This window comes from Rattus rattus, chromosome 10, assembly GCF_011064425.1.
Source record: "Rattus rattus isolate New Zealand chromosome 10, Rrattus_CSIRO_v1, whole genome shotgun sequence".
Classification (NCBI taxonomy): Eukaryota; Metazoa; Chordata; class Mammalia; order Rodentia; family Muridae; genus Rattus; species Rattus rattus.
The window spans coordinates 73,065,748-73,354,105 of NC_046163.1; the positions used below are offsets into that span (position 1 = coordinate 73,065,748).

The following is a 288,358-nucleotide window of genomic DNA, read 5'->3' on the forward strand; positions in this document are numbered from 1 at the left end:
TAGTGAATGTGATTGTTGGGGGGAGGGTGGTAATGGGGGGAATGGGGAGGGTAAGCCCATATAGAAGGGGAGGGGGAGGAGTTAGGGTGATGTTGGCCTGGAAACTGGGAAGGGGAATAAAAATAGAAATTTAAATAAGAAATAGTCCAGTTAATAAAGAATAAATAAAACATTGTAATTTCTCACAGAAATTAAATCAAAAGAATGAAGCAAGCATAAGTCTTACTACTGGATATTAATCAGGATATTAAAGACTCCTAAGTCAACATTAAGATGTTAAAAATAATCACAGAGACCTCATAAACTTGCAAGACTTCTGGAAGGCAAAGGGTACTCTCAGTAGAATAAAACAGTACCAACATATTGGGAAAAGATCTTTATCTGACCTATATCCAACACAGAGCTAATATCTAATATACACAAAGAACTCAAGTAGTTACTTTCCAGAGAAACAAATAATCCTGTTAAAATGGGGTACAGAGCTAAACAAAGCATTCTCAATTGAGGAATACCAAATGTCTGAGAAAAACATAAAGAAAATTTCAACGTCCCTAATCATCAAGGAAATGCACATCAAAACAACCCAGATATCCAACTTCACCCCAGGAAGAATGGCTAAGGTAAAAACCTCAGGGGACAGCAGACAGCAAATGCTAATGCTGATATGGAGAAAGAGTAACTCTCCTCCATTGTTGATATGATTGCAAGTTGGTATAACCACTCTGGAAATCAGTTTGGCAGTACCTTAGAAAATTGCATTTAGTACTATCTGAGGACCCAGCTGTACAACTCCTGGGCATATACCCAAAAGATGTTCCAACATAAAACAAGGACACATACTCCATTATGTTCATATCAGCCTTATTTATAACAGCCAGAAGCTGGAAACATGTTTTTCAACAGAGGAATGGATGCAGAAAATTTGGTACATTTACACAATGGAGTACTACTCAGCTATTAAAAACCATGACTACATGACATTTTTAGGCAAATGGATGGAACTAGAAAATACCATCCTGAGAGAGGTAACCCACATGACATGTACTCATTGATAAGTGGATATTAGGCCCAATGCTCAGAATACCCAAGAAACAATTTACAGACCATACAAAGCTAAAGAAGAAGGAAGAGGAAAATGTGTATGCTTCAGTCTTTCTTAGAAGGGAGAACAAAATACTCACAGGAGGAAGTACAGGGACATAGAGTGGAGCAGAGAACGATGAACAGGTCATCCAGAGATTGCCCCATCTGCGGATCTAGCCCATATTCAGCCACCAAACCCAGTCATTATTGTTGATGCCAAGAAGTGCCTGTTGACAGGAGCTTGATATTGATATCTCCTGAGAAGCTCTGACAGACAGGGACCCCAATGTTGAAGTTACAGAAAGGACTGAAAGAGCTGAAGGGTTTTGCAACCCCATAGGAAAAAGAACAATATCAACCAACCAGACATCCCAAGAGTTCCCAGGGCTAAACCACCAACAAATGAGTACACATGGAGGGATCTGTGGCTCCAGCCACATATATATCAGAGGATGGCATTGTCTGGCATCAATAAGGGGAGAAGCCCTTGGTCCTGTGAAGGCTTCTTCCCCAATGTAGGGGAATGATATAGTATGGAAGTGGGAGTGAGTGGGTGGGAGAAGGAGCATCCTCATAGAGGGGGGTGAACAAGTATGGGAGATCGGGGAAAGGGGATAACATTTGAAATGTAAATACATAAAATGACCAATAAAAATTAACCACAGACCTAAACAAAAAATAATAAGTCAAGAAATTCCTGATTACAGTCTTTTGTCTGACTGACTGTGAACTCTTGGCAGATTTTAATCTAAGGATTAAAGCTAAATGATGCTGAAGTAGTCTTAAACTCTGTCATTTGCTCTAAGGCTATAGTTGTGACTCTGAGCCCGATTGATGTATGTTGCATGATGGAGTAAATGATTAAGTATATTGATGTCATGGGGCAAGTCTCATACAAGAGATACATAAAGGGTAGAAACAATAATAAGGGGAATTTTGTTGGCATGGGCTTTACACAGAATGTTCAGTGAACCATGCACATGAACTACTTCACTGTGCTAATTGAAAAGAGATCAAAATGATGATCAAACCTTACACCTGATTTCCAAGTTTTTTTAATACGAAATATACATTGCCAGGAAAAGAGCTGGATCTGATCTAGAATAGGAAAAGTTCGATGTTACACTTTGGATCCTTTATTGTTTGTAATGACTAATATTTTCAGTACCTAGTACTCAAGGCCCTGAGAATGTCAGGAAGGAAGTTTCTGGACTGTGTTAACTGAGATGGAAAACCTCTATGTGGCTGGCCTATGTTATAAGCTGTTACTTCACACATCATAAAAAGGCAAAGTGTCAACTGCAAACTGGCATTAATCTGTGACTGTTTCTTGTCTACAAAGGCAATGTGTATGATGACTATCTTATACCCCTACCAATCTGGGATCCCAGATTGAGGCATTTGTCAAATATTTTTGAGAGAACAACATATACTGAATGCATTGCTGTAGAAAGCAGCAGGATGCTCCAAGAAGCATGCACAATTAACACAAAACTGAATGAAAGGACATTACTAACTCTGTGTAAATCATTGAAACTAGTACTTGGGTTTGTAAGATGGGTTATCAGCTAAAAGTGCTTGTCATGATTTTGTTTCTTTTTCATAGACCATGAAAAGGAATGGTAGAAATACAAAGGAAGACATGCAGATGTTTGCATGAAACACCTGAGGTATTTGTCTCAGGAGAAATCATTCTCAGAATGCAGAGACCTGGTACACTGATTCAGCCAGTTGATGTACCCAATCCTGTTCAAGCAGAAACAGCCTGACACCAGGTATCTGCTGAGAAGAGGCTTCAAGGTTAGACATGGTCCAAGAAATTTACTTGTCAATGTTCTAACAGTGAATAAGGAGTGAAAATTACTGCATGGTAAAACTACTGCAAAGGAAATTTTATAATTATTGGATACTTTACACAAATGTCTATGTCATAGATGTCGACTGTGAAGGTTAATTTTTATTTTAATCTTAATGGTCTGAAAAGCCTTGATCATTAAGAAACAAATACTGGCCCAGAATGAAGGGATACATTATCCCTGACTAAGGGCATGAATGGGATATAAGTGAAGAAGGAGAAAATTAAATAGCTGTACTTTCTTCGGTGCTACTACCAGGCTGCATTGCTACACCATGATTCACCAGCATTAGTGATTGACAGCTCCGGACCTGAGAAACAAAATTCATATTTCCTCTCTTTCATTTACTCCCAATATGGTGTTACAACAATGAAAGAATTAAAGATAATTCAGGCTGATAAAAATAAACAGGTCTAGAGAGACCCTATTTGATGGCTCACTTAGTAAAGTACTTGCTTCATAAGCTGAAGGACCTGGGTATTAGAGGGCAGAATCAGTGAGTACAGGCAGAGACAGACGAACCTGGAGCTCAGTAGGCAACTATCCAAAGGGACGTGATCATCTTTGGATTCAGTTAGGCACCTGTCTCAAGGTAGGATGATCCAGAAGTGCTCTTAATATTGACATTTGGCTTATGTGTGTTTATGCGTACATATATGGCTACCCATATATACATACATATATGGCTACCCATATATGCATGCACAGCCACGTGAAAAAGTACTTATTTATAAAACAGAGGGAGAGGGAGAAAGAGAGAGAAAGGTAAAGAGAGAAAGTAGAGAGGCTAGGTAAAAAATTCTTTGTTAAAAATAAACAATAAAAAATAAGATGAAAACTTCAATATTGCTTAAATACTGAACAAGAATAAAAAAAAAGTTACTACATACTTGTAGTATAATGGCAGTCATTTTTCTTGTGGTTTCCTGTGTTATGCCATATCATCTTCACAAGAAAATTACAGTTTTTTATTACTAATTAACAGAGGAAGACACTGAAAAGGAGGAAAATGAAATCACCTAATTGAAGAATCATGACAAAGCTAGAAAATCTCAGTTTAGATTCAAACAGACCCAGAGCATTAAAAATTGATTTGGGTTTAGTAGAAGTCTTTTAGCTACATGATGTGATCAACAGGTCATAAATATATTCCTGGACAAAGCACTTCATAAGAGCTTGGGATAAAAATGAAAATGGAAATTCATGAAAGTAAAGGGAGATAAAATACAAGAGACAAAAGGGACAATGTTCTCACAGCTTGGAAATGCCTGCATTGACTGTGTATTAATTTATATTTTCTTGTCTCTGTGATAAAATACCTGCATGAAGCAGCATAAGGGAGGAGGAGCTTATTTAGCTCATGGATTTCATCCACAATGATAGGGAAGAGGTGGCACTGGGTGCATGAGACTATATAATCACAGTAATCAAAAAGCAGAAAGAGTTAGCTTGCGCCTGAATCTCTCTGATCCTGGCCCACATCTCCCTGCTCCTAAATCTCATGAGAGAGAGAGCTGAACACCCAGAAGTGTGAGCAATTCTGAGTCTGTGGGACAAGAGAGACTGACACTTGCCCACATATGCCCAAATCCCTGGCTCAAGAGGAAACTGCATAGTGCCACTGGACAAAGGAGTATAGGAGCAGTCAAGCTGCTGGAGCCCCATGGTCCAGACTGCAACCGGATCTGAACTGAACTGGTCAAAGAGTTCCCTGCACACAAATCCCATGGGGTGGGGGAAGCTAGATATTCATAGGGGTAAACACTCTTGTGAAACCAGAGGAGACTCCTCTCTGCCCACATTTCCAACTCAAAGGAAAATGCCCTGTGCCATATGTGACTTCTGCAGACAGGGACCTAGGAGAAGTAGGAGCAGGCCCCTTCTGGTGGCTGCCCTCATGGGGAGCTGAAAGCCAGCCCCAAGGAGTGACTACACACCTGATACCAGAGGTAAGACCAACTTTTCTGCTCCAAGTGACCTGCCTGGTGGACGCAGGAAACACAAAGACAGAATTTTTCTGGGACCGGGCACTTCTGGTTTCTAGCTGGCACCTGAACTCTCTGATACTGGCCCACAACTTCTTGTTTCCAAACACCATGGGAGAGAGAGCTGAACACTCAGAAGTGCAGGCAACCTTGAGACTGTAGGGCAGGAGAGACTGCCATTTCTGCCCACCTTTGCCCAAATCCCTGGCCCAAGAGGAAACTGCATAGTGCCTCTGGACACAAGAGAAAGGAGACTTCTCCTTACGAAAATTGACGCAAAAATACTCAATAAAATTTTTTTCAAACCGAATCCCAGAACATATCAAAACGATCTTCCATCGTGATCAAGTAGGCTTTATCCCAGCAATGCAGGGATAGTTTAATATATGGAAAATCATAGATGTAATCAACTATATAAACAAACTCAAAGATAAAAATCCCATGAACATTTCATTAGATGCTGAGAAAGCATTTGACAAAATTCAACACCTCTTCATGATAAAAGTCCTGGAAAGAACAAGGATTTAAGACCTATACCTAAACATAGTAAAAGCTACATACAGCAATCCAATAGCTAACATTAAACTAAACGGAGAGAAACTTGAAGCAATTCCACTAAAATCAGGCCATAAACAAGGCTGCCCACTCTCTTCCTACTTATGCAATATAGTTCTTGAAGTCCTAGCTAGAGAAACCAGACAACAAAAGGAGGTCAATGACATACAAATTGGAAAGGAAGAAATCACAATATCACTACTTGCAGATGATTATAATAGTATCCTTAAGTGACCCAAAATGTTCCACCATAGAACTACTAAGCCTGATAAACACCTTCCATAAAGTAGCTGGGTATAAAATTACCTCAAACAAACCAGTAGCCTTCATCTACACAAAAGAAAAAGAGGCCGAGAAAGAAATTAGGTAAACAAAACCCTTCATAAGAGTCCCAAATATTACAAAATACCTCGGTGTGACTTTAAACAAGCAAGTGAAAAATCTGTATTATAAGTGCTTAAAGTTTCTGAAGAAATAAATTGAAGAAGATCTCAGAAGATGGCAAGATCTCCTATTATCATGGATTGGCTGGATTAATACAGTAAAAATGGCCATTTTACCAAAAGCAATCTACAGATTCAATGCAATACTCATCAAAATTCCAATCCAATTCTTCATAGAGTTAGACAGAACAATTTGCAAATTCATCTGGAATAACAAAAACCCAGGATAGCTAAAACTATCCTAAACAATAAAAGAACTTCTGGTGGATTTACTGTGCTTGACCTCAAGAAGTATTACACAGCCATGGTGATAAAAACTGTATGGTATTGGTACAGAGACAGGCAGATAGACAAGTGGAATAGAATTGAAGACCCAGAAATGAACCCACACACCTATGGTCACTTGTTTTTTGACAAAGGAGCCAAAACCATCCAATGGAAAAAAGATAACATTTTCAGCAAATGATGCTGGTTCAACTGGAAGTCAGCATGTAGAAGAATGCAAATCGATCCATTTTTATAGCCCTGTACACAGCTTAAATTAAAGTGGATCAAAGACATCCACATCAAATGAGATACACTCAAACTAATAGAAGAAAAAATAGGGAAGAGTCTCGAACACCAATGGCTCATGCTCTAAGATCAAGAATCGACAAATAGGATCTCATAAAACTACAAGGCTTTTGTATGGCAAAGGACACTGTCATTAGGACAAAATGACAATCAACAGATTGAGAAAAGATCTTTAGGAATCCTACAACTGATAGGCGGTTAATATCCAAAATATACAAAGAACTCATGAAGTTAGACTGCCGAGGGACAAAGTACCCTATTAAAAATGGGGTACAGAGCTAAACAAAGAATTCACAAGTGAGGAATATCAATTGCTGAGAAGCACCTAAAGAAATGTTCAACATCTTTAGTCATTGGGGAAATGCAAATCAATAAAACCCCTGAGATTCTACCTCACAACAGTCAGAATGGCTAAGGTCAAAAACTCAGGTGACACCAGATGCTGGCGAGGATGTGGAGAATGAGGAACACTCCTCCGTTGTTGGTGGGATTGCAGACTGGTACAACCATTCTGGAAATCAGTCTTGAGCTTCCGCAGAAAAATGGATATCCCAATACCTGAAGACTCAGCAATACCTCTCTTGGGCATATACCCAAAATATTCTCCAACATACAACAAGGACACATGCTCCACTATGTTCATAGCAGCCTTATTTATAATAGCCAGAAGCTGGCAAGAACCCAGATGTCCTTCAACACATTAATGAATACAGAAAATGTAGTACATCTACACAATGGAGTACAACTCAGCTATCTAAAACAATGACTTCATGAAATTCTTAGGCAAATGGATGTAACCAGAAAATATCATCCTGAGTGAGGTAACAGAATCACAGAAAAACACACGTGATATTCACTTATTGGTAAGTGGATATTAGCCCAAATGCTCGATTTACCCAAGATGCTTAGACCACATGAAACTCAAGAATGATGATCAAAATGTGGATGCTTCACTCTTTCTTTAAAAGGGGAACAAAAATACCCATAGGAGGGAATAGGGAGGGAAAGTTTAGAACAGGAACTGAAGAAACAGCCTTTCAGAGCCTGCCCCACATGTGGCCCTTACCTATATAACCATCAAAACTAGATAAGATGGATGAAGCTAATAAGTGCAGGCTGACAGGAACCAGATGTAGATATCTCCTGAGACAAACAGCCAGAAAATATCAAATACAGAGTAGAATGCCAGCAGCAAAGCACTGAACCAAGAACCAGAGCCCTGTTGGAGGAATCATAGAAACTACTGAAAGAGTTGAAAGTGCTTGTGACACCATAAGAACAACAGTTCCAAGCAACCAGAGCTTCCAGGGACTAAGCCACTACCCAAAGACTATACATGGACTTACCCTGGCCTCCAAATTCCTAAGTAGAAATGAATAGCCTTGAAGGGCACCAGTGGAAGGGACAGCCCATGGTCCTGCCAAGGCTGGGCCCCCAGTGTATGGCATTGTTGTGGGGGGAGCGATAGTGTGGGGTGAATGGGGAGGGGAATACCCATATAGAAGGGGAGGGAGAGAGGTTTGGGGGCTGAAGCCTTATAACTGGGAAAGGGAATATCATTTGAAATGTAAAAAAAAAAACCCAATTTAGTAAAAAAAAAAAAAAAAGAAGAAAAAGCAAAACAAAACAAACAAACGAAAAAGCATAAAGAAATGACAACAGGGAGGCTGAAATACAAACTTTAAGACCTTTTCCCAAGTAGCCACAAGAAACCTTTTACTTTTTGATTTCCAGAGCCTCCCCAAACAGCACGAAGTATTCAAATATATGAACATATGCAAAATGTATATAACTCTAATTCTAGAAGTAGTCAACATATTTAGCCAGATAGACAGACAGATGGAAATTACTTGCAAACACTTTCATGCTAAGAGTGCAAGGTAGGCTGGAGATTCTTTGTCAAGAGGTCATACTTGGCATTAGAAATGATTTGTCCCCAAAAGGATCGTGTGCGATATATTCGTTTTCCTAGTGTGATATACCGCAAGTAGGATGATATTTTAGATGATTTTGAACTTAAAAGATGTGATTAGGTTTGAGGTAGACTAATTGTAATTTCCCATAAGAGAAATATTTCCCTCTCACATGAGTGAAATGACCAGAGAAAGGTACAAAGAAAATTTTACTACATGGACACACCTTTTTGCTTCTCTCTTGCATGCTGTGTCCTATCTTCCACACATATCATGTCACTGACATTTGTCAAACTTAGGATAAAGAAGCAAACCATTTTTAGGCAACACAATCAATGGCCTAAAAAAAAAACTTATTTGCTTTAGAAATATTTGACCTTAGGTATTTTGTAGTAGTAACACAAAAACAATCTGCAGAAGATAAAAACAATGGAAATAAGTATTCCCAGGTGAAGTGTTTATCTGCTTCCCCTTTCACAAAAGTCATAAGCTGCCAATAAAACTCATTCTTTGAGATGGGTGAGCTGACATTGATTGCAGTCTAGAAAACTTCACACAGATATGTACATTTTTCCCTAAGTGATAGTAGACTAACACTTTGACAATCAACATTAAGCATTAAAGCACAATGAACATAGTGTTTCTGACACACATTCCCACTTAATGAATAAACAGTGCCAGGAACAGAGCTAGATAATGATATTTTAAACTCCCCGCTCAGTTCTTCCATTATAGATAATTGTCTATTAAGTACCTCAGCTTTATATTCTTTTTATTTGCTCCTCAAAAACTGATCACATCCATCTTACAAAAGGAGAAAGTGGTAGAGAGGAATGTACAGTGGGCACTGTAGATCTCTCTTCCTTGCTGTCCTTTCTGAGGGATTGGTGACACATGGAAGGAAAAGTGTAAGTTGAATGTTACATGTTAGAGCACAGTACCACTGTGTATGTCAGACTCACTGTGAAACAGCCTTTAGGCCTTAGGCATCCCAGTTACACCCTCACAATTTCAGGGGTAGATTCAACTAGAGGCGAGGTGTCTAACACATGAGATTACTATACTTTTCTCATTAAAACAGAGAGAATGCAACTTCTTCACACAGGGGATGTGAAACAGTGTCACTTCCACTGTGAAATGCATAACATGGCACTTCAGGATATTTACTGCTCTGTAACAAACAGCTATTTCTACTACATGGTCAGCTCAGGGGCTGAGGACTTGACTAAGTGGGCAAATGGTACCTGTTGGTCAAGCTGAGGACCTAACTTTAAATCTGCATTATCCACATTAAAAGCCATATATTGCCAACTGTGCTTATTTGTGGTCAGGGCCATTTGGGCACTTTATAATCACTCTTTTTCTTACATTTGGGCATACTTCTGCTCACACATGCTTGTATACTTGTGTATGTATAATCATACAAAAATATACCACATACACATAAAACCCCAGACAAAAGATAGCTCAAAAGCAGGTAGTCAAAAATACCTTGAATGATCATGGTTCTTGTTTCCTTTGTATATCTCTCCACATTCCCTTCCTCCTGAGTTCTATTTCTGTTCCATCAATTGCTTTTAAATTTTTCACAATGAATCTAAAACATCTGTGAACTGCACTTCTCTTCTCTCAAAAAATTATTTTGTGGGCAAGAATAGATGTATTCACTTTGTGATTTTGGTGCTCAACTCAGTCAATATTAGAATATAATTTGTGTGAATTAACATTTGCATAATTGACCAAAGGAATAATGAATAAAATCCTCAACTCATAAAAGTGAATGGGAAATCAAGTAAATAAAAATTAATAAATACATAATTTATTGAGAGATTCACAAAATAATCTGAGGTTTGAGGTCATAACTTTCTTGGTAAAGTGTTTTCCTACTGAGTGCAAAGACCAGAGTTCCATCAGTAGAAACATTTAAGAAAAGTCAAATATGCTATTGCTAGGTTGAAACAAACAAAACAACTCCAAGAGGTAATGGCCAGTGAGTCCAGGTGAATTATTAATCAGTAGGACAATGAGAAATGAAGTTTATTTGTTTAAATCAGTGGTGGGTGGCAACAAAGGAACAATCTTCTAGCCTCCACATGAAGAAAAACACACGCAGACACACACAAACACGCAAAGAAATATAGATGGACAAACACAATTATTATATTTTTTAAAATGTTCATTTATTTTAATATCTAATGTATTTACAATAATGATTTCTTAATGATAAAAATAGATTAATTCACTGTTTGAACTTTGGTTCCAAGTCCAAACAACATTAGAATGTAATTTGCATAAATTAACTTCTACATTAATGAATAATGCATAAACAAGTATATTTGAAATATGCAAGAACATAAATAAGAGTTGACAAATAGGTAAATAAATTAGAGATTAATAAAGAATTTGGGAAATTTGTGGGTAAATATAGAGGAGAAGCATAACAGTCCAATGCTTAAAAATCTGAGGAGGTCAGGGTTCTTCACCTCATTCTTCCGCTCCAGTGTGGTTGAACTTAACAGACCATGTTAAATTGAGGTGTGAAAGGAATTTCTCAAAGCGGTTGTTAAAATTCTTGGGCATTTGGAGGTAACAGTGTTTCAATTTCAGGGTAATGCCACAGTTTTATGACTTAGAAGTTTTGTTTAATGGATCAATTTAGCAGGAAATTATGTCTTCTGCTATCCCTGAGAGACCACTTCAAACCAGAGAGACTTCTGGTATATAGAGATAAGATCCACTGCATGACTTAGCTTGACAGACAAGCCTTCTGGAAGCACTATGTGGTCCACTGTTTCAGTAACAATGTGATGAATAGAGAGTTAACTGAAGGATGGACATCTTAGAGCTCTTTGGAAAACCCTTAATTACAGAAATCAAATTGTTCCTCTGAAATGTAAGCCACAATTGAAGCTGCAATATATAAAGAAGTAACCCCACTATTATTATTCCAAGCAATTAAACTGCAAGTGAGCCGCAGCACATTACCACCCATGAGTGAATCTCTACCAGGAAATCAGGTTTGAAAATTTTCTGAGGATGAGCTAAGTCAAGTACCAATGAAGACACTGGTCCTGACTTCAGGGAAGGTAGATACAGTGAGGAAAGTGAGGCAGGATAGAAAGTCAAGAAAATATATAAAAAAAAACATGAGATGTGATAAGTGCTCCTCACCTCGGAGTCTGGATAAGGCTTGGAGAAGCCAGAACTTCAGTACAATGGATAGCTGTTGAAGACTTTCCTTCTTCCTGTTGAAAAGCTGCAATTTTCCAAGTTTCTCACCAAAAAAAAATTTATGTAACTTGAAAAACTCCTGATATTAGGTTTTCCAATTATAATATACCCGCAAAATATCTATAGCCCCTCTACAATTTGACTTCTCAGAAGAGAGAACTGTGGATAGGGTCTTTTAAGTCTTTTCAGATGTATCCTGAGAGCTACAAAAATAATCTATTAGGCCAATGGTAACGTACTCAATAGTTACTGTTCATGAGTAGTCCACAGTCATATCTGGATATACCCTGTTCTTTCTCAGTACCTCAGTACCTCCAAATAACCCTGTTTACAATTTTTGTTAAGTATCATTGTAAGGAATCACTGAGGTAGCATAAAGTGAAAAGCCCTTGTTTTCAAGCTAAATTACTGGGTTGCACATGGTAAAAGGGAAAATTTGACTGCTGAAAGTTGTTCTCTGATTCTATTCCTTCAAAAGCACTCATATACACACAAGTAAAATAGATCTGGTGAAAAAGTGTCTGCCCTGCCTCAAACACAGACCAAAAGAGAGACAGAGTAAGAACTATGGTACAGTTTCCAATCTTCCCAGAATTAATTTGTCATCTTTTTGTGTTTGTAGTAATAATGTCCAAATAGTCAGTACTCTTCACCTTGACTCCAACTTTACCCAAAGAAGAAATTATTCTTCAAAAACATGAACTTGGCTAATACAACTCATCCTTTTCCAGCTTTGTCTTTGTAAATTCCAAGCTTCTAGCCATCCTTAAATATGTCTGAAAGGCATCAATGTGAAGATGTAAAAATTGTCCTCCTCAGCTAAGATTTTCAAAATACTGTCTATATATAATGCATCCTTTGAAGTTTTATATTTTTCCAACTATAATTGTTTTCTGTAACTAATAGGTAAGGCTCTTCTTCAATATACCTTGGTTCACTTTCTTGTGAATGGCTGGCTTGTTTTCCTGCCTATTGTCCACTAAACAGATCAAATATAAGAAACAATAGAGAGTGTCTGTCAGAACAGATGTGAAGGGAGATATAGTACTTCTATCAGTGATGAAGGAAGAGAGGCAGAGTACTATCCTTTTACCACTAGCAGCCTGAAGCACTGCTCTACTCTCTTAGGGCATTCAACTTGGGCAAAACTGGGATTTGTAGGTTTGTCATAGAAAAGACTTCAGTACTAGTTGATAAAAAAAATTTGGAGCTTTATTAATACTCTCCCTCTTTTTCTCTCTATCTGCCTCTCTGTGTGTCCTTTTCTTTCTTTCTCTCTGTCTCTTTGTCTCTTTTAAACACACACACACACACACACACAAACTGCAGCATGGGCACATGTGTGTGTGCATGTGGGGTGGCAACTGGTAGATTCTTGATTCATGAAACATAGTCTCACTGAATCTATATTCGTTGATCAGTGATTTTGGTGAGGCAATGAGCTTCAGAGATCTGCTTTTATATATCCTCTAGAACTGAAATTACAAATCTGGACATTTACACTGGTTTCTATGGAAACAATGGGGATCCCCACTCAGCTTCTATGCTTGTATAGCATGGAATATTGAAGACTGAGACATCTCCAGACTCCAATATCAAAATTGTTTCTCTATTCCCATTGCCTCATCATCACTAGTCTAGAGCAATAGCCCAACCCATATGAGTGCAGACAATAAAAGACTACTTATTCTAGGTCTTCTGTAATATAAAACACTTCTCAACAGATGAGTGCTTTCATTCTACATAGCTATAATGGCTATCCTGTTTCAACTACTCAGTATCTTTGTTAAAGACATTATTCTCACTCCTTCAATGATACGTCCTTCCCAGTAAAATATTTTATAGATATTCAGTGTATAGTCTCAGTTCAAGTGGCAACTTTCGGCAACAGTATTTTGGTGCTGGATAAGAGTATAAGGACACAAGTGCACACGCTATTGATATGTGGATGCCAGAGTTTGTTAGTGAGCTCTGGGAATCCACCCAACTCGCCAGTTACCTCCTCAGTGTTGTGTGCCAGAAGAGTTGGAATTTTACAAGTGTGTGAGAAATCAAAACTAGACCCTCATGCTCCCAAAGCAAGGACCTTACTGATCATACTGTCTCATCTTTACCTGAAAAAGAGTAATTTTGCAATCGTGACTAAGAACTGATGATTTAAGAAAAAGAAATCTGAGACCTTGGCATATCTTATTCTTGTGCAAGTCTTTGGTAGAACAATGGAAATAGCACATTTTTCTCCTGTGTATATTTCTGTGTGCCTTCACATATGTGTATATATGTATGTGTCTACATTTGTATGTTTGTGTGTTTGCTGTGTCTTCACAGGAATGTGTATTCTTTCTTGACAGCACAAATACATAAGTGTTTGCCTGTTGTGTATGTTAGAAGTAGATTGCTGGGTTAGGAATCAGTAGGAATATGCTAGCATAAAAATGCATTACAAACAAATAAGTTCTATTTATTTGGTCTATAATACATTTCTCCATCACTGTACATATATTCAAAGTATAAAGAAAAAGAGATGCCTGTGAGTGTATACTCATGATTTCAATGATTCTCCTTATACTGACAGAAAGTGTACAAACAATGAGTAAACTTCAGGTACAAGAATAACAATGAAAGCCAAACTGTGTGAACACAGTTCTTCCTTGTTGTCAGTAGCTGAAATTATAATCTATTATCTCAATCACATTGTAAAATTATGGGTAGAAATATTGGAGAGAATTCAGCTATATATGTATTACATTTTGTATGCTTTGATGAGTTTTTAATGTATAAGAGAAAAATGAAGAAAATATCTAAACATGTCTGAGTGTAGCACTGGTTGTCATGTTATATTTGTAAAATAATTGTTAGTAAATATTAGTTTATTAACTATATGTACTAAAATCTTGATACATATATTGTGTTTAGACTGATATAGAATGAACATGCAAATAAAATCATAAGATTGGAAAAAAAATAGAGGCTTCTACCAAGCAGAGAGAATTGGAGCATCATAATTGCTGGGGGGTAAGATTGGAAGAATATAAAGGGAGCTTGGAAATTGCTTAGGAACTATTTGAGAATGGAGAACAAGTTTTGACTTAGTAATTAACCTAAGCATTTTCTGCAAGTTTCCTATAACACTTTTCTATTGCCTTCCACATGTGAAACTCGCTTTGGCTCTACAAAAATGGGAAGGGAATGTGTGATTTGAATGCCTCTCCATAAACAACTTTGTACATAAGTATGCAATTTACTGAGCAACAGAAAAAAATGTGCAGTTGGGAAATAAATGTATTTTAATAAGTATTCAAGTATCTGTTAACAAATATTCACAATCTAACTACAATCTTCTTTCTAAGAAAAAATATTTCAAAAGTACTTGAACTAACTACGATCTAAGGAAAATGGTGTCAGAGATTCTCAAACTAATTGTGTTTCATCCTGATAAGTTTTTTTTTTTCAAGAAAGCTTTTCTCCAGATTCCTAGAGTCTTGAAATAGCATGGCCATTTAATACAGGTGAAGACTTTATTGTTTTATCTCTTTGTTGACATTAGATATGTAGCTTTTAATACTATGGACAACTGAGAGTAATGAGGATTCAATCTATAATCACTAACTTAGGTCAGATCACTGTTACAAGACTACTAGTTTAGAAAAACTTGTATTTCATGTGGGTTAGGGTTAATATTAACAGCAACACTGACAGGTTTTTAGAATTGCCTAAGATGTCTAGGCATACCGTGATGGATGACTTCAGAACGTAAAATCTCTACCATCAGAATACGTGTTTTAGGTGTATGTCCATTATAACATTTCAGCCTAGTAGTTCCCCGGGTATATATTTATATTGTGAAGCATCTCTGCTCTCTCCCTCTCTACCTCTGTCTCCCCTTCTCTCTCTCTCTCCCCATATATATATATATATATATATATATATATATATATATATATATATATATATATGCGTGTGTATATATATATGTGTGTGTATATATATAGGTATATATATATATATATATGTTCCACTTATAGATCTAAAATAAACTTCTCTTTAAAGCCATCTTTGGTTTCTGAACATTTTTATTTGAACTCTCAAGACAAGCCCCTGGAATCTACTAACTCTGGGTACATTTGGAGGTTGCTGTATTCTGGGACACTAGTCGCCTCAAACTAAGTTCAGCAGAAACCCAGAGATGCTGTAAAAATTAAAGACACATGAAATATCTGCCATTTTATAAGAGAACAGTTGTATTTAATTATTTAGAAAAGAATCCCAAGCCATGACTTACTCATATATGCTTTCTTCCATATAAGATGGAGAATTTTATAAAGCTATTTGCTTAGGGTTTTTCTTATAGAATTAACAGAGATAATATTTGTAAGATACAATTGAGTTTCCTGAAATGTCTATATTAACTAGCAGTTACCAACTCTCCCAGAACTCCAGGAAACAAGTCAGAGCGTTAAGTATTTTTCCCTTTTGCCTTCTATTATAGCCAAAGAACATAATTTTTGTAAATCATGGACCAGAGACAATTTTTATCTAAATACTTTAGAAAGCTTAGGACAAATGAATTTTGTGTATCAGAAGTCCTTAAGTTAGCCTGGAATAATGTATTTTTTATCTAAGAACTCAAGTGTGAGTAATGTTTTGAAAAGTATCAAGACATTGATACTTTTGAGAAGTCCAGTCCTAGAGTAGATTGTTCTGCAGAAATAGGTAACAACAACCATATTAAGGAACACAGTTTCTGCTCTAAGGCAACTACAAAGTAAATAACATGTAACCATTCTTCACTGTATGAAGTGCTACAGAAACTAAGATAACAAGCACTTTTCGCAGCCAGAGTCTGGGTTTTGCATTCAGAAATGAGGGACATACATTGTCATAACTTCTTGCACAATTCCATTGTGTTGGGTCTTCAACATCTTGTGGTCCTGTTCCTGAGTTTACTGTCATATATGTTTGCATATTGAACAGTATTAAACAGCAGTTTATTGACAATTTCTGTGCATAACCTAACATTCTTATGATTATCTGACAATTTCTCTTGAAATGTATAAAGATACCACTATATTTATGAGACCAAAGGCTAAGGAAGTCATCAGACCACATATGAGGGTCAGAGCAAGTAGGTCCTGCTTACTTAAATTCCCCCACCTGGTGTCTGATTAGTATCTTGACTTCTAATTGCCACAAAAAAATCTTTAAACATTAGCAAAATGAAACAAGGAATTTGTGGTAACTTAAATCTATATTTCTAGGCCACTCTCCTCTAGAAACAACTATATCTTATGATTTTGAGGTAAATGATGCTTTTATGTCCTCACTAGCTGGTTCAAAATACCTGATTATCTGTGATCCTCAGAGTTTCTTGGTGTGTAATCTCCTTCTCATTTCGCTGAAGAACTTCTAAATCACAAGATGGTGGGATTTGGCCAGATACAAATTCCATATGAATGGAGTTCTACTTTGTCAATCAGGACTTTCCACTGATGTTCATGACTTTGTGTGTGTGTGTGTGCTTATATTTTTCTATCTCCATTTCCTTCTGTTGTTCGGCTTTACTAGAAAAGCTTTTCTAAGCCTTATAAAGAACATTTGGTAATTCCTTACTCTCTCAGGGAATACTGTCATGTGACCAAGATCCCTCTACATTTTGTATTGAATTAATATAATTTCTATTATTTTTGAAGATAGCATTTCCCCCATGAAGCTAGTCCTGTTGGTTTTTTTCTGCTCAGAATACCTTTCCAAAAACTCCCTTTTATCTCATACCAGCAGTTATTCAGTTAAGAAGACTTAGTGGATATTAGCCCAAAAGTTCAAATTACCCAAGATACAATCCACAGACCAGAGGAAGCTCAAGAAGAAGGATGACCAAAGTGCAGACACTTCACTTTTTCTTAAAAGAGGGAACAAAAATATTTGTAAGAGGGAATATTGAGGCAAATTTTGGATTAGGGGCTGAAGGAACAACCAGTCAGAGCCTGTCCCACGTGTGGTATATATATCTTCACCAAAACTAGATAAGATTGATGAAGCTAAGAAGTGCATGCTGACAGGAGCTGGATACAGATGTCTCCTGAGAGACAAATCCAGAGCATGTCTAATACAGAGGCAGATGCTAGCAGCAAACCATTGAACGGAGAATGGGACCCATGTTGGAGAAAATAGAAAAAGAATCGAAAGACTTGAAGGGGCTTGCAACTCCATAAGAAAAAGAATGCCAACCAACCAGAGGTCCCAGGGCCTAAACCACTACCCAAAGATTACCCGTGGACTGACCCACGACTCCAGCTGTATAAGTAGCAGAGGACGACCTTGTTGAGCACCAATGAAAATAGAAGCCCTTGATCCTGCGAAAGTTGGACCCCCCAGTGTAGGTGAATGTTGGGAGGCAGAATAGATCGGGAGGAGAACAACCTTGTAGGAGAAGGGGTAGGGGGATGGGATGGGGGGCTTATGTCCAGGAAAAGGAATAACATTCGAAATTTAAATAAAATTATCTAATAAAAGAAAAAAAGTATAGAAAAAAGTAAAGTTTAACTTAACTCAAAAGAAGAAGAGGAGGAGGAAGAGGAGGAGGAGGAGGAGGAGGAGGAGGAGGAGGAGGAGGAGGAAGAGGAGAAGGCTTAGAAAACATGGCTCTTACCAGTAACATTGCAGTACACCTGTAGTGGTCCTAGTGGGCCGCTGCCATCAGAGTCAACATAGAAGAACCCAGCTTTGTTCCCTCTGTGTCTATATACCTCACAGGATTGCTCATAGATGGCTGGAAAGACATAAAGGGAAACTCTACTTGATTCTGAATATCACGCTGAAGGAGTCAGTAGCTCATAGGTAACCCCACTTCTCCTATTTCTTCCTTTCCTTCCTATATAGACCCAAAAGGTTTTACAGCTTAGTATTCTGGTACTTTAAGGACTTGTACCATATTTCAGTTTCATTTCTGTTGCTGCAAAAATACCCTGGCAAGAAAGTAACATAAGTAATAAAGGACTTATTTTAGCTCACAATTCTAGGTCACAGTCCATCACTAAAAAGAAATCATAGTTGTTGGAACTTGAAGAAGCTAGTAACCTCATATCCATAACCAACAATGCAAAAAAATATACATTTTCACCTCAATGTGTTGCTTATATTCTGCTTGATTTTTCCACTCAAATAGTTCATAAACTATTCTGGTTGTATTTTATGTCAATGGTCACAAAATATTGTCATTTTTAAAGCAGGAACCTCAATGGAGAAAATGCCACCCCAGACTGGAATGTAAAGAGTCCTATAGGGCATTTGCTGTATTAATGGTTGATATGGAAAAGTCCAGTTCACTGTCAGAATATTTGTCCCATGTGGCATTAAAAAGGCTCATCAAGCCATGAGAACATGCCTATAATCAGTACTCCTCCATTGCCTCTCTTCAATTCCTACTTCTAGCTTTATAACTTGAGTTCCTGCTCTCACTTTTCTTCATGAAGAACTATAACTTTAAGCTGAACAAAACCCTTTTCTTATGGTGTTTATCACAGAAATGGCAGCCTAAGTAAGGTAAGGAAACCCTGTTTAGACAATGATTGTACCACAGTGGGATGGGTATTTCCATTACAGTTAACTTAAGATGATCTCTACAAACAAGTCTTCTGGCCAACCCAATATTGACAATCCCTCAGTGAGACTCTCTTCTTAGGTTATTGTACATTGTTTGAAGTTGATTGTTAAAGCTAACCATCATATGCCCATACTTTATTATAGTTCATCCATTCATTTACTCATTCTTAGCCCATATCAGGATTACATCTATCCAAAACTCTGTCTGTGGTCTTTTTTGATTTGAATTCTGCCTGTATGTGACCACAGTAAACTAAAAATAATCAAAACATTGTTCTATCTTCACTATGCAAAAGAACCTCTAAGATCCACAGATGTGTGTCATATGACACTATATCGTTGCAACTGTCCAATGACATCAGGGTTCAACACATATTTGGCTAGTGAATTTAAAATATACACATGCTTTTATACATTTTAACAATAAATATGATGACACTAATTTGGGGAGATATTGTTTGTGTGTGTGTGTGTGCGTGCATGCGTGCAAAGCACACATATATGCATATATTTGTGTACTTATATTCAAGAAGGGTAATAATTCAAAGACTGTTTCTTAGGTTTTTTTTCTTTTTTTCTCTTTTTCGGAGCTGAGGACCGAACCCAGGGCTTTTCGCTAGCTAGGCAAGCGCTCTACCACTGAGCTAAATCCCCAACCCCTTTTTCTTAGTATTTTTAATTTTGTTCTCTCCTCGCTATTTGACTAAGCTGGCTGGCCAAAGAGCTTCAAGGCTCTACCTATCAATACCTGCTCACCCTGAGGATTAAAAGAGGCCATAAGCCAACTAGCCTTCATACATTCTGGGGATCATACTCTGTCCCTCATGTTTACAAAGCAAACAGTTTATCAACTGAGATATCCTTCAGCACAAAGAGACACTCTATTACATTATACATCCCACGCTTTGGAAAGTGATATAATATGAAATCCAGGTTCAATTGATCTTCACCTAACAACTGTTCACTAATTCATAGATGTATGTCAAAAAGCACACTTTTCACCAAAGGTCAAAGAAATTGACAAGACTATCAGCCTCTGTTCCCATGCTGAAAGCCCATAGCAAGCACAGAGGTCTTGGAATGGTCACACATAAGCCAAGTCAGGAGATAGGTGTCACATAATTAGAAGTTTTAACAGAGCTGTATACTTGATAAATATTACTCTCTCATTATAAGAAACAGAGATTTGTAAGAATACAAAAAAGATTTATTAATTAACATATAAATCATACCCCTAGAGGTATTGGGACTACTGTATCAAAAAGTACATCAATAGGCGGCAGTGAGGAAAGAGATTAGGTCTATGCTTAGTGTTCTGACTGGTGGAAATCTAATTGATAGTTAGCCAAACACTCCCTGAAAAAAGAAAAACAAAAGAACAAACCTGAGATAACCACCAGTACAGTGTCAGGGGGCCTAGACAGGCAGCTAGACTGAGAGGACCACTAGATCATCTCTGTGTAAACCTGGACTAATTCCCATAGCAGGGAGTGAGTCAGAGACAGGAATAACCCACTGAGAACCATGCAACCCCGTGAAAGTGAGCCCGAGACTATATCACCTGGGGCCATGGGTGAGTGAGCCCAAGAGGGTTACCTGTTCCACACTGTTGTTCATAGCTAGAGAGCTAGTCTGAGATAACCACCAGTTTGGAACCTCACGGGACTGGGTGAACAGACTATGCTAGATATGAGCCCTTCCTTGTGACATAATGCACAATCAGGGCATAGTACTCTAGAGACCACTCCTGAGATGATCCCAGACATGCAAAGACTCTCAAGTGGCACTAAGAGGAGCAAGTAAGTGGTAGACAAATAGAAGAGAAAGAACGGCAGAAGGATGAGTACACATGAAGAAAGGCAGAAGTGTTGACTTAAGGGTAGTGAGGAACAGCCTGATGTGAGTAGCTGTGGAATGCCACGTTGGAACATGGTAGGGTTCTGACCTCCATCAGAGGCCATTTCTCGGTCAGTGGCCTAGCACCAAGAAGGGTGTGTTAAGAAAAAGTAACAGGCAGACATCCCTTGTGTCTGTTGCTTGCCAATAGACATGGAGATTCCTGAGGGCTGTGTAGAATTGGCCTCATCCTCTTGCCTGGGCATTGTGGGAAAACTGATCTTGGGGACATGAGGGCAGAGATGACACAGCCCCTAGCAAGTTTCAGTGCTTAGGAGAGTGGTCCCTGTGCTTCACTTAGGCAGTAGAAATGTTTCTTATGGCCTAGTCACAGATGAGCTAGCCTGAAGGGCATTGGAGTGAGAGAGCTGGTTCTGTCCCCTGGTGGTTGTGGCATTGGATAAGCCAGCTCAGGGAGTGCAGAACATCCTGCCCCATGGATGTGGATGGTAAAGAGCTGGTGGGCTGACCAGCTCAGATACCTTTCAGGCCCAGATTCAAGGCTTTGAGTATGCCCATTCCAACATCTATCCCATGATTAACTGCTGGAGTACATTAATAGGGCTTTCCCTATTGATCTAAAACTATAGGATCTCCATGACACAGGACAACAACATGATACCTGAGAGAAATCCCAGTGAGTACCCAGGATAGATGGTGTAGCAGAAACCAGAGACATTGTACCAGACCAAAACTCATTTCAATAAAAATTTCCAAATCAAAAATTATGGACAAAAGTGGGACATACTGTGACATACTACAGCTTCCACAATAAGATATATTTCTCCCTGTTGGAGGAGTGGTTGTATGGGCAGAAGATTGGTAGGTGGAGAGGGGGAAATGAGTGGGACTGAGGTACATAGTGTGAAATTCACAAGGAACAGGTAGAATTTAAAAAAAAATCATATTAAACATCTTAGACATAAAACTTTATATTGACACACGCACGCACACACACATATGTGTGTGTGTGATATATATATATATATATATATATATATATATATATATATATATAAAAAACAAAAAAAAAAAAAAAAAAAACCTTTGGAAGGAAAAAGTCCGCAATCCAAGGAAGTATCTCAAGGCAGGAATATGGAGGGAAGCACTGATGCAGAGGCCCTGAAGATGTATTGCAGGTTCCCTCCTCAATATAGGGTCCTATATTATGCCATTGAGAAGAACCTGACATTATATGTTACCACCCACAATTGGTCCCCACTTCAATAACTGTTCAAGAAATTCCCCTAAAAGATTGTTTACATCCCAATATCACATAGACATTGTATCAACTGAGGTTTTTCTTCTGAAATGATTCTAGATTGTGACAAGATGACAAAATCTGGTCAGCACAATGTGCCCATGTGTGCATATGGAGGTCAGAGGACAACCTGAGATGTCTGTTATCATATAACCCCCTTGTTTTATTCAGAACTTGCTATTTTTCTACTGAATATGCCTTTGGCTAGCTGTCCTGTGAAAGTACAGAGTAGTCATGCTTTCATGTGGGCCCGGGAATTGTACTTCTAGGGTTTCAGAGCAAAAGTACTTTTATCCATTGAAATATCTCTAGCCCCAGTTAGTGCTGTTTCACATAAGAATTCAGCTCTGCAGGTCTGCTACTTTGTCCCTCTCTCTTTTATCTATGCACTCTAAACCCTTCAAAATTATGTTACTCTTATTCCCTGTGCTTGTACTTCTTTTTTTCTTTCTTTCTCTCTTTCTTTCTTTCTTTCTTTCTTTCTTTCTTTCTTTCTTTCTTTCTTTCTTTCTTTCTTTCTTTCTTTTCTATCTTATTAATTTTGCTACTTTTACATCTTTTTCCTTTAAAAAATGTTTTTGCCTTTGTTTTGGTGTCTGTTTATTAGCGTATTTACCTCTTCTTTTTTTTGTTATTATGAGTTTAAATTATCTTTGGATATTTAGTTGAGTTTTGTCAAATGAAGCTAAGCATGCCTAATATTTTCAGCATTCCTTTGTCTGCATGAATTTGATTTAGCATGCCCCAAAGGAGATATGCCATTAGACATGGAACGTTCAACAGTGCACTTATAGTATCTTGTGAGAACAGGACAGAGCACAGGGTATAGTCTCCAAGATATCAGATTTTGTTGGATTTTCTAACAATGGTGACAAATAACATGAAGTAAAATTAGCCAAGAAGTTTTGGTAAAAAGACATCAAGGGGTTGGGGATTTAGCTCAGTGGCAGACCGCTTGCCTAGCAAGCACAAAGCCCTGGGTTCGGTCCCCAGATCCTAAAAAAAAGAAAAAAAGAAAAGAAAAAAAAAGACATCAGAAAAAGAGGATATAATTTCCCCATTGGCTAAAAGCCAGAGGTATCTTTGTGCCTGTGGGTAGCCTCATTTATGTATGTATGTGTGTGTGTGTATGTATGTATGTATTCATTATTTCATTTATTTAGTTTTGCAGGGGCCAGAGACACCAACTCTTCTTCAGAGGGAGTATTAGTATAGTAATGGAGGGCCATTAAGGAAAAATAAGCAGAATTCTATAAGTTTGAGGCCAGCCTGTTCTTCATAGAGAACTGCAGGCCAGCCAATGATACATAGTATAATTTTATTTTTAAAAGAAAAGAAAGGGTAAAGGACCATTTAGTTAAGATGTAACTTAAGGTTTTACACTCTACTAGTGTTCAGCAAGGTTAGTCACTGGGCCTTGATACTGAGTTCATCTTTAGACATATTAAAAAGATAGAAGGGGTGAGTGTACCTTTTATTGGGATACTTTACAGAATTTTTCCAGTACAGTTGCTATCAGATGAGTCACCATGAGGTACAGCTGGATTTGGGTTCCTTTCTGAATCTTTATCTAGTGTTGCTTAGATAATTGGAAACAATGAGGATGAAGGTAACACTGGACCCAGTAATTCAGTGAGTACCAAAATCAAATTACAAGTGCATTACAGACTTTGATATTAAGAAGTGGATTGTATTAATGTCTGGAAGAATATGACACTCAGTTTCTTCATGAAGTAAATGTAGCAAAAATATTAGAAATGATTCAAGTTCTAAATAGTAAAATAAAATGGTCAAAATGCTCATAATAAAATTAATGAAGAAGCAAATAGATAGAAGTTAAATATGACAAGATATCATATGGGAAACGCAAATTATCACAAAATATTAATATTAAGTTTTAAATTGAACATAGAATATACAGGCAAGAAGTGAACTATAGGACAATCAGCATATTTGTCTGTAGAGAAACGAGTGCCTAAAAGAAAAACAAAAGGAAGTTGGTATGGCTGGGTCAATTTCTATAATTAGAGTGCTTGTCAAACAGGCCAAGGACCTGTATTTCTAGAATTTGTATATGACAGTGTGTGCCTATAATCTAAGCTGAATGGAGAGCTCCAGGTTCAGTGAAAAACTCTACCTCAAAATAAACTGAAGAGTGACTGTAAATTATGTCCAACACTGGTCTCCACATGCATATGTGATTACATATATATGCATATCCATGAACAGGCACACATTTATATTACTGGAAGTTTGGGAGGAATGTCTTTGTGGTCAACAGATGATGCCAGGGAAGCCAAGGTACCTTCTTGGAATTCTTAGAATTTTTTTTAGAATAATATAAGAACAGACATAATTGATCATTTGAGAATGTTATTAGAGTTTAAAAGGAAATCCCCAAGGCAAGTAAAGTTGAAAATATCAGTATCTGCCCAGAAGGGACGAATGCAGAAGATAAGTGGGAAAAAAGTCATTCTGTTTCATGTAAGCAGACATGAAAGTAGCTACACTGTGAAAGGTGCCCACATGGTCAGAAAGGTAGCTTCAGAGAAAGAATAACAAAGTAGGTCTACCAGGGGGAGCATTCTTATGCTCATGCCAAAACCCAATAGAGAATGGCAGAAAAGAAGAAAGAGGAAGAGTTTCTTAATTCAGAACACTAAAATTCTCACAGACCCCCAAAAAAAAAAATTCTCAGGTACCTCACGGGAATTGCACAAGGAGGTAGGCATTCTAGAAAGGAGAATTACCTAAATAAAGAAAGAATTACTCCTTTTATATCTTTAGCATAGTTTGAGAACATGCCTTACTGAAGCTTAGTCCTTTTGCCAGATAATTGGCCAGCCCAACTATATTAACTCTTGAGAAAGAAGAGAAAGGTATGTCTTCAGAAAGAAAGATATTCCAATTTGATGCACAAGATGCTGTGGCGGAAGCAAAGTTGGTCACTAATGAAAACACCAATCAGTAAACTCTACATTGATGTTGAATGCTTACTATCAAGAATTCATGAAAAGAGCTGCACTCCTTAGAGAAAAGAACAGTGGTAGACACATCAAGGCTCTTCAGGATAAATTTTTACACAGAGCATTTGTTTAGTATGACCAGGCAAAGAAAACAATCCATGTTTTCATAACTGAGGCAAATTCTGAGGACAGTTATGGCAGATAGTTATTTCCTAAGGTACAATCTGAAATGTCCTAGTTTATTTCTTATGGTACAATTAGAAACATCCTTGTAATATTCTCTCTTAGTATTGCCATCTCTGATAGTATTGAGATGGCAAAATGCTTGTATTTAGAATTCATCTTTTCAATTACCATGGTCAAAGCGATAGTTTTTGCAGTTTCACCATTTATATTTCTACAGTAAAGTATGAATCTCAATCTATGTGTGCATGTGAGTGTGTGTTAGTATGTTTGCATGCTCTTGTGTCTGAGTACGTACATATGTGTTAATGTAGCAACCAGAGATTGACATCAGGTGTCTTTCTCCATCATTCTACTTAGTGCTGCTCACTCCCACTTTTAATTTTGATGTGTACTTGTGCAATGCACATGAAGTCAGAGAAAATTGAAGGGGTTGGTTTTCTTCGATCTGGTGAGTAATGGAGATTGAATTTAGGTTGGTAGACTTGTTAGCATATATTGTAACTGTCTGACAATCCTGTCTGCTGTGTACCTTGGTTTTTGAGACTGAACCTGAATCTCACCAATTTGGCTAGACTGGATAGTGACAAGTGCAGGCCACTATGCCTGACTCTTGGATGTAGGTGCTGGAAATTATAACTTAATTGCTCATATTAACATGGCAAGTTTTTCTTTTTTAACCCTGTAAGCCATCTCCTTTACTTCTCGGTACATATCTTTAAGGTATTAAAATATTTCAGGTCTTCTTAGGTTGTCTGCTATTATCCTTACATTGTTCTATATACATAAACAAGTATTGTGTAACAATAATTAATTTCAAAAGAGGCCATGAATTTGAAAGATGGCAAAGAAGATATATGGGAAAGTTTGGAGGGAAGAAAGGAAAAAGATAAATGATATAACTATAATCTCAAAAAAATTAAAAGAAATATTTTTTGAAAAATGTTTTAATGGTATGTCTCTTCTTCCTGTGGTGTCATGCATAATAGAGTATTTACCATGTTATTGCAATCCATTGTAGATTGACACACAGTTCCTGTAGATAAAAATAAAATCATATTAATTCTGAGAACTAGGTAAATGCTTGTGAAACATTTTCTTTAGCAGCCATTTATTTAATTAAGCTTGTCAAATTAGTTATTTGACAACAAGATTCTAGAGAATTTGACTTGCCCTTCTGTCAGCAAAGAAAAGAAAAATAATACTAAAACTATTGAGTATTCCGAGCTTTTGTTGTCAGAGGGCACAGAGCTCAAAAGACATGGCATAATGTCCAGTTGTAATATTAGAGCTAAGAAAAGGTGTCAGAAGGTGCTTTGGGCTCTAGAGCTACAGTATATCAGAGCCCTGGTGCTGCTCATAAGTTCTTCACAGTGAATGATTAAGGCATTGTTCCAGTCAGGCGACTCCAGGTGAATTGCAAATTACCAATTTGGTACCTATTTTCAACTCTACCTAACCCTTACCTATACTTCAGTTTCTTTTTTGAAATCAGTTATTAAAGGCAGTCGGTAGCAGGAGTTGGGGGAGTGTCTTATAAGTGAAAGACCTGATAAACAGCAGAGCATTCTGGCATTCTACTATGCAGTGAGTCAGTACATGAAACACAGAGTAGGCAATTTTAGTTAAGTGCTATGATTAAAACAAGAAATATGAATATGAAAATATAAGGAATAAGAATCCATTTTAGACTTCCATATATAAATAAAGTCCACCCTATTGGGAGCCTGAAATTAAATGATCTTTCTGTTGATGATAAGCTAAAATGAATGTCAACGGCATGGCTTGGGCAACAGTTTTCCTTGAAGTACATTAAGTGGCAGCCACCAAGCTTGATACCATCCTGGAAAATCATGTTTCCCAAGTTGATATATGATATCTGACTAAAAATACTTCTATGAAAAATGCTTCATAAAAGATTCAATTTGGAATTAGAGGGAAGGCTCAGTCACTGAGGAGCATGTACTGCTCTTCAGGAGCCATGGGCTTGGTTCCCAACACCCGTAATGCACAACTTGTAATGACCCTTAAATCCAATGCCAGAGTATCTGACACTCGTCAGGCCTCCTTGAGTTCTCATATATACTGGTACCTTCGTTAGAGTCATTCTAGGCAACGAGACATATCGAAACAGGTCTCTATAGATACCCCAAAACTGTGATAATATTTTGTGCAAGTCTTGTCCGAGAAATCAGATTTATAAAACATAGGATTTAAAATTATGAGATATTAAAAGCTGCAAAACCATGCATTCATATATAAGAACTGGTAGTCAAACTTTGTAACATGAAAGTGATGCACTTGGTATTGATTTTAGAGAGAATGGATTGCTTACACTGAAAAAAAAAATGGTTTTGCTTTCCAAAATTACGGCTATGCTCTAATTTTGCAAAAGAAACTTAAAAATTCAGTTGCCAATGTGTCATTCGTCACAGCTTACAATTCAATCACAAGCTCAAGATTTTAACTCACACAGTCTTGTAATTAAGAAAAATCTGGCAAGTGTAGATTATGGCAAGATTTCTAAAAGGTTATTGAAGCTAGTAACTTAAGGGAGCATTGCAACCTGGCTTACCTACTCCAGCTGCCATTCCAAAAATACCTATAAAATTATTATAGATTTAAAAGATTGTTTTCACAAAGTTCCTTGCATCTTCATGATTGTAAAGTTTACATTTAGCATGTATGTTTTTAATTTTAAAGATACATAAAGCAATATTATTGGAAAGTTTTGCGTCAAGGAATGGCTAATAGTTCTACAGTATGTCAAAAATTTGTTGCTGCTTTAATAGAGAAGTGAGGACTTCAAATGCTTCAGTGTATATTATTCATTATATGGATGATATTTTATTATCTGATCTCTCTGAAAGAGTATTCCTACAAGTCTGTTATTATTCACTGAGATTTAAAATTTTGGAATAGTTGTTACTCCAAAAGTAAGGTTCAAAGACAATATCCTTTTCAATATTTGGGCCATGATTTATATCCTAAACAAATTGTGAAAAATAGTTTACCTACTTTAAATTATTTTCAAAAACTTCTGGAAGATGTTTATGGGCTAAGACCTCAACTTAAGCTCACCAAAGGAGATTTAAGTTGCTGTTGGATATTCTCAAGGGGGACACAAATCCTAATTTTCCTCGAAAATTAACTGGGGAGGGAGAATAGCTTAGCCAAAAGTAGAGGAAGCTATTAGCTGACAACAGATATATTATGTAGATTAAGATCAATTATTGGCTCTTTGCGGTCAAAGTAGTCCTTTGGAAAAAGGGACCATTAGTGCAGATTCTTCTTTCTTCAACTCCAAAACCATTTGTAACACTCTGCTCTGAAGCTATTGCTGTGTTAATGCAGAATTGTAGGTTAGAATCACAGCAGTATTTTGGGAAATAACTTGATGAAATAATCCTTACTCCAAATAGCAATTAAATTGTTTATTGTAGAATACTGATATTTGGTTTATTGCATGTGAAAACTTTTCAAGCAAAAATTAATAAACATTATCCAAATGATAAGTTGTTACAATTTGCCTCTATGCCTGCTTTTGTATTTACTGTAAATTTGTGCATACAGTCATCAAAGGGTGCTCTTACTGTATTTACAGGTGACTAATCTAATGGGAAGCTTCCTATGCAATTGGATCACATGTTTGTTCTCTTGAATTTCCTCCTGCTTCAACACACATAATTGAATTGCATGCTGTAACTGCTGCTTTTGAAATGTTGAAAGATCAAGCTTTTAATTTGTATTCTAATTTCCAATATATAGCTCTTGTCTTGCAAGTGCTTAAAATTGTTCCTTTTTTAAGATATTGCTAATTCTCAAAATTTGCAATTATTTATGCAAATACAATGTAATTTAAGAGAATGTGCTGTTTCTTAGTTACAGGACAGTTAAGAGCTCATACTGGACTACTCAGACCCCTTTGTTAGAGCAATGCTACAGAAGATTTGCATACCAGGCAGATTATAGGCCTTACACATGAAAAATTAGCCAAATAATCTCATTCTTTACATAATCAAAATAGTAATTTTTTGAGACAACAATTTAATATTTCTTGAGAATATGCACTCTAAATTTTAAAGACTTGTCCTGAATGCCCTCAATTTCTTCCTGTATAATATAATGGTGTTAATCTTAGAAGATTCATGCCTATTTAATTATGGGAAGTGGATGTTAATCATATCTCTAATTTTGAAAATTAAAATATGTATATGTGACTATTGATACCTTCTCAGGCTTTCTTGTTGAAACTGCTTTAACAAGAGAAGCAACTAAAAATATAATTAGTCATTGCCTATGGTTCTCTATGCTGCATGTTCCAAATCAGATTAAGCCAGACAATGGAACTGGCTATTGTAGTCAAGCATTTGAGATGTTTTGTAATGGTAATTTAATATTACCCATGTTACAGAGATTCCTTATAATCCTCAAGGACAAGGTATTGTGGAACAGGCCCATGGAACTTTAAAACCTATCTTCATAAAATACAAAAAAGGGGGAGAATTATATCCCCGTATACCATAACTGTATTTAAACCATATAATTTTTATTTACTTTTTAAAATTTGGATACTAAGGAACTCTCTGCTGAGTGTCTATGGCACCCTACAAGAAGGCGTACTTATGCCTAGGTGAAATGGAAGGATCCACTTACTGGAATGTTCCTGATCAGGTATTGATGTGGGGAAGAGGCCATATTTGTGTTTTTCTGCAAGATTTTGAATGAACATGGTAGCTGCCAGAGTGACTGGTGAGACATACTGATGGTGAGACAAAAATGGTAGTGACTGTGAACTTTCAAGTGCCCTGAAAAGGGTGACAGGGAAGCTGTATTGTACATATGGTCCTCAACCACCTTTATTTGTCTAGCTTCAAGCTTTTAGACCTTGTGGGACAGAGAAAATGGAGACTGTGGAAATTGCCTTCAAAAAATTAATTAAGTAGAGAAGTTATAATGACTCTTCTTCCCTTAATGTGAAAAGTACATCTGACTTAATCATGAATTGGTCGGGAAATCAACCCAATGTTGGGAAAAAATGACAATCTTCATTTGGAAGGCTTGTTCTGGACATTTTCAGAGACATATTTGAAAATTGATAACTGTCTTGTATGATGTTATGTTTTCCCTAGATAAACCTGGAACAGGATCAGAACTTTGAACAAATGTTAATGCACGTGTTAAGGCTATTAATCTTTTATTAATTGATCATGTTAACATTAGTTTTGTTTCTTCTACAGTATTTAATAAAGTTGTATTAATTTCACACTTTCTAATTGTGTTACTGTATAGAAATGGGGAATATCTGCTATGGAAGTCTATCAATCAGTTTTTGTTTAATTGCCTGTGAGTATTACAGAATCTTGGTATTCTATAAAAAGATTGTAGATACTGGAAGAAGTAAGTCAAGCTTTACACAAAAATATGAGGGTAGTGGGATTGATTATTGTTGGTATAACAGCTTTGGTTTCATTAATAGCTAGAACCATAGCTAGCACCACTATTCAGCAATTGCTTTGACACAAGAAGTTAAGACAGCTACTATTCTTAGTCATTTAGCAAAAAAAGTTACTTATGTTCTCTGTATTCAAGAAGATCAGACCTTCGAAGAAGGATTAATACCAATATTCTTCAAGGTATTCCACAAAATAGAAACAGAAGAAACACTATGCAATTCATTCTTTGAAGCCACAATTATGCTTAAACAGAAACCACACAAAGATCTACAAAGAAAGAGAACTTCAGACCAATTTCCCTTATGAATACAGATAGCAAATTACCAAAATTCTTGCAAACCAAGTCCAAGAAGATATCAAATGGTCCTTCCCCATGATCAAGTACGCTCCATTCCAGGGCTGTGGGGATGTTTCAATATACTGAAATACATCAACTTAATTTGCTATATAAACAAACTCAAAGGAAAATAAAACCACATAATTATCTCATTAGATAGCTGGATATAAAATTGACTCAAAAAAAGAAAAAGATCAGTAGCCTTCCTCTAATCAAAGGAAAAGAAAGCTGAGAAAGAAATTAGGGAAACAACACCTTTCATAAGAGTCACAAATAATGTAAAATAACTTTCTGTGACTCTATGCAAGCAAGAGAAAAAGTTTTATGACAAGAACTTCAATTCCATGGAGAAAGAAATTAAACAAGATCTCAGAAGATGGAAAGCTTGCCCATGTTTATAGATCGGCAGGATTAATATAGTAAAAATGACCATCATGCCAAAGCATTCCACAGATTCAATGTAATTGTCATCAAAATTCCAACTCAATTATTCATAGAGTTAGAAAGAGCAATTCCAAGATTTATTTGGAATGACAAAAATCCCAGAATAGCAAAAATTATTCTCAACAATAAAAGAAATTCTGGGAGAATCACCATCCCTGAGCTCAAGCTATATTATAAAGCAATGATGATAAAAACTGCATGGTATTGGTATAGAGACAGGAAGGTAGATCAATGGAATAGAATTGAAGACCCAGAAATAAATCCAAACACCTATAGTCACTCGATCCTTGACAAAGTTGCTAAAAGTATCTAATGGAAAAAAGACAGCATTTTTCAGCAAATGCTGTGTTCTAAATGGAGGTCAGCATTTAGAAGAATGCAAATTGACTCATCTTATCTCCTTGTACAAAGCTCAAGTCTCTGTGAGTCAAATATATCCACATGAAACCAGAAATACTGACACTAATAGAAGAGAAATTAAGGAAAAGCCTCAAACATAGACGCACAGGGGAAAATTTCCTGAAATGAACACCAATGACCTATGCTCTAAGATCCAAAATCGACAAATTGGATCTCATAAATTGCATAGCTTCTGTGAGGCAAAGTGACAAAACAGCAACCAACAGTTTGGGAAACAACACACACACACACACACACACACACACACACACACACACACACACATATATATATGTGTGTATATATATATATATATATATATATATATATATATATAATTCAAGATGTTAGACTCCCGAGAATCTAATAACCCTATTAAAAATGGGATACAGAAGTAAACAATAAATTCTCACCTGAGAAACACCTAATGGCTGAGAAGTACCTAAAGAAATGTTCAACATCCTTAGTCATCAGGGAAATGCAAATCATAACCATCCTGAGATTTTACCTCACACCTCTCAGAATGGCTAAAATCAAAAACCTCATGTAACAGCAGATGCTGCTGAGGATATGGAGAAAGAGGAACAATCAGTCTGGAGATTCCTCAGAAAATTGGACTTAGTACTAACTGAGGACCCAGCTCCTGGGCATAAACCCAAAAGATGCCTCAACATATAACAAGAACAGATGTTCCACTGTGTTCATAGAAGCCTTATTTATAATAGCCAGAAGCTGCAAAGAATCTGGATGTCCTTCAACAGTGGAATGGATACAGAAAATGTGCTACATTTACACAACGGAGTACTACTCAGCTATCTAAAACAATGACTTCATGAAATTCATAGGCAAATGGATCAAACTAGAAAATATCATCGTCAGTGAAGTAACTCAATCACAAAAAAAAAACCAAAAAAAAACCACACATGGTATTCACTCAGTGATAAGTAAATATTAACCCAAAAACTTGGATTACCCAAGATACAATATACAGATGACATGAAGCTCAAGAAGAAGGATGAGCAAAATACATATGCTTCAGTCCTTCTTAAAACGTGGAACAAAACTATTCATATTAGGAGATCTGAAGACAAAGTTTAGAGCAGAGACTGAAGGAATGACCATTCCAAGACAGCCCCATCTGGTGATCCAATCCATATACATATAGCCACCAAATGCAGACAATATTGCTTATGATAAGTAGTGCATGCTGACAGGAGATTGATATAGCTGTCTTCTCAGAGGCTTTGCTAGAGCATGACAAATACAGAGGAGAATACTCCCAGCCATCTACTGAACTGTTTATGGGGTCCCCATTGGAGGAGTTAGAGAAAGGATAGAAGGGGCTGAAGGGGATTGCAAACCCATAAGAAAAGCAAACCAACCAACCAGAGCTTCCAGGGCCTAAACGACTAGTCAAAGAGTATACGTGGAGAAACCCATGGCTCCAGCTGCATATGGATCGGCCCATGGCCTTTTTGGGCACCAATGGGAGGAGAAGCCCTTGGTCCTGCCAAGGCTGGATCCCAGGATAGTGGAATTTCAGTCAGTGTGGGGAGTCAGGAAGGGTTGGATGGTTGACTTGGGGAACATCCTCAAACAAGAAGGAGGAGGAGAATGGATGGAATAGGGGGCTTATGGACAGCAAACTGGTAAAGAGGATAACATTTGAAATGTAAATGAAAATATCCAAAAACAAATAAGTAAAAATGGGTTTCAGAGCTAAACAAATAATTTTGAACTGAGGTGTACTGAATACCTGAGAAGCAGCTTAAGAAATGTTCAGCATTCTTAGTCATCAGGGAAATGCAAAGCAAAATAACACAGAAAGTCCATCTCATACCAGTGAAAATGGCTAAGGTAAAAAACTCATGTGACAGTACATGTTGGCGAGCATGGAGAGAAATAGGGAAACTCTTCCATTGTTGGTGGGATTGAAAGCTGTTACAACTACTCTTGAAATCACTCTGGGGTTCACAGAAAATTTGGCATAGTCCTACTTGAAGACCCAGCTATAATAATCCTGGGTGTATACCCAAAAGATGCTCCAATATATAACAAAGACACATTGTCCACTCTGTTCATAGCAGCCTTGTTTATAATACCCAGAAGCTGGAAAGAACCCAGATGTCCTTCAACAGTGGAATAGATACAGAAAATGTGGCACATTTACACATTGTAGTACTACTCATCTATTAAAAACAATGACTACATGAAATACTTAGGAAAACAGATGGAACTAGAAATACCATTCTGAAAGAGTTAACCTAGTCACAAAAGAATACACATGGCATGCACTTGCTGATAATTGGATATTAGCCCAAAAGTTTGGAATACCTTAGAAAAAAATCCACAGATCATTGAGGGGATTCCGGCTGAGCCCTCTCCACAGCGATCACTGCCCTACCTCGGTTCGGGTGTGGGCGAGAAAACTCTGACATGGAGGGGAATGGCTCTTTGCTGCCTCCCCTGGTGTTGTTCCACCTCCCTTGCAGGCTGAGATTAGTCAGCAGGGGACTGATTTGCTGGTGAGGTATGCAGGAGGGCTTCTAGTGGTGATCTCAGGAGAGCAGATTTCTTCCCCAAGTGGTGGTGTTACAGCTCTAATGAGAGAAGCTCATAGAGGATGTAGTGATTCTTGCACACCTTTAATCCTGAATAAGACTCTTAAATACAGTTTTTGGATGGGTCAGCTCCTCACAACAGGTACTTCCTGTTGGTTTGACTGAGAGCTTGAGAAGACCTCATCTACACATTTGGAGGCATGGTTCTGCTTCTATGATTGATTTGTCTTGAGCCTATGTGACCTGTGGTCATATCCTCACCTGGGAAGGAGGGACTTGGGGCATTGCTCTAAGTGACTGGTCTGTCTCAGTCTCTCTACAGGGGTCTGTGAGCAGCTGCAGCTAGTGAGGCTTTGATCTTCTGGGAGACTGGGAATGCTCCTACTGTCCCCTTTAGGGTCTCTGGGAATTCGACCTATCTCAGCCAGAAATCATGGTACCTTTCACAGTCCACTGCCCCACAGATCATATTAAGTTCAAGAAGAATGAAGAACAAAATGTTTGTGCTTTGGTCCATCTAAGAAAGGAGAACAAAATACTCACAGGAGGATATACAGGGACAAAGTGTGGAACAGGGACTGAATAAAAGGTCATCAAGAGGCTGCCCCATCTGGCGATCCACCCATATGCCACCAACAAACCCAGTCACTATTGCTGATGCCAAGAAGTGCTTGTTGACAGGAGTTTGGATGTCTCCTGAGAACCTCTGCCAGAGCTTTACTGATACAGATGTGGATGCTTGCAGGTAACCATTGAACTGAGCACAGGGACTCCAATGGAGGAGCTATAGAAAGATCTTAAGGAACTGAAGGGGTTTGCAATTTCATAGGAAGAACAACAATATCAACTAACCAGACACCACCTGAGATCCCAGGGACTAAACCACCAACCAAAGAGTACACACGGAGAGACCCTTGGCTCCATCTGCATATACTGCAGAGGATGGCCTTGCCCAGCATCAATAGGAGGAAAATCCCTTGGTCCTGTGAAGGTTCATTTCAACAGTGTAGGAGAATGCCACAGCATTGAGGTAGGAACGGATGGGTGGTAATGGGAGCATCCTCATAGAATCAGAGGCCAGGGTGAATGGGAAGGGGTGGGAAGGAGATAACTTTTGAAATGTAAATACATAAAGTATTGAAGCAAAACTAAATTCAAAATAAAGATTGATAGCCAGGACATCATCCTTTGGCCACTGAATCTGAACATGTGTATGCATACCTAAACACACACACACACACACACACACACACACACACCACACACACACACACAGACACACACAAACCCCAAAATAAAACAAACATTTTAAAAATCTAAAATTAAAAGTAAACAAACATTAAAGTCAGAAAGAGTTGTGTTGTCTTCAGTCAGGATAGTAGCTGCTCCTAGCTTAGCCTGATTTTGCCTGTGCTGCCCCCCTTGTCAGTTCTCTGTCACTCAACAATGAGAATCATGTAATTTCTACCATCTTAGAGGGAATGGCATCTTATGAATAGATAATACTTGGGTGCCAAGGACAGCTTCATCATTACTTAATGAGTCATTCAACTTGCAGACCATTTCTAGAGATAAAATGGCAGAACTGACTCTATGACCTCACAACACTGCTTGAAATTCAGGAAGCTGACAATGAGGAAGCTGAGCAAAGACCATGACACTTCCATTAGATATGACAGACAAAGAGAAACCTGCCATCCCAAGCCATAAGGAATCACTCCAGATAAAAGACTCTACTTTTGCTCTGTTTGTTCATAGCTTCTACACGTGCTATTTAGTCAGAAGCAAACAAACATCATTTGGCTTGGTTCATTCTCTGTTTCATAGGTAAAGTCTTGAGATACAGCCTAATGGTAATGACTTTAAAAGCAGATGTCTTGGAATATAGTATAAAATAGAAAATTAATTACATTTTTATAGATCTTATTTTTACTTGTTGGTTTGAGTCAAGATCACACTAGGTAGCTAAAGTTATAATCAAAATCTGCCTATCAAGCCTCTTCAGACCTGAAATTGAAGGCCTATAATACCACACCTGACTTAACTAGAAAGTTTTTGTATAAAAACCTAGGAATTCCTGGCTATGAGCTCATGTATGTATGTGTATGTTTGTACAGGTGTCTGTGTAAAACTCTTCATGAATATGTGTATAGATTTGTGTGAATGCACACGCACATGTGTGCGCTCAGAAGTGTGCATGAATACATGGAGGCCAGAGGTCAATCCCAGGTGTCATTGCTCAGATATCAGGTAGGATCCTTTTTTTTTTTTTCTTCGTGAGATGAAAGTCTCTCATTGTCCTAGGTTCAGTAATCAAGCCTAAACTATCTGGCTGGTGATACTAAGGGACTCTCCTGTCTGTTTCCAAGCACTGAGATCCCTAGGGAAAATCAACACTCCTGTTTTAATGCAGGTCTGGGGTACCAAACATAGGACAAAGCACTATACTCAGTGCCTCACTAGTCCAGTTATGAGTTCTATAAACCTGTTTTTTTATTTTGTTTCAGTTGTTTTACAAAGGGATACTAAGGAATAATTACAATATTTTATACTCGCAACAAGTTCAGCAAACAATCTTAGATCACAGAAAGTTCCTCCTCCTTTTTTAATCCTTGGTCATATTTAAGTTTACCTAGATTGCACTGCATAACTACTACATGAAAATTTTCCAACCAGAATGTAGGTGGTGAGAATTTACCCACTTGAATATGAAGCTAATGTATAACAAGGTTCTGAGTAGTCGTCACCTACAAAATTTAAAGTGTCCTTCCTATACCAAATGCATGAACCCAGTATGTTCCTATCAGTAACAACTTTATCCTTTTTAGTGAAGATAAAATATGGAATCAGGCTTTCTATTCTCAAACAAATAGTCATATAATACTATGTAATATATTATGCTGTGTGGTTAGGAAATGTAGAAATCTTAGTTAACAAATGGCAAAAAAAGAACTGGATCTATGGAAAATACTCATTGGAGCTGAGATAGAAGAGAATTTAGTAGGGTAAAACGGCAATCAAAAACTACACAGGGTTCTCTACAGTCTTATCTTTAATTCTGATAAATATACTAATAAAAAGCAACTTGGAGGACCCAGCAGTTAATTCCAAGTTATAGTCTATCACATCAGAATTCCTTGGAGAGAGAGTTTGAAGCAGTTGGCCACAAAAAATAAACTCAGAAAAGAATGGATGGAAAGATGCAGCTTGATTGCTCATCTTTACTTGCTCTATTTCTCTACTTTTAAATAGTTCAGGACTCCTTGCCTACAAAATGTGCTAACCAGATTAGGCTGTGTTTTAACACTTTAATTAATTTAGACCTTTCCAAAGGATATTGGGTAACTCGTCCTTGATACTCTTATCACTATGAGCTGAAGGTTGTGTCAAATTGAAAACTAAGTAAAACTACAACACAGCAGAATGCCTCAAGGAAAGCATAGACTGTGTGGGTTACTAATAAAAATTCAATATTCTAAGCAGAAATAGACTCGGACCCGTGTTCCACTATATGCATGAACTTTGAAATTTTTAACCTGAGCTTCCCAATATATCCCCCTTTGCTAACTAACCAGAGTTTCTTTATTACGCAGAGGGAAGATGGGATGACATAATAAGATAAAGGATGACAGAGTCTCTACAGACTTTTCTGGACTAGTTTAATTCCTGTGAGCTGTGAGCATAATGTGTAAGCTTTGTAAGCTTGAATCATTCTAAGACTAAAAAATTGTTTTCCCTACTCACTTATCTTATAATGTAGTCTATTTAGGAAAGGGTGGCATGGGTTTTTACTTGCCATTCTTTTTTTAAAAATGAAAGAAGAGTGAAACAAGACAAAGATTTCCATGTAATAAACTACTGCTTAGCTACTCAGCTTACTTCTCCCAAAATTCTTGTCCTTAAACTATAGCTCGATTGCTCAGAGACAAAAGAGAGAACAGATAGGTACAAAGCCTATATTTATGGATATTTAAAATAAGTTAATGTAATGCAAAAATTTTGCTCTAAGCTTCAAACACCACTTTCTGTCCTCTAAATTCTGGAAACACACACACACACACATACAAACACAAACACACACACACACACACACACACACACACACACACAATGAGATGCTCATAATTTTCAAAATGAACCTGAACAGGAGAGTAAACCTTTTCAAATTCTGAGAAGTTTTCAGAGAGCATTTTATTTACACAAGATTAGTCTTGTATCATCATTTTTTACTTACTCTCAAGTCTTCTACACAGAGGCTACAGATATAGCACAAATGAACATATTTTGCATTTATATACCATAAAAAATTTGTCTTCCAGTATGAATTAACAAATTCTTAGTGCTAAATCTGCAAAGGAGATACTTTGCAAAAAAAAATGTGTGCCTTTTGCCTCTGTAATTCCTGTAATATTTGACATAAGTATTTAACAAATGTGCCCTGACAATATTTTTAGAAAAGATAAAAATTTCTATTACAAGCATTTATCAATGGGTATTCCTCAAGGTATTTATGCTGTTATGAAATTCTAAATAAAAGACAGTATAGTTTTTCCTACGAAATCATGCTTGGAAAAATTCTGCTTGCTCTCTCTCTCTCTCTCTCTCTCTCTCTCTCTCTCTCATTGTATGTGTGTGTGTGTCTATGCATGTAAGGCATATAAACATACATACATACATACATACATACATACATACATACATACATACACACACACACACACGCACACAAACACATCCTAATTCATTGAACTGAAGCAAAATTTGTTAAAACCATGGCTCTCATTGGGGCAGCTTTGTAGAAGACATGTAAGCTTTTATATTGAGCAAAAAACTGTGATCCTACCATTCCATACTAACAACTTTTTGCAAGAATGGGTCTACGATTTTTATTGAAATTAGCAGATGGCCTTACCTCATGATATAGGGTTTCCTTGGTGCCTAAGGATCTTCAACTTCTTTTTAGATTCCAAACTCTACATTATTTTCTTTTGTGTCATAAATCAAACACATTCTGTTAAGATGTGGCTTCAAAGATCTGAGCACTGCCTCAAATCTGCACGAACTTCCATTTTCTGACTTTCACAAACACCTGCAGCCCAATCATCCACAATGTAGACAGGGATGATTTTGAAACTCCTGCCTCTACCCTGAGCACTGGATTTAGTACTGTATTCTCCATGTAGTGAGATATATTCTCACTTCATGGTTTAATTTTAAGTGAGATTTAAAGCACAAGAAATTTAACTGCCTGTTTTACGGAGTTCTTTTCTCCCTTATCCCTTTGCCTCTAAAAATGTCCCAACTTTGAAGAATTCTTCTTTCTCTAACTGGAGAAAGAATCTTCCTTGGTATTCTGTGACTCCTGTGAAATGACTATCATCTGTGGTTAAGACATCCATGGTGGTATTGCAGTTACCATGAGCACGAGTAATCAAATCTTCTTTATCAATATCTGGTATGTAATCCCACACCCATCCCTTATCTTCTTATTATACTACATTGTGGGACGTTGCTCAGCTCTGCACTTGATATATTCTGGGCTTGAGAGCATTGCTCTGCCTACCACTTCCTGTGACTGATATCTTGGGTATCCTTGCCTCCCCAGGCATATAATTCACCACAGGCCATCCAGTATGTGTGTGTGTGTGTGTGTGTGTGTGTGTGTGTGTGTGTGTGTGTGTGTGTGTGTGTATGTGTGTTCATAACCCAGGAAGGGGTCATCTGAGGGAGAACAGATAAAAAGGAAGTGGAATGGAGGAGGATAAAGGAGCACATGTGACATGAAAATTGGATAGTGGTTGTGGGCAAAGCATGGAAGGGTATAAGAGGAGTCAGGGGAACGAGAAAGTAGAGAAAAAAGAAGAATCTCCCAAAACAAATCTAAAATGGCACAATAATCCAAATTAGGTACTGGTTATGTTTATGCAGGACATAAGCAATTTCAAATATAAAAAGGGGAGTTGACTCAGTGGAATGGTAAGGAAATCATGGAAGCTGGAACATGAGGCACCCGGATACTTTTTGCCTATAGTCAGGAAGTAGAAAGATATGAGTGCTGAGGCTCAACTTGCTTTCTACTTTGCTATTCCATCCTGAACTACAGTCTTGGGACCCATGTGGATGGTTCTTACTGGGTCTTTCCCCATTATCCCAGTCTAAACATTCTGTTAGAGCCAGAAGGTTGATTAGATTCTATTTAGTTGATACTAAATGTTAACCATCAGTGTATATGCACATAAAAATAAATAAATCTCTAAAGATCCAGGTGTGTCCTCAGGATACAGAAACTTCTCTCTTGTGTTCCCCCTAGCTTAGCAAACACTCACATCCTATGTGGACTTTAATTTCCTCATTTGTTATACCTTATACCTATGCTGTTCTAGAATATTCAGTGTTATCTATAAGACTACAATTATAAACACACAGACACAAAGATTGTATACTGTATAATGTGTTAGACAACAATGTATTATATATATGATAATAGGTAAATAAAAGCATAACACAGCTTAAAAAATTCAACCACTCTCCTAAATTAGTTTTTTAGGAAGAAACTCAATTAAACCCAGAGTATACAGATACAGTGAGTTAGTCTTCTGCTAGCTTGGTCCTGCAATCCTCAAACTCTACCTACAAAGACCAAAATCACAGGCTTTCTACCATGGTCTTCTTGCTTGTATTACAGTCACCTTTATTTCAAGAGCCCCAGAAGAGTCAAGTCTTGTTTAATTTTAAAGTTATTCAATATTTTGATATAGGAACACCTACCATTCTGTTAGTTTTCTAGAGTTTTAGGTATAGTAAATGCTGCTGAGTTTTATACTCTAGACACAACCAAGCCTATTGGTAGCATGGATCCTGGTTAAATTATGAACTGCTCCAATATGTTTGTAAGTGAAAATATCATATTGTGAAGATAAAAGTATACACATATATAGTCTATATCATTTAGATATGCAATGTAACAAGGTATGTAGGTTCTTATAATTATGGAATCCCTACTAAAATCAAATAGGATGAGAAGACATTTTTTCAGATGCCATAATCTTAATTAAGTAGCCATGGGTCTGCAACATAAATCTAATCATAACTGTATTCACATATAAACAAAGGTACACATCTATATGTTCAGATCTTACACATGAAGAGATGTGAAAAAGAGACACACTGAAATATACACACACATGGACACAGAAAACAAAAGAGAGGTAAGAGAAAGAGAGATATGTGGGGAGACACCACACACACCACACACACACACACACACACACACACAGAGAGAGAGAGAGAGAGAGAGAGAGAGAGAGAGAGAGAGAGAGAGAGAGGCAGAGACAGACACAGACAAAGACACAGACAAAGACACAGACACAGACACAGACACAGACACAGACACAGACACAGACACAGACACAGACACGGACACGGACACAGACACAGAGAGACAGAAACTGTACTCATCTTAGCACCATGAACAAATGCTAACTTAAAGCATAGAAGAAACTTGGACAAGAAGGTGTGATCCTCCACAGAGTTCTAAAATCACACATTTAAGTGATTTCAGTTTTCTCAAGAAATAGTTCAATTTGGCTAAAATGCCAACTATGACAAGTCACTTTGTAAGTCTGTGAGCAAGGCATTATTAGTAGAAGTAAAACTGGCTTCAGATCTGTGAATGATACTTTTTCAATATGTCCCAAAGTCATATGAAACCTTTTGTCTACCAAGCACTTCTTTGGAAATTGTTAATCCACAGAAATAATTTGAAGTCTCTGAAGTAACATGTGTTGTGGTTTGACTATGTTTGGCCCATGGAGTGCACTATTTGGAGGGCTTGCCTTGTTGGAGTAGGTGTGGCCTTATTGGAGGAAGTCTGTCATGATGGGTATGGGCTTTGAGCCCTCCATCCTAGCTGTGTGGAAGCTATTCTATTTTTGTCTGACTTTGGATGAAGATGAAGTGTTCTTAGCTCCTTCAGACCCACATCTGTCTGGACATTGCCATGTTTCTACCTTGAAGATAAGGTACTGAAACTCTGAACCTGTAAGCCAGACCCAATTAAATGTTATCTTTCATAAGAGTTTCCTTGGTCATAGTATCTCTTCACAGCAGTAAAACCCTAACTAAGACAATATATCCTAATGTTCAAGCTTAATCATTGTGACTCCAAAATAATATGTTTCTGAAAAGGCCACCAATTATGATTTCTTAAAGTGAATTATGATACAGACTTTACAATGAAATTTTAGCAATTAATAAGTGAATAATGTATGTGATGACCTAGTAAGAGAAGCTCTAATTTAGATAAGACAGATTACTGAATGGTAAAATCCAAAATCCAAAATATATGTGAGATGCATCCTGTGCATCTCTGTGAGGATAAGAGCTACCTGATAGTAACTGAATGTAAATATAGTCAGAAGTCAGGACTGGAAGGGAGCTGGGGTCTTCTCATGACTTATAACATGTTTTTATTTGTGAAACCTCCAAATTGTAATATTTACATTGAAAAACCTAAAGAGTCTTGGAAAGTGTATTGTCCCTGCTAGCTACTTGGGTGGGGTGATCACAGGCTTGAAAAGACAACAAGATGTTGTTCAAAATAAGTTAGTGAATTCCAAGCATTCTTTTGAACAACTATTTAGGAAAACAAACACAAGCACTACCAAGCTGAGGGCTAGGTTAAATGGCAGAATATCTTTCTAGTGTATATAAAACTTTAAAATTATAATCAAATGTTGTTTGCAATATGTGTAGGAATTAATTATTCTGTAGAATTCATATATAGTGAAGTTTTATAGGAGACTTATACCCCAGAAAGCCTAGCTTGGCTACTTCTTCCCTAATAGCCCTACTCTCTGAGTTACTGTGTGTTTGCAGTAGGGACTACATGGCCATTATTTGGAAAAGCCATGGGTAGAGTATCCCAAGACCAAGTTGTTCTTATTTTCATCACAAAGGAGATTTACATGCTTCCGAGGGAAAGAGGGCATAGAATAAGAGACAAGGACAGGAGATAGGGGATAGAGAAGGGAAAGATAACAAAGGAGACAGAAGAAAGAGGGAAAGGAAAAGGGCATTTATCCATGAAGGTCCAGGGAGGGGTCAGACAAAAATTTACTCTAAATAGAGAGAAGATAAATGTAGCACAAAGTAAATTGTCAGTTTGTAAAGGTACAGGGGAATGACATGTTTAATTTTAACTGGGCATGTTAACTATGTGAAGCAAAGGGGGCTTTTAATTTGTGATTTTAAATACAGTAGTAGCTGGATTTTAATAATCACCCTCAGAAGGAGGGGATAGCCAAGTGATAGAAGAGATCTTAGGGGCTAGCTTCAAGATTGTAATCCAACTGTTTTTTGTCTTTTTTTTTTAATCATGGTTCAGGAAAAAGGTAAGGCTTGCCAGAGCCATGTACATTACCATTAAGCTGGACAGAGTCCCTTCAGCCATCAGGAGAACTCTGGGGTGGTTTAGGAACTGTGTTTTAAGACTAGAGCCTGAAAGGAAAACTGAGATCTGGGGCACTGGGGCATATAATCCACATCAAATCTATGAAAAAGACAAGACATCAGATTTTTCTGACCATAATCTAGAAACTCAGCCATCCTTTCATCTGTAGCCTGAGATGGGTGGCGGTTCTAAAAACCTAGTCATCAGCATAGTGCCAAGGGACTGAACAAGAAGTGGGAAGCATTTTTGAATCTTTCTTGTGTGTCCAGCAATTCTCTCTCTCTAGGCAACACTGAGATCCAAGGAGGATTTCCAGAATGAATTCTGTGATAGAGGAATACAGGCACATACAAGAGGCCTGGAGTGCTCTGTTATATCTACAAGTAAAAGCAGTAGAATATGTCACATGACCCAGAAAAGAAGAAGTTGCCCTTTCATGAAGAATCAGTAAATTATGATTAATAAAAAAGCTAACCCACAGTAAATATGCCCACTACCCACAGCCTTTAGCATAGTACTAACATTATTTAAAGGGTATCCTGGGAGAAGCATCAGGGTTTAATGAGGGTTGAATGAAGTTCTCATTTTGTGCCAGTGTTTGGTCACTATAATAAAAACACTTGAAATAATTAATTTGCAAAGACTAAAGGTGTATTTAGGCTAATAACTTTGGCCCATGAGACTGAAGACCCATTCCTTTTAGTCCTATGTCAGGACAGTTCATCTTGGAGGAGCTACTGGTGGGCTAAAGCATTTACATGAATACACCAGCAGACAAGAAGACTTTGAAAATCCCCCTCATCCCCTGGTCTCTAAAGAGACCCAAATTCTCAGTTTCTACTTCATAATAGTGCTACCTACTGCAAACTTTCAAGACATGGGCCTCGGAAGGACAGTAAAGATACAAACTAGATCTGGTACCATTAAATTTACATGTTGAACACATGTCATAAATGAATCATAGGATTGTGTATTCCTTAAAAGACCAGAACTTTTGATCATGTTAATATCCAAACTCAGGAACCAAATTTCCTCAATGATAAAGTGTGTGTGTGTGCATGGGTGTGTGTGTGTGTGTGTGTGTGTGTGTGTGTGTGTGTGTGTGCGCATGGGTGTGTGTGTGTGTGTGTGTGTGTGTGTGTGTGTGTGTGTGTGTGTGGTGTGTAAACCAGAAGTCCATATAAGACATTGTTGGACACAGGCTAACTTGTTACTTGAGGCAAGGTATCTTAACTTACCAGTGTCACTGATTGAGTTGGGGTGTCTGGTAAGTGAGCGCCAGAAATCTGCTATGATTTTAAGCATTTGTAATCATTTATGCCTTTGTATAGGAGTTTGGAAGATCAAACTCAGTCTCCTCCTTGTGCAGCAATCACTTTACTAACTCTGCCATCTCCCCTGACCCCACTATATAAATTTTAAATCAAAGATAAGGAAGCGTGTGCCAAAATTTGTTTGCACATGAAGTTGTTTACTGCATTTTAATCATATGCAACATGACACTATGACCACTGTCACTAACACAGGGCTGGACAAGCCTAAGTGACATGTTTGTATAAAACAAAGTCAAGACTTTTAAGCTGCAGTATGAATTGGTAGAAGTATAGCTGATATAGTTGAAGTGGAGAATGATGGGGCCAAGGTGATATATGATGGTGAGTCTCATGTATTATCTTGGCAAGAATATTGTATCCAGTAACCTACTAAATCAGTGATCTCAGTGCTGCTGTAAAGTGGTTTTGTAGATGAGATTAAAATCTATGAACAGATGACAGTATTTAAGTGTGGCTCTGTGGAAAATATGGGTGGGCTGTCTACAATCATCAGAAAAGCCTAAAGTGGACCTAAGTCTTCCTTGAAAGAAATATTGCCTAGGAAATCAGAGATGGCTCAGTGTGTAAACTGTCTAACTAGAAGCTTGAAGCTCTGTTTCCAGAACACACCCCAAAATATGGATGTGGTGGCAGTAGTTTGAAATTCTAGTCCTGGAGAGGCAGAGATAGTGAGGGGCTCACTGGAGAGTCAGCCTAGGCTGATTAGGAATTTCTGCCCATGGAGGCCCCCTTTCTTAAAACAAACAAAAAACAAACAAACAAACAAAAATCCAAACAAACAAATAAACAAAAAACAACTGCCTGGACAGTTCTGAGAAACAACACACAACGTTTCATTCCGCCTCCCCCAGATGCAAACATTCATACATATTCACATGAACATATATGCATAGGCACATGCATACAGACACAAACACAGACACACACACATATACACATAAACACACACACACATGAATCCACACACATTTACACAGATGTACACATGTGCATACAGGTACACATATAGGAAAACATACATGCACATAGATTAACATACTTGCACACATGCATGCACACATCTAATTCACTCTTGCATGCATGCTATCACACACATGCACTCAAATATACATATAGGCACACACACATGAGCACACACTCTGGTTGAAAATAGCATAAGCTCCTGTCCTGGACATTCAGCCTTTTTTCCCGACTACATGTCCTTTGGATTTTGGATTTGTCACTTAAGTTCCTACAACTACTTAAATCAATTTATCATGCTAAATTTTCTTTCTGTTAGCTGTTTCACTTCCTGCAATCTGACTAGTATCAGTGATGTCTATCAAATTTCATCCTCTTCAGTAACAATTCTAGATGATTCAAGCCTGCCCTCTTCTTACCTTCCCACTCTATCCAGGTTCATGGCCTCTGAATTCTTGATCCTTCTTTACCTTCCCTGACTATAAATATCACAGCTGTACTATAGAATGTATTCAACTTCAAACCTCATATGCACTGTCTCCCTATCACGATATTGCTCTTTGCTGAATGTGCTACACTTTTCTTCAGCTTGATTTATCCATACCTAGTCTTAACATTCCTTTCAGTGTGTATTAAAATACTGTCCTCCACAATCTTTCTTCTTTGAAGCTATGTGCATTAGTAATCAAGTCTTGAATTGTTTGGGTGCTCTAGACAATATTTAGTCTATGATTTGATACAATGTAGACACTTATTTGTACCTAACTGATATAAATGTGTTTTGCACAGATGAGTAAGTTTAAAATAGAAAGATTTATAGGAATATGAGTTGAATGAAAATAGATGGCATAGGAGTCCTATTGTAATCCCAGACAAGACAAAGTGTAGGATGAGTGATTTGGAAGCCTGCTATAGTGATTATCATATTATCATAAAAAGCAGACTCTATACTAATTAGCAATCAGCAAAATTTCCTCCTTCTGATGAATATTTCTTAAGCACTTTCTATGTCTACCAAGCTCAAGAGCTATTCATTCTATCCACATACACCTCCTGCCAGAGACAGACATGTGTGGGTTGTGGGGAACAGTGAAACCTGAATCGACAGCACAAAAATTCAGATAGTGTGCTTTTTTTGCACAGGACCAGAGTTCAGTTCCGACCACCCATGATGGTTTTCTCAAAAATGTCTGTAACTTGAGATACCAGAATTATAATATATCCCTCTGACCTTTTCAGGTACCTTCCTTTACATGTATGTACATATACACTGACAGATAATTTGAAAATAAATCTCCAAGTTTAAAAAAAATTAGTTTTCTCCTTTTGATGACTTTTGGGGTTTAAATCTCAGCTCTCATGCAGACAGAACACACCAAACCAACATGGTTCCATGTGGAGAGGTTTAATGAGAGAAGAATAGAAGAGGGAGAAGTAAAGGCTAGCCATGAGCACGTGGAGGGAAGGAAGGATGGGGAAAGTAGGGACAAATAGAAGAGGGCAAGAGCCCCACAACCGCGGATCCCGGCCCGCAGCAGCTCTCTGCTCCCAGAACCCGTGGGAGAGATACCTTACCGCCTGGTCAGGTGGGCACTCCTGAGGCTGCAGAGCAGAAGAGACCACCAACACTGCCCACCCCTGCCCACATCCCTGGCCCAAGAGGAAACTGTATAAGGCCTCTGGGCTCCCGTGGGAGAGGGCCCAGGTGAGGCAGGAGCCCTGCCTGAGACACCGCCGGAACCTGAAGGAAACAGACCGGATAAACAGTTCTCTGCACCCAAATCCCGTGGGAGGGAGAGCTAAACCTTCAGAGAGGCAGACACGCCTGCGAAACCAGAAGAGACTGCTCTCTACACACATTGCTGATTCCAGAGGAAAACAACGGAGGCCATCTAGAACCCTGTTGCACGGAGGCTCCCGGAAGGGGCGGCGCAGATCTTCCTGGGTGCTGCCACCTCGAGAGCCGTGGGCAGCACCTCATGAAAACCTTGAGCCTCGGGACTGCAGGTAAGACAAACCTTCATGCTCCAAGCGACCTGCCTAATGAACTCAAGACACAGGCCCACAGGAACAGCTGAAGACCTGTAGAGGGGAAAAACTACACGCACGAAAGCAGAACACTCTGTCCCCAATACTGGCAGAAAGAAAACAGTAAAACAGGTCTACAGCACTCCTGACATACAGGCTTATAGGACAGTCTAGCCACTGTCAGAAATAGCAGAACAAAGTAACACTAGAGATAATCTGATGGCGAGAGGCAAGCGCAGGAACCCAAGCAACAGAAACCAAGACTACATGACATCATCGGAACCCAATTCTCCCACCAAAACAAACATGGAATATCCAAACACACCAGAAAAGCAAGATCTAGTTTCAAAATCATATTTGATCATGATGCTGGAGGACTTCAAGAAAGACGTGAAGAACTCCCTTAGAGAAACACAGGAAAACATTAATAAACAAGTAGAAGCCTACAGAGAGGAATCACAAAAATCCCTGAAAGAATTCCAGGAAAAACAATCAAACAGTTGAAGGAATTAAAAATGGAAATAGAAGCAATCAAGAAAGAACACATGGAAATAACCCTGGATATAGAAAACCAAAAGAAGAGACAAGGAGCTGTAGATTCAAGCTTCACCAACAGAATACAAGAGATGGAAGAGAGAATCTCAGGAGCAGAAGATTCCATAGAAATCATTGACTCAACTGTCAAAGATAATGTAAAGCGGAAAAAGGTACTGGTCCAAAACATACAGGAAATCCAGGACTCAATGAGAAGATCAAACCTAAGGATAATAGGGTATAGAAGAGAGTGAAGACTCCCAGCTCAAAGGACCAGTAAATATCTTCAACAAAATCATAGAAGAAAACTTCCCTAACCTAAAAAAGAGATACCCATAGGCATACAAGAAGCCTACAGAACTCCAAACAGATTGGACCAGAAAAGAAACACCTCCGTCACATAATAGTCAAAACACCAAACGCTCAAAATAAAGAAAGAATATTAAAAGCAGTAAGGGAAAAAGGTCAAGTAACATATAAAGGCAGACCTATCAGAATCACACCAGACTTCTCGCCAGAAACTATGAAGGCCAGAAGATCCTGGACTGATGTCATACAGACCCTAAGAGAACACAAATGCCAGCCCAGGCTACTGTATCCTGCAAAACTCTCAATTAACATAGATGGAGAAACCAAGATATTCCATGACAAAACCAAATTTACACAATATCTTTCTACAAATCCAGCACTACAAAGGATAATAAATGGTAAAGCCCAATATAAGGAGGCAAGCTATACCCTAGAAGAGGCAAGAAACTAATCGTCTTGGCAACAAAACAAAGAGAAGAAAAGCACACAAACACAACCTCACATCCAAATATGAATATAACAGGAAGCAATAATCACTATTCCTTAATATCTCTCAACATCAATGGCCTCAACTCCCAATAAAAAGACATAGATTAACAAACTGGATACAACGAGGACCCTGCATTCTGCTGCCTACAGGAAACACACCTCAGAGACAAAGACAGACACTACCTCAGAGGAAAGGCTGGGAAACAACTTTCCAAGCAAATGGTCAGAAGAAGCAAGCTGGAGTAGCCATTCTAATATCAAATAAAATCAATTTCCAACTAAAAGTCATCAAAAAAGATAAGGAAGGACACTTTATATTCATCAAAGGAAAAATCCACCAAGATGAACTCTCAATCCTAAATATCTATGCCCCAAATACAAGGGCACCTACATACGTAAAAGAAACCTTACTAAAGCTCAAAACACACATTGCACCTCACACAATAATAATGGAGATTTCAACACCCTCTCATCAATGGACAGATCATGGAAACAGAAATTAAACAGAGGCACAGACTAAGAGAAGTCATGAGCCAAATGGACTTAACGGATATTTATAGAACGTTCTACCCTAAAGCAAAAGGATATACCTTCTTCTCAGCTCCTCATGGTACTTTCTCCAAAATTGACCATATAATTGGTCAAAAAACGGGCCTCAACAGGTACAGAAAGATAGAAATAATCCCATGCGTGCTATTGGACCACCACGGCCTAAAGCTGGTCTTCAATAACAATAAGGGAAGAATGCCCACATATACGTGGAATTGAACAATGCTCAACTCAATGAAAACCTGGTCAAGGAAGAAATAAAGAAAGAAATTAAAAACTTTTTAGAATTTAATGAAAATGAAGGTACAACATACCCAAACTTATGGGACACAATGAAAGCTGTGGTAAGAGGAAAACTCATAGCGCTGAGTGCCTGCAGAAAGAAACAGGAAAGAGCATATGTCAGCAGCTTGACAGCACACCTAAAAGCTCTAGAACAAAAAGAAGCAAATACACCCAGGAGGAGTAGAAGGCAGGAAATAATCAAACTCAGAGCTGAAATCAACCAAGTAGAAACAAAAAGGACCATAGAAAAAATCAACAGAACCAAAAGTTGGTTCTTTGAGAAAATCAACAAGATAGATAAACCCCTAGCCAGACAAACGAGAGGACACAGAGAGTGTGTCCAAATTAACAAAATCAAAAATGAAAAGGGAGACATAACTACAGATTCAGAGGAAATTCAAAAAATCATCAGATCTTACTATAAAAAGCCTATATTCAACAAAACTTGAAAATCTGCAGGAAATGGATAATTTCCTAGACAGATACCAGGTACCGAAGTTAAATCAGGATCAGATAAACCAGTTAAACAACCCCATAACTCCTAAGGAAATAGAAGCAGTCATTAAAGGTCTCCCAACCAAAAAGAGCCCAGGTCCAGACGGGTTTAGTGCAGAATTCTATCAGACCTTCATAGGAGACCTCATACCAATATTATCCAAACTATTCCACAAAATTGAAACAGATGGAGCACTACCGAATTCCTTCTATGAAGCCACAATTACTCTTATACCTAAACCACACAAAGACCCAACAAAGAAAGAGAACTTCAGACCAATTTCCCTTATGAACATTGACGCAAAAATACCCAACAAAATTCTGGCAAACCGAATCCAAGAGCACATCAAAACAATCATCCACCATGATCAAGTAGGCTTCATCCCAGGCATGCAGGGATGGTTTAATATACGGAAAACCATCAACTTGATCCATTATATAAACAAACTGAAAGAACAAAACCACATGATCATTTCATTAGATGCTGAGAAAGCATTTGACAAAATTCAACACCCCTTCATGATAAAAGTCCTGGAAAGAATAGGAATACAAGGCCCATACCTAAACATAGTAAAAAAGCCATATACAGCAAACCAGTTGCTAACATTAAACTAAATGGAGAGAAACTTGAAGCAATCCCACTAAAATCAGGGACTAGACAAGGCTGCCCTCTCTCCCTACTTATTCAATATAGTTCTTGAAGTTCTAGCCAGAGCAATCAGACAACAAAAGGAGGTCAAGGGATACAGATCGGAAAAGAAGAAGTCAAAATATCACTATTTGCAGATGATATGATAGTATATTTAAGTGATGCCAAAAGTTCCACCAGAGAACTACTAAAGCTGATAAACAACTTCAGCAAAGTGGCTGGGTATAAAATTAACTCAAATAAATCAGTAGCCTTCCTCTACACAAAAGAGAAACAAGCCGAGAAAGAAATTAGGGAAACGACACCCTTCATAATAGACCCAAATAATATAAAATACCTCGTGTGACTTTAACCAAGCAAGTAAAAAGATCTGTACAATAAGAACTTCAAGACACTGAAGAAAGAAATTGAAGAAGACCTCAGAAGGTGGAAAGATCTCCCATGCTCATGGATTGGCAGGATTAATATAGTAAAAATGGCCATTTTACCAAAAGCGATCTACAGATTCAATGCAATCCCCATCAAAATACCAATCCAATTCTTCAAAGAGTTAGACAGAACAATTTGCAAATTCATCTGGAATAACAAAAAACCCAGGATAGCTAAAACTATCCTCAACAATAAAAGGACTTCAGGGGAATCACTATCCCTGAACTCAAAGCAGTATTACAGAGCAATAGTGATAAAAACTGCATGGTATTGGTACAGAGACAGACAGATAGACCAATGGAACAGAATTGAAGACCCAGAAATGAATCCACACACCTATGGTCACTTGATTTTTTGACAAAGGAGCCAAATCCATCCAATGGAAAAAAAAAGATAGCATTTTCAGCAAATGGTGCTGGTTCAACTGGAGGTCAACATGTAGAAGAATGCAGATCGATCCATGCTTATCACCCTGTACAAAGCTTAAGTCCAAGTGGATCAAGGACACTCCACATCAAACCAGACACCTCAAACTAATAGAAGAAAAACTAGGGAAGCATCTGGAACACATGGGCACTGGAAAAAATTTCCTGAACAAAACACCAACAATGGCTTATGCTCTAAGATCAAGAATCGACAAATGGGATCTCATAAAACTGCAAAAGCTTCTGTAAGGCAAAAGGACACTGTGGTTAGGACAAACGGCAACCAACAGATTGGGAAAAGATCTTTACCAATCCTACAACAGATAGAGGCCTTATATCCAAAATATACAAAGAACTCAAAAAGTTAGACCAAGCAGGGAGACAAATAACCCTATTAAAAAAATGGGGTTCAGAGCTAAACAAAGAATTCACAGCTGAGGAATGCCGAATGGCTGAGAAACACCTAAAGAAATGTTCAACATCTTTAGTCATCAGGGAAATGCAAATCAAAACAACCCTGAGATTTCACCTCACACCAGTGAGAATGGCTAAGATAAAAAACTCAGGTGACAGCAAATGCTGGCGAGGATGTGGAGAAAGAGGAACACTCCTCCATTGTTGGTGGGGTTGCAGACTGGTACAACCATTCTGGAAATCAGTCTGGAGGTTCCTCAGAAAATTGGACATTAAACTGCCTGAGGATCCAGCTATCCCTCTCTTGGGCATATACCCAAAAGATGCCCCAACATATAAAAAAGACACGTGCTCCACTATGTTCATCGCAGCCTTATTTATAATAGCCAGAAGCTGGAAAGAACCCAGATGCCCTTCAACAGAGGAATGGATACAGAAAATGTGGTATATCTACACAATGGAATATTACTCAGCTATCAAAAACAACGAGTTTATGAAATTTGTAGGCAAATGGTTGGAACTGGAAAATATCATCCTGAGTGAGCTAACCCAATCACAGAAAGACATACATGGTATGCACTCATTGATAAGTGGCTATTAGCCCAAATGCCTGAATTACCCTAGATGCCTAGAACAAATGAAAACTCAAGACGGATGATCAAAATGTGAATGCTTCACTCCTTCTTTAAAAGGGGAACAAGAATACCCTTGGCAGGGAAGAGAGAGGCAAAGATTAAAACAGAGACTGAAGGAACATCCATTCAGAGCCTGCCCCACATGTGGCCCATATATATACAGCCACCCAATTAGACAAGATGGATGAAGCAAAGAAGTGCAGAAGTGTAGATCGCTCCTGAGAGACACAGCCAGAATACAGCAAATACAGAGGCGAATGTCAGCAGCAAACCTCTGAACTGAGAATAGGACCCCCGTTGAAGGAATCAGAGAAAGAACTGGAAGAGCTTGAAGGGGCTCGAGACCCTATATGTACAACAATGCCAAGCCACCAGAGCTTCCAGGGACTAAGCCACTACCTAAAGACTATACATGGACTGACCTGGACTCTGACCTCATAGGTAGCAATGAATATCCTAGTAAGAGCACCAGTGGAAGGGGAAGCCCTGGGTCCTGCTAAGACTGAACCCCCAGTGAACTAGACTGTCGGGGGGAGGGCGGCAATGGGGGGAGGGTGGGGAGGGGAACACCCATAAGGAAGGGGGGGAGGGAAGGGGATGTTTGCCCGGAAACCGGGAAAGGGAATAACACTCGAAATGTATATAAGAAATATTCAAGTTAATAAAAAAATAAATAAATAAATAAATAAAAAAAAAAAAAAAAAAAAAAGAAGAGGGCAAGAGAAGAGCAAAGAACAAGAGCAAGAGAGAGAGTGAGGAGGGGCAAAGCAGCCCCTTATATAGTCAGGCACGCCTGGCTATTGCCAGGCAACTGTGGAGTGGAGCATAACTGGTTGTTGCCAGGTAAATGTTGGGGAGGAGCTTAGACAGAATACCAACATTCCCCTTTTTTATTTAGTTTAAAAAAAATTAGAAAAGCGATGTTGGAGCAGGAATAGGGTTGTTGTGATCTCTGAATACTTCCTGCTTGCTGGTAATGACAGTAGTCAGTTCCAATGAACTCAGGCCACTTCAGTCATCCATAGACAAGCCTAGGAGATCCACTGGAGGATTACCTTAATGTTATATTCCCCTGTCCTGTGCAACATGAGGGCAATTGACAGCACAATGTCCCTCTTAATGGCACCTAGAACATAGCCCCTTGGCTTGTGGAAGTTAGGCAAGCCCTCACCCATTGACCTTGTTGACCAAATTTGTAGCAGGAGCCTGGTGGTCCCTTAGCCATAGAAGGTCAAGAGTCGGGGCAATAGCTGTTGCTGGTCAGATAGCCTTTGCCAGTGTATAATACTTTTGCCTGTGGGCCTCATCTCTTCTGTGGTACACTTTAAAGGCCAGCGCCAAAACTTGTACCTATGGAATTAGGACCCCCCCCCCAGCTTTTTAAGTTTGTCTTTTATGTCAGGGTATCTCTGGTAAAAGAAATAGGTCATCAGAAGTTGCTTATCTTCTGGATTTTCAGGGTCCAGATTAGTATATTGTAATAAAGCTTTTGTATGGTGTTTTAAAAATAGAAGTGGGCTTTCCTGTTTTTCCTAGATGACCTCTTGTAGTTCCACCATCCCCACTGGTTTTAAGACTGCCATGCAAAGATGGGCCAGGATACAGGTCATGAATCTATGTCTGGCTAAAATACCACCTGTGGAATTATAATTCCATCAGGGATCTTGGTCAGGTATCTGCCTCAGATCCAGTAGGGTATGTTCCTTCTGTTTGATGGATCTTGTCTGCATTTATTTTCGCCTTCTCCCAAACTCACCAGCATCCCTCAGGAAGTAAGTTATTAGTAAGGATCATATGTCAACACAGGGTAGGAATGAAAAAAATCAACAAAGCAAGGGAGAGGCATGAGCGTGTGTGTGTGGGCATGTGCAGCTGAGGCACTGGCAAGTAAGGGGGCAGTGTGAGCACTCTGGAAAAGAGAGCGTAAAAACTCTTCTTCTCAAAGCTGTGGCGGGCCAAACACAGGAGCAAAATCCCAGATGGAAAGAGAGAGAGAGAGAGAGAGAGAGAGAGAGAGAGAGAGAGAGAGAGAGAGAGAGAGAGAGAGAGAGCGCGTGAATGCTGCTCTTAGCAAGCAGAATCCCTGGCAGGATGCAAGGGGTAGGGCCAGACTTGCTTTTCTTGCTGCTGCAATACAGGGGCTGCAGCTGCAGGCACAGCACAGAAGTCTCACATGAGTGCAGGGGTCACATGTGCATGAAAAAACAGGTCTCAGAGACAGAGTTCCTGGCAAACTCAAGGGATGGGGCCAGTCCTGCTTTTCATGGGATACTGAACAAGGAACTGCAGCAGTGCAACAGCAATGAGGAAGAGAGGAGGGGGAGGCCTTTACTATGGATCACTTGCAAGAGAGTGCTAGTTTTTTGGCCACATAGAGATATTGTTTTCTGCTTAGTGCAAATTAGACCAAAACATCTCAGGAAATAGGGACAAGCAGCAAAGACCAATAGACCTGTGGATGAGACTAGGGATTATTAATTGCCCCTACCAGTTCTGGGACTACATTCAGAGCCAGTGCTCCTGAGCCAGAGAGCAGTATATCCAGGTCAGTCCTGACATTTTCATCAGAGAGAAACTGTCTCAAAAAAAGGAAGGAAAGGTATCCCCAAGGGAAGGGCCCTAGAATGAGGGTTGGTGAAAGCATACATTCCCAGCGGCAGCACAGCAGTATCTCCAAGCTCAAGAATGTTCTCCTGATAACATATGTACATCATGGATAGTCAAGCTCTGAGGTAAGTAAAGTGCACAGGAATCAAGTATGTCATTGTTCACTAGCACATGCTTGAAGAGGGTGCTCTCCTTGGTGGGCAGCTCCATGTAGGTTATCATGGTGATGGGGAGCCCTGATGGACTGACCATCAAGTACCCAGAACAGAGGTTATCTAAGCAGGATTCCATGGGAAGCAAAACAGAGGGGTTATACCAAAGGTATATGGATGTTTGGGCATAAAGAACCTCCTTCCATTTACTAGACTGCTGGCAGTAATTTTGAAGATCCTGTAAAATTGAGGAATTTAATGTGCCATTATATGGCCATTTTGAACCATTGTACTGAGTCCAGATATTATTGCAAGGGTGTATCAATTTGATATCCTCAGGTGAGGCATTAGTTTTAGAGATTTGAAATTCTCCAGAAAACATAATCTGGAGATATGTACAAAGACATCAAATTTGCTCATTAGGGGAAGTTATGGAGTAATTTGTACTGGTGACCCAGAGGGAATAACTCCATAACAGCAACACTTTCACTTTGCCAGTCCAGGTGTCCGAGTTGTCACTAGACTCCTGGAGGCCATACATGATGGGTCCTGGACCCACCAGAATGTGTTCCTACCTATGCCTTGGATTCTGTGATAGGCTGCAAGAGCTCAGAGAGGGAGGGGAATGAGGAACTGCTTTCGAGGGAATCTCCACCCAATGATCGATGTCCTATCTCATATGTTAGTTAGTGGGTCCCTATGTCCCATAAAGAGTGACCAGGCCCTATCTGGGAGTTCTGAATTCTCCTTGCCAACTAGAATAGGCCTACCAATCTGCTGGCATTTGTGCAGAAATTGTATTTGCAGTTTGGCAGCAGAAGAGGGACGGTGTGGTTGATGAGGTCCTGTCTAAATGATCCATGTGAAAAGAACTGGCACCACGTGGTGAACCGTAGAGGGCAGCAGCTCAAGCAGCAGTCTGCATGTGCAGCAGCTGCAACAGCAGCTCACATGGTGGAGGTCTTAAATCACACAGCAGCCGGTAGGTGGTGGTTGTGGTGATCAGACAGCGCAGTGGAGACCTAGAAGATGTGGTGATACAATTCTGGTGTTGTGCACCAAGGAAGTGGAAGCATGTGCCTCTGTCCCTTCCCACCATTGGGAACATGCAGCTCCATCCCTCCCCACCACAGCACCAAGGCTCTGCTCAAGCGCTCCCCAAGATCCCAGAGCAGGCTGTAGGCCATTACAGTGGTGGTGGGTGACACATTGTGAGAAGGGCCTATTCTCTGCCCTGTGGTTGGCCACCACTGCAGTCGGCATAAAGTGGCCGGTATGCGGGTTGCCAGGCCATGTAGTCACGGGGACATCAATACGTTGTAGTATGTAGTACCAGTCACCAATATTGGGGTTTAAATGTCGGCTCGACAGAAATCACCAAACCAACATTGTTCCACATGGAGAGGTTTAATGAGAAAAGAAGTGTAGAAGAGAGGAGAAGTAAAGGCCAGTCATGAGCACGTGGAGGGAAGGGGACAGATAGGGGAGACGGGGCCAAAGGACCAGGACAAGAGAAGAGCAAGGAGTAAGAGCAAGAGAGAGAGCAAAGAAGGGCCGAGCAGGCCCATATATAGTCAGGCATGCCTGGCTGTTGCCACTTAGCTGGGGGTGGAGATTAGGCAGAATAACAAGGATTCCTGGCAATTGTGTGAGGGGAGCTTCTTGGGAAGGTTCTCTATAAAAAAGAATTGGTAATGACCCAAGTATAACTAAAGATTCCAGGGGAGAAATTGCACCTCCCAACAGCAACAACTCTTCCAGGTATCAGTTTGTAGCTGGTATAACGAAGACTGTTTTGAGACCACTAGCATAAGGAGACACAAGGAATTAAAAGCTCAGTTTCCTCAGACCCAGATGTCAGCATTTCATACTACTCCATAGAAGAGCAGAAATGTAGGAAAGCAGAGGTAAATGAGAGATATTATCTAAACCCAACATTGAGCCCTTGCTTAGTGTGATGCAAGCCCAGCCTCCAATCTCAGTGCCTCATACAAGATATCTAAACTAGCAGTGCTCAGCATTTAAGAGCACTGTTTCTCTTCCAGAAGACCCAAATTTAGTTTTCCACCATGCACTCTAGACTATTCACAACCTCCTCTAGGGTCAGCTACTTGGATCCTGATTCTCTCTCTTCGTTTCTAATGGCACCTGCACTCATATTCACATATCCACATAGACACATACAAATACACATAAATATACCTAAAACAAACTAAAAATAAATAAAAAACCTTTCAAACATAAAAATAAAAACTGTGTATTTATCTGCTTCATAGATATTATGTCCACTATCCTAAGTACGATCTACCACCTCATTACAAAATAATCATGGTTGTTGTTGCTGTCACATATAGAGGAAAGAGGAAACCCCTTGCTCAATGTTAAATAGTATTATACAATTCACTTATGTTATTACTAGAGTTTTGAACAGAAACAAAACACCTTAGTTTTCAAATACACTTGAATTTTGTATTTAAATACAAATCAAAAGGAAACAGATATGTTCCTGTGTCTTTGTGTGTATCTCTCTGTGTGTATCTGCATGTGGGGGAGAGTTCATATGTATGTGTATGTACATATGTGTGTGCAGTGGCCAGAAGAGGATGTACAGTGTCTTCCTGTCACTGTACATCTTTGCCTCATTTCCTTCAATGTCTTTCATAAACTAGGAGCTCGCCATTTTATAACTGGGCTAGCTGGTGAATAAGACCCAGGAATAATTGTCTGTCTCTGAAACCCTTTTCTCCTTCCCCCCTTCCCACCACTGGGGTTACAGGTGCCTATGGCAGTATCTGGCTTTCTACTTAAGATCTGCAGATATGAATTCAGAACCTCATAGTTCTGTGGCAAACACTCTTCCATATACAGTTATTGCCCATGCCATCATGTTCTACATCATTTGAATATCCACTAATGATGTCATTGAGAAGAAATCACGTATGAAGTGAACACCAAGAAGCATGGGCCCTGTGTCGAATCAAACATGAGCTCAAGCATTCCTTGCCTGCATATCTCACATTCATAGATATTTCTCCTTTTATGTCTTATTAAAGCAACAGTTAGAAATGAATTCAATTGTTGGCAGAAAGAAAATACTCATTTCCTCTTCCAGACATAGTGACAGACGCATCAGTAAGACAAGACTAAGAGGATGATTGCCAGGGTCTCAATCATTGCATTCAATGCCAGCAGGAAACCTTTGGTGCTACAAACTGACTTTGACAACCACTCAACTAACAGACTAATAAACTCAGCTTCATGTCCTGCTACAGCAGTGGATGATGTTCTTTCTCTTTCTCATTTTTAAAAGATCTATTTATTTACTATATATAAGGACACTGCTTCTGTCTTCAGACACACCAGAAGAGGGCACCAGATCTCATTACAGATGGTTGTGAGTCACAGTGGTGACTGTAATTTGAACTCAGAACCTCTGGAGGAGCAGTCAGTGCTCTATTGTTTCTCTTTTAAGTTTTCTACCTATATTTACTTATTCAAATGTATTATTTATACTAGCCTCTTAAAATTGGGTACACCTACAGCAATATCACTTGAAGGATGATTTAAAAGACACTTTCAGAATTCATAGGATTTAATGTGGAGAGATTTAAGAAATATTCTTTAAATGAAAAGCTAAAGCCTCAATGTGTCCAACCACTTAAAAGTGAGAAATTTCTCTATATAGTGATCATAGAAAGCAAAACATGGGGCATGTGATATTGTCTGTACTTCCATCAGGGTAAAGCATGTACAAAGAAATGCCAACAAGAGGATTTGCAAGGCTATTTTATCAGAGTTGGGTTTTTTGTTTGTTTGTTTTTGTTTTTGTTTTTGTTTGCTCAGCAAACAAGTTTCTACACATAGTGCTGCTTATAGGAAACATACTTAATTAAAGACAATGCATGTAGGCTACTGGGGAGAATGTTGAATTAAATGAAGAATTACCTGAAAAAAAAAGTGAGACCTAGCAGAAAATGACCAAGTTGAGAAAACGCCATTAGAGCAGAAGTCCTCCTCATTATGATCAAACGAAGACAAGTGGCTCATATCTACTCTAAAGAAGACTCACAGAGGACACAACCTGAATGTCTCTACTCCAAGAGGCTGACAGCAGAGCTAATATGCACTAAGGTAATGAAGAAGGAGGAGGGAGCTGGCTCACTTGGTGATGCATGATGGCCTGAATTCAATGCCCGGAGCCCACATGCAAAAAGGTGCACCTGGCTATTGCCTTTATAATCCTAGCACCTGGAATGTATATGTTGAAACCTTATAGTTCCTGCCCAGCCAAACCAATGTTTTAGACATTTTCTGTCACAAAGAATGTAAATGGATCCTAAGTAATGGGGCCTGAGGTCTCCAACCTCCAAATAGATGTTCTTACCTACATACATATGTACATATACAAACATACATAAAAATCTCAGTTAGTGAAGACTCATTAAACAATTTGAAAAAACACAGGGATACAATCATGATGGCTTTAAATGAACAACAGGAAATTAATTTAAAAACTAATACTGGGCCTAGAATACAGCAATGTAAGCAAAACGTTTTCTCTGTAAGCACAAAGATCTTGATTTCAGATCTCTAGAACAACCAAAAGTTGAACATACCCATTCTCAGTTATGTGTGACAATAATCCAAGTGATGGGAGTATGGAAACAGTTAGATCCTAGGGACTTGCTGGCCATAGATTCTACATGAAAAAGTGAACACTTAGTTCAGTGACAGACACTGAACCCCAAAAAACAAAGGTAGAGGGGGCTGAGAATGTCACCCAAACTCAATCTCTTGCTGCTTCAGTACAGACACACACAGACATGACAAACACAACACACACACACACACACACACACACACACACACACACACACACACACGAGAGAGAGAGAGAGAGAGAGAGAGAGAGAGAGCACAGATGGGTAATTTACTAAAAAAATCTCATCTAGGATGTGATCGACAGAACCACTCTTCTGGAAAGAGCCATAGTAGTCAGCATGTTGCCTTACTTGGTTTTTTAGTTGAATGTCCTCGACTTTTCATCCTAAACTGTTCTTCATCCTATTATTCATCCTATTCTTTACCTTTATATCACAAAGAACAGTTGCCCTGCCTCTCCTGCAAGTTGCAGTGTAGACAAGATTATGCAAATCCAGCAGAAATCACAAGAAAGGGCTATGATCAGACTTGTCAGTAAGATTTTACTCCCACTGACTCAGGAATTTCTCTCAATAGCAGTAGGGAGGATTCTATTATTTTCCCTTGATGTGTCATCACCAAGGCTACAGTAAGTAGAGTAACTTGGTATAGGTCACAGAGATGCTGTACTAGAGAATGTCAAGCATGGAGAAACATATTCTGAACATTTTCTCTGAACTGCAATGTCAAAAACTTTATATCATTCAAATTGAACAGACTCAAAATTATTTACTTGACAATTTAATCAATGACATCAGTAATAGTTTAAAATAAAATTGATAAAATATTCATTATGATTAATCCATCTTTTTACTCCTTTGAACTCTGATTTTCCATTCTCTGGTTGAAAACCCTTATGGTTCACATATGTAAACTGCTTAAAGTGGAATAGAAAGGATTGAGTTTCAGATACCCATGGCTCATAGAAAAACAATCTTTTGTTTAGACCTATTTTGCTTTTAAGAGCAAACAGGAAAGATGTGATGGAATCTTTAGTGTTTTTCTGAACTACATATAAGGAATCTCCTATGCAAGTAAGGTAGATATTGTTCTGGGCAATGACACCAGAAAATAGTTTAAAAACTGTGCGGTAGAGACAGGGATGATAGCTCACTGAGTAGCAGTGCTTCCTCTGCAAACATATGAGCTTGTATTTAGGTACCCAGTACCCAAATAAAAAGGCAGTCATAGTACCAATGCACCAATGCACTTATTACATCAACCTTGGGGCAGCGAGATACTGGATATCAGCCTAGATTCAGGTTCAGCAAGAGACCCTGTCTTAAGGAAATAGGTAGAAAGTAACAGAGCAGAACATCAGACATCCTCCTCCGGCATGTGTACCTGACATATATATATATATATATATATATATATATATATATATATATATATATATATATATATATATATATATGGCATCATGTGGATCCAGAGAGAGAGAGAGAGAGAATACAATTGAAAAAGAGAAGTGCACAATCGTGACATAGAACACTGAATCATAATATTCATTCTGAGCCATGTTTCTAGAGAGCTTTAACACAATCTTTCTTAGTAAAAACAGCTCAGAGTCTGAAGTATATTAATGAGAAATGATAGAACTTAAAATTTCAGCAACTTATCATGGATGCCACCGATGGTTTCAGCTGCGTCTGAGGTTCTCCCACTGATGACCAAACTTTGCAAACCTTCATCTACATTGGGAAATTTATGCAGCAATGCTGTTCTAATAGCAATAGAATATAGGTATATGGGAGTGTCAATTATTAGCTGTCTATCTCATGAAAAATATTTATGATGTTTGATGAATGTGATTCTTCATATGTAATCAATGGAATTTAACATGGAAATATCAGATCATACATGTTGTGTTAGTTTTTTTTTTTTCTGGATGAAATTCTGTTGCAAAATCTGTGTAAATGATTGTGCTGCAGCAAAAGAATATAAGCTGACAGAAATGAAGGCTTTGTTTTTTAAAACCTATCTGATTTTATAGCTAATGTGTTTAATTCCTGCTGTTGGCTTGCTAAGTATAGAACAGTTGTAGTCCAGCTTCTGCCTGCCTCCTATAAAGTAGGCATCATTGATCTTCATATCATCTCTCTAGTGACACTTGCTAGTGTATGTTCAGGATCTCTCCCCCATCTCCGATGTCTCAAATTCCTTTAATCTCTTCACAGTATAGATTGCTGATATCCTAACAGAGCCTTTTAGGTCTACTTTCAGCTTTACAAAGGGGTATCAGCTTTCTTCTCACAAGTCTGATTGAGTGTTACTTGCTTTCAGAAGTCGAAAAGCATGTATTGACTGGGAACATATCAAGCTGTCTGGCTTTCACAGTGAACTCATCACATGGTTGAGAGGCTTTGTTAGTTACTCTTTAGGTCTCTGTCACATTTAGATGATTGCACATAGTGAGAAATTGTGACAAAATGATCTATTACAAACCATCTTTCATATATTTATCTTAGGCTTAATTCATATATTGATATTATTAGATAAGTTTCTTATTGAGATTAGCATTCTTTACTTTCCATGCAAGTAGCAGATCAAGTAGACAAGAAGAAGGAAGAGAAGAGGAGAAAGGAAGAACAAAATGAAATGAAGAAGGGGAACAGAGGAAGGGTGAGGGAGAAGGAGAGAAGAAGAGAAAGAGGAAAGTGGAGAAAGAGAAAGGAAGGCAAGGGACAAGGAGAACAACAAAGAAAGGGAAAGATGAAGGGACAAAAAGAAAAAGGAGAACAAGAAAGCAGCAGAAGAGAAGTAAATGTTCATGTGTGTATATCTGTATCAGTGTGTGAGCATGTGTGTGTTGAGTGTGTATATGTTTGTATATTTATGTGTGTATGCCTATGCCATTGTTGATTGTTATGTGTATTGGCTGGTTTTGTGTGTCAATTTGACACAAACTGGAATTATCACAGAGAATAGAGCCTCCCTTGAGAAAATGCCTTCATGAGATTCATCTGTAAGGCATTTTCTCTATTAGTGATCAAGATGGGGAGGGCCCCTCATGGGTGGTACCATCCCTGGTCTAGTAGTCTTGGGTTCTATAAGAAAGCAAGCCAGTAAATAACATCCCTCCATGATCTTTGCATCAGCTCCTGATTTCTAACCTGCTTGCATTCGTGTCCTGACTTCCTTTTTGATGTATAGCAATGTGGAGGTATAAGATGAACAAACCCTTTTTTCCTCCACTTATTTCTTGCTCATGATGTTTGTGCAGGAATAAAACCCTAAGATAGTGTACATGTATAGATACTCAATATTGTTGTCTTTTACAATTGTTTTCAATCATATTTTGAGACAGATCTCTCACTGACCCTTAGGCTTACTGATTTGCCTAGATTAACAAGCCTGTAAGTTCCAGGGATGCTGTCATAGGATCACATCTCACCTTTATTTTTTACACAGTACTAAATATTGAATTCAGGTCTTCATGCCTGTACATCAAGCTGTTTTGTAACTAACTATATAATCTATCTCTCTTTCCCTTCCACCCCCCGGCACTGATCTAATCCACAATATGTAGAAGATTGGTGCTGGAAAACAAAAATGCATTTGTAATACTGCACACAGCATGATGTTCAGTTGCTAGTCTCAAGCTCGGTCCCTGGGGAAAAAAAAAAACAATGGAGGCTTAAGAAGAGACTTGATAGATGAAAAGTTAAAGAGAAAAAAGAGAAACAGCAGGATATAATTACTGACTAATAAAGACTCTTGCTTGGTTAAGCATGATGACTTGAATTTGTCCCCCAGGACCCACATCTGGAAAGGATTAGGAAAGTGATTCCTTTAAGTTCTTCTCTGGCCTGTAATCACACACACACACACACACACACACACACACACACCAGGTAAATAAACAGATTAATAAATGTAACACATTAATTAATTAATTAATTAATAGATTTTAAAGGCATGGCTTATCTGTGTAGCCATGACTATCCTGGAAGCTGCTCTGTAGACCAGGTTAGCCTGAAACTGACAAAAATTTTCTTGTTTCTGACTTTGACAGAAGAAAAACCATGCAAACGGTAAAACAGCTTGAAGCTTGGCCTTCTCACAATACTGAGAAGCTCCAAACACTTTAGTCTAAGCACCAAAGGTAAAGTACTCAATTTGGAAATGTTGGAACTGTGAGAGCCAGCAACAGCTCAACTGACTGAGAGCACCCTGCTATGCATAACAAATAGAGTGGCAACATAGGATGGTTTAACTTTAATACTGAGAAAAAACTTGCTAGCTTTCATTTTGTTGTTGTGTGCCTATTATCAATGTCTTTTGGAAAGTACATTTTTGATGGTATAGATATTGCGTTTATCTTAAAGTTAGAGAATGTATGAGCCAGAGATACTGAGATGCTGAGATGCTGAGATGCATGATGGTACTTACTGCACAAGCAGCAAGTGGTAGGAGTTAGAACAAGCTAGGAACAAAAGATCCCATGGTAAAGATGCCTTTAAAATTAGATCTCTCCCAGCTGGAGACAAATTGCAGAAAACACAAGGGAGAATGGTATTCTGATTCTTCAACTTGGAAGGATTCTCAGATGAAGAAGGTGGTAAGTGAACCTTCAAGTTGTCTTGTTGTGAGAACCGTATATCAAATTTGAGTCACCCAACTCACAAGGCATGTGACATAGCTGTGTGAACTTTACATGCTTTATCTTCTTTATCTGTGAAATGTGACTAAAAATAGGAGTTACTTGTGGTATGAATAGAAGGCCTAAGGAACTTGAAGCCACTTTAACTGTTTGGACACATGTTGATAGGGCATATGTAGAAAAGGGATGCTGTTTATAAGATGCTACCAAGGGTTCAGCCTGGCACAATCTTTGTCCACAGACCTAATTGCTGTTCTCAAATAGCTGTCAGACTGGCAGGACATCCAGTGCAAGTTTTGAATTGCTGAAATCCCTTGAATAAGTTAAATCACTAGAGTGTTCGGGGTCAAAGGACAGATTCTGAAAATTAAACATTTTTATATATGTTCCTGTGAGAGGTACATGTATGTTTATGCATATAGAGACCAGAAAATTTCTTCCAGTTTCATCCTTAGATCCAGTCTAACAGGTTTTGTGAGGCATGTCACTTAATGGTCTAAAAGTAATCTAAGCTTCCTGGTGCATTACTTAAGGGATCTATTTGTGTCTGTCGCCCCCAAGTTGTAATTTTGAATATGCATTATTACATCCAGCTTTTTATAATTAGATTATGGGCCAGGTAAGTACATCATCAACTGAGCAATTGCTTCAGCTCTGGGAGGTGAAACATTCTCAAAAATAGAAGAAATGCATATGGACCATGGATATAACTTTACAGGTAAAACACTTTCCACACAAGCCTAATAATTCAAATTCAAATCCCTACAACCCACATTAAAATCTGAATATGGAGGCAGACATCTAACATCTTAGCAATTTTGCAGTAAAATCAGAAGCAGAGATAGAAGAATTTCCAGAAGTTTCTGAGCCAGGAATGTATAAACTAGTCTAGGCAGGATTAAAGCAGAAACATTTTGCCTCAGTAAAGTCAAAGGCAAAAATTGACTTCCCAAAGGTTACTCTAGCCTCCCATGTGACCAGTGACATGTGTGCATCTGAGCATTTGCAGTAACCCCCTGCCCACTCATCTCTAACTATCTTTCATGTCTCAGATAAATAAGTTCTAAAAGAACACATAGGTATGACACATACCAAAGCAGTGGTGATAAAATGCTATAAAGTAATTAAAAAAGGGGTATAAGATACTGTCCCCAGAAGAAAGCATTTTGATGATCAGTTTACAGAGGTTTTAAGTCATACCCTGATGATCACCTCTTACCATTAGAGATGTCAATTGGTTTATGAATAAATGCATTTCAGAGTGTGGAGAAAAACATGATGACACAAAGAAAAATAAAATAAAAAATAAAATAAAAAAATGTCAAATAAAAGAAAAAATGTTGTCCCCAGCTCCGAAAAAAAAAAGAAAAAATGTCAGTTCATCCCTGTAGCTAGTGGTGACGGAGGCATGTATTGACTTCAGCTGGTCTAAGAAAATAGGCACACTGGAGCCATTCCTTAGTTTAGTCAGAATATAAAGCATTGAGAATCCTTCTCTGATTCCAGGAAGTGATGCAAAAATTAATTTTAGTCTGTGTTCAAAGGAACAACAAGAAATACTTCCTTTCATTCTCATTCCTGGGAATTCTGGAGTCTAACCAAATAAAAATATTAATGATCAGGTATGCAAGGCAGTTGGTCAGTAAATGAAGAACAATCATTCTACTGCCATACCAGTCATCTTAAAAGCAAAACTAAACAAAAAGTATTATTTACTGATGCTCCCCTAGAATGGCAGTAATAACTTCCAGTTTGATATTTAATTGTTTAGCAGAAAGGCATGGTAGGTAGTTTTATCCATAAAGTGATTCCAACAGGAAAGTGAAAATAAAGTCATAGAAAAGAACTGTCAAGTATACACTGTCTTAAGACTTTGAGAGACTTAGAAGTTTGAAGTAAGACCTTTTAAATGAGCATGTCCTTTGATTCTGTGCCATTTTTTGAAAAGAAATCATGTGAATAATGCATCTCATGGTTGTGAGAAGATGGCTCAATTGTACGTGATTGAAGTGAACAAGCATGAGATTCTAAATCTGGTCCTAAGTACTCATGAAAACACTAAAAAATAGTGCTGTGTGCCTGCAGTCCCATAGCTAGCTGGTAGAGAGTACTGATGCTGTAGCCTTGCTCGTCAGTCAATGCATCAAAAACAGTGAGTTTCAGGTTAGAGGAGAGGTTGCATCTCAGAAAAAAGACTAAGCAAAGATGATACTGACAATTTAATTCAACATTCTGGCCTCTACTCACACAAGTACAAATGAGCATGTATGCATACATATGCACAAATATACATGTACAGCTACCCATGTACCACAAAAATAATCCACATCTATGGACTATGAAATGTATCTTTGATCATTCTGCTCCAAACCTCTTCATGCCCCCACCATTTCGATGACTCCCTGCCCAGACAGATTCACTTCTAATTTCTTGTCTCCTATATGAATGACTTAATGCATCTAATACAATCTAGGACTCATGAATGAGGGAAAATACCTGGAAAATTAAATACTAGACCAACCAGAAACTTAAACCACATGACTCCTTGGTGGGGACGTTATCAAAGGAACTTCAAGTCAGTATCTCATATACACTTGCACATCAGTGCTGTTTTCAGCAACTTTCACAGTAGCTAAATCATGGAACCTTCCTAGGGCTCTGCCAGCAGAGGAATGTATAAAGAAAATGGAGTTCATATATATGAAAAATTATTTTCAACTCTGAGCAATATTAAAATTATTCTAAACACAGAAAAATGGATATATCTCCTTTCCACATGTCCCGGTCCAGTCCTGTTTTCCTGTCTTCTTACATTTTCTATCATCACTGTTCTACTCTAGCTCATGAGTTCTTCAAAGTCTCTCCACAGGACACCATTACACTCATGGATCCACTTTCTCCCTTACTCTAAGAATCTACCTTCTGTTTTCTTTCTGTAATGTGGACAAAATCAGCCCAGGCCTTCAATCTGATGTTTGCCAAATGCCCAGCATTCACAGGTGGTCATCAATACTTAGTGACAGTATTCTGTCTCTGTAGTCTCACTTCTCATGGTTTTAGCATATTTTGCCTCCATTGGAGGTGACAATAGGGAAGTATCTGGCCATGAAAAAGTAAGTATAAGTCATACTGATCCATATTTTCAGTAGAAGCCTTTGAATAAAACACAAGCTTGTATCAATATCATGTAGTTTCTTCATTTATTTCCTTCCATTGTCTATAATAATATTCAGATGAAGAAACCTCTGCCATAATGAAGACAATGAGGAAGAAGGCCTGCCAATATGTGAGGGACTTTGTGGTATAACCATGTTGTAGTTTGAATGTGAAGAGTTTCCCATAAGTTTATGTTTGAACACTTGGTCTCTGCTTTGTGCTGCTGTTTGGAAAAGTTTCAGAACTTTTAGATGGTGTAACCTCACTGAAAGAAATGGGTAACTGGAACCAGGATTTGAAGCTGTAGAGCTTTATTCCATTTCCTATATAATCTCTGTTTCCCAAGTATGGACATAAACTTATGTCAGGATTTCTGTTCTTTCTACCATGCCTTCATTACCTATTGCCATGTCTTTCTCCTTTATGATGGATCTTATCCTTCTGGAACTGTAAACACAAATAAAACTTCTTTCTTAAGCTGCTTTGTTCAGAGTGCTTTTATCATTGCAGCAGGAAAATAACTAAGAGACACATCAAGCCACTTGTCACTTGGACTGTGATACATATGATTCACTTGTTGAACTAGTATAACTCAACATCAAGAAAACTCAGGCCATTAAGACAATGCCCATTTCTTGCACAGGTCCCATGTGTATGTACAGTAACATTTTTATCTTTCACTTTAGCACATATCTGACCTCATTTTTTTGCCCTGTTCTCATAAATTCCATGTCTTTTCTCCATGTTTTCCCTTGCCTACTTCAGTATTTGAGATATTGTATCCTATTTAGTAATTTATGCTAAAGGAATAAACAATGTCCATGACATGGTGAATAGCCAGCATACCAAAACTGCCTTCCTGGATTGTGCCCATATGCTGTGTTTACTCACAGTTATGACAGGTGGCTCCTGTGTAACCAGTGTCACTGCAGTTGCAGTAGAAGCTAGTCCAGGTTTGGGTACAATGTCCTCCATGTTCACAGTAGTTTGGTAAACACCTAATGGGAGGTAATGAAAAACAAATAAGCCAATTTATTTGAAACAGAGAGGCAAGCAAAACTTTGTGAGAAGCAATGTGAAATGGATCTGCTAGAGTCCTATAACTGTCAGAGTTAAATGATATGAAAACAATACAGGTGTGGTTGCATTGGTGAGTAGCAGAGATCACAGAATTGAATTCTACCATTCAGCAAAAGCTTAAATAATATTGCACAGAGATCAGAATGGATAAGGGGATATTATAGAGAAAAGTATATTTACTGTGGCAAAAAAAATGCAGAACGGTTATAACTTTACATTGGAGTCTACCATGGCTTTTAAAAGAAAGTGAAAAAAGTAAGCACTCCTGGATATTGCTGTCTATGCTTCTTTATGGAGAAACAGAACATGGTTTAAAGATTAATGCCTCCTCAACTAACATGCCAGGAAATTCTACCTGTTCAGAAAATGTCAAAGATATCCCAATGACCTTCACTAGTTATGTCAAACCAGTATAGTGCTCTTTCACCAAAGTCCAAGTAGGGAATTTCACATCCCCACCTCCTATCCACCTCCACCCATCCTTCACTCACCCCAATGATTAACAGTCCTCTGGCCATCTTCACCCAGAACCCCTCTCTTCTTTGGTATTCTGTCATTGCCTTGCTTCTGAACATCTCCTTTTATTGATTTTTTTTATCCTATTGTGGGTATGAATGCTTGCCTACATGATGGTAGATATACCATATCCATGTGAACCTTATGCTGGAAGAGGCCTAGAAAAAGGTGTTAGATTCCCGGGATCTGAAATTACAGCCTAATTTTGGTGGCTTATTCAATGAAATAGTATATTTATATACAACAGACATAACATCTGTTATGGTCATGACTACAAGAATATGAAGAATGTAAAACACAAAAAGAAACCTGACATTCTGCAACATGTAAAATGAAAAAGGGGGAGTCCTGATTCATTTGTACATTTAGATTATGTTCTTCGCCAAGACCTGTTTTCTCTCCCAGACCTGCTGTGTACCCTCTTCAATGTGTGTTGAAGTCTCTGAGATGAATCAATATTTTTCCAGGAGAATATATCTCACTTGTATTGGCAGGATTTAAGACTCTGTTACTTTGCATTATCAAGAGCTAAATATTCTCTAGAAAAAGCCTGATAATTCCTGGAAGTAGTAGCTTAACCAGAAAAGTATTTGTCTTACAAATATGAGAGTCTTAGCTCAATCACCATGAATCCATATATGTGATTTTGCATGCTTGTAATGCCAGAGTGAAGGAGGCAGAGAAAGTCAAATCCCTTATACTCATTGACTATCTAGTCTAGCCTATTTGTGGAGTTACAGACCTTTCAGAGAAACTGTTTCAAAAATATAATGGATGGTGCCTGAGAATAACACCTAAGGGTTTCTCCAGGCCTCTATATGCATAGGTACATACAAGTTCATTTGTACATACATCAACATGAAAACATACATGTAGGAATACACACTCATATACACACATATATGTATATATACATACATATATACATAATTATAAAATTCTATCATTATAAAAACACACCAAAACATACTTTTCTTACAGTATTCACACTATAATGTTTTTTATGCAGTATTTTAAAGTCCAGTTAGATAAGGAATGAAAGGCTTTCAGCAAGCTACAGGTCCTTTAAACACATTCTTAGTAAGTTTCCCACAGATCTTGCACTAGGATTAAACCCAATTTAAAACTGAAAATGTAATGAAAAGTCATTTGTCTATGGTCAAATAATGTAATTCTCAGAATGAGCAGCATATTTGGGAATTTGAAAAGTCTAATATTTCTAGAACAAGGAGAAAAATAAGTGAGAACATGCAGGGCTTCTTAAAATACTATGTATTCGGAACCAGTGCACAGAGACTAGAAAGGGTCATTTCAACACACATACTTCAAATCAGATTTATAAGTCTAATTTGATTATTTGAAAGGGCTATTTCATGAGCATAATTTCCAGATTAGTTATTCAGTTCATGTTAACTGCTGTTTCTTTTCTTTGCTCTGTCAAGTGGCACAAACCAATTATTTTATAATCAAATACAGAAAGGCAATATCATATAGTTATAAAAAGGAACAAACGTTGTGTAGTCACAACCATAAGGCTATCAATAAAATTGTCATGATAGGATTACAGAGATGATGGTTCAGTAGGTAAAGCACTGGCTACATAGGTATGAGGAATAGTTTGTGTATCTCAGGCATCCATACAATATTCCAGGAAAACAGGACAACGCGCTTGTGAATTTGGTACTCAGCAGGCAGAAAGAGGAAGACTCTAGGATAAGCTTACTAGCTAGAAAACAAAATGCACTCATTTTGTTGTCAAATGAGAAACCCCAACTCTTGATTTAAGGTGAGAACAATGAAGGAAGATATGCCGTATCAACCTGTGACCATCACATGTACACATGATGAAAGGAGAATACACAGACATTGACATTGTGTGCAGTAGCCCCTCTACAAAATGTTGTAAATGTTCTAGACAGATGTGGCTACTCAATGCAGAGTTTTTCAATTTAAATATTTCAAATTTCTTAACTATCCAAAAGCCCAGCTAAGCTAACACAATTAGTTTCTCACTTGATGAACATGCCAGACACGCTGCCAGATAACTTCTTTCCTCTGTGTAAACTCAAGAGTGCACAAGAGCTTAAGTAGATGACCATTATTTCAAAGAAGACATTGGATATGGAAGGAAAATATCAATAAGCATCAAAAAGAAAAATGTGATAACTCAAAAGGTATTCTCCCAATTAAAACTGGGGCCAAAGAGATGGTTCTGTCAGTGACTGTGCAAGTATAAGAAACTGAAGTTGACTTCCAGAACCTATATAAAAAGGCAAGACATGGACACATATGTCTGTAATCTTACCTTTCCTTTGTAGGGATAAGCAGCCGCCTGACACTTAATATAGTACAAGCAGCAATAGGTCCGTATTGTTTCCAATGTTGAGATGTTATAGAAATTTTTTAATTATTTATTTATTACATCCCAAACGTTGTCCCCCTCCTAGTTCCCTTTCCCAGAATTCTTAATACCCTATCCCCTCCCCTTCACCTCTGTGAGGGCCCTCCATCCCCCTTCCCGGGGGCATTAGGTCTCTACAGGATTAGGTGAATTTTCTCTTACCAATGCCAGACAGGCAGTTCTCTGCTACATATGTGCTGAGGCCCTTGGACCTGCCTGTGTATGCTCTTTTTTCATGGCTTAGTAACTCCCAGGGGGTCTAGGTTAGTTGATATTGTTGGTCTTCCTATGGGGTTGCCATCCCCTTCAGTTCCTTTAATCCTTCCCCTCACTCTTCCATAGGGGTTTCCAACCTCAGTCCAATGGTTGACTGTGAGTATCTGTATTTGTTTCAGTCAGCTGCTGGATCCCCTCAGAGAACAGCCATGCTAGGCTCCTGTCTGCAAGCAAGACATAGCATCAATAATAGTGTCAGGGTTTGGTGCCTGCACATTGGATGGATCCCAAGTTGTACCAATTACTGGTTGGCCATTCCTTCAGTCTCTGCTCCATTTTTGTTCCTGCATTTCTTTCTGACAGGAACAATTCTGGGTCAAATTTTTGTAGGTAGATTGGTGTCCCCATCACTCCACTGGGAGCCCTGCCTAACTACTAGAGGTAGTCTCTTAAGGTTCCATCTCCCCACTGCACAGCATTTCAGCAAGGATCACCACAATGAGTCCTGAGACACATTCCAGGTCCCTAGGACATTCTAGAGTTTCTCCCCCCAACTCCCACCCTCACCTCTGTAAGCTGCATATTTTCATTCATTCTCCTGGCCCTCTTGTCCACGAAATTTCTTCTTCTTTTTATTTTTATCTTTATAAACTTGAGTATTTCTTATTTACATTTCAATTCCTTCAACAGGGGTCCCATTCTCAGTTCAGTGGTTTAATGACAGCAAACGCCTATGTATTTGCTGTATTCTGGCTGTGTCTCTCAGGAGAGATCTACATCCGTTTCCTGTCAGCCTGCACTTCTTTGCTTCATCAATCTTATCTAGTTTGGTGGCTGTATATGTATAGGGGACATATGGGGCGGGCTCTGAATGGCTATTTCTTCTGCTTCTGTTCTAAACTTTTCCTCCGTATTCCCTCCCAAGGGTATTCTTGTTCCCCTTGTAAAGAAGGAGTGAAACATTCACATTTTGGTCATCCATCTTGAGTTTCATGTGTTCTGTACATGTAGGGTAATTGAAGCATTTGGGCTAATATCCACATATCAATAAGTGCATACCATGTGTGTTTTTCTGTGATTGGGTTACCTCACTCAGGATGATATTTTCCAGTTCCATGCATTTGCCTATGAATTTCATAATGTCATTGTCTTTGGTAGCTGAGTAATATTCCTTTGTGTAGATGTACGAAATTTTCTTTATCCATTCCTATGTTGAAGGGTATCTGGGTACTTTCCAGCTTCTGGCTATTATAAATAAGGCTGCAGTGAACATAGTGGAGCATGTGTCTTTGTTATATATTTGGGTATCTTTTGGGTATATGCCCAAGAAAGGTATAGCTGGGTCCTCAGGTAGTTCAATGTCCAACTTTCAGAGGAACCTCCAGACTGATTTCTAGAATGGTTGTACCAGTCTGCAATCCCACCAACAATGGAGGAGTGCTCCTCTTTCTCAACATCCTCACCAGCATTTGCTGTCACCTGAGTTTTGATCTTAGCCATTCTCACTGGTGTGAAGTGAACTCTCAGGATTGTTTTGATTTGCATTTCCCTTATGACTAAAGATGTTGAGGTTTCCTTAGGTGTTTCTCGGTCATTCGGCATTCCTCAGCTGTAAATTCTTTGTTTAGCTCTGAACCCCATTTTTAATAGGGTTATTTGCCTCGCTGTAGTCTAACTTCTTGAGTTCTTTGTATGTTTTGTTTATAAGCCCTCTATTAGTTATAGGATTGGTAAAGATCTTTTCCCAATCTGTTGGTTGCCGTTTTGTCCTAACAACAGTGTCCTTTGCCTTACAGAAGCTTTGCTGTTTTATGAGATCCCATATGGCGATTCTTGATCTTAGTGAATAAGCCATTGGTGTTTTGTTCAGGATGCTTCCCCACTTTTTTTTCAATTAGTTTGAGTGTATCTGGTTTGATCCACTTCAACTTAAGCTTTATACAGGGTGATAAGCATGGTTCAACCTGCATTCTTCTACATGCTTACCTCCAGTTGAACCAGCACCATTTGCTGAAAATGTTATCTTTTTTTCCATTGGATGGTTTTGGCCCCTTTGTCAAAAGTCAAGTGACCATAGGTGTGTGGGTTCACTTCTGGGTCTTCAATTCTATTCCATTGGTCTATCTGTCTGTCTCTGTACCAATACCATGCAGTTTTTATCACTATTGCTCTGTAATACTGCTTGAGTTCAGGGATAGTGATTCCCCCTGAAGTCCTTTTATTGTTGAGGATAGTTTTAACTATTCTGGGTTTTTTGTTGTTCCAGATGAATTTGCACATTGTTCAGTCTAACTCTCTGAAGAATTGGATTGGTATTTTAATGGGGATTGCATTGAGTCTGTAGATCAATTTTGGTAAAATGGCCATTTTTATTATATTAATCCTGCAAATCCATGAGAATGGGAGATCTTTCCATCTTCTGAGGTCTTCTTCAATTTCTTTCTTCAGAGTCTTGAAGTTCTTGTTGTACAAATCTTTTACTTGCTTGATTAAACTCACACCGAAGTATTTTATATTATTTGGGACTATTATGATGGGTGTCATTTCCCTATTTTTCTTTTTTGGCTTGTTTCTCTTTTGTGTTGAGGAAGGATACTGATTTATTTGAGTTAATTTTATACCCAGCCTCTTTGCTGAAGATGTTTATCAGGTTTAGTAGTTCTCTGGTAGAACTACTAAATTACTATCATATCATCTGCAAATAGTGATATTTTGACTTCTTCTTTTCCAATTTGTATCCCCATGCTCCCCTCTTGTTCTCTGATTGATCTGGCTAGAACTTAAAGAACTATATTGAATAAGTAGGGAGAGAGTGGGCGGCCTTGCCTTGTCCTTGATTTTAGTGGGATTGCTTCAAGTTTCTCTCCATTTAGTTTAATGTTAGCGACTGGTTTGCTGTATATGGCTTTGACTATGTTTAGGTATGGGCCATGAATTCCTATTCTTTCCAGGACTTTTATCATGAAGGGGTGTTGAATTTTGTCAAATGCTTTCTCAGCATCTAATGAAATGATCATGTGGTTTTATTCTTTCACTTTATTTATATAATGGATCATGTTGTTCGTTTTCTGTATACTAAACCATCCTTGCATGCCTGGGATGAAGCCTACTTGATCATGGTGGATGCTTGTTTTGATATGCTCTTGGATTCGGTTTGCCAGAATTTTATTGAGTATTTTTGTGTTGATATTCATAAGGGAAATTGGTCTGAAGTTCTCTTTTATTGTTGGATCTTTATGTGGTTTATGTATAAGAGTAATTGTGGATCCATAGAAGGAATTCATTAGTGCTCTATCTGTTTCAATATTGTGGAATAGTTTGGATAGTATTGGTATGAGGTCTTCTATGAAGGTCTGATAGAATTCTGCACTGAACCCATCTGGACCTGGGCTCTTTTTGGTTGGGAGACCTTTAATGACTGCTTCTATTTCTTGAGGAGTTATGGGGTTGTTTAAATGGTTTATCTGTTCTGATTTAACTTCGGCACCTGGTATCTCTCTAGGTAATTGTCCATTTTCTGCAGATTTTCAAGTTTAATTGAGTATAGGGTTTTGTAGTAGGATCTGATGATTTTTTAAATTTCCTCTGATTCTGTAGTTATGTCTCCCTTTTCACTTCTGATTTTATTAATTTTTACACCCTCTCTGTGTCCTCTTGTTAGTCTGGCTAAGGGTTTATCTATCTTTTTGATTTTCTCAAAGAACCAACTTTTGGTTCTGTTGATTCTTTGTATGGTCTTTCTTGTTTCTATTGGTTGATTTCAGCTCTGAGTTTGATTATTTCCTGCCTTCTACTCCTCCTGGGTGTATTTGCTTCTTTTTTGTTCTAGAGCTTTTAGGTGTGCTATCAAGCTGCTGATATATGTTCTCTCCTGTTTCTTTCTGTAGGCACTCAGACCTATGAGGTTTCTTCTTAGTGTAGCTTTAATTGTGCCCATAAGTTTGGGTATGTTGTACTTTCATTTTCACTAAATTTTAAGACATCTTTAATTTCTTTCTTTATGTCTTCCTTGACCACGTTATCATTGAGTAGAGCATTGTTCACCTTGAATGTATATGCGGGCGTTCTTCCCTTATTGTTGTTGACGGCCAGCTTTAGCCCTTAGTGGTCTGATAGGACTCATGGGATTATTTCTATCTTTCTATATCTATTGAAGCCTGTATTATGACCAATTATATAGTCAATTTTGGAGAAAGCACCATGAGGTGGTGAGAAGAAGGTATATCCTTTTGTTTTAGGATAGAACGTTCTATAAATATCTGTTAAGTCCATTTGCTTCATGACTTCTCTTAGTCTTTCTATGTCTCTGATTAATTTCTGTTTCCATGATCTGTCCATTGATGAGAGTATGGTGTTGAAATCTCCTACTATTATTGTGTGAGGTGCAATATGTTCTCTGAGCTTTAGTAAGGTTTCTTATATATATGTAGGTGCCTTTGTGTTTGGTGCATAGATATTTAGGATTTAGAGTTCATCTTGGACGATTTTTCCTTTGATGGATATAAAGTGTCCTTCCTTATCTTTTTTGATGACATTTATTTGAAAATCGATTTCGTTCGATATTAGAATGGCTACTCCAGCTTGCTTCTTCAGACCACATGCTTGGAAAGTTGTTTTCCAGCCTTTCACTCTGAGGTAGTGTCTGCCTTTGTCTCTGAAGTGTGTTTCCTGTAGGCAGCAGAATGCAGGGTCCTCATTGTGTGTCCAGTTTGTTAATCTATATCTTTTTATTGGGGAGTTGAGTCCGCTGATGTTGAGAGATATTAAGGAATAGTGATTGTTGCTTGCTGTTATATTCGTATTTGGATGTGAGATTATATTTTTGTGCTTTTCTTCTGTTTGTTTTGTTGCGAAGACAATTAGTTTCTTGCGTTTTCTAAGCTGTAGCTTGCTTCCTTATGTTGGGCTTTGCCATTGATTATCCTTTGTAGGGCTGGATTTGTAGAAAGATATTGTGTAAATTTGGTTTTGTCATGGAATATCTTGGTTTCTCTATCTATGTTAATTGAGAGTTTTGCAGGATATAGTAACCTGGGCTGGCAGTTGTGTTCTCTTAGGGTCTGTATGACATCTGTCCAGGATCTTCTGGCTTTCATAGTCTCTGGTGAGAAGTCTGGTGTGATTCTGATAGATCTGCCTTTATATGTTACTTGACCTTTTTCCCTTACTGCTTTTAATATTCTTTCTTTATTTTGTGCGTTTGGTGTTTTGACTATTATGTGATGGGAGGAGTTTCTTTTCAGGTCCAATTTATTTGGAGTTCTGTAGGCTTCTTGTATGTTTATGGGCATCTCTTTCTTTAGGTTAGGGAAGTTTTCTTCTATGATTTTGTTGAAGATATTTACTGGTCCTTTGAGCAGGGAATCTTCACTCTCTTCTGTACTTATTATCCTTAGGTTTGATCTTCTCATTGAGTATTCGATTTCCTGTATGTTTTGGACCAGTAGATTTTTCTGTTTTACATTATCTTTTACTGTTGTGTCAATGATTTCTATGGAATCTTCTGCTCCTGAGATTCTCTCTTCTATCTCTTGTATTCTGTTGGTGATGCTTGTGTCTGCAGGTCCTTGTCTCTTCCTTTGGTTTTCTATATCCAGGGTTGTCTCCCTTTGTGCTTTCTTTATTGCTTCTATTTCCATTTTTAATTCCTTCAACTGTTTGATTGTGTTTTCCTGGAATTCTTTCAGAGATTTTTGTGATTCTTCTCTGTAGGCTTCTACTTGTTTATTTATGTTTTCCTCCATTTCTTTATGGGAGTTCTTTATGTCTTTCGTGAAGTCCTCCATCATCATGATTCAATGTGAATTTAAATCTACATCTTGCTTTTCTGGTGTGTTTGGATATTCAGTGTTTGCTTTGGTGGGAGAATTGAGCTCCAATGATGCCATGTAGTCTTGGTTCTGTTGCTTGGGTTCCTGTGCTTGCCTCTTGCCATCAGGTTGTCTCTGGTGGTACCTTGTTCTGCTATTTCTGACAGTGGCTAGACTGTCCTATAGGCCTATGTTTCATGTGTGCTGTAGACCTATTTTCCTGTTTTCTTTCAGCCAGTTCTGGGAACAGAGTGTTCTACTTTTGCTCGTATAGTCTTTCCTGTCTACTAGTCTTCAACTTTTCCTGTGGGACTGTGTCCTGAGTTTACCAGGCAGGTCGCTTGGAGCAGAAAAGTTGGTCTTACCTGTGGTCCCGTGACTGAAGTTGTTCATGGGGGGCTGCTTTTGAGCTCTTCGTGAGGGCGGCAACCAGGAGGGCCTGTGCTACCTTTTCCTGGGGCCCCTCTACATCTCCCAGATGATGTTAGGTGTTTTCCTCTGGAGTCAGAAATGTGGGCAGAGTGTAGTCTCTTCTGGCTTCCTAGGCGTGACTTCCCCTCTGAAGGTTTAGTTCTCCCTCCCACAGGATTTGTGTGCAGGGAGCTTTTGATCGGGTCCCTTCAGATCCAGGCGGTGTCTGGATCGCAGTGGACCTGCCGCTTGAGTGCCCGATCTTCAGGTTTCCAGAGGCCCTATACAGTTTCCTCTTGGGCAAGGGATATTGGGAGGGTGGGCAGTATTGGTGGTTTCTCCCGCTCTGCAGTCTCAGGATTGCCCACCTGTCCGGGCGGTGAGCTCTCTCTCCCAAGGGGTTTGGGAGCAGTGAGCCGCAGGCCTGGATCAGAGAGGTTGGGGCTCCAGCTAAAAACCAGTAGTGTCCAGTCCCAAAGGAATTTTGCCTCTGTGTGTCCTGAGTTCACCAGGCAGGTCGCTTGGAGCAGAATAGTTGGTCTTACCTGTGGTCCCACGGCTGAAGTGGCTCCTGGGTGGCTGCTTTTGAGCTCTCCGTGAGGGCAGTAATGAGGAGGGCCTGCACAGCCTTTTCCCGTGGGCCCGGTTCATGGGGTCCCAAATGGAGTTAGGTGCTTCCCTCTGGAGTCAGAAATGTGGGCAGAGTGTAGTCTCTTTTGGCTTCCCTGGTGTGTCTGCACCTCTGAAGGTTTAGCTCTCCCTGCCATGGGATTTGGGTGCAGGGAGCTTTTGATCGGGTCACTTCAGATCCGGGCAGTGTCCGAGATTTTATAGAATTTAACAAAGAAGCCATTGTATTGTAATGGGTTAATCAAGTCCTTCACCAACAAGAAATGTCATTAATGCCAACAAAACCTGAGCTCAAATAAAAACAACAAACCTTTTTTTCATATATACAGCCTCACATACCCCAAACTTTTAGCTCTCTCCTTACCCTCTTTTCCCTCAAGATTTTAGTTATGGGATCTGGGAGTTGTTTCAGTCTGTAAGTGTTTGCCACACAAATATGAAGTTATGAAATTAAATCCCCAAGACTTAATAAAATAACTGCATATAACCTTGCATCCCTGTATCCTGGTGCTAGGGATACGTAAACAAAAAGATTTCTAGTATTTGCTGGCCAACTAGTCTAGCCAAATGAGTTAGCTCCTGATTCAGTAAGGCCTCATCCTCAAAAAATAAGGCATATCTGAGAGTACTGGCATGTCTTTAACCCCTGTGTTTGGGAGTCAGACACAGGTGATTTTTGTGAGTCTCAACTAGTCTATGTTGTACAGTACACTCACACACACACACACACACACACACACACACACACACACATGCGTGCACATTCTTCAACAGAACAAGGAAAACAAGTTATAATACTTGTTAAGATCTGCAGCATCCAAAGCTATATTTGGTGATATGAAAAAATCCTGCAGTCCACCCTTTTGGATTCTGCATGGATCTGAACACTTTCTCCTGCTCTGCTGATGCCATGTTGATACACAAATCAAGGACCTCTAACATTAACAGGTGTGGTTAGCAGAGGGCTTACACCCTTAAATTTTTCGTTCATGTACAACTCAGAAGCAGAAAACATGCTCTAGTAACTTAAAGAACCATAGAGCCTAACCATCTTCAGTGGATATTTTCTTCCAACAAAAGAAGCAAAAAGTAGCCAACCAATTCTTATTGACCTGTACTTCACTCATTTAATACTTCAGACTCACGTTTATTCTTTTTTCTATATTTAACCAGCATTGTTGACACTCTGGTTGTCTCTCAAGCATGATAGGGATGCTCCCTTTCAGATGTCGCACTATTGCTTCTGCACAGGAAATACTTCTAACGACATAGAACCATTCCTGATCTTCTTGTGCCTCCCAAAATAAAAGTTTCTCAATAACGACTGTACTATAGTGTTATTTAAAATTATAACTTGTTTTCATTTGAGTGCTGCCAGTGTTCTTTCACTGTGTCATTTTGTCTCCTAAAAGCATTTCTGTCTTAGCATTTGCTATTTACTTACTGATGTTCTTTTATCTTTAATTATGTGCATGTGTTTGTATATGGGTATACATAAATAAGTGTAGTTGCCTGTGGAGGAAGCCAGAAGAGGGTGGTGGATCTCTTGATGCCATAGTTACAGAGAGACCCAATTCAAAGGAAAAAAAAAATAAAACATGGATACTGAGAGATGAGAGAATATGCAACATCATTCCCTGACTTATACATGTATTTGAACGGTACTACAGATTCTTACATACATGAGTCCCTACACTATACACAAATACATGCAGAAAAACAAAGGAAGGTAACAAGGAATTACTTGGAGTAGAGAAAGTTAAGATGGGCCCACAAATCCTCCCTCCATGCTGAGGCTTAGGGATGCATATAGAGAATACATGGTTTGACTGCTCTGGCAATTGAATTGGAATGAGGGACTCCAACAACCTCATCACCCAAGTACTTAAAAATAATTGCCAAAAAAGTAGATCATAAGCAGTATATTTGTATTAGAGGAACATTAAAACATCTTTAGGGGGAATATCTACCAATACTGATGTAATAATTGTTTGGCACTAAAAATTTATATTTTTCCATGACTCTCCCATGAGTGTCTAACTACACTTGTCTGTGTTCCTCTTTCTACCATTGATCTGTGATAAGATGACACCCATGTTCTACGGTGTGTCTCAATTTCTACTAGTGCCTCTTTTTTTTAATCTATTAAAAAAAAGCCTGCATTCAAATATTGATTTAGCTCCACTTCTACTTTATAAACATATATTAATATTTTAAAACATAAAGTGTGTTATGTAATTCAACTTCCTACCTACTTATCTTACTTTAAATCTCATCATTTTAAACCAAACACCCAATAAATTGATTTTAACCAAACATTATTTTTTGTCTGACGTTCTCCAAATACTTCCACAGAGACCACAGACTGGATATTAGCTTCCTAAGAGGTTTGTTTTGCCAACAAACTCTAAAAAAATCTGTTCACATGTGTTAACAATCACAAATAAGATGTGACTTTAATATACTGTTTTTCATTCTATAGATGAAAAGTATTAACACTCAGTGAGGAGAAATCAATAGCCCAGTAGTCAGGCCTGTAAGCCATCATACTTGAGACTGGCATTCGTGTGACTGGCACGCATACTAGTTTTCTTCCTTTACTTGTGCCAGAGCTTTATCTTCAAACTGTTCTCCATGTTTACATACTAAGTCAAAACTGCCAAGGAGAAAGGAGAGAAACTTCATGGAGACTGAAAAGATCATACTGATTGTAAATGAAGCTTGCAGATTTGATTCTTTAAAGATATTTTGTATATCTGTGCAATAGTTCAGTTGATAAACTGTCATGCAAACTGAGGATGTGTGTTCAAAACCTCAAAACCACCAAAACCGCAAAACCTTGGAGGCCTGTTGGAAAATACTTGTACTCACAGTACTGGGGAGGTAGAGACATATATGTATCTTTAGCTGTCTTAGTCAGGGTTTCTATTACTGCACAAAACATAGTGGCCAAGGAGAAAATAAAGAAGGAAAGGGTTTATTCAGCTTACACTTTCATGTTGCTGTTCATCACCAAAGGAAATAAGGACTGGAACTGACACAGGGTTGGAACCTGAAGCAGGAGCTGATGCAGAGGACATGTACGAATGCTGTTTTCTGGATTGTTTACTGTGGCTTGCTCAGGTTGCTTTCTTATAGAACCCAGGAATACCAGCCCAGGGATGGCACCACCCACAATGAGTCCATCCCCCATAGTCACAAATTGAAAGAAACAAACAAGTACACTTGTACAGCTGGGTCTTATGGAGGCATTTTCTAACTGGTGGCTTCTTTTTCTGTGATAATTTTAGATTATATCAAATACAGCCAGTACACTAGCCTAATTTCCAGCTCCAGGTCTCAATTACAGGGACAGTCTCAAAATGGAAAAATAGTCAACATTTTCCTGTGAGCTACATACAGAGAATCATACACTCACCCCCTACACATATAATTCTACATATTTGTATACACAGTCATCCACGTACACACATTAAAAAAGGTATCTTGGTAAAAAGAGGTGATTAACAATATAAAATGGTTTAAATAGGAACAAATTAAATTCTCTATATAATAAAATAAACTTATTTATGTATTATATAAAAATAATAAGTCACAATTATTATTTAATAATAATAATAATAAGTCACAATTAGAAGTCCATAAAGTTTCTAAAACTAGAAAGGCAGATTTCAATTTTATTTTCACACATGCTTCATTAATAATATGCTTAAAATGCAATGACCAAAACCCAGCTACTGTCATATTTGTAAATGTTCCTCTTTCGGGTGACAGAGCTTTGCTATGTGTTTTATCTGAGATGATGAAGTTTCTTCTTTACCATTAATACTAATATTAAAAACAAATCCACTAGGGTATCTACTAATTCTGACTAATTGTACAAGTGATTGCCTATTATGTAAAGAAGCTGTTAAAGATGAAGAATATTAAAACTATATACAGTATTACTATCATTTAAGAAGCACATAAGATTTTGTATATTCAACAATAAAGAAACTTCTAGAGTTCTACTAAATGATGTAGCACTAGCAATTAGTATTTATTAAGTAGAACAGGAGTCATCCAACATGCCTCTCTGGCATAACTTTTCTGGAAGTCTTCCGTGAACAGTGTGAGGCAGTGCTTCCCTAGGGCCCTGATGGCATCATTTCCAAGCTTTCATTGCTCAACAGGTTAAAGATGTTTCTTATGCATAAAACTATTTTATTCCAAAAAATTTCTGAATTTAGCATCAAAAATCTGAATAACCAGAATACAATATTAATATTTTGGGTGAAGAAAAGTACAGTACTAAAAGACATTATGTACATGTGAAGTTTTCTGGGCCAGAAGCTTCTTGTAGTACATTCTGTATCACTCTAGAAATGCGTTAGAATTATTGAATTTTAAAAACAAATATATATTTTAATTTAATGTATTTGCAATGGTTTATAGTAGTATTAAATTTTAATATCAGCTGTTAATGTCAGGAGGAATATTACCTTAATTTGCCACCAAATTAATCAGCTTAATAATTGTTAAAAGTATTACTTCTAAGAAATTCAACTTCATTTTATGCATTGGTAGGTGTTTGTGCAAGTATGTGAGTATGGGAAAAATGTATGTGCACATATTTGTGGATTATTATATATCCATGAATGTAATTATGAGAGCTATATGCATGTATGATGTGAGTGCATGTATGTGAGTATGGTTGAGGTACATATGTATAAGTGTGCTTGTTTGTATTTGCTGTACATGAGTGTCATTGCAGTGTACATGCACAAATGTGTGCATTATTGTATGTGCATAAGTGTGAATATGAAAGAGAAAAGGTACACATTTGATATGTATACATATATATGTGTGTGTATGAATGTATTTATGTAGTTTGATGGTGTATGTGCACATATATGTACATGTGTGTATGTGTATGTGTATGTGCATGTATGTTAATTGGAAAGGTTTGTGTGCACATGTGTGTTCTTAGGACAGCTTTCATCATGTTTTTTTTTCTTTTTACTTTATTATTATTTACTTTTATTTATTTGATGGCTACATAGCTTGGAATTTGCTGAAGATAGGCCGGCCAACTTTTTTTTTTTTTAATTTATTTATTTATTTACAAAGCAGCAAGCCTGGCATCTTTGCATGTGGATTCTGTATATTACATTTAGGACTCAGTATTTTCAAGGCAAGCACATGCTCAAATTTGCCAACCCTCAACATTTTCAATTTTTTCAGAAAGAATCCGCATTCTCTATTTATTTTCAGATAATAAGAAAGATCTTAAACACGTCTGCTAAATTTGGGCTACTAGGGATATAGACTAAGCCTTCAGTCAATTGTGGCTAAAGGAAATTGTTGTTTTTCTCGAGACTGAGATCCTCCTTCCTTTCTCTCCCTCCCCTCTCCCTCCCCTCCCTCTTCCTCTTCCTCTCCCTCTCCCTCTCCCTTCCCTTCTCCCTCTCCCTCTCTCTCTCTCACCTACCTCCTTTCCCCTTCATTTTCTTCTTCCTCCCTTCCTGTCCTTTTCCACTTCCTTTCCTCTTATACATTAGCTGGCCTTTTATGACCCTTGGTATATCTATTCTATTGAACTATAATTTAAAATGACTACTTTCTTATTATTGGATTTACTTGTTAACCACCAAGATTTATTTATTTACATGCCGTTGGATATCTGCTAAAGAATTTCCTTTTGCATTTCATATGAATCCACCATTTTCTTTTCTCTATATATCTGCTATTACTATCTACTTCCAAGCATCATATAATTCTGGGACAAAGAAAAGTACATGTTACATCAAATTACACAGGATATCACTATGATTATCTGTCTCACCTGGAACTTGCTATATAGACAGGTTGGCTTGAACTCACAAATTCTGTCTGTTTCTCTATGCATGTGCATGTGCATGTTCATCTGCCACAGCAATAGACTCAATATTACTTAAAATAAAAGAGAAACCTAATTAATCACATGTTCTATATATGAAAGTCACCCCCATTGACTCCAGATCTTCTACAGCAGCACCTACCCTGACTCCTATTTCTGGTCATGGATTCTTTCGAGGACTGAGACAGGCTGACTCCATGACAGACTTTGAACTGTCACTTCAAGAGACTAGGCCTAACTTACTGTTTTCCAGAACTAGGAAATTCCAGCCAAATGAGCTACTAGCAATGCCAAAGGCATTGGGAAACCAGTCAGAAGCTGCTCTGCTGCCTGGGCTGAGGCAAGAGCAGTGAATTGGCAAGCTTCCAGGCTTCCATAGCAATTGTCTCCACCATGTAACTACTTCCAGCAACCATTCTGGAATATCCCCAAGAGCCCTAGCCAATTTCAAAAAGCCCACTAGATATCAAGCTACTCAATCATGATATAGGGTACCTACACTTTTCAGAATTTTGCCCTAATCTGCTTTAAATCTCAAATTCAAGCTCACACTGGTGTTTGTCTTCAGGTTAGTAAATGGTATACCCCATGCACAATGTGCTCCTGCAGAATAAAATCTTCTTTTCTTCTGCATAATATTTCAGTCTAGGGAATCATTCATTAGCTAATCATAGAGCTTTACATTTGAGGCCTCATGTGAGATTCACTGGAGACCCCTTGGCACAAATACTCAAGCATTTTTCTGGTTAGTAAGTCTGGGCTCCTGGTTGTCTCTCATCTTGTCTGTCTCTGTGTTTCTTTTTCAAGTTTATTCTAAATCAGACTTGTATTTTGTTATCCAGCCAGGAGCAACAGTGGATTTTTCCCCCTCCCAAAAGAAGAAGATGCTAGTTCTCATCTGATTTTGCTTGAGGCTATGAGTCTTTAGGTTTCCTGTGGGCAGGGAGGGAAACTGTGTTTTTTTTTTTTTTTTGTTTTTGTTTTTTTTTTTTTTGCTTTCATTTTCCCAGAAATGTCCTTCTGAGTATATGTTGTGTATTCGGTTTGTGCTTTTTGTCCTCTCTTACAAATGTTCCTTTGACTTCTAGGGAGGAACAGGAGCAGAACAAGAACACCCCACTGTGTTTGGTTCTGAACCACTTTAATCATTTTTGCCAAGTAGCAGACGACTCTGGTCTGGTTGCTAAGTCCTGAAAAACTAATCATCTTTTACAGGAATAAATGGCCTACCTATATAATAGGATGGCCTGAGGAGAGAACTTCTCATTTCTTTACTATTTACAGGGTGAAGACTGTAGTGTAAGAGGCTGGGGGCCACCTGGAACAAGTGCCATGTATTAACAAGAGGTAATAACTGGTCAATAAGTCCTCTCCTCCTGTTTGGGTGAGACCATTTTTGTCACCAGCCGTGCCATTCCCCACCCTTCTTTCTCTGAAATAGGATTGGCCTCAGCCCCCTGCTTTGCTCTCCCTTGTGCTACCAAGGAGGATCTGTGTTCTCTTATATTCCTGCTTCTCCCACCACTGATCCTGAGCAGCTAGTACAGGCAAAGGGAGGAGAAATCCCTGATTCCTTCTACTCTCCTTATTCCATTTGCATTCTACCTTAAATTTGGACTCATACTGCCCAGAGAGCCAACTCTACTTCTGTAGTAGCTCAACTGGCTATGGGCCCTCCAGATGTTCAAGGGAGACAGTTGCTGAGTTATGTGCCATTTGCCAGTATGATCTTTACAGTTGGAAGTTGCAGAATCCCTAATTTTCAGAAAGACCAACAGCTCTCACAGGACTTCTAGAGTCAATCATGCTGACACAGCAGCCCACCTGGAATGACTATCAGAAACTACTCCAGGTCCTCTTCAAGACAGAAGAGAAGGAAAGCAAAGGTTCATGGGAATTGCCAAGAAAATAGGCTGGTGAGGCAAATCCAGGGTGATATTGGTGCAATCTTTCCTTTGAATGAAGTGGGACTTTAACATATCTGAAGATAAGGAAAAGCTCTAATTCTACTGCCAGATTCTGATGGGGGGCCCTCCAAGAGGCTGTCAAACAACCCACAAATTTATCTATAGTAAGCCAGGTGACACTGGGAAAAATGAGAGCTCTAGAGATATCTAAAAATGACTTTTTGAATCCCAAATCCCCACAATCCTTTGACCCAGAAGTAAGAAAAAAACAGTTAGCTATAAACATGACTTTTGTTCACCAAGCTGCCCCTGACATTTGTTGGCATCTTCAGTGCCAGGAAAGATTTGTGGGTAAGCAACTGGTTTAATTAATAACCATAGCTAAAATTCTCAACAACCAGGAAACTCCTGAAAATAGAAAACCAGAGGACTATCAAAAGTGCTACTTGGTGCCATGAGCCACAACCTAACAAACCAGAAAGAGCTGAAAAACATAGCTCATGGAAGGAGAAGTCAGGCCCACTTGATGGAATAACCTCTCTTCCACTGGAGAGGGACCAATGTGCCTATAGCAAGCACAAGGCCAGTGGACACATGAATGCCTTAAGAAAAATAAAAAGAGAGGGCCAAAACGTTCTCGAATTAGAAGAACTAGATGAATACAAGTATTGGGGCTCTCTTACCACCATGAGCCCTGGGTAACGCTTAAAGTGAAGGGAAAGCCTGTAGCCTCTCTGGTGGACACTAGACAACAACATTCTCTTTTGAAACAACCACTGGGGCCATTTTCAAATTAAAAAAACATGGGTACAAGGGGCAGTGGGCACTAAGCCCTATGCATTGACTACCTGAAGAAAGATAGGCTTGGGAGTGGGACAGATAACTCACTTATTTATTGTCATCCCTTGATGCCCACACCCCCTGATGAGATGAGACCCCCCCCTCACCAAATTCAAATCCTGAATCTATTTGGCCCAGAGTGAACGAAAGTATTAGATCAGAATAGTTCCATCTTTGTTCTGTTCTTGGCACTAGAAAAAATAAAAATAAAAACTGTTCCCTAAACTACTCAATCTCCAAACCTATTACTCCAGAGGTTTCTAGCAGAAGTTCCAGAGTTTTTAGGCACAAAAGAATCCAATCAGACTCACCAATCATAGGGCTCTGCTTCAAGTCCGATTAAATGCTGGGGCTTCCCCAGCCTAAATCAGGCAATATCTAATGCTAAGAGAAGCCAGAACAGGGATTACACTGCAAATTAATTGTCTCTGGGAAGAATGGATTTTATTCTTTCCAAATCAGCAAAAAAATCCCACTTATTTTTGTCAAAAAGCCCCATTCCAATGACTATTAAGCTCTGGAGGCCTTCAACAGACAACCAACTTGGACACTCCTGACTCTAGGATTCAAGAACTTACTCATTATCTTTGAGGAGGCACTGCATGAGGACTTGGGTGAGTACCAGGGGACCTACCCACAAATAACATGCTCCAATATGTAGATGACATGATGTAACCCTTGAAACTGGTGGTGACAGTGTGTCCCTACTACATTATGCCTTATATAGGGCTAGACATAACCCTTATACTTTGGATTTTACCCACTTTGAGATCCTATATGGGAAGGCCCTTTCATACTAGCTATCCTCCAGTCTGATATCTTAGATGAATATGACCAATATAAGTTTTGAAAATACATAGAGACTGTGATGGTTCGTACATGCTTGGCCCAAGGAGTGGCAATATTCAGAGGTGTGGCCTTGTTAGAGTGGGTGTGTCTTCCACTAGCAGCCTTCAGATAAAGAGGTAGAGCTGCCTTGATAATTATGGAGTGAACTTATGAACCTATAAGTCAGTCACAATTGAATGTTGTCCTTTGTAAGAGTTGCCTTGGTCATGGTGAGTGTTCACTAGCAACCTTCAGATGAAGAGATTGATATCTCAGCTCCTAGATGCTTTTCTAGATGCTGACATGCCCTTGCCTTGATGATTATGGACTGAACCTCTGAACTTGTAATCCAGGCCCAGTTAAATGTTGTTCTGTATAAGAGTTGCCTTGGTCATGGTGTCTGTTCACAGCAGTAAAATCCTAACTAGGATGGAAGCTCTTGGAGGAGATTTCCAGAAAAATTATGACAAGAATATTGGAAGGTCAACCACTCAGTCAATTCTTTAAAACTTCAACTCCAAAACTCCTAATTCTGCTTGCTTGCTGCTTATGCTTTGCTGCACCAGCCTCTAGACCCTACTATACCCTGAATATAACATAGCAGAGAGCTAATGATGCAAAAAGTAAGATTGACAACTCTATCTCCTACATTTTCCCTAGGGACCTTGTTCCCTGGCTTTCAAATAGATCTTGGTGACCTAGTTGATGAGGGATGTGACCCCTCAAATCAACATCTCTCTCTTTGTTATGATTGCAACTTGCCTGGGTCCCAAAAGGAAAACATGGTCTCAGGCCTTTTATGCCAGCCAGGGGTATTCTTCCAATTAAAGGCAGACAATCAAATGTGGAAGTACACAGCCTTTTGCTGTATGGAACTGAGAGGCAAATCTATTAGGTAGATAAACTGAAAGCCCCCCAACAAAAATGATCCAATCACTCTGACCCAGTTTGGGCACATACAGTCTTATGGAAAGACACCCAGCATCCTCGGAGAGAGATTTGTGGACCTTGGTATAATCACCCCTACTATCTGAATACCCCCAGGAGACAATACAACAACTTTGTCATCAAGTTCACAGCAGCTGACAAGAAGGCAAATTAAAAGGCTGGAAAGACATGGGTACTAAGACTTTACATCTCTGGCTATGACCTTGGAATCCTATTTAATGTATAACTGCTCTAACATAGCCTTGTGAGACCTATGATCCCCTTAGGCCCCAACAAAGAATTGGTTACATTCCATGTTTTTAATCTCTTCCTGCCTAGATTAACACAGGACTGTTAGTTTGACATAAAGGCTGAGCCTCCCCACTATGAAGGAATAGATATACCTGGAGAGTATTTATAGACTACAGATGATACTCAATGTAGTTGACAGCAACCAAAAGGAGGTAAGCCGACCCTACCATCAATAACAAGACAAAGACTCTGAATTAGAAATAAGGTACCCTCAGCCTATTCCCACATTTGAAATCACACTGTAATCTTTACCATTGCAAGAGAGATGCTGCCCCTAGAAAATGCTTGTACCTCAGGGCTTACCCCATACATTTATGGCCTGGTTGTATCTAGAGTGAATTGTTACTCTGGAGAGAATATCTTCAACCAGCTAGCACTCCCAAACAATTGGATAAGAAGACTGGCCAGTTCCTCTGTGTACTTGGCTCTCTTCTTGACATAGGACTGGCCAAAGCTGTTAGTGTAGGAGCCTCAGTCCTAATACTGCAGATAAAAATTACAATAGTCTACACATGGCTATAGGTGCAGATATACAGGTGATTGAAAAGTCTAAAATGGCCCCATAGGATTTTCTATCCTCCTTGGCAGAAGTAGTCTTACAGAACAGATGAGACCTAGACTTGCTATTCCTCCAGTAAGGATGATTCTGTTCAGTCTTACCTGAGGAATGTTGTTTCTATTCTGATCACTCAGGGGTTATCAAAAAATAGATGCCTTTAGTCAGAAAGATATAATAAGACAGAAGAGTAGAAAAAAAAAAACCAGTCTCCTAATTATTCTGAGTCCCTCTTCAAATGGCTTCGTTTGGCTACCCTTGACTATGCTCTGACATGTACTCTTCTCTTATTGATGTTGTCTTGACTTATAGTACCTGCATAATCAATGGCTTAGTTTAGTTTGTTAAGGAATAGATTTCCATCACTCAATTGATGTTTCACAAACAATAATATCAGCCCATAGAAACATCTCAAGGATTCATGATGGACCATTACTCAAGAGGGGAAAGAGAGGAATTAGACATGCTGATTCCAAAACAGGCTTCAAACTGGCAGTTTAGGAACCAATGCCTAGATTTTGTTTTCCCAGAACTGCACAAGCCTTTGGCAGCCAATCAAAAGCTGCCTGGCCACCTGGCCTGAGGCAAGAGTGCTGAGTCAGCAACAGTTTCTAGGCTTCCCCAATAATAATTTCCACTCCCACCCCCACCCCCCATCCCTAGTAATCTTCTGGAATGTCTCTAAGAGCCCCAGCCAATATCAAGGACACCCAAAACCCTAGAGATCTAGCCAACCAATAAAGATAAAGGGCACCTATCTCTTCTTGAAATTCCCCTAATCTGTTTTAAGTTGGGCCTAGGAGCTCATCTGGTTGTCTCCATCTTGGTAAATGGTAAACTACCTGCATGCTGGACTTCTGCAGAATAAAACACTCTTTAATTTTGCATACTATTTGAGTCTTGGATATCATTCTTCAGTGAACCATAGATTCTTATATCCTAATCTCACCCTAATCATAAGTAGTACCCCTGCTTTTCAAGGTGATTCTACACAGACGTAAACCAGATCCCAAATGTTCCTTTGTTGTCATTGTGACAAAATACTGTAGATAAACACTTAAAGGACAGAAATGTATTTAAATTTCTGTTGAACTTGGTCATTTATTTTATCTATTGCAATGTTAAGTATGGGACCCCAAGACCTTGTTCTCCCATAGAAGAAAGCCCTTATATACAGTTTGGCCCTAACTAATTTCTGAGTGGTAAATAAAGATGCTGATAACCTGCAGTTAGGAAGAAGTTTAGGTTTCCTGGGATTGGGAGTCAGAGAGGAACCATGAGGGAGAAGGGGCAACAGGAGGATGGAGAAGCCGCTATAGGTTAGGAGTCAAGAGAATATGTCCCTGAGGGCTGGTCAATTGGAGTTAAGAGCAGCTCAGATGAAACATAGTAAGTAAGACCTTTGGTTTATTGACAGAAAAGTAGATCCTAAGATCTTACATCACAGGCAAATGACCAGTTTTGGTACTGTTTAAGGCTTATTGCAAGTAAATAGGTCTTGTGTGTGTGTGTGTGTGTGTGTGTGTGTGTGTGTGTGTGTGTGTGTGTGTGTGTGTGTGTGTGTGTATCTGACAAGAAAATGGTGTAAGGTGGGGATAGAAACCCTGGTTCAAGATTAAGTACTTCTACAAGTTTCAGTTTCTGTTCCTCAAGGTTTCTTTACATCATGGTGAATATGGCAGAGAAGCTCCTAACAGAACATCCAGGAAGTAAAGGGTGGGACAAGAAACAATTCCATGCTTCACTCCTTTAAAAGGGGAACAAGAAAGAGCACCAGTGGAAGGGGAAGCCCTGGGTCCTGCTAAGACTGAACCCCCAGTGAACTAGATTGTTGGGAGGAGGGCGGCAAGGGGGGGAGAATGGGGAGGGGAACACCCATACAGAAGGGGAGGGGGGAGGGGGATGTTTGCCCGGAAACCGGGAAAGGGAATAACACTCGAAATGTATATAAGAAATACTCAAGTTAAAAAAAAAAAAAACCTAAAAAAAAAAAAGGGGGGGACAAGAAAACCCTTGGCAGGGAATAGGGAGGCAAAGTTTAGAACAGAGGCAGAAGGAACAGCCATTCAGAGCCTGCCCCACATGTGGCCCATACTTATACAGCCACCCAATTAGATAAGATGGATGAAGCAAAGAAGTGCAGGCTGACAGGAACGGGGTGTTTATCTCTCCTGAGAGACAAACCCAGAATACAGCAAATACATAGGCAAATGCCAGCAGCAATCCACTAAACTGAGAACAGGACCCCCGCTGAAGGAATCAGAGAAAGGTCTGGAAGAGCTTGAAGGGGCTCAAGACCTCATATGAACAACAATGCCATCCAACCAGACCTTCCAGGGAGTAAGCCACTACCCAAAGACTCTACATGGACTGACCCTGGGCTCCAACCTCATAGGTAGCAATAAATAGCCTAGTAAGGGCACCAGTGGAAGTGAAAGCCCTTGGTCCTGCCAAGACTGAACCCCCAGTGAATGCGATTGTTGGGGGGAGGGTTGTAAGGGGGGGAGGAGGGGGAGGGGAAGCCCATATAGAAGGGGAGGGGGATGTTTTAGGGGGATGTTAGCCTGGAAACTGGGAAGGGGGAATAATAATTGAAATGTAAATAAGAAATACTCAAGTTAATAAAGATTTAAAAAAAAGATACAATTCCAAAGGCTCTACCTCCAGTGATCTATTATCTTAAGTCAGTAGCAGATGATCCCTTCAATACAAAGTCCATTTGGGACATAATCTCTCATCTAAATTGTGAAATCTCAATTCTGTGGAATTGACTGAAGGTCTGAAGTATTTTTCTACTTCTACTCCTGCTCCTTTAATACCTTAATGAGGTGCTATCAGCATGGCTGTAATTTCAACACCTCTGTGCCTGTCTTGACCTGCAAATTTTCTTCATGAAAAAAAAAATGGTCCAGACATACTCATGTACGTGTACAAAAGATTCTATAAAATTATTAGCAAGGATAACAATTTTTTTAAATAACTAGAAGCTAACATGGAAATAGAGTCTATCATGGGGGTGTAGAAATGGTCACACACCCATACTGTGGAGTGCAGAGACAACTAAAATGAAGTGAAGCATTTGAATGTAAGGGAAAGAGAAAGTTTCCAAATGTACAACATGCTCAGTAGGCAAGATCATTTGAAAATAACAGAGTTCAATTTACTAGCACCAGTTCAAAAGTCAAGCAGCCTGAGCTTGCCTGTAGTCCCATCACCTTTGATGGCCAGCTTATCCTAACAATGAACTTCTTGCTCAGTGACAGACCCTGTTTCAAAACAAGGCAGAGATTGACAGAGAACAAACTCATATCCTGCTCTGGCCTCCATATGCAATCACATAGGCACAGGTACTCATACACTCATATGCATGTGTCACATACACAGTATGCAAAGTAGATGTGTAGTTTTGTTGTTTTATTCCCTGTTGTTACTTAGAGGAAATAAGACCCGGACAAAACAGAATTCTTACATATTATTGGTGCTCAAATATGAGAGTAGAAACAGTTTTTTGTTGTTTGTTTCTTTTTATTTCCTTTGTTTTATGTTCTAATGTGCTACTCCACATTAAATCTGGGACCTCATTCAGGCTAGGAATGCACTATGTTTTTTTTTAAGCTATAAAAATACTAGGTTAACCTTTGTAAATGCCTACCCTACTTAGTGTATTTTACAGTTGGTTTGGAAGTCCTGTGTGTCTCATCATAGAAATGCTGACAGGAATATATTCATGAAGCATAGAATAAGTACTATAGAATCTACATACCAAATAGAGACAAGTAGACAGTCAACAAGGACAGAATGATGAGAGGCTAACCTTTTATATGTAGAAATTTATTGGGCAAAGCATCTTCACACATCTGCATCTTATTCATGTGTGTGTGTGTGTGTGTGTGTGTGTGTGTGTATCCATATGCTGTATAAATTTGCATTGTAGGTTGCCTATATTTGGGTATATATGTTGTGTGTGCTTGAGGATAAGAGTATGTATATGTATATGCATGTGAAAGCCAGACATTGACTTCTGGTGTTTTTCTATCACTGTTTACAAATTTACTGAGTCAGGGTCTCTGAATTGAAAGGACCACTGTTAATAAGTCTTTTAATTTCCAAAAGTTTAGATGATTGATGCTATACAAGACTTATTTGATTTTTTAAATCATATACTTTCATACGTGTTTGTGAGCATATACAGTTAAGAATGGATGAACGTGATGTCTAGAAATGGGAGATGGATCCCCATTGCAGCAGTTGGTTATGAACTGTGCAACATGGATGCTAGGAGCAAAATTCTGGTACGCTACATGTTTATCAAGTACTCATAACTAGTTAGCATCTCTCAACCACAGAGCAATGTTCTACTTTACCATCTGCTTGTATTCTTTATATTCCCACTTTTAAGAATTCATATTTCTTCTCTGTGCAATTAAACATAAATTTTAATTTCTACATGCTTTCCTTCGAGACTGTGGAATACAACATTTCAACAGATATCAAAAGGAAAGCTGCTTAATGTAAGCTGTTTAATGATGCTCATACATTAAAAATTAGCTAAGTTGCTTTCATTTACCTGTTGCTTTACTGAGCAGCCAACTGTGTTGATCTTCTTTGGGTTAGATAGCTTTTCACACAAGCTTTTGAAATCCATTTCAAAAGTCTACCAATTATCATAATCCCATTGAACTCCCACAGTTGGGTCATCATGATAATTGAAATGTGTTATGATTAGAGCAGATGCAGACATTAAGGAATTAAGTGAAAAAAAGAGACCATGTCACAAGTCAGTCTCATACATTTTCCAGGCTCTGTTTCACAGCAAAGAGCCAGGTCCTTGGTGGATTTTTATCTGGAGAAATCCTCAGATAATTGTCATGTGGAGCTGATTAGTGATGTTAAAACAGGACTGAGGATGACAGTTCTGGTCTCAAGGAGAAGCCTTTGACAGGACTCATTCCCTTTATTGGAAGCTGATAACCACTGAGCAACACTCCCCTCCAATGAATACTAAATGTTGATAATCTCTGTACTAACTAGAATTTTTCAAAGCTGCTTTTTCAAAGCCGAAAGCATTCAGGATCAGAGCTTTTCAATACGATTCATTCTATTATTTCAAAACTGTTAACAGGAGAGAAAGAAGTAGTAGCAAATAAATATCCATTGTAGGTATGATATAAAAGCAACCTAGTCACAAAAGAATACATTTGGAATATGATCACTAATATGAAGATATTAGCCCAAAAGCTTGGATAACACATGATATAACTCACAGACCATATGAAGCTCAGTAAGAAGGAAGACCAAAGTGTGAATGCTTCATTTGTAATTAGAAGGGGGAACTGTCAGACCTTTCTGGGTCCCCTACAGTGTATGACCCCTGCTGAGCCCTGCTGATGCATGTAGAAGACTTTTGTTCCTAACAAAGGAATGCCCTGTCCCAGTAGCAACACACCCAGGCATATACCTGAGCAACAGTCCATTCCTTCCTGTCTTTTCTTCTCAGTCTTTGTTCCTGGGGTTTAGGCTGGTCTTCCTGGATTTCTCCCCAGTAAATATGGAGCATATAATATTTGGTCTTTGGTTCCTGAGGCCTTAAGCTCATTTTTCCCATTCTGCTTCCTGGAATTTTCCACCCGGTTATCTTGAGGTATATATACAGTGAATAAAGCTACAGATTTTGTATTCTCTTAACAGGAATGACCAGAGTATGTATATTTTCTTAAACCCCACAGGCTTACACTGGGCACTCGGTACCACGTTAGTGTGGGCACTTACAAATGAAAAGTTACATTGAGATATGGAAGGAGAAGATTTCTGGTGGGGTCATCCCGGGAAGCCTGCCAGCTAAGAAGGAGGGACTCATCGGGGTAAGATGAGTCAGAAAGGCCTCAGTGATTTGGGCTAGCATGAGTAAAACTTGTAAAAAAAAAAGGGGGGGGCAAGGTAATGGTATAGAGTTTTTGTGTATATGTTCTTTGATAGTTATGTTTTAGTCTTTGGACCCTAACTAGAGATAGTTTACACCCTAGACATGAGAGAGAGTGGGTTTGAGAAAAACATTCCTCCTTGACTCTCTGTGGATGCTTTGGAGAAAAAGAAGGAAAATGAGCTTAAGCTATTGCAGTGCTCTCCTAGGGACAGAAGGAAGGCAGGAGACATCCTACCTCCTTGCTGGCTCCTATAATGTTTATTTCTGTGTCTGGGTTTCATAGGTAGGATATCTGGGTCCCTGTAGTGGAACACCACCTAGTTCTTTCCCTCTATGTCTATTGTCTGTCCTTGGTTCACCAAGCTGTCTGTGTCTGTCAGTTTATATCTGTGGTTTTTGTTTCTCGTTGCTTAAACCTTTTATGTTTCAAGTTCAAAAGAAAAAAATACTAAAAACTTTATCTGCCAGTTGTTCACACCTTGATTCTGTTTTAACTCATTACAAAAAAGGAACAAATAAATAAAAATCAGTTTCACTCAGCCTTTGGAGCCCTCCCCCTGTAGCTAGAAGTCTAGGTCAGCTGGAGAAACTCACCAGGGGCAGACGGTCTATACCAGCTGATCTTAAATGTGACAACAGCTTTTCAGCTTCTTTGGTAGGGAGCTGGTGGCTGTTCCCCTTAGAAAAATCCCTGACTATGATTATTGGACTTACCAGGTGACAAGCTGCTTCTCTTAAAATTACAGCTAGGAAAAGTAAAAATGCTGTTTGGTCTAAATATTAAAGATATATGTAGCCACTTCATTTTTGTTTCTGATTGGTTTTAAATGTATAAATATGCTCTACATGTAATAGTTATAGACTATTTGCTTTTAAGTTATTGGATATGGTTAAAAAAAGTGTAACATTGGTACATTTAAGTTGGTTTATAACTGGTAATTTGGATGGAGTCATTCTAGACAACATGTGACATGAGACAACCCAAAGAAACAGGTCTGAATTGAGATACTATTTTTATGCCATTCTTATCCTAGAAACCAGACTTATAAAAGAATTTAGGGCAAAATCTCTTTGTTGAGGTATTGGAGGCCGTACCATTGTGCATTCATATGCAGAAATTGGCAGACAATCTTTATAGCATGAGAGATAGACTCAGTGTTTTGGAGATTAGATTGTTGGAGATTGAGTTTTGCTTTCCAAAGTTGTGATTGTGCTCTAGTGTTACAAGGAGAACTAATAGATTGTAGTTAAAGATTGCCAGTGTTACATTGGCTAACTCATACATATTTGTAATTAAGAAAAAATAAAACAGGTAGAGATTGTTGCAGGATTTATGAAGGGTTGATGAGGCTATGGAACTTGTGACAGCATTACAGCCTGTTTGCTTACTCTAACTGCCATTACAAGATAGATTTAGAGGATTGGTTTTATGCCATTTCATTACATCCTGGTGATTGTGAAAGGTTTTCATCTAGTGAGCTTACTTATAATTTTAGAGATCCCATGAAATGATATCATTGAAAAGTTTTACAAGTAAATGGCTAATAGCCCTATATTATGTAAGTTTGTTGCTGCTGCAACACAAGAAGTTAGGACTTTGAATACTTCAATATATATTACTCATATATAGGCATTTTATTAGCTGGTCCTTCTGAAGGAATTTTACTACAAGCTTTTGCTCTTACCACATGCTTTATATTTTTGGAGTAGTTACTCCAGAAAAGATTAAAAAACAATATCTTTTTCAATAGTTGAAACATCGGTTGTATCCTAACAAATTGTGGCACAGAAAATTCAAGATAGTCTAATTTAAATTATTTTAAAAAGCTTCTAAAGATATGTTAATTGGCTAAGACCTCATACAAAGCTTTCCAATTAACAAACATGTACATGCACCTACACACATGTGCATATATGTGCACATACACCATCATCGTACACAAATACATTCATACACACACATTCTATGTATATGTACATATTATGCATATATATCAAATGTGTACCTTTTCTCTCTCATATTCACACTTATGCATATAGAATAATGCACACATTTATGCACGTACACTGCAATGACACTCATATGCATGCAAATACAAACAAGTACACATGTGCATATGTACCTCAACCATACTCATATACATGCATACACACATCATACATGCATATAGCTCTCATAATTACATTCATGTATATATAATAATCCACAAATATGTGCACATACACTTTTTCCCATACTCAGATACTTGCAAAAACACTTACCAATGCACAAAATGAAGTTTAATTTCTTAGAAGTAATACTTTTAAAAATTATTAAGCTGATTAATTTGGTGGCAAATTAAGGAAATATTCCTCCTGACAGTAACAGCTGATATTGAGATTTAATAGTACTATAAACCATTGCAAAAACATTAAATTAAAATATTTACTTGTTTTTAAAATTTAATAATTCTAACTCATTTCTAGAGTGATACAGAATATACTACAAGAAGCTTCTGTCCCAGAAAAACTCAAGTGTACATAATGTCTTTTAGTACTGTACTTTTCTTCACCCCAAATATTAATATTGTAATCTGGTTATTCATATTTTGATACAATATACAGAAAATTTTTGAATAAAATAATTTTATGCATAAGAAACATGTTTAACATGTTGAGTAACGAAAGCTTAGAAGATCTTATAGTTTTGCCTAATTGTCTTTTTTCTTTTCAATCCTTACGCCCTTCCTGGAGACCTATTGACTGACTGAACTGGCTTGGTCATGTGACTAACCACTGGAAAGTCCCAGATACAAGGGAAGCAGTAGCTTCCCAGGGCCCAACAGGTATGGCAATAGGTGAAATATCCAGAGACCATATCTTAGAGAAGTTAGGCACAGCCCCCTGTTGAGGGATGGGACCACCCACCCATCTCAAAAATATTAACCCAGAATTGCTCCTGTATAAAGGAAATGCTGAGACAAAGAGTAGAGCAGACACAGAGCGAAAGGCCATACAGCGACTGCCCCAGTTGGAGATCCATCCAATCTGCAAACCTATACACTATTACTGATGCCAAAAATCACTTGCTGACAAGAGCCTGGTATAGCTGTCCCCTGATATTCTCTGCCACAGCCTCAACAATTCAGATGTGGATGCTCACAGCCAACCATAGGAATGAGGATGGAGATAACCCAATGGAAGAATGAGGGGAAGAACTGAAGGAACTGAAGGGGATTGCAACCCCACTAGAATAATAAGTGTCAACTAGCTGGAACTCCCAGAGCTCCCAGGGACTGAACCACTAACCAAAGAGTATACATGGAGGGACCTATGGATCTAGCTGCATATGTAAGAGAGGATTGCATTATAGAAAACCAATGAGAGAGGATGCCCTTGATCCTGTGCAGGCTTGATGCTCCAGTGTAGGGAAATGCTGGTTCAGTGAGGTGGGAGTGGGAAGGTGTGTGGGAGAGCATTCTCATAATGGCAGGAGAAGGGGCTTGGGATATGGGGTTTGCAGTGGGGAAACCAGGAAGTTGGACAACATTTGAAATGCAAATAAATAAAATAACCAATAAAAATACTAAGAAAGAAAAAGAAAGAAATGCAAGTACATACATGTGGACGTGGCAGGGAAAGAGGCCCCAGACTTCAGGGTCTGAATGAAGTCTCTCTCAGCTGAAGATCAAAAATTCATCATAATGAGTAACATTTTTCCTTCCCCAGCTACAACCTGCAATTTTCTAGGAAATTCTGCATAAGCTAAGCTCTATTTACAGTAAAAGTCAGGTCATAATTCACTTTTGCTAGTGGCTCATGAACAGCAAAATTATAAAAGCTTCATGAATATGTGTGTAGGTCTGAGGATAAAAGGAATGTGCTTTGGATCCATTGAAGCTGAAGTTACAAAGAGTTCAAGTCCCCTTTAGTGGATGCTGGTAATGGAACTCAGGCTTTCTGAAAATATCAGCATGTGGTGATGGCTGCAATTTCAGGAAAAAGCTTCTGAAATCCTACACACAACCACTCAGTGTGGGTGGTGCTCTCTATGGACTTGGATCCTGAACTAAATAAAAGGAGAAAGTGAGCTGAGTATTATCATTGATCTCTCTGTGATTCCTGTCTAGAAATCTTGCTATCAGCGGCTTCACTATTTTATCATGCCTTCCTAGTCAGCACATTATAATCAAGTCATGAGTCTGTACACAACCTTTCTATCTTACATTGCTTCCTCAGGTATTTGGCATAGCAATGAGGCAACTAACTCAAATAAGTTTCACTGGAAATAAATGGACAACATAGGTCTTCAATTTGACAGAATGGATTCCTTTATAAACTTCAGAGCATCAGTAAAGATAAAAGACAAAAGACAAAACCTTAAAGTTTATGTCATTTTTAAAATTACGAACTCTGTTTACAATGAAGAGCCTATTCATGAATGTTTAGTTTTAGTTGTCAATACAACCTAAAACAACCAGAGAAGAGTTTCAATTATTCCTTTCAGGTTGGCCTGTTAGCATGTGTGTGCAGAATTGCCTTGAATATGTTAGTTTAATCAGGAAAGCATTGCCTAAAACCAACTAACACCATTCCTTGGGATTGGTCCCTAAATCACCTAAGAGTTGAAAAAGGTAACTGCAGTATGTGTGAATGTGTTTGTATCTCTCTGTTCTTGACTATTGTTGTGATGTGTCAAGCTGTCTCTTAATCTCCTGCTACATAGACTACCCTTCTATGATGGACAGTAGAGTAGTTATGTGAGCTAAAATAAATCCCTTCTCCTTGATTGCTTTTATCAGGTTATCTTATCACAGTAATAAGGAAACAAATCTAAGGCCCTAAAACATTGGATCCTGAATGGATTCCTAGTTGAGGTGGTTCGTCCAATTACATTTCCGTCGGACATCAAAGCTCTTAGATCCCAAATTAGGAGAAAATGCAAGTTTTCTTTACTTCCTTTTATTCTTCTATCTTGTTTGTGTCCTTGTGTAAAGAATTCCAATTATTTTATAAGACTTAAACTAAACTACTATATTTACAGACGTGTGATATATCAATTTATATAATATGGCCATTTAAAGTTTAGGGGAAACTATGAAGGCCTTGAAAACAAACTTCTCTTACATTTACTGTTAATTACTGGAATATTCTATCATATATGTTTTGGACATGAAATGATGTCACATTCATAAATCATGAGTCGCACATGCTTGAACTTTCACCGGTCAATTTGAGAAAGAAAAGTTACAAATATTCTCCAGTATTTTCTCTCTAAACCTAAACATGTAGCATTCTCCTGTTACATGATCTTTGCAAGGCATAAGAATAATGCAAGAAAAAAGGAAAGGGATCATGAAATCAGAGAAATATCATGTTCCTGAGAATGGAAACTTTGACAATACTCTAATCTATTCTGTACATATAGGGAAAACACTCCATTCTTAGCTTATATTAATGAAAAATCAGATCCATTCCAAAAGTTTCCAACTCAGTCTTACAGAAATATATCTGCTAAAAAGTAAAGTAGATATAACTTTAGCAGGAGAAAGCTCCTTAACTGTAAAAATCACAGTGTTCTTCGTATTGAGCAATAGAAATAAAAGGCAAAATCAAACCAAGAAGACAATGTAAGAGACTTTATAAACTGTATTTAGAAATGATTAATTTAATCTTCAAGTATGGTTCTTATCAGTTATAGATAGGCCTAGAATATCATTTTGACAGAATAAAATTGCTTTAGTGAATAAAAGACAAATTAAAGCAGAATGTCCCATTGATATAGGTCTGCATTTCATCTACTTGAGAGTGAGACTGAGGTAAGAAGAAATGTAGAAAAATATGATTTCAAAATAAAAATGGATAAAAATGTTAGTTTAATATTATCATTCTAATGATTTATATTTTTTAATAGTATCTATTACTATCCTTGGTTGCTGGTTATGTAAAAGTAGATGAGAAGGAAGAAAAAGGCATCAGCATCAGCATCAGCATTAGCATAGTAGTATGCTATTGGTAGCTCAGTAGTTAAGAGCATGTTCTAGTCTTTCAGAGAACTTAGTTCAGGTTCCAGCACCCCCACTAGACTACTCATAACCTATAATTCTTGGCAAATGGATATACATGCCTATAAATAGACACACATGCAATACACCAAAATAAAACAAAATATTTTTAAAATATTGGCATATTTTAAAACAGAGAGAGGTTGGAAACCTGCTATCATCAGGTATAATTGTAAAGGAAGGATTATGAATATGAAAATCCCCACAGCATATGAACAGAAAAAAGGGTAGGAGAAGCTACAGAATAAGCCAGAAACTGCTTCATACTCCTAGCCCATGCTATTGGGCTTTCAACACCCTTTCCCCCCAGTACTTTAACCCAATTGCACATTCGGAAGAGCATGCTTTCTTAAGAAATTGTCTATTTCTGCAACTATCATGAGTATCCTGCTCCAATTCATTTTTTCTAGGACTTAAAGTCTCTCTGTACCCTTTTCGGTGGCTAAAAAGATGTGGTCAACATCACAGCCTCTAAAACGTTGAAAGATTGAACACCAGAGGCTAATTCATTGTCCTTTGAAAAATTAGAAAATAGTACACTCTCACTCTTCAAATGTCATGTAATATGATAAAAATTGATCTGGTGCTTAAAAGTCTGAGAATAAAGGACTATGCAACAGTATGCAGTGTCGATGCAATGGTACCATGTGACATTTAATAAAAATGTTCTCTATGGGTTAATGTATTTGGAAATTTGGTCTCTAGCTGATGGTCATGCTGAGAAAGGTTTTAGAATCCATAATAGCTAAAGTATCATTGGAGACAGTAGGTCCCTGGGATAAGCCTTGAAGCTTTCTAGTAAAGCTCCTCTGCCTCTTCACTTGCTGATTCCTGGCTGTGGACAGAATGTGGGAAGTTACCACGTGATTTTGCTTTTGTTCCCGCTTGAACCAGGATGAACTGTATGCCTTCAAACCATGAGCCAAATCATAACATTCTTAAGCTGGTTTTATTATGTGTTTTTGTCACAGCAATGAAAAGAGCACCTGTTCAGTAGTGATGGGGCTGATGCTGACCAGGGACTTTCATGGAGGGACATCTACAAATATTCACACAAGTGATATACTGCATTCCTGGTATCTGGTTCTCAGAGAAGCAAGCCAGCTTAAATCCCAATGCAATGAATATTTGAAATAGTTTATATTTTTCTGAATATCAGTTTCATCATTTGTAAAATTCAGAGAAAATGAAGAAAATCCAGATCATTTTATAAAGTCCTGTAAAATTTAAAGATGTATGAGTTTGTAATTACTTCTTCCAAAAGTGCAGGTATCTCCTGACACAGGTATGAGTTATGGTTATTTTCATTCTGCCAAGTCCTGTATGGTCATGAAAAGAATGGTATGTCATGGATCTTGCCCCTAGAACTGGATCAGAAGGATGTGAGGCTCCACACATGTGGATAGTTGCTCAGTGTTTTTGTCTAAAAATATGTTTTTTACTTCATTCTTCTTATTCAGGAAATATTTCTCCTGCTGCTGTGATTAGGGAATGTTCTCCCTGCTAAGGCAAATGAGTCTATGATAAATAGAGGAAGCATGAGTCTGGGAGGTAAAGGTGTGTTCTAAGGTCTCATCAAAGTGGTAGAACACTGTGATCTTCAGGACAGCCATTAAGGCTCTGGGAATGAACTCTAAAAATATAAATTCAAAAGTATATAATTTCTCAAATTGCAAAACTATAAAGATGCATTCTCAAATATAAGAGGGTCTTCATGGACCAAAAAGAGCAGAGGAAGCTGCACTATAACCCAGCTTGTCAGAAAAATATAAAGGCAGGCAGAAACAAAGGCAGGCACATTCCTGAGTTCAAGGCCAATAATATCCTGGGACAGAGCATATTTAGGTTCAGGAGTGGTATATATGGTTATCTCAGTGCCAGATATCAACCAGATAGCTAATTGTTTGTGCTCATGAAGGCAGGCCGATCTCTGAATTCAATTGCAATATTAAGAAAAATGTCCTTGCTGTTTTTTCCTAGGATTCAGAAGTCTACGTTAAAACAAAAACAAAAACAAAAACAAAACAAACAAATAAAAACCCAAAACAACAACAAAAATAAAACATAACAAAAGAACATATTAGACCATGTATCCTTGATATATGTTGGAGAATCATTTACATAATTGACCAGGAGAGGTATAGCTGGGTCCTCAAGTAGGACTATGTCCTATTTTCTGAAGAACCACCAAACTGATTTCCAAAGTTGTAGTACCAGCTTGCAATCCCATGGACAATGAAGGAATGTCCCTCTTTCTCCACATCCTGACCAGCATCAGCTGTCACCTTAGTTTTTGATCTTAGACATTCTGTCTGATTTGAGGTGGAATCTCAGGATTGGTTGGATTTGCATTTCTCTCATGACTATGGATGCTGAACATTTCTTTAGGTGCTTCTCAGACATTCAATATTCCTCAGTTAAGAATTCTTTGTTTGGCTGTAATCACCAATTTTTAATAGGATTATTTGGTTCTCTGGAGTCTAACCTCCTCAGTTCACATATGGTAAGAACCCTCTATCAGATGTACAATTGGTAAAAATCTTTTCCCAATCTGTTGGTTGCCCTGTTCTCTAATTGACATTGTCCTTTGTCTTACAGAAGATTTGCAATTTTATGAGGTCCCACTTGTCAATTGTTGAACTTAGAGCATAAGCTGTTGGTATTCTGTTCAGGCATTTTTTTTCCCTGTGCCTATAGTTTTGAGGCTCTCCCCTACTATCTCTTCTCTTAGTTTCAGTATAACTAGTTTTATGTGGAAGTCCTTGTTCCACTTGGACATGAGCTTTGTATAATGAGATAAGAATGGGTAACTTTTCATTCTTCTACATACTGACTGTTAGTTGGACTGGCACCATTTGTTGAAATGTTGACTTTTTCCACTAGATGGTTTTGACTCCTTTGTCAAAGATTAAGTGGCCATAGGTGTGCGGGTTCACTTCTGGGTCTTCAATTTTATTCCATTGGTCTACCTGTCTGTCTTTGTACCCACGTGGCTTTTATCACTATTGCTTTGTATTGTAGCATGAAGACAGGGATGTTGATTTCCCCAGAAGTTCATAGCAGGCTTATTTATAATAGCCAGAATCTGGAAAGGACACAGATGTCCTTCAACAGAGGAATGGATACAGAAAATGTTGTGCATTTACACAATGGAGTACTACTCAGCTGTTAAAAACAATGATTTCATGAAATTCTTAGGCAAACCCATGGAATTATAAAATATCTTGAGTGTGGTAACCCAGTTCCAAAAGAATACACACGGTATGCACTCACTGCTAAGTATATATTAGCTCTAAAGTTCGGAATACCCAAGATCCAATTCATAGACCACATGAAGCTCAAGAAGAAGGAGGACCAAAATGTGGATGTTTCAGTCCTTTTTGGAAGGAGGAACAAAATACTTACAGGAAGAAATATAAGGACAAAGTATGGAGCAGAGACTGAAGTAAAGGCCATCCAGAGACTACACCACCCGGGGATCTATCCTATATGCAACCACCAAACCCATTAGCTATTGCTGAGACCAAGAAGGGCTTACTGACAAGAGCTTGATATGGATGTCTCCTGAGAGGCTCTGCCAGACCCTTACTAATACAGATTAAGGTGCTTGCAGCTAATCATCAGACTAAGCACAGGGACCCCACTGGAGGAGTTAGAGAAAGGACTGAAAGGGCTGAAGAGTTTTGCAACCCCATAGAAGGAACAACAGTATTAACCAACCAGGCCTCCCATAGCTCCCAAGGACTAAAGAGCCACCAATCAAAGAGTATACAAGGGGGAACTTATAGCTCCAGCTGCATACATAACAGACAGTGGCATTATCTGCTATCTATAGCCGGAGCAGCCCTTGGTCCTGTGAAGGCTCATTTTCCCAGGCTAGGAATGCCAGGGTGTGGCGGTGGAAGTAGGAGGGTGGAAGATGAAGCATCCTCATAAGAGTGGGGTGAAGGGGCTGGGAGAGGTCAGAACAGGGAAAGGGGATAACATTTGAAATATAAATACATAAACTATCCAATAAAAATAAGCTGATTGGCTAAGTAGTGGGGTAATCAAAAGAAACTTGGGGATGGATGATTGAAATGATATGTAAATAAAAGACAGGGCTTCGGTCTTCAAGAAGTGAGCTGCCCAGTAATCTTCCAAAAGGTATGGCAAGAACACAAATGATCAGCTTCCAACAATGATTTGACTTTGACACATTTCTTTCCATTCTCCAAAATACTCCTTCCTCAGAACCACTCTCTAAGAGAAGGCTGGTCCTTAGTACATTTCATTAAAAAAACTTTTCTTCCTGTAACTTATGGAGATAGAGAGAGGTCTGTTTCATATGTGGCTAACCTAGTTAAGCTCTTTAGCATTTTTGTACTCTGTGTTGCTAGTCACATGAGTTGCTAAGAGAGGCCCCACTTTCAGGCTCACTCATTTACATTTTTTTCCACATTGTGTGTACATGAGCAGAGAATCCTGATTTGTGGCCTAAGCAGTCACTCTCTTTTGCTTTAGTGCAGATTTTCTATTGAGAATTTAGAAAGAAAGGCAGAGAAATGGACCATACGGGCAGCACACACGATGTTGACTATATAAGGATATTAGGATATTGCGACTCTCTGTTTGGCTACCATGAACAATGGAACCAAAGAAATTGGAATTTCCCTGGATATTCCCCTCTGGGTCAGAGAATGGCTAACATTGCAGGTATGACCAGAAGAGAGACTTACCTACTCTAGAAATATGTTTAACTTAGTGGACCACCTTACTGACAAACTGCAGCAGAGCTAAGATGTGCCAGAATGAAACCTTGACTGGATCTACAGAGCTTCTATTTAAATCTGAACCTCATGTTAGGAATGTGAAGAGAATCTTGGGTAATGGAGGATCACTGGACCTCCCCTTTCCCTCCAAATGGGGACAAATTGAGTAATTTTCTTTTTCTGTTGTCATTACATGTTGGTCTAATTGGCAAATTGAGGGCAATAGTTAAAACTGGTTTGGTAGTTGATCATTAGGATTTAAGTTCTCATTCTAACAACTCCTGTAATAGTGGCAGACAGCTAATAGCCCTTTGGGCTCCTGATTTTGAATCTGTTCTCAGAAAAGACTCTGATATTGATTGAACTAAAATCAGCTTTTGTTATCCGTGGAGGTTATAGAAAAATAAAGGTGGATGCTTTAAGTTTTAACATAATACAGATTCTGTTGATAGCCTTGAACATGGTAAGCATCCGTTGTACAAATTTCACTCACACACACACACACACAGAGAGAGAGAGAGAGAGAGAGAGAGAGAGATCAATACCAAATCTTTTTTCACATCATTCTAACTTTTTCAAATTGCTTTAGACTTCCTTAGACATTTCTGTGAATAAGAGTATGAGCATTTTGGCCTAATGTGTCTTATATTAATAAATGTTGCTGAAAAAATTTCAAACCTCTAATTTAAGCCATTTTCGGAAAATGTTACTCAAATATGGAGTAAACAACTCTGTACACAAAAACAGAATACACACACACACACACACACACACACACACACACACACACACACATACACACACACACACAGTCTGCTGTGCCCAGCCTTGCTTCCCAAGAGGGTCACAGATTTCAGGACTTTTTAGTTTTTCTGTTTACCTCTCTGCTCTTCAGGGACTTGTGAGTGTATCTTATTCACTTTTGTACGCTGTAATGATATACCATGAATAAGGCAATTTACAGGAGAAAGAGATTATTTGGAAATTATACGTTCAGAGAATGAGTCCATGGATATCAGGTTGGAGAGCAAGGCAATGGTCAGGCAGGCATTGCACCAGTAACTGAAAATTTACGTGTTAAGACAACTAAAAGGCAAAGAAAGAGAGGCAGAGAGAACTAACTGGGGATGACTTGAAGTTTTGAAATCTCAAAACTCACACCTAGTGATATACCTTCTCCAATAAGATCATATCTCTATAATATTTTCCAAAATGTTCCACCCCCCTGGTGACTCAGCATTCACACACATGAACCACAGCGGTCATTCTCATTCAAGCCACCACAGTGGTGAATATGCTACTTGAGAACTCTGCAGCCAGAGACATCCACTATAAAAAGACTTTCTCATTCATCAAAAGTTGGATAACATTAAAGATGTTACATTTGTTAATAGATACATACATGAGTTAGTCCATCCTGGCAAAAGCAAGGCCATATATTCTTTATAAAGAATATAAAATTCCCCGAACTCATGGTAATGTGGAGCAGGAGTTATCTCTATAAAGGACTGAGTAATTAGAGCTGTATGCACCCAAACAGGATGTAAAGATCAACTATTTGTCATAGTAACTGCAGCTGGGTCAGTTCAGATCCCCCAAACAGGACACAGTAATGGAGGTCACTACAACAGTATATAAAGAAAAAAGTTGGTGATAGACTCTAAACCCTTTAAACCTGGCTTCCTCTGCAGGTTAACATGTGCAGCATGCTGTTCCCATTTTTTTCTAGTGAGATTTTCAACTTCAATGGATCTTAAACCTCTAAAACAATATAGATCTACTACTAAGTATATAAACTACTAAGACTTTTAGCTCTGATGGGCTTCCACAAAACTGCATCCCTTTACTGGCAGCACCTAGATTGGAGGAGACATCAGGAGAGGACAACAAAAAGAGGATAAATGCAAGTCCTATGCTTGCCAGAATCAGAATTTTTGTTACATTATCTGTTCCCTCTTATAAAGAAGTTTTGCTTTTCCCAAACTTTCACCTGTTTACTTTATTACTTTGTAATATTTGAATTATTTTCTTTTTGAAACATAGGAACCAGATCTCTATCTGTGTCTATACTAGAGGAAACTCAAGATCTCTCTGCAATAGTGTCTTTATTAGAGTGACTATTACTTTGGAAGAAAAAGAAAAAAAAAACCTAGGGAAGGAAGGAGAGTTTATTTCTGCTTACAACTCTCACTCCATCAAAGTAAGGGAAGAACACTCACATGGGAGGGAGGCTTTGAGTCAGGAGCTGGTACAGAGACCAGGGAGGAATTTTACATATAGGTTTACTGTTCATGGCTTGTCAGTCTGGTTTCTTATAGCACCCAGGAAGGACCACAAAGTCAGGGGTGGCACTGTCCACAGTGACTTACAGCTACAACACATCAATCATCAATCAAGACAATGTCCTATGGTGCAGTCTGGCAGGAGCATTTCCTTAATTCTAGTTTTCTCTTCCCAAATGACTCCATCCTATGACAAGTTGACATAAAAATAAAGCAGTATAACTAAAAATTGAGAAGCATGCCCCAATCTAAAACAGAATTTAAAGATGCTTGGTCTGGGAAGGTGGCTTCTCAAGCAAAAGCACTTGCTGATCAACCACAAAAAAGTTCCTAAATTTTAATTTCCAGTACACAATTAAAAATAAAGATGAACATGTCCACAAACACCTGTAACTCTGGTACTTGTGGGGACAAAGAAAGTAGGATTACTGGGGCTTGCTGTCTGCCAGCTTAATTCTACAATCAATAAAATCCCTTGTATCAGATAATTGATGGAAATTGATGAAAGATGGTGATTAATGGAAAAGGACGTATGATATCCTCCTCTAATATATAATCATATGTTCAGGGCTGTATTCACCTACACAAATAAAGGCATAACACACACACACACACACACACACAACAAATTATAGAAGTTTATAAAAGACTTCCCACTATCACCTATTTTAACACAAGAAGACACATTTTTTCCAACAATCACTGTCACTCATATAAAAGTCTCTAGCCATTTTAACAGCCACATTCATAACCTGCAAGAGAATCCAGGTCCTTAACTGATTATTAATTACATTTTCTCTCATTTATAATGGAAAGTCAATCAAGAAATAAATAATTGATTATTTCAATCATTGCCAGTTACTTTTGATAAAGATGAAGGGAAAATGTATGTGCGATTCTACCTTTGGTTTCTTGGCTAAAGAGAAATTTGTATTTTTCAATAATTTCACTTTAACACAAGTGCTGACATGGGCACACACCTTTTAGCACCCTCAGGGCCACTGCTTATATCATTCCTTCAGGCATACAGAGCCAACATGACAGCTGCCAACCTGAATTGAGGAGCAGCTCAGATTTGTACAGTACTCCCCACTTCTGATTATGGGGAGAGATGCACAAACTTCCCTATAGACACCTTTTCTATGTCTTCTTTTTCATGAGCTGCCTTTGCTCCATACATATCTTGCATGGCAGACACACCCCATTTTTTATTTCTTAAGGCACAAAACAATAAGGATATTGTGCTTCTGTGCTTCCTTCCACTGTATTATTTACAGATTAGATACATTTCTGTGGCTTTCTGGTCTAATTTTACGATTGTCTTGCTCAACAAAATTATGCTCACTAGCTAGTGGTTACAGAAGGAACACTGAACATTACTTGTGCCAAACCTGGCTTGTTTTTTAAGAAATAATATGACATGGTTTCTTGCCTCTGGAAAAGATCCAGCAGGGTATGGGCCTCCATGAGTGTTGATGGCTGCTATGGGCATAAGATTTGTTCTTATTATAGTGTATATATTTTCATGTTCCTCCTTGTAAGAATATCCACTTCTCAAAGGTTAATAAATCCATGATAATCAGAAAGGTCAAGAGTCAGGGATGTGAGAGTATAAATATATCTCAGTAAAATGGTAGAATACTGTGACCTTAAGTACAGCCCTTAAGATTGTGGGAAAGATGCTGAAGATATGAGTTTGAAAATATATAATTTCTCAACTTTGTAACATAAGGATGCAATATGAATCATATAAGGAGCTTCACAGATCTAAAGGAAAAGAACCACCCTCATTATAAGCCAATATGTCAGAAAGACACTAAGGAAGAAGATTAAAAAGATTTAAGGAGTGGTGATCACAAGGTAAGATCCCACCAAGATAAGGTTTTGCTGTTTGTTCGTTTATTTACTTTTGCTTGTTTGTTTATGCTTACAATCACAAGTAGATTTCTGAGTTCAAGGTCAGCCTGGGCAGAACGAGTTTAGATGCAGACATTGTCAGAATGGCAATTTTAGGGTGGATTTCTAGACTGGAGTCATAGGATATTGATTCATGGGACAATCAAAAGGGAAACTGGGGTAAACACGGAATTGATATGTGAAATGGAAGAATTTTCTTTGTCTGCAGAAAATGAGATATCCGATTTTTAGAATAGCAAGAGAAAGTTGTCTCAAGCAGAGAGTTTTTTCGACATCTCCAGAGAGAGCCAAAATAGAGAGCAATCTGAAAGCTGTCTCAAGCAAAACATAGATGGTCAGCTTGGTACCATGATTTTACTTCAAGTCATTTGTTTCCTCACTCTCAAACACCCATTCTGTCACAACTCTGGTATGAAGGGTTTTGGGTGGATACCAAATTTATTTTTCATCTTGAGTAAATTCTTTTTTCCAAGACCAACGAATAATATTTACTTGTGTAAGCTGCATGTGTGGTTCATCGGCAAGCACTGTGAGCAAAAGATGTTAATGTCAGAAGTGTTCAAATTATGACTATGCAAAGAGCCTGCTCCCAGAAAAATGCAATATTTGATACCAAGAACTTTTTCCAAGAATGCAGAGTACAAGTATTGGTTACAGCTGGGCACTAAAGGCTAACTAGTCAAACAAGAGAAGCACTATTTGAATTATAATATGGGGATTAGGGATAGGTGGGGATTTGGTACTTTTAGATCTTTCAGAGAGAACCATGGTGGGGGGTAATTCTGTAATCCTCCTCTGTGCTAGGAAAACATTCTACAGCAGTCAAAAACGGTAAGCTCACGTTCAATGAGAAAATCAGCTCTTAAAACCGAAGAGAAAATGACTGAGAAAGACAAAAGTCGTGAGCCAGAACACACACATACCTATACACCCACTCACATATTGGCACATACACAGATAGACACCAACACAATTAAAATCAGCCAGCTTTGTTTGGATTACAGAAACAAATGCACATTTAAGAAAATGGGGACATGGTTTGGGAATGAATGGTGTCTAAGAGAATCATTCCATCCTTTGTTACACCATTTTCTAAAGCATGCATCCTTAATTTAACACCATATCATTTAGAAATTTTGTATTGTAAATTCACTATGCTTAGAGAAATAAGTAGATTGTGTGTGTGTGTGTGTTTGTGTGTATCTGTATTTCTGTATATGTCTGTATTTCTTTGTGTGTCTTTGCATGACTGTACACACATATGTTAAAGGCTGGAGAACAAGCTTAGTTGTCATTCCTCAGGTTGTCATACTACCTTACTTTTTGACATAGCGTCTTTCAGTTTTATTCCTAACTCAGCAAATCAGCTAGACTGCTTGTTGAATTAATTGGAATGAACCACCAGGCTCCACCTACACTGACCTGGAATTTTAAGTGTAAGATCAGCTTGGCTCTAAGCAGATTCTGGGATTCAAGCTCATGTCTCATGCTTGTACTGTCAAACATCTTTCTGACTGAGCTCTTCCCTATCTCCATTCTTTCAAATGTTAATGCTTGCAACATCTTATACTTAGAAGCTCTTTTTATGTGTCAGTTAATTGTGTTGAGTTTGGGTTAGAAGAAAATACACCCTGGACTATGGATCAAGCTCTAAGAATGTGCTGCACTTTCCTAACATTTACTTCTTTTGGTTCTGAAATGCTAGAGATGTTGGGGACTAGTTTAACATCACTTAAAACAACAGTAGTATGTGTTACTCATCTTATTTCTTGTTCAAAGAACTGCAAACTGGTTCTCATTTATCCTCTGCCAATATGTAAGTCTTCATAGACACACCAAAGTTTAAGCTAGCATGAGCAAGCCTGGTATGTAGGATAACCTTCATAATGTGTGTTTATTCTGTTATTTTCAGACACTTGGGAACTTACCAAATTGCCATCTGAAATATCTAATGTTCACTCTGATGTTTACTTTGAACACACAGGTATGTTTATTTCTAGTATTTGGTAAATGTAAATATGGATGTAAATTATGTAAGAAGAGGAACAAATTGCTAGATTTTACCAGAGGAACCAGTGAAGGGTTTGAAGTAGAAGCAGAAAAAGAAGCAAAAATCACTAAAGCTTTTGGGTATATTCATATTTTTAAACAACATAGTGTACTAATTGTCTCCTAATGCCTAACTCCTGCCAAAACCAACTTAACTTTATTTTGGCTCACTGACTAAAGGTAGAGTTTATCATAATAAGGAAGGCATGGCAGAAGGTACATGAGATAGATCAGCACATTTAATGCAACCTCAGATGACCAAAATGGATGAAGGCTCATGCTCTGATCTTTGTGTTCTTTTCGTTCAGTTCATGACGCCAGCCCATGAGATGAAGCTACTTATATTCAGAACAGCTCTTCCCACCACAATTAGCTAAATTTAGAAATTTACTTGAAGACATTCTAAAGGCTTGTTTTTTTGTGTATTTTAGATTTGTTTACTTTATCAATTATTAAGATACTTAGGAAATTTACTGTTAGCTAAAATGTTCATTAGAAAGTCACCAAGAAAGAACAGAACTCTGCATTCAGAATACTCAGGATCAAAAAACATACATAAACAAAGAAACAAACAAACTAATAAAACAAACAAGAAATCAAGTAAACAAACAGAAGGTGGTCTTTGTGTTATCACACATAGCATGTTGTTTGCATCTTTCAATCTAAACTAAGATCCTCTTGTTTGTGCAAAAGGAACCCTTAGCCAATGAGACATTTCTACAGCTATAAATAATGTTTCAAGAGCAGACATCTAACAACTCAAAAGAAGCAGAGCCTACCAATTTGTAAACATCATTTCAAAGGACTTGTAATAGGGTTCTGAGAAACCAGGAAAAGATCTTTACCAATCCTACATCCAATAGATGGTTAATATCCAATATACACTAAGAACTCAAGAAGTTAGCTCTAAAGAGCCAAATAACCCTATTAAAAATGAAGTTTAGAGCTAAATAAAGAATTCTCAGGTGAGGAAAATTGAATGGCTTAGAGGTACCTAAAGAAATGTTCAACATCCTTAGTCATCAGGGAAATACACATTAAAACAACTCTGAGATTCCACCTCACACCAGTCAGAATGGCTAAGATCAAAAACTCAGGTGACAACAGATGCTGGCGAGGATGTGGAAAAAGAGGAATATTCCTCCTTTGTTGTTGGGATTGCAATCTGGTACAACTACTCTGGAAATCATTCTGGCATTCCATCAGAAAATTGCACATAGGATCAAGCTATACCATGCCTGAGAATACACACAAATGATAGTCCAACATATTACAAAGACACATGCTCCACTATGTACATACCAGCCTTACTTATAATAGTCAGAAGTTGGAAAGAAAACCGATGCCCTTCTACAGAAGAATGAATAGAGCAAATGTGGTACATTTACTCAATGGAGTACTACTCCGCTATCAAAAACAATGACTTCATGAAATTCATAGGTAAATGGATGGAATTGGAAAATATCATGCTGAGTGAGGTAAGCCAATCACAAAATACCCAAATGGTGTGCAATCACTGATAAGAGAATATTAACCCAAAAGTTCAAATTACCCAAGGTATTATCCACAGACCACATGAAGCTCAAGAAGAAATATGACCAAAGTGCAGATACTTCAGTCCTTCTTAAAAGGAGGAACAAAATATTCATAGGAGAAAATATGGAGACAAAGTTTGGAGCAGAGACTGAAGGAATGGCCATTTAGAACCTGCCCTACCTTGGGATCCGGCCACCAAAACTAGACAGTATTAATGAAGCCAAGAAGTACACTCTGACAGAAGCTTGATATAGCTATCTCTTGAGATGCTCAGGCAGAGTGTGAAAAATACAGAGGTGAGTGCTTGCTACAAACCATTGAACTGAGAACAGGATTCCAGTTGGAGGAGTTAGGGAAAGGATTAAAGGAGCTGAAGGAGCTTGCAACTCCATAAGAACAACAACACCAATAATCCAGTGCTTCCAGGGACTAAACCACTACCCAAAGAGTACACATGGACAGACCCATATCTCCAGCTGCATATGTAGCAGAGGATGAGTTTTTGGGCACCAATGAAAGGAGAAGACTTTGGTCCTGAGAAGGCAGGACCCCCAAGGTAAGGGAATGTCAGGGCAGGGAGGCTTGAAGGAGGGGCTGTTGGGAGGGGCATCACCCTTATAGAAGAAGAGGGAGGCAAGGGGATAGGTGGCTTATGTCAGGGAAATCGTGAAAGGGAATAACGTTTAAAATGTAAATAAAAAATATCCATAAAAAATTTTAAAAATTTTTAGAAAGTTTGTACCTTTTTTTTTAAAAACTGCCATGTTTTTAGAAATTTAAGTTCCCTCCCATGCATTGTTGGATACAAACAAAGAAGAAATAGAAAGAAAGAAAGAAAGAGAGAGAGAGAGAAAGAGAGAGAGGGAGAAAGAAAGAAAGAAAGAAAGAAAGAAAGAAAGAAAGAAAGAAAGAAAAAAAGAAAGAGAAAGAAAGGGAGGGATGGAGGGAGGGATAGAGAAAATGAAAGATTGAATGAACAAAAGAAAGGAAGGAGGAAGGAAGGAAGGAAGGAAGAAAGAAAGGAAGGAAGGAAGAAAAACAGAAAGCCAGGATGTGTAGGTGGGCCCCATGTCCCTGTGAAAGATAAAAAGCACATAGAAGGCAAGGATAAAGGTCTTAGTATCTGCTGTCCAAGCGGAGACACAGGTCTCCAAGGTCTGGCCTTGTTTTTCAGGAGCACAGTTAGAGAAACCATAGCCTGAGCTTTCAGCTCTGTCCTCTCAGGCGAGTTCTCACTAGTAGGCTAACACATTCACATTGATTAGCACTTGAAAAATGGAAGAATGCAGGAGTCTTTCCTGAACTAGAGCTCCCTGTCTGAGATGGGTAGGGAGCCCCAAAGAACCCCTGTATCTGCTTCCCATAGCACTGTGGCTTGTTCTCCCTCACCTCTGATAAATTGCTTCTATATTTTATCCATCTATGCCACATATTTCCCCTTCCATGTTTCTATTGCTGCTACCAGTTTACTTGCATATGCACTTTCACCACGATATTTATCTTTACTGCAAAAAGTGAAAGAAACTAAAAACTCAGCAAGACCTGCCTCTGTTAACTTTTACCATGCTTCCCAGATTTCAAACAAATGTAAATTATATCAGGAGGATACCAATCAAAGCTTTGGACACAGGTTTCTTTTTTGTTAAGTAAGTAACTCTTTCAAGAGAAGCATACCAATTACCTATTAAAGAAGTTACATTTCTCATTATACAATTAAAAAAATTGACTGTAATATATTTTCTCAAGATTACAATTACACAAAAGTAATAGTGCAGGGCAGATGACAATGTTTTTCATGTAATCCAAAATAATGACAGCTTCCTTGATTGTATGTTAAGATATCATAGATATTCCAATTGACAAATGTACCCTGTATTGATCTGTAATACATATAATGCCACACCAGATGATGATTTGGAATTTTCTCCATTGTCAAGAATATAGCATACTATTTGTGGTACTATCAATTTCCTGTAATAGCTTTGATTTGGAGTCCTCTAAATAAGCACATTTTAATGAATCACACATTTTATTACCCACTTTCGCAGGTGGCCAAATGGGAAAAAAGGGAGGGGGAGGGATGAAGAATACAGAGTGATGTGGTAATAATGGCATGTGTAATGGTATCAGAAATGTGTGTTAATGTTCCATCTAATTATAGTTATCATTCCCAACATTAGCAGAGATCATGTTCTGTATGGCTGATTTCTCATGTTCCCCAATAAAGTTACTTAATGCTTTTCTTCCTAGACTGGGACACTTATCTCTTGATCTCCCCTAGTTGTGCTGATACTTTTTCTTAATTCATGTTTCTAGTTAAATCTCATGGTGTTCCTCATTTCTCACATAAAACATGAAACCAAAATCTGCTAGTACAAAGACCTTCTTTGTAATGATTCTAAGTCCACATTCCCAGCTATGGGGAAGCCATGTAACTTTCCAGAAAGACCCATGTTGTAGAAAAACTACAGCAAATCAGCTGAACTGTAGCATGTCCTCTGAACCCAAGATGTGGTAGATTACAAGAGAAGTCATCTTGCTTCTTTGGAAGTATATATTGCTAAGAAAACCATTGTATGCATGCTGCTAGTTATAAAAGGCTTCCTATGCTAGGGATTTCAAATGCAACACTTACAATACATGTTCTGTTTCATGGCCATTCCGTGGCACCAACAATTTCTGTCTACTCTTACCTTAGCCAACCATGATTTTAGCTCATACTTCAAGATGTAACTCAATCACCTACCTAAATTTCTTCCATCTCATTCCACATTCTCACAGTGGTATAACTATTGGTATAACTAGTAGCACATGTTTCACAAATCAGGGAATATTTCTCTTTATAGCAATGGCTAATTAATGTACCCAAGGACCTCTAACACCTACACCAAATTATGCACTTAACTCATTCTATTATTGCTGAAATTCAGTATCCATTCTTTTGGTTTTCTGACTTTAAATCTAGAAACTCCTACCATATCAGGAACCAAATCCCAAGAGTGATGCAGCTAGAAACTGAGTGTCATGCCGAATCTCTGGATGTAGACTAAAAGTACTGATTCTCACTAGCATATTGTCTGCTTTCTTTGGAACTAAACAAATGGTAGGTAGGGTTGTTGTCAGGTAGGGTCAGCCATTCCCAGTTTAGGACATCCAGGTTGAGCACAGCCAAACCCTTAACCATAGATTTCTTGAAACTTATAATATTAGAGAAAAAAATCCACTTCAGACAAAGGAAATGGTGTAGGGAGAGTAAGTCCTCTCTCCACTCTTCTTTACATTTGACTTCAATGTATTTATGCACAAAATTGCAGCCCTTTCACAAATTTGTATTTTGAATTGATTTGCATATCCCATTTACTGCAAGTCATCATGGAGAGAAACTCACCTAATTTAACCTGTTTTTCTCTGGACCTGAAATCCTTTCAGAAATATTTTCCATTAGGCAACTCAATTATGTCTAATGTAGCTAATGTCTCAAAATTAGAATTTTGCTTAAATAAATTCATTTTCAGAACAGTTAGGATGGAAAGGGGTGGGGAAACAGAGGAGACAAGACAATAATTACCTGTCTTTGATGCTACACAGATCAATGTGTAAATCACTAAAATTCCCCAGGGAACCTTGCTGAACTGAAATGAGGTCCTTGGGCTGGTTATCAATAAAGATGAGCCTCATGCAGCCTTGGAAAGCCTTAATAGGGTTTAAGCATTGTGAAACGGTGAGATTGTCAGGGCACCCTGTGGGACAGAGAAAAACATGAAGAGCACTGAAATGATCTGTTATTGCTGTGGCAACTTTTTGATGGAAGACCTTGAGGTCTAGTTATTTGGGCACTTTTTTGTTCATAGCCAGGAACACTTTTGTTGTAAATCCTAGCTCAGGAAGAGGTTCAGAGGTTCAGAAATGATGTAAAATGGGGATGCTCAGTCTCTATAAATGAAAAAACTACCAAACGGAATATTGTTGGTAAGATATTTACCTTAATCTTCTCTCTCTCTCTCTCTCTCTCTCTCTCTCTCTCTCTCTCTCTCTCTCAGTGTGTGTGTGTGTGTGTGTGTGTGTGTGTGTGTGTGTGTGTGTGTGTCTGTGTCCACGTCTTTTGCTACCATTTCCCATTTTATTCTTTGAGATAAGGTCTGTTTGTGAACTGGAGGTTCAACAATTTATCTAGATTAGTTATTTTAGATTTGTTATTTCTGAGCTCTGGGCGTCTGCCTTCATTTTACTTTGTTTGTCACTGCCTCTTTACACACCTGGGAGTTTTTTACTAGTATAGACTGGGTTGACAATGAGCCTCAGAGGCTTGCTTATCTCAGCATTGCCAGCAGTGAAACTCAAGGGTTTCTACACACATTCAGTATTTTATTTGGGTACTGGGAAGCCAATCTTATTTTCTCATGCTTCCATTGTAAGAATTTTATCAACTAAGTCACACACACACACACACACACACACACACACACACACCTTCTGATGGCAACCTATCTGCTTTTCCTTTGAACAACATCCTTAACATACTATATATGCTGTAGGTGCTTGGGAATGTTGCCTATGTCTGAAATCACATCTAAATTCACAATATAATTCTCAACTATATTTTCTAAGGAAATTATACTTTGTAAGGAAATTACTCAGGATGACAGCTGAATAATTGTATGGTTAATTGTGGGGTATTAACACATCTAGCTTCTAAGAAAATTATACTCAGAAACTAAGCAGGATTTTTTTACGTGGTATGCAATTCAAATCTAGACATTAAGAGTGTTATGGACTTAAGTGAACATAGTTATAGGTTGTAATAGCACATGGGAAAGGTTAACACCACACCTCCTAGAAATCTCTAAAAAGTTTAAATGTATTATCACAGGTTAGCATCACCTGTGACCAGGCAAACCTACCCTCCTTAAGACAGGTGAAGACCAAGCAGGTAGATGAGTATGTATGTTTTTGCAAACTCCATCTCAGTGGTTTTATTAGGTTCAGAGCATATATGAATGTGATAATGAAAACACGGCAATATGCCATAAATAAAGTGGAATTTCCTCAGACATCTCTAATAGACAGAAGACTGGAACCCTGCGTCTGGTTAATAGCTTATAAATAAACTACAAAATAAAGAGCTGGTGCAAATTCTTATGGATCCTGTAAATAGTATTTATGGAAGTTGACTATTTTTGCTGGAGCTAATTTATAACTTCCTTAAGTTTACAATGTATGTAGAGTTGTACAAACACTGTTCATATTGCAAATAAATGTTTTTATTCTAAGTCTAGAACCCTGGAAACTCATTAAGAAGTTGAGAATATTTGAGCTAGGAGGAGGACTATTATGCCTCTGTGATGTTTCAGAAGATTACTGTAAGATGATTACTCATTTTGTAAGATAATGATTCCATTTTGCCTGGAAATAAATTCCTGACCACCATTCTTTCTCTGCTGATGACAAACCATATGTAAAGAAGAATGCACAGCTTGGAGTTGAGACCATTTTTCAGCACCTGTTCCCATTCATTTTCTTTCACTATCGGACTTTAGTAAGCATAGATGGAATCTGCTCCATATACTCTGTGTCTACAGCTACTCACAGATTATTATGATTTTACATGAGTGATGATATATGTAACTATGGATGATCAAGTGTCACAGCCAATGCATGGAGATTAGAAGACAACTACAGCAGTTGCTGTTTTCTGCCTTGTCTGATGATGAATATTCTCTTTTCCACAGAATATTTATGGTTTATTGGCATGAGTGGCAGGAAGATTACAGTCATGTTCTACAGAGTCCGGCTTTCCAAGGGCTCTAGGTGTCCAAATCTAGGTCTGTATGCTTACACAACATGAGCTTTATGACCGAGCCACATCTCCAACCTACATATAATTATATTTCAACAAATAGAAGCCATATTATGTATTATTAGACATAATATTACCTATATGCTATGCCTGGGTCTGTAATGGTGATTATTGGTGAAAGACTATGTTCCTTCCTCATGCTAAAATCTAACCTCATTGATCTTGTTTCACACAGTTCCTTTGCAAAAAGACAATAAATATTCTGGACATGTGCAAATATGTGTGTGTGTGTGTGTGTGTGTGTGTGTGTGTGTGTGCATGTCTTTCAAACCTGTCAAGCATTTCCTTAGGAAGTAGAAGCAATTCAAAGATTTGGAGCTAAAAGACTACAAGGTTTTGAGTAGAGCTCAATGTAGAGTTCATGATTACTCTGCGGCGGGCCTTATGTAACTACAGTGTGTGTTACTATTATCTTTATTATTATGTATGACCAAGACAAAGTGCAGGCATGCATGTGCCATTATGCATGTATGGAAGTCAGAATTGTGGAGCACATGCTTTTCTTCACTACAGGCACCAAGGATAGAATTCTTGTCCACAGATTGAGAGAAAAGTGCTTTTGTTATCTCTTCAGTGAATGTTATTGTGCAATGCTTATCTTCAATTACCTCATGGGAAGGAACTGTTACCCTGGGGAAAGGTTAGGTCATGCTCACATTTATAAGATCTGAACCAGGTTGTATCACTCTTTATATTGATAGTAGAAACATGACCAGACAATCCAGTGTGCTTGATGTTGTTTGTACATGTGGTGCTGTGCACAAAGACTAGTGCCTTCTACATGCTGAATAAGACTTTCATCACTAAACTTCCACAATCATGCATTCTGCTCTTGTCTATATCACCTAGCAATTTTAATGTGAGCTTGTTCTAGAAAAGGAATCCAGGAACTGTGTCATAGGAACTCTAGTTTAGAGAGCCACATGGACTAAGTCACAGTTAGATGTGGCTTCTATAAGAAGGATCACTGGCTTCAGAAATAGACACCTTCTCTTTTAATAAAAGATACTTTTAAAATACTCAACATGAGTGTCTTTATAAAATTGGTAAAATACCACATACATCTTTTCCACCCAAGTTTGATTTTGTTTGTGTTATTTGAAGTGTTGCAAGGGTTCAGCAAACCTTATAAAGAACTATGACTCAGACATGTCAAGGGCTTCTCCCCTCGTACCTCAGAGCCTCTAGCTCCTCCCCACTTTGCTCTACACTCCATGAGTGTTGATGACCTAAATAGTCAAACTGTGTGTTGGTGCCTCCCACTTGAGTTTTACTTCTTGTGGGTATTTGCAGACTTTCAGCTCCTTTGCTTTAAGTTTTTTGCTGAATGTCCTCTTTCCAACGTGACACCAAGGAGCTTGGAATAGCTACATAAATCACTTTTGCTAAGTTATGTAACCTAACGGTAGTAGCCTTAGTTCTTTCTGCCATAGAAAATTTATATTTACAAGGTTGTTTGAGGTTTTGCTTTCCCATAGTTTGGTGCTTGAATTCTTCTGCAGGTGTGCATGCACAGCTATGGGGAGGGTGTTCTAGTTTACAAAGCATGGGTGGACTAGGTTCCTTGTCCATTATTTGAAATCTCAAAGGCAGGGAGCTTACCTCCAAAGTAGTAACTATTTCCAGAATAAATCTGTAGCCCAGAGGTTTCTGGAGCTGGGGAAGCAACATCATTATCCACAGTGAGAGTAACACGATTTCTCCTGACATTGATGCTGACAGAATGCCATCGGCCATCATTTAAGCTTCTGCCTGAAACAAACAGGAAGGGCTGGTTCATGAGGGTCATCTCTCTCCTCTGCCTTACATCTTATTTTCTTTCCTTAAACCATTTCTGATAGTTTTTTGTCTTAGTAAGAAAGGGGGCAAAACAAATATATGGAGTATCTGTGTCAAATAAAGGAATGCTATATATTAATTAATCTAGTCATGGGTGACTGCAGAGGAAAAAGCTGAAAAAGAAACCTGTTAAAATACCTCAAAATTATACCACCAATTGTTTCTTCATACAGAAGCAACATAGGTCATTTTAGTCCTCTGACTGTATGCTGCTGTTAGGGAAACTTTTACAAGCTAGGATTTGGTTCTTGGCCATGGGGACTGTGCTAATGAGGTAAATATTCAGTCAGGTGATTCGACGTAATGAACATTTGTTATTTTTCAGGGACATTTAAGGTAAAAGCAACTGTAGGTATGTTTTGCTTTCATTTGTATACTAATTTAAATATATCTCCATAATGTATGAAGTTATATTTGAAGGTAAGCTATGGACAATCCTAGAAGGAAAATGTAATTCACCATCCAGAGTCTGGTTAGTATCCAGGAACAAAAGATTAGGCTAGGCATAGGTCAAAGTAGGATGGGAGTATACAACAGCCATAGAATTTTACTCTAGTCATAGACTACCATCTAATGTTATTGATGATACACAACATCACAGGAGATTGTTCAGGTATACCTGTAGAAGCCATAGCCTTCCTTTATCTTTTCATATAAAAATCCTATGATCTGATACTTTCCAATATCATTATCTAGGTTTTTCTGTGTTTGACTGTTATATGCATTTGTACAATAGACAACTTTTTGAACAGAATACCAGTAAATTAGAAACTAAGATCAAGGAACCTTACGAAGTCGAAAAGCTTTTGTAAGGCAAAGGACATTGTCAACAGAGATATAGCAGTTGTTCTTAACTTACAGGATGCTGCAACTATGTGGTTGAATGAGTCTTTCAGAGAGGTGGAATAACAATACATCCTGAGATAGGATCAGCTCCTTCAATTCCTTTTTGTAAAATCACAGTTCAAATACTCTCCTTGTTTTAGAAGTCAGCTGCAAATATAGGCATGCTCATACCTTCAAGCACACACAATATTCTAGTGTGATTTAATGTACACACAGAAATTTGTATTTTTGACTATACTTTAAAGTGCTGTGTATTGGCCTGTTTCACACTGAGAGTGGAATCCTGAAGTGTTAGAACTTGGAAGAACTAAGATTCCATGTTTCTGAAACCCAACATTTTACTGTAATGAGTAGAATGAGAAAATAGAATCTTGTGTATTTGATAATATTATTTTGTAACAAAGTTGCTTGTATGTATCAAAGGTAGCATATAGTTTACTTTTGGTCATCCACATAGTATTAGGAAACATGTATTTAAATATGAATATTTTTCTGAAAATCTTCTGGTAGTTAGCTTTATGCATGTAAGAACAGGATGAATAATTAGTGCACAGAACTTGTTCATGATGAAGTGCACCTTAGGGGATAGAAATGGTTTCAGGCTTGAAAATAATTTTAGTATGTGGAAATTAAAATTGGATGTTTCAGTCTACAGTAGAAAATCAGCACTCTCACATTCAAGCTCAGTTATTCGGTCAGACACTAATGATGACAACACCAGATGGCCACTGTCCCATATGCTGACCAAAGACTTCCAGATCCATGGTGCCTTGAATCATGAGCCAGGTTTACACAACTAGGAAAGCATGAACCTGTAACGTGTATACAGTGCAGGGATAGGGTTTGCTGGTGACATTTGACAGTGGAATTTCAGCTGCTTGAATGCTCCATCAATACATCTGATACATACAAGCACCTCTGTTACAAAGGCAGGATATGGCTCTATGGATTCCAGGGAAACACAAAAACATGACTCATTCTGTAGTGCACAGTCACTTTTCATTCCAGTGGGTTCAGGAGGCTTGCACAGACAAATTGTTAATTAAGACCAGAGGCTGTAAATTATATGACCCCATTGCATGGATCAGACCATAGATATTATAGACATTTATATAAAATTGCTGAGGAGTGCTGGGAACTGAACTCAAATGCTCTAGAAGGGTAGCAAGTGCTCATGGATGCTGAGACAACTCTCCAGCCTACATTTTAGTAAGTATCTTGGGAAACTTGGGCATTTCACTCTCTGAGATACTAGTAGCATTTTTATTTTCTTTCAAAAAATATATTTTAACTTCTAAGAGTACCATATTTAATCTAACTAATTCAGTGCTATTAGAAATACTAATCATTTTGAAACTTCACTATTATAAATAATGGCAGCATGAAGTATTGGCATGTCACATGTTGGCTGCATGCCTAATTACTTTAGAATTAGGTTCTTCAGACACTATCTATGGAAAATGAAATATTATATTTATAATATATTTAATATTTTGGATATAAAATCTTTGAAAAATAATGCACACATTTCTTTTTAAAATCAAGATATACTGTCTGTTCCCTCTAGATCAGTGGTTCTCTTTGCTGTAGCCATTTAATAAAGTTTCTCATTTTTGGTGAACCCCAATCATAAAATTATTTCATCAATACTTCATAACACTATTTTTTTACTGGTTCAATTTGTAATGAAAAGATGTCTCCTGAGAGACACAGCCAGAATACGACAAATACATAGGCGAATGCCAGCAGCAAACCATTGAACTGAGAACGGGACCCCCGTTGAAGGAATCAGAAAAAGAACTTAAAGAGCTGAAGGGGCTTGAGACCCCATATGAACAACAGTGCCAACCAACCAGAGCTTCCAGGGACAAAGCCACTACCCAAAGACTACACATGGACTGACCCTGGGCTCCAAATGCATAGGTAGTAATAAATAGCCTAGAAAGGGCACCAGTGGAAGGGGAAGCCCTTGGTCCTGCCAAGACTGAACCTCCAGTGAACGGGATTCTTGTGGGGAGGGCGGTAATAGGGGGAGGATGGGGAGGAGATCATCCATATAGAATGGGAGGGGAAGGGGGTAGGGGGATGTTAACATGGAAACCGGGAAAGGAAATAACTTTTGAAATGTAAATAAGAAATACCCAATTTAATAAAGATGGAAATATATATATATATATATATATGTATATTTTCCATATGACTCAAAAATTATGTTCAAAGGTAATTATATAATAGAAAGAAAGTATGTTTTTACAAAGAAAGAAGTCTTTCAAATTGAATGCTGTATTCATTGAGTACTCATAGTGACAAAACAGTGGAAACAGCTAGAGTTCCTCAAAAGATAACAGATAAACAAGTTCTCCCGTCCTACCCAGCGCCACCTCAGCAATGCAACCTACTATGGGTTATTTCTGTAAAGTGCAAATGATTCTCAAAATATAGAGTATGACTCCTGCGTACATGAAATTGTAAAAACCACAAAAATAATCTGTAGTTGCAGAAAGCAAACAGTGATGATCCTGGGTCTTGGGTTAGAAACTGATTTGGAAAGAGCCTCTAAGGATCCCTGAGATAAGAATGTCAAATGTGAATATGGGCTGAACAAATTTGACGCAATCATGTTCATCTTAAAAATGTGTATGACGTATTGTATACAAATTATATAAAATAAGAAATTGAGGGAAAAAAGAAAATATCTGATATGCAATATAGTTAAATATATATATATATATATATATATATATAATTTTGACACAGCTATAATCGGTCTTTGAAGTTGATACAACTTTGTTTAGATGAGGGGTTTTGTATTTAAGAGATTTGGCTCCAGATACTTTTTATCAAATCAAATTGGCCCATCTTCAAGAGAAAATGTTTGATTTGCTGACCTTAAAAATACCAAAGTACAAGGCTGACCTACTTTTCTCTTTGAGTTCTTGTAGGTAAGATTATCTAAAGTATCTGTAAATCCAGGACATACTTTCCTTTTTGTTATAGAGGACAGAGGGGCCTCCAGAATGAAATTCCCTGGCTTTGCAGCCAAGAAGAGCTCTGTTCAATAATCCCCTGGACAAAAAGCTTGCTCTCTAGCTCTTAAATCTGTCTTCAGTGGAGAGGGAAAAGCACTCAATTAAAGTGATTTTAAAAACTGGAGCTTCATGCTTTCCTTTTTGAACTTCATTTTCATACCTTTTTTTTTTTTTCATTATAGGCTTGAGTTTTGCCCTAAGAAAAGTAAAACAGTAACATCAACCAACCTGAATCCCCAGAGCACCCAGGGACTAAACCACCAACCAAAGAGTACACATGGAGAGATTCATGGCTCCAGCCACATATGTAGTAGAGGATGGTCTTCTAGGACATCAGTGGGAAGCCCTTGGTTCTGGGAAGGATGAATACCCCAGTGTAGGGGAAAGCCAGGGTCAGGAGCTGGGAGTGGATGAGTGGATGGGGCAGCACCCTCATAGAGGCAGAGGGAGGGATGATGGGATAGGTGGATTCTGGAAGGGAAACCAAGAAAGGGGATAACATTTGAAATGTAAATAAATAAAATATTCAATTAAAAACAAAATAAAAAATTACATGAGGATAAAAAGTAAAAGTCACAAGAATTACCCATAACTTTGAAGGGGAGAGAAGAGCTATTTTTCTTCTCATATTGCTTAATAGTTTATATGTCATTCAAAATTTTGTTTATGAAATGAAGCAAGAACCTTCTTTACTTTCATTAAATATTCTGTTTTCCTTTTATTCTTAAAGACTTTTACAATATCAGACTTCATCCTAAGCATCTCTTTGAGACTTTTAAAAGTATCCTTAAAAATAGAATATGGGCCTAATGCATAAAATCCCAACTATGTATGAGTTTCTAATTTCAGATCCCCAGAGGCCTCATAAATCAGATATGGTGGTGCTGTCAGTAACCCTAACACTCTAGAAACAAAATTGGTGGAGGGAATAAGAAAATTCCTTGAAGCTCGTGGGCTAGCTAGACTTGCATGCTGTATCAAAAACGGCAGCTGGGGACTAAAACCTGATAGTTAACTGACTGCTACCATGCACCAGAGTACACATATACTTGGCAGCCTCACACATGATCACACAAAGACCATAATCACAGAATCACACACATAAGAATAAAAATGATAGAATGTTAGATTAGCATGGCCAATTATCTCTATAACTCCAGCACTCAGAGAAATGAGGCCAAAAAAAAAAAAAAAAAAAAAAAAAAGTATAAGTCAAGTATAGCTGGGCTATATAGCAAGGTCTTGAAAGAAATCTCAAAAAACAAAATGAAAGAAACAAAAGAAAGAAAGGAGAGATGGAGGGCGGGATGAAGAATGGAGAGGGAAGTGGAAGGTAGAGAGGAAGAGAGACAGAAAGAAAGAGGAAGTATGAAGGAATGGATAAGAGGAGGGAGGAAAAGGGAAGAATGGAAGATAAGGAAGAAAGAAAGAGAAGAGGAAAGAGTAGAGGAGATAAGGAGAGCATGGATGACAAGAAAAGAAGAAAAAGAAATAAAAGAATAAGTTTTGATGTATCAGTGGGCAAAGTGCCTGCTGTGGACATATAGACTTGAGTATAGAATCTGAAAAGACAAAATATGAGCTTGGCAGCCTAAGCCTATAATACCATTACTGAGGGATAGATAGAAGTGGGTCCTGGAGTTCACTGGATAGTGTAGCTAACCCTGGGAACCTCACATTAAATTAGAACTCCTCAAAAACAAAATGAAACAAAACCAAACTCCCAAAAAAACAAACAAAAAGTAAAAATATAAACAGAACTAAGGTAAATGACAGTAGAAGGCATTTAATGTCTACCTATGAAGTCCACATGTGTTCATCACATGCATGATGCATAACATTGGTTATATACAAAATTCTCACAAATGTATAATGATATATCAACTCATATACATTATGATGCTTAAGCAAACTCAGTTAAAATAGACCAGATGTCCATAAAATAACAAACCAAAACAAAATCAACAAACAAAAAATTAGACTCTCCTGCCATCTTGTGTGAAGTCCACTGCTCCAGAATGAGCCCACTGAGAAAAATATTTGGGAATGAAAGACACAACGTTAGAACTTAAGCAGCAAGTTTCTTGTTATTCCCTAAAGAGTTGGACAACAGAGCATTCACATCCATTAGGAACTTCTTTATAGATGTTATTTAAGGAACTGACAGTAAAACCAAATTCAAGTCTAAATGTCTCTGTGTCCTTATTTGCGTTGATTTCACTGTCCTCTTTCACAAAGAACAATTCCATGGTAATAATTGTTATCTTGATGGGATATGAAATCACCTAAGAGGTAAATTTTCAGGCCAATCTGTGAGGGATTTTTTTTGGTAAAGTAAGGCTCTGTGTATGCCTATGAGGGGTTAAGTTACCTTGATTAGATAGGAAGATCCTCACACTGTGGATGATATCATTCCTTAGCTTAGGCTTTAAACTGTATAAAAGAAAAAGTGAACTAACCTCAAACAGTACCCATTACTCTGTACTCTAACAGGGGATGCCATGGGACTATCTCTGTCAAGCCTCTGACAGAGATATTTCCATCCCATTTCCACCATGAGAGACTTGTACTCAGAACTTATGAGGTAATGTAAGCATTCCTCTCCTCATTGCTTTTATCGTGTATTTTATCACACTAACAGGCAGGAATTGTGAATCAGAGAGAATATAGTCTGGAATCACTAATCCTCTTTAAAGCACTTTGTACAAAGAGTTCTAGAAAATTAGGCCAAAACTCTATCATACTTTGCTAGAAATCACCCCAAAATTTCATATCATCATCTCTATGAAAGGCTTTAGGGGCAAGGGCATCTTGGTTTCTTTAGCTCACCATCTTAATCATTTTTACTTTTCTTCTGGGTGTGCAATTCTTAACATGATCCTATCATGAAATTTGATGGGATTTGTTTAGTATTAACTATTGTGATAAGTCCACCTAAAATCAGGGCCTGTACAATAATTAATGAATCTAGAATAACACTTTGATAGAGAGATGTGAATCTTTTTTTATTTCTTTTTAATCACATCTATGAGAACTTCAATAAAAGAGTCAAAGAAAAAAATACAAACCACTCATATTATTGCACTATTGATCTTTATCAAATGCCATCATTCAGAGCAATGGAATTCAGATTCTTTCTAAGTGAGAAGTGTATTTTCTTTGCAAACACTTCTGTCACTTTCACTGTATAAGGTCCCAAACACCTTGGATCTGCAGGGTCCTTATATGAAAATTTGAAAAGAACAAATATGTTATCCTTTCCCCAAGAATCAATTTCCCTCTCAGACAGAGATATGAGAAACACTGAACTGTTCACAGGTAGTGCTCTGAAATCTGAGCAATCAATAAAGAGGGTCACACTCAGCTTTTTAAGAAACATCACATATGAATGGGAGGCCTGTTAGCCTTTAAAATGTTTTGAAGAGATGGCTCATTAGATACGAAGTCTGCAAGCATAAGGACCTGATAAAGAATGTGGAGTACATCAAAAGCCTTATGTGGCTTATGGGGGTCTGTAACCTTGACTACCTGAAAGGTAGAGACAGGAGATTCCTGGACCTTGGTGGCTGCCTCCTTAGTTCTAGGTAGAGTGAGAGATGATATCTTAGAAGAATAAAGCAGAGTGATAAAGCACTACATCCCTACATCCCACTTTGATTCCCATGCCTATGTAAAGGCACATGTGACCTGGGAATATATAGATATGTACATGCACAACACACACACACACACACACACACACACACACACACAACACACACACACACACACATACACTCACACACACAAAGCACAGTGGAATTTGAATTTGCTTGGGCCATGGGAAGTGGCACTATTAGAGGAGTAGCCTAGTTGTAAGAAGCACGTCACTGTGGAGGTGAACCTCAAAGTTCCAACTAGTGTAGATGAGACTCTCCTGGTTTTCTGAAAGACAGTCTTCTAGTGACTGCCTTAAAATCAAGATATAGGACTCTTGGCTCCTTCTCTAGTACCATGCCTGCCTGGATGCTTCCATGCTTCCTGCCCTACCCCTGAATCTTCAAGCCAGACACAATTAAATTCTATCCCTTAGAAGAATTGACTTGGTCATGGTGTCTCTTCTCTCAGCAATGGGCACCCAAACCAACACACACACACACACACACACACACACACACACACACACACACACACACACACAGGATTCTAAGACAATTCCCAATTGTTTATGTATTACTTTTCCCCTCATAAATTCAATAAGATCTCAATTATTTTCAAAATAAGTTTGTTCATACATTAAAGCCACAACATTCTATAGTGCTCATTTCGGCTTTTTTAGAAGTTTGGTTTCTTTGTAGAATATTTCAAAGAAAAAGATTTTAGTTTATTTGAAAGACAAATTAACAGATTCAAATTTCCTGAAGTATAAAAAAATCCTCTTGGGGAAACGTATTATAGGCTAAACTTCTTTTTTTAAAAAAAAAAAAAAGATTTATTTATTTATTATAAGTACATTGTAGCTGTCTTCAGACACACCAGAAGAGGGCATCGGATCTCATTACAGATGGTTGTGAGCCACAATGTGGTTGCTAGGATTTAAACTCAAGACCTCTGGAAGAACAGCCTGTACTCTTAACCTCTGAGCCATCTCTCTTACCATTTTAGCTGCTCATTTAATGTCTCTCCACTTGATCCAGAACTTGAGAGACATAACTGAAATGATATAATTATTTTTCTCCCTTATAACTGGGTCACCTGGCAGCTCTTACCAGCCTCTCTATCAATAAATAATGTGGGTTAATGGACTGGCATTTTCTTAATAATAGAAGCAGCTCCTGGGTTCTTTCAGAGCAAAGGACCAATAGGGTCTGCAGCATAGTAAAACTGTATTTGTGATTCAAGGCCTACAAATCTTTGGGCTCAAACATTTACTAATTAGTAAGAAATAGCACAGGGACAAGTCATATTTATGTTCTCCAAATAACAAGCATCATAGATAAAGTTTTATAACTATGGACATGAAAATATTATCACTCAAAGTGATTAATTCAACTCTGTTTGCAGGAATCTATACAATTTAGAAACCTCTTCTGTCTGCGCATATCTGCTCAAAGCTTTTACAACCCCGTGGAATGTGACTCTTCAATCGAGAGGTCCTGACACAGTATGGAGGAAGCAGGCATTTATAAGTCAACCTCTCAACACTATGCTAGATGTTTCAGGCATTTTTTCTCTCTCATTGATGATTGTCATAGATTTATATAGAAATTTTATGGTTGTTTATGTGTGTATTCGTGTGCAGTAGAGAAGCACACTCACATAAGAGCAAACACATGGAAACCAGAAGACAGCATTAGGTTTTACCCTAAAGAACATAATCTGCCTCCTCTGAGACAAGATCTCTTACTTGCCTGGAGCTTACTGATTACATTAGCTAGCTGACCAGCAAGACCCAAGGATTCTTCTTTCCCCACCCACCCTAGGTCAGATGTGTATGCCATCACGGCCATTTTTTCTAATCATGTGTTGGGTTTAAATTAACATCCTTGTGCTGTTGATACAAACACATTCGTGATTAACTTGTCTCTAAAGCTTGGAAAATATTTTCTTTGTTTTTCCTATGGTAAACTCTTAGTTGATTTCCAGTGACTTATCCCTCTTTATTGAGACATACTTGTCTCAATATAATAACCATGAATTGGTGCAGTGGCATGAGTATGCTTCTCCTAGGAAGTGACACTACTTGGAGATGTATCCTTGTTGGAGTAGGTGTAGCCTTTTTGGAGTAAGTATGTTTCTATGGCTTTAAGACTTTCTTCCTAGCTCCCAGGAAGTCAGTCTTCTCCTGTCTGCCTTTGAATGAAGATGTAGAACTCTCAGATCCTCCTTCCCCAATCTGCCTGGATGCTGCCATGCTCTCACCTTGTTGATAATAGACTGAAATTCTGAAACTGTAAGCCAGTCCCAGTTAAATGTTGTCTTTAAAAGATCTAGCTTGGCCATGGTGTCTGTTCATAGCAGTAAAACCCTAATTAAGACAGGTGGTCTTATTTCTTGACATCCAATGAAGAGAATGTGGTAGAAGTGGTAGGATGCCATAACCAAGATTAGGTCACAAAAAGCCTACAGCTTCTATTTTGGATATTGTCACAATTATTATGGACTGAAAATATTAGAGGATTTAGAATCAACTCAGAGCATGACTTTGAGAGTTTCAGCACTAAGTTAATTGTGGTGGGAAGACCCATTTTCAGTGTGGGTAGCAGTATTCCACTGCCTGAAGCCCTGCACTCAATAAAAAGGAGAAAATGAGCTAAGTATTCATTTCTCTCTTTTTCTGGACTGCAGATGCCACATTCCCAACCATCTACCTCAAGCTCCTGCCACCTGACAATGTACCTCAAGCTGTGAGCTGAAATAAATTCTTCACTGAAGTGGCAGTGAGAAACACTTTGTCAAGACAGTATCTTGAAGAGTGTTACTGTAAGGCATAAAATAACCTCCAGGTACCCTGTCTCACCATATACATGCACTTGAGCATTTCTCTATGCCTAAACAGACTGTGACTATTACATCATATTCTTTAATATTTAACTTAATTTACCTAGTTCATTTGAGTAATAAAATTAATGTAACAATAGGAGAAGAATGGCTTCTAACAGAAACCAATGCACTGTATAAATGCAATGCTGGATGACAGTCCACAGCACTGCAATAGAAGATTGAATTGAATTATTTCATCTTTGGGTTTCTCACAGGGTTTGTTGGCAGATTCACATGCCTCAGTCCAAGCTTAGAAAAATGACCCAACCACATTCAGTACGTGCTATTTAAGAAAATATTGCCTCTTGATGGCCTAGAAATATCCTTAAGATAGATAATGGAGCCAATGGAGAGAGATGGAAAATGTTCTACCCTTCCATGTTTAAGAAATTCAGTTTGGAAGCTCCTGAGAGAACAGCAATAGCTTGGGCATGGTGTCTGTTCATAGCAGTAACTTAAAGCAATTGCTCTCTTTTCAGATGAAGCCAATTTGGTTCCTACCATGAATGTTGTGTAGCTTACAACTACCTGTAACTCATCTTCTCGATTCAGTGTGCACATTTTCACACAGATGAAGTATAGAAAATATGTACCACATATGGACACAAACACACACACACACACACACACACACACACACACAGACACACACACACACAAGAGATGTTTTCTCATACTTCATCCAACTTAGGGCTATTTTGAAAGGCTTCATCTTATCTATAAGCATCATATATCAGTTTTTACCTAGTATCTTTAAAATGTGCTTAAGAAATATAATTGTTTTTTTTTTATCTTTATTAACTTGAGTATTTCTTATTTACATTTCGATTGTTATTCCCTTTCCCGGTTTCTGGGCTAACATTCCCCTAACCCCTCCCCCCTTTCTATATGGGTGTTCCCCACCCCATCCTCCCCTCATTAACGCCCTCCCCCCAACAATCACGTTCACTGGGGGTTCAGTCTTGGCAATACCAAGGGTTTCCCCTTCCGCCGGTGCTATTACTAGGCTATTCATTGCTACCTATGAGGTTGGAGCCCAGGGTCAGTCCATGTAGATGGAAGCTCTGGTTGCTTGGCATTGTTGTTCATATGGGATCTCCAGCCCCTTCAATCTCTTCCAGTCCTTTCTCTGATTCCTTCAACAGGGGTCCCGTTCTCAGTACAGTGGTTTGCTGCATTCGCCTATGTATTTGCTGTATTCTGGCTGTGTCTCTCAGGAGAGATCTACATCCGGTTCCTGTCAGCCTACACTTCTTTGCTTCATCCATCTTATCTAATTGGGTGACTGTATATGTACGGACCACATGTGGGGCAGGCTCTGAATGGGTGTTCCTTCTGCCTCTGTTTTAAACTTTGCCTCCCTATTCCCTGCCAAGGGTATTCTTGTTCCCCTTTTAAAGAATGAGTGAAGCATTCGCATTTTGGTAATCCCTCTTGAGTTTCATGTGTTCTGTGTATCTAGGCTATTTCAAGCATTTGAGCTAACAGCCACTTATCAATGAGTGCATACCATGTGTGTTTTTCTGTGATTGGGTTACCTCATTCAGCATGATATTTTCCAGTTCCATTCATTGCCTATGAATTTCATAAAGTCATTGTTTTTGATAGCTGAGTAATATTCTATTGTGTAGATGTACCACATTTTCTGTATCCATTCCTCTGTTTAAGGGCATCTGGGATCTTTCCAGTTTCTGGATATTATAAGTAAGGCTGTTATGAACATAGTGGAGCATGTGTCTTTGTTATATGTTGGGGCATCTTTTGTGTATATGCTCAAGAGAGGTATTTCTGGGTCCTCAGGTAGTTCAATGTCCAATTAAGAAGTAAAATTGTTAAAGTTCACCAATTAATATGATATAGAACATGGAGACTGTAAAGTATAATCCCATGATATTATAGAAATATGTCAGGAAATCCAGACAAATTGTAAATGAAATCGCAGTTCTGTCATTATGGAACTTGTGGTTCTGGAGACATTTCTGTAATATATAAAATTTGAAAACAATAGACTTTCCCTGGAGTGACCATAGTAACGATTACATAGTATAATTGATCCCTATGCAGGAACAAGCAGGCTACTCTACAGATATCACAGAGTGTATGGAATATTTCTGTATGTGAAAGCTAACTCCCATTTTTCAGTTATACTACAGTGAAGCAGTTGAGTGACATGTTGAAAGATTCATGTTAATTCAAACTTAGGACCTTCTGTTTGTTAATTAATGCATATGAAGGAAGGCAATCTTCTTGACATTTACAGTATGTTTTCCAACACTGTATCATCCTTTATCCCTGTGTATGGTTCAATATATTTTAGGCAGAAACTTGACCTTGGTTGGTCAAGTAACCTTTATATACAAAGGAAAGGAGAAAAGAATAGGGGAGTGAAGCAAGAAGAAAAGGGGAGAAGAGGATGGTGAGAAGATTGGGAATATGAAGAAGAGAGGAGAGGAGAGGAAAAGGACGCTTATAGAAGAAAACAACAAATACTGTACCTGTGAGACTTTCAGTTCCATGTCCTGTCACTTTCTTAATCAAGAGTCTCAGAGTCCCACTCTCCAGGATGAGCAGCAAGGTCCCTGAGCCTTCAGAAAGCTCTGTGGACAGAAGCAAACCATCCTCATTCCATGTTCGAAACTGAAAGCTCACTGACAGACCATCAATTTGGGGTGTTCCAGGCAGGAACAAATAACTGCTCCTGGAGTTGACAAATGTGATGGGCACAATTTGTGGTTCTGAGCAGGAAAAAGTGACATTGCCCTGAAAAACAATAAAAAACAAACAAATAAGAGCCATTTTTTTCATATGGAAATATGAAAAACAGTCAGTATAAACAACCACACACCACTGAATTTATTTTCAGTATCATTCCACATTTAGCTTCACAATCTTAAAGGGAAAAGTATGTCAGCATTGTTCAGACCAACTCATCTCTTCATGTTTTAAGGTCACAATGTTCCCTGTAAAAGGCTGTCTGAGATTCTAGGTAGAGGGGCAAGGAAAAGTCAACAGCTTCTAGGAAACTAAAGATATAAAAATAATTGCATTAATGCCCTGAGAAAAGCTGTATGTTGAGTCAACTCTATTCCAAACTCTGGAATAGTATTGAAAACAAAATAAATAGGAAAATACTATTACAGGAAGCCCTATGCTAAAGAAAGAGTGATCATGCTTTTCCAAGAAAAATGGAGAGAGAGAGAGAGAGAGAGAGAGAGAGAGAGAGAGAGAGAGAGAGAGAGAGAGAGAATGAAAGAAATGGAAAGAAGAATAGGCTTTCTAAGGAAAATATACCTTCATGGAACAGGGGTATGCAAGGAGAAGAAGGAATGTACTTTCTTTATAACTGTCTGCAAACTTCATTGTAAAGCCTTGGAGAAATGAGCAGAGTTGAACTACTGGGGAACAACAGAGAAATGGAAAGAGCTATAAAGTTTGGTAAATACCAAGGAGAGAAGAAATGAAGAGAGAACAGCACTAAAGAGATGTGGGTAGATTTTAAATTCAGTAGGGAAATTTCAAGTAGTAGTGTAGGAAAAAGCCAAACATGAAGGAATATTAAAAGTGTCGTATATTAGTTGGTGGATGTAGCTCAGGTAGTTGATGGTTTTCTTCCCATATACACGGCCACTAATAAATACTTGGGAAAATATAAACTAGGCAAGGTGTTGCATAGCTATGGTGTAGATCTCAACATGTAGATGCTGTGGGATCAGAAGTTTAGGGTCACCCTTGACTACTGAATGACTTGAAACCAGCTTGGGCTGTAAGAAACAAGAAAAAGAGCCAGTTTGACTAAAGTAGAGACAGGGTAGATTAAATTACTATTTGCGTAAGTTGGCAACAAAATGGAAATAGAAACAATAAAAGAAATCAAAACTGGTGACAAACTTGGAGATGGAAAACCCAGGAATGAGAAGAGAGAATCTCTGGCATAGAAGCTCACAGAAGATACCTCTTTTACTTAGGGTTTTGATTCCTGAACAAAACATCATGAGCAAGAAGCAAGTTGGGGAGGAGAAGTTTTATTTGCCTTGCACTTCTATATTGCTGTACATCACCAAAGGAAATCAGGATTGGAACCCATCTCATGTAGAGGCCATGGAGGAATGTTACTTACTGGCTTGCTTTCCTTGTCTTGCTTGGCTTGTTAAGACTACCAGCCAGGGGATGGCACCACCTCCAATGGGCTAGGCCCTCCCCCACTCGATCACTGTGGTGATTTCTGTATGCTTGGCCCAGAGAATGGCAATAATTGAAGATATTGCCCTATTGGAATAGGTGTGTCACTGTGGCCATGGGCTTTAACACATTCCTCTAGCCTGGAGCCCAGTATTCTGCTAGTATTCAGCCTTCAGATGAAGATATAGAGCTCTCAGCTTCTCCTGTACCATGCCTGCCTGGATGCTGCCTTGTTCCTGCCTTAATGATAATGGACTGAATCTCTGAACCTGTATGCCAACCACAATTAAATGTTGCTCTTATAAGAATTGCCTTGGTCATGGTATCTGTTCACAACAAGAAAACTCAAACTAAGACAGAAATTAGTACCAGGAGTGAGGTATTGCTGTGCTAGGCCTGACCATGGTTATGATTGGAAGAATGTATATTTTGGGATGATGTATTTGGAAAGCAGTGGGATGCTTTAAATGGAATTAATGGCCCATTCTAATAAGAATATGGAAGACTTTGTTGCTGAGAACTATTTCAACTGTTCAGACCTGACCCAAGAGCTTTCAGAAGAGAAGAATTTCAATATGTGGCCTAGAAACTGTCGTGATATTTTGGTGAATGGTGTAGCTGTTTTTTTTTCCATTATATGAGAGTCTAGCTGATTTATATTAATTACATTGACAAAAAGAAAGCTCAAAAAAATCCCAGCAGAGACTTTGTTCTCTGGATAAGTTTTATGAAGAGAATTTTGAACAAACATAGTAAGCTTAGAAAAAAAAACTATAAAACTTGTGGTATTAAAGAGGCATGAGGAAGTGAAATGGAACTGAACCCTGTGTCCAAGGATATTAAACTGAATTAAGGGAGTAGTGACCTTGGGGAAAGATTGCAACCCAGCTAAGTTTAGGACCAAGCATGGTAAAACAAGTCATTAATCCCAGGAGATAAAGCCAAACAGTTCTCTAAATTCAAGGCCATCCTGAGATAGAGCAAGTTCTCAGTGAAGAAAAACTTAAATCCATGCTTGGTAGATGACACCTTCAATTCCAGTGCTTAGGAGACAGTCATGCAGATCTCTGAGGTCAAAGTCAGTCTACTGAGCAAGTTCCAGGATAGCCAAGCATAGTCAGTAAAGGAACTGGAAAAACAGAAAGCTGGCAATGATGTAATAGAACAAGGATTGGGGGAGGCATGTTCTAATCCCAGCAAACAGTAGAACTCAGCAGCTTTGGCCATGTGGCTCTGGCTTTAGAGCCCAGCATAGAAGGGTCTACTGGGACAATCGATACTGGTTATCTAAAGAAATTAGTGATGATTAAAAAGAAACCAGCATCACTGAAGAACTGCTTTCTGAGAGCAAAAAGAAGTTGTGTTCCAGAGATAATCAAGGTTGTACCTCCTGCAGTAGCTATATTTGGTAATATGTCAGAGTCACCCAGGTGGTACTAGTTTCGAAGGGATGAAGGGGTCATGAAAATTAGCTAAGACTTGGCACTGTGAGAGGCCACGGGAGGAAACTGGTGGATGGGCAGCTGCAGTTGCAGTTGATAGCCCAGGATTGAAGGAGTCAAGTAAAAGATATGAGACTAGGCACCATGAAGAGAGATCATGAGAGGCTGTTGGTGAAGCCTAGTTGCAGTAGAAGACCCCAGTGTATTGGAGATGAAAACACCATGTGATGATCACCAAGGACAGCATCTGCAATGGAGAGAATCAACTTGAGCTTAGAGTGCTACAAAGGACAGAACTAGAGAAGTGATGCTAGCCCTTTGAAGGAGCCCAAAAGATCATGTGTGGATGCCCAACACTTGAACAAGAAACTGTAACTTGAAGTTGCCTTGGAGGCTCCAAAACATTTGAGATGCTAAAGCCGTGGGCTGTCTACTGAGAAAGCTACACAGAGGGAGTAAAAACATCCCAGGAGAAAGAAGTTTGTTGCTGTTAACAAGATGAAAAAGGAGTTGGTTACCTGAAGACTGCTTTGACATCAGCCTTAGAATAAAGAGTTTGAAGTTTGTCCAGCTGGTTGTCTGTCTTTCCTTGGGGATTACAGTTACATTTTTGGATGAATTTTAGAGGAAACTTTGAACTTTGAACTTTTAACATTGATAAGAATGCTATAGACTATGGGGACTTCAGAAGTTGTAATAAATGTATTTTGCATTATACTAGGTTTAGGTATGGTCCCCATAGACTCATGTTTGAACAAGCCTACAGGGGACAGGAAATAGAATATGAACATTTGCATATGCTTAGCCCAGCAGATGCTACTATTAGAAGTTATGGCCCTGTTGGAGTATGAGTGTCAGTGTGGGCATGGGCTTTACCAACATCCTCTAGCCTGGAAGCCAATATTCTGCTAGCACCCTTCAGAAGAAGATATTGAACTCTCAGCTTCTTGTGCACCATGTCTGCCTGGATGCTGCCTTATTCTTGCCTTGATGATAATGGACGGAATCTCTGAACCTATAAGGCACCCCCAATTTTTATAAGAGTTGCATTGGTGATGTTGTCTGTTCATAGCAATAAACCCAAGCTAAGATACTCACTAATTGAGAAAATGCCTTAGAGTGTATTTCATGAAGGTATTTCTTCAAGGGAGGCTGTTTTCCCTATGATAACTCCAGCATGTGTCAAGTTGACACACAATATGAGCCAGTACAACTTGACACACAAACACATCACTATCAAGCCTCAATCCTTACTTTCTTATTCATCCCCAATAACTAAATAACTTTAAGTGTCTTACATTCTTTAAAAGTCTTACATATTTAAATTTATTTCCCTTTAAATATCTATTCTCTTAAAATTCAAAGTCTTTTTTACAATTGAAAATATCTTAAGTCTGGACTCCACGTTAAAATAAGTTTTTCTTTCAAAAGAAGGAAACTATTAGGGCATTGTCACAATCAAAAGCAAAACCAAATTAACTGCCCTGTATCTGAGATTCACCATGATCTTCTGGGCTCCTCCAAGGGCTTGGGTAACTTCTCCATTCTCTCCTTTGTAGCACACACCTGTACTCCACTGCTGTTGTTCTTCTTAGTGGTAATCTCATGGTTTTGGCATCTCCAAAACACTGCTGTCTTCCAATGCAACTAGGCTTCACCCGTAGACTCTCATAGGCTCTCTTCAAGGTGCAAAGCCTCCACTCCTTTGCATGACCCCTTCAGTCTGAGCCATTAATTGTAACTGAGACTGCACCTTCACTAATGGCTGTCCACCTTCACCAATGGCTGTCCATGGCCTCCCACAATGCAGAGCCTCAGCTGCTCTTCTTGTCCCCATCATGCCTTCAAAACATGAATATCCTGGCCCTAATATATTATCAAGTCCAGTTCTAGAAAAAGTACAACAATAGCTATCTCTGCAACACAATCTCTTTGGGTTCTTAGAAAACACTTCCCAGAAGACTTCACTTTAGTGATGCTGGTCTTTTTTTTTAATCATCACTAATATCTTAGTTCCAGCTAACCAACATCAATTTTTCCAGTAGTGCAAAGGTTTCACTTTAGTAGTGGTTCTGGTAACTTGCTAGCCACAGCTGATTGCTCATTTCCAACTAACTAAAACAACAGAATCCTCACAATCAAAACATCAATGGCTTTGATAGTCTTTAATAGTCCCTCTGAAATTTATAAGCCAGTCCACCAATGTTCTCAAAATTATCTTCTAACATCCCACAAAGCTCTTAACACCTAATGGCTCTTCTAACCCAAAGTATTAAAATCCATCCATGCTCTTCCCCAAAACATGGTCAGGTTGTCACAGGAATACCCCACTATGCAGATACCAATTTGACTTAATCAGGAATTCTATTTCTGCACAAGACATTATGACCAAGAAGCAAGTTGGGGAAGAAAGACTTTACTCAGACTAGATCATCCCCTTTCATCACTAATTAAAAAAAATCCCTTCAAAGCTGGAACTCATGGAGGCATTTTCTCAAGGGCAACTCCTTACTCTGTGATAACTCCAACTTCTGTCAAGTTGACACACAAATCCAGTCTGTACAATACCATAGAAGGTACTGATACATTGGTTAAGAAAATGCAAAGTGTTAAAAATTATTAGCTCAAAATATCCAGTTAAATTGGGACACAATGAAATACCCAACCTAAGAATAAGAAAGATAAAGGAAGATGAAGTTTCCCACTTCAAATGGCCAGAAAATATCTTCAAGAAAGTCATAGAAGAAAACTTCCATAATATAATAAAAAAGATGACCAGAAGCATAGAGGAAGCCTACATAAAACCAAATAAATTGAACCAAAACCAAATCCTCCCAATTATAGTCAAAACATTAAATGTACAGAGCAAAAAAAGAGTATTCAGTTTTAAGGGGAAACATCCAAGTAACATATAAACGCATAACTATCAGAGTTACACTGGACTTCTCATCAGAGACTCTAAAATCTAAAAGATCATGGATAGATATCATACAGTCATTAAGAATTCATAGACAATGGCCCAGACTACTATACCTAAAAAACTCAATTACCATAGATAGAGAAACCAAGACATTCCATGAAAAAAAAAAAAAAAACACTAATTTACACAACATTTTTCTACTAATCCAACCCTACAAAGGATAATAGAAGAAAAAACTCTAATGTAAAATGGGTAACTTCACCCAAGAAAACACAAGAAATTAATCATCTCACAACAAACCCAAAAGGAGAAAATCCTACACATAATCCCACCCAAATAACAAAAATAACATAAAGTAAGAATCGTTGGTCTTTAATATCTCTCAACCTCAATGAAATCAATCCCCACCCCACACCAAAAGAAAAAAAAAAAGACACAGACTGGATATGTAAAATGATATATCATTCTGCTGCATATAAGAAACAGACCTCAGAAACAAAGACAGCCACTACCTTGGAGTAAAGGGCTGGAAAAAGTTTCCTAAGCAAATGGTCCTAAGAAAAAAAGATTGAGTAGCCATTCTAAAATCCAATGAAATAGACCTTCAACCAAAAATAATCAAATCGGTTGGTGAAGGACTTATCAAACTCTAATGAAAACAGACCATGATGAAGTCTCAGTTTCGAACATCTATACCACAAGTGCAAGGGCATTCACATTCATAAGAGAAGTATCTTTAAAATTCAAAACACACATTGAACCTTACACAGTAATAGTGGGATACTTCAACACTCTTCTCTCTCTCTCTCTCTCTCTCTCTCTCTCTCTCTCTCTCTCTCTCTCTCTCTCTCCATATATATATATATATATATATATATATATATATATGTGTGTGTGTGTGTGTGTGTGTGTGTGTGTGTGTGTGTGTGTCCCAAACAAAAGAAGATGCCTTCCTCTCTGTACCTCATGGAAGTGGCTGCAAAGTGACCACAAAATGAAACACAAAACAACCACTAACATTGAAATAATCTAATGCATTCTATCAGATCTCACATTGCATGGTCTAAGGCATGGAGACTGAACCAATTTCTACTCAATGATAACTTTGTCAGAGTAGTAAAATAAATTTTCTGAAATTAATGAAAATGTAGGCCCAGCATACCCAAACTTATGGGGAAAATAAAAGCAGTGTTAAGGAGAAAATTCATTGCACTAAATGACTTTATAAAGAAAAGAAAGAGAGAACATATACTTTCAACTTAACAGAACTACTGAGAGCTGTAGAACAGCCTTTGATAAAATATAACACTCTTTGATGTCAAAAGTCTTGGAGAGATTAAAAATTCATGAAAAATACCTAAACATAAAAGCAATATAAAGCAAAACAACAGCGAAAATCAAATTAAATGTACAGGAACTTGCAGCAATCTCATCAAAATCAGAGTCAAGATAAGGCTGCTTATGCTTTCCCTATCTGTTCAATGTAGTACTTGAAGTTCTGTCTAGAGCAATAGGACCAGAAAAGAAGATAAGGATACAAATTGAATGGTATCACTATTTGTGGATGATATGATAGCAAACATAAGTGACTACAAAAATTCTAACAGAAAATGCTATATGTTAAGGAAAACTTCTGAAAAGTTGCTGGATATAAAATAGCAATGACAACAACAACAGCAGCAGCAGCAGCAGCAGCAGCAGCAGCAGCAGTGGCAGCAAAATATGTAGCCTTCCTTTATACAAATGATAAACAGGTTGAGAAAGAAATTAGGGAAATGATACTGTTCGCAATAGTCAAAACAAATATAGGATATTTTGATGTAACACTAATCAAGCCAGTAAACAATCTGTATGACAAGAATTTCAAGTCCTTGAAGAGAAGAAACAAAGAAGGCCTCAGAAGATGTAAAGATCCCATGTACATGGATGGGTAGGATTTTTTTTTGGTTTATACATTTGCAATTTAAATCTTTTATTATTATTATTATTATTATTATTATTATTATTATTATTATTATTATTATTATTATTATTAACTTGAGTATTTCTTATATACATTTCGAGTGTTATTCCCTTTCCCGGTTTCCCGGCAAACATCTCCCTCCCCCCTCCCCTTCTTTATGGGTGTTCCCCTCCCCATCCTCCCCCCCTTGCCGCCCTCCCCCCAACAATCTAGTTCACTGGGGGTTCAGTCTTAGCAGGACCCAGGGCTTCCCCTTCCACTGGTGCTCTTACTAGGGTATTCATTGCTACCTACGAGGTCAGAGTCCAGGGTCAGTCCATGTATCGTCTTTAGGTAGTGGCTTAGTCCCTGGAAGCTCTGGTTGCTTGGCATTGTTGTACATATGGGGTCTCGAGCCCCTTCAAGCTCTTCCAGTTCTTTCTCTGATTCCTTCAACGGGGGTCCTATTCTCAATTCAGTGGTTTGCTACTGGCATACGCCTCTGTGTTTGCTGTATTCTGACTGTGTCTCTCGGGAGAGATCTACATCCGGCTCCTGTCGGCCTGCACTTCTTTGCTTCATCCATCTTGTCTAATTGGATGGCTGTATATGCATGGGCCACATGTGGGGCAGGCTCTGAATGGGTGTTCCTTCTGTGTCTGTTTTAATCTTTGCGGATGGGTAGGATTAATATGATAAAAATGAACATTTTACCAAAAGCAATCTACAGATTCAATTCAATCCCCATCACAATTCCAACAAAATTCTTCACATACATGGAAAAAGCAATTCTCAACTTCATATGGAAAAACAAACAAACAAACAAACAAACAAACAAACAAAAACCAGGTTAGTGTAAGTAATTTTCAAACCTAAAAGAACTTCTACCAGAAGCTCTCTGTCATTATCTCTGACCTCAAGCTGCACTAAAGAGCAATAGTGATAAAAACTGCTTGATATTTGTACAGAGACTGAAGATTGATCAATGGATTAAAATGGAAGATCCAGAAATAAACCCACATACCTATGAATACTTGATCTTTTACAAAAAAAGTCAAAACCGTACGCTGGGAAAAAAGAAATCATCTTCAATAAGTCATACTGTGAAACTGACAGTCAGCCATGTTGAAGAATGAAAACTAATCCATATTTATCACATTGTAGAAATCTCCACATGGGTCAAAGACCTCAAAATAAACCCAGATACATTGAAACTAATAGAAGATAAAGTGGGAAATAGCCTAGAACATACAGGCAAAGGGGAAATTTTCCTAAAAAGAATACCAAGAGCTCAGGCTCCAAGAACAAGAATTGATAAATTGGACCTCATGAACCTGAAAAGGTTCTGTAAGGCAAAGAAAACTGTCAATCAGACAAAATGGCAAACTATAGACTGGGGAAAGATCTTCAGTAACTCTATATCTTTTAGAGGGCTAATATACCAAATATATAAAGAACTCAAAATGTTAGACTTCAAAAACACAAATAAATGGAGTACACAGCTAAACAGTGATTTCTAAACAGAGGAATCGTGAATGGCCAACAAGTTTGTAAAAAGTATTCAACATCCTTAATCATTACGGAATTGCAAATCTCAAGAACACTGAGATTCCACCTTAAACCAATCAGAATGACTAAAATCATGACCACAAGTGACCGCATACTCTGGCAAGGACAGGGAGAAAGAAGAGCACTTCTCCATTGCTGTTGGGAATGCAAACTGATACAATCAGTCTGGAAAGCAATCTGGCAGTTTCTCTGTAAATCAGAAATCATTCTTCTGGGAGACCCATGTATACAACCCATCTTTTGGGTATATATCCAAAAGATGCTCCATTTTACCACAAGGACAAGTGTTCCATTGTGTTCACAGCATTCTGACTTGCAATAGCCAGATACTGGAACCAGCCCAGATGTTCTGAAACCAAAGAATGGATACATAAAATGTTCATGGACAAGTAGAATACTAATAAGTTGTTAAAAATGAGAATGTCATGAATTTTATAGGGTAAGGTTTAGAACTATAAAATTTCATCCTAAATAAGGTAATCCAGATCCAAAAGACATGCATGTTATGCCCTCACTGATATGTGACTATAAGCCAAAAATATAGAATACCCATAGTGCAACCCACTGATTGTAAGATGTTTAACATGAAGGAAGGCCCAAGTGAGCATGATTCAATCTCACTTAGAAGCATGAATAAAATGATCAAGGGAGGCAGATAGAGGAAGGAATATGTGTGGGAGAGGGGAGTTGGAGGGGAAAAGGTGGGGAGAATCACGTATGTGGGAGACAGAAGAGAAGCCCAGTGGGCCAGGAGAATTAACGGGGGAAGGACAATAGAGAACCTCTAGAAAGTACCAGAAAGCTGGGATCTCAAAGGGTCCTATGACTCAATGGGCATAATCTTAGTAAAAATGCCCAACAGTGTCAAGAAAGAACTTGAAGAGACAACCTTTAGATAGGACCCACAAAGGAGGAATGGGGTCACCAAACCATCTTTAGTTTTTCGACCCAGAATTGTTCCTGTCTAAAAGAAATGCAGGGCAAAAATATAGCAGATACTGAAGGAAAGAATAGAATCTATCCCCTTGCCCGCACCACATCCTGACACTGCTCCTGATACTATGTTGTGCTTGCAGACAGATGCCTAGAACACTAAGAAATTGCAGATACTTACGATCAACCACTGGACTGAGGTTGTTGACCAATATGCAAGAATTAGGGGAAGGATTGAAGGAGCTGAAGATGTCAATCCTATAGGAACAATAACATTGTCAACTACCTGGACCTCCTAGGAACTACCAAAATTAAGTCACTAACCAAGATCATATATGGGCTGATCCAAGGACCCTGAGAGATATGCAGCACAGGACTGCCTTGTCTGGTCTCAGTAGGAAAGGTTACATCTAATCCTTTAGATACTTGATACTCTAGGAATTGGAGATGCCAGGTGGTTTGGGAGGGGTAGTAGCTGCTTTTATTTTAATGCTAATTATGTTCTCCAGAGAATGACTTGCTTTTAAGTGTGTCTATACCTAGTTTCTCTGAAGCCCCTACTCCTTCTAACCCCCCAGTTGGTTGTGATTGGTAAATAAAGATGCCCATATCCAATAGCTGAGAAGGACAAACAGAGACAGGGTTTTAGAATTTTTAGGGCTTGGGAAGGGGAGAATAGAGAGGAAGAATAGATCTGCCATTCAGGGAGAGCATGTGAGAGAGGAGAGCTGCCATGCCTGAGAATAGTACAGGACAGAAAAGTATGGCTGCTCTATGAAGGAGCCAGGAGAGCATGGCCCAAAATGTGGCCCAGTTGTGTAGCTCTATGGGTAAAATGTAGCTAATATAGAATATAAATTTTAGTAAGTAATAACTCAGGATTATTTGTGGGAGGTGGATTAAACATGTGGAGGTTAGGCAGTGTCCCAGCTATTGAGCTGATTAAAGCATATTAAAATATAAAAGATGTGTGTGTGTGTGTGTGTGTGTGTGTGTGTGTGTGTGTGTGTGTGTTTCATTCAGTAACATAAACCATTAGGGTGGAGAGTGTGTGTTGTGACAGAAGTAAATATTTAATTTAGTAGGTATCACCTCTCAGAAGCGAAGAGGAGGGGGAATGGTGTAAATAACTCTGAGAGGGATCACCAAGAGTGGGCACAACATTTAGGATGTAAACAAAATAATTAATTTTTAAAACGTAAGTCAGGATCACATCTTTATGTTATTTTGGTGTTTACTGTGGGGGAGAATCCCACATATTGCCTATATTTAATCACTGACAGCTGTGTTTCTGTGCTTTGAATTCCTCTATTTTTTATATACAAACATCTTTATATTATGTTATGTATCAATTGTACCTTTGGATTTCTGGAATATTCAAGAAAAAAAAAAACACATCCCAATGTAAGAATGACTATGCCAACTATTCAGGCATTTACTGTTGAAATGAAAAAAGTCACAAATGTTCCATGAAGAGAGTAAGAACTGGTAGTAATTTTCTTTTTCTCCATATCCTGAAGTTTTTACCATTGCTTGTATTTGCAAATTTTCTCCAGCATTGCAGTGAAACCAAAATTTGTGCATTGTAGAAGGAGTAGTGCTTGGGAGATCACAGGGAGACAGATGCAAAAATAATTGAGATCTAAAATGGTACAATCACTTAGAGATTTCAAACCTGAAGTTCAGTTCAATTTTGATATTGTGATCTCAGGATGGCAACCAAAGCAGCTTCCAAAATAGGAATTGATAGTTGTAGCAGGACATTCCTTTGCTTTTCAGAATGATAGTTCCTACACATTCATTGCTACGGAAGCTCATTTGTACTACTTACTTTACTTTTTGCTGTGATCAAACATCTGACAACAAACAACTTAAAGGATAGAGTTCATTCCCTCCAACATATCATGGGGATATCGTACATCATGACAAAAACAAAGTTTTATCAGGTATGATAGGAATGATGGCAGGAACTTGAGGGAGAAGGTCACTTGAAGATCACAATCATGAAGTAGACACATGGATGGTTCAGTTCAGCTTACTTTCTCCTTCTTATTCAGTCCAAGACCCAGCTCAGAACATTATCCATATCCATGGTGGATCTTCTCACATTAGGAATCCTATCTAAAATTATATTGTGCAAACATGCCTTGAAGCTCATCTCCAAGGTGGATCAAGATCATCGCAAATCACCAATGTTAACAACTGAGTTGTCTTACTCTGCTCTATTCTGCTAAAACAAGGGCTCTGAAATAGAAGCTAAGCCCTTATTGCTGAAGATACCAAGCACTTCTGAAAAATGGGTTCAGAGGCTTCTAAGCTGAAACTAAGCCAAAGCCCCTTGCTGGCAAATACTTTTGTTGGTACAAGAAGGTGCCATGTAATATTCCAAAGAAAGGAAGCACTCAGCAGTCCTATTTAACTATGTTGCCTCTGACCCACATTTATAACCATCTTGGAATAATAACCCTAAAGGTACAATAGTGACAGCCATAATTTGGTGGTAGTCAACATATGTATAATTAGATTTAAGACCAGTTAAACAAGATGGGAATCATGCCTGACACTAGAAACCTAGCCAACTCTTTAGGACTAAGGAAGTCATGGATCGTGGAGAAGATCCTAAAACTAGCACTTTAATAAGAGAGCCGTTCCTACCTATATCCTAAATATGTGTTGTCATATCCACATGTAAATGTAGTTCACAAGGTACACCAATGAAACTTCTTTTAAGAGACAGATACGGTTACAGAAAAAAATTGCAACTAATCAAAATGCAGAGTTATGGAGCCAAGCGCTAACAGATAACATTTTCAGTACACTTCCCACACCTAATGCTCATGAAACATTGTAGAAGGGGCAGAAAAATTATAATAGCCAGGGTGCTATGAGTTTGCTATAAGATTATGTCTCATAGAAATGTCAAAAAGCTGACACCCATGGATCCGGCCGCAGCAGCTCTCTGCTCCCAGAACCCTTGGGAGAGATACCTTACCACCTGGTCAGGTAGGCACTCCTGAGGCTGCAGAGCGGAAGAGACCACCAACACTGCCCGCCCCTGCCCACATCCCTGACCCAAGAGGAAACTGTACAAGGCCTCTGGGTTCCTGTGGGGGAGGGCCCAGGAGCAGCAGGAGCCCTGCCTGAGACACCGCCGGAACCTGAAGGAAACAGACCGGGTAAACAGTTCTCTGCACCCAAATCCCGTGGGAGGGAGAGCTAAACCTTCAGAGAGGCAGACACGCCTGCGAAACCAGAAGAGACTGCTCTCTGCACACATTACTGATTCCAGAGGAAAACACGGAGGCCATCTGGAACCCTGGTGCCTGGAGGCTCCCGGAAGAGGCTCGCAGATCTTCCTGGTCGCTGCCACCGCAGGAGAGCCCGTGGGCAGAACCCGCTGAGCCCGAACTTGAGCCTCGGGGCCACAGGTAAGACCAACATTTCTGCTGCAAGTGACCTGCCTGGTGAACTCAAGGCACAGGTCCACAGGAACAGCTGAAGACCTGTAGAAAAGGAAAAACTTCACGCCCAAAGCAGAACACTCTGTCCCCATAACTGACTGAAAGAGAGAGGAAAACAGGTCTACAGCACTCCTGACACACAGGCCTATAGGACAGTTTAGCCACTGTCAGAAATAGCAGAACAAAGTAACACTAGAGATAATTTGATGTCGAGAGGCAAGCGCAGGAACCCAAGCAACAGAAACCAAGACTACATGGCACCATCGGAGCCCAATTCTCCCATCAAAACAAACATGGAATATCCAAACACACCAGAAAAGCAAGATCTAGATTCAAAATCATATTTGATCATGATGCTGGAGAACTTCAAGAAAGACATGATGAACTCCTTAGAGAACAAGTAGAAGCCTACAGAGAGGAATGTAAAATGCATGAAAGAATTCCAGGAAAACATAAATAAACAAGTAGAAGCCCATAGAGAGGAGACACAAAAATCCCTGAAAGAATTCCAGGAAAACACAAACAAACAGTGGAAGGAATTAAAAATGGAAATAGAAGCAATCAAGAAAGAACACATGGAAACAACCCTGGATATAGAAAACCAAAAGAAGAGACAAGGAGCTGTAGATACAAGCTTTACCAACAGAATACAAAGAGATGGAAGAGAGAATCTCAGGAGCAGAAGATTCCATAGAAATCATTGACTCAACTGTCAAAGATAATGTAAAGCGGAAAAAGCTACTGGTCCAAAACATACAGGAAATCCAGGACTCAATGAGAAGATCAAACCTAAGGATAATAGGTATAGAAGAGAGTGAAGACTCCCAGCTCAAAAGGACCAGTACATATCTTCAACAAAATCATAGAAGAAAACTTCCTAACCTAAAAAAGAGATACCCATAGGCATACAAGAAGCCTACAGAACTCCAAATAGATTGGACCAGAAAAAGAAACACCTCCGTCACATAATAGTCAAAACACCAAACGCTACAAAATAAGGAAAGAATATTAAAAGCAGTAAGGGAAAAAGGTCAAAATAACATATAAAGGCAGACCTATCAGAATCACACCAGACTTTTAAGCCAGAAACTATGAAGGCCAGAAGATCCTGGACTGATGTCATACAGACCCTAAGAGAACACAAATGCCAGCCCAGGCTACTGTATCCTGCAAAACTCTCAATTAACATAGATGGAGAAACCAAGATATTCCATGACAAAACCAAATTTACACAATATCTTTCTACAAATCCAGCACTACAAAGGATAATAAATGGTAAAGCCCAACATAAGGAGGCAAGCTATACCCAAGAAGAGGCAAGAAACTAATCGTTTTGGCAACAAAACAAAGAGAAGAAAAGCACACAAACATAACACATCCACGTATGAATATAACAGGAAGCAATAATCACTATTCCTTAATATCTCTCAACATCAATGGCCTCAACTCCCCAATAAAAAGACATAGATTAACAAACTGGATACGCAACGAGGACCCTGCATTCTGCTGCCTACAGGAAACACACCTCAGAGACAAAGACAGACACTACCTCAGAGTGAAAGGCTGGAAAACAACTTTCCAGGCAAATGGTCGGAAGAAGCAAGCTGGAGTAGCCATTCTAATATCAAATAAAGTCAATTTTCAACTAAAAGTCATCAAAAAAGATAAGGAAGGACACTTTATATTTATCAAAGGAAAAATCCACCAAGATGAACTCTCAATCCTAAATATCTATGCCCCAAATACAAGGGCACCTACATACGTAAAAGAAACCTTACTAAAGCTCAAAACACACATTGCACCTCACACAATAATAGTAGGAGACTTCAACACCCCACTCTCATCAATGGACAGATCATGGAAACAGAAATTAAACAGAGACGTAGACAGACTAAGAGAAGTCATGAGCCAAATGGACTTAACGGATATTTATAGAACGTTCTACCCTAATGCAAAAGGATATACCTTCTTCTCAGCTCCTCATGGTACTTTCTCCAAAATTGACCATATAATTGGTCAAAAAACGGGCCTCAACAGGTACAGAAAGATAGAAATAATCCCATGCGTGCTATCGGACCACCACGGCCTAAAGCTGGTCTTCAATAACAATAAGGGAAGAATGCCCACATATACGTGGAAATTGAACAATGCTCTACTCAATGATAACCTGGTCAAGGAAGAAATAAAGAAAGAAATTAAAAACTTTTTAGAATTTAATGAAAATGAAGGTACAACATACCCAAACTTATGGGACACGATGAAAGCTGTGCTAAGAGGAAAACCCATAGCGCTGAGTGCCTGCAGAAAGAAACAGGAAAGAGCATATGTCAGCAGCTTGACAGCACACCTAAAAGCTCTAGAACAAAAAGAAGCAAATACACCCAGGAGGAGTAGAAGGCAGGAAATAATCAAACTCAGAGCCGAAATCAACCAAGTAGAAACAAAAAGAACCATAGAAAGAATCAACAGAACCAAAAGTTGGTTCTTTGAGAAAATCAACAAGATAGATAAACCCTTAGCCAGACTAACGAGAGGACACAGAGAGTGTGTCCAAATTAACAAAATCAGAAATGAAAAGGGAGACATAACTACAGATTCAGAGGAAATTCAAAATATCATCAGATCTTACTATAAAAGCCTATACTCAACAAAACTTGAAAATCTGCAGGAAATGGACAATTTCCTAGACAGATACCACGTACCGAAGTTAAATCAGGAACAGATAAACCAGTTAAACAACCCCATAACTCCTAAGGAAATAGAAGCAGTCATTAAAGGTCTCCCAACCAAAAAGAGCCCAGGTCCAGACCGGTTTAGTGCAGAATTCTATCAGACCTTCATAGAAGACCTCATACCAATATTATCCAAACTATTCCACAAAATTGAAACAGATGGAGCACTACCCAACTCCTTCTATGAAACCACAATTACTCTTATACCTAAACCACACAAAGACCCAACAAAGAAAGAGAACTTCAGACCAATTTCCCTTATGAACATCGGCCATAAAATACTCAACAAAATTCTGGCAAACCCGAATCCAAGAGCACATCAAAACAATCATCCACCATGATCAAGTAGGCTTCATCCCAGGCATGCAGGGATGGTTTAATATCGGAAAAACCATCAACGTGATCCATTATATAAACAAACTGAAAGAACAAAACCACATGATCATTTCATTAGATGCTGAAAAGCATTTGACAAAATTCAACACCCTTCATGATAAAAAAGTCCTGGAAAGAATAGGGAATCCAAGGCCCATACCTAAACATAGTAAAAGCCATATACAGCAAACCAGTGGCTAACATTAAACTAAATGGAAGAAACTTGAAGCAATCCCACTAAAATCAGGGACTAGACAAGGCTGCCCACTCTCTCCCTACTTATTCAATATAGTTCTTGAAGTTCTAGCCAGAGCAATCAGACAACAAAAAGGAGGTCAAGGGATACAGATCGGAAAAGAAGAAGTCAAAAAATATCACTATTTGCAGATGATATGATAGTATATTTAAAAGTGATCCCAAAAGTTCCACTGAGAACTACTAAAGCTGATAAACAACTTCAGCAAAGTGGCTGGGTATAAAATTAACTCAAATAAATCAGTAGCCTTCCTCTACACAAAAGAGAAACAAGCCGAAAAAGAAATTAGGGAAACGACACCATTCATAATAGACCCAAATAATATAAAGTACCTCGGTGTGACTTTAACCAAGCAAGTAAAAGATTTGTACAACAAGAACTTCAAGACTCTGAAGAAAGAAATTGAAGAAGACCTCAGAAGATGGAAAGATCTCCCATGCTCATGGATTGGCAGGATTAATATAGTAAAAATGGCCATTCTGCCAAAAGCGATCTACAGATTCAATGCAATCCCCATCAAAATACCAATCCAATTCTTCAAAGAGTTAGACAGAACAATTTGCAAATTCATCTGGAATAACAAAAAACCCAGGATAGCTAAAACTATGCTCAACAATAAAAGGACTTCAGGGGGAATCACTATCCCTGAACTCAAGCAGTATTACAGAGCAATAATGATAAAAACTGCATGGTATTGGTACAGAGACAGACAGATAGACCAATGGAATAGAATTGAAGACCCAGAAATGAACCCACACACCTATGGGCACTTGATTTTTGACAAAGGAGCCAAATCCATCAATGGAAAAAAAAAAGATAGCATTTTCAGCAAATGGTGCTGGTTCAACTGGAGGTCAACATGTAGAAGAATGCAGATCGATCCATGCTTATCACCTGTACAAAGCTTAAGTCCAAGTGGATCAAGGACCTCCACATCAAACCAGACACACTCAAACTAATAGAAGAAAAACTAGGGAAGCATCTGGAACACATGGGCACTGGAAAAATTTCCTGAACAAAACACCAATGGCTTATGCTCTAAGATCAAGAATCGACAAATGGGATCTCATAAAACTACAAAGCTTCTGTAAGGCAAAGGACACTGTGGTCAGGACAAAAGGGCAACCAACAGATTGGGAAAAGATCTTTTTAATCCTACAACAGATAGAGGACTTATATCCAAAATATACAAAGAACTCAAAAGTTAGACACTTGGGGAGACAAATAACCCTATTAAAAAATGGGGTTCAGAGCTAAACAAAGAATTCACAGCTGAGGAATGCCGAATGGCTGAGAAACACCTAAAGAAAATGTTGAACATCTTTAGTCATCAGGAAATGCAAATCAAAACAACCCTGAGATTTCACCTCACACCAGTGAGAATGGCTAAGATCAAAAACTCAGGTGACAGCAAATGCTGGCGAGGATCACGGAGAAAGAGGAACACTCCTCCATTGTTGGTGGGGTTGCAGACTGGTACAACCATTCTGGAAATCAGTCTGGAGGTTTCTCAGAAAATTGGACATTGAACTGCCTGAGGATCCAGCTATACCTCTCTTGGGCATATACCCAAAAGATGCCCCAACATATAAAAAAGACACGTGCTCCACTATGTTCATCGCAGCCTTATTTATAATAGCCAGAAGCTGGAAAGAACCCAGATGCCCTTCAACAGAGGAATGGATACAGAAAATGTGGTACATCTACACAATGGAATATTACTCAGCTATCAAAAACAACGACTTTATGAAATTCGTAGGCAAATGGTTGGACCTGGAAAATATCATCCTGAGTGAGCTAACCCAATCACAGAAAGACATACATGGTATGCACTCACTGATAAGTGGCTATTAGCCCAAATGCTTGAATTACCATAGTTGCCTAGAACAAATGAAACTCAAGACGGATGATCAAAATGTGAATGCTTCACTCCTTCTTTAAAAGGGGAACAAGAATACCCTTGGCAGGGAAGAGAGGGCAAAGATTAAAACAGAGACTGAAGGAACACCCATTCAGAGCCTGCCCCACATGTGGCCCATACATATAGAAACCACCCAATTAGACAAGATGGATGAAGCAAAGAAGTGCAGACCGACAGGAGCAGGATGTAGATCGATCCTGAGAGACACAGCCAGAATACAGCAAATACAGGCGAATGCCAGCAGCAAACCACTGAACTGAGAGCAGGGACCCCGTTGAAGGAATCAGAGAATGAACTGGAAGAGCTTGAAGGGCTTGAGACCCCATATGTAGAACAATGCCAAGCAACCAGAGCTTCCAGGGACTAAGCCACTACCTTAAAACTATACATGGACTGACCCTGGACTCTGACCTCGTAGGTAGCAATGAATATCCTAGTAAGAGCACCAGTGGAAGGGGGAAGCCCTGGTCCTGCTAAGACTGAACCCCCAGTGAACTAGACTGTCGGGGGAGGGCGGCAATGGGGGAGGGTGGGGAGGGAACACCCATAAGGAAGGGGGGAGGGAAGGGGATGTTTGCCCGGAAACCGGGAAAGGGAATAACACTCGAAATGTATATAAGAAATATTCAAGTTAATAAAAAAAAAAAAATAAAAAATAAAAGGGAACAAGAATACCCTTGGCAGGGAAGAGAGAGGCAAAAGATTAAAACAGAGACTGAAGGAACACCCATTCAGAGCCTGCCCCACATGTGGCCCCATACATATAGAGCCACCCAATTGACAAGATGGATGAAGCAAAAGAAGTGCAGACCGACAGGAGCCGGATGTAGATCGATCCTGAGAGACACAGCCAGAATACAGCAAATACAGAGGCGAATGCCAGCAGCAAACCACTGAACTGAGAAGGGACCCCGTTGAAGGAATCAGAGAATGAACTGGAAAGAGCTCGAAGGGGCTTGAGACTCCATATGTACAACAATGCCAAGCAACCAGAGCTTCCAGGGACTAAGCCACTACCTAAAGACTATACATGGACTGACCCTGGACTCTGACCTCATAGGTAGCAATGAATATCCTAGTAAGAGCACCAGTGGAAGGAGAAGCCCTGGGTCCTGCTAAGACTGAACCCCCCCAGTGAACTAGACTGTCGGGGGAGGGCGGCAATGGGGGAGGGGGGGAGGGGAACACCCATAAGGAAGGGGGGGGGGGGAAGGGGATGTTTGCCAAATGTACATAAGAAATACTCAAATTAATAAAAAAAAAAAAAAAAATTAAAAAAAAATGTCAAAAGCTATAGCTATAATGTGTGACCAACATTACTGTACAAACAGGAGCTGAGCAAGACAATAACAATAGTCACAGTAATGTGAACAGGTGAAAGCCCAGGAGGTATAAACACTGCACAAAGACATTTAGACAAAGGAGTGATGCTGAAACTTGGAGAAAACAGTTTTCCCCAAGGTGGAGCTTATTAATTAACTGGTTGTCCAATAACAAATGGCCTGTCTTGAAAGCATATATATATATATATATATAAATATAGAGACTGAACAAGTTGTACTTATGTACTTGTGTGTGTGTGTGTGTGTGTGTGTGTGTTTTAAAACAATTAATGATAAAAAGAAAGAACATGAATTTGAAAAAAAGATCAAGGATAAGGCAGGGTTTGGATTTAGGAAAAGGAAGAGGAAAATAATAAATAATAAATATATTAAAATCTCAACACACACACACCTCCTACATGATTTTAAAAGGATAAAAACAAGCTCCCTGAGGTTGACGATTTTACAACAAAGAGTTTTGTGTAGCTTGCAAGTTTGAAGGTTGAAATATCTACAATCCACTTCATTGAAATGATTGACATCTGTTCACAGTCTATTGATTGGGTTCCAACACAGTAAATGTTGAGTGCAATTTTGCTTACTCCTTGCCCATTGCTAGCAATGACCATATTACCCAGACCCCACAGCTAGCATTGCCAAGATGCTATCTAGTCTCTGCTTCTTCCTTGATTGGTGCCAGCAATGGCTATCTCAGATAGCTCTGCCAAACCTCCAGCTCAAACTTTCCCCATGAATGCAGGAAGCTGCCGTCAATCTACATTGAACAACTACCTGGCCTGGCAGCTAGCTCCTCCAATCCTCTAACGACTTCCCAGGGTAGGCCCTTTATCTTGCCAGCTTGAGTCTCTGCAGATGGAAAACATCAGACAGCCTTAATACTTTAAAACCAGTCAGATAATATAACCGATGGGCAAAGAATCTATTGTTCTAAACTCAACCGCTATCCTATCTGCCAGAGGAGAATGCCACTACCAGTTCTAGTAGCCCCCAGACCTTACATGGTTTATGTTCCTCTCTCCAAAGCCTATCCTAATAGCCCATTCTCTGTCTCTATCCCTCTTCTTCCTCCTGGGATCTTGAAATCCCACCTCTTTACCATTGCCCAACAATTAGCTTCTGCCATATTTATTGACATAATCAAGAAACAATTTGGGAACCAGACTTAGCATCAACTCCTCCCCCTACAATTAAAGGAAGAGAAATGATTGCATGGAGGAGGAGCTAAATACATGAGACCATCTGTTTTGTAAAGTTTCTGTTTATTTTTCATTATGTGGGCATGTGCATGCATGTGTGTTTGTGCACTTACGAATGAGAATAGTACTCACAGTCAAAAGTGCTCTACTTACAGGTGATTTTGACCTGCCTGATATAGCTGCAGGGAAATAAACTGGCACCTACATTTTGAGAAGCATATGTTTCAGTCTCAGTCTCAGTCACCTGCCTTTCCTTGCTGACAGGAATACCTACTGTGATCCTATGATGTGACACATAGTTGCAAAAGATAGAACCTTCCTTGAATTCAGAAGCAACCTTACTATAGTCACATACAGTACTATGGGCTACTCTTTACATATAGGATGGGGCCTCTACCCTAGGACACCTATAAGAAGTCTGATTTGTCTGGTAAGAATCCACCAGTGTACTTATTTCTAGGGCTAATAATTCTAATGCCCTGAAAGGGAACCAATCTCAGAACAATTCTCTCAAACCTATTCTTTCCCAAGCCCTAACTAACACCAACTAACACCAACCATATTAGCTTTCCAGATTAGAACATACATGCAGTCCAAGCTATCTATGTCTGAGGCAAAATGTAAAATTTACACTTAATTAAACTGTGGAAATTTTATTTTGTAGTCTAATAGAGCAGGATCTTTGTAAATTGAAGTGTGACATTAAAGTGTCAAAAAATCAACAAAGATATATGGATCAAAGATGTGTACATTAAATACCATTTCTGATTTCACAGGTAATGGTCAGATAAGAGCAAGACAGCAGAGTCAAGAAGGTGCCTCTCAACAGGGTGGTTGAGAACCATCTAATCCATTTAATCTCTCTTTTAGAAAGAGATACTCCCACTCTGGCTTCAATCAGGCTTCATACTTTTCCTTCTTCCAGCTTGAGATTCCTGGAAAAAATTCAGTATCTTGGAATCCATTGTTTAATTCAGGCAGAAGTCAAAGAGCCAAAGAGAGGAGTCTCTTCAACCTCACCTTTCTGAAATGACAGCCACATCTACACAACAGACGGAGGCAGGGGATTCTTATAATGAGTTGGGTTATGGACACAAAATATAGCAAAGACACACTTACAATTCCCTTTTACCTATTTTTCTACTTGATCTGCAGTCTCTGCTTATCGTTTTTTGTCATCTGCTGCTGCATACCCTATGGATACAGGTTGCCAAGTTCTCCAAACATTCAAACTTCAAATTTAGTTGCATCAGTGATTTTCTTTATTTGCTTATAAGCCCTTGTGCTTGGAGTGTGTCTGGTTAGTAAGTGAAAGACAATGATTCTTCTCAGACTCTATAACCCAACTAACGAACTCATTATAAGAAACCCCCAGCCTCAGTATATTGTGTATATGTGACTGTCCTTTTAGAAAGGTGAAAATGAAGAGACTCCTCTCTTTGAAACTTTGCCTACTGCCTACATTAAACAATGGATTCAGGAAACTGAAATTTCTCCAGGAATCTCAGAATGGTAGAAAAAAAAGGATGAAGCCTGATTGAAACCAGAGTGTGAGCTTTTATTGAAAGAGAGACATGATTATGATTATGATTATCATCATTATAATACCTTTTCTGGCCATGTTGCAAGAGAGATGATCTCAGACAATGATAATGGATAGAAGTGCTTAGCTATGAATAATTATTTTACTAGTTTTAAATCTAAACCTCTTATTAAGATCTCATAGATGGTATGGCTGCACATAACTTATACCAGCACTCAAGAGATAATGCTACACATTTATCTATGAACTTGAGGCCAGCCTTGTTTATAGAGTGTTACCAGGTCAACCAGGGTTATATAAAGTTAATTTACTTCAAAACACTCTGTCTAAATAAAAATCCCACAGAAAAATATAAGATACATACTGAACTTCTTTTCTAATCATGCCCACATAGGGACATTGAATATGTTCCTTTTTTTGCTTTAAAATACTATGTTATGATTAGTTGGGCTCTTAAGGAAAAGTAGCTAAGCCAGCCTTGTCATACTTGTTATAGCCTAGGTTCTAGGTTTTGACATTATCAAGTATATACGTGTGTGTGTGTGTGTGTGTGTGTGTGTGTGTGTGTTTGTGTGTGTTTGTGTGTGTGTGTGTACGTGTGTGTGTATGTTTGTACATGTGTGCATAAATGCATGTATGTGTGTGTCTTAGTTATTTCTATGGAGAAAGCTGACTCGTATAAGTAGCAATGGTATAAAATAAATAATAAACTAACTTTCAGGGCATTTGTAGGCAAACTTAGATGAAGAGGACCCTGGCTCCCATAATCCTTTACTTACAGAATAAACTTCAAGCAGAAAAGAACACAAGGTTCTGAACAGCTAAAGGACTATCATCTACCTGGTGTATTACACATCCCTATTAAAGGGTAAAGACACCTTGCTATACAAATGAAGTTTTAAATCAGTCATTTTTTATTTGGAATTATTTCTATGCCAACCGGACTCATAAGAAGATTTGCAGCCTGATTTCTCTATCATAAGTGACCTCTCCAGATTCCACAGCCAGCATATATAATCTCTTCTACTTACAAAGTGAGCTTTCTTCTTCAACCACACCTGAAGCGTTTATAATCCCCAACATGCTCTCTTCCAATGTGGCTTTTAAATAGTATATTTTACCTATACATATTTGCATTGATAATACCTTATAAAAATAATCAGATACTGTATGGCAAGTAATTAAGCATATAAGTGAGTGACAGAGGAGTAAGTGTGTGGATGGGAGGAGAGAGATGATGGTGATGATGATTATAAGGATGATGATGATGAGGAGGATGGTGTTAATACTGGTTAACATATAAGGAAGCTAGTAGATGACAAAAGACTAAAAACCTTTCCCTACATGGCCTGCATATAAAATAATTGCACTACAAATGCCAGAAAATGAGATGTAGCATTAATAACAGATAAAGGATTATCAACCTCCTGGTCAAGGTGTATTTGGAACATATAGTTTCTTTCCCCACAGAAACTTGACTTATAAATCTGGATCACTGTCCATCACAACTCAGGGCAGTAACTCAAAGCAGGAGCCAGGAGCCATGAATAAGGCAGAAACGCTTGAGGAAAGCTGCTTACAGTCAATCCACATGGCTTGTTCAGCCTGCTTCTTTTTTTTTAAATTTATGTTTCTTGGATATTTTATGCCTTTACATTTGAAATGTTATTCCCTCTGCCCCATCTCCTATACTCTGCCCCCATTCCCCTGCTTCTATGAGGATGTTCCCACTTGTACCCACATATACCAACCTCAATGCTCTGGCATTACCCTACATTGGGGAAACAAGCCTTCACAGCACCAAGGACCTGTTCTCCTATTGATGCTGGACATATAGGACTAGAGTCATAGGTCCCTCCATGTGTACTCATTGGTTGATGGTTTAGTCCCTGAGAGCTCTGGTGTCTTCTAGATGGCTGATATTGTTGTTCTTCCTATGGGACTGCAAATCCTCAGCTTCTGCAGTCTTTTCCTCAGACTACTTCATTGAGGTCCTCTTTCAGTTCAATGGTTAGCTGCAACCATCCTCATCTGTATCAGTAGGGCTCTAGCAGAGCCTCTCAGGATACACCGATATATGTTTCCTATCAGCAAGCACTTGACATTAGCAATAGGGACCAGGCTTGGTGGCTACATATAGGATGGATTACCCAGGTGGGACAGTCTCTGGATCAACTTTTCTTCAGTTGCTACTTTATTCTTTGTCCCTCTATTTACTCCTGTGAACATTTTGTTCTCCCTTCTAAGAAGGAATAAAGCATCTACATTTTGGCCTTCCTTCTTTTGGGGCTTCATTTGATCTGTGAATTTTTTATTAGGTATTCCAAGTGTTTGGGTTAATATCCACTTATCAGTGAGTGCATACTGTGTGTGTTGTTTTGTCATTCAGGACGATATTTTCTAGTTTCATCAATTTTCTAAGAATTTCATATACAACTTTTCCCAATCTGACAATTGTTGTTTTATCTTATTGACAGTGTCTTTTACCTTGTAGAAGCTTTGGGATTTGAAGAGTTCCCATTTGTCAATTCTTGATCTTAGAGTATAAGCCATTGGTGTCAGCATGCTTTCTTTCTTTCTTTCTTTCTTTTTTTATTGTTTATTCTTTTTATTTTCATCTTTATTAACTTGGGCATTTCTTATTTACATTTTAATTGTTATTCCCTTTCCCGGTTTCAGGGCCAACATCCCCCTAACCCCTCCCTCTCCCCTTCTCTATGGGTGCTTCCCTCCCCATCCTCCCCCCATTACCACTCTCCCACCAAGAATCACGTTCACTGGGGATTCAGTCTTGGCAGGAACAAGGACTTCCCCTTCCACCGGTGCTCTTACTAGGCTATTCATTGCTACCTATGAGGTTGGAGCCCAGGGTCAGTCCATGTACAGTCTTTGGGTAGTCAGCCTGTTTTCTTAAACAACCAAAGACCACCTTCCCATGTGTGGTACCATTTACAGGGGACTGAGTTCTTCCATATAAGTCATGAGTCAATAAAATGCTCCCCAGACTTATCTACTGGTCAATCTAGTAGTGGTAGTTCTTCAGATAAGGATCCCTTTTTCCATGTAATATTGATTTTTGTCAAATTGACAAACTATAACCAGCAGACTAGCCCTCACTCTCATTATCAGCATGGCCTCTTCATTTCTTATAAACTATCTATCTTTATTTTTACCATTTCCCTTGTTGAATGCTTTATGCTGGGAGATGAAGGCAAGGAAAACTTGGCAGGCACTCTCCATATGACCATTAGAAAATGAATACAGAGCAATCTTGATTTAAAATTTAAGAAGAAATTGAGAGCATTTCATTTTGGTATAACTGCATTCTGATAATGAATATTTACTATTGATTGACATTTAAATGTGGGAATCCCTGCTTTTTGGTATTTTCATTGTTTCATACCTTGTTTGGCAAATGGTTTCACAGGATTTAATTTCAATCTAAGAAGAGTACATATAATATTGGTCCTTTCTGACGCTTGTGTTTATCCCAGGTCTTACATGAGTTGTCTTTTTTTGTAATGTATGCTGTTGCAGCAGATGGTTCTATGGTCCTCACAAGTTCCCACATTCTTGCAGACTGAACACACATATCTTTGTCATATCTTTTTTGAAGGGGGAGTGACATCTGAATCTTTCTATTGCTACCATGAGAAATATAAGTACTTACATATTAAAGGACATTTTTCTTGGCTTATACTCCACAAAAAGAAGGAACACTAGGCTTCTATTACTATTTCCTGCTGCACTGCAGAAAATAATCCAATAATCATTCAATATTATTTATAATAATATGAGTGTTCATGCCTGCATTAATGTGTGTACAAGTGTGTTCCTCGACCCGTCTCTGTGTGTATTTGTGTGTGTGTGTATTTGTGTGTGTGTGTGTGTGTATGTGTGTGTGTGTCTGTATGTGTCTGTGTGTGCATGTATCTATGTGAACATTCCTTCCAAGTATAGTCTTGGGAGTGATATCGCCCCCCCTTTTTGTGACAGAGTTCTTTAGTGAGATTTGAGACTTACAAATTTAGCTACACTTGCTAGCCAACTACCCTCAAATATCCTCCTCTTGTCATCTCTCAGCACTGACAATACACGTGACATCAAACCCAGCTTTTATGCAAGTGCTCAGTGCAGAAGGCAGATCCCCATGCTTGCATAGGAGATACTCTCTCACAGTCCCATGTTACATGAAGATTAGATGACTACAGCATGTCAAATTATATAATATTATTTTAAATGCCCTAAGCATGGAGTGACAACCAACTGCCTAACTATTTCTTCTCTCTTCAGTCTCCACACTAAAATGTTTTCTCAAGAGAATGCTTGGTTAATACTGAACTCTATGGAGAATTAGAGTGACTGCAATAACAGGAGATGATAGAGTGAGTGAACTATATGCAGCAGCTTAGCAGGATGCTGCTCAAGATGCTGAGCAATGAAAATAAAAGGAAAGTAATGAGTATGTGTGTATTAGGATTTCATGGCTGTAAAGAGACATCACGTTCAAGGCAACTCTTAAAAAGGAAAATATCTAATTGGTGCTGGCTTACAGTTTTAACGGTACAATCCAGTATCATTATGGCAGGAAGCATGACATTGTCTATGAAGGCATACCATGGAAGAGGTGAGAGTTCTACATCTTGTTCTGAAGGCAAACAAGAGAAGATTGATACCAAGTGGCTAGGAAGAAGATCTCCTAAAGCCTACACCCATAGTGAAACCCTTCCACTTAACAAGGCCACCCTCCTAATATTCCTACTCCCTTGGCAAAACATATTCAGTGGGTATGGGTTCTGGGTAGCCTTCTCTTTCTACATATATTCAGGACATTCTGCCATCACATCTGAAATATATAAAATTCTGACTGAAATCCTATAAAACCCATTCAACTAAAAGGTTTCAACTTTGGCAGAGGGACTTATCCATACAGATATCTTGTAGTAATAATATAATAATAGTGATTTACTCATGATTGATAAGTGGAAAATCATGACAACAGCTTTTGCTCAAGGACTTCTGACAAGGATTACTGGGTACAATTTTAAGTCTCTGTGACAGACACTTCAGCAGAAACAAATGCATGGGCCCTGGTCATCTACATATAAGCATCAGTCAGAAAATGTTGCTATTCTGAGACCCTGTATCCCTGACATATTCTTATATGTTAACAACTCAGGCTATGAAAATAAGCCTGGTTTATCTTTCCTGAAGTCAGAGTCAAGAAACTTCTGATACTATTAATAAAGCTAAAATTGCCTACTGAGGCAAGCATAGGATCCTGAGTGATCCCAGAGATCTCTCAATCAGAGATGTCAAAGGCAATAAACAAACTACTTACTAATAATTGAACTAAAGTTACTTTGAATGCATGTTTTTAGTTCCATCTCATTCTTAAATCTAGACAAACCCTTCATAAATCTATCTTGCAAATTTGTTTTAAAAAGCATATTTTTCTTTAAAATTACTTGCAAATAATACCATCTGACAAATGTAACTTGAAAGCTACCAATGTCCTCTCTGTTGACATATAAAGATACCTGTTCACGACTTGCCTTTGAGAATTCAATGCTTATGCCATTAATGTGTTTTGCAGAGTACTGTTCTTTCTATCTTTAATTAGTCACTAACTGTGCCTCATGATAGCTTATTGGAATTTATTTTCTCAATAAAAGTATAAATCTTGAGAATGGTATGAACAGATATTTCTGAAAAGAATTTTTGCTTTGCTAGTGGTTCTATAGAGATATGGTCCTCCCCCCCACTCCTAAAATTTTCAGAATATTCTGCACCAGCATGTAGCATAGGTTCATTGGTTAACAGGCACTTTGACCTGATTGTGGCATATATCAGAAATATCACAACTTATTAAGTTCAAAAAAAAAAAAAAGCTGGTAGAACTGTGAATTCTGAACGTCATTTGTAAAGAATAGAATACTGTGGACCCTTATGCCTATAACACCCAAAGGAAGCCCAACTCTGAGGTGCTCTGAAATGCCCAGGATCACAGAAGAGGCTACAACATCTACCCCAAAACCTGGAGTAACTGAATCCCTCAGGATGCAGGAATACATCAGCCCCTGCATATCCAATAGAACAAGTTGTTCTGGTCTCAGACCTGGGGCAGACCTGAGGTGCTGTCTCTGTATCTACTTTTATAACACCTAGGGATCCTGAGTCCCAGGAGTTCTGAAACATCTGGGATCACAGGATCACAGAGAAAGCTCGACACACTGGAGATCAGACACTACCAGGAGCACTGGAGTTCTCACACACTTAACACTACAGTTGAGGACGCATTTTTCCAAACACCCAGCATAATTCAGACCCTGACAGGAGAAAGGGAAACACAAACCACTGCCCAGTTAGAGACCTGGGTTGCTCACAGATTGCACCTGCACCGAGAACAATCCCAGGACTCTAGATCTCCAAATACTCCTGCAAAACCCTGAGAAAGCTTGGCTCCCAGAGTCTCTGACACAAGAGCATATCAGGAGCTTAGATACACCAGGATTTCAGGATTCCAGAGGCAACTTGACTCCCACAAACTCTGTCACACCAAGGATCTCAGGATTACAAATCCCAGAATCACAGGATCAGACAGATATCTGAGGAGATTCTGAGGAGCTATGACACAAACAGGATCACAGGAAGGAGAGACTCCAGTCAGATACAGCAAGGACAGGTAGCACTATAGACGGTGACAGGCAAGCACAAGAACATAAGCAACAGAAACCAAGGCTACTTGGGGTCGTCAGAACCTAGTTCTTCCACTATAGCAAGTCCTGGACAACCCATCGCCCCAGAAAAGCAAGATGTGCATTTATAATCATATCACATGATGATGACAGGGGACTTTAGGATGAATATAAATAACTCCCTGAAAGAAATGCAGAACACAGGTAAACAAGCAGTAGCCCTTAAAAAAGAAACACAAAAAAACCCTTAAAGAATTACAAGAAAACACAACAAAACAGATGAAGGAAATGAATAAAAGCATCCAGGATTTAAAATATGGAAATAAAACAATAAAGAAATCAGAAAGGGAGAGAACTCTGGAGATAAAATCCCAGGAAAGAGGTCAGGAGTCATAGATGCAAGCATCAGTAACAGAATATGAATGATAGAAGAGAACGATCTTACGTGCAGCAGATACCATAGAAAACATTGACACAACAGAAAAAGAAATGCAAAATTCAAAAAGCTCCTAACCCAAAACATCTGGGAATTCTAGAATACAATGAGAAGACCAAACCTAAGGATAATAGATATAGTAGCGATCAAAGATTCCCAACTTAAAGGTCCACTAAATATCTTCAATAAAATCATAGAAGAAAACTTCTCTAACCTAAAGAAAGAGATCCCAATGTACATACAAGAAACCTAGAGAACTCCAATATATTGAACCAGAAAAGGAACTCCTTCCATCACATAATAAATCAAAACACCAAATGCACGAAACAAAGAAAGAATATTAAAAGCAGTAAGGGAAAAATTCAAGTAACATATAAAGACAAAACAATCAGAATTACACTAGACTTCTCACCAGATTCTAAAAGCCAGATGATTCTGGGCAGATCCAAAACATACCCTAAGAGAACCAAAATGACATTGCAGGCTACTATACCATGCAAACTATCAATAATATAGATGGGAAAACCAAGATAATCCATGAAAAAACTAAATTTAAAAAATATCTTCCCACAAATCCAGACCTAAAAAGGATAATAGATGGAAACATCTAACACTAGGAGGGAAATTATGTCCTAGAATAAGCAAGAAATTCATCTTCTTCTTTCAACAAACCACAAAGAAGATAACCAAACAAACATTATTTAACCTTTCACAACAAAATTAACAGAAAGCCACAGACATTTTTCTTAATATCTCTTAACATCACTGGACTCAATTCCTGAATTAAAAGACATAGAATAACTGACTGGGCAGGTGAATCAGTATCCTGGAAACACACCTCAGTGACAAAGTCAGCCACTATGTCAGAGTTAAAGGCTGGAAAAAATTTTTACAAGCAAATGGTCTCAAGAAACAAGCTGGAGTAGCCATTCTAATATTGTATTAACTTGACTTTCAACCACAAGTTATCAAAGATAAGGAAAACAAAAAGATAAAGGAAGGACACTTCATACTCGTCAAAGGAAAATGTACCAAGATGAAGTGTCAATTCTGAATATATATATGATCCAAAGGCAAGGGCATTAACATTCACTAAAAATAAATAATAATAACTTTAATAAAGCTCAAAGCACACATTGCATACCACATAATAATAGTGGGAGACTTCAATACCCCACTCTCAGCAATGGAAATATCATGGAAACAAAAACTAAACAGAGATACAGTGAAATGAACAGAAGTTATGAACCAAATATATTTAGAAGATATCTATAGACCATTTCATCTTAAAACAAAATAATACACCTAATTCTCAGCACTGAATGGAATCTTCATCAAAAATTGACCACATAATTGGTCACATAACAGACTTCAAAAATATAAGAAGATTGAAATGATTCCAAGCATTCTATAAGATCACCATGGACTAAGGACATTCTTCAATAATGACAGAAACAACAGAAAGTCCATTTACACATGTCGCTGAGCAATACTTTAGTAAATGATAACTTGGTCAAGGAAGAAATAAATAAAGAAATTGAACACTTTTTAAAATTTAATGAAAATGAAGGCACAACATATCAAAATGTATTGAACACAAGGAAAGCAGTTCTAAGAGGATAACTCATAGCCCTGAGGGCTTCCAAAAGGTAAATTAAGAGTGTATGCACTAGCAGCTAGAAAGCACACAAGAAAGCTCTGGAACAAATATAAGCAAATACACCCATGAGGAATAGACAGCAAGAAAAAATCAAATTCAAGGCTGAAATAAACCAAGTATAAACAAAAGGAACTATACAAAATATCAACAAAACCTGGAGTGGGTTTTGAGAAAATTACCTTGATAAATAAACAGTTATCCAGAGTAACCAACTACACAGATAGAATATCCAAATTAACAAAATCAGAAATGAAAAAGAAGACAACAACAGAATCTGAGGAAATTAAAAAAATTAACAGATCCCACTTCAAAAGTCTATACTCAACATAGCTGGAAAACCTGGGTGAATGGACAAATGTTTGTACCCATACCAGGTACCAAAGTTAAATTAGAATCAGATAAACCATCTAAACAGCCCTATAACCCCTAAAGAAATAGAAGCAGTCATTAACAGTCTCCCAACCCAAAAAAACACAGAACCAGATGGGTTTAGTATAGAATTCTATCAGACCTTCAAAGAAGATAAATTATTTTACTAGATAGAAACAGAAGAAACACTACCTAATTCATTTTATGAAGCCACAGTTATGTTTACACCAAATCCATACAGGGATCCAACAAAAAATGTTCAGACCAATTTCCCTGATGAATATGTATAAAAAATAACCAATAAAATCTTGCAGACCAAATCCAAGGCCATAGCAAAATGATCGTTCATCAAGATCAATTAGGTTTCATCCCAGAGATGTAGGGTTGATTCAACATACAGAAATCCATCAATGTTATCCACTATATAAACAAATTTAAAAGAAATAACCATTTCATTAGATGCATTTTACAAATTTCAACATCCCTTCATGGTAAAAATCTTGAAAAGATTGGAATTAAAGGCTCATACCTAAATATAGCAAAATCAATATATAGCAACCAAGTTGCCAACGTCAAAGTAAATGGAGAGAAGCTTAAAGCAATCCTACTTAAATCAGGGAGTAAACAAGGTTGTCCAGTGTCTCCCTACCCGTTCAGTATAGTATATGAATACCTAGCCACAGCAAGTAGATAATAAATTAAGGTCAAAGGTATACAAACTGGAAAGGAAGAAGTCATAATATCCCTATTGACAGATGATACAATAGTGTACTTGAGTGAACCCAAAAATTAAAATTAAAACTCCTACAGCTTATAAACACCTTCGACAAAGTGGCTGGGTATAAAATTAACTCAAACAAGTCAGTATCCTTCCTGTACTCAGATGATAAATGAGCTGAGATGGAGATATAAAAAATGGCACCCTTCACAATAGTTCCAAATAATATAAAATACCTTGGTGTAAGCGAAGCAAGTAAATGATCTATATGAAAAGAACTTCCAGTCTCTGCAAAAAGAAATAGAAGATCTCAGAACATGGAAAAATCTCCCATGCTCATGAATTGGCAGGATTAATATAGTAAAACTGGCCATCTTGCTGAAAGTAATCTACAGATTCAACACTATTCCAGTCAAAATTCCAACTCAATTCTTCATAGAGTTAAAAAGCAATTTGAAAATTCATTTGTAATAACAAAAATCCCTGGATAGTGAAAACTATTCTCAGCAATACAAGAACTTCAGGAGGAGTTACCACCCCTAACCTAAGCTATAGTACAAAGCAATATTGATAAAAACTGTTTGGTATTGGTGCAGAAACAAACAGGTAGATTAATGAAATAGAATTGAAGACCCACAAATGAACCTACACACCTATGGTCAGTTGGTCTTTGACAAAGGAGCTAAAACTATCTAGTGGGGAAAAAGATAGCCTTTTCAACAATTAGTGCTGTTTCAACTGGCAGTCAGTATGTAGAAGAAGGTAAATTGATCAATTTTTATCTCCTTTTACCAAGCTCAAGTCCATGTCGATCAAGGACATCCACATAAAACCAGATACATTCAAACCAATAGAAGAGAGAGTGGTGAGTAGTGGTACACATTGGCACAGGGGAAATTTTTCTGAAGAGAACAATAATGGCTTATGCTCTAAGATCAAGAATCAAGAAATGGGACCTCATAAAATTGCAAATATTCTGTAAAGCAAAAACCACTGTCAATTGGACAAAATGGTAAACAACAGATTGGCAAAAGTTCTTCACCAATCCTATACCAGATAGAGGGCTAATATACAATATATACAAAGAACTCAAGAAGTTAGACTCCAGAGAAACAAATATTCCTATTAAAAAATGGGGTAAAGAGCAAGAATTCTCAGCTGAGGGATATTGAATGGCTGCAAAGCACCTCAGGAAATGTTCAACATCCTTATTCATCGGGGAAATGCAAATCACAATGACCGTGACTTTTCACCTCACACCAGTCAGAATGATTAAGACCAAAAACTCAGGTGATAGCAGATGCTATCGAGGATGTGGAGAAAAAGGAACACTCCTCTATTGTTGGTGGGATTGCAACCTGTTGCAACTCCTCTGGAAATCAGTCTGGCAGTTCCTCAGAAAATTGGAAATAGTACTACCTGAGGACCCAGCTATACCAATCCTACAAATATACCCAGAAAATACGCTATCATATAACAAGGACACCTATTCCACTTTGTTCACAGCAGAAGCTGTAAGCAAGCCAGATGTCCTTCAGTAGAGGAATGGATGCAGAAAATATGGTACCTTTGCACAATGTAATACTACTCAGCTATTAAAAACAATTATTTCATGAAATTCTAATTCAGCAAATGGCTGCAAATAGAAAATATCATCCTGAATGAAGTAACCCAGTCACAAGAGAACATATTATATGCACTTAGTGATAAGTGTATATTACCCCCAAAAGCTTGAAATACCCAAGATACGATCTACAGACCACATGAAGGTAGAGATGAAGGAAGGCCAAAGTCAGATGCTTCAGTCCTTCTTAGAAGGGGCAACAAAATACTCGTAGGAGGAAATATAGAGACAAAGCGGGGATCATATACTGAAGGAAAGAAAAGGAAAAAAAATACTGTAGGCCAACTTTATATTTTCACAATTAAACAATACCTATTTGAAACAGAATATATTGAAAAGTACATATAGAAAATAAAAATAAATCTATAATATATTAGCTCATGTTTTTGTGTTACAGAATGCAAGGCAACTGAAGTTCTGCCAACACTACTGTCCTCCCTTTGCTCAGTACTCTATAACAGCTTATGATAAAGGATAGAGAGAAGCATCCAGAGACACTTCCTCATCCTTTTGTCTATCATATTTTTCCACATGAAATGTTAATATATTAACAACTTGTTTGCATGATATAGAGAAATTAAGCTAGAAGTGAGCTGGAAGCTTTATCCCTGCAGTTTAACTTTAAGAGTCTCATAAGAAGCTATGCAAGCTCTTGGGGGAGAAAAGCTATCAGCAGAATTGCACAGCTATGAAGCCTATGAAATATAATACCAATCAACCAGGTAATATCTGCCCACCTCTTCACCAATGTCATTATGGCCACAGTGGTAATACTCTTCTGAATACATTTGAGAACATAATCATTCCTGGACCTGTAAACCTGGTCCGACAACCACGGCCAGTGATGTCACAGGACATAGGGGAAAACTGAATGATGAGCTAAGTTGACATAGCATCAAATTGACTTCTAATTTATGTGCATTTATATCTACAAATAAATGATACTTTTGAGTTTAATTGGAGAAACCTCTCTGTACATTGAATAAGGGTGAAGAGACTTATGAGTGTACTAGATCCTGAGAATAGAGGTAATTGCTCATCCATAAACAAGACATTTATATGTAACTTTAATTTTTCAAAACCTATTTTAACGATTGTTCGTAAATGCTTTAACCTCCCTTTTAGCCCAACACCCACCAGAGTTAGTGGAAAAGAAAGGGTATGGGGAAAGTGAACCTGTTTATATATGGTTCTTTGGAGCAACACCTATCTGTTTTGTCTGGAATTTGGCAGTTCAGTTCACAGGCTAACAGCTACAGCTCAGTCCACTCAAAACCACTTCATGGATACACCAGCAATAAGTTCTATAGAGTTGAAATAGCAAACATGAATCAGCAGTGGTGGCACTACCTACTAGGCCTACCTACTTGGCAGGACAGACCGTAAGGAAAGCCAGGAAAAATTCTCAGCTGTGACTCACTCAGTGAAGTGAAGATCAGTGAAGTCTTGAGACCAATGAACATTTAGCTATTCAAGCAAGACATTCTCAGTCTCCCTCACTGTTGAGTTCTATGTATGAACCCTCCAAACATCACATGTTCCACAGGGCCTGCCTCAGTATGTATCTTGCCTGGGTACATGCCTCTGTCTCAGCTCTCTGTCAAGCAGCCTGAGTCTGGGGAAGCAGCAAGAAACTTTTGTACACCATCAAAAGATTTTTGGTGTGTTTATTTTCTATGGAATCCCCTGAATTCTGTGCAACTATGCCCTGTGAGTCAGACAAATACATGAATGTGCTTAGGAAAAAATCCTTCATCACCTGTCCTTTCATGTGCTTGCTTTCGCAGAACATGCTTTCTTCTGTGTCTGTCTGCTTCACTGGAGGTTCCTTCCTGAGTCTATCTTAGCCTTTTCCACTGTGTTCACATCAGGAACACACTGCTTCATATGACTGCTCCAGAAAAACACCATCCAATGCAAGTTACACTCCAAAGAACCTTTATATTTCCACTTCACTTGTACTGTCTTTTCTGCAGCTCAATATATAGGGCAGAAAAAAATAGCAAGAAAATAGGTAAGTGCCAGAAAATAAACAGAAAGGTTTGAATATCTCTCTCTCTCTCTCTCTCTCTCTCTCTCTCTCTCTCTCTCTCTGTCTCTCTCTCTCTCTCTCTGTCTCTCTCTCTCTCTCTCTGTGTGTGTGTGTGTGTGAAACAGACAATGTAATTCTTAACTCACCACAGATGCACATGATTGCACAGAGTTTGCACAAGATTAGACCTCTCAGCAGTCAATCATGGCCCGATGGTGTGCTCTAGAGCCTACTTCTTTCTTTGGAAGAATATGGTACCAGTAGACTCAGGGAGGGAAGGGGCACTGCCTCAAATTTTGTACCCACTGATGCTGCTCCCTTGCTATAAAGGATATTTCCAAAGCAATGATTATGCAGATACCCTTGACTAAATTATTTGGTATCAAAAAAATTCACAAAAAAAAATCATGATTCTTGACAAGAGGAAGTTAAGGAAGAGACGAGGCTTGACAGGAAAGGAAGGAAGATAAAAGAGTGTGGGGAAGAGTATAACCACAGAGCACTGTCTAAGTATTTAAAATCAAGAAAGGAAAATTTAATTTTATAACATAGACTATGGTTGTCTTAGGGACAAAAATATTTTAAACATTAAAAATTTACAATATTTTATCTAATTAAAAAATGTATTAGAGGGATTGGGGATTTAGCTCAGTGGTAGAGCGCTTTCCTAGCAAGCACAAGGCCCTGGGTTCGTTCCCCAGCTCCGAAAAAAAGAAAAAAGAAAAAAAAAGTGTATTAGCATGGATAAAGGAGGTCAGAAATGATGAAAATTCCAAAGAAATGTACAAAGCAAGTCTCTGTGACTCTTTCAAAGAATCTGTGCTACAAGAAGAAACATTTTAGACCAAGACTTTCCACTAATCTATTCCAAAACCCTGAGATAATTGTCCTTTCAAGAGTTGGGACTACTCTTCTGTAAGTTCGATAAAGATAGAGTCTGATCATGAGTTAAAATAGTTTATCAATCTCTGTTCTGAATTGCCCACTCCCACCCCTCAGATGCTGCACAGAATAGACCATAATAGCCCTGTTAGCACTTTGAGTTTACATTTGATTTTTGACTTTTGGTATTACTTTAACCCTACCAATTAAAGATAGCTGACTGAACTTCCCACAAGTGTAGCTCTTTGGTCCATCTTTATAGTGAAATTCAACCTACTTTTAAGGTCTTACTTGATTGTCAATCTTATGTTGGTTCTATTAACCATGAGTCATGGCTGAAATGAACCATTTCTATTAGAACTCATCTATAATTGCAAAGGATGGGCAGTTGTTTTTGTCTAGCCAAATTTCAGCCCATTGGTGTGAATTTGTAAGTGTATTTTCTCTTGAATATATCACTATGTAAAAATGAACTTACTACCTACTCAAATCATTTAAGCATCCTATGGAAGCCTCTGGAAAGCTATGATTCCAGAGTTTAAAAGAACTTACTGAGTAATTGTGAGGAATGCTGTTTGTGTCTAAAAATCGTTGAAACAAGCTAGACGTCAGACACAAGTTTGTATCTTAGAAGCAGGATTTGGGTTTTCTCACCAAGCTGAGCTGAAAAAGGACAAGCTCTGGTCTCTAACAGAAACTTAATTAAAGGAACAGAAGGAGGTGGAAAGAGGAAGATACCAGATGAGCTACTCTCATCTTTGTATGTCTGTAAAACTTCATATATACATGAGCGTATATTCACTCACATATATAATTATGCAACACATAATAATGATTTATGTATCTATCACATAATTAAATATTTTAAATTAAATAAAATAAGTATATCCCTTGCTTTCTATGATGTGCTGAACGTACACTATAAATACAAGCTAAAGAAAGTCAAATCAATCATCTTTAGTCATTCTCAACATGGCTGCTCATAACCTTCTTCTACTAGCTTTTGTCTTAGGAGCTGCACTTTATGAAAAGAGTGTATAAGACTAGAGAGGGAAACATTAAAAATGGGATGTAGCATAAGCCATTTGGCTGAGAGAGAATAGAAACCATTAACAACAGTAAACAATTATGCACAAGTCAAACATAAACAGGGAAATGTGAAATTATATGAACATTCAATAATGTGTTATGAATCTTGTGAACATGTGGCCCCGTATGTCAGCGTTTTACTTTTAGATCACCAGTGCATTTCTCTTTCTTAATAAACAATTTTCAATTGATTTCCAATCAGTTTTCATTGGTCTGATACTCTGGCATAGGTCATAAGAGCTGGCAAACTTTCTCAGGTGCAGTTTCACCACTCAAACACTGATCATTTCATTAGCAATAAACTTCCAGGTTGGACTTGAGTCAGATAGCAATGCATAAAAGGGACAATGAATCTGACTACTATTTTCAAAAGCCAGGGTCAAAATCATAATGAGCCATGGTCAAGTTTAAGCAGACTAGCTACTAAATTTTAAGGAATGTGCAGACACATGGATGGTAGATTTCTAGCTCTCTGTCCTTGGAACTCCTCAAATCTAGTCACAATGAAATGTAGTGACATCCCCTACCCTCATTTTTGGTTCTGACTGGAGGTGATAAGTCATATGTGGCTGACACACTTTTATTGAGATTTTTTTTAATTGTATGGATGTATGCCTGCACATGAATGCAAGTATTCATTGAGACTTATTACTTGATCACGGGAATAAGAGTTACATTCTGTTGTGAATCACCTGATGTTGATTCTAGGACCTAAACCCATGTCCTCTGCAAGAATAGTAGAAACTCTTACCTGCTGAACCACATCTCAGCCCTTGGTGCTAATTTTTAAGACACCCCCACAAGAAAATACAGTAGATCCAATTTGAAGTTTCTCTTACTTTGACTGAATTACATTTTGTAAGAAGGGTTATTTGCAGAATTCTATCACTGTTCTGAACTCTTATTTACAAAGAATATTCAGTGTAGGTGTTTGTTGTCTTCCTAACCATCACTCAAACATTACAACATGCTGCTGTGTTAAAAATAAACCTAGCAGTGCAAAGCTAAGCTTCGATCATGATTCATCAAGCAAAGCCAATCACACATTTAGAAGCTGAGCAAAAAAAAAAAAAATTATTGTGATACAATTTAATGCATGGCAAAAGATTTCAAAACCATTTCTTGTTTTTATTTTCCCCCAAAAGTGTAACAATTTCTAATTTGATTTATCTGAAAAGTAGCAATGCTGACTAGCATACCACCAACAAACGTAAAAAATAACTGCCCATATGCTTCTTGAGTGACAAATTCAAGGAAGGTACCAATTCAAATTAAGGCTCCATTTTATGTATGGGAGAAGGTAGGCTCCTTCACAAATTTCTTTATTTATTCAACAGATAGACTATCTGCAGCTGATGCCAGGTCAGGCTTGGTGCTTTTGTGAGACAAAGAACAACAGTCTGGATGAAGACATGGTTAGACATTTCCCACTTGAATTCTTCATGGCAACAGAGTGAGACTCAAAGTTTATGCCATCACTACTATGACCAAGAACAGTGAGGGTGACATGTATCTCCAGTGATACCTCAAAATAGGACTTCAGGAAGATTCTTTTTATGTAAGCTTTGTAGAAAACATGGATGGAGTTGAGCTGGGAGTATGATTTGTATGAAGAAACAAAATGAAATACAAACTAGAAAGGTGCCCATTCTAATTTGACAGAAACAGAATAAAACAGAGTAACAACAAAGAACTTGGATATTTCTCATCGACATAAAATGGCTGACAATGCTTTGTTTCTTTCAAAGCAGGCATTTGAGAATGTAGGTCAGAGATTCAGTTAAGGGACATGAAGGCTAAAATAATCTGTGATATTTTAGGAAGAGTTCTACCAATGGGCAAAGGATATAAGAGAACAGAGAATTTATCCTTGTAGGCTGTTCCTCTATACTGTTAGTCCTGTTACCTACAGACACAGCAAATGGGGTTCACAGAAAGTACATGCTGCCTTTGGTCTTATAGTCATATGTGTGTGTGTGTTTGTGTGTTTGTGTGTGTGTGTGTGTGTGTGTGTGTGTGTGTGTGTGTGTGCGCGCGCGCGCCTTAGCAAACTCCATAGTTGGCAGGTTCCCTTTTGCTTTTGATATTTGTTTGCAGTTTCAAAATTTCTATCAAAGCTGTGACTTTGGAGTCTGAATTCTTAACTCTTGACAACTCTCTTTGGAGCCTAAACTTTATGGTTTTCTCTGGGGCATGATAAACAAAATTCCAACAAAAACAATTAATGTTTTCAAATAATGTTGACCCTCAATGTAGAACAAAACCCAGAGCAAGATTTCAAAATTTGCAATAAATGTTTTCAAATAATTTTGACGCTCAGTGTAAAACAAAACACCAAGCAAGATTTCAAGATTTGCCTGTGGAGAGAGAGTTTGAAAAAAAATTTACGGCTAAGCTTAAATAATTTCACCCCACTTCAATAATGATATGCCCCACAGACTCTCATAAATTAACATGAAGAAAAGCCCAAGAGATGATGCTTGAATCTCACTTAGATGGGGAAAATGGGAATAGAAGGGCAGAATCAGGTATGGGGAGAGACAGGAGAAATCACTGATGGCCCTGAGAATGAATGGAAATATGCAAATGCTGGGGGTTGAGGTTGTGAGGTATTTCTACAAAGTCTCAGAGAACTGAGATGGGGGAGGTTCACAGGATTCATTGTGTGTGACCTTAGCCAAAATGCCCAACAGTGGACATATGGAACCTGAAGCGGACACTTTCAGTAGTCAGATAGGATTCCATTGGAGGAATGGGCTCTCCAACCCACCTACGAAACTTTCAATCTAAAATTGCACCTCTCTAAAGGAAATGCAGGGACAAAATTGGGTCAGAGACTGAAGGAATGGCTGAGCAGTGATGTGCCCAATCTAAGTCAATATTACTGATGTTCCATTGTGCTTCTAAGTAAGAGTCTAGCATGTCTGTGTTCTGAGAGGCTCTACCCAGTAGCTGACTGGGTCAAATGCAGATACAGCCAATCATAAGGTGGAGGTCTAGTACCCCTGTGGAAAAGTTAGGGGAAGGACTGAAGGAATGGAAGGAGATGATAACCACATAGGAAAACCAAGAGTGTCAACTAATCTGGGCTCCATGGAGCTTCAAGAGACGGAGCCACTCACCAAAGATAATACACAGGGTGGTCTGAGATCTCTCTGGTAAGGGGATGGGTTTAATCATGTAGAGACCTGATATCCCATGGAAGATTGGGAAATATGCAGGGAGCGGGAGCAATCTCTCAGAGGTAAAGGGGTAAAGTGGTAAAGGGGAAGAACACTGTGAGGGTGAACCAGGAGGAGCAACATTTGAGATGTAAATAAATCAAGAAATTAATAAAAATAAAAAATATACCTATGGTTATGCTTAATTTCACTTTATATTAGAAGATTAACTATATTCTGAGTACTTCCTTTTGAATTTACGTTAAATGTATTTACCTGATGATATAAAACCTATACAGTAACAGAATAACTACCTTAAGATGCTGCCATGCATCAACATATCAAAAAAGATCTAAATCAGGTTAACCCTGTCTGTCTTCTCAATTCTGATTCCTCTTTAATTTCTGTTTTCAAACAGAATTTGAGAATATAACTTAATGAATTTCACATTATTCATGCTCTATTTTGATATAATCCTCCAAGGTCTAGAAGTTTATTCCAAAGGAACTAGATAGCATTACTACTTATAGAAAAAAAAATTGTAACCAAAATCACAAGAAAAGTTAAGTAAATGTTTGTATATGATAGACTATATTACTACATAAAATAGTGATATTTGAAGAATGCATAAAATATAATATCAAATTCATTGTGCTGAATACAGATCATAAATATGAGCCTGTCATTATACATTCCTATCAGTAAATAGGCATAAAAACTAGATAAGTTTTCCAGTGGTAACTTTCCCTGTGTGACAAAACCATGGCAATTTTCTTTTCTTAATTAACATTCTCTTTGTTTTCAGCAAAATTGAAAGGAAAAAGCAGAGGTTAGAGATAAGACTCAGTGGTTATAAACACTGTTTGCTCTTTCAGAGAACTGGTATGAGTTTCAGTACCTGTATGGCAGCTCACAACTCTCTGTAATTTCAGATCCAAGGGATATTCTGTCCCTTTGATCCTCCAGAGGCATGGATGCATGTGGTGCATGCACTATATCCTTTAGTCAATATATATATAACAAAATTGAGAAAATTGACATGAAGAATGCCGAAATGGTAAAAGGTTGGTGGTAGTGGAAGGGTAAATTCTGGCTTTTGGGGGGTATTATTTTATTTTTCTACTTTATTTTTGAGATGGGGTTTCAAACTGTAGCCTAAAATGAACATATATTTGTGAGAATCCTCCTGCTTCAGTCTCCTGAATGCATAAACCACTGTACTTTACTTGCAGTTTCCTTTATAAAATGCATGACTTGGTTAAATACAGTTTGTCATTAAACCATATCAGCACTCATTAATTAGCTGAACAAGATAGCCTCAAGGCCCATGATCCTCAGATCTTAAGTCTGCCTCCATAGTGCTGAGATTTAAAGTATACATCACCACATCCAGCTTGCTTTACATGAGATCATACTCAGATGCTCAACATTATTTTAGTGAATGAGTTAGTTTCCCAGGCCTTATCATATACAACTTCATCATAGATAGTATTAGAATAAAATAAGTCAATTGTGAAAGTGACAGAGTTGAAATTACTTGCTATCTAGTACGAAAAGGAAAGAGGAGCCCACATTTGCTGATGCTCATAGTGCTGTCTAAAGAGGATACATTTCTCTGATAAATGAAGAGAGTAGATAGTGCCAGCAGAAGAAAGAACCAATCAGCATCTGTCTTCTTACAGTGAAGACCACAATTGTGCTGTGAATTTCTGTTCCTGTATGTCTTCATATATATGTACGCATAAGTATGTTCAGGTATGTGTAGCTGCTTGTGTGTGACCATGTATTTTGTGTTGTAGGATAAGCTAGCACTGTTTATAGGTTAGTGCGGTCTCAGGTCAGCTCACCACAGGGCGTGGGTCACTTGGGGAGCGGGGTTGAGGGCGACAGGATGTGGGAAGTTTGACCATGCTTACCCCATACCACCACTGAAATTCGACTGAGTGCGGGACACAGCCATATCTGTCTCAGTGGTCTCGGGGCCTGTAAGGAGTCTGTGTCTGTCTGGTTCTCAGGATCTTGGGCATCCAGATGCAGCTGGAATGACTCAGGAGAGTTAAGAATGGCGTGTGAGCACACAGGGCTGGATCTAGTCTGGGGCCAAGGGGGTAAAGAAAGGGGATGCTCCAGCTGGTCCCTCTGGGGAAGAGTCTTTGGGTAGATAGCAGTGAGCTTGAGCTTGGTGCTTGCTGCTGGGTGCACAGGGAGGCCTTCTTTAGGATATTAGATGGTGACTCTCTAGGGGAAGGCTTTCTCTGTGGCTCCCCAAAGGGGATCCCGATGAAAAGAGGCAGTCTGTGCTTTCAAGGCATTTATTGTCATGGCAGGAGGTGGATGAATAAAACCGTACCCCACTTCTCAGAGTGGGCCTGAGATGAAATGCCTTCTGTAGGAAGGAGTGTCTGGGAAGGGGAATTCATTGGCTGTGCCTCCAGGTCATTAGGACCTCTTTGTAATGGAGATCTGTCTTGAGCCTACGTGACCTATGGTCATATCCTCTACCTATGAAAGGGCTTGGTGCATTGCCCTTACGTGATTGATGGTCACAAGCTGTGGGCTAGTGACCCGCCTGGTTTCATGGGAGTCAGGCAAAATGCCTAATGTTCCTTCAGGGTCACCAGAGTTTCGAACCTCTTCACCTGGGAACCTGGGTCCCTTTCACTGTCCCAAAATGTGTGATCATGTATATGCATGTTTGTATGTGTATTTATGTAAGTCTGTGATTTCTGTATCTCTCTTTATGTATGTGTGCATACGTGTTTATGTATGTGGTTGTGCTTCTGTGTGTTCATTCATGTGTGTGCATATGTTCGTGTAAGTTTGTGTTCCTGTATCTGTGTGTTCATATATGATCGTGCATGTGTTTACAAGCATCCACAAGAGAATGGTAGTAGAAAACCTTTGGTGTCATTCTTTAGAACCCACCTACCTTGACTACCTTGACTGTGAAAGAGTTTTTTTTTTTTTTTTTTTTTTTTTGATGTTGTTTTTCTGGCCAGGACTTATCACAGTGATTCTTTGGTCTCAAGCCCCATTCCCAGCACTAGAATTACAAGTGGGCACTGCCACAGTCATCCTTTGATGTACATGTTGGGTATCTAACTCAGTTCCTCATGCTTTCAAGGAAACTACTCTATTGAAACAATTAATCATCTCTCCAGTCCCAAGGATATTAAGAGATCTTTGGGACTGGATATCCTCTTCATCTGATGTTCTAGTGTTAGACAGGAAGCTATTTGTTCATGTAGTGAGTCAGAATCTGCATTCATATCTTTCTGTAATCATAGCAATGTAAGTATATCAAAGTATTGACTGGGAACACCTACTTAAAGTGAATTTATTTCTGGCATGGGAACTTAGATTATTCTTCTCTCCTCCTATAAAAGAATGTTGCTTAAGCACATATCAATTTTCATCATATGATGTGGTTTTATTTAATTAAGCTATGTGAATACTCATTAGATCAGAATATAGAATATGAATAAATAATATCATAAAATTAATATCAGTCCTAGACCAGGAATAGAACTGGGGCTGTAGTTCAGTGATAGAGCATACATGGGTAAAACCCTGATTCAACTCCCAACATCAGTCAAATTGAACTAAATTTGAACTCAAATTGAATGGAAGTAAGAGACTAGTGATAAAACCTTGGTTCTGTTGTATATTCTTTTTTTTTTTTTTTTTTTTTTTTTGGTTCTTTTTTCTCGGAGCTGGGGACCGAACCCAGGGCCTTGTGCTTCCTAGGCAAGCGCTCTACCACTGAACTAAATCCCCAACCCCCTGTTGTATATTCTTAAACTTATATTTTAGTATACATTTAGTGTATTTAGTATAAATGTATGTATGTATGTATGTATGTATGTATGTATATTTGGTAGAAATTTAGTTGGGACATACTAAATCACCTTTACATACGTAAATTTCAAATTGTCAGTTTAACTGAGATTATAATATTTAAATTTCTTAACAATATACACTTATTGGTAAAAAGAGAAGGTACTACAAACAGTCATCTATAAATAAAATGATAGACCTAAGGAGATGGTTTAATGAGTAAGTAAATTATAGACAAGAATCAGGGATCTGATTTCAGCACCCAGCACCCACATTAAAGATGAATGTGTATATGTATTCACAACACTGGGACAGCAGAATCAAGAGGATCCTAGGATCTTGGTAGCCATCCAGTCTAGCTGAAATGATAAATTAAAATCACAATGAGAGACTTTGTCTCAAAAATGTGTGGAGTGGTAGAGAAAGACACTGAGTTTTGACCTCTGTTCTTCATATATACATGGACACTCATGCATATGAACCAAGACATACATAAACACCTCATACACATACACACATTGGAGAAAGATTTTGGAAAATTGATATCTGCAAAATGCAGCTGTTTTCTATTTGATAAAATTGCAAGAAATCATTTTTTTTGCTTTTGTATATGATCATTAAGCAATAATATTTTGTGGAAGTTAAATATTAGTATTTTCAAAGCTAACTAAATTGCTTAATCACATATTTGTAATGAAAAACTTAGATAAGTTTTCCTAATCATATTACTTTAGACCTGTATTTGAGAGCTGTTTTTTACACATTAATGAAGCACATTATGTTTTCTAAGACTGTGCTTAGGCAACATGTGAACTCGTGAATACATACATGCCTCCTGCTGTCTTCATACTTCTGTCTGTTAGAAATCCAGGCCTCTATTTTTTAGTCCAATTTTTATTAATTATTTGTGATTTTATACCCATATAAAATAAATTATTATGACTCCCTTCCTCTTATTTGCTTCATAATCATGCCAACCTTCATGTTTTCCTACAAATGTATTTCCTACATTCAGGACTTTTTGGTCTTGGTGTTTGGATCACAGAGCTTAATTGAGACCAAGCATGTGACCATGTATATGGAGTCTACTCACTACTCTACTGGGCTTACCAGTAGGTAAACACCTGGATAGGAATATACCTTCTCATCACCCAGAATTTGTGAATTGTCAGTAATGAATCAGTATGTTACCAGATCCCATGATTTTAATTAAACATTGTCAAAAGTAAAAGAGTGATTAGGAGATATGGTATTTATTTATTTATTTATTTATTTATTTATTTATTTCTGAGTTTCAGAGCCAAAGTTGGCCTTCTTTGCAGAACTTTTTATAATGTAGTTCAACATCTTAAATTTTCTTCTTATTCAGTTCTATGAAAATTAGCCTTTGATACTTTGAATTCCAGGGGCCATTGTGGGGAATGAGAGAAGTTCCTTCCCCTTATCATTTTTAGTTAGTGGGAATCTCAGTAGCTCTGTACATGCAGTTGAGAACTTCACTCTCTTTTTGTGCTTTATGCATTTATATGCTTTTGTGTGTGAACATGAGCTAAAGTGAGTGGACATGAATAGACATGAATACACATGATGATGTCAGAGGTCAACTTATGATAACATTCCTCAGTGCTGTCTACCTGGTTTTGTGAAACAGGTTCTTTCACCAGTTAGGCTAGATTGCTGACCAGCAAGCTGCAGATATCAGATTGCCTTTTCCCCCTCAATTCTGGGGTTTCAAAGCATGCCTCTATGCCTCACTTTCCATATTACTATAACTATGAATATATAGTGAATTTGTATATGTCTGATATGCATATGTATAGGTGAGTATGCTGGTATACAAATGATACAGAATGTATATGGAGGTCAAAGGACAAATTTTGAGATTATTTCTTTTTGTGATAAAGTCTTCCTTATTATTTCTGTTGTGCTATATACTCTATGTTAGCTGTCCCACGCGTTTCTAGATGATTCTCTTCTCATAGCTTACCATGCCATTGTAGCTGTACTGAGGTTACAGATGCATACCTCAGTCAAGCTATTATATCTTTGGCAATCACACTCAGGTCCTCAGGCTTGCAAGTTACTTCATAAATTGAACTATCTTCTTGTTCCAACTCTTTCTGTATAGAAGAGTCAGATTCCTCAGAAAGCTAGGAACTATGTTCTATATCAAAGCATTTTGTCACTTATGTACTGCCTGTTGGCCTGCTCTAGGGGAAGTCTAAATATGAGTCTGGAGATCAGGAATCAAGGGCTACCCTAGTCTTGATGCTTCAAACTCTTTATATTATACTTTGTCCTAGAAGTCAAATTTAGCTTTTTTTCCAATGACTTTCTAGGCTATTACCAACATCAAACATCTCTTTGTCATGGAGAACACATATGTAGAGGTCATAGTAAACACAAAGGTTTCAGTTCTCTCATTACACTGTGTGGATCTGAGAGATCCAAGTCAAGATATCAGAGTTTTGAGCAAGTCCCTGTAGTCACCGAGCATCTCATCAGTCTTAAACTTCTTGCTTCTGTTCTAGTGTTGCAATGTTATACATGCTAAATCCCTGCTTAAAAGATTTTTTTTTTTGCCTGAAATTATCTGAGAGACAATTGTCCTTCAAAGGTTAGGCCAGGAACTTCAATTCACATTAGAAGAGTAACAGACCTATGGGAAAGAATGTGATATGTTTCTTGGGAAGTACCCAGGAGAGATTTCTCCAGTAATTAGCTAACAATAGAGACCATTTCTAAAATGCTTCATTGATCTTTAATACCCAGTTGACCTCCTTTATGTGTTGATCTGCTCAGCCCTCTGTGCATGTATTGGTGAGCGTTTCTCTATCACTGCACTTAGATATAAAAGTCCTTCAGGATCACAGGAAAAAAATGATGTATACTAAAAATGAACTGTCTCTTACTGCACACCATTGTCATTCCCTAGCCCTGATTATAAACTATACTTTCCTACAAAGCATGGATGGTAATGACTATTCTCAGCCTGCCTCACAGAGATCTCTGAGGATCATAGGCACCAATGTGTTCCCATGTCCATCTGTCTCCCCTCTCTCTTTTTGTGGTAGTGGCATTTCAACCTACCGCTCCTTCTCTATAAGCTAGATCTCTAAAGCACATGTTTCCAGAGGGAAATACAATGTCTAATATTCCTGCAGGAGGAGGAATGAAGGAGTAATGTGCTCAGCTATCTAGGAGAAAACGTATCAAAAATGAGCTGATTCCAATCTCCATTTGCCAATTCTCCTAAATTCCTTTCCTTTCCACTCTATCCCTTTTTCTATCTCTTCCCTCTTCCTCTCTTCTTTGTTTCTTTCTTTTCAACAGGCAACCTATGAAGCCCAGGTTGGTCTCTTATTCACTCTAGCCTAGTTTCTTTGAACATGCGATGCCTTTGCTTCTACTTCTCAAGTAAATACACTATAATCCCTATTGTATAGCTATTACCTTTAAATATTCTAAATCCTCGAGTGATCAGAAAATGTTATGTACATGTGGCAAGTTGTGTAGGCTTATTTATACTCTGTGGAGTATAATGCAGACGTTCAGCTAAACAGACTTAATGCAGACTTTAAACCATACAGGTTTAGTAAAATCTTTAAGCCATACTTGTCTGATGGCAGCCTCAGGAAGCAAAAGCAGGAAAATATAGGCCAATTTGGATTATATAGCAAGATTTTGTTTCACAACATCAAAATAAAGGAATAACAAAAATATGTGACAAAATAATTTTCATTTTCATACAGCTGTTTAGATTTCAGAAAATTGTTTTAAATCATGGTTCTTGTATATTTTCTTTTGGCAGTAGAAACCTAAACAACTCAAACTTCAGGTCGCTGAATGTTAATAAAATGAAGATGAACTAATGTAATGTTTAAACGATATTTAAATATATTTTGAACTTGTAATGAAAATGTTAAAGTTATTGAAAATATTTTAAGTGAAAAAAATTGCCTTAAAAATAAAACTTTAGACTCTGTGTTCCTGCCTTTGTACATCAGACTATTTAAAATGATTCCTAAGAAATTAGAATTTCCTAGGTCTCGCATGCTGGAATAAGGAAAAGAGTGGTATATGGCTACAATCAGAGGAGGAACCTGTCTACTAGGAAGGGATCTCATAGAATATTGGCATATTACCAGACCCTTGTGTTAGAGAGTCTGAAACTCTGATGCTGATGGGTCAGTGATGTGCAGGATCAAATCTTGATCAGGACCACTTAGCTGTACACACCTTTTGCCCTGTATTTACATCAAAATCCCATCTCAGTATCATAAAAAATGAACTTATGGCGCACTAGTTGTCTTTGTTACCCTTTCTAATGTGGTCACATTGAATAAATCTCCTTCAGGTTTTTTATTTTACTTATTTTTATTTGTGAATTAAATTTAATTGGCTTATTGATAATAGATGTCTTAACATGGCTTATTAGGACTACCAGAGTTTAGACTCTGACCCTGAGTACTCTTGAAATTCTAAAGTAATGGTTGTAAGAAGTAGATCTTCTAGGAGGTTCATAGATCCTGATTAGAACTTTTGTCCTGTGAAGACCTAGTGAAGAGAAGGATAACCTTTGCCCAGAAACTAAGGACCATCTCAGTTCTCAACATATTGCACTCTGTCATCCTAGTTTCCGCCCTGCAAAACTGTAGCAGTTGTTTATAGTCCACCTGCTTTATAGAATTGCATTCCAGCTGCCCAAAGGAATTAAAATAATGACCATCCAACTGTTCACTTATTTTATTTTTATTTAACTTTCAGCCACATTATTCTTCGTCTAACCTTGAACTATTCCATCTTAATTTTCCAAAGGAAGGAAAAAAGGAAGTGAGGCTCAGGAAGCAAATAATTTTGAAATTATTTTTCCCAGCATCTGAAAAGCATACAGCTGAGAGGCAGTGAATATAAATGTCAGACTGGTTAAATGGCAATCATCAAGATAAAGTTCAGCTATCACAGAGATGAAACATGATCCCAGGGACAAGCAAAGAGATTATAGGTAGATAGAAGAGTGTTGTCTCTGTGTAACATTGATGAGTGTCTGTTGTGTGTGCACGTGCATGTGCATGTGTATGTGTGTGCCTGTGTGTATGTGTGTTTGTGTCTCTGTTTGTCTCTGTGTGTGTCTCTTTGGCTCTGTGTGTCTATCTGTGTGTGTCTGTGTTCCTCTGTTTATCTGTCTGCTTGTGTGTATATACACATGCACAAATTCCTGTGGCATACACACTAACCTATAAGTGACAGTTTCTCTTGGTGGGAGAGATACCAGAAACAAATAAATATGCATCATTAAGCTTCATGTCAGCACAAATGTAGTCAAGTAGTGAAAAAAGTCACAATTTCCCACTGTCTTCTCACTGTAGATACAATTTACTCAAGTTCACTAGAAAACATTTTCTATGATTATCTTCCAAAAAGGCTTGGTTTAAAGGAGTCAATCAGTCAATCAAGATTGGAGTGATCATTAAATTTCTCCAAGTGAAAGAGATATAAAATTGTAGTAATATGTGTATTCAATTCACTTTGTAATTTATACAGTTCAGTGGCAAACTACTTTTAGATGCAGTCAATAACTTTGAAACAATATAGCCTATTCCTGTGAAGGATATGTGAGGCCTTTTTACCAGACAGCCAAAAGAATAGTAAGCTTTAAGGAACTTAAACACAGGAATCTCAGAATTGAGGATGTCATGAGTGGAGCCATTCTGTACTTTCTTCTATCTTGAACAATTAACCCAGACATCCCATTGAGGAACTTGGGCACTGCATCACAATAGCATAAACACCTGGATTTCTAGATGTTAATGAGGTATCTAGGTAGATACTGAGCATCAGCCAATGAGTTTTCTTCTCTGGATATTTCTTTCCACAAAAGTGATTTAGTCCTAGTTAACCTTGAACAAAATGCATGCATTTATATCCAGTATAAAACCACTCAAGACCCCATATGTACAGCAATGCCAACCAACCAGAGCTTCCAGGGACTAAGCCACTACCCAAAGACTATACATGGACTGACCCTGGACTCTGACCTCGTAGGTTGCAATGAATATCCTAGTAAGAGCACCAGTGGAAGGGGAAGCCCTGGGTCCTGCTAAGACTGAACCCCTAGTGAACTAGACTGTTGGGGAGAGGGCAGCAATGGGGGGAGGGTTGGGAGGGGAACACCCATAATGAAGGGGAGGGGGGAGGGGGATGTTTGCCCGGAAACCGGGAAAGGGAATAACACTCGAAATGTATATAAGAAATACTCAAGTTAATAATAATAAAAAATAAAAAAAAAAAACCACTATGAACAAGCAAGGGACTTCTCTTCAATAAGGATTGCTACGGGAAAGCCTTCTTCTTAAAGAGCCATGCTTAATTTTCCCAGGGAAGGTCTACTCCTCCAGCCCCTCTGAACTTTTGGCCCTCAGTCAGAATCAGACTCCTTCCACCCATCCTGTGCTCTACCTTACTATTCATGTCTAGCACAAAGTATGGACTGGGACAATGTTCCTAACTCCCAGAAGTATGCAGGCAGCATCCAGATGGGAGTTACAACATTCATCCCAGATACTGCTGTTTCTCATTCCAGTGCAATGAAGAAAAAACAGACAGTTGATCAACATTACTGACTTTATTCTGCTTCCCTGCTCAGCATGCTGGCAGAACTCCAGGCAAGCCAGCAGCGAGGCAGGAATCTGTATGACATTCCAGCACTGTGTAATAGAGCAGTTCAAACTTCAAATGAACAGATTCCTAGATGTTTTATTCAGCATCCTTGCATGCCAGGTACTCAAGGTAATCACTATCAAATATAAATTGTTCTACCCTGGAAGAGCTTGAAGGGGCTCGAGACCCCATATGTACAACAATGCCAAGCAACCAGAGCTTCCAGGGACTGAGCCACTACCTAAAGACTATACATGGACTGACCCTGGACTCTGACCTCATAGGTAGCAATGAATATCCTAGTAAGAGCACCAGTGGAAGGGGAAGCCCTGGGTCCTGCTAAGACTGAACCCCCAGTGAACTAGATTGGTGGGGGAGGGCGGCAATGGGGGAGGATGGGGAGGGGAACACCCATAAAGAAGGGAAGGGGGAGGGATTAGGGGGATGTTTGCCCGGAAACCGGGAAAGGGAATAACACTCGAAATGTAAATAAGAAATACTCAAGTTAATAAAAAAGAAAAAAATTGTTCTACCCATGCTTAAAGGAATTAACCTGAGCATCAACACTTAAAAGGAGATACTCTAATTTTCTCACATTCCACTACAGGGCACTAGTGTGTGGCCCTTGCCAAAGGAAGGCTTCACAAGTGAACCATTCATGAAACTTGTACAATTCTCAACAGAGTGTCAGAAGAGTTATTTATGGGCACTCTGGTTGAGTGGATCAACAAATTCATCTAAAATGAATGGAAAGATACATTTTGTTGTGATTCTTCTGCAATATTAGCCACATACACAAGATGACCAGGGTACAGGTTTGGTGTTGGCCTCTGTTCAACCAGTACCTTGACTTCAGCTATCTGGAGAGAGTCACACACAAACAATTTGACTTAATTAATAGGCTCCACATCTAATTCCATAATGTATAGTGTTGTTTTTAGCTATTTGTTTTGTATTGAGAGTTAAGGAACATGAGGTCTTCATGTTGTACATGCAAATGAATGATAATATCTGACATGAGTAGGTCATAAATTAAACTTCACTGTTACCACTCAGGTATTGCCTGTTTGGTTTCAGACCCCAGGTCAAGGGACTGAGGTGCATACTCTACATACCAAAAGCAGTCTCTATGTTCTCCCAGCATTCCTCATTCCCTATCAGTCATACCCTGACCCCAAGACTTAGCCCAGAAGACAGACATTTTGCATTTTCTCTCTCCCTTTCCCTCTCCCCCTGCCTCTCTTCCTCTCTTCTTCTCCTCCTCTCTCCCTCCTTCGCCCTCTCTTTTCTTCTTTTCTTCTCTTTGCACATATGCTTTTTCTCTTTTTGTCCCCCAACTCCCTGTTGAATCTTCCCTTGCCTGCTTCCTTGGAGCCAGTGTACTCACCTGCTCAAGAGCAGCTTCCCAACAAACATGGCTTTAATATATTCTAATCTGGCTTGAATTGGCTCTTTTCACCAGCTGAAAAATAACCTATAATTGCTAAACTTTTTTATGAGAGAGAGAGAGAGAGAGAGAGAGAGAGAGAGAGAGAGAGATATTTTTTGTATCTATCTCCTGAAATTCACCAATACGCCAACCAGAATGGTTGATCAGTGATCCCTAGGGAGTGATCCTTAGAGAGTAGCCTGTTAACATGTCCCCAGCACTGGTATTATAGGCTCATGCCACCATTAATAACTGTTTGTTTTGTTTCATTTTTTCTTATGTCATTTCTAGAGAAGAGTCTTAGGTCCCTGCTTCTTCAAATCAAACATTTTTTTTTTTTGTTTTTTTACTTAACTTCGTGTTTAGAACTGAGGTCCAATATTCACTTGAAAAAACAAAACAAAACGAACAACAAAAAACACCCCAGAAAATCATTTGAAACCCTTCATGAAAACAGTGGGTATTTAATCAATATCCAAGTAATCATTTTACTGTCCTTGTGTCAAAAAAAAAAAAAAAAAAAAGGAATCTGACACTCACAAAAGAAAGGAAACAAGAAAACATCATTTCTTGTAGACCCTAAGGCTTTAAATTAATTATTCTCAGAAAGTCATCAAGGCAGTATACTTCCTCTATTACCTGTATAATAATCCACATTATATCTACTACACACACGCATGCTTCATTGGGCCATTTAGTTTTTGTTTATTTATTATTTGGAGCTATATTAGCATAGGATAGTGAACCTGGGGAAGAATAGCTAGGCATTTTTTAATGTCTACTTTAACATATTAATTTCAGTGCCTTCTAAAATGTGGACAATCATTCTGTAGTCAAATCGAGCTATAAAGAATAAATTGAATTATCCCCCATGTAACTACTGGTAAATCTCCAGTGAGGAGGCAGGTCCCATGAAAAATGGATGGTGAATTACAAGAGGGGTGCTGTCTTACAAAGCCTATACAAAAGGTTTGTGCTGTGTAAGGCAGAGAGTTGCCTGTATTTCCTTCAGCATTGAGTTAAAACTTGTCTCTGACTTTTCATTTAATTTTATAAATCTTGCGATAAATTCTGAACTTCTGAAGGCTCAATAACTGGAGGAGAACTGGAAAATAAACAATACACAAAAAGGAAAATTACCCATTTTTTAGAATTCTCAACAGGACTGTAGTGAATGTGTTACTTGGAAAAAAAACTTGACTTTGAGGCAGATGTGGTATCTGGTAGAAATGTTAAGCTTCATTACCGGAAGGAAAGTATTTGTATTTAATAGTATCAACCATTACATCTTAGAAGAAATGACAAAGTAATATACCAGGTAAATACGTGTGTGTGTGTGTGTGTGTGTGTGTGTGTGTGTGTGTGTGTGCTGGTAGAGTCTCATTTAATAAAAGAGAATGAAAGCAATATAGAAGAAAAATAATGTATGTTCCTTTGTTTATATTTTAAAGCTGAAAGCTAATATTCTTGTACTTGAAGAGTCAAATTGTACTCTTAGATTAAATTTTTCTTCCCAAGTGCATTAGTCCCAAATGTTTCTTGGTACCTCATAATAAATACACTGCCAATTATGCCCTAAGGACTGAAATGGACTAGAAAGGTTTGTGGCATTCTGGACAGCAATGTAGCTAATATAAAGATTGCAAAACATTTGTTACCATTTTGATTCAGTTTTCAGTAATTAAGGGAATAATACAGAGGTTTCAGATACCCAAGGAACCCATATTATATTCTTTCACTCTATCACATTACATTTTCAATTATTCTGATTATTTAGTGATTGAATTTTCCATATCTGATTATTAAAGGTGAAATGCCACAACCCTCTAGCTGTTGCTTTGTCTCTTCCAGAAATCGTGCCACACCACTACCCCTGCACTCTGTCCATTAGAACTAACTGGAGCTTCCTATGACAATTGCCACGTCTGGATGGAAAAGGTAAATCTAGTTTTCTTCTTCACCTAGTTGTCCAGTACCAAAGTGACATTGAATTATGACCTCAGTGTCTTCCTGCATTAACTTTAAGCATGCAGACTGGGCCACTAGACTGGACTAGATTACTTAAGAAGCACACAAGAACACCACAAAGGATAAACACACTACACACAATAAATACACACACACACACACACACACACACACACACACACACACACACACACACACACACTGCTGTATAAAAGCCAATAAGCTTTTGACCTCCTTTTTAGTTGACTGAAAAGATCTTTTCTTGATACCCTCATCTATACAGTGTGACAGTCTGACTCAGGATTGAGAGAGCAGAAGGTTCTTCTTTCAAAGTACCCAACGCCCCAGTCTCCCATCCACGCTGTATGTGCTATGAGGCTTTATATCTCATGGTCTTCCTCCTCAGGCCTCATCATTACTATTCACTGAGTAAGACTTGTTTGTCTAATGATACTTATTTTGAACAGATAATTTTTGTACTAGCTTTTAGCATGGTATTTATAGAACTTCACTTTTTGAATACAGCTTAAGAGAACACAGAAATTTCTACATAAGGCATAGTTAGCCTCTCCTTGTCTCAAATCCAGTAGGAGCAGATAGTAGAGTGAAAGAACTGTTAAAAATTCATCTTGATCCACAGCCCTGAGACAAAAAAACTCCAGAGGAATGGCATGGATCTTTTGAAACATTAAAGTCTATTTCCAGTGATACACCTCCTCTAACAAAGTCATACATCTTAATCCTTCCCCAAAAGTTCCCACCAACAGGAGATTAAGAATTCAAACACAGTCGCCAATGGGGACTGAGGGAAATAGACCATTCTTATTCAAATCACCAGAGTCACCTGTGTGGTAGCAATTAAAAATATAATTAGAAAGTCAATGATTTCTTAAGTAAGGTGGATAATCTATGTTCTCATGAAAAAGTGTGAAAAATTTCCAGAATCTTAAGTGTGATCTACTGATGACCAAGTGTTATTATGCAGCATTCAATAACCAGTCAAGGAATACTATCTTCTAAAAAATCATAAAACTTTCAAATTAAAGATGCCAGGAACATGATAAATATCTTTTTAAAAGCCGACATTCTTTGCCCAAATATGAGTTTCCTCAAATATGCCCACTCCACTATATATCCTAGAATCCAATGGTAATTTTTAAGGAATGCTATAACGTGGAACCCCTAAACGCAAATATCTACTATAGGTTATATTTATCCAACAAAAGAACCCATTGGGTACTTTAAATACTGTAGTTTATCCAGACTGGTGAATAATTAGGTTGCAAAGAGAATTAAGTATTGTATAACTTTTGCAAGATCATCCACTAATCTATTGGCTGTCAAAGGGAACATTATATCACACAAAATATTTTAAGACAAGGCCTTAAATGAAAACTTGCCATGGACCAGCCTAAATTTGAAGACAGGTTCCAGAAGAAAAAAACGGGGTGTCTGGAAGCAGTTACAAAATTTTACTTGAAGTTAAATTGTTGATCCAAGAAGGCAGTCTATGTTCTCCTCTTGACAACTTAGCAGACTCTTCTCTCTGTGTGTTCTACTCAAGACAGCTTTTTGCCTTGCTCTCTGTGTTCTGCTCTCTTGAGAAAACTTTCTCTTACTATTCCAAAAGTTCTCTGGATAAGTCATCACTTGTAGATCAAAAGTCCATATTTTAATTTTACATATCAGTTAAGTCATTACACTAGTTTTCTTTAGAATATCCTGTGAATAAGCCCCTTGATTCTTAGAAAGAAACAGCAAGCACAAGCACAGACAATAAGATAGCTGTGCGTGACCACATCCTGAAATTACCATTCCAAACATGCCAGGAACTAAATTAGCTCTATTTTAGAGTGATGTTGAATTTATGAATCCACCTGACATTGTAAGCTTAAACAAAACATCTTAGATGGGCAGGACCTTGTCTTGTGATCACCACTTTCTTTACATTCCTCCTTAGTATCTTTGTGAAAACCTGGTTCATAGTGCAGCTGCTTTTGTTGCTTTAAATTTGTGAAACTCCTAATGCCATTTATATTTCAGGCTTATATTTTGAATAGTTGACAAATTATATATGTTCAAACTCAATTTTTCAGCATTCTTTCCCATAGTCATAAGAACTGTTATGGAGGTCATAGCATTCCACAATTTGGCTAAGACATAGACAAGTACTCAACTTCCAAACTCAAGCTGTCTGATTATCATGGATTCATTAATGTTGGCAGAGAAGGCATTCCTCAAAGGAGGGACAATAAAATATGTACACTGGTATAAATTTGGCTTATGCCCAGAGCAGCCATCAACACTCATGGAGGCCCACAATCTAGTGGCTCTCTTACAGGAGCAGGAACACATGTCATATTGTTCCTGGTATAACCAATTCAGATTCAGCAAAACCTAAATAGTACAGAGTAAATATGGAGCCCTTTCCACTTAGCCTGCTTGCACAAAAATGATCCCAAGTCTTGTTCTCATACTTTCAGGGAAAAACAATCAGAGAAAGTAGCTCTGAAATCAGGAAAACATAATCCCAAGAATTAAAGAATGTCATCCTTTATGGCCACTACAAAGTTTCCCTTGTTTTATCAATAAATCTTTGGCTTGTAGTACACTCAGGGGAATTGAAAGACCTGTAGTCTAACTGATAAGTGGTGTCAGTATGGCATTGTGGGAAGTGAAGAATCACTTTATAAGTGTTTGGTAACAGAAGGTTGCTGGGGATCACACAGGGGCAGTAATCAGTTTTTACATTTACCTTAGCCAGATAGCCATTAGAAAAACTTAAAAGGGGTGTTGGGAATTTGGCTCAGTGGTAGAGCGGTTGCCTAGCAAGCTCAAGGCCCTGAGTTCGGTCCCCAGCTCCGGGAAAAATAAAAAAGAAAAACTAAAAAGGATAGTGGGCTCCCTCATGTCTGACACTAACAAGTAGACTTTTGCATCCAAGTTTTAATGAAGACTGGGAAAAACTAGATTTCTATCCCTCTATAGGGTTATTAAGACCAAACCTCCCTATACCCCATTTAGACCAAGTCATTGAAATACATTTTAAATGGAAGGAATAAATATGATTTCTATAATATAATAAAACAGATTTCCCTTGCTGAATTTTAGTTGGCAAGTATGTGTATGTATAGGGGTGTGTGTGTGTGTGTGTGTGTGTGTGTGTGTGTGTGTGTGTATCAGCACAAATCATGGATGCGAAGGTGTCTTTATATCTCTATATCCTTAGCAAAGAAGGGCAAATGCTGTGATCTTCAGGACAGCCCATAAGGCTGTTGGAACGAACTCTGAAAACCTGAGTTTGAGAGTCACAAGTTCTTTCTGGTTTATACAGTTTGTATGGGTTCCTGGAGTGGACCAAGGGCACTGGCTCTACACACACTCCTTTCAACACCCAGAGAATGCTCAGCTCCTAGATGCTCTGACAAACTCAGCATAACAGTATAAAAGAATGACAAAAGAAGCTTGACTCCCAGGAGATCTGATATACCCAGGATCACTGGAGCTCTGATATACACAAAACCATAGTTGAGGACACAACATCTGCCACAGCACCTGGGGTAACTGGGACCACCATAGGAACAAGGATCTCGGAAGCTGGTACACACCAGGATTTCTGGATCCCACAGACACTTCTAGGACTTCTAGGAGATCTGACACACCCAGTATCTCAACATCAAAGTGTCCTAGAATCACAAGATCACAGAGAAAGCTGCACTTAGAGAAGTTCTGACCCATCGAGGATCACAGTAGGAACAGGCTCCAGTCAGAGAAAGGGCATTTAGCAATAGAGATACCCAGATGGTTAGAGGCAAGCAAAGAATATAAGCAATAGAAATCAAAGCTAATTGACAACATCAGAATCCAGTTCTCCCAACACACCAAGCTCTGGATACCCTAATATACCTGAAAAGAAAGATTCACATCTAAAAATCCTATCACATGAATATGATAGAAGAATTTAAGAATATATATATATATATATATATATATATATATATATAATACTTAAAGGAATACAGGGGAACAAAGGCAAATTAGTAGAAGCTTGTAAAGAGGAAACATTTAAAATCTCTTAAAGAAAATCAGGAAAACACAATGAAATAATTAAAGGAATGGAATAAAACCACCTAGGATCTAAAAATGGAAATAGAAACGTTAAAGAAAACACCAAGGGAGACAACCCAAGGGATGGAAAAACCAAGGAAGGAGACCAGGAATCACAAATGCAAAAATCACCAACAGAATACGAGAGATAGAAAAGAGAATCTCAGGCATAGAAGATACCCTAGAAGACATTGAGTCAACAGTCAAAGAAAATACAAAAAGCAAAAAGACCCTAACTCATAACATTGAAGAATCAAAGCACAGTGAAAAGACCAAATCTAAGAATAATAGGTATAGAAGAGATTGAAGATTCCCAAATCAAAAGGCCAGCAAACATCTTCAACAAAATTACAGAAGAAACATTTCTTAACTTAAAGAAAGAGATGCTCATATACATACAAGAAACCTACAGAACAACAAAAAGATGGGATCAAAAAAGAAATTACTCTTGCCACATAATAATTGAAACAACAAATACACAGAACAAAGAAAGAGTAGTGAAAGCATTAAGGGAAAATGGTCAAGTAACATACGAAGGGAGACCCATCAGAATTACACCAGACTTCTCAACAGAGATGCTAAAATCCAGAAGATAGTGGATGGATGTCATACAGACCCTAAGAGAACAAAAATGCTAGCCCAACATAAAAATATCCTTCAAAACTCTCAATTACTATACAAGGAGATAACAAGATATTCCATAACAAAACCAAACTTAAACAGTATTTTTTCACCAATCCAGCTCAACAGATAGTAGAAGGAAAACTCCAACATAAGGAAGGAAACTATGCCTAAATAAAGCAGGAAACTAATCTTTTCACAACAAACCCAGAAGAAAAGAACCACTGAAGCATAATTCAACATCTAACACCAAAAAATCAGGTAGCAACAATCATAAATCATTATCTCTAAATGTCAATGGACTCAATTCCCCAATAAAACGACATAGACTAAGAGACTGGATATGTAAACAAGACTCAGCATTTTGCTGCATATACAAAACAGTTGTCAGAGACAAAAACAGACACTGCCTCAAAGTAAAAGACCTGAAATTTTTTTCAAGGCCAATGGACCCAAGAAATAATCTGGTGTAGCCGTTCTAGTAATTAATAAAATAGACTTTCATCCAAAATTATAAAAAATGATAGGATAGGACACTACATACTAATCAAAGTAAAAATCCACCAAGAAGAGCTCTCAATTATGAACATCTATGCCACACATGCAAGGGCACCAACATTTGTAAAAGAAACATTATGGAAGTTCAAAGCCACACTGAACCTCACACAATAATAGTAGGAGATTTTAACACCACACTCTCACTAATGGACAGATTGTGGAAAAAAACTAAACAAAGACACAGTGAAACTAAAAGATGTTATGGACCAAATGGACTTAACAGATATCTATAGAACCTTTCATCCTAAAACACAAGAATATAACTTCTGAGCACCTCACAGTATCTTCTTCAAAATTGACCATAACACAGGACACAAAACAAGCTTAAACCAACACAAGAATTTAGACATAGTCCAATGCATTCTATCAGACAACCACGGACTAAGGCTGGTCTTTAACAACAACAAAAACAACAGTAAGTACACATACATATAAAAGCTGAACAACTATCTACTCAATGATAATTTGGTCAGGGAAGAAATACAGAAAGAAATTAAAGACTTTTTAGAATTTAATGAAAATGAAGGCACAGCATATCTAACTTATGGGACACAATGAAAGAAGTGTTAAGAGGAAAACTTATAGCTCAGAGTGCTTCCATAAAGCAATTGGACAGAGCATACACTAGCAGTTTAACAGCACATCTGAAATCTATAGAATGAAATCAAGCAAATACACTAAAGAGGAGTAGTGTGCAGGAACTAATGAAAATCAGGTCTGAATTCAACCAAATAGAAACAAATAGAATTCTACAAAAATCAACAAAGCCAGGAGCTAGTTCATTGAGAAAATCAACAAGATAGATAAGCCCTTATCCAGACTAATCAGAGAGCACAGAGACACTATCCACACTAACAAAGTCAGAAATGAAAAGGAAGACATAACAACAGAATCTAAAGAAACTCAAAAAATTATTTGATCCTACGACAAAAGCCTATACTCAAAAAAAGAAAACCAAAAAAAAAAAAATTGGAAAATTTAGATGAAGTAGATGATTTTCTAGACAGATTCCAGGAACTAAAATTAAATCAGAATCTGATAAACCATCTAAACAGTCCCATAACCCCTAAAGAAATAGAAGCAGTCATTAAAAGCCTTCCAAGCAAAAAATCCTCAGGACCAAATGGTTTTAGTAAAGAATTCTATCAGATCTTCACAGAAGACCCAGTACCAATACTTGTCAAACTATTTCATAAAATAGAAACAGAAGGAATACTAAAAAATTCATTATTGAAGCCACAGTTACATTAATACCTAAACTACACAAAGACCCAACAAAGAAAGTACTTCAAACCAATTTCCTTCATGAATATTGATGCAAATATAGTCAATAAAATTCTTGCAAACTGAATACAAGAATACATCAAAATGATCATTCATTATAATCAAGTAGGCTTCATCCCAGAGATGCAGGGATGGTTCAATATACAGTAATCCATCAGTATCATCCACAGTATAAACAAACTAAAAATAAATCACTTGATCATCTCATTAAATGCTGAAAAAGCCTTTGACAAAAATACCCCTTCTTGCTAAAAGTATTGGAGAGAATAGTTATTTAAGGTCCATACTTAAATATAATAAAAGCAATATACAGGAAGCCAATAGCTAACATCAAACTAAATGGAGAGAAACTAGAAGCAATCTTACTAAAATCAGAGACAAGACAAGGCTCCCCACTTGCTCTATGTAATGTAATACTTTAAGTTCTAGACAGAGCAATTAGGCATCAAATGGAGAAGAAAGGGATACAAATTGGAAAGGAGGAAGTTGATGTATCACTATTTGAAGATTATACAATTGCACATCAGTGATTCAAAAACATCCACCAGAGAACTCTTACAGCTGATAAACAACTTCAGCAAAGTGGCTGGATACAATATTAAGGCAAACTCATCAGTAGCTTTCCTCTACTCAAAGGATAAATGGACAGAGAATAAAATTAGGGAAACAACATCCTTCACAGTAGTTACAAATAATATAAAATACCTCTGTGTGACTCTAACCAAGCAATTGAACGATCTGTATGACAAGAACGTCAAGTCTCTGAAGAAAGAAATCGAAAAAGTCCTGAAAAGATGGCAAGAGCTCCCATGCTCACAGATCAGCAGATTTAACATAGTCAAAATGGCCATCTTACTTAAAGCAGTCTGCAGATTCAATGCAATTCCCATCAAAATTTCAACTCAATTCTTCACACAGATAGAAAGAACAATTCTCAAATTTATCTGGAATAAAATGAAAACCCAAGGATATCAAAAACATTCTCAATAATAAAAGAATTTTTGCAGGATTCAACATCACTGACCTCAAGCTGTACTATAGAGAAATAGTGATAAAAACTGCATTGGTGTAGAAACAGACAGATAGATCAATGGAATAAAATTTAAGATACAGAAGTGAACCCACACACCTTTGGCCATTTCATCTTTGACAAATGAGCCAAAACTATTCAGTGGATAAAAGAAAGGAGTTTCAACAAAGAGTGCTGGTTTAATTAGTGGTCAGCATGTAGAGGAATGCAAATTGACCCATTCTTACCTCCTTTTACAAAGATCAAGTTCAAGTGGATCAAGCATCTCCACATAAAAACAGATATGATATATGAAATAGAAGGGAAAGTGGGAAAGAACCTCGAACATGTTGGCACATGGGAAATTTTTCTGAACAGAACACCAATGGCTTATGCTAGAAGATCAAGAATTGACAAATGGGACCTCATAAAATTACAAAGCTTCTGTAAGGCAAAGGACATTATCAATAGAAAAAAACGTCAACACACAGATACAGAAAAAAATCTTTTCCAATGCTACATCCACTAGAGAACTACTTCCAAAATATACTAAAAACTCTAGAAGTTAGATTGCAGACAACCAAATAACCCTATTAAAAATGGGTGGTAGGACACCCTCATATGCGGAGAGGATATGATAGGGGGTTTATGGAAGGAAAACCAGGAAATGATGTAACATTTGAAGTGTAAATATAAAAATATACAATTTAAAAACAAAAAACTTTAAATGGAGTACAGGGGTACATGTTCTTAGCTGCCTTAATTATGATAGCCAGAAGCTGGAAACAAACCAGATGTACCTCAACAGAGGAATGGATAAAAAAAATATGGTACATTTACAAAATAGAGTACTACTCAGCTATTAAAAAAATGACTTCATGAAATTCTTAGACAAATGAATGGAACTTGCAAATATCCTGAGTCAGGTAAACCAGTCACAAAAGAACACGCATGGTATGTATTCACGGATAAGTAGATATTAGCCCAAAGGAAGCTATGAATGCCCACTATACAATTCACAGAAATATAAAACTCCAGAAGAAAGTTCTCCCAATGTTTTGATGATTTTGCAGTCCTACTTAGAATTGGGAAGAAAATCATCTCTGGGAAGTAGAGGGAGAGAGGGATCTGGGAGAGAGAGAGGTATGGGGTATAAAAGGAGGGGCAGTTCAGATATGGCAGGAATGGAGGACAATTACAGAGGGTCAGGAAATTCAAAGAAGAAGAAGAAGAAGGTATGTAATCGTGGGGAAGTGGGAACTGGGGGTAGCCACCAGGACATTCCCAGGACCCAACAGGAAGGACATAAGCTAAAATACCCATCAAAGGGAAGAGAGAACCAGTAGAGGCCCCATCCAGTGGAAAGTCCAGGCCCCAGTTGAGGGATGGGGCCCCAACGACCTCAAAAATAATAACCCAGAATTTTTTTTTAAATGCAACAAAACATCATATAGTAAGATAAAACAAAACAAAACAAAACAAAAAAAAGCTCATCCTATCGAAGTTGAACAAGCCAAACCAGCAGAAAAATAAAAGAAGGCACAAAAATCATAGACCCGCTTGTTCATACATTCAGGAAGCCCGTGAGAGTACTAAACTGAAAGCTATAGTATGTTTGCAGAAGACCTCGTGGAGACTGCTTCAGCCTCTGCAGGTTGATATGAGCTTTGCTCAGTTTTAGAGGACCTTCTTCTTCTGGTGTCCTCTATCCTCTCTGTTTCTTACACATCTTCTGCCTCCTCTTCCATGGGGCTGTCGAGCTCTGAAGGGAAGTATTTGATGGCCAATGACTCAATTGGATGAAACGCAGTCCTGGTACTGGAAGCTTCCTTTGGTGACCAGAGATGGTCAGTTGGGGTTTCTCTTCCTCATTATTTAGAGACTTTATTAGGATAAAAATCATATAGGAAGTTTCCACACCACAAGGTTTCTACACTGCCTCTCAAATGTCCTTCAGTTCTCTCTCTCTCTCTCTCTCTCTCTCTCTCTCTCTCTCTCTCTCTCTCTCTCTCCTCAACTTCTTCTTTTGATCCCATTCCTCCTCTCTTCACAATGGATCCTCCCATTCTCATGCCCCCTATACTTTACCCACAAAATCTAATCTATTCCCTTCCCAGGGAGATCCATGTGTCTCCATAGTCCCATCCTCTATGCTTAACTTTGCTGGATCTATGGATTGCAGCTTGGTTATTTATTTAATAGCTAATATCCAGATACAAGCAACACCAGAATTCTTTTTTTTAAAAAGGAAATGAAAGGACAAAGAGTAGAACAGAGACTGAAGGAAAGGCCATCTAGAGACTACCTAGGGATTCATCCCATCTGCAGAAACCAAACCCAGACAGTATTGCTGATTGAATATAGGGACCCAAATGGAGAAATTAGGGCAATGACTGTAGGAGCAGAAGGAGTTTGCAAACCCATAGGAAGAACAACATTATCAACCAAGCAGATCCCCTAAGCTCCCTGGAACTAAACCATAGAGATCAAAGAACGGCATAGGTTCTCCAGGAGCCTGAGTTATAGGCAGTTGTAAATCTGTCATAACTAATATGGGTGGTGAGAATTCAAAGTGGGTTCACTACAGAATCCATACACACTCAAACACTGAGCCATCTCTAAAGCATTATCTGCGTAATTTATAGCAAGTCCCTTTCATATCTTCTTTCTGAATTACACCAGAAACTATAATGAAAAGTAGTTGGTGTGTGTGTTTGTGTGTGTGTGTGTGTGTGTGTGTGTGTGTGAGAGTGTGTGTGCATGTACATGCACATGTGCATGCAAGCATGTGTGTTTAATAATATCTAAAGTAAAAAGCATATAAATGCAAAAGGGCGTACAGGGAGATGTAGGAGAAATTGGAGAATGGAGGGGAAATTCAAGAATAATTTATTTAAAGTCTCCTTATAAAATTTTTGATGTGTTACAAAAAATAGATGTTAGTGAATTAGAGAATGCATTATTAATCCACTGGGATTATAAGTGATATACAAGGAGTTCCTGAGATACTAACAATACCACAGCATTTAAAATATCCTACTTAATTTAACCAATTGGAAGAAAAACAATGTCCAAGCTATGGAATTCAACAGGTCCTGTGCTTTCATTTTACTTCTTAGAAATTGTAAAGAAACTCCCTTAGTCTGCATAGATCTCAAATCTTCCCCACAGACAATAATGCAACATTCTCTGAACTTCTGTACTTCACTTTACCAATGAAATGATTCACAGTTCTTGCATGGCCCTTTTGCACTCTAAAGTTAGCTAGTAGGAAAATCAGAATTGTTTTATTTCATTTTTAGTTTTTGAGGCAAGGCCTACTATAGCAAAAGCTTGTCTTGGAGTTGATATGTAATGGAGGATGACTTAAAATTCTGCAATGCTGATTTACTCCTCCCACATGCTGTAATTATAGGTGTGCAATACTGGCCACAAGTTCTGTTCACTCTGCCTCTTAAGTGCTGATGGGATGCCACCAGCCAGCCCCTTACTTTTCGGCAGTAACTTTTCTTCCATGATGAAATGTATTCTCTCACACTATCAGCTAGAATAAAGCCTTCCTACCTTAAATTTCTACTATCAAGCAAGTTAAAAATTAACTAAAACATCTGCTTTTATGATGTGTCAGGGATGGAACCCAGGATTTCATGCATGCTTGGTAGGCACTCTCCCAACTGAATACATACACAGCTTTGGTTGATGAAAACTCTAAATGCATAATATAAACCCAGTGTGAAGAGATATAGAGGTAGAGTAACGGAACCAAGACTTACCCAAAGTCTACAAACCACCAGTTATCAGAGACAATGACTTACCACTGAGTAGATCTGATGCTTTCGTCTTTTAGCCAAGTCAATTATGTTCACTCCATTGTAGTAAAGGTTTTCAATACAGCCATGGAAGTTTTTCTTTACAAAGGTCCCAGGTTTGCTTGGTACTGGGATTCCTCCAAAACTGAGCTTTATGGTAGAAGAAATAAAAGTCAACTGTTAGTTACAAGCTCTGAAGAAGGAGAAATGTAAAAGAAGTAGGTACATTTCTCTAGATGTAGTTGTATGAATGAGCCGTAGCTTAATAATTAAAGATGCCACTTGATTACTCATTAAAGGATACTGATTGACCCATGTAAAATATCTGTAATTGTTGGGCTCTTATGGATTCACTTAACCAAAACAATTTGGTTTCTTTCTTAACACTTTTAAATACTAAATAAAACACTGAATGACAGAGAAAAATGAGAAAAAAAATTAACATCTTTATGTTTTTCTGTAGCACAGCATCAGAAAGGATAAGGCAATAAAAAGGCCAAGGAACAAAGCAGATCCTTGATTATTCACAGTGAAACCCAATTCTAAAACCCACATTACCAAAGAATATATATGCACAGAGTTGTTCACCAACTGCTATCTATAAAGATAAAAGAGTGAAATAATACAAACTGACCTGTGGATTTGAGAACCAATTAAACATCAGTATAATGAAACTGTCAGCATGACAATTATTAACAATGCAATTTTGATTGTAATGTATAAGAGTTATAACTTGTTGTGAAGTACAAATTAAGTGATGAGAATATTGTACACGTAAGGGCTAGAGGATGTTCAGTGTGTAAAAGGCCCCACAATGAAAGTCTGATTCCTTGTTGAAACAAAATAAAACAAAACAAAACAAAAGGAAACAAAACAAGCAAAAACCTTACAGCAAGAAAAAAACAATGACTAATGAAGTAGCCTACACCTATGGTCCCTACTACCAAGAATGGATGGTAGGCCAGGCCAGGCTAGGAGAAACATCCAGAAACTCAGCCACAAACTAATCTGGAGTTACAATTAGCAGTAGCTAAGTCAGAACAGACCCTGTCTCAAGGTAAAAATAAGCACAGGCATGCCTTGGCATGTCCACGATTGTGAATGTGTGTGCACGTGAGCATGGAAGGGGAACCATCTGTAATGTCCTGTGGAAGATTTGGTGGGGATGGGATTAAGGCAGGGAGTCATATGGAGGCTTCCTTCTGCTGCTTTCTGGGGACCCAAAGGAACAAGAAAACACTTGTGACCATTAATTTTGATGGTCTACTGAATGAGGAGTCATTAAAGAGCAAATATCTGAGCATTTCTGTGAGATTATTTCTAGACTGGTTTAATTAAGGTAGTATTATTCAATGGGCAAGGTTATTAACTGAATAAAATCAATGAAAACAAATTGTACATAGCATGTGACTCTCTTTGCTTCTTTATTGTGTACACAGTAAGGGTAGTTGCCACAGTTTCTGCTGCCTTGTGTTCCTGAACATTATGAACTGTCTCCTCCACTGGAAGTCAAAATAAAACTTTCTTCCTTAAGTTACTCTGTCTTAGTTTTTTAAACCCACCAATGAATAAAATAGATAAGAAAGCATTTATGCTGTGGTTCTTGTATCCATTATGCTTCAAGGCTGTTACGGTTGCCTGGGATGCAGAATGGCCCCAGAGTAAAATGTTTGTGCTGTATAAGATAGCTAGTTAAATGTAGGATAGAGAAAGCAGGGTTTATGCTCAATTTCCAAATTTAGGTTTTGCTCTGATTCTCCTCAATGATAGATTATGACCTAAAAATGTAAGCCAAATAAACACTTCCTGACACAAGTTGCTTTATCAGAGTATTTTAATTACAGCAAGAGAATGGATATAGTACACTCATCACAGTTACATTTATGCCTCAACAACACTGACTTATCATTGCACTTCCTAGCCTACTTCTAGGTTCAATGGGGAACAGAATGAATCTAGCAAGCAAAGAAATAAAATTGTACTAAGGTATATTTGACCATGATTATCCATTTCACATTCAATTAATACTTTTAGACTTTTTATTAACAGAGAATATTAGTTTATTTAGAATAAAAAGCAAAACAGAAAAAAAATTTCCTGAGAGTGGAAAGGTGTTCTAGCTGAGAAATACCTCCTCCACTTTAGAGTTTACAGTAGAGAATTTGATAATATTATTGTACTATGAATTGGAGACTTAATTCATTATCATATAGTCAGATTGGAAGACTCTGCTTTATGTACTGATAACTTTACTTAATATATGATATTTATCCAAATCATATATGCCACCTTATAGAAAACAATGAATTTTCTACTCATTATCTCAGGTTACTTATATTTGATTTGTATGTAATTTTTAAAATATCTGCAGTAAAATTAAAATTTTCCATGGAATTATCTCTCTGTCCAAGTCATTTTTTGGATGATCTATAATGGAAAAATTATGGCTGTTATTATTTGTAAAGATTGATACTGATTGCTTGCAAACTGTTCTTCTGTCTTGTTAAGGGAAAAGTGACACATGCTCAAGTTCCCAGTTTGGAATTTATTGCAGTAAAAATAAAATAGGCATGCATCTCAAGTGGTTCTCGTGCTCACTATATTTTTGCTCCCAGTTTCTCTCTGACTCAGGTGGTCTATGAGCCACTCAGTTTCCTCAGCACCACTCAGGGCATACACATCCCAATTCTGTGGCAGGCCCCATGTGTCCACCACAATATACTTTCTTGAACTCAGTTAAGTCAGCACATGAAAGAACACATCACCCAATATCCTCTGATCCAACTGATAAGACATAATTTGCCCATCTAGATAGTACAAAATCCTGTATATACCCATCCATTAAAAATAGTCATAACAATTTGTATCTATACACAGAGAGGAATTTTAACATCTGTTGCCATGTTTCCCCAGCTCTTTCTCCTTGCTCTTGTCCCCCTCTCATCTTCTTTCTCCCTTCTAAAACCTCTGTTCTCACCTCCCTTCATTCTCATCCAGTGACAGACCTAGTTTTATCTTGTCGGCCTTCACCTGCATAATGACATCAAACCACACTTCACCATTTCTGCCTAATTAAAAAAAATAAAAATTTTCTAGCAAATGTAGGCTGAGAACAACTATTATCATTTTGTAATTTAAATGTATTAAATATACTTAACACCAAGTCCAACATTTTATTAGTTAAACAGAACATTTAGTTATCTGTTCTAGTTAACTTGAAGAAAGGCTTCATGTCTGGGTTTTATCCAGGCTAGCTTGCATACTATATGAACACTAATTAAATATGAATACTCAAAGTTAAACAGCCTCTGCAGGCTAAGAGACTATAACTAGTTTCAACACTGTCAGAAATCTGAGAACAATCAATGTTGTTTGAAAATATAGGAAGCCTAACATGGCTTTCCAAACTGAGACCAGTTAAAGAGACAACTGTCAACATGTACATTCCCCTGAAGTAACATGTGAGAGCAAGTCTTCAGCCTTCTTACCAATGATCAGCTGACATACTTTTGAAACATAGAATTTCAAAAGGCTGATCATTCTGCCTCTGCAGAAATTATCAGTCAAGTATTCTGTAATGTGTCCTTTTCTGCACAGTATTTTGTCTGTAGAAGAAATAGGCAATTTCTGCCCTAGTGGCTGTCTCACCATAATACATCACCTCACTTGGAAACAGAGATGTTCAATTTCTTATTTGAATCCACCAAAGGGGAACGCTTAGGAGTTCACACGGCTCAACAAAATATAAACAACATTAAATGTCATATTTTGTGGATTTCTGATGTTTTTGAAAATCATCTAACTAAGTAATCTGGACTGTTGTCCATTAACGATCTTAATAAACTATCTTGTAAGCATTATAACAATAAACTTAGAGCCATTAATTTGCTATCTTGCCCTTAACTCACATGTTCTAGCAACTCATATTCATTTTTTAATAGCAGTAAGGAAGTCAGTATCAGCCTTGTTTATTTAAGTGTTTTATATACACACAATGCCCATATATGAGAGTAACAATATTAATTTTAATACTCTAATTTAATAATTCAAAAGTAACTTGAATTAATTAATTTAGTTAATCATAAGAAAATCATATCAAAGAAAATCTAAACTTCTATCAAATAGATTCTGTACCAATGTAAAAGATTGTAACTTTAGCTTAGTAACAAATATAAGGGTTTCTTCTAAATGAGATTATAACTGTACAATCAATTCTAGCTAATTGTTAAATTATGACTATTTATTAATAAATTACGACCTATTTAAAATATGATCATTTCTAAATTCTCTAGAAGGATATCCTTAGATTAACCTATGGTGCCATCACTAGCGTGGGATAAAAGAAAACATGTTTTTTAGTTTTACTGCAATAGGGATGATTCTGTAAAGTTCTCAGGAAAATGTCATAGTGGTCACAACCATTCTACAAGGTTGACTTTTAACATCTCCCATACTGAAAGAGAATCTTACAGATCTGGGCTCTATTTAGTTCCCCTTCATAGCTATCCATTCTTTATTCTGTGTCTGACCTAATATTGCGATGATGTAAAAATCCCTATTTGGATATTCAAATAGATTGCTAGCTCCCACAAACCAAAACTTTTAAGAATGTTATCCAATAATATTGAAGACCTATAGCAGGGATGTCTTAATTTCCTGTACCTGACTGTGTTTTAAAATTTTTTGATGTATGGATTTCTCTGTTCTGTATTAACATGGTGGAACATACAATTAGAGGCAGTTTGAATCTGTGTAACTTGGTCAGGGTCACTCATATTTGGAACTACAATAAATTACCTCTTATTCTTTTAAAGTGACTCTCTCCCTTTGCTTCTTCACATAGCTGCACAATTGTATTGCTTAGAAAAATTCCCATAACTTTTCTCAAATGACTTTCACTTGAAATCTGCTGTGTGTCAACTTACAGCAAGGCAGAGTGAGCCAATGGTATTTATTGTCAGTGGATAGCTTATTTGCTAAGTGTTGGATGTGTTTACATTTCATGTGATACCCTCATATAGTAAATAAAGAGTAAAGTAGGAAGCATAGTGACTTACTTATCATCACCTTTATATTTTTTACCTTAATTTTTGCTTTCAAACATACTAATTGTCTTATACTATTTTCTCTACACTCAAATAAATTTATCATTAGAATATTTCAAAGTAAATTTTCTGTAAAGACTTGCTGTCATTCATTTCTCCATGTGTACGTGTTCATGTCTATATATATATATATATATATATATATATATATATATATATGCAGATGAGCACTGTGGGATGATGTCACAGGTGAGGCAGGTACAAGGTAGAAGGAGGCCTGTCATTGGACAAGAAGGAAGGATGGGTGGGAGAAAAGTTTGAAGGAAGAGGAGGAGACTGGAAAAGAAAGGAGAAGAGACAGTAGGGAAAGGGAGAGAGGATGTGACAGGAAAATATGGCAGGTGACATTAAGATTCTATGCTGTACCTTTACAAGTTGTTACGAATGTTTTTAAGGGATGGATGTGTATTGGGCTTTGTATGTTTAAGTGGGCAATTATATCTTATCAATTGGGCCAAAGGTTATTGTGTTGTGTTTTCTTTTATGTGTAGATTTAAGGGTAAAGGAATATGAGGCAGCTGGTCTGGCCCACCACGGAGTTGGGATGTGTGTTTCTGGCATAGAAACCTGCCTTGGGAACTAGATAGGTAGAGAGATTGCTGCCGGGCTCAGAAAGAGGCTTTTGGCAGTGTGATATGGGATAAAGCAAAGCAGGTGAGAGGCTTTGCTGACTGAGAATTAAGCAATCCAGCAGATATGTTGGGTTACCGTGGTGCAGGACCTAATGGGAATAAAAGTCAACCTTACTTTTTTTATCTTTTATATTTTACAACAACAGATGGCAAACCAACATGATGGGCAAGAATCCGCTAGTAATCCTAAGAGTTGGGAGAAAGTTTTAATTTCCAAGTAAGAGGAGGCCAGCACCATGTTAAGTCATGTGATATCTCAAGTGCCGGAAATTAAACAAAGAAATAGGAAAGTACCCTGGGTTGGTAGGCTGTAGATCCCCTACTGTATGATAAGTAATGGCAGATCAGAGAGTTAGAAATTAAAAGCTGCTTTTAAAATAAAGTTGTTTAGAAAGTCTTTTAGTATTCTCATATTCCTTTTAACATGGGCTCCACGGGAATTTCAGGTTGAAATCCTAGTTAGAAAAACTACTTCTTAATGACAGGTTTATTAAGAGGTGATTAAGTTTATTTTTAGAAAGAAGAGAGTAAAGAGATTATCCGAATCACGTGGGGATTTTACGGAAAATTAGTCACTAATTCCAAGTAGAGAGTTGTAATAAATGTCTGTAACACAAGGCAGAGTGAATACAGACATATATTATAGAAGTTATTAAGGTTAAATAAAAATCTGTAACTCAGGGTAGAGAGCTTAACACATGGACATATTTTGGGCTAAAGTCCTGATTTTTAAGTTGTTTATTGGTATTAGAATTGATAGAAAGAGTTTAAGTTTATTTTAAGGAGAGTACAGAAATTACCTGAATCATGTAGGGATTCTCATCCATGGTTTGGAACTTAGATTGGGAAAAATTAGTCACTGACTTCAAGTAGAGTATTATGATATTTACAAGTTATTAAGGTTAAGTAAAACTCTGTGGCTCCAGGTAGAGAGCTTAACAGATGAATATATTTTGGACTAAAGTCCTGGTTTGATACATTGCCTATTGGTATTAGAATAGATAGAAGACATTTAGTTTGTTCTATGAATTACCGCGCTAAAGGCCATATGGCTCATTGATGCTGTCTAGTGAGGGTTTGTGGTTACTTATGATATTTACCAAAACAGGTAGCTAAGATTCTGTTAACATGGTTTCCACAGGAATTTTGGGTTCATTTCCTGACATCATAGAGTACAAAAGTCAATCCGGCTCATTGTTTGGTTTACTTCCTTTTTAAAAATTGTTTAATCTTCATAATGAGTGTGACTTTGAGCTTTATGGTTATATTATTACTCTGGGAGAGAGTGCAAGATACAAGCTTTCGGGTTACAGACTAAGGAACACAGTATTTTGGGAGAAAGATTTTGTCTTTGTATTTTTAAAAAAGTGTGATTAGGTTCTGGAAACTTCACAGAACCATACTCATCAGATTTGATAGAGGTAGACTGCCTCTATGAATTGATTCAGGAGAATCAAACAAAAAGATATGTGGATTCTAAACTTCTTTCTTGAGAGTTGTACTTTTCAGAGTTGCCTACTTGGATTCCTGGTCTCAAGGCCTTGCAGCTGGGTCCAGTCAGGACACATCAGCTACAGCATTTGCTTCATTCTTCCTACCCCCCTACCCAGAAGGATATCTCAATGCTCATGTACAACTTGAAGAAGTTATGGAGGAGTCATCACCTAAATTCCCTGGACTTCTGGAGGGCTGAAAGTGGTTATTCTAAAGTTGTTCTTATGAGGAATTTAGAAATGGTTGTAATTTAACAGTGAGGAATTAGCTAGATTGAGTTATACAGTCATAATCTCACTTGGTAACTAAGCTAAAATCAAATCTTTGCTTTGGTATAGAATTTATTTGTCAAAAAAGATTAAAAGTACAAGGTTTAGAGCCAGTCCTTCTATTGATGTCATTACAAACTTCTGAGTGATTACACATTGTGAGTAATGGGCCAAATAGCAAATTCATGGCTCTGATTTTGCGAGAGTACTTTCAAGATAATATTAATATATAAAGACAACAGTCCAGATGGTCTTATATAAATATATGGTTTTCAAAAACATCAGAAATCCACAAAATTTGACATTTAAAGTTATTTATCTTTGTTGAGACATATCTGCTCCTAATAGATCTCCTATGGTGGATTTAATGAAGAACTTGAACATCTCTATCTCCACGTGAGGCAATACTTTGTGGCTAGGCAACCACTGGACAAAACTGCCTATTTCATCTGCAGACTAATACTGTCCAGAAAAGGACAAATTATGCAGAATAGTTGACTGATAAGCCCTGCCAAGACATAGTGATCAGCCCTTCAAAATCTTCAAGAGTTTGTCAGTTAATTTTGGGCCAGAAGGCTGAAGACTTGCGCTCACATGTTGCTAACAGGGGACTGTGCTAGTGGAGATTTGTCTCTTCAACCTCTCAGTTCTAAAAGCCATGTTAGACTTCCTATGTGTATAGATATTTGGTCATTCTCAGATATCTGATGGGGTTAAAGACTGATTATAGTCTCATAGCCTACCTGGCTGTTTAACTCTGAAAATACATATTTTATTGAATAGTTCTCAGATAGTAAACAAGCTAGCCAAGATGTAATATAGATTTTAAGCGTTTCTTAAGCTGGAATGGATAAATAAATGGTCTGTGTAACTGATAGAGTATTGCACTGGGTGTTAGATATATTTTATGCTTTTAATTATAAATTGATAATAATTGTGCTCAGCTTATATCTGAGAGAAAAGTTTTTTTTTTTTTAATTAGACAAAAAGGGTGAAATGTGGGATGTTGTCACAGGTGAAGCAGGTACAAGATAGAAGGAGGCCTGTCATTGGAGGAAAAGGAAGGATGGGAGGAAGAAAAGTGTGAAGGAAGAGGAGGAGACTGGAACAGAAAGGAGCAAGAGACAGGAGAGACAGGGAGAGAAGCCTTAGTTGGACAATATGACAGGTGATGTTAAGATTCCACTCTGTGTATTTACAAGTTGTTATTAATGTTCTTATGGGATGGATGGTACTGGGCTTTGTATGTTTAAGTGGGCAATTATATCTTATCAATTGAGTCAAAGGCTATTGTGTTGTGTGTTCTTCATGTAGCAATATAAGTGTAAGAATGTGTGTGGTGCCACAGAGTTGGGATGTGTGTTTCTTCATGGAAACCTGCCTTGGGAACTAGATAGGTAAAGAGATTGCTGCCAGTCTCAGAGAGAGGCCTTTGGCATTATGATATGGGATGGAGCAGAGCAGGTGAGATGCTTTACTGACTGAGAATTAAGATATGCAGCAGATATCTTGGGGCACTGAGGAGCTGGACCCAGTGGGGATAAAAGACAGACATACTTTTTTATATTTTTTATATTTTTACAACAACAGGGAATGTGCATATTTGGACATGCATGTAGAAGCCAAGGTTCAATATGTGGTGTCTTCCTCAATCCACTTCCACCTTACTTTTTGATGCAGGGTCTCTCACTGAACCTAATGTTTACTAATTTCGAAAGACTATGTAGCCAAAAAGATCCCAGGGTCTTTTCAGTTCCATCTCCCCAATGTTGGAACACAAGCCACTGTGCCCATCTGACTTTTTCCACGGGATTGGGTAATGAAATTCAAGTCTTTATGTTTATGTAGCATACAGTATATTAAGTGAGTTGTCTCTCCAGCCCCCTCATTTCTGAATATGTGGTTCAATCCTAGAGCAAACCAATATTTGCTGACTTTGATCAAACAACATGATAAGCCATTCCTTTTCACTCTATTTGGCCTTGTGTTTTTTGAAAATTTTGTTGCCTTGTAATTTGCTTGTCCTGATGAATTATACGGTTTGTCTTTCTTTGATCTTAGGCTCAAATAAAACCAGAGAGATTGCTTTTCCACTCACAGCTTGCTTTGTCCAATATCCTCTCTCTAGGGATATGATGAGATTTCTGGTGTCATGGACACCCGAAGCTAAAAGAATTATAAAAAAAGCCTTCTTTGATGTTAAATGCTTGAAGTTCCACAATGTGCTTCTCTTTTAATATTACTTTATTACCCCTCTTTTAACTCCTACCTGACCTCTTTATTTTTTTTTATCTTTGATGCTACTTCCATGACAAGGAGTTCCTCTTTTATATATTTTTTTTCTCCAGATCAGTTTGAATGCAGATCCTGCTGTTTGCACTTTTATAGTTTCTCAAAATATATGATTATTTTATTTGCCTTTTGCTCTTGTAGTCAATTTCATGATGGAAAGTTCCAAGGATGGGCATGAAGTCTTTTTTTTTTCTAGTATCCTCTGAAATGTAAATGTCAGGTGTCATTGAGCTACCTGAAATGCCAAGTATTAGAAATAGCAGGCAAAGTTCCACGTGGTACTATAGAACAAGACAAGAATTCCCAATTATCTGGTAAAATTTTTAAATATTAATTTGAAGGCTTGTAAGATATGATAAGTATGTAAAAAACACTTGGCCAAGAAGCCTGCTGCCAGTCTAAGCGGATCGTTTATAAAAGTGGAAGAAAAACATGGATTCTTCAAACTGACTCTGACCTTCATGGGTGAGTGAATAAGTGCACATCCACAGACATTCATATATTATAAAATAAAGCATTGTTTTGAATATAAATGTGTATATGTATGTTCATTCATACATGTGAGTCAGAGATAAATATGGAGTATTGTTCTTAAGGGACTGCCTGTTGCTTTTTTGAGACAATGTCTCCTCATTGGTTTTGAGGGCTGGCTGGGTATGTTAGCACCAGAAATCAAATTTTTTGCCTCCCAGCACCAAGGTTTAAATGTTGCCTGTTACATATGGCTTTCTTTGAACATCAATAATATTAAAATTGGTTTATTTACTTGTTTGGTTGATTGGTTATTTTGTCAACTTGATACAAAAACTAGAGTCTTCTAGGAAAGGAACACTTCCTTGGTGAAATACCTCCATCAGACTGACCTATATGAAGGCCTGGGGGCATTTTCTTTGAGTAATGACTGTTTTGGTAGGTTCCAGCCCACTATAAAGCTTCACTACCTGTAGTAACTGGTCCTGTTCTAATGAAGAAGGCAGGCTAATCAATTCATGGGAAACTAGTCAGTAAGCAGTAATCTTCAGTAGGCTCTGCTTGGGATTGCTTACATTTATTCTCCAGAGATTGTCCAATACTTGGTAAGAATGAGAGAAGTAAACGCTCCTCCTCAATCAGTTTTTGTCATGAATGTATGACAGCAGAAGAATACAAAGTACAGCAGTGTTCTGGATGATTCAGATCCTCATTTTTTCAACTGGAAATGCTTTTCTAACAAACATCTTCCTCTGTGTAACTTGAAACTTCAATAATGACAATCCAACCGTGATGGCTAGAATTCAGTCATAGTTGATAAGCATTCATCATTAGAAGATAAAGCCTGTAATCTCAGTTTTTTGATGAGTTCTGTATTTTCAAGAATTGATTGATTTGAAATACCTGCAACCTACACTCTGTAATCATGGAATTTAACCTCTAAACTCTGAGTCCCAAATAAACTCTTTCTTCTGTAATTTACTCTGGGAATGTTATAGCAATAGAAAGCATGTAATATAGACATGGTGTCTCATTTATCCTAGAGCTTCCAATACAGCAAGACTGAAGAGTAGCTCCAATGTTCCATGTATCACTGGAGATTTTAAATATGTATAACAATATCTAACACTTTTGAAGTCAAATTGTCATGCTTGAAAGACAATATCTTACTAGTCATTTCAACTCAATCTTATTTTAAGAAAGCCAAAATTTCATAGCCCAGCATGCTATCAATCCCAGCAGCCTGACCTGGCAGTTGGCTATATTATGATAGACACAGACAATGATCTGATCCATGCTATAGCTCTGCAGAGAAAACAGAAGGCAAAGCAGAGAGGAAAGATGTTGCCCTGAATATTTGAAGTACAACTGACCACTCCAGCTTTCCCTGAGGACCCTACCTTGTTTTCTAAAAAGTGATCAGGTCTTGTGCCCGATGATAATCGGACCAAATTTCAGTAATGTCCGGTGGTTCTTCCTGCTAAAGGACATGGTGGTATCTTTCATAAACCAGACCACAGAGAAAAGTCACATAAGTCTGACATAAATGTTATAGGTGTTGTTGCACATATCAAACCTTTAGATTCTTCTTTGGCCAATTGGTCAAATTATACATTTTATTTCTGTAGAAAATTTTAGGAAAAGTCTTTATTACAGTGTTCTCTATGCTGATAAAACAGGGACTCCTGCTGTAGACATGGCATTATCTGTACATGTCAGAGATCTTCTGCCTAACAGGAACAGTGGCCTTGCCGTGTGAAATACAGAAGAAAGTCACTAATGTTTTGCACCCTGACCTTCTCAATAAATGTGAGTTCTCTTCACTAAAAGTGTGATATCACCAATCCAAATTAACAATTGTTCTCTATTCCTCTGTTTTCTGAGCAGGAGAGATTGCTGTTAACAGTATGAAATAAAATTACATGATACACTGTGACTTTGGAAGGAATTCTTGATGAAATACTTAAAGTTGAATACATTTTGTTGAGTAAATCCATAAGCAATTTGAAACTCTTTTAAATATTTTAGATTAGACATAGGTTTCATTTATATTCTTATTTAGGCCTGGTATTGTCTGAGGAATCTGGCTAATTTTCTATTGTTTTTTACTGATAACTAAAATAACTCACCTGTCTCAAATGTCTGACTAGCTATCCTACAAAAAATGAAAGACTACTCAAAGAAATGCTTCATCAACATTCTAGCAGAAACTTGATAAAGCAAGAAAATATGCTATCAATCACTTCAAGGAATGCCATGATACAATCCAAAGAATGCAGGATTGGTTGCTTTGCACACTGGTGTAAAACACCAGGAACCACACCACAAAGCGCTTCCAAGACAGCCTTATTCCAGGAAGATGCTGAGGGTTTGGGCAATCACCTAACATGATAAACTCACCCATCCACAGCACTAAAAAAAAAAAAAAATAAATAAAATAAAAAAATAAAGGGAGGAAATGATGGGCTTCTTGGCTAGGACCCAGCATTTAAAGATGTAGTGTCAAGTTAAAGTAATCTCACTTTACTTTAATAAATATTAAGATGCATCTTTTGCAATACCAAATCATGTGTGCATGTAAGTCCTCATACGTATGTGCAAAGTCGCCATGGCAAGCCAGAGCTCTACACTGGGTGGGTTTGTTTTTTCTTATTCTCATCCCTAGACTATTTATCTGTTCTTAAAAACATTTATTTAATATTTTGAGTGTTAGTTATTACTTGGAAAAAATATTCCTGCAAAGACAAACATGTAGGGAATCAGAAAACAACTGGAGAGAGCGGTTCCTCATATACAATATAATACCATGTAGGATTCAACCTCCCAGTATGATTAGTGGTATATACTTAGGGATATATATCATAATGATCTATATAAACAATAAATAAATGCATTAAAATAAATTCATAAATTTGGAAAAAGAAAGAAAAACCATCTTGTGTTGAGTTTTTGGCTGTCATACAAATGTGCCCTCACATGTACTTACACATCTATATGTACATACAACAGACATCATAATAAGTATCAAAACTACAGTATTAAATATGACAGAAAATATATGTGTATATGTATATATTAATATTTTTATATTGAGATAGGTCTCTCTATATACCTGTGGCTGTTTGAACCACTATATAAAACCAGGATGATGTCATGCTCCTAGAAACCTGTCTTATCTTTACTGTCAGTGCCAGTATTAATGGTATAATTTAATGCACAGCAAAAATGGAATTTTAAAAGAAAATTGGTGAATAAAAAATTATGAAAAAAAATAATTTTAAAAGCACTTGTAAGATCTATGTCATGAAGCATTTCATCCTTTTCTGTGGCCTGCTTTTTTTAAAATATAGCACAAAATTGTGAATGTTACTTAAAAGATTGATATTTTTTAACATGATATTGTTCCTTTTCTTTTTCATTCCACTTTCAAGCTTCTGAAAACAAACTTCACTGTCCTTCCAACATGGTTTTTGATTTGCCTCTTAGTTTCTTTTAAGTTGTTTTTAGAGTAGAATATCGTTTTATATCTCAGATGATCCAAGAACATCCTGTTCTAGTATGGACTTTTGTCTGTGTGGACACCTTTGAATGTCATTGTGACACTCTGGCAAGCTGTTCTTAATGTGGGGCTAATCATATTTTTACAGTACCTTTAGGGCCATGAAAAAAATTTCACCCATAATTCCCTAAAAGGAATTACTATTGTTCTGGGTTGTCAACTGAACTTGATAAGTAGATTTATTTGCTGATAGCATATACACTTTGTTATGGAATTATAAAAATTAGGCTGGGTTTAAAGAACAAGCTTGTTGTCATCCACTATCATTCATCATAGCAGATGTATCAGTGGGGTACTCAGCCATCAGGCCTGTGAACTACCGTGACTTACCAGGAAGAGGTTTAAAGTGGAAGTAGTTGCAATTACTATGAGAGTATCCAACTACTTCCCTCTTGCTTTTTTTCAAATTTCGATATAACTATGAACAAAGTTTAAGGGCTCAGTTTCGGATGGAAAATATGTCTAATATAGATTTATTTTTGTCCTTTTATAAATATTTTTATTAAAATGCCAACAATGAAGTATAATCGTACATGCAAACAGGACAGTATAGGATGGTAGTCTTGAAAGTCTGAGTTATCCTCACTGGAGCATGGTTAGAATTTCCTGTTCTGGAAATCCCTTAAGGATAATAATTTTTGCATAGGGTAAACTAATCTATACTTGTATTATGTGTGTGTATTTCTTTTACGTTTCCTATACCAATTTGTTGACTTGTAAAAGACTATATTACATTAGTTTTATATTTGAAACATTGTTTTTTAGTTATTTGGTAGATTATTATACAAAACATTCACTTTTTTAATAGAAGGACTTTTGATTTGGTTTTATAGAAATGAAATTACCCTAAGTTTTGTTATTGATTCTCTGAAATCTATGCCATTTTTAGAAGGACCGCCATGCTTTTATTGAATGTTAAAACTGTCCATTTCATTTTCTCAAAATGTCTGTAAAGTTAGTTTTGGAATTGTATGAATATAGTAGAATATTTCTTATTAATACATTATTTATAATTTATTACGCATGTGCACTATTATGGTATGTCTCAATCCTTCAATATTTGCCAATATTGTCTTATTGTCCTCTTCCATCTGGAAATATCTTTTTCTAAAAATCTCATCCGCATTTGATTTTTTTTCCTTGGCTGGTGTTTGCGACATCATTCTCGATACACCTTCTTTTTGTAATACGTTGAGAATAACCTGTCCACAATTCTGTAGTTTGAGTCTCTAAAACAGCAATCCAGCAGAAGAGATATTTCAAGGTGTTCTATCATATGGAGTATATTTTACAAGACAAGGCATTACCTGAAGGAAGCAGAATGCAACTGCATAAACTACTCACCACTTTCGAGGTTTCACTTCCCTAAAAGCTTACATTCATTTTGTCTGTCACACAGCTGTGACTCATGAATACCTATGCTAATGAGTCATATAAAGGGCAAAAGGCTTGCAAATCAATGCAAATTAGGTAGTAGAATAGATTTTAGAACCAGTACCTTGGACGTAAAGTATTTCACAAAATAGTGACAATGAGTAGTAGCACTTGACATTTCTGTAGATGCATCTATGTGTGCATTCAGGAAAGGCAGTATCTCCACCCGTAGCTTTGAGGGTAAATCTAATTTCCTGTGATCTCTTTGGTTTCTTCAATCAAGGTAAACATGTTGAAGAAAAGAAAAGTAGTGGGTACTCAAAGATCTTCCATTGTCAGCAATTCAAATTACCTACCTGGTATCTGGAACATTGTGTCAAAGGATGTCAATGTACATTTTTGAAATTACAGAATGACATATATTATCTACAGTACACTGAACAGAAGTTGGCATCAGAGGACTTTCTTAGAGTTCATGATAATGACTTTCAGAAAGAAGAAAAGTTTTGTCAAATTTTGCATTATTTCTTTCTGCACTTTTATCTTCTATCTTACTAGAGTAAATAAAGTTTTGTCTAAATGTCTCCCTATATGCTATCTGTGCAGTTTCTTTTAGTTAAGTTTCTTTTCCTGATAAAATACACTGAAAAGGCATCTTAAGGAAAGGGAGTGTTTATTTCTGCTCACCATTCAAGATTACGAACTGAGTCTTGGCAGAAATTCCAAGTAATGAGAACTGCGGAACTCGATAGTGACATGGTACCCAGAGCCAAGGCACAGAGTGATGGTACTTTTTACAACTCACTTTCTTCTTTTAATAAGTCAGGATCTCATCCCGGGGAATATGTCTGTCATTTCAGCTAGAATGGGTTTCTAGCTCCATTAACACTAAAATCACTCCTATTCTGGCTGGTTTATGTCAACTGACATAGCTACTGTCATTGAGCAGAGGACTGTCATTTCAAAAATGTCACTGCAAGGTTGGCTTGTGAAATGTATATGGTGCATTTATCTCCTTGATTGATAATCGATATGGGAAATCACTTCACAGTGGGTGGTGTCCAGTCTTGGTTTTGGAGGAAAAGGAAGGATGGGAGGAAGAAAGTGAAGGAAGAGGAGGAGACTGGAACAGAAAGGAGCAAAGAGAGACAGGAGGAGACAGGGAGAGAAGTTTTGTTGGACAATATGACAGGTGATGTTAAGATTCCACTCTGTGTATTTACAAGTTGTTATTAATGTTCTTATGGGATGGATGGTACTGGAGCTTTGTATGTTTAAGTAGGCAATTATATCTTATCAATTGAGTCAAACATGTGTGTTGTGTGTTCTTCATGTAGTAAATATAAGTGTAAGAATATGTGGTGCCACAGAGTTGGGATGTGTGTTTCTTCATGAAACTCTGCCTTGGGAACTAGATAGGTAAAAGAGATTGCTGCCAGTCTCAGAGAGAGGCCTTTGGCATTAAGTGATATGGGATGGAGCAGAGCAGGGGAGATGCTTTACTGACTGAGAATTAAGATATGCAGCAGATATCTTGGGGGCACTGAGGATTGGATTGAGGGGGATAAAAGACAGACATACTTTTTTTATATTTTTTATATTTTTTACAACAACAGGAATGTGCATATTTGGACATGCATGTAGAAGCCAAGGTTCAATATGTGGTGTCTTCCTCAATCCACTTCCAATCTTACTTTTGATGGTGGGTCTCTCACTGAACCTAATGTTTACTAATTTGAAAGACTATATGCCAAAAAGATCCCAGGGTCTTTTCTAGTTCCATCTCCCAATGTTGGAACACAAGCCACTGTGCCCATCTGACTTTTTCCACGGGATTGGGTAATGAAATTCAAGTCTTTATGTTTATGTAGCATACAGTATATTAAGTGAGTTGTCTCTCCAGCCCCCTCATTTCTGAATATGTGGTTCAATCCTAGAGCAAACCAATATTTGCTGACTTTGATCAAACAACATGATAAGCCATTCCTTTTCACTCTATTTGGCCTTGTGTTTTTTGAAAATTTTGTTGCCTTGTAATTTGCTTGTCCTGATGAATTATACGGTTTGTCTTTCTTTGATCTTAGGCTCAAATAAAACCAGAGAGATTGCTTTTCCACTCACAGCTTGCTTTGTCCAATATCCTCTCTCTAGGGATATGATGAGATTTCTGGTGTCATGGACAATCAAGCTAAAAAGAATTATAAAAAAGCCTTCTTTGATGTTAAATGCTTTGAGTTCCACAATGTGCTTCTCTTTTTTAATATTACTTTATTACCCCTCTTTAACTCCTACCTGACCTCTTTATTTTTTTTTATCTTTGATGCTACTTCCATGACAAGGAGTTCCTCTTTTATATATTTTTTTTCTCCAGATCAGTTTGAATGCAGATCCTGCTGTTTGCACTTTTATAGTTTCTCAAAATATATGACTATTTTATTTGCCTTTGCTCTTGTAGTCAATTTCATGATGGAAAGTCTCCAAGGATGGGCATGAAGTCTTTTCTTCTTTTCTAGTATCCTCTGAAATGTAACCAAGTCAGGTGTCACTGAGCCACCTGGAAATGCCATGGCTATTAGAAATAGCAGGCAAAGTTCCACGTGGTACTATAGAACAAGACAAGAATTCTTAATTATCTGGTAAAATTTTTAAATATTAATTTGAAGGCTTGTAAGATAGATAAGTATGTAAAAACACTTGGCCAAGAAGCCTGCCAGTCTAAGCGGATCGGTACCATAAAAGAGTGGAAGAAAAACATGGATTCTTTCAAACTGACCTCTGACCTTCATGGGTGAGCAATAACAAGTGCACATCCACAGACATTCATATATTATAAAAAATAAAGCATTGTTTTGAATATAAATGTGTATATGTATGTTCATTCATACATGTGAGTCAGAGATAAATATGGAGTATTGTTCTTAAGGGACTGCCTGTTGCTTTTTTGAGACAATGTCTCTCATTGGGTTTTGAGGCTGGCTGGCAAGTTAGCACCAGAAATCCAAATTTTTTTGCCTCCCCAGCACCAAGGTTTAAATGCTTGCCTGCTACATATGGCTTTCTTTGAACATCAATATTAAAAGTTAGTTTATTTACTTGTTTGGTTGATTGGTTATTTTGTCAACTTGATACAAACCGAGTCTTCTAGGAAAAGGAACACTTCCTTGGTGAAATACCTCCATCAGACTGACCTATATGAAGGCCTTGGGGGCATTTTCTTGAGTAATGACTGGTTTGGTAGGTGCCAGCCCACTATAAACTTTACCACCTGTAGTAACTGGTCCTGTTCTAATGAAGAAGGCAGGCTAATCAATTCATGGGAAACTAGTCAGTAAGCAGTAATCTTCAGTAGGCTCTGCTTGGATTGCTTACATTTATTCCTCCAGAGATTGTCCAATACTTGGTAAGAATGAGAGGAAGTAAAGCCTTTCCTCCTCAATCGGTTTTGGTCATGGAATGTATGACAGCAGAAGAATGCAAAGTACAGCAGTGTTCTAAGGATGGGATTCAGATCCTCATTTTTCAACTGAAATGCTTTTCTAACTGAAACATCTTTCCTCTGTGTAACTTGAAACTTCAATAATGACAATCCAACCGTGATGGCTAGAATTCAGTCATAGTTGATAAGCATTCATCATTAGAAGATAAAGCCTGTAATCTCAGTTTTTTGATGAGTTCTGTATTTTCAAGAATTGATTGATTTGAAATACCTGCAACCTACACTCTGTAATCATGGAATTTAACCTCTAAACTCTGAGTCCCAAATAAACTCTTTCTTCTGTAATTTACTCTGGGAATGTTATAGCAATAGAAAGCATGTAATATAGACATGGTGTCTCATTTATCCTAGAGCTTTCCAATACAGCAAGACTGAAGAGTAAGCTCCAATGTTCCATGTATCACTGAGATTTTAAATATGTATAACAATATCTAACACTTTTGAAGTCAAATTGTCATGCTTGAAAGACAATATCTTACTAAGTCATTTCAACTCAATCTTATTTTTAAGAAAGCTCAAAATTTCATAGCCCCAGCATGCTATCAATCCCAGCAGCCTGACCTGGCAGTTGGCTATATTATGATAGACACAGACAATGATCTGATCCATGCTATAGCTCTGGCAGAGACAAAACAGAAGGCAAAGCAGAGAGTGAAAGATGTTGCCCCTGGAATATTTGAAGTACAAACTGACCACTCCAGCTTTCCCCGAGGACCCTACCCTGTTTTTCTATGTGTGATCAGGTCTTGTACTTGATGATAGATACGGACCAAATCGTGAGTAATGTCTGTGGTTCTTCCTGCTAAAGGACATAATTGGTATCTTTCATAAACTCAGACCACAGAGAGAAAGTCACATAAGTCTGACATAAATGTTATAGGTGTTGGTTGCACATATCAAACATTAGATTCTTTGGCCAATTGGTCAAATTGTATACATTTTATTTCTGTAGAGAAAATTTGTAGGAAAGTCTTTATTACAGTGTTCTCCTATGCTGATAAAACAGGGACTCCTGCTGTGGATATGGCATTATCTGTGCATCCAGAGATCACCTTCTGCTTCTTGGGAACAGTGGTCATAGCCAGGTGTGAAATACAGAAGAGTGTCACTAATGTTTTGCACCCTGACCTTCTCAATAAATGTGAGTCTCTTCACTAAAAAGTGTGATATCACCATCCAAATTAACACTGTTCTCTATTCCTCTGTTTTCTGAGGCTAGGAGAGGGCTGTTAACAGTATGGACAAAGCTGACATGATACACTGTGACTTTGAAGGAATTCTGATGATACTGAGAAAGTTGAATACATTTTGTTGAGTAAATCCATAGCTTAATTTGTAACTCTTTAAATATTTAGATTAGGACATATGGCTCTCCATTTATATTCTTGACCCAGGCCTGGTATATGTCTGAGGGAATCTGGCTAATTTTCTATTATTTTACTGATAACTAAAATAACTCCACCTGTCTCCAAATGTCTGACTAGCTATCTCCACAAAAAATGGAAGACTAATTAAGAAATGTTATCAACATTCTAGCAGAAACTTGGATAAAGCAAGAAAATATGTTATCAATCACTTCTAGGAATGCTGATACAATCAAAGAATGCAGGATTGGTTGCTTTGCACACTGGTGTAAACACAGCAGGAACCACACCACAGAAAGCCTTCCAAGACAGCCTTATTCAGGGAAGATGCTGAGTGGTTGGGCAATCACCTAACATGAATGTGGCTCTCAACTCATCCGTCAGCACTAAAAAAAAAAAAATAAATAAAATAAAAAAAATAAAGGGAGGAATGATGGGCTTTCTTGGTATAGGACAGCATTAAAAGATGTAGTGTCAAGTTAAAGTCATCTGTTTACTTTTAATAAATATTAAGATGTATCTTTTGCAATGTCACAATCATGTGTGCATGTAAGTCCTCATACATGTGTGTGCACATTCATATGGCAGCCAGAGCTCTACACTGGGTGGGTTTTGTTTTTCTTATTCTCATCCTAGACTATTTATCTGTTCTTAAAAACATTTATTTAATATTTTGAGTGTTAGTTATTACTGGGAAAAAATATTCCTGCCAAAGACAACATGTAGGAATCAGAAAACAACTGAGAGAGTTGGTTCTTGACATACACAATATACACCATGTAGGATTCAACTCTCTCAGTATGATTAAAGTGGTATATACTTAGGGATATATATCATAATGACTATATAAACAATAAATAAATGCATTAAAATAAATTCATAAATTTGGAAAAGAGAAAGAAAAACCATCTTGTGTTGAGTTTTAGCTGTCATACAAATGTGCCCTCACATGTACACATGCATATGTACATACAACAGACACATCATAATAAGTATCAAAACTATACAGTATTAAATATGACAGAAAATATATGTGTATATGTATATATTAATATTTTATATTGAGATAGGGTCTCTCTATATACCTGTGGCTGTTCTGGAACTCACTATGTAAACCAGGATGATGTCATGCTCCTAGAAACCTGTCTGTCTTTACTGCTCAGTGCCAGTATTAATGGTATGTACCAATATGCACAGCAAAAATGGAATTTTAAAAGAAAATTGGTGAATAAAAAGGTATGAAAAAAATAATTTTAAAAGCACTTGTAAGATCTATGTCATGAAGTATTCATCCTTTCTGTGGCCTGCTTCTTTTTAAAATATGGCACAAAATTGTGAATGTTACTTAAAGATTGATATTTTAACATGATATTGTTCCTTCTCTTTCATTCCACTCTCAAAAGCTACTGAAACAAGCACTTCACTGTCCTTCCAACATGGTTTGATTTGCCTCTTAGTTTCTTTGCTTGTTTTTAAGTAGAATATCATTTATATCTCAGATGATCCAAGAACATCCTGTTCTAGTATGGACTTTTGTCTGTGTGGACACATGCAATGTCATTGTGACACTCTGGCAAGCTGTTCTAATGTGGGGCTAATCATAATTTTTACAGTACCTTTGGGGCCATGAAAAAAATTTCCACCATAATTCCCTAAAAGGAATTACTATTGTTCTGGGTTGTCAACTGGAACTTGATAGTAAGATTTATTGCTGATAGCATATACACTTTTGTTATGGAATTATAAAAATTAGGCTGGGTTTAAAGAACAAGCTTATTCCCATCCAGCTATCATTCACAGTAGCAGATGTATCAGTGGGTACTCAGCCATCAGGCCTGTGAACTACCATAATGACTTACCAGGAAAGAGGTACCCAAAGTGAAGTAGTTGCATAACTACTATGAGAGTATCCAACTATTTCCCTTCTTGCTTTTTTCAAATTCTTAGCATATAACTATGAACAAAGTTTAAGGAGCTCAGTTTCGGATGGGAAAATATGTCTAATATAGATTTATTTTGTCCTTTTATAAATATTTTATTAAAATGCCAACAATGAAGTATAATGTACATGCAAACAGGACATGCTGTAGGATGGTAGTCTTGAAAGTCTGAGTTATCCTCACTGGAGCATGGTTAGAATTTCCTGTTCTGGAAATCATAAGGATAATAATTTTGCATAGGGTAAACTAATCTATACTTGTATTATGTGTGTGTATTCTTTTATTGTCTTCCTATACTTAATTTGTTGACTTGTAAAAAGACTATATTGTTAGTTTTATATTTTGAAACATTGTTTTTAGTTATTTGGTAGATTATTATGCCATAAACATTCACTTTTTAATAGAAGGACTTTGATTTGCTTTATAGAAATGAAAATTACCCTAAGTTTTATTACTGATTCTCTGAAATCTATGCCATTTTTAGAAGGACCGCCATGCTGTTGAATGTTAAAACTGTCATTTCATTTTCTCAGAAATGTCTGTAAAGTTAGTTTTGGAATTGTATGAATATAATGAATATTTCTTATTAATACATTATTTATAGTTTATTACATATGTGCACTATGTATAGTATGTCTCAATCATATTATTTGCCAATATTGTCTTATTGTCCTCTTCCCATTGAAGCCATCTTTTTCTAAAAGTCTCCTTCGCATTTTGATTTTTTTTTCCTTGGCTGGTGTTTGACATCATTCTCAATCTGCCTTCTTTTTATGACGTTGAGAATAACCTGTCCACAAATTCTGGCAAAAGTTTGAGTCTCCTAAAACAACAATCACTTGAAAGAGATATTTCAAGGTGTTCCACTCATATGGAGTATATTTTACAAGACAAGACGTACCTGAAGGAAGCAGATACAACTGCATAAACTATCACCACTGAGTTTCACTTCCCTAAAAGCTTACATTCATTTTTGTGTCACACAGCTGTGACTCATAGAATACCTATGCTAATGAGATCATATAAGGGCAAAAAGGCTTGCAAATCAATGGCAAATTAGGTAGTAGAATAGATTTTAGAACAATTACCTTGGACATTAAAGTATTTCACAAAAATGATGACAATGAGTAAGCACTTGACTTTCTTTTTGTCGATGTTGTCTTTGTGTTCATTAAAGGTATCTCTGTGCTTTGAGGTAAATCTAATTTCCTGTGATCTCTTTGGTTCTTCAATCAATTAAACATGTTGAAAAAGAAAAGTGATGGGTACTCAAAGATCTTCCATTGTCAACAATTCAAATTTACCTACCTGGTATCTGGAACATTGTGTCAAAGGATGTCAATGTGCATTTTGAAATTACAGAATGACATATATTATCTACAGTACACTGAACAGAAGTTGGCATCAAAGGGAAAAAACTTTCTTAAAGTTCATGATAATGACTGAAAGAAGAAAAGTTTTGTCCAAATTTTTTCATTATTTCTTTCTACACTTTTATCTTCTATCTTACTAGAGTAATAAATTTTGTCTAAATGTTTCCTATGTACTATCTAGCAGTTTCTTTTAGTTAAGTTTCTTTTCCTGATAAAATACACTGAAAAGGCATCTTAAGGAAAGAAGTGTTTATTTCTGCTCACCATTCAAGATTACAATTGATCATGGCAGAAATTCCAAGTAGCAGGAACTGACGGAACTCGATAGTGACATGGTACCCAGAGCCAAGGCACAGAGTGATGAGTGCTTTTACCCAACTCACTTTCTTCTTTTAATAAAGTCCAGGATCTCATCCCAGGGAATAGTGTCTGTCATTCATGGGAATGGGTTTCTAGCTCCATTAACACTAAAATCACTCTATTCTGGCTGGTTTATGTCAACTTGACATAAGCTACTGTCATTTGAGCAGAGGGACTGTCATTTCAAAAATGTTCACTGCAAGGTTGGCTTGTGAAGTAGCCTGTGGTGCATTTATCTCCTTGATTGATAATCGATATGGGAAATCCCACTTCACAGTGGGTGGTGTCAGTCATGGTTGGCAACTCTGGACCTGACATATATAACAAAGATATTTGAGTAAAACTTGAGGAGCAAACTAGAAAACAGCACTCCTCCATGGTGGTCTCTACATGTTCTCTGCCACCTGGCTCCTACCTTGAGTTCCCATTCTCACTTTCCTTGATGATGGACAGATAATTGGAAATATAAGCTAAAATATACATTTTTTCTTTTACAAGCTGCTGGTGGTGATGGTGTTTTACCATATCAATAGACACATAGACTTAAAAACCACCTGTAAAAACATGCTAACTAATTTAGATAATTCCTTAAAAGTGTGCCTAGAAGCTTGCTCCAGGTAATTATAAGCCTTGTCTACTTCACATGTAACAAAATTTGACAATTACCCATAGATTTGTTTCACCCAAGGACAAGCCCATGCTGCATGTAATGTTCAAAGAGAGAAAGAGAGAGATTCAAGATTGTGGCTTTCAGGGGTTGGAGGTGGGGTATCAGAAATTACCTGAAGGTTTTCTAAGCATGAACAACTTTCCCAGAATTTCTGATTTAGTAGTTACAGATGAAGCCTAAGTGGGTTCTATTTAATATATTTTTAGTACTTGTAGTTTGACTGACACTTGAAACAAATATCCAGCTGCCCTTCAAATAGTAATTAAATGTATTTTATTCACCATAATTTAAGTTCCTTATAAACGTTTATATATCCTTCATCAGCTAGTTTCGACTTATCCTTTTTATTAAAAAAATGTTCTGTGTTTTTATGAAGTTGTTATATGTACATGTGTGTGCAAGTATCCCAAGAGGCAAGAGGAAGGTGTCAGGTCTTCCAGAGATGGAGACAATGGCAGTTGTGAGTCATCCCATATGTATGTTTGGAATTAACCCTAAATCCTCTACATTAGCAATATGTGCTCTTAATCATACAGTTTCTCCTTCATCCTCTAGCTTATTCTTATATCTTGCCTCTCACTGTCCTGAACTTTGATTTCCTGTGTCACACACACACATACACACCAAGTATTTACAAGTAAAACTTTGTGTCTTAGTGTCAAAGTCATAGGCCTAATTTGACTAAATAATCCATTGCATACAATTCAATAATGATAAACAATGCATTCATCTTTATTATAGTCTAATATAGTGAGCTGAATCATAAAGAATACTACTAATCTTTCAAGATATAGTTTTTTGAACTTTTATCTGTATTCAAAATCTCTCATATTTTCTTTCTATTTCTTTAATGAGCCTTTAAAATTGCAAAAGAGCAGTCTTGTATGATGGGGCAGTCCTAAAATCTCACATACTCAGTAGGTTAAGGCTTCTACTGAATAAAATATTACTTGAATGTTAAAAATACAGAGGTTCCTGATGCTACTTGGTTGATAGAATTCTGTAGGTTGATGTCATTATGCAGGTGAAGGCAGGTACAGGATAAAAATGAGGCCTGTGATTGGATGAGAAGGAAGGATGGGTGGGAGAAAAAGTTTTAGAGAGGCAGAGGAGGCCAGTGTGAGGAGAGGGAGCTGAGAGAACATGGAAACGGATGTTAAAATTCCTGTCTGCACATAAGCTATAAGTGCTTATCCTAAGGTTGTTTTGATGAGGAATTTAGAAATGGTCATAATTTAAAAGGGCGGAATTAGCTAGAATTGATTTGTACAGCCATAATCTCATTTGGTAACCAAGCTAAAGTCATATCTTCACATTGGTATAGAATTTATTCGTTACAAAATTTTAATATTACAAAGTTTGGACTCAGTTCTTTGACTTATGTCATTACAATCTTCTCAGTTGATTAAACATAGGAATTAGGAGCCAAATAACAAATTTGTGGCTCCTAGTTTACCATTAGAGTGGTTTTTAAATATTCTTGTCAGAAATAGTTGAGAATAGTTAGTGAACAATAGTCCACATTACCTTATATAGATAGATGGTTTTCAAAAAAAATCCGAAATCCACAAAATAAGACATTTAAAGGTATGTATCTTTTAGTGAGACATATCTGCTCCAAACACTTCCCCTGTGGTGGAGTTAAAGAAGAAATTGAACATCTCTATCTCCAGGTGAGGTTATACTTTGTGGCTAGGCAGCCACTGGCCAGAAACTGCCTATTTCATCTACAGACCAATACTGATCAAAAAGGGACACATTATGCAAAATACTCAACTGATAATCTTTGCTCAGCCAGAATTATCAGCCCTTCTAGATTTGTGCATTTCAAAGCTCTGTCAATTGATCCTGGGCCAGAAGACTAAATACTAGCTCTCATATGTTGCTAACAGAGGACTGAGCTAGTAGAAATTTGTCTCTACAACCTGACTCAGCTCTGGAAGCAGTGTTAGGCTTCCTGTTTGTAGATAATTGGCCATTCTCAGATTTCTGATGGAGTTGAAGACTAGTTAGTTTCAAAGCTCACCCAAACTAACTTTGAGAAAACCTAGTTATCTACATGATTTTTAATGTTAATAGTTGTGCACAGTTTATAGTGAACAAAATAATAATTAAACAGAAAGGGTGGTATGTACCATGATGTCATTATGTAGCAGGACAGGTCCAGGATATGCAAAGCCTATCATTGGATGAGAAGGAAAGGTATGTGGGAAAAAGTCTGGGAAGGGGAGAGACGGAGGAGGAGAAGTGGGAGAAATAAAAATGGATATGATGGAGCAGGATGATTCAGATTCAGGTGGACTAGGTCAATTTTATCTTGTCTAAGTGGGTGGTTTATATCTTTATTAATTGGTGGTGAGCTTATTGTATGGATATTCTGTAGATTGAGATCTTAACATATAAATCTGATTGATAAATTTCAAGTTTCTAGAACTCTGATTTTACAGGGCTACAGAAGATGTAAGAAAAGTTCTTGGTGGGTAGAGAGGCAGCCTGGAGAGGGCAGCTATAGAATGCCTGGGCCTAAAGTGACACCAGGCCAAGCTAGAATGGGATGTGTGTGTCAGGTGTGGTAACGACCTTCTAAGGGGACAGTGTGAGAAAGCAGCTGGAAGAGAAACAGTGGGATCACAAGTGGCACCAGGCCAAACTAGAATGGGATGTGTGTGTCAGGTGTGGTAACGACCTTCTAAGGGGACTGTGTGAGAAATCAGCTGGAAGATAAACAGCTGGACTATGTAACTCCTGCGGATTTGCATGGAGTGGGAATTCATGGGTACCAGTAGCCACTGACCCATTTTTATTTTTTCTGAAGCAGAGTTCCATTTTTAGTACCACATGAAGGGGATTGTGGGCATGCACAACTGTAAACCCAGTATCCAGGAATTAAATGCAGAGGTGTTAGCAGTTTAAGAGAGTTCAATACTACCTTAAATTACATGAGATCCAGTATTAAGATAATAAATTACTTGAAATTAATTAAACAAAAAAGACTATAGATATAACTTACAGATAGTTTTTTCCTAACACGAGAATGTCTTTAATTTCCATCGCAAGAAATATGCACACACACACACACACACACAGACACACACACACACATGAACTCATTTTATACACATACACAGAGATACACACATATAAATACACATATATATATACAAATACTCACACACATTCACACACATACATATACACAGTCACATACACATATATACACATACACACACTCACATACATACACATATATACATATATACATGTATACACATAGTCACAAACACATGTGTATACATATTTATATACACACATACACATATACATACACATACACATATATACACACATACATACACACACACACACATACAGAAACATACATATAGACATATATACACTCCTAAGGAGACATATACATTTTGAAGATTAGGTATAAAGGTCCACTTGCTACAACTGCAAATAACCTGGGAATAGACTCAGTTCATCCTTTATTTGGCTGTCATGTAACATGTCTATAGGAGATTGTTTTGATTCTTGATTGAAGGAGGAAGACTACTCTGAGTGTAGTCTACACCATGGGTTGGGGACTAGACTGCATAAATGTGAAGAAATTTACTTGAGAATAAATAAGGACAAAAATGCATTTTTCTCCTTTCTCTTGACTGTGGATACAATGTGACTGGCTAAGGAATTGAGTTCTTGCCTTATCTTTTCTGAAATGATTAATTTTAATTAGGAATAATAAGTCAAATAAACCTCTTGTTCCCCGATGCTTTTTAACACAGCAACAGAAATTATATTAAGATACACACACACACACACACACACACACACACACACACACACACACACACACACACTGCATGCATGCATAGGTACACAAAGAAAAAGTAAATAGAATTATTGATTTTTATCTTGTACAATTGTTACCTCACTAGAGAAGCAGAGTTTGGCCCAGTCATTTTCAGATGTTGGTGGAGATCTACCCTGGAGACTCCTCCTTTGTAGCCTAGCCAAGTTTTAGGGGATTAACATTTCTATTTACAGACCTCCCTCCCACTCCTGGGAACCTGCAGGGAGGACTGACTCACCTCATAGTCGATATCCAGGACCTCTGTCTCACCCTTGGTCCAGAAGTGCTGTGTGTTCCTGTCCACAGTGAAATTTACCTGCTTACCCACACGCTCCAGGAACACTGAATGCCAGTGCTGGTCATCCAGAAGGCTACCCAGAATGGCCGAAGGTGTGATGCTGCTGAGCCAGGCTTTTTTGTCATCTGCAGGAGGAGAAAGTTAGCGAGGAGTCTTAGCCTGGGCAGCTATGAATCCTACTTATCAATAGCATTGAGTACCAGGTACCTGATGTTTCCTCAAACAAACCCAGCTCAATCTGTCTCTGTACAGTGGATACCACTGTGCATGTGGAAGGAGACATATAACAGGCTTTCCTCTCAGGTTTCAGAACCAGGATCTAAAACTAATGGCATACACCTCTATTTCATGACAGGAAATGTAATGTTTTCAGGAAACCATCAGTCACATTGTGAAAGAAATGTTTACAATTTTGACCAAAGCAATAAGATTTGAAACAGAAATATTTAAAAGAAAACATAATTAAATACACACACACACACACACACACAATTTGGAAGGATTATGAATGAAGAACACAGAACTTGAACCCTCACAGTGTATCTATGCACACACAAATACAAGAAAATATAACTACTCCAGATGCAAATGTTGAGGGCTTATTATATGGACTGAGTCCCTCCACTAATGGCTGCCACCATCACACAGAATTTGCCTCAACAATAAAGAAAATCTGTCATTAGTTATACATAATTTTTTTTAAATCTTTATAAATTATAAAGATGTGTATGTGTATGTGTGCATGCACTTACATATATGCATGTATGGATTTGTGTTTCTCCTTTCACCATATATGTGCTAATATCCAACTCTAGCCATCATGGTTTTAGCGAACACCTTTACCCACTCAATCATTATTTGGGCCTCTAATACATTAATTTTAGTTTGAGAGAAGAACATTAATCACAATCCCACAAAGAATATGATAACAAAGTGTACCTCTTTCTTGTATTGTATCATCTTTAATGCAACCCGTATTTACCTGTGCACAGGTGACACTGTGTTACTTCAAGGGGTCAGGAGCAGCTAATCTCCCTGTGAGCTGCTCATTTTGCTCACTCCTACCTTCTCTATGGCCTGTTTATGTTATTTGTCACACTGAGTAAGGGTATCTGGCTTCTTCCAGGAGTTATCAAGGGGACACCACACTTAGCATACTTGGAAAGTAGGAATGGTGAATTAATATCTACTTCTGTTTTATTGATTTATTATTTATTCCAAAGTCATGAATTCTTATCATTGTCATATTATGCTAATGCAATAGTAAATATCCCTGGCTCTTCTTCCTCCCCATTCTCTGAAGAACACTGCAGTCTAGTAGTACAGGCCATGGTCATATAAGGAAGGTATGGAGCAGGAGTGGGAGGTCTCTCTTTTGAGAATACCTGTATTGGTATCTTTAAGTAAATAATAGTTAGGACACAGGACCGCATAAACACAGGCAACAGGCTAAATGCAAAAGAAGAGATAGTATTCACTCAGCTTGGAGGAACTGGTAGCCAGGCTGAGGGTTATGCAGGAACATTGTCCTTGGGAAGGAAGAAGAAACAGGGATATTTATTAATACACTAGCATAATCTAACAATGGTAAGAATCAAAGCCTTATAGAATAAATAATAAACAACAAAGCAGAAGCAGACATTAATTCACCAGTCCTACTTTCCAAGGGTCCTCAGAAGAGAAGAAATGGCTGACATGGTTAGTAAAACCCTTCAGAACTCTCTGTATGAGACTTCAACATTTGATTAACACCAAAGTAACAGGTTAGCAGCAATGTAAAATTTGACATTTGCAGCCAATTCAGCTTACTTAAGTTATACCAACAAAATCTTGATGTAATTTATGCATATCTAAGAGTCAAATAATATATTTATGAGTAATTTTACCACATATTTAAGAGAGAGAGAAAGAGAGAGAGAGAGAGAGAGAGAGAGAGAGAGAGAATACATGACACAAGAGCCCTAATGCACCTTTGCAAGTCAGAGACAGCCTTAAATATCAATCTACACCTTCAATCTTATTGGAAATAGGGTCTCTTGTTTGTCTCTGAATATATGAGTCTATGACCCTCTAGAGATTCTCTTATCTCAGTCTTTCAAGCTACTGTTAAGCTGAAGCATAAAGAGTCTGACATTATGGAGATACTGGAGATTAAAATTCAGATTCTCACACTATGTGGCAAGTAGCTAACCCATTGAGCCACATCCTTAAGCACTTTACTGTGTTTTTCTCTTAAATTAGGAGAATTTAAAAATCTTGTTACTTTTATATCACTTTTATGAGCAATATTCTCTTACTTTTACTAGTTTGTTTTTCCAACAATTTGGATATAGTCCAGTTTCCACAATACAGAGTTTGAGGGGAATCTTTCTCTTCTTTGAATTTTTGTACATTAACACTGATGCTATTTTTCTATTGAAAATTCATTATGTGATGGCTAGGGAGATGGCTCTGCAGTCAAAGTGCTTGCTGTGCAAGTTCAAGGACCAGAATTCAGATATCTAGAAACCTTAGTAAATGCCTGGTGGATATGGTAGCACACTGTAATTCCGGCCCTGGACAGTGGAGATTGAGGATTTTAGTACAAACTGCCTCACAAGACTCTCTATCTCACTAAATTCTGGGTTTTCCTGAGAGACCCTTCCTTGATCTTTGCCCACATATGTGAAAAGGAAAAACCTGTACTCACATATGACTACCATTCCTGCATATGAAAAACAGAAAAAGAAAAAAAAGAATTGCCATAATTTCTCTTCTCTATAACAAACCATTCCTTCTTTGAAGTGAGAGGAAATATCACAACATGTTTCGCTACTATTTCATTTGGCAATTATTTCCCAGGTCTTGCATTATGTTAGAAGATAGGCAGTTTGTACTGGCTGATCCCCATTTGTGCAATATCTTAGATGAGCATCTTAAGATAACACAGTCACTGAATTGCAGACAGAGTAACCATGTTGGTTAAGTCAAAGTCAGAACATTACATAGGTCACCTGCTCTCTGGAAATGTATTCTAAGGCAATAAATTAATGTGGATTAAAAAAAAGAAATGATTTTAAAATTGGAGACCACATTCAGTAGTTTGGAGAGAGATTAACCATACACGTAAATTCAACAATAGAATATAAGATAGTTGGTAAAGTCACATTTATGAAGTTCTCATAATATTTTTAAATATTTATGAGTTAAACTATATTTTTAGATGAAATTAAAAGTAATAACTAATCAATAAAATACCTAACAGCTGAACATTATCAATTTAGGATGTATACAAGTAGAATACAAATGTGCAAATGCACACTAAACATAACTGTGCAAAGAAACCAATAAACACTATGACTTTATAAAGCAGAAAATTCTGCCACAATATAAAAAGGATGTTTCTTCGCCTCTATATTTTAGAGTTAGAATAACTATTTTAATAACCAAAAGGGCATTCTGAAACTATGTTTATCCTATTTGAGTTCCTGAATGCCACCTGAATTACAAGGAAATACACGTGTTTCTCTGGTAGCTTCAAGGATGAATTCAATGTCATGAACATGATGGTAGGGATCTCAATATAATATACCACTAAGTTATGTTCATATTAACAGGTTCAATTTGCATTAAATGTATTTATTTACTTATATGGGACAAAGTAAGTGCAATTGTATACATTAGTAAGTCAGAGAAAAAAATGTGGGAATTGGTTCTCTTCTTCCACCTTACAGGTTCTAGGATTTGAATTCAGGTGGTAAACTTTGGCAGTAGGCACCCTTTCCCACTAAGTCATCTCAGAAGCCCACAGGTTTAATGCCAAAGTCACTCCAAAGAGTAAGATATAAGTAAGTTCTATCCACTCCTTTTTTTTTTTTGGATTTTTTTTTTTTTTACTAAAACTTGTGTATCTTACATTACATCTGATTAAATGTGGTTTGGCTAAATAAATGTAGGGAACAAAGGTTCATAGCTTTATGTGGCATACATGAAACATACATATGCATTTATATTTAAGTGACTGAATATTGACTCTCAAAAAGTAGAAAATTGAAAATCAATGCCTTTCAGAAGAATTTATAATTATTCTATAAATACATGTTAGTGATAAGAAGTTTCTGGATGTTATGTGATGTAGATTCCTAAGGTGTTTTGCTGAGGCAAGACCCAAGGGAGAACATATGATGTTTGGAGAAAGCATAAATAGAGCTCCAAGGATGTGAGGAAAGAGATAAAGAACAGTGATCAAGGAAGATACCTGAGATTCACCTTTGGCTTCAACGGTCATCTAAACACATATGCATAGGTCTTTCCTTACCCAAGTTCAAGTATAGGACTAGTCTGCCATTCTGGAGCTCTAGGGTGATGTGGTCACCACGTTGTCCCTCACCATGGAACAGAACACCATCTCCTTGCATGCTTTTGAACTTCAGGGAGATCACATCTTTGAGGGTGCTCATTGTCTTCTGACTGAACCGGTACAGAAGTGAGCTCCGGCCATCAAAGTCAGCAATGTCTGATTCTGAGAGCAGAGAGAAGAGGGAAAGAAACATCAGTGTATTTCCTTCTGGCAGCTATTCTTACTTCTCACCTTTGATACTGCTCAGTTCACAGAAATGTTCCTTAAATCTGGAAGATCTCTTTTATAAGGAGGTACATGGAATAAAACCAACAGAAACAGAATCTAAGCAGTCAATCATTTGTAAACATCACAGACATACCAGGCTAGAGTAGAAACTACTATTAGTGACTACTGGCCAAAAAAGAGAAGAACAATAATAGATCCTAGAAGGGAGCTGTCACATAACTTCCTCCACTGTAGTGTTTTTAAGGGAGCCTCAAGACCAGGATTGGGCTTTCAGGTGAAAGGGATAGAATGAGACAAATACAATGGAATACACTGGTATCTTTATATGATGGGGTCTCAGAGATAGAGAGAAACTTGCTTTAAAGCCTGGAGAGGAAGTTTCAGTAAGAGGGACATAGGGTGAGTAAAAGAAGTATCCTTTCTATTTAAAGGGTATTTAGAAAGACCAAGAGTCTCCTTAAAGAGCAGCACTTAGAGTTCCTTTGAAGAAAGCCCTCTGAGGATCCTTGGACTGATCCTTGAGCAAGTGAAATATATGATACTATATAATTTTTCAGGGTTGAAACACAGACTGCTTCTTAATCTCTCTGCCCTAGCAATAGATGCAGGAAGCTGTGACCTGTTTCAGGCTATGTGATCTGGCATAAAGTTTCAGGCCCATGTTCTAACAGTGCTTAATAAAACAGGATGGCAGTGCCATAGGCACCTGCATCAGGCTTCTCTGGGGCCAGTGCCTGATTTGTAATAACCTCTTATAATTTACATTTCTTGCTAATTTGATTCTGACATTTAGAACTGTTTGATCTTTTCACCCTAACTTCCAGGCTAGAGCTGTAAAAGAGATATATTTTATTATGACAATTCTGAATTATTAATTCAGTCTTTACTAGAACTCTGTGCTGAGAATTCTGAAGATTCTTTGGGGTTTAGTGGGAAAGAATAGTGAACAGAAACATAATTTTAAGAGTTGTAATGTGCTATGTATACCTTGTTCTGAGCTGGTATTGTATTGTTTTAAGGGTTTATGTAAAATGTTCAGTCACTATTATTATATTTTGTCATTTACTCATATCTGAGATAGTCCTTTATTTGAGACATAAAACTTAGCAAATGTGTGTGATAATATATCTCTCAATATATATATATATATATATATTGTCTAATGTCAACTCAGAATAAGTATATCTAGTAAATGAAACATGCTACTTTGCTGATCAGTATGATCTATTTTCTGTGCACATAACATACTCACTCACTATGATGTTAGAGTAGAGATTGGATCAGCCACAAATCTTAGCACAGAACTGACCAATGCCATGTTGGTGTAACAAGATTTATGATAATATTAATGAAGCATTAGCTTCCTGCCTAGTAATAGGAGATAGGGTGATGGTCACAGGACCCTCATATGGAAGTCAAGTCATTCCCTCTGCCACCCTCATCTGGAAGTGACCTTGTGAGTGTGTAGGTAGTGGAGGTTATGCAAGGAGGATTCTACAAAGCTTCCACAAGGTCGTCATCCACAATAGGTGAGACTGTGCAGTGGAGCAGCTGTTGTACTAAAACTGATGCTTCTTTAGTTAAGTCCTACCCATGCTCTGCTAATAAGTGTAATAAGCTAAAATGTGCTTTTTGATCTGTCATCTATACACTATCTGGAGTGAAAAGCCAATTGTTCACATATTCCCAGGAAAAGTTAACATGAGAATTGCAAAATGTAATTATAATTATTTTATTTCACAGTATCATCCTATATAGAAGAGCAGCAATTTATTTAATCCAGCTTTGAGTTAGTTGTATGCTCTAAACAAAGTTATGAAGTATATGTGTGTACACAAACTGACTAGTTTCTCTGCAAATATCCAGTGGAGAAATTATTTTAAAATGTATGTGTGAGAGAGAGAACATATTCATGGATGTGTGCAGGTATGCCCTTGTACTTACAAATACCTGTGGAGATTATAGGTTGACACTGAGTATCTTCCTCACTCTTATTCTAGGCTCATATAACCCACATTTTTCTTGCATTCACAACATTACCATGATGATTTTGAACTTCTCATGTGACTGTTTCTATTTCCTCATGGCTATTATTATAAGAGTATACCATGTACCAGGTTTTGTGCAGTAGTAGAAACAATTCGAGGCCTTGAATAAGGTGCACACACTCTTTCTACCCAGCTGAACTGCCTCCCCCAACTCTCATTTTTCACTGAACTTGGTTCTCAGCATCTAGGCTTAGTGGATGGCAGATGAGTTCCAGGAACCTCATGTGTCTACTGCAAGACTGACAGTACAGAAATGTGCCACTGAACCAAGCTTTTTACATGTTTCCTTAATTTACATGTTGCCATGCTTGTATGACAACCACTTCACCACTAAGCATTATCTATAGTCCCTTCAAAGAATTATTTTAAGTTATGTGCAAATTCTTTTACTATTTTATAATAAAAACTTGTGCCTTAAAAATGGTATTACTTCTATAATAAAAAATATAAGAATACTTAATTATAACTTGGAAGAGATTTATCATATAGCATCTTAACAGGGTGAAACAGAGGTGAAGGGCTGTGAGTACAGGATAGAACTATTCGTGTTTGAGATTCAGGAACCATAAAAATTCATTTTTTTCAGGATTTACTAAGCAATTAAAATACTTAGATTGACTATTCATAATGACAACTTGATTATTTTTCCTTTTCAGAGATATAGAATTGTCTTTAATGAAATGAGATTTTAAAACAAAAAATCATGATTTTTCTATAATTACCTTGAAAGTAAAATTCTATAATTTATTCCTTAATATGAGAAATAACAAAAAGGTCCTGAGGACTCCATATTATAAAAAGCAACTCGTGTGATGTAGGGAGGTTTTCAGAATTTCCTGTATTTTTCCAAAACTTCCCACTTGATGTTAGCATTACATCTATGCATACAGAGCCCACTGGACTTGAAGCTGAATCCATGGAGTTCTTAGCACTGTTGTCCTTTTTTGGGTAATGAGCTTCATGGCTAGAAAGAACTTGAAGATATAGCTTGTCAGCTGGATAACCTTTGCAACATTATCTCCTTAAATTTTAATTTCAATATAAGAAATATACATTAGAGACATATTTTTTAGAGAAAAAAAAACACTTTTCAGGGCTAAGAATATCATGTAGCAAGTAAAATGTTTGCTGTACATCAATGAGTACCAGCTGCACTCAGACTCTAGCCTTCCATTAAAATAACAGTAAGTATCTATTATTCCAGAACTGGAGATAGAGACAGGAAGATCCTAGAGACTTGCTCTTCACCAACTCTAACTAAAAGGCAGCACCAAGTTGAAAAACAGGTTATTCATGGGGCTGGAGAGAAGGTCCATTCACATAGGTGGTTCACGACAAGTATGACTCCCAATTCAGAACATCCCAATGCCTTCTGGACCCTGAAAGTTTCTGCACTCTCATTGGTACATACTTCCAAACTGAAAATATATACTCATGCTTAAAAGTAAAATAAAGTAAATATTAAACAAAGTGATCATAAACTGATTAAGATACCTGATATTCATCTTGATACTTATGCAGACTCATATGTGTGCACATGCAAACACACACACACACACACACACACACACACACACACACACACACGCATGAATAAATGTTGAAAGATTCCAGAAATGTTGGAAAAGAAGAAATAGTGTGAGGCAGTTGTGATCGTATTGTTTTATGTATACAAATATGTGTATATATACATATATATACAAATATGTGTATATATACATATATATATATATATATATACAATCATCAGACAATGAATAAGCAAGGAAACAAATGAATGTATAATCTAATAATTAATTGTGCTAATCCAACTCACTTCATAAAACAGTAAAATATATACCACCTTATCGGACACACTATTTGTTAAATCAGTATGAAATAGATTACCAATTGTAGCTGGATTGATTAGAAGGGCCTTGAGGCTATTAACTGATGCTCTATTAGATGGCCTTATGCTTTCACTCAAATGGTGCTATTTTACTCTGGTGTCAGGCTTCCCTGCCCAGTGTGTGCCAGGCTAACTCCAAACTTTCTACTGAGTCATTTGAAAATATTTCACCCATGCTGCTATGCATTCTGTGGATTCCTACTCTCTTTGATTAGGGTCACTCTGCCAATGTAGCAGCCATCGAGGCTTTGCTGCCCAGAAATGCATAAAACAACCATATAGCACCCATCAGTGCTTAGTAAGTCGAATATATACATAGAGAGAGTGAGCCATTTCAGAAAGGAAAGGAAGGGCCAAGTGCACAAAGGAAGAATCAGTATGTTGATCCTGGTTGAAATAGTTGAGAAGATATACATCTTTGTCACATGGTGGAGGATGGGCATAAATGGAAACAAACCCTTTACCCCACTGATCAATCTCCCAAGTAAGATGATTACTACTTGCTAGGGAAAACAAAGTAACCAACAGAACAAAATATACCCTCCAAATTAGCTCCAAATTTTGCAATGGCTTATGGAAATGAGTGTGCTATGGGTTAAACAAACTATCCTTGGATAATTATTAGCATATATTTAACTCATTTAATGGGCTTGGCAGTCATGCATGATCTAGACTATCCTTACTTTGAAAAGGGAAATTCGAGACTCAGAAGATGATGCACCCATACAAAAGCAATCACAAGGTAATGAGTTGTTTGACATTGAAGACAAGTTTCGCCTAGTTAAAGAAGGGGGTTATTTTAAGGATTTGTGAATATAGAGCAATTTGTGCAGTTTGAGGAAAACATACACTGGGAAAGTCAAAGTGAGCAAAGAATAAGTAAATATTAGCTATTAAGTAAATAATAAACAAGCTACAACACATAGAGTCAGGGAGGCTAAGAAAAAGAAGAGCTCTTGGGGTAACAAATCTCCCAGGGAAGAGGAATTAGAATGGATTGTGCATTTGGCCGTCTGAGCATGAAGGAATGGGGACAAAACTGATCAATTTGGGGGAGATGGAGGGTTAACATGCAGGGAGAATCACCTGGAATTGAAGAACATTTGAGGAGTTATGTGGGAAAATATTGCAGTGTAAAATCCCAGGAATCTATGAGGGTGATCCTAGTAAGGACTTCTAGTAAAAGGGGATACAGAGCATGAACTGCCCTTCTTTTGTTACCAGGTAAGTCTCCCAATGGCAGGCCTGGCATACATTTAATTGAGTTGTTGGACAAGGGGGTTCTTGTAGAAATCACTAAACCCAGTGGGTAAATCTAAACTCAGGGTGATGCTAGGACAGATGGTTGTGCTCTTTAAACTAAAACTGATAACAAGGTCTCATTGTTGAGCAAAATACCTGCAAAGCTCATTGAACATGGAGAGGTTGATAAAGTGGCCATATGAAGTTTTCACACCTTCTTTTGTGTAGGGAGGTATTCTATAGGCTACTTAAGAAAAATATAGACACCAACCCAGCCACAAAATCTTTGACCTAAATTATTTACTGCTTGCAAGAGATAAAATCAGCAAACACAGAGCCTGCAGATGTATGAATTAGGACTTCTGCACATACATTGTGGCTGTCAGCTTGGTGTTTTTGTAGGACTCCTAACAGTTTTAGTCTTTGAATCATTTGTCTGCTCTTGTGACTTTTTTTTTTCTTGGCTTGCATTGTCCAGCCTTGGTATGAGGGAATTTGCTTTGTCTTCCTGTATTTGTTTTGCCCTGTTGCGTTGTTGTTTCTTGGAGACCCGATCATTTCATTTTTTTTTTTTTATTAACTTGAGTATTTCTTATTTACATTTCAAGTGTTATTCCCTTTCCCGGTTTCCGGGCAAACATCCCCCTAATCCCTCCCCCTCCCCTTCTTTATGGGTGTTCCCCTCCCCATCCTCCCCCCATTGCCGCCCTCCCCCCAACAATCACGTTCACTGGGGGTTCAGTCTTAGTAGGACCAAGGGCTTCCCCTTCCACTGGTGATCTTACTAGAATATTCATTGCTACCTATGGGGTCAGAGTCCAGGGTCAGTCCATGTATAGTCTTTAGGTAGTGGCTTAGTCTCTGGAAGCTCTGGTTGCTTGGTATTGTTGTTCATAAGGGGTCTCGAGCTCCTTCAAACTCTTCCAGTTCTTTCTCTGATTCCTTCAACGGGGGTCCCGTTCTCAGTTCAGTGGTTTGCTGCTGGCATTCGCCTCTGTATTTGCTGTATTCTGGCTGTGTCTCTCAGGAGCGATCTACATCCGGCTCCTGTTGGCCTGCACTTCTTTGCTACATCCATCTTGTCTAATTGGGTGGCTGGATATGTATGGGCCACATATGGGGCAGGCTCTGAATGGGTCTTCCTTCTGTGTCTGTTTTAATCTTTGCCTCTCTATTCCCTGCCAAGGGTATTCTTGTTCCCCTTTTAAAGAAGGAGTGAAGCATTCACATTTTGATCATCCGTCTTGAGTTTCATTTGTTCTAGGCATCTAGGGTAATTCAAGCATTTGGGCTAATAGCCCCTTATCAATGAGTGCATACCATGTGTGTTTTTCTGTGAGTGAGTTACCTCACTCAGGATGATATTTTCCAGTTCCAACCATTTGCCTACGAATTTCATAAAGTCATTGTTTTTGATAGCTGAGTAATATTCCATTGTGTAGATGTACCATATTTTCTGTATCCATTCCTCTGTTGAAGGGCATCTGGGTTCTTTCCAGCTTCTGGCTATTATGAATAAGGCTGCTATGAACATAGTGGAGCACGTGTCTTTGTTATATGTTGGGGCATCTTTTGGGTATATGCCCAAGAGAGGTATAGCTGAATTCTTGGGCAGTTCAATGTCCAATTTTCTGAGGAACCTCCAGACTGATTTCCAGAATGGTTGTACCAGACTGCAATCCCACCAACAATGGAGGAGTGTTCCTCTTTCTCCGCATCCTTGCCAGCATTTGCTGTCACCTAAGTTTTTGATCTTAGTCATCCTCACTGGTGTGAGGTGAAATCTCAGGGTTGTTTTGATTTGCATTTCCCTTATGACTAAAGATGTTGAACATTTCTTTAGTTGTTTCTCAGCCATTCGGTATTCCGCAGCTGTGAATTCTCTGTTTAGCTCTGAACCCCATTTTTTAATAGGGTTATTTGTCTCCCTGCGGTCTAACTATTGAGTTCTTTGTATATTTTGGATATAAGACCTCTATCTGTTGTAGGACTGGTAAAGATCTTTTCCAAATCTGTTGGTTACAGTTTTGTCCTAACCACAGGGTCCTTTGCCTTACAGAAGCTTTGCAGTTTTATGAGATCGCATTTGTCGATTCTTGATCTTAGAGCATAAGCCATTGGTGTTTTGTTCAGGAAATTTTTTCCAGTGCCCATGTGTTCCAGATGCTTCCCTAGTTTTTCTTCTATTAGTGTGAGTGTATCTGGTTTGATGTGGAGGTCCTTGATCCACTTGGACTTAAGCTTTGTACAGGGTGATAAGCATGGTTCGATCTGCATTCTTCTACATGTTGACTTCCAGTTGAGCCAGCACCATTTGCTGAAAATGCTATCTTTTTTCCATTTGATGATTTTGGCTCCTTTGTCAAAAAATCAAGTGCCCATAGGTGTGTGGGTTCATTTCTGGGTCTTCAATTCTGTTCCATTGGTCTATCTGTCTGTCTCTTTACCAATATCATGCAGTTTTTATCACTATTGCTCTGTAATACTGCTTGAGTTCAGGGATAGTGATTCCCCCTGAAGTCCTTTTATTGTTGAGGATAGTTTTAGCTATCCTGGGTTTTTTGTTATTCCAGATGAATTTGCAAATTGTTCTGTCTAACTCTGTGAAGAATTGGATTGGTATTTTGATGGGGATTGCATTGAATCTGTAGACGCTTTTGGTAGAATGGCCATTTTTACTATATTAATCCTGCCAATCCATGAGCATGGGAGATCTTTCCATCTTCTGAGGTCTTCTTCAATTTCTTTCTTCATAGTCTTGAAGTTCTTCTTGTACAGATCTTTTACTTGCTTGGTTAAAGTCACACCGAGGTACTTTATATTATTTGGGTCTATTTTGAAGGGTGTCATTTCCCTAATTTCTTTCTCGGCTTGTTTCTCTTTTGTGTAGAGGAAGGCTACTGATTTATTTGAGTTAATTTTATACCCAGCCACGTTGCTGAAGTTGTTTATCAGCTTTAGTAGATCTCTGGTGGAACTTTTGGGATCACTTAAATACACTATCATATCATCTGCAAATAGTGACATTTTGACATTCTTCTTTTCTGATCTTCCTTCTCTGATCTTCTTCACTTGACCTCCTTTTGTTGTCTGATTGCTCTGGCTAGAACTTCAAGAACTATATTGAATAAGTAGGGAGAGAGTAGGCAGCCTTGTCTAGTCCCTGAATTTAGTGGGATTGCTTCAAGTTTCTCTCCATTTAGTTTAATGTCAGCCACTGGTTTGCTGTATATGGCTTTTACTATGGTTAGGTATGGGCCTTGAATTCCTATGCTTTCCAGGACTTTTATCATGAAGGGGTGTTGAATTTTGTCAAATGCTTTCTCCGCATCTAAAGAAATGATAATGTGGTTTTGTTCTTTCAGTTTGTTTATATAATGGATCACGTTGATGGTTTCCGTATATTAAACTATCCCTGCATGCCTGGGATGAAGCCTACTTGACCATGGTGGATGATTGTTTTGATGTGCTCTTGGATTTGGTTTGCCAGAATTTTATTGAGTATTTTTGCGTCAGTATTCATAAGGGAAATTGGTCTGAAGTTCTCTTTCTTTGTTGGGTCTTTGTGTGGTTTAGGTATAAGAGTAATTGTGGCTTCATAGAAGGAATTCGGTAGTGCTCCTTCTGTTTCAATTTTGTGGAATAGTTTGGATAATATTGGTATGAGGTCTTCTATGAAGGTCTGAGAGAATTCTGCACTAAACCCGTCTGGACCTGGGCTCTTTTTGGTTGGGGGACCTTTAATGACTGCTTCTATTTCCTTAGGAGTTATGGGGTTGTTTAACTGGTTTATCTTTTCCTGATTTAACTTCGGTACCTGGTGTCTGTCTAGGAAATTGTCCATTTCCTGTAGATTTTCAAGTTTTGTTGAATATAGGCTTTTATAGTAAGATCTGATGATTTTTTGAATTTCCTCTGAATCTGTAGTAATGTCTCCCTTTTCATTTCTGATTTTGTTAATTTGGACACACTCTCCTGTGTCCTCTCGTTAGTCTGGCTAAGGGTTTATCTATCTTGTTGATTTTCTCAAAGAACCAACTTTTGGTTCTGTTGATTCTTTCTATGGTCCTTTTTGTTTCTACTTGGTTGATTTCAGCTCTGAGTTTGATTATTTACTGCCTTCTACTTCTCCTAGGTGTATTTGCTTCTTTTTGTTCTAGAGCTTTTAGGTGTGTTGTCAAGTTCGTGACATATGCTCTTTCCTGTTTCTTTCTGCAGGCACTCAGAGCTATGAGTTTTCCTCTTAGCACAGCTTTCATTGTGTCCCATAAGTTTGGGTATGTTGTACCTTCATTTTCATTAAATTCTAAGAAGTCTTTAATTTCTTTCTTTATTTCTTCCTTGACCAGGTTATCACTGATTAGAGCATTGTTCAATTTCCATGTATATGTGGGCATTCTTCCCTTATTGTTATTGAAGACCAGCTTTAGGCTGTGGTGGTCTGATAGCACGCATGCGATTATTTCTATCTTTCTGTACCTGTCGAGGCCCGTTTTTTTGACCAATTATATGGTCAATTTTGGAGAAAGTACCATGAGGAGCTGAGAAGAAGGTATATCTTTTTGCTTTAGGATAGAATGTTCTATAAATATCTGTTAAGTCCATTTGGCTCATGACTTCTCTTAGGCTGTCTACGTCTCTGTTTAATTTCTGTTTCCATGATCTGTCCATTGATGAGAGTGGGGTGTTGAAATCTCCTACTATTATTGTGTGAGGTTCAATGTGTGTTTTGAGCTTTATTAAGGTTTCTTTTACGTATGTAGGTGCCCTTGTATTTGGAGCATAGATATTTAGGATTGAGAGTTCATCTTGGTGGATTTTTCCTTTGATGAATATGAAGAGACCTTCCTTATCTTTTTTGATGACTTTTAGTTGAAAATTGATTTTATTTGATATTAGAATGGCTACTCCAGCTTGCTTCCTCCGACCATTTGCTTGAAAGTTGTTTTCCAGCCTTTCACTCTTAGGTAGTGTCTGTCTTTGTCTCTCAGGTGTGTTTCCTGTAGGCAGCAGAATGCAGGGTCCTAGTTGCATATCCAGTTTGTTAATCTATGTCTTTTTATTGGGGAGTTGAGACCATTGATGTTGAGAGATATTAAGGAATAGTGATTATTGCTTCCTTTTATATTCGTATTTGGATATGAGGTTATGTTTGTGTGCTTTTCTTCTCTTTGTTTTGTTGCCAAGACGATTAGTTTCTTGCTTCTTCTAGGGTATTGCTTGCTTCCTTATGTTGGGCTTTACCATTTACTATCCTTTGTAGTGCTGGATTTGTAGAAAGATATTGTGTAAATTTGGTTTTGTCATGGAATATCTTGGTTTCTCCATCTATGTTAATTGAGAGTTTTGCAGGACACAGTTACCTGGGCTGGCATTTGTGTTCTCTTAGGGTTTGTATGACATCTGTCCATGATCTTCTGGCTTTCATAGTGTCTGGCAAAAAGTCTAGTGTGATTCTGATAGGTCTGCCTTTATATGTTACTTGACCTTTTTCCCTTACTGCTTTTAATATTCTTTCTATTTTCTGCCTTTGGTGTTTTGACTATTATGTGACGGGAGGAGTTTCTTTTCTGGTCCAATCTATTTGGAGTTCTGTAGGCTTCTTGTATGCTTATGGGTATCTCTTTCTTTAGGTTAGGGAAGTTTTCTTCTATGATTTTGTTGAAGATATTTACTGGTCCTTTGAGCTGGGAGTCTTCACTCTCTTCTATACCTATTATCCTTAGTTTTGATCTTCTCATTGAGTCCTGAATTTCCTGTATGTTTTGGACCAGTAGCCTTTTCCGCTTTACATTATCTTTGACAGTTGAGTCGATGATTTCTATGGAATCTTCTGCTCCTGAGATTCTCTCTTCCATCTCTTGTATTCTGTTGGTGAAGCTCGTATCTACAGCTCCTTGTCTCTTCTTTTGGTTTTCTATATCCAGGGTTGTTTCCATGTGTTCTTTCTTGATTGCTTCTATTTCCATTTTTAATTCCTTCAACTGTTTGTGTTTTCCTGGAATTCTTTCAGGGATTTTTGTGACTCCTCTCTATGGGCTTCTACTTGTTTATTTATGATTTCCTGGAATTCTTTTAGGGATTTTTGCAATTCCTCTCTGTAGGCTTCTACTTGTTCTCTAAGGGAGTTCTTCATGTCTTTCTTGAAGTCCTCCAGCATCATGATCAAATATGATTTTGAAACTAGATCTTGCTTTTTCTGGTGTGTTTGGTCGGAGAATTGGGCTCCGATGATGCCATGTAGTCTTGGTTTCTGTTGCTTGGGTTCCTGAGCTTGCCTCTCGCCATCATATTATCTCTAGTGTTACTTTGTTCTGCTATTTCTGACAGTGGCTAGACTGTCCTATAAGCCTGTGTTTCAGGAGTGCTGTAGACCTGTTTTTCTGTTTTCTTTCAGCCAGTTATGGGGACAGAGTGTTCTGCTTTCGAGCGTGTAGTTTTTCCTATCTACAGGTCTTCAGCTGTTCCTGTGGGCCTGTGTGTTGAGTTCACCAGGCACGTCGCTTACAGCAGAAAAGTTGTTCTTACCTGGGGTCCCGAGGCTCAAGTTTGCTCATCGGGTGTTGCTTATGAGCTCTCCATGGCCACAGCAACCAGGAAGATCTGCACCGCCCTTTCTTGGAGCTTCCGTGCACCAGGGTTCCAGATGGTGTTTGGTGTTTTCCTCTGGAATCAGTAATGTGTGCAGAGTGCAGTCTCTTCTGGTTTCCCAGGCGTGTCTGCCTCTCTGAAGGTTTAGCTCTCCCTCCCACGGGATTTGGGTGCAGAGAACTGTTTATCTGGTTGGTCCCTTCAGGTTCCGGTGGTGTCTCAGACGAAATGGACCTGCTGCTCCTGAGTCCTCCTCTAAGGGAACCCAGGGGCTGTATACAGTTTCCTCTTGGGCCAGGGATGTGGGCATGGGTGGGCAGTGTTGATGGTCTCTTTCGCTCTGCAGTCTCAGGAGTGCCCACCTGACCAGGCGGTGAGGGCTCTCTCCCACGGGGTTTGGGAGCAGAGACCTGCTGCGGGCAGGGATCCACTGTTTTGGGACTCGGGCTGACCTGATCATTTCTTAAGGAAGACAGAAAGGAAATGGATCAAGGGAAGGGGGATGTGGAGGAACTGAAAAAGCAGAGGGAGCTGAAATAATGGTCTGTTTGTTTTACATTGAAAAACATTCTCTTTTCAATAAAAATGAAAAGAAAAGAAAGAGAACTGGCCAAAAACAAAGAAAAATGAAGAGTAGGTAAGATGGTGCAGCAAGAAAAATGTTTTGCTGTGCAAGTCTAACTATGAGGTCTAATCTCTGACATCCACAGCCAAGAGCAAGAGACAGACTGACCTCTGAATTTACACTATAGTATGTACATATCTCCAAACACATACATCTCTGCATCTGTGTCTCTCTATGTGTCTGTTTCTCTCTCTCTCTCTCTCCCTCCCTCTCTCTCTCTCTCTCTCTCTCTCTCTCTCTCTCACACACACACACACATTTTTAAAATGCTTATTTCTCTATTTTACAAGTTAATATGAAATTCCCTAGCTCCTAGGGTTCTGCATTTCTTCATGCACACAAAGTCCATGGTCATTCAGAGCAGTGGGTTATCATGTAAGAGCCTGAGCAAAAACATTTGTATTTGGAAAGATTTTAGGGTCAATTTGTGGTACTTTTCCAAAAGGCACGGATTGAATATTGCAGGTACCCATAGTAATTTTTCAGGTTCTCATGTTCTGGAACATGAGACTGGAGGCAGTGCTAGAAGTAGATACATGAAGAAGTTTATGAAAGGAGCACTTTGTAGATTATGAGGTCACAAAAAAGCTGAGAAAATCAGAGGCTTGATGGTAATATAGTGTGTGTGTTTGTGTGTGTGTGTGTGTGTGTATGTGTGTGTATGTGTGTGTGTGTATGAGGAGGTCACATATGTATGTATAAATATGTAAAGATGGAGACCAGAGGTTGATGTAAAATATTTTCCCTCCTTCCTTCCATTTTAGTTTTTGAGGCAGAGTCTCTAACTTGAATCCAGAGCTCATTAAAAGTTAGCCTTGCTTGACAACTTGTTCCTGGAATTCCTGTTTCTACTTTCTCAGAGCTAAGATTAGAAGTGGGATTCTATACCTGCTTTATATTTATGTGGGTGCATATGACTTATATTGAGGTTTACACACCAGTGCTGCAAGCATTTTACTCACAGAGAAGTCTTCCCAAATCCATGGCTGGCTCCTACTAATCCTTTATACAATACATACCTATATCTTGAATGTATAGCATGGATGGGGAGTGAAACCCTAGGTAAAGTTCTCTGGTTCTGGACTCTAACCTGGAGAGCAAATACACAACTCTCAATCCAGAAGCAGCAGGCAGTCTCTGTTTGGCCAGACCAATGGAGAGGTTTTCTACCCTATCTAATGTGAGATAGAATGTCAGGAATATTGTGGAACCCTGAAAGTTGCTTGGTTCCCCAATGGAGCTAAGGTTCAAAGTCCGGGAGACCTTGCAGGGACAATAGGCATTTACCTGTTTCAGGGCACCAGGTCCATGTCACTAGCTGCAGGTCCCCATAGATTTGTGGCCATCCATCACATAAGGTCAACACCCCAAGCCCCTCTACATGTGGAGCATGTGACCTATAGTCACATAGGATCAAGACAGATCTCCATTTTAATGAGGTACCTAAAAGCCTAAAATGCTTAGCCAGTAAGCTTTCCTTCCCAGACACTCCTCCCTGCAAAAAGTATTTCATCACAGACCCACCCTAAGAAGTGAGGTACAGTTTTACTTATGCACTTTTTGCCATGACAATAAATGTCTTAAAAATCCAGACTGCTGTTTTTCATTGGATCTGCCATGTGCAGCCATGGAGAAGGCTGTCACCTATAGAGCTGCCATCAAATCTCCCTAGAAGGCCTCTCTGTACTCCCAGCCACAACCACATCCACTGCCAAACCAAGCCTCAAGTTCATCCCCTACCTTCTGCCACCCCTTCCTTGGGTCTAAATACAGCCCACAGGCCCCACACCTTGGTGGTATCCAGCAGCACCTGGATGACTGAGAACCTGAGAAGCAGACTATCCCTGCCTTGTTGTAGAACTGGCTGGCCCCTTGGACCTCAAGTTGTGTTTCCTCATCTGTAGAGCACTGTCCTGTGGCTTCCCTTCTGCCTGACTCCCACCTGGTGATGGTATAGAGTAAGTGCTATCAACTTTCGGCATCTTGCCTCCCTGAGCTGCTGTGCTCTGTTGTGGAGTAGACTCAGCACCCCATAACCCTATAGAGTATAAAAAAACTGAGGGAAGTATTTCTGAAAGTCACAAATATTGCCAATAGAGAGCTGTCAAGAAAAGAGAATATACAAGGTTAAATCTTGGATCTCTAAAGCTCAGCTGGGTGTATCCCTATCTTTTCAGAAGAGCAGTATTATATATAGGGAAGCAAATAAGAAATACAGTATCAAGGATCTCATTGAAATAATTATGAGCATGTGTAAGAAATAAAATTTATTGGTTCATTTTCAAAATAAAAATACTTTAAGTCCTCGTAGGTCCAGATATAAATGAACAGAAAGCATTGGGAGACTATAGACTTTGATGCTTTAAAAGATAACTTAATAAGGAGTTTTAAATGTTCCAAATCCCCTTACTAGTGCACTGTATAAGGTAGGAGTAAACACACTGTAAATAAGACAAGGGGTCTGTTTAGAAATAGTTCTTTTTTTTTTTTTTTTTTTTTTTTTTTTTTTTTTTTTTCCGAGCTGGGGACCGAACCCAGGGCCTTGCGCTTGCTAGGCAAGCGCTCTACCCTGAGCTAAATCCCAACCCCTAGAAATAGTTCTTTATTTTGTTTTGTTTTCATTTTATTTTTATAAATTATAAATTGGAATTCAAATTTACATTTCAAATTTTATTCCCTTTCCAGGTTTCCCATCCACAGACTCCCTATCTCACCCCCTACCCTTTCTTCTTTGAGGGTATTCCCCCACCCATCTACCCACCTCTTCTTGTGTCCCCACCCTGTCATTCCCCCTACACTTGGAGGTCCAGGCTTGGCAGGACCAAAGACTTATTCTCCCATTGGTGCCTAACCATGCCATCATCAGCTACATATATAGTTGGAGCCATAGACCTGTCCATATGTACTCTTTGGGTAGTCGTTTAGTCCCTGGGAGCTCTGGTTGGTTGGTATTGTTGTCCTTATGGGGTTGTGAATCCCTTAAGCTCCTTCAGTCCTTTTTCTAACTCCTCCAATGGGAACCTTGTTCTTAGTTCAATGGTTGACTACAAGAAGCCACCTCTGTATTTGCCATGCTCAGGCTGAGCCTCTCAGGAGACAGCTATATAAGGTTCCTGTCAGCATGTACTACTTGGCATTAGCAATATTGTCTGGGTCTTGAGGTTGTATGTATTTGGGCTCAATTCCCTGCTTGGGCAGGCTCTCAATGGTCATTCTTATAGTCTCTGTTCCAACCTTTGTCTCCATAACTCTTCCTATAAATATTTTTATTTCCCCTTGTAAAAAGGACTGAAACATCCAGACTGTAATCATTCTTCTTCTTGAGCTTCATGTGGTCTGTGGATTTTATCTTGGGCAATCCAAGTTTTAGGGCTATTAAATGCTTATCACTGAGTACATACCATGTGTATTTTTTGTGACTGAGGTACCACACTCAGGATGATCTTTTGCAAATTTGACAAATATGATGAGTCAAGCCATCTAGAGAACCAGACACAAAATTGTGGATATAAATGAATCAACATGACGGAGTGGTATGCAATAAAGTTAAGTGTTAATATGATTCATACAATTCATTACTCCAAAGGGTCTGGTGGGAGTAAAACAATATGATATAAATAACTAGGCAGGGACAATAGAAGTAGAATAGTAAATTGTAAGATAAACTGGAAGATAAGACTTTAAATGAAAAGAACAACATGGTTAGTCATGAGAGGTGGGCACTGGTTTAGGCATGGACAAAGGTCTTATTAAGAGGGCAACATTTTATAAGTATTTTTCACAAGTCACAGTAAGGAAATGACTGACACTGGCAAAAACTGAGAGTAGGGAAGAAGGCCTATGAAATAGCATCATACAGATTTTAGTTGTGTCTTATTTGCACCATTCTCAGTGGACTCCTCAAGTGCAGTACGCACATGCTCCAGGAAGGTCACTCACTTAACATTTAAACACAATCTCAAAATTAGAGTAGAAAACTGCTAGCTTTCCCTTTTACAATAGTGAGAATGGAAACATTGCCATGGGCCTAGGAGGAGATGTTGGACTCAGTGCAATTGTTGGCTACTGTTGAAATTCCTCCCCTTCTCTAGTTTTACCTCCGTGGACTTGGAACCTTCAACCTCCCCAGTTTTAAAGTGTTGGTTTTTTACTTTTGATACACACACACACACACACACACACACACACACATGTTTGTGTGCAAGAAGGGTCATTTGTTTGCACAGTGTATGTGGAGGTTAGATGATATAACCTTGGGTATTGTTCCTCAGGTGCTATCCACTTTTGGATTTTGAGTAAAAGCCTGTCAATAGACTGGAATTGAAAAAGAAGGCTAATACAAAGGCTGTCTGATAGTTCCCAGGGGTCTTCCTAATTCTACCTCCCAATCCATAGGATTACACATGTGAACAAAGCTGCTCACCATTTTTCTAAACATGGAACCTTGGGATGAAACTCGGGTCCTTACATTTATAGGGAACACCTACTGACTATGCTCTTTCCCTATTCATGGGCATTCCATTGACATTTTCTGGCAGCTTCTGTCAGTCTATATTTCTACAGAGCTAGAGTTGTCTTCTCTATCTTCATAATGCAAAGAAAGCAGAAAAGCAAAATGGACTAAAATATATCAATGCTTGAGGTTTATTCAGATCCTCAATTGATTAGAAACACCATAAAATGGTCATTGGTTAAAACGAAAGTCTTTAGGGGTACTTTTTATTCAAATATTGTACATTTATCTCTTCAGTTCTTTCACTCATTTTTAAAAATAAATAACCTATGCTGGTCAAATATTAGGATACATCTAGATTTACTTTTTCTTATTTCCTGAGTGAAGTACATGCAATGATCTGGTGAGATGTTTAGCCCAGCCTAGTAAATGCTAGATTAACAAAGTGGGATCTGAGGCCTACAAGTGTCAGATCTGCCCACACTTGTCCTGTCCTCCACACCTCGTAGACTGGCTTGGCTATGCACCATGCCTCCCATCATTCCCATGATAAGACTATACTAACCTTAGCACCCCAAAAGTAAAATTTACAACTTTGTAATTTCTGCTGCTTTGACAAATGACTCTGGATGACAAAAACAATAGCAAAGCAGGCAGCTGAAGCACAGATGATGAAGGATTTGTTTGGTGAAAGAGCAATGACTTAGGCTAAGAAGGTGATGAATTTTGGATGATATCTCTTGGCAGTAATTAATGAGATAGGAGAAAGGTCTTATGTAGGGGGAAGTACCTGTGATATAAAAAGAGGATTGTAGTTCTTAATGAGACTGGGGAGCCTGTCACATCACTATGCATTATCAGAATTTGTAATGCTTTAAAAATTAATTAGCTTTCCACTGTAAAGAAATTCAAATAGAAACCCCAGAGAAAATTTAATAAAACTTAAAGTCTCCTGATGGCTTGATGGAAGGTATCAAAATCCTTTAGGACCAGAAATATAAAATTCCAACAACCTTCTACTAAATTAGCAATAAGATGTGTACCTTAATAGAATGGAGAAAAGAATGGAGAATCTGCGACCTAAGTATCTGAAGAATAGACACATAATAGTTATATAAGAAACCAAGTTTGAGACAATAAGCTAAAATTCTAGCTCTTTATCTCAACTACTAATAAAGAACTGAAATATACTTATGGCCAAAGTACATATTTTTGTGTTGTATTCTTTTGAGGCAGAAGATCTGTCAGTTAATATGTTTGAACTGAGTATATACTTGAGGTTGACCTTGAGCTTTTGACCATTCTGCCTTTACCTCCTGAGTAAGTGCTAAGATAACAGGCAGGGTTAGAAAAGTATTGGTGAGAGAAGATGGGCTTTGTTCACCCATGCAGGCATTTTTCTAGTAGAGCTACAATCTGTATTCAAGAGGTTTATTTACAAACTAATAGAAAGAAGTGATTATTATACAAAATTAAATATGAAGGTGCAGGTGAGGGACACAGGAATGAAGATGTGTGTAGGAGCCACTGCTCCTGGAAACAACTCAACTTTTTTCCCTGAGGCCTCTTACTTGTGTATGTTTGAAAAATGTAAGTTGGTGATTTTGACATTGGCAGTTAAAAAATAACCTCCTGTCAAAAGATTATTATCTTTTTATTCCAGGAAAAGGTTTCATGTCACATGACTGAATACTTCCAGGTATAAATGCAAGGCCACAAAGAAAGATGAGAGCGAAGTTTGCTCAAGCCCTGCCTTGACACAGGTGTTTATAGCATTATTGCTACTTTAGAGACACTGACCCTTAAAAGTTCAATTACTATTGAGTGAAATTGGCCATATCCATGCACAGTACTGGGCATCTAAGAACTTAAGTTCGTTGGTTTTATGGACTTCTTAACTGGATAGGTGATAAAGGCAATTTTAAATTAAATTTGCCTATAAATTATTAAATGAAGTCACTTAAAACAGATGGATATTTCCAAAGTGGTTGCACCAGTTTGCAATCCCACCACCAATGGAGAAATGTTCCTCTTTCTCCACATTCTCACCGTCATCTGTTGTCACCAAGTTTTAGATCTTAGCCACTCTGATTGGTGTAAGGCAGAATCTCAGGGTTGTTTTGATTTGCATTTACTTGATGACTGACTAAGGATGTTGAACATTTTTTAGGTGCTTCTCAGTCTTTTGCAATTGCTCAGTTCAGAATTCTCTCTTTAGCTCTGTACCCCATTTTTAATTGGGTTATTTGGTTTTCTGGAGTCTAACTTCTTTAGTCTGTTGTACATTTTGAATTATAACCCTCTATCAGATGTAGTGTTAGTAAAGATAGTCTACAAATCTGTATGTTGCCATTTTGTCCTATTGACAGTGTCCTTTACCTTATGGAAGATTTTCAGTTTTCTGAGCTACCATTTATCAGTTTTTAACCTTAGTGCCTGAGTCACTGGTGTTCTGTTTAAAAAATTTTTCCTTGTTCCAACTTGTATGAAGCTGTTGCCCACTTTCTCTTCTATTAGTTTCACTGTATCTTGTTCTATGTTGAGGTCCTTGATCCACTTGTCATTAAGTTTTGTACAAGGAGATAAAATGAATCAAATAGCATTATTTTATCAGCAGACCACCAGTGAGACCAGCACTATTTCGTGAAGAGGCTTTCATTTATCCACTATACGGTTTTAGCTTCTATGTCAAAGATCAAGTGTCCATATGTGTGTGGGGTTTATTTCTAGGTCTTCAGTTCTATTCCACTGATTTATCTGTCTGACTCTGTACCAATACCATGAAGTTTTCATCATTATTCCTATCTAGTACAACATGTGGTCAGTTATGTTTATTCTTCCAGAAGTTCTTTTAGTTTTGAGAATTGGTTTTGTTATTGTGGTTTTTTTTCTTATTCCATATGAACTTAGGAGTTGCTCTATCACTGTGAAAATTGGAGTTTTGATGGGGATTGCATTGAATCTGTAGATTACTTTTGGTAAGATGACCATTTTACTATGTTAATTTTACTGATCCATGAGCATGGGAGATCTTTCCATCTTCTGATGTCTTCTTTGATTCCTTGCTTCAGCGACTTGAAGTTCTTAGCATACAGATCTTTCACATGCTTGGTTAGAGTCATACTAAGATATTTCATATTATTTGTGACTCTTATGTAGGATGGTGTTTATTAGCTGTAGGAGTTCTCTGGTAAAACTTTTGGGGTTGCTTATGTATACTATCACATCATTTGCAAATAGTGATAACTTGATTTCTTCATTTGTATCCCTTTTGACCTCCTTTTGTTGTCCAAATGGTCTAGGTAGAACTTTGAGTTTCTCAGAAAATTGGAAATAGTTCTTCCTGAAGAAACAGCTATTCCACTCATGGGCAAGGACATGAGCTCCAATATGTTCATAGCAGCCTTATTTATAATAACTAGGAGATGGAAACAATCCCTATGTCCTTCAATGGATGAATCATTACAGAAAAATGGGGTACATTTACACAATGGGATACTACTCAGCTATTAAAAACTATCACAACATGAATTGTGCAAGCAAATGAATTGAACTAGAAAATATCATCCTGAGTGAGGCAACCCAGACCCAAAAGGACATACATGATGCCTTAGGGTTTTTCTGATGTAAAGAGACAGTATGAGCAAGGCAACTCTTATAAAGACACCATGTAATTGGGGCTGGCTTATAGCTTCACTCCATTATCATTCCATTCCATTATCATTATGCAACAACATGGCAGCACCCAATCAGGCATGGTGCAAGAGGAACTGTGAGTTCTACATCTTTATTTTAAGACTGCTAGCAGAAAACTGACTCACAGGCAGCAACAAGGTCACACAAAATGACACTTCCTGGGCCAAGTATATATAAACCATCCCATATGGTATGTACTTATTGCTAAGTAGATATCAGTCAAAAAGTTCAGAATACCCATCATAAAACTCATAGAACAAGAAGGAAGGTTCAAGTGTGGCTACTTCAATCCTATTTAGAAGGGGAAACAAAATAGTCACAGGAGGCAGAAAGAGGTACTTGGGTGAAAGAAGGGAGGAAAAGAAAAGGGGAGAGTGACAGGGCCAAGTATGGGAAGTAAAATGAGGGATGCCTAGAGTGTCAGGAGAATGAATAGAAATATGCATCATTGTGGAGAGGAGAATGGGTATGGAGATGAGCACTAGAAATTTCCAGAAACCAGGGAGTCAAGAGGCTCCCAGGACCCAGTAGAGATGACATTAGCAGAAATGCCCAACAGTGGGAGATACAGACAGAAACTAAAGAAACCACCTCCAGTAGATAAACATGGGCCCCAATTGAGGGATGGGATCACCCACCCATTTCAAAAATTTTAGCCCAGAATTGTTCTAGACTAAAGGAAATACAGGTGCTAAAATGGAGCAGAGACTGAAGGAAAGCCATCCAGAGACAACCCCAATATTGCATTCCTCCCAGGCCTAGACAAAAAACCCCAATACTATTGCTGATGCCAATTTGTACTTGCAGCCTACCACAGCTGTCCTCTGGGAGACCCTGCCAGCACTTGAATGAGACAGATCCAGATACTTACAACCATTTATTTGATTGAGCCCAGGGACCCCAATGGAAGAGTTAGGAGAAGGATTGAAGGAGCCGAAGGTGATTAAAATCCCCTAGGAAGAACAACAGTATTAACTAATTCCCTCAGAACTCCAAGGTACTAAGACACCAAGCAAAGAGCAGATATTGGCTAGTCTGTGGCCCCTGCTACATATTTAACAGAAAACTGCCTTGTCCTTGTAAGATGAAATAATTAATATCATTCTCCCTGAAAATGTTTTTCATGGTAAAATGAATGTAGGCCTTCTGTGATGAAGAAGGCCTGGAATCATGCAGAATCAGGAGTATCTTGGAATAAACAAGAGCTGGGCTTTCGCATATCTGTGGGTATATTTCTACTTAAGAAAAAGGCACATGTTTTCTTTGGAGAAGGATATTTATTATTTTATTTTCATAATAGGAAACAGAGACGATATAACTAAGTTTTTTAAAAATGTGCTAAGTATATTAACTCCTTAGGCTACCCTTGATATTGTTCTAAAATCAGCAGATGAATGCCACTGCTTAAACGAAGAAAATAAATTCATAATGACAGTTTGTATGTTCATCATTATGCCTTCAAGCAAGAATTAAGAGAGCTGCTTTCCTGATTGTACCCTTTCTTCCAGCACAATGATTCTCAAAATATTTTCATGACACTTTTGGGGGTCAAATGATCCTTTCACAGACATCCCATATAAAACTTACTTTCTGACTAAGAGTGGTAGCAGAATTACAGTTATAAAGTAGCAACAAAATAATTTTATGGTTGGAGGTCACAACATCATGAGGGACTTTTTAAAGGATTGTAGCATTATGAGGGTGGAGACCATTGTTATCGAACCATCTTCATTTCTGCTCACCTTTACAGCCTCCTTTTCTTCAAGATTCATCCCTACTTAAAATTCACTAAAAACAGTTCCCAAGATAGCATATGAATACCGTGACAGCCTAAGAGAATTTTTTCAATTATCCTGAGTGGAAATTTTCTCTGTTTTAGAATGTAAAGGAGAACACGTTCCTTTCCTGCAGTATAGAAAGAGCTTCACAATAGCTTACAACACTTAAAAAGAAAAGCTGAGCATACATATTTCTGATTGCAAGTGGCAAATGGTTATCCAAGGCCATAGGACTCTTAGCTTTGAAATTGCCTCATCACTATTGTGAGCCCCACTGAGTATCAGCTGAGGCACACATTTAAATATATATATATATATATATATATATATATATATATATATATATATATACACACACACACACACACACACATATATATATATGTGTTGTGGAACTACATACTTTTTTAAAGTGCTTACTTTGTAAACTTGAAGACCAGAATTTAATCCCAGTGCCTAAATCAAGTTGGATATGGTAGTACATATTAGTAATCCCCAGAAGTAGAGAAATTGAGATGTCAATACCATTGTGTGTCAGCATCAGCTCAGCTGAATATTCCAGACCAAGTGAAAAATTCTGCGTCAAAAGATGTTCTTCAGAAATACTGGAAATTTCTCTCTAGCTGCTTTTTGCATCTACACATATGCACATAGACATAAACATACACAAACACACACCCTTTAATTCTCAATATGAATAAACTCGTATTCCATAAGCAGCATCATTCACCCACACAGCTATGTGACTTGGAACAAGTGGATACTTACTGTAGGAACATCCATAGACCTCCACTCTCATGCCAATATTTCCATTTTGATTCCACTCCATGGGCACAAAGCGAACAAAGCGGGCTCTCACAGAGTGCAGCAGCTTGTGGTGAACCACACTGTCAGCATTCATGTTTCCTGCAAATGTCTGAAGAGAGAAAGAAACTCAGTGACTTACATAGTACCAAGCCATGTCAAAAGAAACATGGATGCTTCTCCACTAAAAATTTTTGGGAATGTCAACAATAATAACAAAACAAGAGAAGACAAAACAAAACAAAGGCCCTAGTTTCCCTGACATTATTCTAATGTGCAACTCCTGCTTCAGGCCTTAAAATTTTTTATAAGTACAAAATATTAATCTTTAGGATGTTCCTCTCATATCATATTGTTCTAAATGAAGGAAGCAGCATGTGTATGACACCTGAACATTTAAATGTTAAACATATCATGATGTTCCAGTTTCCAACATGTTTATACTCACTGTGAACATTAAATTACCTGACAATACCCTTCTAGAAGAAAAGGTGCTTTACTGAAATAATTGTCAATGTTATTTAAGACCAGTTACTATATAAAACACATAACATAATTATCTCCATTTTAAAAATTGAAAGAAAAAAGTTGTGCAGTATGGGAAACCTATAAGGAAATAAATCTTCAAATCATACAATCACATAGTAGTTAGAAAATTAGCCTGAAGTTCAGTTCCTAGATGGTCCTATTACAAGACCCAACCTTTTTTTTTATATATATAGATCCCACTTTCTATGCAATGATCAAGTTTTACAAAATGAATCATTACAGTCAAGCTATATGTGTAGTTCATTCTTTTGTTCATTTGTGATTGATGTTTATTTGCAAAAGTTACATATAGTCTGAAGAAATGGGTCAGTGGTTAAGAATGGGAAAAGGGAAAATGGGATAACATTTGAAATGTAAATTAAAAATTCAATAAAAATGTTTAAATCAAAGAATGTTCACACTTAACTTTGCCCAATAACCATGTCTAGTGTGGTCAGGAATCTTGGAGAACATAAAACCATCACTTTATTAAACCAACATGATCTGTAAATCCATTCTTAATATTTGCTCTTATATGCACATTTAAGTGAAATCCTTACACCTGGTCAAGGAAAAATTTTGTTGAAACAGAGAATCCATCACAGAAAACACAACTCTGGAAAATGTAGAGAGCAATAAGTTTAGGATGGGACCAACTGATACATACAGCCACAACAGGACTCCAACACCTAAGACTCAGGGACCATTAGGGAAGAGATGGAGGAAAAAATGTAAGAGTAAGAGGAACAGAACACTTCCTGTGAAATTAAGTCTCTTAAGAATATCAAGGGAGTTATAACCAGGAAGTCTTACCCACGTGGCTGTCTAAGTAAGCTCCAAACAAGGACAAAACCAATAGACATGTTAATATGAAAGGAGGAAGTTCAGGAACTATAGGCAATTAAGGAATGCTGAGAACGGGAGGTACCCTGAAAAGTGCCCCACATTTGGTTGTCCAGTATCAAATGATCAGTCCTGAAAGCAGATAAATATATTCAACATTGTAGAGACTGAACAGGTTTATACATATACATATGCATATACATGTAAACATACACATGCATATGCACATACATATATACATATAAATATAGGCATATATGTATATACGTGTGTATGTATATGTATATATATATATATGAACAATTTATAGAAAACAAGGTTTTAAATTTGAGATAGAAAATGGAAAGTACATGGGATGGGAATGGAGATAGGAAAGGGGAGGACATGATAAAATTATATTTTAATTTCAAAAATAAGAAAATACATCTTATAGTATAATAACAACTTTCTAAACAAGTATGAAGAATAGAGATTAAATTCCAGCACCCATACAATGAGCATGAAATGGTCCCATGCTTACTCATAATCCCAGAATTAAAGGGGGAAGATATACTAAGGTTGCTGAAATTTGTTGCCTATCAGATTAGCCAAAATCCAAAAGTTTATACTTCAGAAAGAGGGCCTGCTCAAAGGACCAAGGCACAGAGTGTTAGAAGAGGAATGTCATCTGGACCCTGTATGTGCTCACGCACACTCACCCATGCTCAAATATCCACATATACCACATATACATACATGCTTCATAAGCAAACACACACACACACACACACACACACACACACACACACACACACACAGTATAAGACCTGTTTGGTTCACTTGTATTATATCTCATAGACTTAATCTACATGGATTATTATTTTACAATTATTATTTTTCTGTAGATAGTTTCCAATCCTAAGCATAAAAAAAATCAGGATCAATATCCATAATAAAATTGAACATCTAAAAATTTTTAAAGAGCATGGTTCGGTGTAAGTCAATGTGTTCATGTTATACAACTGTTCCAACTGAGCTTGCCAAGGTTGTTGTCTATATTTCAGTGAAAGCTGTCAGGTATTGCTCAGAAATGTGTGTTTCACTAAGATATGATTGTCCTTCTCAGCTTCAGTAATCCTGTACATAGCTTTCCTGATCATGTGCAGTGACACAAAACAGTACAGACCTGATTTCATTCTAGTGGTAAAGAAAACACCAAGAAAAAACATTTTTGAGACACAGAGAGGAAGAAACACCCACCCCCCAAATGCACACATACAAAGAGAGAGAGACAGAGACAGAGACAGAGAGACAGAGACAGAGAGACAGAGATGGACAGAGAGACAGAGACAGAGACTGACAGAGAGAATGTGGTGGGGAAGGAAGGGAGAGAGAGACAGAGATTGATGTAGAGACAAAGAGACAGACAGGGACATGGACAAAGACAGATAGAGAAAAATTCTTCAAGGACATATTTGTGAAAATGACATTGTGTGAATGTATATTCTGTATTCTAAAATAGTAATTCTAAAATTCTGATTCCTTGAAGCTCTAAGCAAGGTATTTGAAAATCAAAATTTTCTGAATGCCATCTAAAGGCCTGTCTCTCGAGGAGGGCAAAATAAAGGGAAGGAAGTACTAGAAGCTCAGAACTAATCAAAGAGACATTTTCTCACTTTTGATAAGGTACATTTAAAAAACACAGTATTAAAGCTGAAATCAATAAACTGACTTCAGCTTCTATGTTCCTGACTCTTCTTTTTGAGTATGTGATAAAATGGGTTTGCATCAGACTCTCAGATAATGGAAAAAAAGAAATAATATGCAAGGAGTTGGCCTGCTATTGAGGATGAGCAAGCATTGTAAAACATTACTGACCCTGGACTCTGACCTTATAGGTAGCAATGAATATCCTAGTAAGAGCACCAGTGGAAGGGGAAGCCCTGGGTCCTGCTAAGACTGAACCCCCAGTGAACTAGATAGTTGGGGGGAGGGCGGCAATAGGGGGAGGATGGGGAGGGGAACACCCATAAAGAAGGGGAGGGGAAGGGATTAGGGGGATGTTTGCCTGGAAACTGGGAAAGGGAATAACACTCGAAATGTATATAAGAAATACTCAAGTTAATAAAAAAAAATCAAAACAAGGAATTCTCTGAGTTCAAGCTTTTTTGTTTGTTTTGTTAGTTCATAATTTGAAGTACAGTTGAAAGTACCAACTATTTAACAGTTTCACAAGTCAATCTCTGATTTTAGCTGAGGACCACTCCTCATTTGATGGCTGTATAGGTACTTAGTTGCAGCTTTGTGCTTAGTGAAAGGAGATCCTTGATCCTCTTTTGTTGTGTAATATATATTTTTTTTAATCTCAGATTGAAACATTTGGTCCTGCAAGAAGCTCCTTAAGCAGGAAGGTAAACAGCTCAACTAATAAAAGCTTCAAGAGGTCCCTGAAACTAACTAGATTTGATAGGCTTCACCTTACTTGAGTAACAATAGTACTGAGAGTCACTCTCAGAAAAGCAAAAGTTGCCTGTAAGAAACAAAAAACATCCAAGTTGCCTGAAAAAGGTTTTGACAAACTAAAGAATGTGGAATGGGCATTATCCAACCTATTGATCTGCCTGAAGGCTGTACAGTGTGCTCTAGATTATGCAGATTTATCCATGAGCTATCATCCATGCTGGGGTAGGCCTTGATGATGCAGCTATCTGAATCATTTCTGCTTCTGTATGTAACTCTTTATACATAATCCTGGAAACAATTCCAGCAAAACTCACTGTTACCATGATGGATGTGGTACCCATATCTTGGTCTGTTATGGATTCCCTGAAAACACTCTAGCTAACCAGAACATGGGAAACATGTCTCTGGCAGGTTTTTCTCTTCTCTCCCATTCCTTCAGCCTTGGTAATTTCATGTACTGAAATTCATCAACCAAAAGTTCCCTTTGGCTTACCCAATTATCATGCCCAATCAAAATTCAACACATCATTCTAAAATAAGGTTACCCCTGTACCTTTATGAACTACCATTTTTCCATGAGCCACATCTGTTTCCTCTCTACCTAGAGGAAGTCCTTTGTTTTCTGGGACAAATACCCCTCTCCCTGTTCTCTTCCTTTTGTCCCCCATCTTCCATTTTCTGTCTGTCTCTTATTTCTCACTCTTTGTCCTTCTTTGGCAAATAATGTTCCTTTGGGCTTTGGTCTTGTGTGTCCTGGGCTGATACTCATCACTTTATTTCTTATTTGAAGTGAGTAGACATGTGTTGAATATCTCCAGGAAAAGTTTTATCACATAACACCTTCTCCATTACATTCTGCCTTTTTTATCTAGTTTTAACCTAGATAATAATAATAAGGAATAACAAAAGAGAGATAGAAGGGAGAATTTCAGGGACATAATATGCCAGAGTAAGCATTGACACAACAGTCAAAGATAAGGTAAAACAGAAAAAGTTCTGAACCAAAACTTCCAGGAAATCCAGGACACAATGAGAAGATCAAACCTAAGAAAAATAAGTATAGAGGAGAGCAAAGATTCCTGAACTAAAGGGCAAGTAAATATTTTTAACAAACTTATATAAGGAAACTTCACTAACCTAAAGAAAGAGACACACATAAACATAAAAGGAGCCTACAAAACTTAAAATATGTTGGTACAGAAAAGAAAATCCTCCCATCACACAATAGCCAAAACACCAAACACACAAAACCAATAAAGAATATTAAAAGAAGTAAGGGGAAAGGGGCAAGTAACACATAAAGGCGAACATATCAGAATTGCACCAGATTTCTCACCAGAGACTATGAAAGCCAGAAGATCTTGGGCGGATGTCATACAGACCCTAAGAGAACACAAATACCAGCCCATGCTGCTATATCCAGCAAAACTCTCAATTAACATATATGGAGAAACCAAGATATTCCATGACAAAACCAAATTTATCAAATATCTTTCAACAAACCCAGCCCTACAAAGGATAATATATGGAAAACTCCAACAAAGGAGGGAAACTACACTGTAGAAAAATCAAGAAAGTAATCTCCCTGAAACCAAACCAAAAGAAGAGAGCCACACAAACATGATTCCACCTCTAACAACAAAAATAACAGGAAACAGCAATCACTATTCCTTAATATCTCTTAACATAAATGGACTCAATTCCCCAATAAAAAGACATAGACTAACAGACTGTATATGTAAAGAGGATCCAGAATTTAGCTACATACAGGAAATAAATCTCAGTGACAAAGATAGACACCCCCTTTGAGTAAAAAGCTGGAAAATAATTTTCCAAGCAAATGGTCTGAAGAAACAAGCGAGAAACAATTCTAATATTGAAAAACCTCAACTTTCAAACAATAGTTTTCAAAGAAGATAAGAAAGGACACTTCATATTCATCAAAGGAAAAATACACCGAGATGAACTCTCAATCCTCAATATCTACGCTTCAGATGGAAGGGCACCTACATTCATAAAATAAACCTTACTAAAGCTCAAAGCACACATTATACCTCACACATTAGTAATAGGAGATTTCATCATGCTACTCTCATCAATGAACAGATCATGGACACAGAAAGTAAACAAAGACATAGAGAAACTAACAGAAATTATGAACCAAGTGGATTTATCAGATATTTATAGAATATTTTCTGATAAAACAAAAGAATATACATTCTTTTCCACAGCTCATGGTACCCTCTCCAAAACGGATTAATAATCCATCACAAAAGAGGTCTTAACAGAAACAAGAAGATTGAAATAATCCCATGCATCCTATCAAATCACCATGGACTAAGGATGTTCTTTAATAACAAGAAAAATGACAGAAAGTCCACATACACATGGAAGATAAACAATGCTCTACTCAGTGCTAACTTGGTCAAGGAAGAAATAAAGAAAGAAATCAAATACAGCTTATAATTTAATGAAAATGAAGGAACAACATACCCAAACACATGTGGGATACAATGAAAGCAGTGCTAAGAAGAAAACTCATAGTCCCAAGTGCCTGCAAAAAGAAACTGGAGACAGCATACATTAGCAGCTGGACAGCACACCTAAAAGCTCTAGAAGAAAAAGAAGTAAACACACCCAAGAATAGTAGAAGGCAGGAAATAAACTCAGTGCTGAAATCAACCAAGTAGAAACAAAATAATCTAAACAAAGAATCAACAAAACCAGGAGCTGGTTTTTGGGAAAAATCAATAAGTTATATGAATCCTTAGCCAGACTAACCAGAGGTCCCAGAGAGTAAATCCAGATTAACAAAATCAGAAGTGAAAATGAAGACATAAAAACAGAATCGGAGGAAATTCAACAAAAAATCAAGTTATCCCACTACAAGAGCTTTTATTCAACCAAACTGGAAAATCTGGATGAAATGGACAATTTTCTAGACAGATACCAGGTACCAATGTTAAGCCAAGATCAGATAAGCCATGTTAACTGTCCCATACCTCCTAAAGTAATAGAAGCAGTTATTAATGTTCTCTCAACCAAAAAAGAAAAGCCTAGGAACAGATGTGTTTATTGCCAAATTCTTTCAGACCTTCATAAAAGACCTCATATCAATACTGTCCAAACTATTTGACTTAGTCACAAGTATCATGGCCAAGAAGCAAGTTGGGGAGGAAAGGATTATTCAACTTATACTTCCATGTTGCTGTTCATTACCAAAGGAAGTCAGCACTGGAAACTAAGCAGGTCAGGAAGCAGGAGCTGATGTGAAGTCCATGGAGGGATGTTACTTACTGACTTGCTACCCCTGGCTTGCTCAGCTTGCTCTCTTACAGAACAAAAGACTCTCAGCCCAGCGATGGCACCACCTGCAATGGGCTGGTTCCTCCTGCACCCTTGATCACTAGTTGAGAAAATGCCTTACAGATGGGTCTCCTGGAGGCATTACCTCAACTGAGGTGCCTTTCTCTGTGATAGCTTCAGCATGGATCGAGTTGACATACAAAAACAGCCAGTACACTACTCCACAAAACATAAGGAATACTACCTAATTTCTTCTCTGAAGCCATAATTGGGCTTATACCTAAGCCACACAAAGACCCAACAAAGAAAGAGAACTTCCAACCAATTTCTGTTATGAATATTGATGGAAAAATACTCAATAAAATTCTTGCAAACCGAATCCAAGAACACATCAAAAAGGTGATCCATCATGATAATGTAGGCTTCATCCAAGGGATGCAGGAATGGTTCAATACACCGAAATCCATAAGCGTAATCCACTGTCTAAACAAACTCAAAGGAAAAAAAACCAATCATTTCATTAGATGCTGAGAAAGCATTTGAAAAAATTCAACACCCCTTCATCTTAAAAGTCTTGGAAAGACCAGGATTTTAAGGCCCATACCTATACATATTAAAAGCAATACATAGCAAAATGGTAGCATATCTCAAACTAAATGTAGAAAAACTTGAAACAATCCCACTAAAATCAGAGACTAGACAAGGCTGCCCACTCTTTCCCTACTTATTCAATACAGTACTTGAAGTCCAAAACAGAGCAATCAAACAACAAAAGGAGGTCAAAGGGATACAAATTGGAAAGGAAGAAGTCAAAATATCACTATTTGCCAATGACAAGGTAGTAGGCTTACATGATGCCGAAAGTTCCGCCAGAGAACTACTAAGCCTGATAAACAACTTCAGCAAAGTAGCTTGGTATAAAATTAACCCAACAAATCAGTAGAATTACTCTACTGAAATGCTGAACAGGCTGAGAAAGAAATTAGGGAAATGACACCCTTCAAAATAGTCATGAATAACATAAAATACCTGGGTGTGACTCTAGCCAGGCTATGAAAGATCTACATGAAAAGAACTTAACATCTCTGAAGAAAGAAATTGAAGAAGACCTCAGAAGATGGAAAGTCATCCCACTAATGGGTTGCTATGATAAATGTAGTAAAAATTGACATTTTTGCAAAAGTAATCTACAGATTCAATACAATCCCCATCAAAATTATTCCAACTTAATTAGTCATAGAATTAGAAAGATCAATTTGAAAATTCATTTGGAATAACAAAAACCCCAGGATAGCAAAACTATTCTCAACAGTAAAAGAATTTCTGGGGGATTCACCATCCCTGACCTTAAACAGTATTAAAGAGCAATAGTGATAAAAACTGTATGGTATTGGTACAGAGACAGGCAGATCAATGGTATAGAATTGAAGACCCAGAAATGAACCCACATACCTATGGTCACTTGATATTTGACAAAGGAGCTAAAAACCATCCACTGTAAAAGAAGATAGCATTCTCAACAAATGGTGCTGGTTCAACTGGAGGCCAGCATGTAAAAGAATGCAAATTGACCCATTCTTATTACCCTGAACAAACCTTAAGTCCAAGTGAACCAAGGACCTTGTGATGATTTGCATATGCTTTGCCCAGGGATTGGCACTATTAGATTGTATGGCCTTGTTGGAGGAAGTGTGTCACTGTAGAGGTGGGCTTTCAAACCCTTCTCCTAACTGCCTAAGGATGCTCATTCTGTTGCTGAATTCCTTTGGGTGAAGATGTAGAACTCAGCTTCTCTTGCACCATGCCTGCCTGGATGCTGCCATGGTCCTGTCTTGATGATAATGTATTGCACCTCTGAACCTGTAAGCCAGCCCCAATTAAATGTCCCTTATAAAACTTACATTAGTCTTGGTGTCTATTCATAGCAATAAGACCCAAACTAAGACAGACCTCCATATAAAACCAGATACACTCAAACTAATAGAAGAAAAAGCAGCAAAGAGCCTGAACACATGGGCACTGGGCAAAATTTCCTCAATGAAACATCAATGGCTTATGTTCTAAGACCAAGAGTCGACAAATGGGATCTCATGAAACTCCATCGTTTCTATGAGGCAAAGGGCGCTGTCATTAGGGAAAAACAGCAACCAACAGATCTTTCCCAATCCTACATCAATTAGAGGGTTAATACCCAATATATACAAGAACTCAAGAAGTTAGATTCTAAAGAGCCAAATAACCCTATGAAAAATGGGGTACAGAACTAAACAAATAATTCTCAGCTGAGGAATATCGAATGGCTGAAAAGTACCTAAAGAAATGTTCAACATCCTTAGTCACCAAGGAAATCCAAACCAAAACAACCCTGAGATTCCAACTCATACCAGTCAAATTGGCTAAGATCAAAAACTCTGGTGACAACATATGCTGGTGTGGATGTGGAGAAATAGTAACACTCCTCCATTGTTGGTGGGAGGGCAAGCTGGTACAACCACCCTGGAAATCATTCTGGAGGTTCCTCAGAAAATTGGACATTGTACTACCTGAGGATCCAGCTATACCTCTCTTGGATATATACCTAAACAATTTTCCAACACACAACAAAGACATAGACTCCAGTATGTTTATAGCAAACTTATTTATAATAGACAGAAGCTGCAAAAAACCCAGATGCCCTGCAACAGAGAAATGGATACAGAAAATATGGTACATGAGCACAGTGGATTACTACTCATTTATCAAAAACAATGACTTCATGAAATTCATAGGCAAATGGATAGAACTAGAATATATTATCCTGAGTGAGGTAAACCAATCACAAAAATTTACACATGGTATGTACTTACTGATAAGTGAATATTTGTCCAAAAGCTTGAATTACCAAAGATACAATCCACAGACCACATGAAGCTCAAGAAGAAGGATGACCTAATTATGGATGCTTTAGTTCTTCTTACATGGCAGAACAAAAATATTCATAGGAGGAGATATGCAGATAAAGATGGAGCATAGACTGAAGGAATGACCATTCAGAGCCAGCCCCTCCTTGGGATCCAGATATATAATATATCCCCAAACCTAGACATTATTGATATATTGATGAAGCCAAGAAGTGCATGCTGACAGGAGCCTGATATAGCTGTTCCCTGAGAGGCTCGGTCAGAGCCTGACAAAGACGGGTGAATGCTCACCTCAAACCATTGAATGAGAATTGTGCCCCTATTGGAGAAGTTAGAGGAAGAATTGAAGGAGCTGAAGGGGCTTGCAATCCCATAAGAACCACAATATAAAACAACTAGAGCTCTCAGGGACTAAACCGCTACCCAAAGACTACACATGGAGAGACCCATGGCTCCAGCTGTGTGTTAAGCAGAGGATGGCCTTGTTGGGCATCAAGCAGAAGAGAAGCCCTCGGTCCTGCCAAGGCTGAACCACCCAGTGTAGGGCAATGTCAGAGCGGGAAGGTGAGAAGGGGGTGGTTGGGGAGGGGGAACACCCTTATAGAAAGAAGTAAGGGGATGGGATAAGTGGCTTATGGCTGGGAAACCGGGAAGATGAATAAATTTTGAAATGTAAATAAAATATATCCAATAAAAAAGAATTATAATCTGTTTGTCATATATCTCTTTCTAATATTTATCCTTTATTAATTATTGCCCATCTTCCTTTCCATGCACGGTAGGGTGCATGAGACAAATTCTTGTAGAGTAATAATCGTTGCCTTTTTAGTAAACATAGAATGATAGTCTACATCTGTTCTCTTACACTTTGAGCTGCTACTTTCTCATAAAGCACCTTATGTGATTAGTATACACCAGAATGTCAACTACTGTCATAATATTGGAACTCATTTACAGAATTTAAATCTTTTGTTGGCCTTTGGGAAACAATGTCTTATTGCGTAACCAGGTTTGACTCAGACCTTCAGTCCTTCTGCTTTAGCTTCCAATTTTAATATGTGATATTGCAAAGACCTGTACACTGCTTTCTCTGCTTTCAATGAGAATTCAAGGGACAGGAGTTCTAAGACACACTCTTAAGGTTGATTCAATACTAAGGGCCACTGGAATGTCGTTGCAAATTAGAGATTCTGCCATTCCAACAGCTAAACTCAGCTCTTAATTCTCAGACATGAGTGCTGTAGAAAAGCACAGACTATGTCAGCATTCAGGACTCTGCAGTTCCATGCTAGCAGCCAATGAAAAGGGCAAAAAAATTGTCACAAGGTGTGGAGACGAGTACTTGTGTCTCTGATGGTTATATTCCACTTGTGGGATCCTCCTACTAGACATGATTTTAAAATGGCTTCCTAGTCCTTTTCAACTGTGATTAGCTAGGGTCAGAGTATGCATGGTAATGGTATTGTGAGGGTCAAATGATGACCAGAAAGTTGCTCTGGGTATGTTTCATAGTATTTCCTCTCATAACTTTGCAGGGTTATGTCCATGGATGAGTGATTGCACCAGTAGATATACCCCAACTTGTTAGTCAGATAATCAGATTCCTCCCAATTCGATTCCACAATTGAGAATTTTGGATGTGATAACAGACTCAATGAGACTGTCGTATTAAAGCTGATAACACGTTTGTTTGTTTGTTTGTTTGTTTGTTTTTCATTATCCTGAGATTTGCATCTTAGCAGAGGTTGTATATATTTTGTATCAACCTTTGGTAGAATAACATAACGGACAAAGCTTATCAAAATCTTCTCTCTTCTGCTCTCACTTTCATTCCACCTGTTATTCATCATTATTAGGCAGGTGGATCTGGGAAATTATCAATGTTCAAGCACTGATTCCCCAAATTAAAAAAAAGGTAGTGTTTCTCAAAATGATTCTTGGAATACAATGGGGGTTTGGGGGAGAAAAAAAAAGAAGGTAGAAGACATTTCCACAGTAAAGGAATTAATTTCTGATGCAAGGTTTGATGATAGATTGAGACCAAAACTGTGGTTGTTTATTGCAATCTTTGAGGTCTAACTCTAAGTGAATGGAAACCAAATTAAAAACATGAAACTTGCTTTTGACAACAGAAAAGAGTATGTGCCAAACTAAGGAGATATCTCAAGCAGTGATACTTCCTTTGCTAGCATGATGACCTCATGACCCATGTAGAAAGTTGTACCCAGTTGCACATATATTCTAGTTCTGGGGACAGAAACCAGAGGGTTTCTGAGGCTTGCTGGCCAGCTAGGCCAGTTGATGTAGCGAGGTACAGGTTCACTGAGAATAAACTTATATCTACTTCTGTCCTCCACATATATGCCAGCACAAGAGAGTTCAGAGGTCATTCTATTTTGTAATCTTGATAAGTCCAGTTCAGGATTTGCTAGAACTTGATCTTGAGGAAAATTACATGGAAAATTATGTAACTATTTTAGAAGGCTGAAGACAAAACATTTGAAGTAAAACTGTCTTCTAAACTGTCTGCTTGTGAAAGATTTGCCTCAAATTTGTCACCTCCTCACATTAGCTACAGAGAGATAACCGGATAAGATGTTTGCCTTTTATAGCCTCTTCTTTTAAATACTTTGGGCTATACTTAGATCCAAAATAACCATTTCCTCTATGCTAGCTAAAATAAAAATTTACAGTTGGCCATGTCTGAGTGGTCTGAGTCATTATATCTGGTGGGAACTCATGACATAGGAATACACATCTGCACATACAGAAAGAGAGAGAGAGAGAGAGAGAGAGAGAGAGAGAGAGAGAGAGACAGAGACAGAGACAGAGACAGAGACAGAGACAGAGACAGAGACAGAGACAGAGACAGAGGAAGAAGGAAGAGTCTTTCTAATTGCTGAAAGAAATGTTAGCCTTTTAACTGTATCAGAAGCTAGTATCACAGATCTATTTCTTTGAAACTATATATACACATGGAGATAGGTTTTCCAATTTTACCAATAAGTCTTCAAAGATTCAGCTTTACTTTCCAATTACCTGCCTTTTGTTAGGAACATTCTGAGTAATGTCATTGGATAGTTGACATAATGAAGTAGGAAGTCACTGGACTTTGAAGGAGAAGCATAATTTTACTTATATTTATTTTTCACATTCAACCTCAGGGGTTCCATATTTTCAATCAGAAACTTTTTTAATCTCTCTTATCTCATTTATTGAGTAGAGATAAGACTCCTAGTGGAATGAACTATGGAACCCCGAAAAGAGTTGCACAGCTGCAATCTCGAACCAGAAGTGCCAAGGCCAGAGAAGCTAAAAGTTCCGCAGTCCAGGAAAGTACTAAGTTTGAACCAGCAATATAGAAAACCAATACGTCAAAAAGTGGAGTTTCCTCAGGCATTCATTGTGATAGGAGGAAAAGGCTTGTGTCAGCCTGAGGAGACTTCACACAATCATGAAAACTTGTAAGATCCCTTACAGGAAGTACAAAGTAGAACTAGCCATGGGCAGGACCAGACCCTGGCCATGGCTTCACAGTGATACTTACCACTTGCCTCCTACTTTAGTCTAAGTAGAAAACTACTAAGATTTGAGAAGTAGAAGGGTCTTTCACCCCATCTGTAAACACACTGAATTATATACATATATATATATATATATATATATATATGATATATTAGATAGACAGATAGATAAATGTGTGTGTGTGTGTCTGTGTCTGTGTGTGTGTGTGTGTAATTGCCAGCTTGTTATGCTGGCAACACCAGTCTCTGATGCCAACAAATCTGTTATTGGTGTTGTTCAATATGAAAAGGAGACCACACATGGAATGCACTTACTGATAAGCAGATATTAGCCCAAAACCTTGGAATACCCAAAATATAATTTACAAACCACTGAAGCTCAAAAAGTAGGAAGACCAAAGAGTGGATGCTTCAGAATTTCTTAGAAGGGGGAACAAAAATACTAACAGGAGGATATATGGGTGACAAAATGTGAAGCAGATACTGAAGGAAAGGTCATCCAGAGACTTCCCCACCTTGGGATCCATTCAATATACAGATTCCAAACCCAGACAATATTGAGGATACTAAGAAGTGCTTGCTGATAGGAACCTGATATAACTGTCTCCTGAAAGGTTCTGCTATAGCCTGACAAAGAACAGAGGTGTATGCTCACAGCCAATCATTGGGCTGAGAATCGGGTCTCCAATAAAGGAGTTAGAGAAAGGACTGAAGGAGCAGAAGGCATTCTCAACCCATAGGAAGAACAAAAATATCAACCAACCAGACTCCCCAGAGCTCCCAGGAACTAACCCACCAAACAAAGAGTGCACAAGGAGGGACCCATGGCACCAGTCGCATATGTAGTAGAGGATGGCCTTGTTGGACACCAGTGGGAGATGAGTTCCTTGATGCCTCAGTGTAGGGAAATGCCAGGGCAGGGAGGTAAGATTGGGTAGATGAGGAAGGACCCTTATAGAAGTAGAGGGAAGGAGATTGGGATAGGGCATTTCCGAAGAGAAACCGGGAAAGGGTGTAACATCTAAAATATAAATAAATAAAATATCAAATAAAAAAAGAAATGGGGAGAAATTTTCCTCTCTAATGTCCTCTGATTTCTTCCCTTCTCTTTCTTTTCTCCCCTGTTCTTGCTCACCATATGATGTCACAGGAGAGGAAAGCTATCTGTAGATTAGGAAGTTGGTCTTCAGCAGATGATGGATTTATAAATTTATATTGTTTTTCCTGACTCAAAAATCAGGAGAAATAAATTTCTTTCTCTTAGTTCTGTAGAGGGTACAGTGATTAAGACAACAGATCTTTAGAATGAACAGTGCACACTGATGACTTAGAAATCTAGATACAAAGAGTCCCTCTATACAAACACAGCATCCAAGAATGAGTTGTGCCTCTTTTTATTAATGAAGTATCACATATTATTTTTCACACGTGATGACTTAATGTTTAACTCAAATGAGAAATTGCTTGAAGATCTGAGTTTATTACCAAGCACTGAAAATCAGGCATATTAGCACACTTCTATAATACCACCACTTAAGAAATGGACACATGAGCATCTGAAAGTCATCGTCATTCATGTCTACATAAATAAATTTGAGGTCAAACTTGACAATACAAAAGCCTATACCTATGCCATAAAATGCCTAAGGGGTTACAACTTTGCAACCTCAAAATTTCCAAAGATATTGGTTTCAGAATCAAAGACTTTATAAAGCCTAGTGTTAACTACTATTCAGCAGCAGAAGCTGGAGTCTCTATCACTAGCCTAGTGTCCACAAAACCTGAATCAAAAATGCCCAAGAGTGTGATTTCACTTACACATATATGCCATATGTCCTACACTGTTTCTACTGTTGTTTGCAGATCATCTGAGGTTCTAAATTAACTCACACATAGTGAATTTTCTGAGCTAAGAAATAATTTTTTTTATTTTCATGTCTTTTTGGAACATATGTAGAAAGCTATTCATTTATAACATAATAAAAGTGTTGTGGTTTGCCCTGGAGTTATCTGTATTTTGTTGTAATTTCAGTGCTCCAAGGACAGCTGCCTAGTCACATTCTCAGGAATCAGGAGACTTCACCAGAACCTTCTCCCCATTGAATTTGTAAAATAAAGGTGAGGGGCAGGTGAAGGATAGAAGGAGACCTGTCATTGGAGGAGAACGAAGGATGGCTGGGAGAGAAGTTTGGAAGAAGAGGAGGAGACTAGAACAGAAAAAAGAAAGGAGAGAAGGGGAGAAGCCATGGCAGGTGACCGCAAGATTCTGCTCTGTGTATTTACAGGTTGTTATTAATATTCTTAAGGAATGGATGGTACTGGGCTTTGCATGTTTCGGTGGGCAATTATATCTTATCATTTGGATCAAAGGTTATTTTGTTGCGTGGTCTTTCATGTGTAGATTTAAGTGTAACGAAGTGTGGGGCAGCTGGTCTGGGCCACCACGCAGTTTTGATGTGTTTACACCAAGGTATCTAGCAGATATCTTGGGGCACTGAGCTGCCGGACCTAGTGGGATAAAGTTACTTTTTTTATTTTTTATATTTTTACAACAACATAAAAGTGATAATCTTACATTGGGTTTAAAATCGTAAGCTAATTTTCAATTAACAGTTTTTGTGGAAGTGGAAAACTGTTGCTTAATATATCCTGAATTTCATTTGCTACTTCAAAATGTTATAGTTATGAAATGTTTAAACAGAATAAAACCACAGTAAAACAAGATAAAAAAATATGCCCTAGAATTGAGAATTGATCAGCCTTTTCCATTTGCTTGCACCAGTGCTTCATCCACAGGCAATAATCATGCTCTCTACTGCTGTTCTCCACAATCATCAGGGGGATCAGGAGGCTGAAGACATAATGTAGAGGATTAACACTGGGTAAACTTGTTCATACCTAACTGTGTTAAGTATGAGAAACACTGAGGTTTTGTCCAAACTTAACATGTTTCCTATGCTTAAACCCAGAATTCTGAGTTATAGTTCCAACAAGACCTCTTAATTTAAAGTTAGGAAATTATTCATTAAGAAAGACTATACATGGACTGACCCTGGACTCTGACCTCATAGGTAGCAATGAATATCCTAGTAAGAGCACCAGTGGAAGGGGAAGCCCTGGGTCCTGCTAAGACTGAACCCCCAGTGAACTAGACAGTTGGGGGAGGGAAGGCAATAGGGGGAGGGTGGGGAGGAACACCCATAAGGAAGGGGAGGGGAGGGGATGTTGCCCGAAACCGGGAAAGGAATAACACTCGAAATGTATATAAGAAATATTCAAGTTAAAAAAAAAAAAAAAATTCTTCTGGCAACTAAGTATTCTGAATCCTCAAACCCCTAAGTGTGGCATGCAGCATCCTGGTAATCTGCTTTTTCTTTGTTTTTCTAGGTGCCTTGTGCATGTGTTCACATCTGTGTATGCATGCATTTGTATGTGTATATGCATTTACTGAGCTCACTTGGCTGTTTGGATAGTGAGTCACAGAATTTTCTCTCTAACTTCTCAGTATATGGATACTGGATATTCTGTTTTCCTTTTGCTTTTCTAAAATACTGACAAAATGCAACTCTTGGAGGAAAGCATTTATTTCGATCTAGATTTTACAGGAAGTGAAATAGGAACAAGAATTCAAGGCAAAAACTGAATTAGAGGACATGGATGAAGGCTGCTTTCTGGCTTGCTCTCTGTGATTTGCTTGGCTATGATTTTGAAAAATACCCCCTTATAGTGAGTACCATATAAAGAACTACCATATAAGGAAGTTCTAGAGTGTCATGACTTTGGTTGTGAAAATGATCACCTTATTACATGAATGTGTGTAGCTTATAAATATCAACAAAATTGTCTTTGAAATCTACAACACAATTCCCACAAGATTGCCTCTTAACTTGTAGCAGACTGTAAAAATTCTTTCAAGTTTTTGTTTTGATTAACTTTGGTAAATAGACTTCTGCTTACATTCTCTACATATCTTGATAGATATCTTTCTTTCAAGAGAACTAGAAGCCAAAGTTAATGTCCAATATATCACTAGGAACACACACACACACACACACACACACACACACACACACACAAATTCCCAGATATAATCATCACACTTGTATGCAGTGCTGTATATTAAATATTCTCTTATGTGTTTGACCTCAGTCCACCCCAATACTCTCTGCTTCAACCTTTGTTCTTTCCAGTGTGCTTTCTGAGGATACTTTTATTTCAATTATACTATTACTCACTTGAGCAGTCAACTGAATTCTCAGATGATTCTTTCTTCCCAGCATTTAACATGACGTAAAATACAGGTCACTTTATTAAATACTTTGAAAAGTTCAAAATTTGCGGTAAGTAAAAACTACTACATGAAACCATGACACAGTGATGAACATGGACACATATACTGACTGTATTCATGTCAAAATAGTGAACACATCAAGAGTAAGAAAAAAAATCCAATGAGGTGACCGTTTACTCATTTCTATGGCATTAAACATGGTCAAGGTAGTTAGATTCTCTATGCATTGTTTTTCTTCTCTGTTAAATGGAAACAATGGACCTGGATATGCCAGAGAAATATTATAAGAATGGCAGAAAAAACCTCATGTGATGCTGATTCCCTGCATTCACCAGATACTCTGCATCTGTTCAGTATCTGTCTTCAAGGTATAAGATGGAATCATTGCATGCACAGGGATCTAAGATATTCTGTCAGGAGTTGTGCTTGTGATTCTAGAGCACAAGTGCATCATTTATATCTCTTCATCTTTATTCTTGATTTACCAAATGATTAGAGAAAACAAAATGGCACTAACAATGCAAAAAAGTATGGCTCATATGCAGTTTTTGTATAATAAAGCTATCTAACTCCCATGTAATATAAGCATCTGAAAATCTGAAACTACTGAAGTTGAGAATACTTTTTGTTCCAACTGAGGAAGAAACCACATATTTCTTTTCTGAAAGACAAAGCACGATGTTTTGGTAAGTCTAAGCACAGCCAAAGCTTCATCCAATAATGTAAAGTCTAAGACAAAACGATGAGTCCTCTCAGTGGTGTGTACAGGGTCTTCAGCTGGGGTGGCTTAAGTAGCTTTTATCCATACTGCACAGACCACCAGAATAAACAAGAAGAAATATGCACTCCAGATTAAGGCGGTCATGTCTACTCCAAAGTATGGAAAAACTATAGTTAAATCATGTAGTAGGTAAGGCAGAGCACATCTACCAGCAGCTGATTAACTATGAGCAAATTCAAATGCAATAATCATGACTAGGGAGATGGCACAGAGTGAAGAAAACCATAGTTCAGATTCCTAGAACCCATGAAAAATTGAGATATTCTAGTATACAGGTAGATGCCAGTTTTCAAACATAATGTAGTAAGTAGAGACAGATTCTGTAGGAGCTCATAGGCCTGATGAACTGACATCCAAGTGTGGATAAAGCCATGTAGTTACCTTGATACACATGAGCATATAAAAGGTTGTAATATCCACGACAAAAGAAATAAAATCTGTATTTTTGTCATTATCCCCTTGTGTCTACAACCTACATTGATGACTTGCTGGTTGAGGAGGATTATGAAACTTTGTTGCCTTCTGATCTAGTAGGTACAGAGAATGAAAAATTGACTGATCATCATTTGCAAATTCAGAGGGTGTCTGAAAATGCCATTGGCTAAATTACACAGTGTTCCACACATTCATTATTTCATAATAGATAACAGTAAATGAAGTGTTTCAGCCTAATGTTGCTTCTGTTTTAATACTAATATTAAGCTCCCAAGAATCTGCTCTAGGACACTAGTAACTCTGTGTGACCTTACTCCCAAGTTATTTGGGATTGGTGAATAAAGATGCTGACAGCCAATATCTGGGAAGATGAGATATAGGTTACATTTAGGGTTCCCAGGCTTAGGGGTCCAAGTAGGACCAGGAGGAGGAGAAGATGGTACAGAAGGGAGGACAAACCAACATGGGTTAGGTCAGCCAGAAAATGCATCCCTGAGGGCTGGACAATTGGAATTAACAGTAGCCCACACTAATAAATAACTCAGGGTTTTCAATCGGAAAGTATATTCTAACAGCATAAAAGATAGATACCTGCCAAGCTCTAATGCTGATAAAGGTTTATTATAAATATAATGGTTGTGTGTGTTTTTTATTTGAGAACTGAATGGTCAAGGCTGGGTAGAAATCTGAGATTGGTTTTAAAACTTTACACATGTAAGTCTGTACAACTCAAATATACTACAATCTGTAATCATTTAGGTATTTTTCCATTTTTGCACCTATTACAGAACAGAAAAGTAACAATATATGAAGCAATGTGTGGACAAGATTTACATAGCATATGTAAAAGCTGCACAATTTTAGGAGTGTCTTGGATATATAGCCACAGAGGAATGAATTGTTGACAAAAAACAGTATAAACTCTAGATTTTGACAGGCATTATGACCAAATTCTTTCCTTGTGATTCTTCAGATACCCTGAGACCCAGTGTCAAAGCAAACTTCTGATACCTTTCATTGTAATTTCCCTTCCTCTCCCTCTCTTTCTTCCTACATCTCACTCTCTCTTTGGCAAACAAGGACAGAATACAAATCACCAGTCAGATATATTCAAATGCTACATTAAAGAAACATAGCCCAACAAATTATTCAGTGGCAGAGCTCGAGATACTGAGAGATATTGACAGGTTTTGGGAATAAATTTCATTACATTCTTCTTTCTGATGTAATAATCTCAGTCTTAACTTTCAATGAGATTATCAAAGGGCATAAAGCAGATTTGGGTTTAGCAGCTTGATGGTTGAGTTATTTCAAGGTTTCTTTTATCCAACCTCTTTGTCAGAATTTGTAAAGACAATTGGTTTAAAGGGTTAACTGTTTCTTAACTCTTTCCTGTCACAGGCAATTAAAACCATTTAGTTCCATCACTGGGACTAACTGTGGAGCATATACCATTTCTTCCAGTTTGGCTTATGAGACCTTTCTTTATCATCTGTTACAGTTCTGCTCTTTTTGTGACATTTCTTAGCAGTAGGCAATCATGATGTATAGTAAATGCTAATTGAACCTTTAATGTTTCACATAATTAATATTTTTTTATTAGCTTGAGTATTTCTTATATACATTTCGAGTGTTATTCCCTTTCCCAGTTTCCGGGCAAACATCCCCCTCCCCCTCCCCTTCTTTATGGGTGTTCCCCTCCCCATCCTCCCCCCCTTGCCACCCTCCCCGCAACAATCTAGTTCACTGGGGGTTCAGTCTTAGCAGGACCCAGGGCTTCCCCTTCCACTGGTGCTCTTACTAGGATATTCATTGCTACCTATGAGGTCAGAGTCCAGGGTCAGTCCATGTATAGTCTTTAGGTAGTGGCTTAGTCCCTGGAAGCTCTGGTTGCTTGGCATTGTTGTTCATATGGGGTCCGAGCCTCTTCAAGCTCTTCCAGTTCTTTCTCTGATTCCTTCAACGGGGGTCCTGTTCTCAGTTCAGTGGTTTGCTGCTGGCATCCGCCTCTGTATTTGCTGTATATGCTCTTATTCTGGAGAAACTTACAACAGGAAAACTCAGAGACAGTGGAATTACTTTGCTTTTCAATTGACATTCCTATTCTGAAACCTATAACAGTATAAATGACAATGCCACTGTTACATGCCACACTTTGTGAGAAGTCTGGTTTTTTTTTAATGTGTTAGGTCTCATTCATACTAATTAATATAATATAAAATCTATACTCTTTCTGAAAAGCTATATAGTCTATAGGAGACAAGAGGATCTCATAAACTTCTGCTTTACTTCTTGCTAGCTTGTAACTTTCCTGTTGATGTGGAAAAAAATACCCTGACAAAAGTAAACTGGGAGAATGAGTTTAGTTTTGATTACAGTTCAAGGCTATAATAGAGCACTGTGGGAAATGACAGTAGCAGGTGACAGAAGTATCTGGTCACATTGTATCCACAATCAGGAAGCAAAGAACCATTACTGCTTCTGGTTGGGTAACATTGTGTTTTTTATATATCCCATTATCTATGCCTAGGGCATGGTACCACCATCAATGGATGAGCCTTCTCACTTCAGTATCCTATCAAGATAAGATACTTAGCAGCCTCCTCTTCCAAACTGAAAGCATTCAGAAAAGTGGCTTTTCTGGTTCAGTAATTTTGCCATCTTTCCTCTTTACTCATGGTCTTGTCACATCTTCCTTGGTCTCAGCTTTAGTTGATCACTCTCCTCTTGGGCATGTCCTCCATACCTGGTTCCACCTTCTCACTTTCTCCTAAGACTAGAAAGTCTCTGAGCTAACCAGAGAAGTCCTGGGTACTGCCTGTGCATTCCCTAAAGAAAGGTCCTTTAAATTTATATTGTCAAGTTATCCTGGGTAAGGGCTTATATAAGGTGTATGTCCTAGTTTCATTTCTGTTGCTGTGTCAAAGTACCTTGACAAAACAGAAGAGTGTAGAAAGGATTTCATTGAGCTCATAATTCCAGTTCTCAGTATGTCATGCATGGAAATCAAGGCACCAGGAACCTGAAGTACCTGATCATATCATATTCACAGTTAAAAACACACATAACTACTGTTTTGCCTGATTGTTTGTACTTGTCTTGATTCCTTTCCACTCTTATACAGGGATGGGGCCAAAATACCATACAGTGTAAAATGCTCCCCAGTATACTCACTGCAAGTTGTTAGCTTACTCAATGAGTCACTTATTCATTCTATAATATCAGTGCAGCCTCGGTACAGGATGCTGCAAAGATATACAATAAATGATGATCTTTATAGGACTCCATAGCCCATGAGCAAGCACCAGAAATGGAAAAATACAGTGAGACCAATGAAGATAGAGAACAGAGTAAATTGCAGGACTATACCCATCAGTGCTGGTGTTTGAGAGTGTACAGCAAGCAGATTAACCTTTTGCTGTTCTTATTCAAGAATGAACTACAACATACTTATTATAGAATTGGAGATGTTTATGCTGGTCTAGAGTTGTTCGGACTCTATCCTTCCTTACTACTTAAATTCATAAATAAAACTACGTGAAACCCGAAATGGTTGTTGTGGTTGCTTATTTAGTACTAAGTGTCAAGTAATATGCAGGATATGGGGTTTTGAAATGAAAATATATATCAAGATTCAGAGGAAATATCTGTGTGAGATAAAGAGATCAGTTACAAAGAAATTTCCTTATATGATGCATTAATTTTGTGGTTGTTATACAACACTATAAAATGCATTTTCTGGGCAGGAGGGTGGGGAAGTGTTTTATTTTTTCTCACATTTCCAAGTTACAATTCATCAGTGCTTGTGAGTCATCAAGGCAGGAATTTGGAACCGCAAGTCATATCACATCCACTGAACAGAAAAAAATGGCTGCATGTGAGTTTATTCCTGCTCACACCCTCTCTACACTTTACAGTTTACGACTCCTTGCTACCCACAAAAGGTGCATCCACCTACTTCAATTTACACCATCAAGACAATTCTCACACACATGCTCAAAAGCTAGCTTAATCTAAAGGGTCCTACACTAAAACTGATATTTTACATGCCTCTAGATTTTGGCAAATTGAAAATTAAACTAACCTCCACACATTGGTTACTTTGTACCAATGGAGCAAGTGAATTGAATGGAAGACCTAATTTGTCCATCAGTACCATGAAGTGGAAATTTGAACACAAGGATTTTATTTCCTGTGGACTGGTGGATGGTATTGTCATTCTTTCTCCCATGCTCCACTGTAACCAAACCCCTGTATTTCTGGGAAATTTACCTCATTACCTCGTTATGTTGAAATATTCGGGGTAGTACTGCTTAAGTTTCTCTTCCATGCTCTGAAATGTGTGTGTGTTGTGTGTGTGTGTGTGTGTGTGTGTGTGTGTGTGTGCGCACGCATATGTGTTAATGAAACAAGCTGAGATTTGTATTCTTTAAAGACATGCAGTACCAGCATTCCCTCAGTTGCATACCATCTTCCCTCCAAACTCAGAGAGCAATTAATATGAATCTTTATTTGAAGTTGAAATGACAAAACTTTGTTGTCTTTGTTCCAAAACTCAAGGTCTAGTAAAGGACTGCCTCCTTGATACCTGAGTATCTGCCATTCACAATGTGACCCCGAAACAATTGCCATGTACGAGATGCTTTTTGGAAAAACTTAATCTGGCTAAACATTTGAGTCATCTTTGAGTCCGTGTGGCATCTCTGTCTTCTTTTGGGTCCTTTAACCTGTCTACTACTTACCTGTCAGAAGTGGAGCTACAAATGGCACAAGGCAGGTAAGCAGGAGGAGCAGGGGACTTAAAGGGCCTGGTATTGTATCTGAAACTGTTGTTATATCTACCGCACATGACTAGAAAACTTAAATAGCAGAGGATGAGTAAAAGTGAAGAACAAGAAATACACATCTTACTTTGTATGAATCGATATATTTATTTTTTACCTCATCAGAAGAAGGTTATAAAGGCAATGTGTGCTAGGCTTAGATGTATTTGAATTAGTGTCCCAAAGCTGTAATCAAATAGATCTTGGATTTAAGAACATTGCTTATGTTTTTCAGGTCTCAATTTCCTTGAGAATAAAGATACTTGTGTAATGGTTAATCTTAATTGTCAATTTACCAATATTTAGAATCACCTCAAAAACAAATAATTGCATTCATGAGATTGTTATAGGAAGGTTTATGTGAGATTAATTCACCTTAACTGTGCACGTCTCCATTTCCATGGACTGGGGCCACTGGTTTAATAAAGAGAAGAGTGAATAAACACTAATATTCAACTCTTGCTGCTTTCTGGCTGAGGATATAATGTGATCAACTGCCTCAAGCTCCTATTTGTCATACCTTCTCTATCATGATGCACTGAAACCTCAAACTACATATAAAACAAACTTTAAGGTGTTTTTGTTTGGTTTGTTTTGGTCAGATATTTGATTAAATCAGTAAAAAAAAAATAAATAGCTAACACATTGCCCCTCTTTTAAATAGAGATGAAAATATCATAGAGGAAGGAAGACACACACACACACACACACACACACACACACACACACACACACACACTCAATGATTTCTGTGCTCAAAAGTTACCAAATTTCTCTTTTTATATTTTACACTGACCATGAAAATTAATGTCTCCTTAATACAAAGAGACTTCCAGAAATCTCGTTATAGCAATACATTAAGAGCAAAAGTGTGCTCTTGTAAAGGACCCAAGTTTAGTTCCCAGCATTCAAATCAGGGTAACATACTTATAAATATTGCTTGAGGGAACACAGTGAACTCTCCTAGAACACGAACACATTGTTCTTATGTGCATATACCCACCTACACACAGGCACATACATGTTATCAAAAATAAAAAGAAAATCTTAAACAGGGTAGAGTGACCTTATCCTTACTTTTGAAATTATAGGTGCAGAGGCAGATGAATTCTATGATTTCGAGGCCCACTTGGTCTACACAGTAAGAATCAAACCAACTGAGCCAAGATTTATTTTGATTCTAATCCATTTGTTATAATCCAGTGGCCCAACAATGATGGAAATTATAATAAGATACTTTATATCAACTTTCTTAGCATTCTTAGGATCCTGAGATTCATTCATTTAAATAAATGAAAGTACTGGGATCCAAATATTTTCTGACAAACCTGTGGTCTACACAACATTTTTGTTTGTTTAAACATATTCTCTTTTTCAATATTAATGTGTCCATGCATCTAAGTGTGTGTATATGTGTTCACACAGGTACCCACAGAAGTCAAAAGTTTCTGGATGCCCTTGGAACTTGAGTTGCTGGTGATAGTGCCAAATCTGGGTACTGGTGTCTTAATTCTGGTCCTTTGCAAGAAGAGTATATGTTGTTAACCACAGAACTATTTATCTAGGCCACATACCAAGCATATTGAGCAGACATATTTTATAGGAGTATTTGGGATGAAACTCAGGCCTTTATACTTGTAAGGTAGACACTTTCCCAGCTAAACCATCTCTATATCTTTCATAGCATTATTTTGAGTTTACCATGTCAAACACATCCCCCACCTAACTGTGGTACCTAGGACTGTGGAGCTGTCCCTGTGACTATGAACATAATACAAAACAGAATGATAAAGGATATCGATGCCAGAGATGCCTCTACAGTGCAGAGAAGGTGAATTAGATCTCTTTAGGCACTTATATGTTAATAAAGACAATATACTAAATGATATGGATAGTCGTACATAATTTCTGGACCTAGACAAGGAGACAAGTGAGAAACTCAAGTAATATAAACTGGCTCCATAGGCCCCACACAATGTAGGACCTAAAGAACTGCTCTCATTGCTCCAGGGTTAATATTTTACCAAGTGTTTACAGCTCTCCTGAGAAGTGTGGTCTAAGAATACATAGGGCCATTGTGTTCCTAAGCAGGGTGTCTGACCCTCCTGGGCTCCCTCAGTGTTTGCCCCCTGCTGAGCCTTGCTGACAGATGTGAAAACTTTTATGTTTAGGAAAAAAAAAATCTTGGCCTTTGCTGTTTGGCTGATGGGTAGTAAAACCGTTGGGTCAGTTCCTGTTTTTATCCTGAGAACATAAACTTGTTTTTCCATTTCCATGTTCCTGTTTTCATCATTGAAAATGAAAACTTATTTTTGTCATTTCTCTGTTCCTGTTTTTATCAGGAGAATGTAAACTTGTTTTTCCATTGTGCTTCCAGGGGCTTTTCCACCCATTGAACTTGCTGTATATATACTGTGAACCTCTGTAAAGCTTTGGCATTCTCATAGAATGAATGACCGGAGCCTGTGTCTTCTGTTAAATCCCCCAGGCCTACACCCAGTTCTTGGTACTGTTTTGGCATGGGCACCATCAAGTAGAGGTCCCACTGAGATCAGAAAAGTGAAAAGCTCCTGTAGGGATTATTCCAGGAAGCTTGCCGGCAGAGTGAAAGGAATGTATTGGGTGAGTGACTCAGGAATGAACTGAAAGTAAGTTTAGTTCTCAGTAAGTAAAAAAGTCATGCCATGGGAACCTTGAGTTCCATATTACAGCTAACAGATCAGATGGTAGCTCTGCTCAAACATCAGGGAACAGGCATAAAGGTAAAATCAGCTAAAGAATTTATTAAAATTTTAGAAAAGATTAGTCACTGTTTTTTTTTTTTTTCATTCACAAGGACTTAATATTCCTGATTGGGAACATGTTAAGACAGATTTGAAAAAAAAAAAAAAAAAAAAAAAAAAAAAAGCAGTGATGGCCCTGAGAGAGCATTCCTGTTACCACATTCTCTTTGTGGAGATTGTTCAAGGATGCTTTCTTGAATACTAACACTAAAATAAAGGAAAAAATATCAGAGATAGAAAGAACATTCAGAGTGGCACAGGATTATGCCTCTCATAAGTCTTTACAAACCTCTGATTCAGATCAGGATTCAAGCGCAGAGGAGGATAAAGAAGAGACATTAGAAAAAGAAATAGATGAGCTTAAAAGAAAGATTAGTAAGTACAAGGTTGTGAAAAATTAGACTTAGCAAAAATCCCTTCTTTAAAGATAAGGGACCTATTGTTCCTTCTGCCTATGAACTCTAACATTCCTTGGAGTGGTGTTATGGCATGAAGGCTCCAAGGAGAGAAATAAGTTTTCCTGACCATCCCCCTGGACTGGGAGCAACATATCCTCTTGTTGAGGTCATGGACTCCAACAACACAGGTCAATTTATTAGACATGTTACTCTGAGTTTTAAGGAGTTGAAAAGCCTGAAAGAAGCAATCTCTGCTTATGGCTCCCTTGCTCACTTTACTTCTGTTATTTTTGAATCTTATATTATGTCCAAATTGACTCTTGAAGATTGGAATCTATCATATAGGGCAGTGCTGTCTTGGGAAGATTGTCTCATGTGAAAAGGAGCATGTCGGGAGCATTAGGCCCAGAAAGCTCAGGAGATGCTGCTCTGGGATGGGGGAGGGACATCGTACATGATATGGGAGTGGTGGTTACCACCCAACCACAACCAATGCAGAGGATGCTGCCTGAACAGGGATTTGCCCCAGTAGGGGTTTGGGGAGGTACCTGAGGGAGGACCCTGAACCTGTGTCTGATGAGTACCTACGTGTCTGAGCCCATGCAGATGGGACAGGATTGGAAAGTTTTTTATAGGAATCACTGCTAAGTTTTCTTCATGTCCTGTGTGGGTGGAACAGAGGCCCCTTTTCTCTGAGAAATTGGAGGCAGCATAAATTTGTACAAGAACAATGCCAGGCAGAACACATTGTTCCCTCCACTTCCCCCTAGAATGTTTCTTTTTTGGTCTTCTTACATGCCTGGATGCTGATCTTCTGATGGTAAGACAGGGGTAGCTTTTAATTCCACTGCCTTTTGGAATATGTCTATCTCATTTAAAGATTCCCTTACATTTGAAAATAGTAGGGTTAGTAAAAATTGTAATATCTCTTCTTTCACCTGTGTAATTCCTCCATATTTCTTTCAGGTTTGGAATGGTACTAATGCTGGAGATAGTCTTGACTATTCTTTGCAGGAATGTCAGCTATGTGAAGCTGCAGGGGACCCTGGTTGTGAAGATCCCAAGCATGGTTCCATCACATGTCGGTCATTTGGCAGAGGGTCAGATGATCCTGAACCATAATAGGAGAGACTTTGGCATCATTGCTGCTATTATAAAAGGCATAGCTTTTGTGACCACTGCAGCTACAGTGTCTGGGATTTCCCCACTCCCAATCTGTTTTTAAGGCAAGCACAGTGGATAAACTTAAAGGAGAAGTTGTTGACAATTGAAAATTCTAAATTTAAATCAATAGAAAGCATTTATACAGGAACAGCTTCATTTCATATGGCCTCCTGTTCTCCTATTTTCACACATGTTTGTGTGAGTCCAGCTAGAGTTCAAAACCTTGCAGTGTCCATCGGTGTTACTGCCCATTATACCACAATGGTTGATCTTTGA

General features: G+C 37.9%; 1 protein-coding gene and 1 non-coding gene across 2 annotated transcripts; one reads left to right on the forward strand and one right to left on the reverse strand.

Annotated features, from left to right (window-relative positions):
* Positions 1 to 13,733: 13,733 nt before the first annotated feature.
* LOC116910936 (contactin-associated protein like 5-2) lies at positions 13,734 to 236,704 on the reverse strand. Its single transcript, XM_032914680.1, has 9 exons — positions 236,470 to 236,704; positions 232,113 to 232,297; positions 203,629 to 203,772; positions 136,355 to 136,619; positions 123,226 to 123,375; positions 119,335 to 119,506; positions 69,844 to 69,950; positions 18,289 to 18,408; positions 13,734 to 13,753 (listed from the first exon to the last, which is right to left on the reverse strand). The coding sequence occupies exons 1-9, from the start codon at positions 236,702 to 236,704 to the stop codon at positions 13,734 to 13,736; spliced, it is 1,398 nt and encodes a 465-aa protein (XP_032770571.1).
* On the forward strand, positions 20,469 to 20,595 carry LOC116911838. The gene has a single exon (XR_004389372.1). It is a non-coding gene; the product is annotated as a small nucleolar RNA SNORA17 (small nucleolar RNA).
* Positions 236,705 to 288,358: the final 51,654 nt, after the last annotated feature.

What these genes read in the sequence shown, in the direction of transcription:
- LOC116910936 (XM_032914680.1), bottom strand. Translation starts at nt 236,704, where the DNA reads ATGTTTCTTTCCCTCTTCTCTCTGCTCTCAGAATCAGACATTGCTGAC. An exon ending in AGCATCAGATCTACTCAGTG is followed by an intron (nt 136,620 to 203,628) that starts GTAAGTCATTGT and finishes ATTGTTTTTCAG; the next exon opens with GGCAATGTCACTTTTTCCTG. An exon ending in GGTGTACTGCAATGTTACTG is followed by an intron (nt 13,754 to 18,288) that starts GTAAGAGCCATG and finishes ACTCTTTTTCAG; the next exon opens with GTAAAGATGAGACAGTATGA.